At 35.8% G+C, this 256,569-nt stretch overlaps 33 protein-coding genes, 7 long non-coding RNA genes and 1 other non-coding gene across 60 annotated transcripts in view; 16 read left to right on the top strand and 25 right to left on the bottom strand.

The window, feature by feature from the left end:
• Nucleotides 1-9,754: 9,754 nt before the first annotated feature.
• Nucleotides 9,755-11,710, top strand: LOC125580141 (probable UMP-CMP kinase 2). Its single transcript, XM_048744183.1, has 9 exons — nt 9,755-10,065; nt 10,173-10,226; nt 10,299-10,338; nt 10,451-10,568; nt 10,712-10,868; nt 10,955-11,035; nt 11,120-11,227; nt 11,315-11,383; nt 11,498-11,710. The coding sequence occupies exons 1-9, from the start codon at nt 9,991-9,993 to the stop codon at nt 11,555-11,557; spliced, it is 762 nt and encodes a 253-aa protein (XP_048600140.1). The 5' UTR covers nt 9,755-9,990; the 3' UTR covers nt 11,558-11,710.
• A 46-nt stretch (nt 11,711-11,756) lies between these two features.
• Nucleotides 11,757-14,820, top strand: LOC125580140 (pentatricopeptide repeat-containing protein At4g25270, chloroplastic-like). The gene is made up of 2 exons (XM_048744182.1): nt 11,757-13,349; nt 14,056-14,820. The coding sequence occupies exon 1, from the start codon at nt 11,757-11,759 to the stop codon at nt 13,335-13,337; it is 1,581 nt and encodes a 526-aa protein (XP_048600139.1). The 3' UTR covers nt 13,338-13,349; nt 14,056-14,820.
• On the top strand, nt 13,705-14,820 carry LOC125580142 (pectinesterase inhibitor 7-like). The gene has a single exon (XM_048744184.1). The coding sequence runs from the start codon at nt 13,998-14,000 to the stop codon at nt 14,601-14,603; it is 606 nt and encodes a 201-aa protein (XP_048600141.1). The 5' UTR covers nt 13,705-13,997; the 3' UTR covers nt 14,604-14,820.
• A 2,182-nt stretch (nt 14,821-17,002) lies between these two features.
• LOC125580139 (pectinesterase inhibitor 4-like) lies at nt 17,003-18,568 on the bottom strand. Its single transcript, XM_048744181.1, has one exon. It carries the CDS (start codon nt 18,453-18,455, stop codon nt 17,868-17,870), a length of 588 nt encoding a protein of 195 aa, XP_048600138.1. The 5' UTR covers nt 18,456-18,568; the 3' UTR covers nt 17,003-17,867.
• Nucleotides 18,569-19,057: 489 nt separating this feature from the next.
• Nucleotides 19,058-19,588, bottom strand: LOC125579821. The gene has a single exon (XM_048743681.1). The coding sequence runs from the start codon at nt 19,586-19,588 to the stop codon at nt 19,058-19,060; it is 531 nt and encodes a 176-aa protein (XP_048599638.1).
• An 8,480-nt stretch (nt 19,589-28,068) lies between these two features.
• On the bottom strand, nt 28,069-29,082 carry LOC106375288 (pectinesterase inhibitor 4-like). Its single transcript, XM_013815158.3, has one exon. It carries the CDS (start codon nt 28,783-28,785, stop codon nt 28,186-28,188), a length of 600 nt encoding a protein of 199 aa, XP_013670612.2. The 5' UTR covers nt 28,786-29,082; the 3' UTR covers nt 28,069-28,185.
• Nucleotides 29,083-30,852: 1,770 nt separating this feature from the next.
• LOC125580138 (monocopper oxidase-like protein SKS1) lies at nt 30,853-33,706 on the bottom strand. Its single transcript, XM_048744180.1, has 8 exons — nt 33,400-33,706; nt 32,998-33,107; nt 32,659-32,929; nt 32,439-32,574; nt 31,615-32,350; nt 31,455-31,533; nt 31,180-31,379; nt 30,853-31,086 (listed from the first exon to the last, which is right to left on the bottom strand). Exons 1-8 carry the CDS (start codon nt 33,565-33,567, stop codon nt 30,987-30,989), a joined length of 1,800 nt encoding a protein of 599 aa, XP_048600137.1. The 5' UTR covers nt 33,568-33,706; the 3' UTR covers nt 30,853-30,986.
• A 4,020-nt stretch (nt 33,707-37,726) lies between these two features.
• LOC106374473 (E3 ubiquitin protein ligase RIN2-like) lies at nt 37,727-42,102 on the bottom strand. 5 transcript variants are annotated; one of them, XM_048744178.1, is made up of 12 exons: nt 41,923-42,102; nt 41,205-41,508; nt 40,938-41,015; nt 40,277-40,398; nt 39,966-40,062; nt 39,772-39,877; nt 39,534-39,691; nt 39,300-39,437; nt 39,155-39,222; nt 38,858-39,076; nt 38,395-38,767; nt 37,727-38,312 (listed from the first exon to the last, which is right to left on the bottom strand). In XM_048744178.1, the coding sequence occupies exons 2-12, from the start codon at nt 41,442-41,444 to the stop codon at nt 38,256-38,258; spliced, it is 1,656 nt and encodes a 551-aa protein (XP_048600135.1). In that variant the 5' UTR covers nt 41,445-41,508; nt 41,923-42,102; the 3' UTR covers nt 37,727-38,255. The 5 variants fall into 5 exon arrangements, with proteins under 5 accessions (XP_048600135.1, XP_048600136.1, XP_048600132.1 ...); XM_048744179.1 differs by having other exon boundaries at nt 39,540-39,691; XM_048744175.1 differs by having other exon boundaries at nt 38,395-39,076.
• Nucleotides 42,103-43,086: 984 nt separating this feature from the next.
• LOC106374470 (putative glycerol-3-phosphate transporter 2) lies at nt 43,087-50,750 on the bottom strand. Of its 2 annotated transcripts, XM_048744174.1 has the most exons (8): nt 48,182-50,750; nt 45,793-47,648; nt 45,642-45,694; nt 45,479-45,542; nt 44,848-45,014; nt 44,523-44,639; nt 44,308-44,391; nt 43,087-43,937 (listed from the first exon to the last, which is right to left on the bottom strand). In XM_048744174.1, the coding sequence occupies exons 1-2, from the start codon at nt 49,113-49,115 to the stop codon at nt 47,068-47,070; spliced, it is 1,515 nt and encodes a 504-aa protein (XP_048600131.1). In that variant the 5' UTR covers nt 49,116-50,750; the 3' UTR covers nt 43,087-43,937; nt 44,308-44,391; nt 44,523-44,639; nt 44,848-45,014; nt 45,479-45,542; nt 45,642-45,694; nt 45,793-47,067. The 2 variants fall into 2 exon arrangements, with proteins under 2 accessions (XP_048600131.1, XP_048600130.1); XM_048744173.1 differs by having other exon boundaries at nt 44,523-45,542.
• Nucleotides 46,639-46,923, top strand: BNAC01G17170D. The gene has a single exon (XM_013814487.3). The coding sequence runs from the start codon at nt 46,639-46,641 to the stop codon at nt 46,807-46,809; it is 171 nt and encodes a 56-aa protein (XP_013669941.1). The 3' UTR covers nt 46,810-46,923.
• Nucleotides 50,751-50,814: 64 nt separating the features above from the next.
• On the bottom strand, nt 50,815-52,259 carry LOC106376056 (GLABROUS1 enhancer-binding protein-like). Its single transcript, XM_013816096.3, has one exon. It carries the CDS (start codon nt 52,131-52,133, stop codon nt 51,045-51,047), a length of 1,089 nt encoding a protein of 362 aa, XP_013671550.2. The 5' UTR covers nt 52,134-52,259; the 3' UTR covers nt 50,815-51,044.
• Nucleotides 52,260-62,652: 10,393 nt separating this feature from the next.
• Nucleotides 62,653-63,605, bottom strand: LOC106346572 (23.6 kDa heat shock protein, mitochondrial). The gene is made up of 2 exons (XM_013785944.2): nt 63,291-63,605; nt 62,653-63,205 (listed from the first exon to the last, which is right to left on the bottom strand). Exons 1-2 carry the CDS (start codon nt 63,493-63,495, stop codon nt 62,769-62,771), a joined length of 642 nt encoding a protein of 213 aa, XP_013641398.1. The 5' UTR covers nt 63,496-63,605; the 3' UTR covers nt 62,653-62,768.
• An 8,367-nt stretch (nt 63,606-71,972) lies between these two features.
• Nucleotides 71,973-73,511, top strand: LOC106349802 (QWRF motif-containing protein 7-like). The gene is made up of 4 exons (XM_048743680.1): nt 71,973-72,416; nt 72,845-73,039; nt 73,143-73,235; nt 73,482-73,511. The coding sequence occupies exons 1-4, from the start codon at nt 71,973-71,975 to the stop codon at nt 73,509-73,511; spliced, it is 762 nt and encodes a 253-aa protein (XP_048599637.1).
• Nucleotides 73,512-74,838: 1,327 nt separating this feature from the next.
• Nucleotides 74,839-78,199, bottom strand: LOC125580136. 7 transcript variants are annotated; one of them, XR_007317882.1, is made up of 11 exons: nt 77,674-78,199; nt 77,526-77,591; nt 77,103-77,280; nt 76,890-77,013; nt 76,721-76,819; nt 76,466-76,540; nt 76,211-76,396; nt 76,084-76,121; nt 75,875-75,950; nt 75,596-75,799; nt 74,839-75,317 (listed from the first exon to the last, which is right to left on the bottom strand). It is a non-coding gene; the product is annotated as an uncharacterized LOC125580136 (long non-coding RNA). The 7 variants fall into 7 exon arrangements; XR_007317885.1 differs by having other exon boundaries at nt 75,713-75,799; XR_007317884.1 differs by having other exon boundaries at nt 74,839-75,799; nt 76,895-77,013.
• Nucleotides 78,200-79,315: 1,116 nt separating this feature from the next.
• On the top strand, nt 79,316-81,821 carry LOC106346571. Its single transcript, XM_022694634.2, has 9 exons — nt 79,316-79,571; nt 79,684-79,745; nt 79,852-79,915; nt 80,368-80,401; nt 80,527-80,759; nt 80,851-80,911; nt 80,992-81,086; nt 81,167-81,361; nt 81,477-81,821. Exons 1-9 carry the CDS (start codon nt 79,536-79,538, stop codon nt 81,636-81,638), a joined length of 942 nt encoding a protein of 313 aa, XP_022550355.1. The 5' UTR covers nt 79,316-79,535; the 3' UTR covers nt 81,639-81,821.
• Nucleotides 81,822-84,020: 2,199 nt separating this feature from the next.
• Nucleotides 84,021-85,828, top strand: LOC106346570 (GATA transcription factor 5). The gene is made up of 3 exons (XM_013785942.3): nt 84,021-84,279; nt 84,449-84,766; nt 84,847-85,828. The coding sequence occupies exons 2-3, from the start codon at nt 84,452-84,454 to the stop codon at nt 85,540-85,542; spliced, it is 1,011 nt and encodes a 336-aa protein (XP_013641396.2). The 5' UTR covers nt 84,021-84,279; nt 84,449-84,451; the 3' UTR covers nt 85,543-85,828.
• A 5,920-nt stretch (nt 85,829-91,748) lies between these two features.
• Nucleotides 91,749-94,234, bottom strand: LOC106346569. Its single transcript, XM_013785941.3, has 4 exons — nt 93,573-94,234; nt 92,875-93,118; nt 92,294-92,399; nt 91,749-92,203 (listed from the first exon to the last, which is right to left on the bottom strand). Exons 1-4 carry the CDS (start codon nt 93,986-93,988, stop codon nt 91,923-91,925), a joined length of 1,047 nt encoding a protein of 348 aa, XP_013641395.1. The 5' UTR covers nt 93,989-94,234; the 3' UTR covers nt 91,749-91,922.
• A 496-nt stretch (nt 94,235-94,730) lies between these two features.
• LOC125579820 lies at nt 94,731-95,108 on the bottom strand. Its single transcript, XM_048743679.1, has one exon. It carries the CDS (start codon nt 95,106-95,108, stop codon nt 94,731-94,733), a length of 378 nt encoding a protein of 125 aa, XP_048599636.1.
• Nucleotides 95,109-103,259: 8,151 nt separating this feature from the next.
• Nucleotides 103,260-103,853, bottom strand: LOC125579819. The gene has a single exon (XM_048743678.1). The coding sequence runs from the start codon at nt 103,851-103,853 to the stop codon at nt 103,260-103,262; it is 594 nt and encodes a 197-aa protein (XP_048599635.1).
• A 256-nt stretch (nt 103,854-104,109) lies between these two features.
• Nucleotides 104,110-104,682, bottom strand: LOC125579818 (uncharacterized mitochondrial protein AtMg00310-like). The gene has a single exon (XM_048743677.1). It carries the CDS (start codon nt 104,680-104,682, stop codon nt 104,110-104,112), a length of 573 nt encoding a protein of 190 aa, XP_048599634.1.
• Nucleotides 104,683-112,696: 8,014 nt separating this feature from the next.
• LOC106346568 lies at nt 112,697-117,387 on the bottom strand. 2 transcript variants are annotated; one of them, XM_013785939.3, is made up of 2 exons: nt 116,893-117,387; nt 112,697-116,579 (listed from the first exon to the last, which is right to left on the bottom strand). In XM_013785939.3, the coding sequence occupies exons 1-2, from the start codon at nt 116,896-116,898 to the stop codon at nt 115,824-115,826; spliced, it is 762 nt and encodes a 253-aa protein (XP_013641393.2). In that variant the 5' UTR covers nt 116,899-117,387; the 3' UTR covers nt 112,697-115,823. The 2 variants fall into 2 exon arrangements, with proteins under 2 accessions (XP_013641393.2, XP_013641394.2); XM_013785940.3 differs by having other exon boundaries at nt 112,697-116,583; nt 116,893-117,386.
• Nucleotides 117,388-121,655: 4,268 nt separating this feature from the next.
• On the top strand, nt 121,656-125,830 carry LOC106351280 (U-box domain-containing protein 35-like). The gene is made up of 9 exons (XM_022694211.2): nt 121,656-121,961; nt 122,249-122,486; nt 122,586-122,829; nt 122,922-123,100; nt 123,355-123,776; nt 123,847-123,948; nt 124,013-124,441; nt 124,744-125,502; nt 125,608-125,830. Exons 2-9 carry the CDS (start codon nt 122,282-122,284, stop codon nt 125,788-125,790), a joined length of 2,523 nt encoding a protein of 840 aa, XP_022549932.2. The 5' UTR covers nt 121,656-121,961; nt 122,249-122,281; the 3' UTR covers nt 125,791-125,830.
• Nucleotides 125,831-125,995: 165 nt separating this feature from the next.
• Nucleotides 125,996-127,954, top strand: LOC106346566 (acid phosphatase 1). The gene is made up of 3 exons (XM_013785937.3): nt 125,996-126,756; nt 126,980-127,189; nt 127,306-127,954. The coding sequence occupies exons 1-3, from the start codon at nt 126,350-126,352 to the stop codon at nt 127,481-127,483; spliced, it is 795 nt and encodes a 264-aa protein (XP_013641391.2). The 5' UTR covers nt 125,996-126,349; the 3' UTR covers nt 127,484-127,954.
• Nucleotides 127,822-129,040, bottom strand: LOC106346567 (oleosin Bn-III-like). The gene is made up of 2 exons (XM_013785938.3): nt 128,565-129,040; nt 127,822-128,258 (listed from the first exon to the last, which is right to left on the bottom strand). Exons 1-2 carry the CDS (start codon nt 128,957-128,959, stop codon nt 128,066-128,068), a joined length of 588 nt encoding a protein of 195 aa, XP_013641392.2. The 5' UTR covers nt 128,960-129,040; the 3' UTR covers nt 127,822-128,065.
• A 302-nt stretch (nt 129,041-129,342) lies between these two features.
• On the top strand, nt 129,343-130,724 carry LOC106346565 (peptide methionine sulfoxide reductase). The gene is given in 2 exon segments (NM_001315845.1): nt 129,343-129,870; nt 130,238-130,724. Coding segments are annotated over 2 exon segments (771 nt in total). The 5' UTR covers nt 129,343-129,351; the 3' UTR covers nt 130,490-130,724.
• Nucleotides 130,725-130,914: 190 nt separating this feature from the next.
• On the top strand, nt 130,915-134,901 carry LOC106346564 (metacaspase-2-like). The gene is made up of 6 exons (XM_013785935.3): nt 130,915-131,067; nt 131,137-131,750; nt 132,323-132,653; nt 133,996-134,116; nt 134,213-134,467; nt 134,590-134,901. The coding sequence occupies exons 1-6, from the start codon at nt 131,051-131,053 to the stop codon at nt 134,647-134,649; spliced, it is 1,398 nt and encodes a 465-aa protein (XP_013641389.3). The 5' UTR covers nt 130,915-131,050; the 3' UTR covers nt 134,650-134,901.
• A 510-nt stretch (nt 134,902-135,411) lies between these two features.
• LOC106346563 (superoxide dismutase [Fe] 1, chloroplastic) lies at nt 135,412-137,558 on the top strand. The gene is made up of 8 exons (XM_013785934.3): nt 135,412-135,595; nt 135,785-135,863; nt 136,259-136,447; nt 136,520-136,691; nt 136,797-136,864; nt 136,975-137,001; nt 137,105-137,128; nt 137,220-137,558. The coding sequence occupies exons 2-8, from the start codon at nt 135,804-135,806 to the stop codon at nt 137,316-137,318; spliced, it is 639 nt and encodes a 212-aa protein (XP_013641388.2). The 5' UTR covers nt 135,412-135,595; nt 135,785-135,803; the 3' UTR covers nt 137,319-137,558.
• Nucleotides 137,559-143,907: 6,349 nt separating this feature from the next.
• LOC106442524 (respiratory burst oxidase homolog protein C-like) lies at nt 143,908-146,008 on the top strand. Its single transcript, XM_013884202.3, has 5 exons — nt 143,908-144,611; nt 144,745-144,901; nt 145,013-145,061; nt 145,158-145,271; nt 145,358-146,008. Exons 1-5 carry the CDS (start codon nt 144,170-144,172, stop codon nt 145,535-145,537), a joined length of 942 nt encoding a protein of 313 aa, XP_013739656.3. The 5' UTR covers nt 143,908-144,169; the 3' UTR covers nt 145,538-146,008.
• Nucleotides 146,009-152,792: 6,784 nt separating this feature from the next.
• Nucleotides 152,793-154,788, top strand: LOC106346559 (chromophore lyase CRL, chloroplastic). Its single transcript, XM_013785930.3, has 9 exons — nt 152,793-153,173; nt 153,258-153,307; nt 153,508-153,568; nt 153,658-153,693; nt 153,782-153,832; nt 153,928-154,020; nt 154,104-154,208; nt 154,320-154,412; nt 154,492-154,788. Exons 1-9 carry the CDS (start codon nt 152,994-152,996, stop codon nt 154,636-154,638), a joined length of 816 nt encoding a protein of 271 aa, XP_013641384.2. The 5' UTR covers nt 152,793-152,993; the 3' UTR covers nt 154,639-154,788.
• Nucleotides 154,789-154,810: 22 nt separating this feature from the next.
• Nucleotides 154,811-156,165, bottom strand: LOC106346558 (magnesium protoporphyrin IX methyltransferase, chloroplastic). The gene is made up of 2 exons (XM_013785929.3): nt 155,489-156,165; nt 154,811-155,422 (listed from the first exon to the last, which is right to left on the bottom strand). Exons 1-2 carry the CDS (start codon nt 156,044-156,046, stop codon nt 155,039-155,041), a joined length of 942 nt encoding a protein of 313 aa, XP_013641383.2. The 5' UTR covers nt 156,047-156,165; the 3' UTR covers nt 154,811-155,038.
• Nucleotides 156,166-156,231: 66 nt separating this feature from the next.
• LOC106346557 (coiled-coil domain-containing protein SCD2) lies at nt 156,232-160,161 on the bottom strand. 2 transcript variants are annotated; one of them, XM_013785926.3, is made up of 16 exons: nt 159,220-160,161; nt 159,047-159,125; nt 158,926-158,967; nt 158,768-158,830; nt 158,624-158,673; nt 158,512-158,539; nt 158,312-158,386; nt 158,094-158,204; nt 157,943-158,003; nt 157,592-157,705; nt 157,409-157,527; nt 157,226-157,295; nt 157,108-157,149; nt 156,902-156,942; nt 156,695-156,821; nt 156,232-156,610 (listed from the first exon to the last, which is right to left on the bottom strand). In XM_013785926.3, the coding sequence occupies exons 1-16, from the start codon at nt 160,002-160,004 to the stop codon at nt 156,489-156,491; spliced, it is 1,929 nt and encodes a 642-aa protein (XP_013641380.2). In that variant the 5' UTR covers nt 160,005-160,161; the 3' UTR covers nt 156,232-156,488. The 2 variants fall into 2 exon arrangements, with proteins under 2 accessions (XP_013641380.2, XP_013641381.2); XM_013785927.3 differs by having other exon boundaries at nt 159,047-159,119.
• A 492-nt stretch (nt 160,162-160,653) lies between these two features.
• LOC106346561 (acyl carrier protein 4, chloroplastic-like) lies at nt 160,654-161,795 on the bottom strand. The gene is made up of 4 exons (XM_013785932.3): nt 161,513-161,795; nt 161,301-161,387; nt 161,087-161,209; nt 160,654-160,993 (listed from the first exon to the last, which is right to left on the bottom strand). The coding sequence occupies exons 1-4, from the start codon at nt 161,579-161,581 to the stop codon at nt 160,862-160,864; spliced, it is 411 nt and encodes a 136-aa protein (XP_013641386.2). The 5' UTR covers nt 161,582-161,795; the 3' UTR covers nt 160,654-160,861.
• A 553-nt stretch (nt 161,796-162,348) lies between these two features.
• LOC106351279 (CASP-like protein 1F1) lies at nt 162,349-164,034 on the bottom strand. Its single transcript, XM_013791099.3, has 3 exons — nt 163,314-164,034; nt 162,726-162,840; nt 162,349-162,632 (listed from the first exon to the last, which is right to left on the bottom strand). The coding sequence occupies exons 1-3, from the start codon at nt 163,490-163,492 to the stop codon at nt 162,417-162,419; spliced, it is 510 nt and encodes a 169-aa protein (XP_013646553.1). The 5' UTR covers nt 163,493-164,034; the 3' UTR covers nt 162,349-162,416.
• Nucleotides 164,035-172,631: 8,597 nt separating this feature from the next.
• LOC125581145 lies at nt 172,632-172,739 on the bottom strand. Its single transcript, XR_007318856.1, has one exon. It is a non-coding gene; the product is annotated as a small nucleolar RNA R71 (small nucleolar RNA).
• Nucleotides 172,740-193,725: 20,986 nt separating this feature from the next.
• On the bottom strand, nt 193,726-194,978 carry LOC111201896. Its single transcript, XR_002654836.2, has 2 exons — nt 194,177-194,978; nt 193,726-194,082 (listed from the first exon to the last, which is right to left on the bottom strand). It is a non-coding gene; the product is annotated as an uncharacterized LOC111201896 (long non-coding RNA).
• An 11,216-nt stretch (nt 194,979-206,194) lies between these two features.
• Nucleotides 206,195-206,727, bottom strand: LOC106374389. The gene is made up of 2 exons (XR_001274926.3): nt 206,593-206,727; nt 206,195-206,488 (listed from the first exon to the last, which is right to left on the bottom strand). It is a non-coding gene; the product is annotated as an uncharacterized LOC106374389 (long non-coding RNA).
• Nucleotides 206,728-233,975: 27,248 nt separating this feature from the next.
• Nucleotides 233,976-235,709, bottom strand: LOC111201892. The gene is made up of 2 exons (XR_002654833.2): nt 234,431-235,709; nt 233,976-234,336 (listed from the first exon to the last, which is right to left on the bottom strand). It is a non-coding gene; the product is annotated as an uncharacterized LOC111201892 (long non-coding RNA).
• A 4,582-nt stretch (nt 235,710-240,291) lies between these two features.
• Nucleotides 240,292-245,782, top strand: LOC106375815. Of its 5 annotated transcripts, XR_007317878.1 has the most exons (6): nt 240,296-243,176; nt 243,382-243,656; nt 243,744-243,769; nt 243,846-243,967; nt 244,616-244,778; nt 244,848-245,782. It is a non-coding gene; the product is annotated as an uncharacterized LOC106375815 (long non-coding RNA). The 5 variants fall into 5 exon arrangements; XR_007317876.1 differs by having other exon boundaries at nt 240,295-243,176; nt 243,744-243,967; XR_002654832.2 differs by having other exon boundaries at nt 243,382-243,769.
• Nucleotides 245,783-248,252: 2,470 nt separating this feature from the next.
• LOC111202224 lies at nt 248,253-249,477 on the bottom strand. 2 transcript variants are annotated; one of them, XR_002655099.2, is made up of 2 exons: nt 249,322-249,477; nt 248,253-249,046 (listed from the first exon to the last, which is right to left on the bottom strand). It is a non-coding gene; the product is annotated as an uncharacterized LOC111202224 (long non-coding RNA). The 2 variants fall into 2 exon arrangements; XR_002655100.2 differs by having other exon boundaries at nt 248,253-249,042; nt 249,322-249,467.
• Nucleotides 249,478-251,092: 1,615 nt separating this feature from the next.
• LOC125580135 lies at nt 251,093-253,209 on the top strand. Its single transcript, XR_007317874.1, has 3 exons — nt 251,093-251,880; nt 251,976-252,047; nt 252,233-253,209. It is a non-coding gene; the product is annotated as an uncharacterized LOC125580135 (long non-coding RNA).
• Nucleotides 253,210-255,355: 2,146 nt separating this feature from the next.
• Nucleotides 255,356-256,569, bottom strand: part of LOC106375814 — a 2,030-nt gene continuing 816 nt past the window's right edge. For both annotated transcript variants that reach the window (XM_013815814.3, XM_022694734.2), the window contains exons 3-4: nt 256,194-256,487; nt 255,356-256,104 (exon numbers count right to left, since the gene is read on the bottom strand). In XM_013815814.3, the coding sequence (XP_013671268.1) occupies nt 255,505-256,104; nt 256,194-256,487 (894 nt within the window). In that variant the 3' untranslated portion in view covers nt 255,356-255,504. The remainder of the gene's footprint in view (nt 256,105-256,193; nt 256,488-256,569) is intronic.

Here is a 256,569-nt window from a genome sequence, read left to right as displayed (position 1 = left end):
CAAACCGATCTAACGGTTGTGAAACTTCTTCTCAAGTGTTCCACAACCTTCTACACTTTTCTACACTTCTCTACACTTCTCTACACTTCTCCATACCTAAGATATTTTACAAAAGACTTAAAGCTTAAGAAAATACTTAGTGGAGTGGGCTTGATTCACCTTTGGCCCGACCCGACCTTTGGTTGTCTTCATGGACGTTTGGGTTAAAACGGGCCGTGACATCTAAGGATTATATGCTGTAATCCTTTCATATTTTTTTGACTAAGTAATCCATTTTTTGTGATCTTAGGAAAAGTAAATGTCTGCGACTCCAGAAATCTCATATCCGGCCTAGTCGAGAGGAGGTGAATCCTATCATGTACGAATGATGAAGACACAGTGAAGGCCTCAGCCCAGCAAAACTACCAGAGTAATAACAAAAGAAAATCAAGTATTCGGTCAGCAAAGCGCAGTTTCTGCGATGGTGTTGTCAAAAAGACATGGTTGATGCCTTCAAAATGTAATTGGTTCATATATGTCGTCACCGGTTCAAATGTAACAAAGATCAATACTGTTAAAACAGAAACACAGAGTTGGACCTAACTTGCTTTTAGGTAAAAACTATATATTATAATAAATTTGATTATAACATTAATAATAATGAGAGGTCTACTTGATGAAAAAAATGAAGCTAATGCCAAATGCCAAATATAATGAGAGGTCTACTTGATAACTGTTCAAATTACAAGACGTTTAGATAAGAGAAAATGAAAAGCAGTATAATTATTTAGACCATCTTGTTCGCCCTATTTTTAGGGTCTAATAGACTAAACCCATTTTTTACTCTATTATAGAATGAAAAATAGAATATTATTATAACATTTTTACTCTAAACTCTATTTTAGAGTAAAAAATAGAGTGCGCATACACATGACCTTGATCTCTTTCAATTGACAACACTAGCACACTTACGTAAGAAAACGATGAACATCTTGAAGTTGATATGATGTCATCAAAGAATATGTTTTGGTTTGTAGACAAAGAGTCCGAGATATGGTTACTTTTCAATGCTGTATTCCATTTAGTCCAACCTGAGTCCAATCAAGGATTATATGCTGTAATCCTTTCACTTTTTTTTGACTAAGTAATCCATTTTTTGTGATCTTAGGAAAAGTAAATGTCTGCGACTCCAGAAATCTCATATCCGGCCTTGTCGAGAGGAGGTGAATCCTATCATGTACGAATGATGAAGACACAGTGAAGGCCTCAGCCCAGCAAAACTACCAGAGTAATAACAAAAGAAAATCAAGTATTCGGTCAGCAAAGCGCAGTTTCTGCGATGGTGTTGTCAAAAAGACATGGTTGATGCCTTCAAAATGTAATTGGTTCATATATGTCGTCACCGGTTCAAATGTAACAAAGATCAATACTGTTAAAACAGAAACACAGAGTTGGACCTAACTTGCTTTTAGGTAAAAACTATATATTATAATAAATTTGATTATAACATTAATAATAATGAGAGGTCTACTTGATGAAAAAATGAAGCTAATGCCAAATGCCAAATATAATGAGAGGTCTACTTGATAACTGTTCAAATTACAAGACGTTTAGATAAGAGAAAATGAAAAGCAGTATAATTATTTAGACCATCTTGTTCGCCCTATTTTTAGGGTCTAATAGACTAAACCCATTTTTTACTCTATTATAGAATGAAAAATAGAATATTATTATAACATTTTTACTCTAAACTCTATTTTAGAGTAAAAAATAGAGTGCGCATACACATGACCTTGATCTCTTTCAATTGACAACACTAGCACACTTACGTAAGAAAACGATGAACATCTTGAAGTTGATATGATGTCATCAAAGAATATGTTTTGGTTTATAGAAAAAGAGTCCGAGATATGGTTACTTTTCAATGTTGTATTCCATTTAGTCCAACCTGAGTCCAATCAAGGATTATATGCTGTAATCCTTTCATTTTTTTTGACTAAGTAATCCATTTTTTGTGATCTTAGGAAAAGTAAATGTCTGCGACTCCAGAAATCTCATATCCGGCCTTGTCGAGAGGAGGTGAATCCTATCATGTACGAGTGATGAAGACACAGTGAAGGCCTCAGCCCAGCAAAACTACCAGAGTAATAACAAAAGAAAATCAAGTATTCGGTCAGCAAAGCGCAGTTTCTGCGATGGTGTTGTCAAAAAGACATGGTTGATGCCTTCAAAATGTAATTGGTTCATATATGTCGTCACCGGTTCAAATGTAACAAAGATCAATACTGTTAAAACAGAAACACAGAGTTGGACCTAACTTGCTTTTAGGTAAAAACTATATATTATAATAAATTTGATTATAACATTAATAATAATGAGAGGTCTACTTGATGAAAAAATGAAGCTAATGCCAAATGCCAAATATAATGAGAGGTCTACTTGATAACTGTTCAAATTACAAGACGTTTAGATAAGAGAAAATGAAAGGCAGTATAATTATTTAGACCATCTTGTTCGCCCTATTTTTAGGGTCTAATAGACTAAACCCATTTATTACTCTATTATAGAATGAAAAATAGAATATTATTATAACATTTTTACTCTAAACTCTATTTTAGAGTAAAAAATAGAGTGCGCATACACATGACCTTGATCTCTTTCAATTGACAACACTAGCACACTTACGTAAGAAAACGATGAACATCTTGAAGTTGATATGATGTCATCAAAGAATATGTTTTGGTTTGTAGACAAAGAGTCCGAGATATGGTTACTTTTCAATGCTGTATTCCATTTAGTCCAACCTGAGTCCAATCAAGGATTATATGCTGTAATCCTTTCATTTTTTTTTGACTAAGTAATCCATTTTTTGTGATCTTAGGAAAAGTAAATGTCTGCGACTCCAGAAATCTCATATCCGGCCTTGTCGAGAGGAGGTGAATCCTATCATGTACGAATGATGAAGACACAGTGAAGGCCTCAGCCCAGCAAAACTACCAGAGTAATAACAAAAGAAAATCAAGTATTCGGTCAGCAAAGCGCAGTTTCTGCGATGGTGTTGTCAAAAAGACATGGTTGATGCCTTCAAAATGTAATTGGTTCATATATGTCGTCACCGGTTCAAATGTAACAAAGATCAATACTGTTAAAACAGAAACACAGAGTTGGACCTAACTTGCTTTTAGGTAAAAACTATATATTATAATAAATTTGATTATAACATTAATAATAATGAGAGGTCTACTTGATGAAAAAAATGAAGCTAATGCCAAATGCCAAATATAATGAGAGGTCTACTTGATAACTGTTCAAATTACAAGACGTTTAGATAAGAGAAAATGAAAAGCAGTATAATTATTTAGACCATCTTGTTCGCCCTATTTTTAGGGTCTAATAGACTAAACCCATTTTTTACTCTATTATAGAATGAAAAATAGAATATTATTATAACATTTTTACTCTAAACTCTATTTTAGAGTAAAAAATAGAGTGCGCATACACATGACCTTGATCTCTTTCAATTGACAACACTAGCACACTTACGTAAGAAAACGATGAACATCTTGAAGTTGATATGATGTCATCAAAGAATATGTTTTGGTTTATAGACAAAGAGTCCGAGATATGGTTACTTTTCAATGTTGTATTCCATTTAGTCCAACCTGAGTCCAATCAAGGATTATATGCTGTAATCCTTTCATTTTTTTTGACTAAGTAATCCATTTTTTGTGATCTTAGGAAAAGTAAATGTCTGCGACTCCAGAAATCTCATATCCGGCCTTGTCGAGAGGAGGTGAATCCTATCATGTACGAGTGATGAAGACACAGTGAAGGCCTCAGCCCAGCAAAACTACCAGAGTAATAACAAAAGAAAATCAAGTATTCGGTCAGCAAAGCGCAGTTTCTGCGATGGTGTTGTCAAAAAGACATGGTTGATGCCTTCAAAATGTAATTGGTTCATATATGTCGTCACCGGTTCAAATGTAACAAAGATCAATACTGTTAAAACAGAAACACAGAGTTGGACCTAACTTGCTTTTAGGTAAAAACTATATATTATAATAAATTTGATTATAACATTAATAATAATGAGAGGTCTACTTGATGAAAAAATGAAGCTAATGCCAAATGCCAAATATAATGAGAGGTCTACTTGATAACTGTTCAAATTACAAGACGTTTAGATAAGAGAAAATGAAAGGCAGTATAATTATTTAGACCATCTTGTTCGCCCTATTTTTAGGGTCTAATAGACTAAACCCATTTATTACTCTATTATAGAATGAAAAATAGAATATTATTATAACATTTTTACTCTAAACTCTATTTTAGAGTAAAAAATAGAGTGCGCATACACATGACCTTGATCTCTTTCAATTGACAACACTAGCACACTTACGTAAGAAAACGATGAACATCTTGAAGTTGATATGATGTCATCAAAGAATATGTTTTGGTTTGTAGACAAAGAGTCCGAGATATGGTTACTTTTCAATGCTGTATTCCATTTAGTCCAACCTGAGTCCAATCAAGGATTATATGCTGTAATCCTTTCATTTTTTTTTGACTAAGTAATCCATTTTTTGTGATCTTAGGAAAAGTAAATGTCTGCGACTCCAGAAATCTCATATCCGGCCTTGTCGAGAGGAGGTGAATCCTATCATGTACGAATGATGAAGACACAGTGAAGGCCTCAGCCCAGCAAAACTACCAGAGTAATAACAAAAGAAAATCAAGTATTCGGTCAGCAAAGCGCAGTTTCTGCGATGGTGTTGTCAAAAAGACATGGTTGATGCCTTCAAAATGTAATTGGTTCATATATGTCGTCACCGGTTCAAATGTAACAAAGATCAATACTGTTAAAACAGAAACACAGAGTTGGACCTAACTTGCTTTTAGGTAAAAACTATATATTATAATAAATTTGATTATAACATTAATAATAATAACTAATTACCCTAAATTCTAGCCTAAGTACTTTATCAAGACTTAAATTAACAGATCCACAAAATATCTCTCTCTTAAAAACGTGGACCCTACATGATTTATCATTCTAGAAACGTTTCTATATCTAATAAAGCAATTGAATAGTGGACATGAAAAAGCAATCCCCTCTATGTTAATTGAGAAGCATTTGAAAAATTAGAACCTTAATTTTGTATTAATTAAAAAAAACTCCAAATTCTGGGTGGCACTCTAAATGCCTTCTAAATTTCATTTCAAAGAATTCTAGATCATCTAATATAAAGTATAGTTTAATCTAATGGTGTCACATTATTCCATAATTATATAACACTAGAGAACATTATATTAACCTAAAATATAGGAAGTGTGTATTCTTTCCTTAAATAAAAGCTACGGAATTAGCTAATATGATTTATATATATATGGCAATTAATGATTATGAATAATAAAGATTTGATAACAATTTTTGCATTCTTCTTCATTTTTGTTTAAATTTATATTATTAAATAAAATTAAATAATCACATTAACCATATAATAAAAAAAAACAGATTTTTTCTTATATGTTATATTTTGAATTTCTTAAAATGACTTTAAATTACAAAAATGAGGAAACCTTATATGTTATATATATTTTTTAAAACGACTTTAAAATACAAAAATGAGGACACCTTATATGTTATATTTTTCTTATATGTTAGAATTTTCTTATATGTTATATTTTGATTTTTTTTTAAAACGACTTTAAATTACAAAAATGTAAGTTTTCCTTAAGTATACGACTAAAAACATTAAAATGACATGTATCAATTCGATAGTTGATTTGAAAACTTTCAAAACCATATGGAAGATAAAAGTCAAAATAATTCAACTGTGAAAACAATACTGTTCATTTTTTTAAAGAATGTGTTCGATAGAAAAAATAAGGTTTTTATGTCATAATTTGTTTAATGTATAATCCGATCAACCCGTGATGTATTAATTATAGTTTTGTTTCATTATTTTTAATAAAAATTGATTCGATCCATCGGAAAGAAATTATATAATAACAACAAAAAATATTATATATATATAAATAAAATGATCAAATATATAAAAGAAACTATCGATAATATATACAAATAAACTCATCATGCGCAAAGCGCAGGTCTTATCCTAGTTGATTCATTATTTCAACTGATGGCATAGTTTCCGCGCAAGCACGAAGCCGAATACATTATTATGTGTGAGATTTTTTTTTTTAAACTTTTGTTTTTTACTTGTTGTATATAATCTATATTATAATAGATTGATTAGGTTGATATGAAAATAACTGGTGATTTCTTATGTGTTGATATTTCATATCTTATGTGTGGACGTCTAAAAGAGTTTCCGATTTATCTTCATGAATTCGACATCTATCAACATTTTTCCCATGAATATGTCGGACAGAGACCCACATATCCGCTGCGATTCAACATCTGATACGCTGACTAATCGCTATCCTCATTAACCATCCAGTAAATCCGCAAGTTGTGCAAGTATAAGAAAATAACTATCTACCACAGTTTAGAAACCCGAAACAATAGTGAAACCTTTTATTAGACATAGAGCAAGAGAATAGACATAACCCTATAAATATGGTCAAGGCGAGATCTTTTAACAAAAATAAAAAATGAATCTCCATGAGCTCCTCTCAGGTATATGCGAACTCTCTTAGTCCGTCCAAAAAACTGTGTTTCTTTTTCATTGGTTGTTCCTGTAGTTATCGGTTGTGTAAACGATTTTGTTCACCTCCTCCTTGAAACTACCAATGTGTTCTAATTCGGATTTGAAATCTGGGAAATTAGTGAATCCTTCCATGGCGTACATGTCTTAGTGGAAAACTTCGGAAAATAGAACAAACAACAAAGGAAAGTTATATTAATCAAGTTTTTAATAGGACTATGAAATTCTATCAATTTAAAGAGTTTCAATGATACGAGATACTGAATAGAGCAGTTTATAGTGTAATGGTTTATCATCGGAGGTGAGAGTTAAGCGACGAAGTGGGAGAACCCTAGGCCCTAGCTTAGAGACAGTGAAAAAGAATAGACGATTAGGAGGCTTCTTTGGGTCTGTCTGACGCATCAGCCTTACCTTTTAAGGCTTATGTAGAAACTGGTTGCGATAGGCCGCGAGTTAATTAAAATGACCTAACAACCATTAATTCATTACACAACCCTGTTCAAAAATTCACCGCCGAGGGCCGTAAAATCGCCAGAAAAACGTAATTCGCGCACCTACGGTGACGATTTAGATTGATTCGGTTCGAAAATCAGGATTCTTAAAAAAAATTAGTTTTTACTCGTTTCATCCTATAACCGAGTAGTATATATAAAGATTCATGATTTTTTCATGAAAATGACAAAAAACGAAGAAATTGATATATAACTCATGAAAATTTATGAGTCGTCGGAGTCAATATTGCAGAAAAACTAAAAGTCTAAAGAGGAAGATTGTAAAAGTCATAATTGCTTTTAATTAAATTTAATCATAAAAACACGTAAAACACTCATGGTTTCTATTCGGACCCGGGTTGTTAGTTTTTTTAAAGATGTGTAAATCACTGCACTAAGTGATATTTATTGTAAGCTTTAACGAATATATAATATATTAAAACAAAGCATAAAGATGAGTCCCACCAAAATAAATAAAATGCTGAAATGGACACTTTAAGGAGATAGCAAAAATTCAATCATTATAACATAGGTGAGTTATTCTTTTTTTTTGGGCAAATACATAGGTGAGTTATTCTATTAATCAAACATAACCGGTTGGCGAACAATATTATAGACCGCCACTTGGTCTATATGAATCAATTTACAAAACAATTCAGCTAGACATTTGAGAAAATAATTAATTCTGTTTCAGTTTCACTCGACCGAATTATTAACAAAAATAACAAGTTCTTATTACCAAGAATTATAATACAACGATGCACATAATTTAATATACATATAGACATAATTAAATTATTATATCAACTAATAAAATATAGGTTACTAATTTAATATAAAATTCATTTTAAAAATTATCAAATTAATTTAAGTAAATTTATATAATAATTAAACATATTCCTCAATCAATATATACAACAAAATAAACTAATACTGGCATATAAATAAATTTTTATTTTCTCTAATATCATTTCCGCCCTTTTTCGAATACTAAAAACATATTAAAGTCTAAAAAATCACAAATCTAATATTTTATTCAATTTTATGTAATATTTAAAAATATACTAAAAATTCATCAACTCTTTTTAGAAATATTATCAGATTTCTTTGAGTCTTTTATTGGATCAAACAGTGCCAGATTATGAGTTAATGACGGGTTTTTAATATTTTTACCAGATTTTATTAAATTTTTAATTAACGGGTTTTTCATTATATCTGAATCCGGTTATATAGAGGTAACCGGATTTACCGATTTAACCGCGGGTCTGGATCGAGTATGAAAACACTAAATAAAACTAAAGACACTATATAATTATTTTATAACAGAAATATGTAGATCAATTCAATAAATAATACCAACTAACATTTTTTTTACCCGGAATTAAAAATCAAAATCTAGTGAGTAGTTAAAAAAAATCTATTCAAAAGAATAGTTGTTTTCCATAAACTTACTATATTTATGATTTTTTTTTGTCAACGATTTTTTTTGTAGTTATCTTCATGACTTGGTAGGTTTTATAATTTAGAGAACCATAAATATTTAAGATAATTTGTAACAAAAAATAATCTTATAATATTGCATTGGATCTATGTTTATTAATTATTTAAAACTCAGGGACTAAGGTGAATGTTTAATTGGATTTTGTCCAAGAATTCATGAAAATGCTTACAACTTGCAAGGTTTTGGTAAGCATGGGTATCACTTATATAAAGTAAAGTGAAGTGTTAATAGGGCTGGACATTTTATCCGTTAAATTTGATTCAATTCGTTATTTGTTTCGATTCGATCCGAAAATTCTGGATATCCGTAAACTTTCGAAGCAAAGCAAATACTAAAAATCAATATCCGTTAAAATCGAAGCAAATCACAAATATTAAATTTTTGGGAAGCGGATATCCGATGCGATCCGATAATATATAAATACATGTATATCTTGATTATATTTAAAGTTTTTAATGTATAAAATTAAATAATTATTATTCTAACATATGATTTGATAAATTCTATTCACATTATTACTAATATAAAAGTATTACATAAAAGGAAGAGAACACATTTATGAAAATTATAATTTGTTTCTTAAGTTTTGTGTTATTATAATTGTTAACTAAGTTCAAAAATTTTACAAAATATGTAGCTTCAGTACTTCTTTTAATTTTTATCATATATATCATGCAAAAAAATATTTTACAAAACAAATTTGTATAAACTTTTAAAGGTTATTTGTATTAATCAAAACATATGAGATATCTGTAAGTATTCGTAAATATCTGCAAATATCTATTTATTTTCCGGATATATGTTTTTCCGAATATCCGTATTTTTCCGAAGCAGAGCAAATCGAAAAATTAGATATCCGTGACATACGAAGCAAATCACAGATACCTTCGAAAACCCGGATATCGGATCCGTGCCTAGGGCCAAGTGTTATAGCCCAATTTGCACTTTGGTTTATTTGGAAGTACCTGCTGTTTTGGGAGGCCGAAAACAACACACCGGTTCCCTTTTTCTTGTAAAATGGAAAACTAGAAAACTACACGTTAGCTTGAACTTGCGTGCCATGTTCAAGTTTCTGACCTATTCATATATTTTCCCCTTTTAAATGTTCGCAGGTCGCTTAAAAAAGCTGAAACAGAAACAAACCAAAAAATCCGACGAAAACGGTGTCGCGGGAACGTTGAACAATTATTATTATTATTTGGAAGCACTGCTCCTCATTATTATTATTTTATTCTCCTTGATCTGTTTCTCGACGTTATTAATTCTCCTCGCTGGAATCTGAACATCGAAAATCCAAAAATCGAAATCGCACACACCTGAAGGAGGAAGAAGAAGAAGACGACACAAGATGTGGAGACGCGTGGCATCACTTTCTCCGATGATTTCTTCATCATCTCCGTCTCGATCCCTTGCGCGTAACCAGGTGCGACGTTTTCCGCTTCGATTTTCAATCCCAAATCGCGTTATGAAACCGTTGTCTGTTATCTTTGGATTGTTGTGGATTTTAACTCAGTTCATTACGTATTCCAGGCAGCTTTTGGGCTCAACATTCGAGAATCATTTGCAACGGAGATTAGTAAACCGGTATGTACATATAAAGAGAAGCTGCTCGTTTTATTGTGTATATAAACTTGTTTCTACTTGTATATGTCACAGGAGGAAGGGGCGAAATCTCCATTCATTACGTTTGTACTAGGTTAGTTTTCGATTCTGCTGTTTATCAATGTGTTGGAGTTGGGTCTATTCGAGTTTCATGTGAAAAACATTGAAGATGAGTTAGTCTGATGGATTTTGTATATAAACCTCAGGAGGACCTGGAAGTGGGAAAGGAACGCAATGTGAAAAGATTGTTGAGACCTTTGGATTGACACATCTCAGTGCTGGAGATTTGCTCAGGAGAGAGATCGCTATGCACACTAAAAACGGGTATGAAGATTTACGTTCTTTTTCTTTTTCTTTTTCTTTTTTTTTTTTCTCTGTTTATTTACTACTACTAAGAAAGCCTCGAAAGTTTGTTGGTTGTATGATTGTGTCTCTCATTATGAGGAGGAAATAAATCTCAATTTCAGGGATATGATTCTGAACTTGATTAAAGATGGGAAAATTGTTCCTTCTGAAGTTACTGTGAAGCTATTACAGAAGGAGCTGGAGTCGAGTAACAGTTCCAAGTTTCTCATTGATGGGTTTCCACGAACTGAGGAGAATCGTGTTGCTTTTGAGCGCATTGTGAGTTGTGCAGTTATCATCTCCCTCTCTTCTTCCCTTTACTTATAAAGTACTATCGAAACTAAAGTTCCTTGAAATGATTGCAGGTAGGAGCCGACCCGGATGTAGTGCTGTTCTTTGATTGCCCTGAAGAAGAGATGGTGAAGCGAGTCTTGAATCGTAACCAGGTGCTTATTCTAAAAGTATATTTATATTGTCAAAGTTTTCAGTTAATAACAGTGCCGTGAAAACCGAATCCTTGATTGTTGCAGGGCCGAGTTGATGATAACATAACTACAATGAAGAAGCGTCTGAAAATCTTTGAGGCCTTAAATCGTCCTGTCATTGACTACTACAAAAACAAAGGAAAACTCTACACAGTGAGTTCATTGCAAAACGTTTATGAAGCTGTTGAAAATGTTTGATTCAAATGCCTTATAGCTGAGGTTGTTTAATCTTTGGTGCAGATTAACGCAGTAGGAACAGTAGATGACATATTCAAACAAGTTCTACCTATTTTCACTCCATTTGAAGAGGTATACACACTCACTATCTCTCTCCAATTCAATTCAAAATGTCTTTCTTGTTTAAATTATTCAGACATCAGGCATGCATCTCTGTATTAACTAAACTGTAATTTGTATGTGCAGCAATTGAAGCAGAGTCGCCACGTAAATCCAAAGTCTCCTTTGGTAGAAAATTCTTCTTAACAAAAGACAATCAGTCTGAAAATTTTTCATTACTTTTGAATTTTGATACGCTTTGCATTGTTTTGTTTGTGTTATCATCATATATCTCATAAAAGGAAAAAATAAACAAAAAAAAAAATGTAACTTTTAATATTTATTACTAATATTTTATCATATTAAGCTTTGCTTCCCTCCATTTATCATATTGAGAACAGAGAAGATGGTGAGTATCGTATACAGACCAAGCTTCTGTTATCCAACCATATCGTCTTCTTCGATGAAAAAGAAGCCCAGACACTACGAACAGTTGAAGCTAAAACAAATCCAAGACAACAACAACAACGGATTCACTTCCCTCTCCTTGTCCAAATCATCTCCCACTCCTGTCTTGGTCGGAAAACAACCCATTCAACGGACCAAACTCGAAGCCTTAGACTCCGTCATTACAGAACTCGAAACCTCCGCTCGAAAAGGCATCACAATCACCGAACCAGAGATCTTCGCTTCTCTTCTCGAGACATGCTACACCTTGAGAGCCATCCACCACGGCGCTAGAGTTCACCGCCTCATACCCGCATACCTCTTACGCGACAACCTGGGCGTTTCATCGAAGCTCGTCAGGCTATACGCCTCTTGCGGCTACGCGGAGGTTGCACACGAGGTGTTCGATGAAATGTCCAAGAGAAAATCATCAGCTTTTTCTTGGAACTCTCTCATCTCAGGCTACGCGGAATCAGGTCAGCACGAAGACGCCATGGCTATCTACTTCCAGATGGCTGAAGACGGCGTTAAACCGGACCGGTTCACTTTCCCACGAGTCTTGAAAGCTTGTGGAGGAATCGGGTCTATTCAGATCGGAGAAGCGATTCACCGTGATTTGGTTAAAGAAGGTTTTGGTTATGATGTCTATGTCCTCAATGCTCTTGTTGATATGTATGCTAAATGCGGAGACATTGTTAAAGCAAGGAATGTTTTCGACATGATTCCTCACAAAGACTATGTTTCTTGGAACTCGATGTTGACTAGCTACCTTCATCATGGGTTGTTACACGAGGCTGTGCATATTTTTCGTTTGATGGTTCGAGATGGGGTTGAGCCTGATAAGGTTGCTATATCTAGTGTTTTAGCTCGTGTTTTGTCTTTAAAACATGGACGTCAGCTACATGGATGGGTGATCAGGCGAGGAATGGAGTGTGAGTTATCCGTTGCGAATGCTTTGATTGTTCTCTACTCCAAAACGGGACAATTAAGTCAAGCCTGCTTCGTATTCGATCACATGCTCGAGAGAGATATTGTATCTTGGAATGCTATTATCTCTGCTCACTCTAAAGATTCTAATGGTTTGAAGTATTTTGAGGAGATGCAGCGTGCTAATGTTAGACCCGATGTTATCACGTTCGTCTCGGTTCTATCGCTCTGTGCTAATACAGGAATGGTCGAAGATGGAGAGAGAATATTCTCTTTGATGTCGAAAGAATACGGGATAAACCCGAAGATGGAACACTATGCGTGTATGGTGAATCTCTACGGAAGAGCAGGGATGATGCAGGAGGCTTACTCAATGATTGTTCGAGAGATGGGATTTGAGGCTGGTCCAACTGTTTGGGGAGCTTTGTTATACGCTTGTTACCTCCATGGGAATGCAGATATAGGAGAGGTTGCTGCTCAGCGTCTTTTCGAGCTAGAACCTGATAACGAACACAATTTCGAGCTGTTGATGAGGATTTATAGCAAGGCAAGGAGAATACAAGATGTTGAGAGAGTGAGGCAGATGATGGTAGATCGAGGATTGGAGACATAAGTTTACTCAAAGGTACATACGAGTTTATCGTTGATAGATCAGTCCTTGTGATGTCATAGTAATCTTTACACACACAAGTGACTTGTTTGTTCATAGGGAAAAGAGTCACGTGACATGTGTGAACGCGTCTCTGATTGGTTAGCTGTTAGAAGTGATTTCTTTATGTCTATAGATTCTCGTGGGATGTCTTTTGCAAGATTTGACTTCAAAACTAGCGTCTTCACTATATTATACCTTTTGTCTTCACTATAGTATACTTTTTTCCACTGCCATATTCCTCGTGACCAGTGTTTTCATATGGGTTAGTAACATGGGTTTAGTCATTGGTCACGTGCATTAGGACCTACCACTTGCATATTTGGAAAGGATCCAAATTAAGCTGTCTAAAAGAATCATATGATAATGTGAAGCAATAAGAACAATGTATATGAAGACATACAGTTCCAGCTTATCTTCTTTTATTGATACCCTCATTGCTTCACATTTATTAACGTTTCACCTAACTCCAGTTTCTGCACTAAAAATAAATAAATAGTGCTGTGTGTGTTAGGATTTAAGGGTCAAAGTATCTGCGTTCACATATTCGTTGAGCCTCTATATAAATCCCTGAACCCTTTTGCTACTACTCCCACTTTTAGTTGTTCATATTATAGAACCAAAATGACAAAAAGTATAGCTCCTTCTCTGATTCTCTTTGTTCTGTATGCGTCCACCGCAGCTATAGCCATGGCCAGAAACCTTGGAGAGGAATATAGCGATGATACAGAGTTCGTGAAAGCCTCCTGTGAGACAACAACGTACCCGGAACTATGCTTTCAGTCTCTGTCTTCATACGCAAGCGAGATCAAGAAGCGGCCTCGTCAGCTCGCTGAGACAGCGCTTGCTGTTAGCTTGGCCCGAGCAAAGTCAGCCAAAACCTATGTCTCGGACATGAGTGACTATAAAGGAATCACAGAGAGGCAGCACGAGGCCGTCTCGGACTGTATAGAAGAGATGGGAGATACTGTTGACAGGTTGAGAAGTTCGCTGAAGGAACTGAAGCATCTGGAGGAAGGCGAAAGCGGGGAAGACTTCTGGTTGTGTCTGGGCAATGTCCGGACATGGACAAGTGCGGCTCTGACGGATGAGACAACGTGTCTTGATGGGTTTGGAGGGAAAGCCATGGATGGAGAGCTGAAAAGCTTAATCAGAGAACACATTCTGCGTGTGGCACAAGATACGAGCAATGCATTGGCTTTGATCAATGTCTTTGCTTCCAAGCATTGAAGATATTGTGGTCTTGGGGGACGGAGTGTTTTAATCTTGGATTTGGTTTCTTTTGTGTTTTCAAGAAATGTTTGTATGGTTTGTCTCTGAGTCAATATCAGGTTTCGATTGCCACATTGTTATGTCATCTACGGGCTTACGTTGTTCGAAGCAATGATTTCTGTAAGCCATGTAGAGGATGTTGCAATCTTATCTTTTAAACCATTTTCGGGTCATCTTTGATGGCATTAATCTGAGTTAGCTACATAACTCATAGAAGTAGAGCAGAATCTCCGATAGGCCTGCATGGCTTTTGGGTTTGGCCCAACAATATCCTCGACCTCAACAATCCGTTAACCAAACTTTAAAAAACAGCTTGGAACAACTAGATATTTGAAATATTTTTTAGTTCATTTATAAAAGTTATGTGGACAAAGATTTAAAAAGTTTAATGGACATGTTTTGTCGAGATTTTGAGACGGACAGCTCCAAGTTGGTCAAAATGTCACAGTCCTCCATGAGTGATCTTTTTTGTTCTTTCTACGATCTATTGAACAAGAGAGGTCAAATCGGACCGCCTACGTCCAAATCGCCCCCGATCCGCCGCGGTTATCAGCTTCATTTGGACGTGGCGGGCTGCGGCCAATCCCGCTCCGCATGTGTGTTTGCGGTTTTTATGTGTCTTTATTAATTTCTTTCAATTTAAATGTTAAGATAACTTTTTGGCTCGTAAGTCTACATTAATGTTTGTTGATATCAGGAAAAATCTACGAAACCCTCCTAGTGAAAAAGCCCTAAGGTCAACGGCAATGTGCACAACTGGAACCGCTCATCATGGGATATGAAATACGAATCCTTCTGACATGTTGATCCATATATACTCAAGCCTCTGTAAAATATTATTTGGAAAAAAATAATATTATTTGCAAAAAAAGATGCCTCTTTCTGGCGTTTTTCATTCAGAAGAGTCATTGCCCAAAGTCCACCATTTATCTTTTTTTTTTTTTTTTGAAAGAATTTTAAATTTTATTCACTTCGAAAAACCTTTGTATAACCTAATGCTACTTTGCGTAGAAAGTAAAACCTATAGTATGTTTTTAGAGAAAGAAATGAAAATATTATCTACTTCCAAACCATATCTCCATAACTTTCTCATATTTGTTTCCAGCTTTCTTTCTTAAAGAAGAAATTCTGTTTCGGACCAATTTGTCCAAAAAGATGAGGAGTCGAGCAGCAGGTTGAGGAGCCTCTCCTACTCTGCGAGTGTTGCTCTCATACCAAATCGCATAAACTAACGCTTGGAAACAATAGCGAAATAGAAAGGTTGATAATCTGTCTTGTAAGCATATCACCAATCGTTGCAACAAAATAGGCTATTGAACAGAGTACCTGTGCCAGCCAACCCCTGATCGTGCCTCTCCAAACCCGCAGAAAATGAACACTCAAAAAACAAGTGATTTCTCGTTTCAGTGGCAGCATTGCCTCTCCAAGCCAGCCACCATTTATCATTCTGTTACTTGCATGCAGAGCCGTGCAAGCACTAACAGTTGCCCAAAGCAACAGAGAAATAAATTTATTTTAATGTTAAATGTGTGTACAATAAATATAATAAACGTTATTGTAGTTTAGTGTATAGAGTTATATTACAAATATTGTTTGTCATCTAAAATTCATAGAGAAAAAGTATTTATTTTGTTATTTACCCAGTTTTTTTAAGACAAAATAATTGTTTCCATATCTTGTTTGGTTTCTTAAAGAAACCATGTTCTCATTCTAATATCTGTTTTTACTTACCCGTAGAACTTTTAACCAGGCTATGTTTTATGGTTGTCTTATATAAAATCTAACTAAATGAAATAATCATAAGAAATGTTTTAGAATGATGCCCTAGGCCAATGCTTATTTTTTCCTCATGTAAGAACGGCTCTGCTTGCATGTAATTATTTTTTGATTGTCGTTACGAGTTACAGTTTGAGACTACCATGTGAACACGTCAAGTCGTCGATGAAGTACGAAAAGTCCTAAACATATTATAGAATTTATTAATATTCGGCTGAAAGTATAGAATGGTACTTCAACTTCGGATGCACATTGTGGTTAAGTAATTCGAAAACTGTACACACTTCTGGAAACTTGGAATTCATATGACTTATTAATTAGAATTTTTTACTTTCCCACGTTCAAAATTACACTATACACTTATCACTTGAGACACATTTTCTTTTGTCAAAAAGATTTTTATGACCCTAAACTAAAAAAAAATTATCTCCTCTTGTTATTTCATTTTATTATTTTTCTTATTGTACTTTATGTATTTATTTACTTTTATCTCAAGTTCTAAAATATATTAAACAAAAATAATTATCATAATAAACTATATATAAAATTCTCTATCGATCCATGTTCATATATATATTATATATATTAATGTGTAAACAAAATGTGGACGTAGACACCAAAGCGTGGATAACAGAATTATAAATTAGTTGTGGACATGAACATCTTAACAGAATTATAAACTAGTTGTGGATATGGACAATATTCATTATATTTCATTCATCATCTCGGGATCTAAATTCAACTCTAATCAAAATTACATCCATCCACATCATGACAAAGCGCAAATTCCTTAGATTAGAAATCTCTGACATGCAAGATCTATTACTCTCCGACAAAAGGTAAACGCTTCTTCGATTTTTCTCTCCTCTCATACTCACAATATCATCTCTTTCTCATCTTGATTGAAGTTTAACTGTAGATAATTTATCAATTGAGCTGAAGAAGCCAAGTGTTTGTATTGGAGATAATAGAGTCTGTGTCCACGTTTTATGGTATAATTTTAGTAACATGAGTCCATATCCACGTATTGTTGTATAGTTTTATGAAATCAAAACAGAAAGTTTGTCCATGTTATCTACTATAAACACATTAACATCACATATCCACACATTACTCATCACTCATCCACACATCACCCGTCCACAAATCACCCAACCACGTATCACTCGTCCACAAATCACTCATCCACAAGTGTCATTTCTATTAAGGGCAAAATTGTCCACAATCTGTTGTTGGTCTACAACAAAATGTGTCACATGTAAGAAGTGTATGTAGGTGTAATAGAAAGTAAAAAATATGTCTCTTACTGTAATCAACTCTTAATTATGACATAAATAAAAGAAAACGTAACAATTTAACAAGCTTACAAAAAAAGAAAAAAAAGAAAAAAAGAAAAGAAAACATACACATGCGCATGCCAAAGAAATGAGGTGAATATTTAATAATTCAGAAACGCAGGTATCTGGTCATAAGGGCCAAAGTATTGCTTGTAGTCATTGAAAGCTCAGATACAGCTTTCTCCACCATCTTTATCTCCACATTCTCTCTTGCTTCCTCGAACTTTTTAATACACGGGATCAAGTCTGTCGCCGCCGAGCTCGCCCACGTTTCCAACTTCCTTTCGATCTCCCCCTTTGAGATTCTTCCGGCGTTGATGATCTCGGCGAACACTTGCTTGAGCTCGTCGGCGGTATCCTTCATCTCCTTCAGGCAGTCCTTGAGGATGGTCGGAACCTCAGGGCTGGAGGCGACCTTTTTGAGAAGGCTAGAGACGATGGACGAGGCACTTTTGGCGGATTTGAGGTTGACGCTGAGCGCTGTTAAGCAAAGTTTGATGGGGTCGGATTTGATGGTTGAAGAGTAGGAGGACAATGAGTAGTAGCACATTGTAGGGTATGGTGTTGAGTTGCATGCGGTTTGAACGAACGTTTTGTCGTTTTGGTTTATGCCTGGTGGAGTTGCTGTTGTTATCGGGATGTTTGATGAGTTGATGAGAGCAATGAGAGCTAGAGAGAGTTTCAGAAGACGCAACATGTTTTTTAGTAAGGGTTTTTGTTTTTCTTAACGTGGGGTTTGAGAGAGAATAGAAATGCAAATTTTTTGGCGAATGTGAAACTATGCAGTATGTGTATATATATATTAGTCTAATGCACAACACATAACGGATTATTTTTCTTTTTTTTTTGAAACACACTTATATTAAATGATCAGACCAAAGTTGGTGAAGCTATTAAGGCCAGTTCAACAGATAAAATCTGCTTTGCTAGCACATCAGCCTCTACATTTTTCTTCCTAGAAATCCAATTGAAAGAAATACATTCAAAAGAAGAAGCAAGAGCTAGGATATCTATCAAGATCCCATAGAGACCAGTCAAGAACGTATCTTCTTTGAGCGCTTTCACTAGCACTGCGGAGTCTGATTCGCAACGTATTCTCGTGAATCCTAGTTCTCTACACTTCCATATTGCCTCTCTGAGAGCCAGGGCCTCAGCAGCTAACGGGGTCCTCACATGGTGAGCCGGTAATGAGAATGAGGATGTTCTGTTTTGTCCTTCCATCACCCATCCAAGTCCTGCAACGTTCAAAATTTCATTCCACGCAGCATCAGATTTTACGACAATACAGTTTGGGGAGGCTTAGGCTAACGTTGGGGGAACAGCCGGTAAAGGGCTGGAGATGGTTTGGCAGGTTCCCCATTCCCGGGCCAAATAGATGGCTTTTGAAAGCGTTTCAGCTGCGGAGGTGAGCTTGTCGTTGAAAACCAGATTGTTTCTTGCCGTCCAAATTCCCCAAAGGATCCAGGGCGCGAGTTGTCCTTCTACTCCCGTTGGCGGTAAGTTCTTCCTTGAGATGAGGTTGATCCATTGGTTCCTCAAAACTATAGATCCATTGTACTCAATACTTGGGAAAACAGGGGCCGAGGTCCAAACCTGTTTTGCGAAAGGACAGTGAAAGAACAAGTGATCTATAGTTTCCGGTAGGTTGCATCTCTTACACTTCCCATCAACATTTATCTGTCGCGCTCTAAGTGCTTCTCCTGCTGGGATTGCTCCATGAAGTGCCTTCCATACAAAGAGCTTTGTCTTTGGTGATGTTTTGAGCGTCCAAACAGCTTTCTTCCAGTCAAAGGACTGATCTGCTATCGAGGTATCCATAGGATCCGACATAACGGATTATTAATTGTAATTATTAAGGGAGGGATTGGATCTTCACTTTTATTCTGAATATAATAAAAAAATAATTTTAACCAATCATATAATAGTGGTTAATGTTCTATTCTCGTTCGGTTTCAAATCACTTTGATTATGAATTTGTGTAACCAAAAAAAACAACCATACAATAGCAAGTATAAATATTTTCATTTTTTTTTTGGAAAAAGGGTAGAGCTATTAGAGCAATATCATGAAATTATCTCAAATAATTTTTTTCATAATTGTTAAATTAGTATTTTTAAAATGATTTTATTAAATATTTAAATCATAATCTATGAATACAGTAAACCATTTAGTAGGCATGGGCATTCGGGGTCCTAATCGGTTTTCGGTTTTATCCATTCGGGTTTTGGTTTTTCGGGTTTATCAAAATCAACCTCATTTGGGTTATATAATAGTTCGGTTCGGGACCGGTTCGGGTTCTATCGGGTTCAGGTCGAGGTTAGTAAATCTTCAAAGAACCGGTATAATTCATTGTACTTTCGGGTTCAGGTCCCAATCGGTTCTTTGGTTTAAAAATACCTGATTTGTACCTATTTTGTAACTAAAACATAAATGAAATCGGTTCTTCGGATTTAAAATACATGATTTGTACATATTTTAATAGCCAAAACATAAGTAAAATCGATTCAAAAATAAGAAAAAACATCAAACGTGATCATTCAAAATCAAACGAAAGATAAACATAGTTAGTGATAGAAAGAAAACCAGATAAATGAAATCATAAAACAAAAACTAAGTTCTCATGAAATAAGAAACATTATTCAATAAAAACAAAACCAAAATCTAAAAACTTCAGGCTTCAACTGCCATATTCCACCATCGACTTTCATGTAACATATAATTATTTTAGAAGTTCAATAATATCTTAAAGTATTTTGGACACATATTAAGAATTAAGATCATATTCGGTAGAAGTTTTTTTTGTGATTTTAAATATTTCGGGTTCTATCGGATATCCATTTAGGTCCGGGTTCGGTTCGGATAATACCCATAACCCAAAATACCAAAAAAATAGGATCCATTCGGTATTTATGTCGGGTTCGGATCGGTTCGGATTCATTTTTATCGGATCAGGTTTGGTTCGGATCTTCGGGTTCGGTTTATTTTCCCAGCCCTACCATTTAGAGTACATGTTCGTCTCTCTAATATTTTTTAAAATTTCTAGAGAAATTGATTTTAATTTTTTTTCTTATGTTTTCTGTCTACTTTTTATTAAACTGCTTTTATAGAAACCATTAATGATGGTATTCTTGATTTTGGTTTTAATATGTTCCTTGTGCCTTCTACTGACGGTCGCTCTATAAAAAACCAGATAAATTTTATAATATTAGATATCCGAAACATATTTAAACCATGCGACATGTCATTCAGCAATTGTTGCATTTCTTCCGGATTAGTAGCCACTTATGTATGTTAGTATCGTCTCCAATCAAATCATTGTGCTGTAAAGTGTAAACAACCATTAGAAACTGTCGTAACTTGCAAAACATATATCATATATGGCTGTGTAACTGTGTTCATAAACCTTGGCGTCTCAAATATATAAGAAACTTTTTTCTTGGTGTCAAAATGTTATTAGAATTTGAAAACAAACTTCATTCCGGTGTTTAAGCAAGGTGGCACGTGATGTAGTATGATGCTCATGAAATATGAACATTGACCAGATCTCTTAATTCGGAGAAACATCACTTATTTTATTTGTTTGACTCATTGTTAATCATTTTTTCTTCTGTAACTATTAAGAAAGACAGATCAACGTATCATGTATGTACATTATAGGGCATTGATATTGAAATTGGTCTCCCTTGCATAACTTATGCATAGGTGTTTATTTGCTGGAAATTGCACGTAGTTATATATATTTATATGTTTATCATTTCAATATATAAACTAACAAAAACAACAACTTAAAAGCAACTTTTGATCAAGGCAGACTGAGCATATGAAGTGAGGATATAACCTAATTCAGAAGGCCTATCGAAGTGATGGGATTTTTTGAGGTTTTTCGCCAATTAAATTACTACTTACCAACTATTGTTTGATCATTTCGATATATCAGGTTTGCTCTTTGGGGACTGAGTGTTTTTCTCTTGGATTTGGATTCTTTTCTGTTGTTAAAAAATGTATGTTTGGTTGGGTTCTGAGTCATATCAATTTAGCTTGACACATTGGTATATCATCTACGAGCTTGCAAAGTTTGAAGCTGTTGATTTTACTTTTTATTAATGAAATTATATAGATTTGTACACCATGTAGAGTGTTTTGCAATCTTGTGTGTTTAAACCTTTCTCACGTAAACAAGTGGTAATCCAAACTCACATCAAGACTGTGTGGTACGTTTTCAGACTAGTCCATTCTATCGCACTAAATATTTTCTCTCGAGACCGACCGGATCAGCCGATAGGGTGATAGACTAAACGCAGCACCGTCTCACTCTATCCGTAACTGAATCGAACTGATGTATATAAAAACTGAGGATTACACTTGTATTGAACAATGAGTACGGTGGCTTAACCCACACGCAACTCCTCAAGTCAACAGACTCTTATCCAAATATAAGCTACCTTCTAACGAATACAATCACTCCTCTTTATACTCACTCAAGTCTAACTGACTCTAACTGAATCGTACAAACTATTTCCTCTAATCAACGTGCTTCATTTGTCCAGCTCATCCGTAACTCCCATTTCTCCTACTTGACCTTTCCTTCTCTTCCTCACATAGCACTGCTTTAGCTTATCAATACCCCCCCCCTTCGTCACGAAGCTTGCCCTCAAGCGCATATGAAGGAAACTGAAGTTGAAACTCTCCCACTGACACCCTTTATCATTGTAACGCGTCGTGACAATCTCCTCTGGATGTATCACTAGACCATCTTCATTAGATAACTGCGACGGTAATGGTAATACCTCATGATTTGACCCTATCACCTCCTTGAGTTGTGAGACATGAAACATAGGATGTATTTTGGAATCCGGTGGAAGACGTAAACGATAAGCCACCTTACCTATACGTTCCATCACCTCAAACGGTCCAAAATATTTAGCAGCCAATTTCTGACACACTCTTCTCGCCACTGACTGCTGCCTGTATGGTTTCAACTTCAAATATACTTGTTGTCCCACCTTAAACACAACCTCCCTGCGATGTTTATCGGAGTTATTCTTCATGAGTTGCTGCGCATGCTCCAAATGTTTCTTAATATCCCTCAACATAGCATCACGCTCTTGCAACAACACCTCCAGCTCCCCATTACTCGTAGAACCTTTTTCAAAACGAATCAACCCCGGTGGATCCCTACCATACGTTACACGAAAAGGAGTAGTCTTCAGTGAAGTATGGTAAGTAGTATTATACCAGAGTTCAGCTCATCCCAAAAACTTATGCCATGTTCGCGGGTGTGATGATGCAAAGCACCTTAAGTATGTTTCCAGGCAACGGTTTAAGACTTCCGTCTGGCCATCTGTCTGCGGGTGGAAAGAGGTACTGTACTTCAATTGAGTCCCTGATAAGCGAAAGAGTTCCTTCCAAAAATCACTTAGGAACACCTTATCACAGTCTGATATAATCGATTTAGGAATTCCATGAAGTCGTACAATCTCAGCCGCGAAACTCCTAGCAACATCACTCGCATGAAATGGATGTTTCAGACTGAGAAAGTGCGCATATTTGCTGAGCCGATCAACCACCACAAAGATGACATTACACCCTTGAGACGTTGGTAATCCCTCGACAAAATCCATTGAGATGTCCTCCCAAATTTGAACTGGTATAGGTAAAGGTTGTAGTAATCCCGCAGGAGCCAATGTCGAGTACTTATGAGTCTGACATATGGAACAAGCCGCGACATACTGTTGCACTCTGCGGAACATTCCCTCCCAATAAAACCACTGCTGAACGCGTTTAAAAGTCTTTAACACACCATAGTGTCCTCCAAGCAACCCATCGTGACACTCAGCCAATATTAATGGAATGAATTTCGATGTCTTTGGAATCACCAAGCTCTGTTTAAACCACAATTTCTGTTGGTGAATCAAGAATCCCGGTCTCTCCATTTCCCCTTGTTCGACCATCTTATACCATCGCTGAATCTTGTCATCTTCTTCTATTTCTTTATAAATGTCCTCCAGATGAATCACGGCTGGTAATGTGACCGCAAGTAACGTCATAGACGAAATCTGAGATTCTTTAGGAAACATTCTTGACAAGCCATCTGCAGCCTTATTGTCAATTCCTTTTTTATAGACAATATCAAACTCATAACCCAATAGCTTGATCAACCAATTCTGATACTCCATACTTATCTCGCGTTGTTCCAATAAGAATTTCAGACTTTTCTGATCCGTGTGAACTGTAAATCTTCTCCCAAGTAGATAGTGCTTCCACTTTCTTATCGCCAATACCACAGCCATAAGCTCCCGTTCGTATATTGGTTTCAACCGCTCTCGCTCTGACAAGCTATGACTGAAATATGCTATTGGCCTTCCTTCCTGCATCAATACTGCTCCTAACCCAAACCCTGAAGCGTCTGTCTCGACCACAAAACGTTTGGTGAAGTCTGGCAGAGCCAAAACTGGAGTTGTTGTCATCACTTTTTTGAGATTATCAAACGCATCCTGAGCCAGTGCCGACCACACAAACATATCCTTCTTCAACAGATCCGTCAGAGGTCTTGCTAAGACACCATAAGCCTTCACAAAACGCCTGTAGTATCCCGTCAATCCGAGGAACCCTCTTAAGTGTTTAATAGTTTTTGGAGTGGGCCACAATTTCATCGCTTCTGTCTTGCTATCCTATGTTGCTACTCCCGCTTCGGATATCACATGTCCAAGATACTCAACCTGTTTTTGGCCAAAACTACACTTCTTCTTGTTAGCATATAATCCATGCTTCTCCAGTATTGTCAATACCATCCTTAAATGTTCTAAGTGCTCTTCCTCAGATTTGCTATAGATCAGAATGTCGTCAAAGAAGACGAGTACGAACTTGCCCAGATACGGACGAAAAATCTCGTTCATGAGCGCTTGAAATGTCGCTGGAGCATTAGTTAATCCAAACGGCATTACCAAGAACTCGTAATGTCCATCATTGGTCCTGAACGCTGTTTTTTCTACATCCTGCGGTTCCATTCTGATCTGATGATAGCCTGCAGTCAAATCCAGTTTGGAAAAAACTACTGCTCCGTTCAATTCATCAAGGAGCTGATCAATGACAGGTATAGGGAATTTATCTGCCACTGTAGCCTGATTAACAGCCCTGTAGTCCACGCAGAACCTCCATGTATTGTCTTTCTTCTTGACTAATAACACGGGACTAGAGAAAGGACTCTTGTTTGGTTGAATTATACCCTTCTTCAACATATCTTCAACCAAAGCTGTCATCGCTTCTTTATGCGTCTGCGGGTACCGGTAGGGTCTTACGCTAATAGGTGAAGTTCCAGGTTTAAGAACAATAGTATGTTCATGTCCTCTTATAGGTGGTAAACCTGGTGGTAATGCAAATACGTTCTCAAATGTTGTGAGTAACTCCTCCATCCCTTTAGATACTGGTGTATTTGATTGTATCAAATTGAGTTGACTCCCCAACAGGTTTTCCAGTTCTAGAGATGCATGCTGTGGAGCCATTGTGAGGTGTAAGTCTGCGTCTCCCACCAATGTTTCTCGTTTCCCTTTGTATAAGAAACTCATCTCATGATGTTCCCAGTCTACTTCACACACTCCCAATGTTCTTAACCACTGAACTCCTAACACCACATCAATTTGACCCAATTCCAGTGATACACAGTCAATGCAAAACTCCAAACCTTGTAACTCAATGTCCAGTTGCTTGCAGATTCCCAGTCCATTAACTGTAGTTCCCGAGCCTAGCACGACTTGTAAGTCTGAAAACGATTTGTATGGTATCTTCAATTTCTCAAGTACATTCGGAGATATGAAGTTATGAGTTGCCCCTGAGTCAATCAATACCACCACTGTAGTATTCGCAATCTTCCCTCGCAATTTGTGAGTTGTTGGAGAGGTGTATCCCAGGAATGTGCAGAGGGAAATCTGCATCATTTGTGTTTGGTACGCCTCTTGTTCCTTAAGTTCTTCATCCCACATCTCCTCCAATACCTCTATATCCAACCCATCCATTACTGTTAAGATTTTTAACTCTGCCTTGCTGCACACGTGCCCTCTGAACCACTTCTCTCTACACTTAAAACACAGCTTCAGTCTTTTCAGTTCTGCTAACTCTTCCGGTGAAAGGTGATGACGCTGACTCCCTTCTGATGTAACAGACGTTTTGTCCGTTGCAATCTCTTTACCTTTGTCTTTTGTGTCCCTTTGTGTATCATTCGTTATCAGTAAAGGTTGATGATTGCGGTTGAACCGGTAAGTTGACTGCTTGTTATTCGAATCTTTTGACCCCTGGTGTCCACTCAACATTTGACAGAACAAACTCGATTCCATCTTCATTACCGCTGCAATGTGATTTCTCAATCCCTTTGGCTCCTTCATCTTGATAACCTCCTTCATCTCTTGCTTAAGTCCGGTGTAGAATTTGTTGATGAGGTTTGCTTCACTCAACCCTTTAACCAAGTTTATCAGCTCTTCAAACTCATTCACGTATGCTCTGACTGAACCCGTCTGATGCAGTGCACACAGTCTGTTCCCAGGTTCATCATCCATACTCTCTGAAAACCGATCTACCATTCTTTCTTTAAATTCCTCCCAGCTCCCAAATGGTTCCACTGTTACCTCCCAAGCATACCAATTCAACACATCCCCTGTCAAACTCAATGCCACAATCTCCATTTTCTCATCCTCATCATATTTTGCGGCACGAAAATACCTTTCTACTTGGCTAATCCAACAATAAGGTTTCGATCCGTCAAAATTCGGTAACTCAATCTTCTTTACCAAACTATCACGCGTCGCGAACGAACTTCTATGATTCCGATGACCTAACGGTTCCACTTCCGGTGATTCCAAGTTCTGAAAGTTCCGTACCTGATCAGATCTAACCGCCTTGTCCGCGATCGCCTTTTCTTTCTTCAACCGGTTGAATGTGTGAGCTGCGACTTGTTCCAACATCTCCGTCATCGATTCCATCTTCTCTTCAAATGAATCGAATCGTTTTCGTAACTCGCCGACGGAAACTTCCACCGCGTCGATTCTTCCTCCGTCACCGACGTCTTGACTCATCATCGTACGATCCGAGCAGCACGCACCAATTGATAGACTAAACGCAACACCGTCTCACTCTATCCGTAACTGAATCGAACTGATGTATATAGAAACTGAGGATTACACTTGTATTGAACAATGAGTACGGTGGCTTAACCCACGCGCAACTCCTCAAGTCAACAGACTCTTATCCAAATACAAGCTACCTTCTAACGAATACAATCACTCCTCTTTATACTCACTCAAGTCTAACTGACTCTAACTGAATCGTACAAACTATTTCCTCTAATCAACGTGCTTCATTTGTCCAGCTCATCCGTAACTCCCATTTCTCCTACTTGACCTTTCCTTCTCTTCCTCACATAGCACTGCTTTAGCTTATCATAGGGTTTATAAAAAAAAAACATTTCTCACTTCATCTGAGTTAGTGATAGTCTGATAGAACTCATAGAAGAAGAGCTGAATCTCCGATAGGCCTGAAAGACTTTTGGGTTTGGCCAACAATATCCTCAGCAATCCAAAACCAACCTTTTTTAAAACCAGCAATTATTGAAATTTGAAATATATTTTAACTATTTTAAAAAGTGTATGGACAAAAATTTATGAAAAAAGTTTTAAGGGACATGAAGATCTCCAAGTTGATCAAGATGTCACACACGGTTATTCTATTTAGGTTTTCTAGTTTTCTTTGTGTGTAATTTCTTGCATCTTAAATAGTGTAATTAACCTTTTTTGACCCCTAAGTTTAAATTCATGTTTGTTGATATTAGCCCCTTCTTATGAAATTGGAGCGCGTTCCTAGGTCAACGGCAAATGGCCCAACTGGAACCGTTACGAATTGATCTATATATTTCCCTAAATAATAAGTTGATAACATGGGATATGAAATACAAAGCCACGATATATTGTTCATTATTTGTTCTGCTACCTGTTATTATTTTATGATTGTCAGTCATAACGAATAACAATATCTACGGTTTGAGATTAATTGCCGAACACACGCACGAAAGAAAAAACAGGGTAAACTTTTCCTCGAAGAGAGAATGTGAAAAGCTTTGGTGACCATGCGCCGTGTTTATCTGGATTAGCAACAGATTCGAATTCGGGTTTTTTAAAGATCTACGGAACACCTTGTGACACCCGACCACGTGGTTAACACACGCATGAAGTACCAGTTCAAATGCACATTTTCATTTGCAAGTAATTATAAAACGTTAGACAGTGTCAAAACTTGGAATTTATATATATGATTACTAATTATGACATAAAGAAAACAAGACAAAACGTCTACCTTTAACAAACAAACAAACAAAAAGAAAGAAAAGAAAGAAAACGTACACATGCACATGCAAAGATAAGACGTGAATACAATGGTTAATTTCAGTAACCTAGGTAATTAGTCATCAGGGCCAAAGTATTGCTTGTAGTCCATGAAAGCTCAGAAACAGCTCTCTTCACCTTCTTCTTCGTGTCCGCATTCACTTCTCCTTCCTCTAACTCGTCTGTACACGTGCTCTCGTCTGTCAACGCCGAGCTCACCCACGTTTTCACGTTCCTTAGATGCTCCTCCTTTGAGATTCCTCCGCCGTTTAGATTCTTCATCTCGGCTGTCGCTTGCTTGAGCTCGTCGACAGTATCCTTCATCTCCTCAAGGCAGTCCTTGAGGATCGGAACCTCAGGGCTGGAGGCTGCTTTGGCCTTTTTGAGAAGGCTAGAGACGACGGACGAGGCTTTTTTGGCGGATTTAAGGTTGATGTTGAGAGATGTTATGCAGAGTTTGATTGGGTCGGATTTGATGGTTGATGAGTAGGAGGACAATGAGTTGTAGCACATTGTAGGGTATGTTGCTGAGTTGCATGCTGTTTTTACGTATGTTTTGTAGTTTTGGTATTTGGCTGGTGGGGTTGCTGTTGTTCCCGGGATGTTTGATGAGTTGATGAGAACAATGAGAGTTAAAGAGAGTATGACTAAACGCAACATGTTTGTTGATTAGGGGTTTGGTACTTTTAACGTTGGGTTCGAGAGAGAAGAGAAAAGCAACCTTTATGGCGAATTGTGAAGCTATGCAGAATGTGTATATATATTAATATGATACACAATATAATGAATTATTAACGATACATATATTAATATGATACACAATATAATGAATTATTAACTGTATCGCAATTATTAATTAAGGGAATGATTAGATCTAGAATTCTAGTAATTTAAATGTAACAAAATTTGTTTAAATGTAATAAAAATATTTTAGTCAACCATAAAATAGTATATAGGTATAAATCTTTTCATTTTTGAAAAAAAAATAGCGGCAGACCTATTAATTTAGATTTGAACTGTAAACACATTATAAAACTATATAATACTGTTTTTTAATAACAAGAAAATTATAGGTTCAAAAATATTCATTCATCTCTTTAGGGCGAGGTCCAAAATTAATCTTTTTTCTAGAAGAGCAGACTTCTCTCATCCTAACGAGAATCAAAGATGCGATCATTTAGATTCCCACTAAGCGATTCAAGAGTTTTACTTATTAGACCAACTGCGGTTAGTAGAACTATATAATACTTAGATATACGAAATACATGTAAACAATGTCACATCTCATTCTATTTGCTCCATTTTCCGAGTCTTTAACCATATCTTTCATTAATCTACCGGCTCTAATACTATTATTAGATCCCCCAAAAGTGAGGTTTAGCTCAAAGAGAAGAAAAAGCTAAAGTTGTTATTTAGTTGATCAGCTCAATTTGTTACAACGTAATCACCATATAAACTATTTATAACATGAATCTAACCTGATATTAACTATTAACTATACATAGCTGGTTGGTATATTAATCCAGTAGATTATGATGTAAAGTGTAAACGTAAACAATTTCAAGAAGCTATAGTAACTTCCAAGAGATGGCTGTGTCAAATAACATGACCGTCTACATAACATACCTGTTAATAATTTGCAAAACATGGGAGTCTCAAATTATTCCAAACAATCAAGAAGAATTTTTTTCTCGGTGTCCAAATAAAATTAGAAGATGAATACAAACTTCATTCCGGTGTTTAAGCAAGGGGCCACGTGATGTAGCATGATGTCCATGTAATAAGAACATGGACCAGATCTCTTAATTCGGAGAAACATCATTTATTTTGTTTGTTTAAAATAATATATTAATCATCTTTCTTATGTAATTATTAAGAAAGACAGATCAACGTATCATGGTATGTACATTATGGGGAATTGATCTCCCATGCATAGCTTATACATAGGTACGTTTATTTGCTGGAATTTCCAGCTTACCTTAAAACAAAAAACGCTGAGGCTTTCAATACTTTTAAAAAATCTTGTGTTTAGTTAAATAAAGTTATATTTGGGCTCTTGTCATTAGTTTTTTTTAACATACTTGATACTTTCATAGTTAAAGAGAGATTTTTTCTTTATCAATTTTCTTCATTCTAATTTATCATGTCAAAAGAAATTTGAATGGTTTAGTTACCGTTTAAATAACTATGCAAGGGTGGGCTTATGGCATCTCAAACTCTCATTGTCCCTAAGGGATTTGGATTCGAATCCACACAAACTCAGATTTACTCATTCATGTGTCAGGCGATAAGGGTATCTAACTCCTCTTGCGAGCAATCAAGTCTGGTTGGACCTGTGGTCATGCCCCAGGGGACGTAATCGGTTGGGTCTCGGCCACCGGATACCCCGGATTATCAAAAAAAAAAAAATGCAAGGGGAGTATATTTCAAACAAGATCATATGGAATACCACAAGACAGCCAAATGTCACAAATATATCTGTTAGTATCGACAAACGAGTGTACTTATCATATGATTCAAAATTCAAAGTACTGTAGAATACAAACAACAAGTGGGAGCTTTTACTAATTAAAGTTCTGGAAGCATTCTATTTTGCTGATTGAAAACATATCGAGAAACATGAAGGATGTGGATGGTTTAGAAGACGACAACAACAACATTTTCATTACAATTGAGAAGAATGGTAACAAAGACCAAGACATAACATAATCCATGGAAAGGCAAAGATCTACGGAATATGAGAATTAATTAAATATGAAAATCACTAAAATAACCCAATGTTTAACATCCATCTACTACGATCTACAGCCGAGCTAGTAACACAGACCGGATAACTTCACTCAAAGATGTAAAAAGGCTCATCAAAAGGTGAAAACCAAGGCCAACAATGCCATTAGCATGCTAAACATTAGCTTCAAGTGTCCATTTAATATAGATGTTGCAGCCGAATGGTGTTGATCCCTGCAACAATTCATGAAGAAGTGTGTTTAAGATTCTATATACCATACTGTAAAGCGAGAGAGTGAGAAGGATAGCAAAGTTTCAGATGCTTACTTCTGCATGTTCCTAAGAGCACCACAGTAAAGGACATTGCCAGGGGGATCCATCTCTGTCTGGCCATTCTCCTCAGGGTTTATGATCCTCATGTAAGTTTCTTCACCAAGATACCATCTGTCAAGATTCTCCACTCTGATGTTCCACACTCCGACGTTATCAAGTGAAATAAGTCCAGCCGTCCATCCCCCTGGGTAAACCTAAGTTACAAGAAAACTAAAGATTAGGTAAACTTGCTAATCAGAGTGATGTGAGTGATGTTGCGGTGTAAGAACCTCTATTGTGCTTCTTGAGATGGCATCATAATTGTTATACGAACCCTTCTTGTCTTCAGACCAAACACCAAAGTCCATCCTGGATAACATAACATGGTAACATAAACACCAAAGTAGAAACAAGAATATACGATACAAGGTCTCATGGTTTTTCTCTTACCCAACAACGAAAAACGTATAGCCATCAACATGGAAGCTCTGCATCTTAGTGTCATTGTTCTGGAAAACAACTTGTATAAACCCCTTGTACGTTGCGTTGATCATAGATATATCCAAACGAGGAGGTCTACTATCAATAGGTCTGTCGGGAAAGTCCAGCTTATAAGCTCCTTTCACTTTATAACGATCCGCAAGCCTCACAGGAGTGATTGGATGCACAAACGAAATCCCGTTGAGCGTAGCACGAAGCGACCCGTTGATCATTGTCGGAGGCAAGCTTCTCAAGATGTATGTGTTGGTGATGTTTATCTGACCGTAGTGAAATGATCCCTGAGGGTTCGGACGAGCTCCACTAGCTGATGTGTTTTGCCTAATGGCTCTTGGCTGGGTCATAGCCGACCAGGGAGCAGAGACATCGGTTTTTGGAACTGGCAAAGGACCAGAAGCAGGTCCATTGGAGTTAGAGTAATGGAGAATGGCGACGCCAGTGACTCTCTGCCACACGGTTTCGTTCACAAACCTAGCGCTGGCGACAATGTAGTAGTCACTCGTGGCGTTTTGGTCCATTGTTACCAGGAACGAATACGACTGTCCTACGTGAATATCGAAGTCGGTGAAGTTCGTCTGCGAGGTGTAGTGACCGTCTGTTTCCACCAGAAGCAAGTTGTGGTTCTGAATCCTGAAGTTGAGGCTTGTCGAGATCCCAACGTTGTGAACACGGATTCTGTATGTCTTCCCTGCAAAATATAACACACCGTTAAAACACAAAACCATTGAGGAGAAGAGTCATAAAGTGAAAGTGAAAGCTCACAAAGTAGTAAGTACCTGGATCAACATGAGCGGTCAAGTACTCAATACCATCAGGTACACTACTGTTGTACTTGTAAGGACCCTTCCCATTGATGAGGACTCCATCAGGCATCCCAAGTTCTTTCCCAGAGTCAAGTATCTTCCTCAATGCCTGAAAAAGCAAAGGTTATAGAGATTTAATAACGTAAATGTAGACAAAGAGAATAGACCAAAAAGTGATGATTTGATTACGTACTTTATGGTCCTGATTGTACCAATCACCAATCATGAAGATGATCTCTCCATCAGGCTGTGGGAAAGGGATGGGAATAATGTTCCTGTTATTAACCACAATGGGACCAAAACCACCAGACGCTCTCTGAAAGTTGAGGGAGGGAGAGTAGAAGAAGCTTCCGATTTGGTCCTTGACTTGAAACTGGTAAGTAAAGTTCCATCTGGGAGGGATAGGGCAGTTTGTGCCGAGAACACCGTCTTGCCACGAGTTACGACGCATTTGGATGCCAGACCTATTCCAAAAAGCATATTAGTAGTTGGTAAAACAAAAAGGGAAAGGAAAGAGGTCTTGGGACTTCACCAAGTCAAGAGAAGAGACTCATCCAAATTATTGAAGACTCTAACAACAACATTGTAGTTGGTCGTAGCATTAAGCAGAGGTCCTGGAAACTGCCCATTGACCGCTATCACCTGAAACTCAAATCAAAAACATGTTTAAACTTTAAACCATGAAGACGAAGCTAGGACCAAACCAAAGTTGCAAACTTTATATATCTTACAGGAACCATTAACTGAGAAAAACACCTAAAGTCACAATCTTTTGAGATTCTATGGTAATGGGGTTTGAGATGAACTAAAGGAACCTTCTTTAACAAAACCCATCACTCGCTAAAACCCAAAAGACACCGAGGATCTCTCGATTGACAGCGAGGACGTTATTAAGACAACGAATCCGAGATTTCCGGGGGAAGGAAACAAAAACCTGTTGAGGGACGCCGAGAGGGGAAGCTGTGATGTAAGAGACTTTGAAGTCGTAGGAGACGAAAGGATCCGCCGCGAAAGACACGCCGGAGAGAAGAAGGAAGCAGAGGAGGGAAGCGAGTGCGGAAGAAGGAGAAGAAGAGAAGAAGCGGAGAGAGACCGTCGCCATTGGTTTAGGGTATTTTTAGTTTTACGCTTTAGGAATCACAAAGCTACGGTTTTGACATTAATAAGATGGAGACGAAAGAGAGGAAACGGTAGAGAAGGCGAAGAAAGGTGTGAAAGTGTGTCAGTGTAGGATTTTTTGAATTTCCTTACATGAGTGTGGAAAAATACAAAGAGGTTCCTGTTTTTTTTTTTCAATTATTTTCGGCATTATTCTAGAAATAGTTATTTCAGACAACAAATAATTATATAATTAACTTTGTGTTAGGTGTTAAAAGTTAAAACTAAAAACATCAAATTAATTCAGTTCAAAAAAAAAACATCAAATTAATTAGTTAATAATAAAAAATGTTGATGTAGTGTGGAAAACTTCATAGTAACGTATAAAGTTGGGATCATTGAAATTGTAACTCGAAATCTAAAGATTGTAGATAAATTTTTTAATCATTTATTATCTTTATCACATATGAAGCTTTTTTCCAATAACAATGGATGTGTGGATTTGATTACCCAAATAGTGAAAAATTAGAGAATTAGCATAAATCACTAGGATATGATTATGATTGGGGACTAGACTTTTAAAGCTTCAAAAGGAATTAAAGTTTTAAGAGTTATTAATTGTATCAATCAGACTTTTAATTTCCTAATTTTTTTCAAAGTTTCTAAGTTTAATATATTGTTTTATCCATATTTCCTTATTTGTTTGAAGGGTTAGAAAAATTTAGAAATTTATTTTTTCAAAGTCATAGCGACAAAAGTGACAGGCAATATATATATATATATATATATATATATATATATATATATATTTTTTCTTATTTTTTACTAGTCAAAGACTTCATGATTTATTTCTTTGTTTGCTAATAATCCACCGTGTGATATGATCTAATATCACATATTCTAGTGGGTAATATTGTATTTTTACTGTTTTATGGAAAGTTAATATTGTTGATTGAGGGAAACTATTTTGCATTAAAGTCAATTCTGGAAGTTTAGTTGGTGATTTAGTTCAGCCTTCTTAATCAAGGGAACAAATCAAACTATATCAGAGAGTAAGCAGATATACACCAAACGTTCAGAAAAAGAAACATGAATATTGAGTAAACACATTCAATTTGAAAGTCAAGAGTGGAAGATCGTTTGAAACACAGAGATTGAGGAAACATGCGCAGAAGAATGTGGGAACAAATCACCACCTTTTCCGCTATTTTACTATTATTATGGCACCAATTTGCTCCCCCTTTGTTGGTCGGGACGATTAAACTTAAGTCTATAAAAACAGACTATTTAAATTCTTCAAATTGTTTGTGATGATTCTGATTGAGTCGTTATAAAATGCTGCGCTGATCCATAAACCATAATGTCTCTCTCTTTTTTAAAAGCAAAATCCTTCAAATATATTTTAGTTATGAGAAATTCAAAAAACGTATATCTCGAGCTAACTAGAGTCGTATTAGAATAGATAAAATTATTTCTCTTTTGCCAAAGTGCGGTTTACGCTCTGCATGGATACAAGAAGAAAGTTGCTTCTTCTAAAAGAAACAAATCTATTCACAATCTTTTTAGTTTGGCTAAATAGTACCTACATGCTACTTCTTTATTGGTCATGTGTAATCGAAATTGTAAGGATTTTTAACTTGAAAATTCCTCAACTAAGTTTGTTTTGAGTAAAAACCCTCAAACTAAGTATTTAATGAAAAAACCATCAAACTAACTTTATTTAATGAATTAAACCCTATCAGGTCATAATTATCATTACTACCGGTAAATCTTTAGTTTGAGGGTTTCTATATTAAGTAAACATAGTTGAAGGGTTTTACCATTAAAAATAAAAAAAAAAAAAAAATTCAAAATTTTATAATATTATCTAAAAATTAGTAACTTAAATTTTCAAAATTAGCACTTTTAATTTTTTTTTTTTTGTAAATATATGAGTTTGATGTGTTTTTAACATCAACATTATATATGTATAATTAAAAATGTAAAAACTCAGAAAATATAATAAAAATTATCTAAAGATTTATTATTACAGTTTTATTAGAAAAGTTATAATTTCTATTATATTTTCTTGTTTTTTACATTTTTAACCTTTTAGTAATTTTATTACATGTAAATCTTTATTACATTTTTACTAGATAAGATATAATTTTTATTATATTTTTTTGTCTTTTACATTTTTAACATTTTAGTAATTTTATTACATGTAAATCTTTAGATAATTTTTTATTATATTTTCTGGGTTTTTAAATTTTAAATTTATACATATATGATGTTGATGTTCAAAACATATCAAACTTATATATTTACAAAAAAAAAAATTAAAAGTGTTAATTTTGAAAATTTCAGTTACTAATTTTTTAGATAATATTATAAAATTTTTGATTTTTTTCAATTTTTAATGGTAAAACCCCTCAACTATGTTTACTTAATGTAGAAACCCATAAACTAAAGATTTACCGGTAGTAACGGTAATTATGACCTGTTAGGGTTTAATTCATTAAATAAAGTTAGTTTGGGGGTTTTTTCGTTAAATACTAAGTTTGAGGGTTTTTATCCAAAACAAACTTAGTTGAGGGGTTTTAACGTTAAAAATCCAAATTGTAAATGTCTAGTAGTTATAACTTCCAGGTATATATTTAATTAGGGGTTTCAAAACTTTTTCGTCACGGCAACGATTAGGTTATTACTTTTATCAGATGTTTCTTAGCAAATGGAGACTACTATTAGTCACACACAAAACTATTTGTGTAAACATAGAAAGAGCTGCTATACGTATAATATTTACATAACATCGTATATTCAAAGAGCTTTTGTTTAGATTTTTGAAAATAAAGCTAATTATGTATCATCAGTACTCGGACCGCTTTTTAAATCTTATATATTAAAAAATAAGTCACGACCTTGATTCATGTGTTTTTTTTAAAAATGAAATTAATGGACATATTCCTAGAAAATCATGTTACATTTAATCTCTAATCTTATCATTTAAATTTTGGGTCTATCAGAAACTTTTATTGGACTATCAATAATTAGATTTAAACAATAGATGATCCATTGGATTTATATATAGTATAAATTAAATAGATATAATTTAATGTTGTAATACTATACTTCCATATATTAATTATTTAAATATTTATCGATGTTAACTTTTAAAATTATAAAGATTTTTTTTAAATAACAAAAATCATATTATCTAACAATGATTAATCTTTACTACCTTAAATCAATGAAAACAAATTTTAAACTATATAGTTTATTTTAAAATTAAACAAAAACTAAATGTTTAATTATTTACTCGATAATATAAATCTATGAAGCGAAAAGTTTAATTTTTTAAAAACTTTCTAAATTTGTGAAATGTTACAATATTTTTGAATATGACAATAAAACAATATTTTACTAATCTTTATATATATAGTTACGATTTTAATAATGAAATAATAATCCAAAAATATATATATATATATAAGAAGATACAAATACATGTGAAAGTTTGAAACAATCTATTCAATTCAATGAAAAAAATATACCGTAAACTTATTATATTTTAAAAATTGATAGACACATATATATTATAATATATACCAATTTAGAATTGAAAACAAGATATTTATATAAAAATAAATGAAAACAAAAATCTGCGTGGTTGCACGGATCGAGATCTAGCAAGCATTATTATTTTAGTGTACTTTAATTTATGTTGAGCAAATGATGTTGGTAAAGAAAATCATAATTCCTCCAACCAAGGCACAGCATATATTATTAATTTAATTACATTTGTTTAGACTACTTTCCCTGAAAAAGTATTCGGGAATAGTTTAACGATAATTTGTTTAAAATTACATTTGGACTAATCCTTAAAGTAACCAGAGTTCACAGAACAACACATAGACTGACTCATGGTCTATTTCATGCTAGCGACAAGATCCAATATGGAAATGAAATGGAAGAACGTGAAGGCATTAACAAGTAAAAAGACGTGGCGAGAATCTCAGAGATGTAAAAAGCTTATAACCGTTGACACGGGTTACATAAGCATAAACTGATCTTTCAAAAGTCCTATTAAGTTACCTTTGCTTGCTCAAAGCCTGCGTTTTCTAACAACGCAGACTAAAGGAACATATGTTATAGCACAGCTAGCAGAAACTTCAGGAACCAAAAACCAAGAAACCGCAAAACATGCGGAAATAACTTATCGAAGCTACCCTATTGGGTACACGAAGACATTTTTAAATTTGTAGACAAAAAAAAAACGAGTTTACACATTTGATGATATACTACATAACAGGCTATACTGGATCAATAACAGTAGATTCTTTCATTTACTTCTTTTTAACTGTAAATTACACATTCTTACACAGGAGAGGTAGCAGCATAGACTGGTCACTATCCCTCAAGCTTGAAGCCGAGGTCAGACTGCCACAAGATATCTCCAGACCACCAGTGTATCAGCACCTTGTGTAAATATCCAAACTTTTATTTTTCTGCAACGAGAGCAATGAACAGAAAGCCTCTTATTCTCTATAGCAAAAGAGTGATGCACAACGCCTTCTATTTACAGCAGGTGAAGCTTGGAATGCTGGTGTGTAAACTTGAAGGACAAGGACAAGTCCCATATCATTAATCTAAACCTAAGGTTGAAATGGAAGTGCAGCAAGTGCTCAGTATTTTTTACACAAAATCTATCATTCACATCTGGAGAAGATTGTTCACAGTAACAGCAACAGAGTTTGTTCTCTGCAAGTCCTGCAAGAAATTGAAACGTAATATGTTCTAGTATTAACTCGCGAGAATCTTAGAACTGAACAATATGCAACTTAAAATTTACCTGGAAAATAATTTCATCAGGCACATGTGGCATGACTTCCCTCACTGTCTCGGCCATGGCTAGTATATTTGCCAAGCTTTCATTTGTCCCACTTGATACACTTCTTAGATGCAGGCCACCTCCTGTCCTTCCACCACCACCTGGAGGTACGGTTGCAGAAGAAGTGGATGCTTGAGAAGGGCTCATCGGCCAAAGACTCCATGCAGCATCGTCAAGTGCATTCTGAGCATAACTTTCCCCAACAGATGCAAGATGCCTCATCATCATATGAACCCTCCCCAGTCCAACGGACCTAGAAGCTCTAGAGGGACCAGCCATATCAACGCCCTGACCTGACCACGCCTGCAGCCAGCTTGGATCCAATCCCAAGTCCCTATTTTGTAAAAAGAAAAGGGTGATCATTAAGTAATAAAGCAAACTGTTACTTTGATTTAGTAAATCATTAAAGAAGAATGAACTGAACCTTGAAGGATCACTTTCAATGGGATTTGGTATATCGGCAGGAAACAATCCAGTAGCTAGTGGATGTCCAGGACTGTTCTGCCTTTCAAGCTGACGAGCTAACAGCTCATCACTTGAGACTTCTGTTGTGCGAGGGTTCGCCTCATTTTCAGTTCTACCAGCAAAAAGAGGCTTACGACATGTAGGACAAGAATAGACCTCATTCAGACCTTGATCCAACCTGCCAGCACCAAAGCATCGTCAGAAACACCAGTTTCAGTCATAATACTTGAGGCTGTAGGTATCTAGATAAGCGCACCAGGATCTCAGACAACCAAGATGGAAAAGGTGGTTGCAGTGAAGCTTTTTAGCCTTACCCATAGGTTCCTGACGTTCAAAAGGTATCCAAGAGTTTAAGACTATTGAAAAGGTGTATGAAAATAACTCTATAGGAGAAAACATACCCGGCATATAGCACATTCATCATCATATGCCCGAAACTCTTCAGAAGTTGCATCAGGCAGGGCTGCATGGAGTGATCCTAGAGCTGTTCTCAGTTTAATGTATCCTTTTATTCGTTTCAGAATTACTCTGAGCAATGCCTGCCAGGTAAAAGATACAACAACTGAATGTTGTGCCTTGTATGAAGTAACCAGGAGAGCTGAGCGACAATGAAAAGTTAGTTAAACAAAACTTACACGTACGTAGAGTAACAAAACTGCATCCACCACAGGAAAGGCCAAACCATGCAGCCACCAGATGTACAGAAAATGAGCTAGCGCCATTACCAAAGTAGCCATGTCCAGGACGAAACCAAGGTGTCGGTTGAGTAGGTCCTTCCATTCCAACAGTGAGCCTATCCAAAGTGAATATCCATGGAAATTCATTCCCAGGTTAAAAGAAAAGACATGATCACAACACCAGAAAAGAAAAGACCTGCTGTCATGGAATCGAGAAACTTAGATTTTCGGCAGTCCGAGTTCTTCACTGCCAAGTGGTTGATCCACATATCAAGTAGCTGAAACCCATGAATTAACAGCGCCTGCAAAAGATAATCACATCAGCTCTGTATTTTTTTTGACCAAAGACCAAGCAGGACGAAGAAGACAAGTGTTATTGCTTTTAAGTACCTGCAAGGTCTCAAAAGCTATACTGCATGGCTCAAAAAGTAACAACAGATACACAGAAGAACCAATTGTACTATATGTCATAAGGGCAAGCTTTATCCTGCAAGATATGACCTAAAAATAAAAATTAAACCATTTTACTCAAAATATCATTCAGACATGAATGATATGATTACTCAAGAGCGTTGGCCATGAAGTATATGTGGAGCCCAGAGAGAAACTAGAGTTGAAATATGAGTTTTGTAGTTTTAAATTCCTAACGAGATAGAAAATGAAGCAGTTAACTGGAGTATTTGACAAGGTTTAGGAAGTACCACAAGAAATCAACAGAGAGAACCAAGAAGAGCACAGAATACGCACGAAAGTAGGTCCGAGGAGTAGAAGAAGGAGATGCATTCAATCGTTCAAGCCGGTCTCTAGCCAAAGCTTGAAACATCTACATGACATTACAAGATTCACATTAGGACTGTGGTGTCTAGAAAAAATAAAAATCATTCTAAATATTCTTTGTTGTAATTTAAGAATCGCCGATTATTATTTCCTGCAAACTGTCAACATATATACATTTAAAGTTTAAAGTGCATAGGACAGTCAGCCAAACTGTCCACAGTACACCCTGAAATATTATTGGGGGAATCACCAGCGGCAGAAATATACCCTAGGAGAATTAATTAAAAAGGGGATTTAATTAATTCTGTTGACACTCAGGCTAGGAATTAAAATGTATATGCAAAATAACTCATAATTACAGGAGCACTAAAGAGAGATGTAAAATGCACAAGTATATATATATAGTAGAATCATCTGTCTAAGTAAAAGACCTCTCTTAAGCCTCCAAATCTATGTTCATTTTCGTTACTCTCCCACTATAAGTACATTTAATATTTTTTTTCCTCCAAATCTCATCTCATACAGACACACAACATGTATGTGGCAGTTTGGTTTTCAATCATCGAAGTAAGAACAGCTAGCTACCTTGTAAATGATGTAATTGGCAAGTCGCAGCACCAACGTTTTAGCTTCAACGCTAAATAAATCTCCAAAAAATAGAGTCTGCAAAAAGACGCTTAAAAGGCATTTATTACCACAGGTCAAAAAAGACATATCCAGAAACAATTTTTTAAAAAATCAGTAAGACTCTGCACATTACTATGGTAAATGAACAGCATGAAGTCGTATCTTTTTGAGTTTTCTTTCATGATACAAGACATTCAAATAGAAGAAAAAAAAAGTGACTCTTACCTTGAGAGAAAGTAGCAGCAGAATATAGACATTGAGCACAAAAATTGCGAGGAGGGCGATGGTAAAGTAAGAAGCGAGAAGCAGGTCAAGGGCATGGTCAGAGTCTGTTAAAGAAATGCTCTTCTTGGCAATCATCCCATTTGATATAAGTTTATCAAGAGACAACTCCGTCAAGACTTGAAGCCCAACAAAGCTCAGAGCTGTTGATGCCACGGAGACGGACAAGTAGTTTATCCCCATTATGAACAAATAACAGCTTCGCCCCCAGAATCTCAGTTTAATCGTATTAGCATGATTCCTCCATCTGCAGAAGCAACATGATCTCTCATCAGTAACACAAGCCAAGTGGCCTAACAATAAATAGCAGAATCAACTAGGTAGAGTTCAAAGAAAATATACAATTGACTATTTGCATCAGAAAGACAGAAACTTTTGCAGACAATTGAGCTCCACAGCAACAGAAATCAAATAAAATTCCATGTTTTAAAAAGAAAAATTGAGTATATCCCTTATGAGTCCACAAGTGAAATTCTATGCATAAGGAAGCTAAAACTGAGAGAAGTCATTGCAAAAAAAAAATAGACATGATTCCATATTTCACAGGTTGAAACCCATTAAGAAACATCAATCAAATATATCATAAATCGAAGAAACTGGAAGAATCGTGGAACTGAGGAAGATTCAATGCAGATAGCAAGGAAAGAGATTAGAGTTGTACAAATCGATCGAATCGCGTGGAACACCTGATGTCTACGAGAAGTTGTCGGTTGGAAATTCTGTTTAGGACAGGCCTCTCTGTCTTGAAGGAAAAAAGTAGAAAGAGCAAAGATCAATCTCTCCTCTTCTCCTTCTTTGAGAAAGAAAAGTTTTATTTTTTTAAAAAAAAGCTATACGGTCAGCAATGTGTGTTTAGTGAAAGGTTAAATATGGTTTGGGTGAAACCAAAATCTTTACTTTTAAACACATAACTACATTTTGACTCGACCTTTGTTTTTTTGTTTTATATTTGTGTTTTTAATCATATTTGGGTTTTTTGTATAATATTTCTCTTAAATGATTGATAAAATTTTTTAATAATTGTATTCATATAGTTGGACTACACTTATATCAATAGGTCATGTTGCTGTTTTAATAGAATATATATATTAGGACCCGATTAACCAAAAAGTCCAAAACATAAGTCATTAATGTTTTTACTAGAAATTAGACATATCAGATTGTGAAATAGAGATACGAAACTGCAGACCGAGCAATTCACCCTCTGTAGATTTTCATGGCATTTATCCAATAAGCCAGTGAGGTTAAAATTACTAAGAAACCACTTGTATCACTTCTACTGTCTATACACTCTACTCGAAACACATGCACACATCCCTACATAATCCTAACGACTTCGTTAGTACGAAATTCTTCAAAATGATGATGCAACATGATATCACCAATTAATTTAGCTGAATCATGTTGGCTTAAACACATGCTTGCATCACTACGTAATCCTGACGACTTCGGCCTGCTGAGGTAATGCGAAGTTAGCTGGATCATGTTGCCTGGTACAACATGATGTTCGATGATGAAGTCATACACTGTTATCTGATCTTTCGAGGTTAGGTTCTCCAAAAATCTCTTTAGAGGTAATAATACCCAATAAAACCAACTCAGTCGAAACATAGCAACTGAACTGTTGCAAAACAGAATTTAATAGTGCAAGCGTGCGACTCATTAAAAATTCTTACAAATTTGAGGTTCTTTTTCATTGGGTATGTTTATAAATACTGACACATTAGTTGCTACTTTGAGTTTTGCAGTTTTTGGTCCATTTTGAGATCTTTGAGTGGCAACATGAATATCAAATGGTTCTTCATCAATAGCTTTGAGAAGCTTCGAGACTTGCTTTCATCCTTGGAAAGAGTTAAAGTTTATCCATGTAAAGGCAAAGATTTATTACTGGCAAAAGTAAAGAGCATTTGAAATCTTGAGTGACCAATCTAACTTACAGTATGCATTGATAATCCCTTTTCCATTGAGAATATCCATAATAACATTCACAGTTCTTGTACACGCTCCTTTCACATCCTTAGAAGCAAGCACATGTGTAACACTTGGGTTCCAGTACCTTGATATGGATTATTCCATCAGGCAATGGGGGAAAGCAATGAAATGCGAAGATAAGTTTTTTTGAAGCAAAGTAGGTATGATATATCCACATAGGATGGGGTTTCTTGGTTGTCTTGTGGTAAGAAGAGATGTTTATTACTAAATACTAACCTTCTCATTCTGTGATAGTGCATATCCACAGAGAAAAAGATATTTTGTACTATCCAATGAACAAAACTCAGCAGGAATTCTGAAAAAAAGTAATGATACAGCCATACTGTAAATCTTATATCAAAATATGATGGGGAAAACAGCTTTGATACAATTTTGGTAAGGGCTCAGCTCTTGATGCGCAATGTCTATATGTCCAGATAAAGTAGAAGAAAATCTTCTTGTAAGGACCCAAAAATAATAGTTTCACATTAGAATTAGAACTGTGGTAAGTAATTTTTAATTATATATTTAGATGCGAATGAAAAGAATGTGGTAAAACATACATAATCCTACCGGCAAGACCTGATATAGCAGACAAAGGCATCCCCTTTCAGATTGCATTTACTGCACTTGATTATCAGTCCCTTTGCAAGTCTTGATTTTAGGTTCCTCAGTGTGTCAGCTTCAGAGTAAACTTGCGGGGCCCTGAAAAATTCATTCAGATGCTTTTAATACTTTTATTATTCGAAAGGGTAGTGTAACACTTTAGCCAAATTCTAGACGGGATTTTCAGAAACAAAGGTTGACAAATGTTAGAAGTTGTGTATACTATTTGATACTGGCGCTATGGACATGGATAACATTTGAGAGAAATATGTCAACTCCAACAACCAGATTCCTCTTGATCAATGCAGCATTTCTAACAAAATATTAATCCAACCAAGCAAGTAAACCTCACAACAACAAAATGCTCAGTTTTTATATATCCGATCCCCTTTGAAAATAACAGCTTAAACATGCACCAAGAGATGAGCGATTCTCAACCAACTGACGTACATTATAAGAAATCACTTACTATTTTTCTTTTTCCTTTGAAATTACTTGAGTAGTAAGTTATTTGATCACTTCTTTTGTAAGACTGGTGTGCGTAAGCCAACACCTAATATAAGATTTCAATTAAACACATAATCTGTGAGTTACTGTTAAGGTAAGAACGGATAAACTACAAAGAAATCTCGGAAATTAAATAAACAAAAAAAAAAAGACTAGAAAGAGTATTGTATCTTAAACCTGATTAATAAAAGAAGAATCGAGTGGTTCATGATAGGGGTTCTGTCTAAATGAGGCGAGTCATATATAGATGGTGGAGATGGGAGAATTGAAAGGGCCGTCGCCATTGGAGGGTTACTGATTGAAATAAAGAGAGTTTTGAGGAATTAAAGTGGAGAAAAAGTTATACTAACATGAAGGTCGACGTTAGCTTTTTTGTTAAGAGAAAAAAAAAAAGAAATCTGTGGAGAAGGGAAGGCAAAAAAATTTACTTGGGCTACATATTGGATTTCTACGGAGAACAAAGAGAAATTTAGGTCTAAAAGACACTAAATAGATAAATAACCTGGCCAGCCGACACATTTGGATCCCATGTAACTTAAACAGCCTCAGTATATTCAAAGAAATCAATATCTGAGGAGTTTCTTTCATCTGCATCACTCTAGTGTCCATACTCACGATAAAGTTGTACTATCTCAGTGCCTTTAGGTCCTTCGTCACCAACATATAGGCCTGCAATTCAAAAATCTAAATATAGAGCATATCCTAAAGTTAAGTTGTACAAATACATTCTAAACCCATATCAAAAGTAAGATGGACATGAAACCTGGAAAGAAATTGTAGATTTACCTAAACTATAGATACCATCGATTTCAAAACGGATTTGAGATATGGTACACTCAGTTGAAGTTTGAAACCATAATGTAAGTGGAACAGAGTAGAAATATATGTACCACAGAAATTAAGATACATGTGCTCATAAGGTAAAGTGGGTATGCATATTTAAAATTTCTTGAATTTAGAGACATTTTATGCCTTTTCTTTAGCATCATGTTTGTATATCCATACCTCAGATGATCAATTGAAAAACATCTCACCAGTTTTACAAAAATCAGGAATGCGGGAACTCGAAAGAAACCTGTCTAATGTCACTCTTTCAGACGTCGAATTAAAAGTTCAAAATATTTGACACTTACTTCTTCCGAGTTTGGGCAGCCGTTGCGTTCGCAGGCACTGTCGTCTTCAAAGCCATACCTGACGCTAAAAAAAAAAAACGATTTGTAAATTAGTTATGGTAAAAGCACAAATCAAGGATAATGAGTCGGTAAACACTTGTTTCTAAACATGTCTCTTGCTTACCAAAAGATCTCTTGCGTTCAACTCCGGTTCTGATTTGGTCATCGTTTAAGAACCTTGTTCACCATCGTACGAACAAACATGATACACGGGTTAGACAGAAATCCCAAAACCCCATACACTGATGAGAAGGACATGAGTAAAGGCATCTTACCAATGATACCCGGATTGCTCCTGAGTTGAATTGTGTTTTAAAACTGGAAAATTGTATTTCGTACAGAAGTTGGAGGTGACGAAATTGAACCAAACAATCGAATCGATCTATAGTTAGTGAGATTGCGGACTGAATCAATATATATTTATGAGAGATGGAGGAAGGTGTGGGAGATGAGAAGACCATCGTTTGTAGAAACGTTTAGTATGAGGAGAAGAAAATAAGTCAGGAAGCTTGATTGGTGACGTGGGTTTTGAGAGTATTTTATTGGTCTGAATACTGTTGCCGACGTAGTTACCGGAAATTTGGAAATGTGGAAATGATGTCTATGTAGGGGAATCGTCTGAGACGATTGAGGAAGATGAAAACGTAGGTGTATCTTTTTCATCAGGACACGACTGACGAAGAAGGCTTAACATAGGTTTTAAATGAGTCACAAACCAATTTGAAAAGCCCAAAAAGTTTGACCAATGTCGACAAACAGAATGTGAAGTGGCAAAATAAGAGCATGTGATTGGTAGATTTTTTTATGCTTACGTAGATAAGCTCAAGGGAGCTCATATCCCCCCCCCCTTTTACTTATTGTTACACACATTTACACTTTTTATTTGTGTTGGCGTCAAGGTTTATAACCAGCGCGAGCCAATGTAAGTTTAAACAATGCTTGGGCCAAGTACCCATCAGGCCCATTAGTTGATCTTGTAGTCGGTTCTTCGACTTTCCAGAATTCTCAACTTCTTTGCTCTTTTTAAATCTTCAATCAATCTCGCCGATTCAGTTTTTCTTCCGATCTAAGTTCACGCCGGAGACCGAGAAACCCTTCCCTCTCCAGAGAAAGAAGGAGATATGGGGATAATGAAGAGAAGCTTCTCTTTCCTAACGGGAACAGCGTGCGGGATCTACATCGCTCAGAACTACAAGGTTCCTAACATCAACAAGCTTGCCCACTGCGCCGTCTCAATGGTCAAGGAACTTGAAAAGAGATATCGCAAACCCGAACGTAGTGACGACGTTTGACATATCCCACACCCATATAATATTGCTTCAATTTTCAGCTGTTTTGATCATCGGTTTACTTGCATGTAAAGATCCTTCTTTTATTATTTGGTTTTAAAGTTATTCATTCTTAAATTCCTTCTTGGTTAAAGCGAACGTAACTTTTATTCTCATTCAAAGGTTAAAACTTTAGACATTGATCAAAGAAAATAAGAAACAAAAAAAAAACATAAATGAAATTATCAAAGAAACAGAGGAAAAATCAACAAAAAAAAAAACTTAGAGGAGAACATCAATGGGAGCTCTGGTCGCTGGCGACGATGACGTAGCTGCTTCACCTTCATCAGATGATCCATACAACATAGCTTTCACTTCCGTTATAATAAGCTTAGTGAGCAACAAACCAGATATCAAAGCAGCAGTCATCAGCATGTAAAACACCGCGTCCCAGCTAATCGCTGAGATGTAACCGGTTAAAACCGGTCCAATCGCAGCACCAACTGATCCTGTACCGTCTATGATAGCTGTGACCGTAGCCAAGGCTCTCGCATTGCCTTTGAGAGACTTGTGCGTGCCGAGATCGGCTGAGACAGCTGTTGTGATGAGAGCAAAAGGTCCGTTGACAAAGACTCCTGACGTGAACATGAGGATGATATTGATTGTCAATGAGATGTGTCCGTAGATTCTGTATAGGAAGAGGGCTGGGATGGCTAGGTAGATGAATCCTGCAGCTGTGATGGCTCTGCCGTCGAGCTGGTCAGAGATGTATCCGGCTAAGACTCCTCCCACCACGCCTCCAACGTCGAAGAGTGTTGACAAGTTTCCTGATGTCTCTTCGGACAGGTACTCTCCTCCAATCACTGCATCAAGTAAACAAGACCATACATATAACAAGGCACAAAATGTGTTGAGAGATTTAGCAACCGGCTCTTGCTAATAGTCCAAGGAGATTACTAGGTTTGGCAATTGGCACACAATAAAAAAATGTAGAACTGGGATTTTTAACCGAACCCGCCAAACCGAACCAAGCCAAAATTTTGGTTAGTTTGGTTAGTTCGGTTCGGTAATCGGTTAGTTCGTTTTTTCGAAACAAAAATTGTTAACCAAATTTTGAACCGATCTAACCGACTTAACCAAAATTTTGAACTAAACTAACCAGAATTACTCGAATTTAACCTACTTTCCCAGAATTTTTAACCAAAATATAATTGAAACCAAAAACTTTGGTTAGTTTCGGTAAAAAATTTAAAAACCAAACTATCTAAGACAAAACCGAACCAAACTTTTTAAAAGTTTAATCCGGCCAAATTTTAGTTGAACAGAACTATGTGACCCGATACCCGAACCCGGATGCCTAAAAGAATGTGTTGAGAGATGATGATGAAGAACGTACTGTTGTGGCTGACATAGAAAGGAAGCCAGTAGAGGAAAGTGTAAGAGACCAACTTGGTGAAGAAGAGGCAGAAGGCGAAAGGAGCAACACCAGGGATCTTCCACGCAGCCATGAACCCTATTGCTTTTCTATCGAATCCGGTACTCATTCTAGACCCCAAGAAGCTCTCTGTAATGGTGTCACCAAGCCTCATGGTGGAGTCAACTTCAGTGCCATCTCTCTCAGCACCAACGGTCGGAGGGTTCACCGGCAAGAAAAAGTATACAACAAGACCGAGGAACGTTATGAGCAAAGCTGGTCCAAGAAACGACCAGCCCCACCCAAACCTAAGCAGACCTGATGCGAGTAGAGAGCCTGTGATGTTACCTAGTGAAGTGTGAGCACTCCAAACACCCATAATCATCCCTCTTCTCTTCTTGTCAAACCAGTTCCCGAGCACGGCTACAACACAAGGCCAGCCAATGGACTGAAACCACCCAGCCAGAACCTGAACCGCCAAGAAGTAGTAGAAGCTGTGGAAGTTGGCCCAGAAGGCGACTCCAAAGAGAGCTGTGAAGAGGCCGGTGCCTATCATACCGATGGTTAGAAACGTCCTGAGATCCAAACGGTCTCCCAAGTGACCGGCTACAAACATCCCAACCGCGTAGACAGAGAGGAAGGCCAAGTCGATTTGTCCTAGCAAGGCCGTTCCATCGGGGCCATCAAAGGGAGACCAACCGCCTCTGACTGTTGACGCGGAAAGGGTGCCTTTGACAATGCTGTTAGGCTTACGAGCAGCGTGGAAGGCGATGTAAGCGACGAAGGTTAAGGTGAAGACTAGGGCTTGGTATTGCTTGAAGGAGAGTCTTCCTGAACGCTTGAAACGTTCCAGGAACTGGATACCGCATGGCTTGGTTTCTTCATACAGGAATTGGGATGAAGTCCAGGACGCCATCTCCTTAGTAACTCCTGAAAGCAGAACAAAACATGAGTTTATGGTCTCTTTGTGATCAAATCTATTACTTGTATGCCAAGAAACCTCAGTATATATAAAATCAAGCAGAGCAACATACAGAAAAATATTGGAGAATGTGGAGGGATTCTCTCTCACTCCCCGTTCTCCACCACTTCAATGGATGGAGAAGCTGTGAGGGGAAGAACCACTACTTAAAGAAGGTGAACTAGCTCATCTTGAATACCTTTGTTTTGCCCCTTTGCTGTGTATTTTTTTTTTCCATTTTTGACTAAGCCTTTTGCTTCACTGGACTCTAATTTTCTAGAATAAATTTCACCAAATGTACGCGAAGTAAACTATACTACACACGGAAGACGATATCATATAGTGATATCAACAACACAAATGCGGAATTATCTAATAATAGTTTATGTGAATTCGTAAGTCGGCATTCAGGTCTGTGGTTTTGTGCACGCACGTAAGAACATCAAATGGATCGTTTGTTCACCGAAAAATTCAACTCACTAATTGTTTAGTTTATCTACAGAAACTATAAACTAATAGTAGTAACATTCTTTGGAATAATGCTTCATTTTAGTGTCCATATTCATTTTTCTCTAGATCATAGGAAGATGACAGAAGTTGCCTGTCTACAAATTAAGCATATATTATAATGCTTCTTTCTCTTAGTTAATAAATCATTTAATTATACTAAATGACTATTTGCAAGAATGAACTGTAACAACGATATTCATTTTTGGTGACAATCTTGTGTAAGTTGTCTAAGATTCTGAGAGCAATTTTGAGCTAGGTATGAGGCTATACATTTTCAGTTCCTCTGATAGCATCATTACATATCTGATTGTTTGAATTTGTATTAGGGTATTACCTGTATATTTCAGGCATTTACTTATTTGCATTCACCAGTTGCAATTTGCAAACCAGAGTCTCCACTACTATTGGCATGGACTTGTTAGAGACTTGAACAATTATGTAAATCAATATTCTAATTGATGTGTTCACTTTAGAGATTGGCTGTCTGTTAAATATGAGTTATCGTTCTACACATTGAAATCTAAATACGTTTCTTGTAAATTTGTAAAATTCGACCTTAGACAGTTGGGTGTCTGAATGTTTCCACCAAAGTTGAGGAAGGCATCAGAAACTTCTTCAGCCCTTGTGAGGGATAAGGTGCAAAGGTATGTTATCTAGTTGCAAGTATCAATTTACAAACTGTGCCGTCCTCGGAAAGCAATAGCTTGACTGAGGGAAGGATAGCATATGAGGAAAAATTGCCGGCGAATGTCTTAAGATTGCAGCAAATAGAATAAGATTACCCACATAAGCTTACAAGTTACTACACATTGGCAAATCTGTTCATAACTGTAACAGTGTAACCTAAAAGGATTTGTGCCCTATTTAGCAAAGGGTGCTAAACATGTTAACTTCCCGCTGCTACGTAAATAAAGTCATGTCAATGGACAGAAAGTCTCAAGTCTTCCACAAAAGGAAATGGAAACGAAATCCAAGGATGATTTTCTTACACAGTGTAGCAGTCAAAAAAGCTGATTTCCAAAAAAAGCAAAGCAGAGACTTTCTATCTATTTACATAACTTTATATACCTAACTACCAGAAAAGAAGGTTAAGGTAGTGGCATGGCATCCTAATAACACAATGTGCATAGAGTTAAAACTAGAGTTAAGAGTCTAACACTTCGCATTGCTTAGAAAATGAACTATTAGCACAAAAGCATACAACAGGAGGAATAAATATTCATTCCACATAAGGGAATTTATACCCAAACCAAGCATCCAAACAACATAAGGGCATAAAAGAAAAATATTGACTAACACTTACGATAGCATTAGTTCCACAAGCTATGCATATACTAAAAAGAGTGAAAAAGAACAAACCATCAAAATAACTCATCATGAAGACGAGGCATAGTCTTTGAATATCATCTTTGCAGTAGTGTCCAAGAGTGCAGTTCTCTGCAAACAGAGCTCCACCTGCATATCCTTAAGCTTCTTCAGCTTCTCCTCCATCTCCCTCTTCTTCGGTCCGTCCTCAACCATATCCCAAACCGCACTCACCGTGGACTCATCCAAACCAAAAACACTCACATTCTCCGCCTTGAAGAACAAGGCCATCTCTCTACTAGACGAGAGATGAGCATCCACAACAACACTCCCCTTTCGTTTCTCCACTTCTTTCTTGGGCGTGTGCGAAGGCGAAGGAGGTGACTTTACAACATCATTAGACTTCTTCCTCGGTTTAGCAGGAAGAACACCATTAGCTCCCCAAATCTTCCTCGACAACTCGAAAGCCTTCTGGTCAAGATCCTTAGAACACGTGACCTTATCTTCAGTCCTTCCTTTCTTAAGCGCGTTCTTCACTATATTAACAAACTTCTTCTTACACCTTTGAAGCTTCGTAACGATCTGAGCCTTAGAGGCGTTGAAATCAATCAGCTTCTTGACGTAATCACAAAACGCGTCCATGTTCTCGTAAGGGTCTCCTCTAGTGGAAGTAAAATCAAGAAAGCCTTGAAGCATCGCGATTTCGTCAGTCTCGCTGAACAGTCTCTGAAACATCTTCTTCGCGTCTTCTCCGGAGATCTTCTTAACCTCTTCGTCCTTCTTCTTGGGATGCTCTGTTGCAGATGTCTTCACCTTCTTCTTCTTAGGCTCCTCATCGTCCGCTTGCTTTAGAGAACGTTTCGCTGTAGAGCTCGACGCGGCGACAGATCCGGAGGTCACGACAGCGTTGAGAGGTTTGGTCTTGGTCGGGGGCTCGGAATCTGAATCGGATTCGGATTCGTCTTCTTCGGAATCGGATTCGGGTTTCTTCTTTGTAGAAGCGGCGGGAGGTTTCTGAGTGAGCTTGGACTGGACATCGCCAGCTTCGTCATCGGAAGAAGATCCGGATGCTTCTACAGAGGAGCCAGACTCTTCTTCTTCTTCTTCTTCGCTGGAAGAGGCAGCAGGAGGGTTCTCGATCTTGTCCTTTGGTGCCATGACAAAGATCTGAGTTCTCTTCTCCTGTCGCCGTCGACTAGGTTGCTTTTTTAAGTTTTGTGATTTTAGGTTTGTTCTATGTTGTTGTAAAGGTACTATTCCTTCTTGATTGAGAATAATACTTCTATTTTACGCATAACTTACGAAACAAACAGTGAAAGTACAGAAGCTATGTTTGGTGGACGTTGTGGGCTTCACAAAGGCCCATTTAACCAAACATTGACTAACAGACGGGTCCGATGGTTCCTCCGCCTAAGGTTTTCCTTTTCCGTATAAAAGAGAGCATTAGATTTTCATCTTCTTTTTTCATATAGAAATAGATTTAGCTTGATATTCTCTCCTTTTTTTCTTCTTTTGTTATGGTAATATTTTCGACAAAAGAAAAACTACATCACCAACATATGATCTGCGTCATCAAGTACCAAGTTTTACCTTTTTGTCATCTTATTTTCCTTGAAATATATTGCGTAATTTAACCTTAGTAATAAGCTGACAAAAAAAAACCTTAGTATAATAGATTGTGGAGCAAGACACAACATTTTGAGGAGAAAGTTTGCATTCATTTTGGGAAGGATCTGTCAATGCATTTGTACAGCTAAGTCCATCTCCGATAGTCTTGATTTTAGAGAAATTAAGTATTTTTTTATTATTTTCACAAAAAAATCTTCAAAAAGAAAAATGATCAAAATAGATTTTATTAAAAGGAAATATACATATATATTAAAATTTTCAAAAAAAAAAAAATATTCTGGTATTTCTTTTCTTAAGACTATTTTGGTCATAAAAACTTTAAAAGTGTTATTTAAGAGAATTGTGATTTATTTTAAGGGAAAATATAAAAAAGAAAGGAGAAAACATTCTCTAACAACCATTATTTTGAGAGAAAAACAAAGATAAATATTTTTTTTTAAACACTAAATGTTAAACTTTTATTAATAGTTGACAAAAAAAAATTATTAATAAATTAACATATCCACTTTTTTTTGGGAAAATTGTCAAATATGACTCACAACTTGATTTCAAACACAAAGTTTAACCCAAACTTGAATCAAATGCAAAAGTAACCTAAAAGGCTATTTAAATTACAACCAACCCCTTGTGAACAAACAAAAAAACCGAAATTTTTTTACATTTCTAACCCCCGTAAGTCGTCTGCCCAGACGACTTTCCAGTAAGTCGTCCAGTCGTCTAGACTAGTTTTACTTAGAAATAATTTAAAAATTTTGTAAAAAATATTTTGATAAGTGAAAAATTGAAATCATGTAATTAACATATGTTTTAAGAGATATAAATTAAGATATAACAAAAGTTAATTGTTTTCAACATAGATGAGTGAAAGTAGTGAGTCATGATATTCTTTGGTTTAGGTTTTGCCAACATATGTTGTAGTATTGTATGTGTTCTTAGGGTTAGATTTTGGAATGCATAAATATTTTTTTGAAAACTTTAAAATTTACCTAAGTGTTTTTATTTCTGTGTATAGTAAACACTATTTAAGTATAACTACGGGTTTATAACGTGGTTATTTAGTTAATTTAGTCAATTTAGTTTAGGGGTTAAATTTAGGGTCTGGGACGACTTACTAGTAAGTCGTCTGATGTACAATATTCAACAGACGACTTACTAGTAAGTCGTCCAAACCTGACCAAACTTTTAATTTTACAATGTACTTTTAAACCTAACCGAATTATTTACCGGCCATATATAAGGTGTTTTTTTTTCACTGTTTATCGAAAATCAGAAAACCCTAAAGCCGTTTCTCTCAAAGGCGATTTCGAAGGCGATTTCCGTCGATTCTCTCTAATCCATCGTTCTCATCGTTCTCACCGCCGGTTATCTCTCCGCCGTTATCACCGTCGTTCTCACCACCCTTCTCACAGCTGCTTCCTCTATTTAAGATCCGAGAGGAAACCCTAGCGCGCATTCTCTCAGAGGCGTCTCGTTGAACTCCGCCGCCGGTAAGTTATATCTCTTACTGTCGAGTGATTGATTGAGGAAAAGGTGAACATAAAACTGGAAGTCTTGGAAGACTTATAATTAAGTCGTCTGGAACTTAATTATAAGTCTTTCAGCTGGAAAACTTGCCAGACGACTTAATTATAAGTCTTTGATTGTTTGAGATGGTTGTCTTTGATTGTTTTGCAGGAAAAAAAAATGGAGATGCCAGAACTCCCCCGTAGGATATATACATTAGGGGAAGAGCCCCCCGCAGTGCATAGCATTTCGTATCATACTTGTTGGACGTTGCATGCTGCTTTAAAGAAAGCTCTTCATGATGACGAATATGAAGAGCTGAAGGAGTCGAAGTTGGGAGTTTTCATCAAGTTCCAAGAGCTGGGATTTGATTGGGCTTCAAGGCTGGTTCACTACATGCTAGGTTTCCAGCTGGACATAAAGAAGAAGTATGAGCTGTGGAGTCTCGTTGGTCCAGAATCTGTGAGGTTTTCACTGTTAGAGTTTGAAAACCTCACTGGTTTAAACTGCGAGTACATCGAGGACCTTGAGAGACTTCACTCTGTTGTTACAAAGGAGTTGACTTCTTTTTGGGAGATGCTGGGAGTTCATGTCGAAGCTGGGCCATCTACTCAGGAGATAATAGCAGCACTTGAGAGATGCGAAGGGTGGTCGCGGGATGATCGCAAGCGGCTCGCGTACCTTGCCATCTTCACTGGACACATTGAAGGGAGAAAGTATTCAACCCCTACACGGGTTAGTCTGGCAAGGCTAGTGATGGAGCTAGAACGGTTTGAGAATTATCCATGGGGGAGAGTCGCATTTAAGGTGCTGATGGACTCTATGAAGGGCAGAGATATTTCGGGTTGTTACACTATTAATGGGTTTGCGCAAGCTCTCCAGGTCTGGGTGTACACAGCTCTTCCAGAATTGGGTGCTACTTTTGGTAATCCTCTCCCAAACAATCCGTCTCCACCGATACTGGCTTACAAGGGTCGCAAAGGACGCAGACAGTTTAAAGAGGCTATCCTCAGTCAGGTATTTACTTCAATCTGGACGACTTCGTAGAAAACTTATAATTAAGTCATCTGATAAGTCTTTCAATTAGACGACTTAGTAGAAGACTTATAATTAAGTCGTCTGAAAAGTCTTCGAGCTGGATGACTTAGTAGAAGCCTTATAATTAAGTCGTCTGGGAAGACTATCCAGACTACTTAATTATAAGTCTTCCACTAAGTCTTCCAGCTGGAAGACTTTTCAGACGACTTAATTATAAGTCGTCTACTAAGTCGTCCAGCTGGAAGACTTTCCAGACGACTTAATTATAAGTCGTCTGTGAAGTCTTTTCTTTCCATCTTTCTTAATCCGTCAAATATCTAAGTTCATATCTTCTATTTACTGCAGACTAGGGTGATCAACTTTGTTCAAAAGGACACTGGTGAAATGTTTCCAAAATGGGAGTTTGATGTTGAGGACACGCTCGCGGAGAACATAATTAAACTCATGTTTGTGAAGAAACCGTGGAAGTGGACCATGGATTGCTTGTCACCGGTACTTGGGTCAATACAAAGCCGGCGGTTGTGAGTCCAGCGAAGAAAAAGGTAGTGAAGGAAGACAGTCCAAGACCTCGGAAGAAAGCTCGTAAAGAGGCACCTGCTGAAGCTAGTGAAGAGGCAGCTGCAGAGACTAGTGAAGAGGCAGCTGCAGAGGCTAGTGAAGAAGTGACTACGACTGTTGGTGGGTTGACTAAAGAGGATATTAAAACCATGTTCAAGGACATAGCTGATGCCATGAGGGAAGAGTTTGGGACATGCCTTAAGGAGATCAAGTATCTGTCGGAAAGGGTGGAAGCTGTGGAGAAGAAGGTTGATATCACCACAAAACGGAAAGGGACATCATCTCAAAACACTACCTCTCCACCTAAACCGACGCTCGAACCCGGGGTTAGTAACGAATCCTCTCACAACAAGAGATTGACTAGACAAAGTCTGAAGAATAAGAATTGAAAAGTTGCATTTGCTTTGTTTCTTGTATGTCAGAACATGTGTGCTTTGTTTATAGTGTATGGATTTTATATATGTATTTTGTTTCATGTTTGAAGACACTGATTGGTTATTATTGTTTGAAATAGATCTTTGGTTATTATTGTATAAACCCATCTTGTATATTGCAGAGTGAAAGTGTTAATGGGACGAACGCAGGAAGGAAGAGCTTGGCGGAGGATAAAGGTCCAGATGTGCCCGCAGCTGTGGCCGCAGATGCTAGTTCCTCGGAAGATAAAGCTCGAGAACTGAGCCTTGTTCTATTGTACAAAAATCAATCCACTGTTTCAGATTTACAGAAGGAGGATGCTAGATATCTAGAAAAGAGGGATGCTGCTTTGGCGCTTTTCCGTGCAAAGAGTGATCGAACAAGGAAACTTGCTGCCTCACAGAAATCTCCTTATACGGCAAACAGCACGGTTAGAGTGATCATTTCAAACAGAAAGCTTTATCCAGGCTATAATCCTTTCGCACCAATTGACAAGACGAAGTTGAAGGAGCTCGCTGATTGGTTGAAATCTTGTCCGTAAGTTTTTGATTTTCCCATAATAGCTTGTTTTTCACATAATAGCTTGCTTTTCCCATAAAACCTGATTGCTTTTCAACATTTTGTGTTTGCAGTCATTATAGAACATCTCTCGATAAAAACCCACGTAAAAGTAGAACTTGCTGGTATCAAATCCTCCGAACCTCCCTAGAGTGGCTGGAGGACTGTGTAAGTCTTCTGCTATGACATAGATGACTTACTTGTAATTCGTCTGGTAAGTCTTCTACGTAGACGACTTATCAGACAACTTAATTTGTCTAAGTCGTCTGGTAAGTCGTCTACGTAGAAGACTTACCACTAAGTCGTCTGATATCTTCTGACTTGTACTCAATTTTATATGCAGCATATTGATGCTTGGATTAATGTGCTGAGGAAAAGGTACGACGCTAACCAACAACACTTCAGGAGCGTGAGAATGTGCTTCCTTGATCATCTCTTTGCTTAGCAATGGAGATTCAACTTCAAGGATTTTAAGGACTCGAAGCCCGATCACAACGGTTTAGGAAGAAGACTCCCTGGTGGGGCGTGGAATTATTATGCAGGCACTATACCATCATTTTGCCAATCGAACAAGGTTTGGGGGACGGATATTGATGATATCTATTCGCCAGTAAACTTCGCCGACAGTCATTGGATTGCTATGTGGATATCGATCCCTAAGAGGCACATAGTCGTCTTTGACAGCATTTGTTCCAGTATCTCACCAGATGAACTCGATGTGGTAATGGAGCCTTTTCTCTACATGGTCCCTTATCTGCTTGTTGAGTGCGCTTCCTCAGACGAAGTACGTGCCCAATACAGCCTGGAGCCATTCACATATGAGAGACTGACCAATATACCTCCGGCCCGAGCTGGTGATTGTGGCGTGTACACTCTAAAGTACATTGAATGTCATGCTCTTGAGATAGAGTTTAGTAAAAAAGACTTTGCTAAGCCCAACGGGAAGAGTATGAGGGATAAGATGGCGGTGGGTATATTTCAAGAGCTTCCTGATGTGCATGAGTTCGAAAACAAAGACATGGATGACATCATGGGTACGTATGACGGGTGATAAACAGGCCACTTTAGATTATTTTGTATGATAGATTAGGCTGATGTGTGTATTTGAACTTGATCCCTATTTTGTATTTGAACTTGATCCCTATTTAGTAACTATATTCTGCGCAGAAGACTTATAGTTAAGTCGTCTGGAATGTTGGACGACTTAACTATAAGTAGCCTGGAAAGTCTTCTGAGTAGTGACCTTTTGTAACTATATTTTCGATAATATAAAGGGCAAGACCATTTCAAATTTGTTTGGTAGTGCAATTTGACAAAGAAGTTGACACATATAAGTTCATAACACAAATTTTTAGTACATAGACTGAACACTGGACGACTAACTTGAAGGTCTTCTAAAAGAAAAAACCCTGGACGACTAACTGGACGACTAACTGGACGACCTTCAGGACGACTTAATTGAAGGTCTTCTGGAAGACTAATCACTGGACGACTAACTTGAAGGTCTTCTGGAAGAAAAAATCTTGGACGACTAACTGGACGACCTTATGGACGACTTAATGAAAAGTCTTCTGGAAGACTAATCACTGGACGACTTACATTGTGGTTTCGTATGGCCAGACTCCTTGCATTTTGAGCATCTATAAACCCTGTGTTGCTTCCGGGGTTTGTGTCCTCTCATCCTGGATAGCTCCAACCAAGATTGCCATCTTGATTTCTTCTGTCTTCCCGGACCACGTTTTACTTCCGGAGGAAAGCATGTGCGTTCCTCAACTTGTTGTCCAACACAAGGATATATATTCTCTGAGTATCCTGCAAACAGAAAATCGTTTGAGTACACTGGACATACAAGTGTGGAGATATGCAAACCAACAGATGTTCCAGCAGCTGTAGCATGAGAGCAAGGTATTTTCTCCACTGCATAGACACCACAATCACACTTTCCATGTTCCAAATCAACCACACAGTCCATTTTCCCACCATTCACAAAGAATCGCCATCCATCAATTGGTTGTACCGTCATCGTATCTGTTATCTCCGATCGAACAGCAAGCAAGTATTCAACACCTCGACTATGTTGAGTTGGGAGACTCAAAGCATCTTCTCTCCTTTTCCAAAACCACTTTCCTAGCTTCTCCCTTATGAACTCCAACAGGAACTGAACCGGAAATTATCTAGCTCGCTTCAGAGCGGAATTAATAGATTCAACGATGTTGCTTGTCTTTATGTTGTACCTGTCCCCCTGACAATAAACCCTTGACCATAGGCTGACGTCGACATTCTCCAAATACGTTGCAAGGTCCGGGTTTGCACTCCGTATCTCAGCCATGTACCGGTCAAAATCTAAAACCGTATGAGCATAAGCAGCACCTTTCACCAAGTACAAGAGATGTTTCCCTTTAAAAATTTTGACAATGTTATCTTGAAGGTGATAATAACATATTCCTCGGGTTGCCCAAGGAAACACCTTATCACACGCACTTTTAGTGGCCGCGTGCCGGTCAGATATCTGACACAATTCGGTCAATTGCAAAACTAACCCATTTATCCTAGACGACTTATCAGTAAGTCGTCTAGGGTATTCTCTAGATTTTTTTTTTTACAAACAAAGATGACGACTTAAAAGTAAGTCGTCCGTTTGACCAGAAGACTTACGGGTAAGTCTTCTACAGCCAGACTACTTACGGGTAAGTCTTCTACACAAACAGATCTGGAAAAAATTTCAATTTCATACCTTAAACTAGTGAGATGACTTCCTTAGCACACAAAGTCTTCTCCAACCACCCAGAATCTCAAACGAAAGTAACCCACCAAGAATAGTATGCTTGAATGGCTCTATAAACCTTAAAAAATTTTGAATCAAAAGCTTGAGTTTTTTGGATGAATATGGAGGCAAAGTGAAAGAGATGTTGTTTTTAGTTCATAACAAGTGAGAAAGAGAGAGTGTAAATCGATTTTAGGTGCATTAAGAGCTTCAAATTGGTTGTTTGTTCATGGTGGTTGGGGTATTGATGACAATTGCAATCTTGTAATTACTCGAAGATGATGAAGGTAAGAGAGTAAAAATGTCATTTTCGAAAAAAAAAATAAAAAAAATTTAATGGCATTTTCGTGAATATCATGAACTCGTGGGGTGAATAGAACAAAAGAAAAATCCAAAAAAACATGGATTAGTTTAGGTTTGAATTTGAATTTTAAGTAAATAATGAAAAAAGCCCTTTTTTTTTTTTGTCAAATCTATTCTATTAATTTAGCCCAAAGGCTTTGTAAATGAGTACATGATAAAAAGCCGAAATAACTCATAACGACACGTAAACAAAAGATACATTAATGAAAAACACGTGTTACTTCTTGAAAGAGGATTAAGCACATGTGGCTGGCTTTACGAAGACAAAGAAACCGCTTCTCGTTGCTTCTCGTTTTGCGTACTCCGGTGAACCCTACGCTCTCCGGTCATCTTCTCCGGTCACCATCACGTGCCTTCCTCCGATGAAAGCTCCAAATAGGCAACCAATATTATCACTCCACTCTTCATTTCGCCCAACCGTTACTTGTAACCAGAGTTTCCATCGACACCGGACGTTTAAATCAGGAAAGACTCTTATGATTTGAGAGATGATTCTTCGTCGGACCACCCACATGGATGTGAACTCTGCTGGACCACCCAAAAATCAGTCGAGCTAATTTCATCTTCACCATCCTCCTTCTATCTAGGATACTCAGCTCTCAAACCGAGCTAGCAGATCCACATATGGGATGAGCAAAGGTTGACACCCATTTAGAAAGTTGGTGCTTAACCGAAGATGAGGGATAAACCGATTCAAGTAAACGGGATATAGATGATTTTGGAAAGGAGAAGAATTGAACCCTCGCCAATCTATCAAGATCGGTCTTTATTTTTTTCAACCCGAATCGAAGATAGTTGAAGAAACTATGAAGAACAGCTTCAAGCCCGGATTGAAAACACACCAAAATTGTCATAGCGAAACTAAAATCCGCAACGGAAGGGACAAAATTGATCCATGGATCGAAGATTATTTTACAAACAAAAAGATAATATCAATTCACCCTTCTGAAAGATTGAGATGAGTTAAGAAGGATGTAAAGATGAGAGCATTCTCTCTAGAAGAGAGGAGAGAAGCTACCTATCGACTTTTCTATAGTTTTGTTTTTTATCTAAAAAGATTATATTTGTGTTTTGTGCTTTAATAGAATTATTAATATACTCATAAATAATTTTTTTGATAATCTAAGTATCCGAACACTTTAGAAGGACCAACTAGCGGCTAAGTACACATCTGCAGAAAGATCCTGGAATACCGTTTTTTTCACCTCCTTTTAATCGACGGTTAATAACAATTCATATATATATATATATATATATAATAAAATATAGTTAAAATAACTTAATTTTGGGTACAATTTGTAAATTTTTAAAATAAAATAAAAACATTATCAAAATTAATACTGAATGTTAATAACAAAATACATATAAAATATTCTTGCTAGAGGGAAAATGAGAAGAGCTGTTAGAGTAAAACACACGAAAATAATATTAACCAATTGGAGATATCCTAAAGAAATACTTAAACTTCTTGGACACAAGATGGAGTCCATCTGACGATACTAAGACAATTGAAATGAAGAAACATTATGATTCTTGTTTTGTGTTAGCTGAGAGCGCCATAACACATTATTTTTTTGTCTAATGATAGCAAGTGTTTTCAGACAACAGAAATTATGATGTTTGTGATGCTATTCATCTGAAGTGAACATGTGTCACAACTATAAAGCCTTGGCGTATTCACATGATGTGTATATAATGTGTTGAATTTCCCTCGAGTTCTATAATGTGTTGAAGTTTTAACACTCCCAAATTCTCTAACGCAAATTTACCACTAAACAATACTCCTTTTGGTTTAATCGTGTTTTGTCATTGTAGGATAAAATTTAAATTTTCATCGTTTTCAATATAAATTCAAGTATGTAACTAAATTTTTGTTTTGTTGAACACCATTCTGCCAATTGAGGTTTTGACTTCAGAAATAAACCCATACAGCTCTCCTTGAGATACATGCTCTCCGCCTCCTTTACCTTCAGAACAGTAGCAGCTCCGGTGACCGGCGCATGGCGGCTCCGTTAGCGTCGCCGCCGGTCAGATCTGTAGTGGATTTTCTCCTTCTTTGTTCTTCACTTTTTAATTTTCTGTTTGATGAAGATATGGTGGTTGAGGAGCTTGGGAGCTTGCGTCTTGGTGTGGTTTGTCGCATCTACCTTGGGTCTGTTGTATGCTGAGGCCATGTCTGAATGTCGTATATGCAGTCATGGCTTTGGCTGGGTTTAATTGCACATGTTTTGATCCAGATCTAGATCCAATCCTCCATGGTTTGCGGGTTCTTTTCAAGTTTTTCTTATCTAAATCTTTTCTTTTATTTCATGGAGTTTCCTGTGGTTGATTAGTTTTGGGATTTTGTCCTTATCTTTTTGGAAAAATCATGGCTCTACCAATGGTCTCTTGGTTTCTAAGCTTGTAATGTTGTTGAGTTATGGTGCTACTGTGAACGGTTTCCTGTCTTGCTGCCGGCATCTCTCAGTTGTCGGTGAAGTTTTGGCGCGGTTTCTCCAGTTCTTATGAGTGGAGAGTTCAGTGTAAGGCTTTTATTGAGGTGTAGTATAGTCGCATGAAATGCATCGCTGCTGCTGTATCCGGACGAGGAGGAGACCCTAGAGTGGTTCGATTTTGCCGGGTTATAAAGGCTGGGTTCGTTGGTGTGGAGAGGAGTGTTCTCAATGTGGTGTCGTTAGAAGTTGAAGTTATTGTTCAGTGGGCCGTGGGCGACAACGATAAATCGTTTAAACTGCCCCGGTGTGAATTTAAATTGCCTGTTCATGGGTTTTAGTTGCTGTGAATCAGCTTATGTATCAGACCTTTGTATTCTTTCTTTGAATTAATATTATCAGACGGAAAAAAAAAAAAAAAACATAAGAGCTTCCCTTTAGATTTAGAGTACATGACTCACATAGACAAGTACAACACTTCTTATTCAAGACATATCCTCAGAAACAACAACATAACTAAAAGTGATAGACGTTTCAGTTGATTTCGATCTGACGAACATCGTTTCTCTCTTCTTCCTTCATCTTCGGGACCACAACTTTCAAAACCCCGTTCTTCATTTCCGCCTTAATCTCATCGGTCTTGTATACCTTCTCCGGCAGTCCAATCCGACTTGTGAATCTCCTATTACCAGTCTCTCCACCTTCCTCGCCACCATCGTCCACATCTTTCCCTTCTCCTCTTATAACCAGAGTGTCGTTCTCCAAAGCCAGCTTCACATCCTCTCTGCTCAGCCCAGGCATGTCGATCCTCAAGTAGAGGGCATCGTCTTTCTCCTTGATATCCCAACCCCGCCGAGCTCCAGAAGCTCCCATGCCCCGACTAGCCGACAACAGAGGATTCTCCATGAACTGGTCCATCAGATTCAGCACCTGGCTAATACTCCTCGTCGGTGAAAAGGGATCGAACACGTCTACAAGAAAATCAAGAAAACCATGTCAACGTCATCGATCACAGACAGATATTAAGACAGTTTAGGAGTAACGGATTTGAGTTACCTGTGAAAATATCATCACCACGGCGAGAAACAGAGCGATCAGAGCGTCGGTCTATATCAACACCGCGTTCATTTTCACCTCCGTCATAGCTCCTGACCGCGTTGGTGTTGAGGAGGCGAGAGGCAGCTTGTGGACGAAGAAAGCTACGGGAACCAGGAGCGACAGTGGATGAGAGAAGTCTCCTAAGAGCGAGGGATGACGCCATGTGTAGAAGAAACAGGAAGCTTGTCTTAGAAAGTTTATCAGAGAGTGTAGTCTTCGTCTGAGTTAGTGTGCGGCGAAAATGGAGACGGTGAGCTTATATATAAGAGGAAAGCGGTGAAACTGGATATGTTCGGGTGCGAGACAATGTTCTAGAGACTAGACACTAGAGGATAGAACATGTTTCCGGATAGTTCTAGAGCTGCGTGGCTCCCAAGCTTGGGGCAACAAGTATGTGTTATCATGTCCATTAACGGCCCATCATATTTGGCCCGTGTTTATTATAGAGTATTTGCTGCAAACATAATTACATAACTAGATTTTGACCCGTAATCTCTTTATAAACTGAGACATCGAAAATTTCCTCTTATTAAAAGTAAGGTTAATATTTAATAAATGCAAATAAAAACTTATATTTTTATGTGTTTTACCAAATATATTTTATAATCATTTAGAGTGATGAATCCCTCTCTCTCTTTTCTTCTTTTTCATTGTTTTTATGCTGGATTTTCCCAATGCGCACAACTTTTTATATAGAGACGAAAGGGTATAATAGTTAAAAATTTTAATTTTGTAATGGTTGATCTGATTGCAGTGGTTGATCAAATGTTGCAATGGTTAACTATCTCACTGCAATGGAATATTTAAATATTTACAAATGTTTGTCTAAACAGTTACAATGATACTTTTAAATAATGAATGTTCATCTATAAAATTACTGGGATTTGGTTAAATTATTGAAATGATTTAATTAAAATTTTAATAAACACTATATGTTAATTTCAAACATATTTATTAAAAATGAACATAAATCAGATCTTGTATATATAATAGATTTTTTTGAAACTACACTTTAGAAACAATCGATTAAAAGTAAGATTAATACTTTTTAATAATTTTAAAATGTTTTAAAACATTAAATATCTTCAAATAACTGGACATTATAATATGTAATGAAAATATTTTATAAAAACTGAAATATATAGAACTGAAAAGATAAAATAATTATGATGTTTTTTTAATTACAAGAAGCTATTACAAAATATAATGTATAAGAAAAATATACAAGCTTTTATAACATTATAAAATAAACTATATTGAAAAATCACATCGTCCCAACTTTTCATGGCACTTTTGGCATCTTAAATTATGACATTTCACAAATAAGCTATCTAGTAAATATTTTTTTTAACATCATAATTTTATTGATATCAAATTAATATAACATATTACATAAAACATAAATTATATCAAACATGTTGTTAATAAGAACTTTTAACAAAGACAACAGATTTTTTTAAAAAAAATTCCAGAATTAGCATTTTATTTTTCATGCATACACATAAATAAAATTCTAGAAAATATTAGCCAAAAGACGCGATTATTTCAGTGGTGGCTTTTCACACTAATTTTTTTTTTTTTTTTTGAGAAAGTTTTGTTTCTAGCAAATTTTAACAACCGGACTTTATGAAAATGTAAACGTCATGAGTGCACGTGCATCATGAATTAACAAAATCCATCTTGCTTCTATGAATCTTTTCTATCGATGACTTTGCGTAACTAAAAACTTGTAGTAACCCTCGCAATAAAAAAAATCCATAAATTGTAAACACATATGCAATAATGAATGCTCACTTTTACAATTCTCAATTGGTTACTTTTCACCACACAAAAAGAAACTTATGTGCTTTTCTAAACTAACTCCAGAAACCCAACCTTTCATAAGTTAACACATGTCGATCTAATTTAAGAATATAAAGAACACGTTCATGCATGCATCTCTAACGTTAACAACTGCGTTCGTTTTGTAACTTAAACCACCAACGCAATTCATGCATCGTTTTGTAACTTAAACCAAAAAGACATGTGAATGAATTAGGAATACACATTAAAACGGATAACACCGATCTAGTCACCAATTTGTTTGTACTTGGTAAATTACAATCAATTAACAATCTGAAAATATACAATTTTTTTCTATAATGAAAAGATTCAATAAAAATGTTCAATGGTTCAGTTTGTGGAAAGATACAAACCCTAAGGAACACTTTTTGCTTAAGTGAAACTATGACATCATATTCAAGATCCTAAATGAAATTGTAGCCATTAGAATAGAGATTATGAACAAACTCTACCGCTAGATTCATTTTTTTCTACAAAAATGTTGACATCATCGTTTAGATGAAAACAAGTTTTGAATTGGGATCCAGTAAACACACAAAACTATGAAATTCTGGATGAGTTAAAATAACAGACAAAAAAATGAATTTTTGAGAATAACGTTATATTTCTGATCGTACGTAACTTCACAAAAACAATAAATTAAAAGAGCAATGGTGATGAGAGGGAGGAAGAGACAATATATAAATTTGTCAACCTATTATGAAAAGGTTCAATGGTAAATCTTTTGAAAAGATGCAACTTTTCTATTATGAAAAGGTTTAATGGTTGAATTTCTGAAAAGAGTTGAATTTCCGAAAAGATGCAACTCTTCGAAAAATGAACATGTCTTTTCCTTAAACAATTTTTTTTTAAAGTTTATATTATGAAAGAGTTCTCAAAAGATGCAATTCTTCAAAGAATGTGAACCTCTGTTTTGTTTAAATTAATTATTTTTTAAAAAAATTATGAAAAGGCTCAATGGTTAGACTTATAAAAACGTACAATTTTATAATTATGAAAAGATTTAATGAAAGGGTTCAATGATTCAGTTTGTGAAAATATACAACCCTTTTACGAATGAACACATCTTTTGTTTAAATAAAATGACATCATACTTGTGATTCTAGATTAGAACCCTTAGATTAAAGATTATGAGCAATTTCCACCGTTAGATTAAATTTTTATTTTCCTATAAAAAATGGTGATGTCAGCGAAAACAAAAAATGAGTTTGCTATTATATATAGATTTCATGGGATCCACGCTTGACGGTACTCATTACACCATGTTGCAGATCTCTTGTAAGCATTTTCTCTCTTAATTCGCATAATTCTGCCTTCTCTAGGAATTGAAACCAGACCTCCTGGTGTATAAGCATTAATGAATATGTGGTCAAACCACTGGACCAAGGGGATTTCCACAATAGGCCTTAACATCAATACGTATATATATTATTTTTTGTAACACTACCAAATACACTATCAAATATCATATGAGTAAAGCATATGACAAAATGGAATGGACGTTCATTGAGGCAGTTATGCGGAAGATGGGGTTCTCTGAGATTTGGATTACCTGGATTATGAGGTGTGTTACATCGGTGAAATACAAGGTACTTATGAATGGACAACCAAGAGGAAATATAGTTCCAGAGAGAGGTCTATGTCAAGAAGATCATTTGTCTCCTTTCATTTTTATTCTATGCACGAAAGCGCTTGTTAGCCTTCTTAATCATGTAGAGAACCAAGGAAAGATAACAGGGATGCGCGTTACACGCGCGTGTCCTTTTGTATCCCACCTTCTCTTTGCTGATGATAGCATTTTCTTCTGTAAGGCGGAGCCCCGTGAATGTGAAGAAATGATGAAAGTAGTCAGGAAATACGGACAAGCATCAGGACAATGCATTAATTTTGAAAAATCCTCCCTACTCTTTGGTAAGAGGATTAACGCAAATGTTAGACAACATATCAGAGATACTCTGGGAATCCAGAATGAAGGAAGAATGTGAACATATCTAGGAATTTTAGAAGATATTAGCGGATCCAAATGCAAACATTTTGCATTTCTGAAGGATAAATTAATGCATAGAGTGAATGGATGGACGGCTATCAAAAGGTGGAAAGGAGGTTCTGATTAAATCTATTTTGTTAGCTCTTCTGAGTTATGTTATGTCTAGTTTATTGCTCCCGTTGGAGATATGCGAAAACCTTGCTAGTGCCATTGGACAATTTTGGTGGAGTTTAAACTAGGGATGTTAATATGGGCTCAACCTAACAGGGTTAGCCCTAACCCTGCAAACCCATTTGTAACCTTAACCCTCATTTTTTAAATAGGGTTTAAACAGGGTTGGCCCTAATAGGACCAGGGTTTAAATTCTAACCCTTTTATTTTGATTCACACAACTATTATACAATATTTAATAATGTTTTTCACCAAAAAAAAACTTAGAGTCGAGTTTTCTCGCCAAAAACTAAACAAGAAAATTTTTCGTCGAAACCGCAAAATCGAGTTTTCAACTAAAACAACAAAATCGAGTTTTCTCTCCAAAAACGCAAAATCGAGTTTTTCGTCAAAACTTCAAAATCGAGTTTTCCCGCCAAAAAATCAAAATCGATTTTGCGGTTTCGACGGGAAAACTCGATTTTGCGGTTTGGGCGGGAAAACCCGATTTGTCGTTTCGGCGGAAAACTCGTTTTTGCTGTTTCGGCGGGAAAACGCGATTTTGTAGTTTTGGCGGGAAAACTCGATTTGCCGGTTTCGGCGGGAAAACTCGTTTTTGCGGTTTTGGCGGGAAAACTCGATTTTGCGGTTTTGGCGGGAAAACTCGATTTTGCGGTTTTGAGGGGAAAAACTAGATTTTGCGGTTTCGGCGGAAAAGTTGATTTTGCTATTTTGGCGGAAAAACTCGATTTGCCGGTTTTGACAGGAAAACTCGATTTGCCGGTTTTGACAGGAAAACTCGATTTGCCGGTTTTTGCGGGAAAACTCGATTTTGCGGTTTTGGCGGGAAAACTTGAGTTGCCGGTTTTTGCGGAAAAACCGATTTTGCGGTTTTGGCGGGAAAACTTGATTTTGTGGTTTTGGTGGAAAAACTCAAATTAGGTTTTGGCGGAAAAAAACACAATTTTTGTTTTTTGACGGAAAAACTTTATTCTTAATTGTGGAGCAAAAACTCGATTTTGCGATTTTGGGAGGAAAACTTTTGATTTTGATGCTCAACAAATTGGCGGAAAGAATCATATCATATCTTAATTTTTCTAGTTTTATCTTTAAAATTTAAGAACAAAAATAAATGAAATATTTTTTTCAATTAAATGAGTTAACCCTGGTACCAGCCATAACCCTTGATTATAATAGGGTTAAAATAGGGCTGCATTAAAATAGGGTTGGGTTTATAATAAACAAAAGAGGGTTGAGCCCTAACCCTGTAGTTAACATCCCTAGTTTAAACCCCCCAAAGAGATGAATTCACTGGGCAAAGTGGGAAAAGGTCTGCAGACCACGGGAAGAGGGCGGGATTGGTTTCCGTATGATCCATGAGTTTAACCTTGCTTTACTGGCAAAACAATTATGGAGGCTAGTGCAATACCCTGATTCACTGGTGGCTAGAGTATTGAAGGGACGATACTACAGAATGTGTTCGCCTTTACGAACAGTCTCTATAAACAGCTCATCATATGTGTGGGCTAGTATCTCAGCAGCACGAAAGCTACTATTATTGGGAATCAGACATAAGGTACATTCAGGACATGAGGTTAAGGTGTGGAAGGATCCTTGGATCCCGACAACACCAGCTAGACCAGCACGGCCCGTGGCGCTAGCGCTGCATCCAAACATAAGAGTCAGTGATCTCATTAACCAAGATATGAAGGAATGGTTGGGCTACTGGAGAACTATGTTGACCCTGCTGATATAACCTACATAAGGAGTCAGGCCATAAACACCACTCATCGTCGGGATACATTCTGCTGGAACTATACTAAAAATGGACAGTATACAGTCAAATCAGGATATTGGGTAGCTCGGAAGTTACTAGAGGCTGATGAAGAAAAGGAGGTTCTGGAACCTAGTATAACAAAGCTTCAAGCCTTTGCTTGGAAGATAAAAGCTCCACAAAAGATTTGTCATCTTATATGGCAACTGATAACTGGTTATGTTGCAGTGACGAGGAATCTGGTACGGCATAACATGAGATGTGACAACTAATGTCTACGATGTGGAGAGCCAGAAGAATCTGTAACTCATGCAATTTTTGAATATCCACCAGCTTTACAAGCTTGGTCTCTCTCAGCGACACCAACGAGTCAAGATGTCTTTCCTCTTCCGAGCATCTATGCCAATATGGATTATCTCTTCTGGAGAGAAAACAGCATTGCTGAACCAGAATTAGACAGAGGCCCATATCCCTGGATAATTTGGTACCTTTAGAATGCCAGAAATGATAAACTCTTTAGGGGAATAGACATGGATCCTTTGGAGCTAGTTCGCTGTACGGAAAGTGAGTGTCAAGCATGGTTTAACGCAAATGAGATAATACCAACAACTCCACAAGACCTTAATATTGAAGAACCTCAAGTCTTAAGCTTGAGGAATATCTGCATGATAGATGGGTCATGGACATCAACTGCACAGTTTAGTGGATATGGATGGGTCTGGCTAGATAGCTTGGGTAAGGTTCAACTTATGGGGACACGAAATCATATTCGAAGAGAATCTGCCTTACATTCAGAGATAGAAGCACTGAGATGGGCGATGGAGAGTATGCTCCATTATTCGACTTGTCAGAGCTTTAGAACGGACTGCAAGAATTTGATTGCAATAATCAACGAGCCTCATGCTTGGCCGAGCTTTGCGACATAATTGGAGAGGATAGAGACTTTGAAGATATGTTTCCCAGATTTCAAGATTACTCATTCCACGAGCGCAAAATCAAATTTCAGATTTCTTAGCTAAGACTGTGAGGTCTTTCCATAGAATACTTTATTTCATTGGTTGTTTTATTCCGGTCTGATTACCTAGGCCAGCTCAAGTTTGAGTACTAGAATAGCCTTTGGATGAAAAGGAAAAAAAAAACACTATCAAATATCAAATTATATAGATATAGGCTTACATGCAGAAGTGTTCATACCTGCCTCTACGTGCTCTCAACTCCTACGACCCCCAAGCGTTAATAAACACTAGATCTTGACCCGCACAACCGTGCAGATTTTTTTATTTATATACTAAAATGTTTTAGTTTATATAACAAAATTTACCAATAACTTAACGTAATTTAGTGTTATATATTATGTAATTCTATAATAGCTATGTTTACGTGGCTTATATATTATTACTATAAATTTTATATTTTTGTAACAAAAATTATTTTGGAAACTTTATTATGTAACAATATTACTTTATGTACTTTTTATTTTAAATTTATATGAAAGCAAATTAAATTGGATCTATATAGTAGAAAATATATTTTTTGAGATACTGTAAAGAATTTATTTTAAAGAAAAACTATAATACATTGTACTTCAAAATATGTTTGTAGTAAATATCATATTTGAGAAATAAATTAAGTTGGATAAAATATTTTCTTTTAATTTGAAATAGAAATGAATATTTCTAACAAAATCTTTGTAAATTTTATTTTTGAAAATTAATCAGTTTAGATTGTTATTATCAGTGAATATATAATTATAATACTTTATATAATTTTACATTTTCATATATAAATCAAAACTAAATAAATTTTAATTTCTAATTATAGTTTATGATAACTAAAATTAAAATTAATTACTTTTGGATATAAAATTTAAATTGATTCCGAAAATATTTTAAAAAGATTTTTTAGAACTTTCTTAAAAAATATTTATTGTCATTCAATTAAAAATATAAATATTATAATTAATTCATGTAAAATTTGATAAAATTTTAAAGAATGGTCCAAATGAAAAAACCACGCATGAAAAATTCATCACTACAGTATATATATATTTAAAATATTATATATTTATCAATGCATGTTTGATAACACACCATCTATATAAATATTGATACATGTATAATGTATAACATAATTAATAATAATAACACTTATTATGAAAATAAAATAGTGTTTGGATTTTAATATTTGATTTGATTTTATTATTTGCATGGTGAAATTCTAACATTATTTTATTTGCATAATAAATGTTATATAATTGTTATTATTATTAATTAGATCATATGCAGGTATTAACTCTAGAATAATTAAATGTTATTATTATTAAGTAGATTATAAATGGTTATATGCAACTATAATTATATATTGATGGAATAAATATATTTTCGAAATTATCCATTATTAATAATATTTTGGTGGAATAAAAAGATAATTAAATATCTTGTTAGGATATTGTTATCAAAATACAAAAAAAAATAATGTAAGCAACTTTCTAGGGATGGTCTATTTAAAATATCACACATGAAATAAGTCATCAAATAAGTATAGATATTTGATTTATATAAACCCTGACAAAACATTATATTATATCATAAGCTTATACTGTCCGATGTACATTGTCCGGCTTTAATATTGCATGATCGATCTCAACCGTAAGATATCAGAAACAAAAATCAAAGAGAATGGCAACCACCACCACCACTAATCGCAGAGTTCGGCCTCCGTCGCCGCATATTGACCGGAGCCGGAGTGTAACCTCCTACTCGCCTTCTTGTTCATCCTCTTCTTCCTCTTCTCCTTCCAATTCAAGCAAACGTGTGATGATAAGCACTTAAGCAGATCACAATCCACAACAAGATCTTCCAGACCCACCAACCCGAGATCCAGCGAGATGATCCCAGCAAGAAACAGCGCGTCAAGATCTCACGAGGTGAACAACGTTAGAAGCAAAGAGGCGTTTGCTCGGTTCTTGGAGCAACGTGAGCGTGGAAGCCCTCGTAGTTACACTTCATCTAAAGGTGCAAAACCAGGAGCTAGCTCACCATCTGCGTGGGCGTTGTCTCCAGGAAGAGTTTCAACGATGAAAACTTCTTCCTCCAGCTCAGCTCCGGCGACTTCAATGTGCCACACGCCGCCTGAGTCACCGGTAAGCAACGCCAAGATGAGAAGCGGTGGAGCCGTGGCAGGAGTTTTGAAGTACTTCAAGGCACAGAAGAAAATATCTCCGGTACAAGAGGAAAGGTATCACCGGTTTAGGATGTTACACAACAGATTAATTCAACTTAGGTTTATTAACGCAAGAGCAGAAGCCAGTATCCTTAAGGTCAACGTTGAGGTACAAACGTGTTATACATTTTGTAAAAAAGTGTAAAAAATGTAAATATGCATCGAATATATCAATATGTTTGTGTGATTTATTTCAGGACCAATTATTTTGGGTTTGGCTTAGGATATACAAAATGAGGAAGTACGTAGTGGAAAATTTAATCGAAGTTCAAAGGCTACGTCAAGAAATTAAACTAAAGCCATGTTCGTTTCGTAAACGCGGAGTCTAGCGGCAGCGAAAAAAATTGTGCTACGACGGAGACCAAAATAATATAATCAAAAGTTGAAGTAGACGCGACTGGATTGCCGGAGACCTGAAAAACGAGACGCTTGTGTCGCTGATAATTTCAGCGTCTCTTTTACTTGTCGATAGTTGACTCTGCGGCTGAAAAATAGGTCAGCGATATCTCACCGGCGTCTGTATTGCCGTGATAAAAGGTTGGATTTTTGGTCGCTGCCGCTAAAAACGGCGGTTATAAAACGAACATGACTTTAAGTCAAGTTCTGAGCCTCCAAAGGCCTTTACTCAACGAGTGGTCTAAATTGGATGCGAAGAACTGTGAAGCGTTGAGCAAGCTAACTCAAAAACTGCACGCTTTGTCTGTTCGTGTACCCCTCCTACATGGTGCAACGGTAAGATAATTTCACTTACTTGGGAAAAAGAATCGTTTAAGATGAAGTGTGGAAAATTTTACGTTTTGCTAAGAAAGACGAAATAATAGTGTGGATGGTACAGGTAGTAGATGTGGTGTCTATACATGAAGAAATGGTCGGAGCTATAGAAGTTATGGATGAGATCGAAGATATTGTCATCAAGTTTCTCCCACGAGTAATTCCACATTATTTATTAAGACTAGATTTTTTAACCGCGCTACGCGCGGATAAGATATTATATATATATTTGCATTTCAAATAATTTAATGTATAATATTTTTTTACATTATTTAAATAATATCTAAAAGAAGACTATAAAGCACAAATATAGTTTGCAATTTTTCTTTGTAATTTCTTGGATATCATTATATTGTTTGATTGTTGTACTTGATTTACATATTTTCATGAATATTTGTGACAGATGAATATCTCTAATTTTTATGATCAGTAAATAATTATATACTTGTAATAAAATAATTAAAATTGAAAATTACTTACTTTTTAATCAAACTTGTTTTTAATTTGACTTATTAATACGAAAAATATGATATTAATTGGACTTATTTTATTACCGTTTAAATATTTTATTGATATTATCTAAGAAGCTTTCAAGTGATATTTTAATATCATATTTTATTTTTTCTTAGTTTGTTTTGTTAATTTTTCTATTTCTTTCAAAGAGTTAATATATATATATTATATATATATATGTCAAGTGAATTTCCATTAAATAATTTTGTTTATGAAAATACAGTTTTTAAATAATAAAATTTAAAATAAAATTATAATATTAATTTGCTGTATTTATTGGTATTTTTAATTATTATATTATATATAAGGGTCGCTGTGGTGTTCATATACCCGTTCATTAATATTTGAATATTTGGGTTTTTCTATTTTTAATGATCTATAATCCGTTCATGTTTTTTTCTTATTAAGATTGGGTTAAATTCACATTCATATATTATTGGATATACCCAAACTGTGTATTAAATATTCAAAATATATAATATTGATATCTTGTTTTTCCATCAGCTTATATATATATTGGACTAACATATTTGTGCTCGAACTAACACAAATATCCAAAAATAAATTTATTTTCAAATTATCAAAACACTTAATATATCAACAAAAGACACATAATATCTGAAATTGAGGAAATAAATATATTCAAGGTTGGCACTTTAAATAATTTCGGATATGTTATGGATTAATTTTGGATATCGTGTATTATCTAATCGGGTTCAGTTATTTAATCTCTTTCAATTTAATATTTGTTGCAGTATTTTTTTAGATCTAACCAAATTTAAGTTCTAGTATTTTGAATCGCGGATTTGGAGCCGGATTTTATACCCAGTTCTAATATAGAAGACATGTTATTTTCTAACAATTTGATTGATTTAATAAAAATTTGCTTGGGTCGATAACTTAAAAAGTCTTCAAATGAATCGCGGGAAGCAAACTTATGTTGTTATATTATATATATTTACGTATATGTAATCTATATATAAAGCTAGTAAAAGTTATTGAATTGATATGTTTAATTATTGCATCTTTAAATAATATTCTTTTAATGATTTTAGAGAACTATATCCTTGAGTTGTTTTGTCAAAATTTTAAACTTTAAATAGGAACTAAAATAATATATTAAACTTACTCTTACTTAACTCGAACACGTATGTGAAAATATTTTGTGCTCAGTTCAGGACGACCAAATTTAGTTCATATCTTAACTTTGTCATCGAAACAAAAATCTATGCTTTTGCATATTTTTCAATGTTCTCATAGACTTTCAAAGAGTATATTAGCTTCGACTAATCAGTTAATTGTTAGTTTTTTTGCGAAAACAAAGTTTCCTAGACTTGAAAGTTGAACTCATATTATTGTAACCGTACATAAAAATTTGAATCTCCAATAGACACCAATAGATATTGATATCGACCTTCATAATTATTTTGATCTAAAGAGGCTCTACCCAATCTATAGCAGAAGATTATAAAAACTCGAGAAAATTTTGATTTTCCTCTTCAGTGATATAAAACCTTCACAAGAATTGTCAAAACCAAGAAGGAGATTAGGCCTCTGAGCTGCAGCCTCAATAGCAGCAAAGAGGATGAGGGAACTTGTTGATCTGTTTTTAGGTTATGCTGTCTCCCTCAACCTCTCTTGATTCATATCCTGGAGATGGTGGAAGCGGTGGAGGATGAGGCGGCACCAGTCAGTTCAAACTCAAATTCTCAGACTCATCCATTATCTGCTTTTTCATATTCCCACCAAGAACTTCAGCTTCACCAGATACAACCAAAAGATGGCACATAGATTCTACTGAAACTAACCCTCAAACTAAAGAGATACACCTAAGACTCTACTACAGAATTATCAACACGTCTACTCTTCCGATTTATCTTTTACGTTAAAACAACGATAAACTTAACCGTAGAAGAAAAAGGCAAGTAGCTGTAACTTCTAATTGTCATTTACTGATAATGCAAGGATAATGCAAAACATTACAGCTACTGGTTCATATCCCACCCGCTATGTATATGGCTATACGAAAAATCTCTCATCAGATCCACCACTGGCCTTGTTGTCCTCTGATTCCTTCTGTTACGCGTCAGGTTTCGTTGAGTGGAGATCAGGGAATAATACCTGAGATGAGATCCGCCCCATGGCTTATGATAACCTCTTTTGCATCATGTAAGTATCTCAGCCTCGAGTACCTAACTCCGTACTTCTCTACAATGTTTTTCTACATCTAATCAGAATCACTAACACAGCTCAATATTTGAATGTTGAAATCTTCCACGTAACCTTATGTTGTAGACAGGACCAAATATGAGGTATCACTTCGAAATGGCAGGTTCCATGTCACAACTTTGTCCTTTGGCTACATATATGAATAAGCAAAAATGAGTTGGACAGTTAGTTCTTTTCACATACAGACGCAAAAACATATTATCTGCCACAAAAAATTACAGCTCAAGAGTCAAAAGGGATGTGTTGTAGTGTAAGGATCCTACCTGAGAAGTACGATCCCCATCCTCTAAATCTTCAACCACTGCAACCAATAAAAGTTAGCATAAGGCCCAAAACAATTCTAGAACGCTCAACAAAGAGAAGTTGAGTGACTGCAATGAGTGTACTCACGATCTGATAACACAACGCATCAAACGCTATGTCCTCTTACACAGAGGTCTGCATTCATCCATATCAGCTTAAAGTGATCAGTTTCCGTGGGTTTATGCTTCCATAGAAACCTGGTTTCTTGTTGATCAGCGTGGAAGAAGTTGAATGCCCATCTCCTTATATCTTTATGGATAGTCCCTGCTGATTCTGTCAACAACAAAATATTATCTTTGAGTAAAAAAGATGTATACACAGATAAAGAGTTTATGTATTCACCTCATCTGCTGCACATAAACTTCGAGATCAACGTTTGTTTTGGGCTTTCAGACGAATAGAAATCGAAGATTTCATCTGAAGACAAATCCAACTCATCAAAAGGGTCCATTACTGTAAACTGATTCTCCTCCCTCATTTCTAATATATATAGTCATATTTTCTCATCCGCTTCTAGTATTTGAGCACTACTTGTTAAACGAAATCTAAAGCAGAGTAATTCTGCCAGCTTTATGGCTAGGAGACAATAAGGGTTACCTTTCTTATGAGAATAACATGGAAGAGGAAAATCTGCCGCATGGATGTTTGAGCATAAGCCGTTAACAAAAACGATATAACCTGTAAGAAAACAAAACACTACAAACTTCATAAGTTAAGTGAAGTTGCATAAGATTTTATGAGAGATAAGCAAGTGTGAAGAGCATACTGTACATATATTGTAGCAAAAGCTCATTTAGGGAACTCTAGATAAAGCCTTCGACTTGAATGAGCTAAAGATTTCTGTTTCAAGTATTTGAGAGAGAGAGAGAGGCAATACACACCATGATCCTCTGATTATACCAAACACACAAAGAGAAAGCTTATGGCTAAACAAACAAACAAAATAACAGTTTTAGATTTAGGTGCTAAACCAACTAACCATTTAGTTTCTACATGTGATGGTGTTGACTCGCAGCTTGAAGCAAAGGAAATATCTTGGAAATTCTCATAGCATAAGAAAAAGTGATGACCAAATGAAGTCGGGCCTGCTCGAACGTTGTTCTTGCGCTATACAGATCCTGAAAGTGAACATCAATTTGCCCATTTTCCGTTGGTCCCTGAAACACATAACAATAGAAAACGTAAGCGTAAGAGGAAGGAAAAAGAAACAATCGGTATGATTCTGATGAGTTTAGAGGTCAATAGTTTTGAAATTAGAGACCCAAAACTTTAAAGCTATAAGTATAACAAACTCTACAAAAGATCACAACTTTTGTAAAAGAAACAAAGCAAACAAACTGAACTGCTCAAATTCGGTTTTGGATTGTTTTATCATCAAAACAGAGATTGAGAATTACAAAACCTGAAAAAACAGATGACAAATCCTCTCCTGTAAAGCGTCATCTCCTCCTTTTAAATCTCCAACAACCTAATTAAACACCAGATCAAGAGCTTTCACCAGTTACAAAACCAAAGATCTGAAACAGAGGAAGTGAAATAATGAACTAAACTTTAACCGTAGGCTCCACCAGTGATGGAACTCGAAGTCCTCCATCTCTCTCACAATATGATAAAAATATCAAAAAAAAAAAAGAAATCACAGACAACTCCGAAGAACACTTTTCAAAGAAAAGTGTACAAAAGTTAAGTAATGTTTTTTATGTACCAGGAGCAAGGCGTTCAGTGACTCACCAAATATGAAGGAATAATTTATTTTTACAGTAAACTGTATACAGAGGTAAAGTGATGGAACCAAAACCGAACGCCGTTACTAACTACTCGTTTTCCCCGGAGGCCATGAAGAGATCTGGTGGTTTTAGTGAGAGGAATCTTTCGTAAATCAACCACCGTCTTATATAGTGAGTAAGGAGAGAAGGAGGAAAGCTGAAAAAAATTGAGTAAAATTGTTTTTGCAGAGGTAGATGAATCGGGAGAAGACCAAAGAGATATTGGAAAATCGGCGTAATGTTGAAAAGGTTCGAGAAAAGAGTGATTTGGTGATGTGTTTTTTTTTAATGACTTGTCAATTTTAAAAGTCTCTCATTGGTCTATTTTTTTTTCCAACGTGGATACCCTCAACGATGAGGATATGTTACTTTTAGTATTGTATAGATATTTTTCATAATTTTTATTGTTTATTTATATGAAGAAGGAATTGATTTAAGAATGTTTATGTAATTAAATATCAGCAGACTGAAATAATCCTATATGAGATGACAGAATTGCTGAGCATATTCAAACAAGAATTGTTATATTTTGAAGAGTTGGAGAAGAGCCTTTCAGGACCGGCTTAGATAGGGGACGAGCAGTGCGACCGTCTCTGGCCCAATTTGTTGTCCTCCTATTTGTTAATAGATAAAAACCTGATTTTTAAAAAAGGAGTCTAAATTTTTTGTATATGAAACTATTTTTTATTTCCATAGATTTGTTTTTAAAAATACTTTTGGTATTTTAAAAAAAAAACATATATCTATCAGATTTTTTAAAGAAAAATAATAATTTAAAAATCAAATATTTTTTTTTCTTTGAGGACCCATGACACCATTGAGCTGGCGATGAGGCTTTTTCCTTGTTCCTGTCTGTGCGGTAAATCATCCACTCCTTTGATTGATTACTAAATTAATTTTGAATTAGAATTTGAAAGATTAAAAGGCTAAAGGAGTGAAATTTTCGTTTTCAACAGGCAAAGGAGAGTAGCTTAAAGGTTCATTTTCTCCAGAAGATCGTAGAACAGAGAAAACATTTGCAGCAAATTGATAATAGTGGTTTTTCTGGTATCTCAATGTGTACGTAAATGTTAATTACATTATACAATGTACAAACTGGTACTCTATAGTCCATATTCTCTCCACCAATAATAAAGACCAAAAACTGGTATAAGAAATTATAAAAATTAAGCCCACGAACATTAGGTTTGGAAGATCTGAAGATGTTTGATCAAACATTCAAACCATGTAATTTCAGAATGGTAATTGACTATTTTTGACCTTTTCTCAGATCTAATCCCCAAAGCTAAAACACATATGTATAAAAGTTCTTAACAAGTAAAGTATACGGAAAATTATAGTTCAAGCGATAGTTAACACATGATACATATTTATCATTCATGCATATGATCTCTAAAAACAAATAAGTGGATAAATAGTTGGGAAGAATGAGACAACAAAAAAAAATGTTAAAGGTAAAAGCTGTACCTTAGCATGATCACACATAAGTATTTATAAATTTATCAACAGTCTGAACTTTAAAAGTGTTCCTAGGTAGCTTGGAAATTTCTCATTTCAGATTTTCGGAGGTCCCGAGTTCGAAACCTCCTTCTCACAAGATCCCTAATTTTTTTTTCTCGTTTCCGATTCCCTCGCCAGCCACTGCCATGGATTCAGGCTCTCAGGTTCCCGTAAAGTCCAAGGTAAACACTGATTCCATCTTCTCATTCCCTCCTGTAAATTTCAGCTCAAAATTTCGCCGTGAAAATTTGGGGTTTTCACTGAAATTTCTCTCCCTCTTCGCCTTCTCCTCAGCGGAGGTTTCAACCAAGAGCTCCGACGCCTTCTCTCCGGCCGATCCCTCCTATCTCCAAAACGTAATTCTTCTTTGCATCCTTACTTATATACACACATATGAATTATACATGTTTTTTAAAAAAAAAAATTATATATATTTTTCTCTGAACATACACACACAAACAGTGAAGCTGCTGAGGCCGAGGAAGAGAATAAAAAGGCAGCACGACAGATCGCTAAACGTATCGGCGTATGTATAGTTTATCTTCTCAATCTTTGCTGCTTTCCTTTTTTTATTTTCCCTGGAAACAAGATTAGTTAACAGTTAATCTAACCGTAGTACTTTCCTTAATTATTTAAAATAGTTCAACATCTTACACATTAGATTATTTTTATATTTATTAACATATGGCATCAAAACGGTGTGCTTTCTTCATCTTTAGCCAAAGAACACATCCTTGCTTTGGTTAAGTTTCTTGTTATTTGATTTATTAGCTAAAATGCAGCAAATAATGCTAGTAAATATATAAAATATGCACCAAATGGTTTAAGGTTGTTTTTTTAGAACTTTCTATTATGAAATGAGTTGGTCCATGACGCGTAACATGTGTTGATTATACTTGATTGTAACCCTATAACTGCTTAGTTGTTATCACCCAAATGCTCCAAGTTGAAACCTGCTTGCTTCTGTTGCTGTTGCAGATTGGCCAGAGGAGACCTAAAACTGAACCAAAAGGTAATAACTATTTTCGTTCTTCGTTGATGTATAATGTAGAATTCTGTATATGTGGTTATCCGAGAATCATTTGTGAGGAAGGTGGTGGTATCTATCGTTCTTGAAAACTTTTTGAAATCTTGCAGCATCTTCGGTTGAGGTTGCATTCCAACCAAACTTTTCGTCACTTGCAATAAAGTCGTTTGGGGTTCCTAAAGAAGATGATAAGCAAAGTTCTGATGTGAATCCCTCTTCTTCTGCTACAACTGTTTCTTCTGCTGCTATTCTTCCTGTTGTTTCTTCTCCTCCTGCTCGAAAAGATGTAGAAGAGATTCATACTTGTGTTACCAGAATCGAGCAGGACTACGTTGAACCTTGGGTAACTAGAATCTCCCAGATAAAAATCTTTATTTTCCCTCTCTTGTCTTAGTCTATGTGACATAAGGTTGGTTCTCATTTTCATGTGCCAGGATCAAAACTCTTACTATCCTACTGTTCTTCCTTTGAGAAAACCTAACTCTGGTGATCCAGGTACGCTCTGATGTGAATCTCAATGTTCAGCTTTGTTAATGTGTTTGCAATCTGCTTTTGACCACCTCTTTGTGTTGTAGAACTTCTTGACCAGGAGGAGTTCGGGAACGTGGCTAAACATGCTCATTATGATGAGAACAGCATCAACTCAGCAGAAGAACTCGGTCTAACATCGGTAATGAACTTGTAAACATGTTGGTATTGACGTAGATATGAACTCTTCACTGAGTTTTTGACTGATTGAGCTGCCTGCAGGGACAACACTGCAAAAAACAGATGCTTTTCTTTAAGATCCCGGACTGTCTCCCTGTAACGAAGCAACCGACCTCCAAGAGATCTGTATCAGAGAGAAGCAGCCCTTTTGAAGGTTTACCAGAGGGATTCATGGGCAAAATGCTAGTTTACAAGAGCGGTACTGTCAAGTTGAAACTTGGAGATGTCCTCTATGATGTGAGTTAATTCATTTTTACCTAATATATGTGAACACACACATGTCAAGTTAAATGAACTCTGCTTGTAGCTCTTCATCAGCTCTCTAAACTCTTAGTTCTAAACATAAATGCAGGTGTCGCCAGGTCCGAATACAGTATTTCATAATGATGTGGCAGCGATCAACGGCAAAGAGAGGAACTGCTGTCGCATTGGTTCTTCAGCGAAGTTTGCGACTGTTACTCCCGATGTTGAGTCTCTTTTGAACTCTGACCCAGACATGCAAATACACAAGTGAAAGGCTGTTCTACTCGCAGTGGGTCTTGTTCGTAAAATATGTGAAGAGAGTAGTAAAGTAGTATTGTCCACTTAGATTGTTTTAACTACAAACCAGTCGTGATCGTAGAACCTCTTCTTTATGTCTTCTTGTGTTGTAAAAGATCCAATGGTATTGGGGAGTGAAAGCAAACATTCTTGACAATTTGAAACGTTCAGAGTTCTTTATGATAGTAACGCAACTGAGTGCCAAAACTAGAGATGATCAAAACAGACCACGGTATGACTTGAAAGAAAGTTTTAGACAAGTAGTGTCCAAGATTTTTTTTTGAAACGATCAAGACTTGTTGCATGCTCCGGACATCATCTCGACCACATGTACACGATGGTGAGCAAAACATAAGACTAAAACATTCATCGCGTTATTCCTAGTGGTGAAATTTTTTGGTGCGCTAGCAAGAATCAAGAGTTACCACAAATCGGTGGCGAATCTAGAGAAAAAAAATTGTGGGGGCATAAATAAATAAAAAGGAAGAAACAGTTAGGAGGAGATTCGAACGGTGATAGAGGGGGCAAAGGGATGACTGGAACCACCAATGCTATGGAAAACTTGTCTCTGATGAAAATATATTTATTTTTACATTTTTTGTGGAGGCAGCTGCCTCCTCTCGGCATAACGTATGTTCGCCACTGCCACAAATTCTCATTAAACAGGAAAACAGGGGTTGAAATTCTAAACAAAGACAAATATGAAGTTGAACTACCAACGTCCTATGGTCAAAAACGTATTAGTATTTCTAACATGCAATACAGCTTGATTTACCCAAATTGGCAGTAATCGTTTTTCATTCAAATTTTTTTTTTTTTTTGGTTTGTGTGGCAGATTGTTGTTTTAAATATAAGAAAAGTTTGTAAGGTGAAAGGTACTAGAAGCCACGGGCTTGAGCAGTCAATATGTGACAAAATTGAATGATTTCCCGCTCCAACTACCCATTTTGTGGGCCGCTCCAAGTTTTCAAATTTGATATTTAAAAAAATAAATCTCCCGAGGGGATAATACAACCAAACTATTTACTTATGATGAAAAATTAACAAACCCGCAACCATATTATATAGTATCATTTTTTGGGTTCAAGTTGTTAAAATTATTTGAATGGTCCATACAAAACTGAAGACTGACTGAAACGTCTTAACTGGTTCGGAAAATTCAAAAGTGGCGAACAACTCTCGTGGGACGTCTAGGTCTTCTTTCTTCATTCTCTGTTCACATTCCCTATTACTTTTCTTCTTCTTCTTCTTCTTCATTTGGCATTTCAGACATTTTAAACTTTTTACAGTATAAACAGTTGCTTAGCAAACAACAAAAAAAAAAATGATAATAAGCATACTCTGCCGACATGCAAGTCGAAGATAATTTAATAGTTTAGTTTAAAATATTTTCTCGAACTCATTCACGTTTGTAAGACATATATACAGTTAAAAATGCAGAACAAATTGTGAGTCCCTAAATGTAAGAATATATTTTATGTATTCCAAGCAGAAGTTAGAACAAAAACTCCATGATTTGTTGTTATTCATTTTCTTCAAAATAATTATGGAAAAGTCAGTATGGAAACAATGTATATTAGCTATCAAGAAATTCTGATTGGTTCGACCACGTCAAATGTGTGAGACATAACTAAACAGAGCACGACACATCATCAAATTTATTTCTTTCTTTTACCCACAACATTAAATTTCCCAAGATTTTATTATTATTACTTTTCAAGATTATTATATATGTACTACTCTATGATCTATAATCCTTATTCCTTAAATTCGAAAATCAAATTCCTTCATTAGGTTGGAAAAAGGTATCACCAAAATTTTAGAACGCTTTAACCCTTTATCTAAACAACCAATTAAAATCTGATTAAAAACAATTTTAAACACTCATTTTCAACTGGGAAGATACTAACATAAAATATATATATATATTATAGAGATAAAATACTAATATAGATTTTTGTTCAAAAAAAAAAATAGTAACTACGAAGAGAATCTATACCAATTTAGTAAAGAGGAAAAAAGGTTGGAATCTGCACAGATACTTTTCCTTTTATTTGTCTTAATAGAATGTATATATTTTTTTTTTTGTTGTAACACGATAGAATGTATATTAGATGAAGAATAATAATTTTATACGTTGGTTTAGTCCGAAGGATAATGAGAGGAAAAAAAAAGAGGAATCATTTTCTCGTGGTAAGGACAAAAGCTGGCCCGCCATTTGTCTGCATCATTTCAGTTCTCTCACTTAACCTTTACTCCGAAGACATGCTTTTTCTTCATTATTGCTTTTTAAGGTTATTATGGTCATTTCCTCTCACTGTTAATTTAATAATGGACACATATAACTTTTTGTTTTATTTATTATTTATGTTAACAAATTAGTGCAAAATCAAAACCACTGAGCGGGAAGGAAAGTAATTCCCGAGATGAGCGCAAATAAGGAAAAAAAAAACTGTCATTTTATATTTAACCTAAAGAGGTTTAATAAAAACGAGTAAATGATATTTCTTTCCCTCTTTTATTATCCCTTCTTCATCTTCTTCTTCCTCTCTCCACACCGCTCATTCGTCTCTCTTCTTCTCAGACAACTCTCTCTCTCCCCCTCTGTCTATTAGGTATTTTTAATATCTATCTAATTTTAAGAGAAGTTGTTAGGGCTTTTCATCTCGTCACTGAATATCTATTTGATTTTTTTTTTTGCGTTTGCTTTGGGAATGAAAGTAACGTTTTTTTTGGGTGCGTTTTCGTTTTTTCATGTTTGCTGAAGTTTTTTTGTTCTTACAGGAAATGGAACGTATGGAAGCTGGGTTGAAGAGCAGTATCAGACAAGAGATGGCTTTGAAAACGACTCCTCCGGTTTACGAAGAGTTTCTCGCTGTAACAGCCGCTCAAAATGACCTTTCCTCCGAAGATTTCTCCGTAGACGACTTACTTGACTTGTCAAACGACGACGTTTTCGTCGAGGAAGAAGAGGCCGCTGAACCCAAGGCTCAACAAGAGGTTGTGCTCTGTGTCTCCTCCGAGCAACCAAACGACGTCGAAGAAGTACTTCCCCCGGGAAACGAGTTTGGTTCTCTCCCTTCAAACCAACTCCCCGTACCGGTAATTCTTTTTTATTTCCTTAAACCAAATTACAGAGATAATTAATCCTTAATATTTTCTTTTTATTTTTTTGTTATTAGATGGATGAATTAGCGGACCTTGAGTGGCTGTCCCATTTCGTTGACGATTCCTTCACGGAATATTCGGCTCCTAACCTCACCGGAACACCGGCTGAAAAACCGGCGTGGTTAACCGGTGACCGGAAACATCCTGTGACTCCGGCCTCTGAAGAGTCTTGTTTCAAGTCTCCTCTTCCAGCCAAAGCCCGTAGCAGACGGTACCGTAATGGACTCAAGGCCTGGTCGCTTGGCTCGTCGGGTCCTTCGTCCTCGAGTTCCACCTCCTCCTCTTCCTCCTCTTCGGGTCTTTCAAGCCAGTGGTTCTCCGGTGCTGAGTTGCTCGAGCCTGACTTCTCGTCCGAGAAACTTCCCGTTCCCAAGAAGTACAAGAAAAGGTCGGCAGAGTCTGTTTTCAGCGCTAAGTTGCAGCAGCAGCCGCAGCGACGGTGCAGTCACTGCGGCGTACAGAAAACTCCGCAGTGGAGAGCGGGACCGAAGGGGGCTAAGACGCTTTGCAATGCGTGCGGTGTTAGGTATAAGTCGGGTCGGTTACTACCGGAGTACAGACCCGCTTGTAGCCCGACCTTTTCGAGTGAGCTCCACTCCAACCACCACCGCAAAGTCATAGAGATGCGGCGTAAGAAAGAGCCGACCGATGACAACACAACCGGTTTAAACCAGCCTGTTAAGACCCCACAAGCTGTACCAAGTTTTTGAAGAAATAGAGCCTTGAAATTAGGACAGAGATGTAGGACCTGATTCAGTCTCAGTTTTAGGCCATTTTTAGTTTCTCATTAACTGTTATGTTGTATATTACTTTCATTTTTTTTAGCATTTTACTTTAATTATCTTAGTTTTATTTTTCATGCTAGGAGTATGAGTTTCATCAGTTCTTAGTAAACTGATTATGTCAAAATGTCATATTATTATTGTGCCTGTATGAGTTACTTTCAGTTCCAATTTCAATGTTTTTCTTTGGTAGCAAAAAGTTTGTTTACGTGAATTTTTAATAAGTTACATTTCAAATGTAATGAAAACGTGAAGTTAATGTATGGGTTCGAATTGGTCTACAACTTTAATTACTATGCCCATTAATGAATAGACCAAACCAAAACTGACACCATTATGCCTATCATGCTCATACTCATGCTCATGCCCATGCCAGTCTCATTCATTTTCTTTTCTTGAGCTAAAGCCTAAAATATTTTCTTTTTGTTACTTCTACTCTAATTCTTAACCATGTGTTTCTCTTTTGTTGCTTAGCGACTTTTTTAGTCTCTAGTTTTTTTTTTTTTTGTATCTCTATGTTTATGTTAGAAAACGTATAAGCTTATTAGCCTGTAAATATGGGGAAAAGAATCGTTAAAATGGTCATTTAATAATTGCTTATCGGTTAGCTGCGGTAAGTTCTTGATATTCATAGTTCTACTAAATTTTAGTCGTCGTTTTGTTAAAATTTTAAACTTGGAAAGTGAATGACGAAGAGCCCTTGTTTAACGCCCAAAATGGTTGACTGCAACTTAATCTTCTTGACTTGGTAACATCAATTACGTAAATGAGTTTTTAGTTTTCACGAACTGTAGTAGATTAATCAACCATTTCTCTTGATTAACAACATGTCGCGTGATGGTCAACGCGGTATCCTCAATTTTGTATAATTCTTGAAAGTCTAATAGTCAATTTAATAGTTTTTCTTAAATTTTAACACAAGTTCATGTTAATGTCTTACATAGACTTCACCGCTATCTTTATTACGTTCAAGAACCGATATCGTTCAATCGAAATTCGTTGAGAAACCACCGACAGTGAAATATTATAACTGTAGTGACATGTTAAAACTAAATTATTAACCAAGCTTTAATGAATGTATTAATAAGACATCTAAAGTGTAGAGGGAAACCTTCTTCCGTTAAAGATAAAGTCTGTTCCCAAAGTGGAAGTATTATGGATAGTGTGTTCAATTTTAAGTTTGAGGTGATTTAATTTTTAGTGATTTTTAAATATTTATATGATTAGAGATTTTAATACAATTTTTGTTAAACTACAATTGAATCTCATTTGAAATCATAAAATTTAAAATATTTTTTTTTCCTGACTAAGTTCCGTTTATATTAAAAGATCAGTCATAACATTGTTATACAAAAATGGAGGACACGTATGGAACACACTCCATGCATTATCAGATGTTAAAGATTTTTTGGCTAACAAATCTGCACATGAATTTGCAGACCTACTACGATACATAAACCTGATGTTATGGAAATGAGATTTCCAAGCCGATATAGTCTTTAGATAATTCTCCAATCGTAGGTTAATGCTTGCAGTTTGTAAACATCTTGTGACTTGTATATTATCTCATTCGAAGATTACTTTCTTGTATCCCAATGAGTAAGCTGCCTGAATAGCCCAAATTAATGCAGTACATTCGCCTTCTTCTACTGTACTTCGACCTTCAAATCTGCCTATTCCACAGTCAAGAACTATACCAAATTTATTTCGAATAATCCAGCCCATTCCTGATTCTTGACGACCATGATGATGAGAAACATCATAATTGCATTTAACCCAATCTGCCGGTGGCGGTTGCCAAGACTTAAGAGCCTGATCAGTAGTAGTAATGCTGGTACATCCTGTTGGTGTTGTAGGAATCTGATTAAATCGATGCCAATCTACTAGATCATCAGTTACCTTTGAGTGAAGGCCACCTGGGGACCATACTTTAAAATTGAAGATTAGTTCATTCCTACATTTCCATAGTCGCCATAAGGTCCATATCGGTCTTGAACGCAGCAGAGGATCAAGTTGTCTATTCTGGGTAATACAAAGAAGGTCCCTGAACTTATCTTCCATGGAAATGGATAGATCCAAAATCTTTGTACAAGGAAAACCAGAGAGACGCCAAACAGATTGAGCAAATGGGCAGTGAAAAAATAAATGTTCTGGTGTTTCATCAATATTACAACACCGAACACATGAGGGATCAACATTGATATGCCGCCGCCGAAGTGTAGATTTGATAGCCAAGGCGCCAGAAAAAAGACGCCACAGAAAAAGTTTTAGCTTTGGCTGTGTTTCAGTCTTCCATATTTGTTTCGCTATATCTGGGTGAGAAGCTAGCGGGGGAGAAACTTCTGGTAAATTTTCTGATGTTCCAATAGTAGAATAATATCCTGACTTGACTGAATAGTTACCATCCTTCGTGTGGCTCCATATTTTTGTGTCCTCCGGTTGAAGTCATGAAAGGAATTGTTGTTGAATCAAGTAATGGTCTTGTTGCTCAATCAGGTCAGAAATAATTTCATTGTCCCACTGATTTGTTTCTGGATTGATCAAGGTATTGACCGTCAAGGTGGGGTTTCTATATGGAAGTAGTACCGGAGCTCGGGGAGGATTCGTAGGTAGCCAGTTGTCAGAAAGTAATGTAGTCAGTCCATTCCCAATATTAGTTTGCATACCTTGGTTCAGTAATTCTCTTCCATACATTAGTGATTTCCATCCATACGAAGGCCGATATCCAAGCTTAGCATTCCAAATAGATGATCTAGGAAAATACCGGTGCTTAAAAATTCTATAAATAAGACTTTGTGGACGTCTTGAGATCTTCCAGAGTTGATTTGCCAAGAGAGCCTGGTTAAATAATCGTAGATCACGAAATCCTAACCCTCTATTAGATTTTGAAATTGCCAGCTTTTTCCAAGAAATGTAGGACATTTGGCGTTTTCCATTTTTGGTACCCCACCAAAAACCAGATAAGATACTATCAATTTCACCACAAAGGCTAGCTGGTAATTGGAAAACGTTCATAGAAAACACAGACATGGATTGAGCGACGGTTTTGATTAGAATCTCCTTCCCAGCTTGGTTTAGAAATCGTGTCTCCCAACCTGTGACCTTTTTGAGAACATTATCACGTATGTATTGTAACTCTTTACGTGTGTTACGGCTCAATCTTTCTGGTAGTCCTAAATACTTGCCACCTCCGCCAATGGTATTAATTTTCAAAATATTCGTAATAGCTTCGCGCGTATGAGGAAAAACCTTGTCTCCAAAGGTAATAGTAGATTTGTCTAGGTTGACTAGTTGACCGGAGGCATCTTCATACTCCTTGAAGACTTTATAGAGGTGTTGAGTACTCTGGATATCAGCTTTGATGAAAAATAGTGAATCATCAGCAAAAAGTAGATGAGACAAAGGTGGTCCTCCAATACTTAATCGTAACGGTGTGATCTCTCGGTTCTGGACCGATAAGGTAATCATCTGAGAGAGGACATATGCGCAGATAATAAATAGGTACGGGGACAAGGGATCACCTTGTCGAATTCCGCGAGTAGGGTATATTGTTCCATACGGACTACCATTAACCTTAACAGAGAAAGAGACCGTTGTTACGCAAGTCATAACCAATGTGATCCATTTTTCTGAGAAACCTTTCTTCCTAAGAACTTCCTCTAGGAAGCCCCATTCAATACGATCAGATGCTTTACTAATGTCCGTTTTAACAGCTATGTAGTTCTTTGCGCAACGATCCCGGCTCTTCAATGAGTGAAAGGCTTCGTTAGCGAGGAGTATGTTGTCGGAGATATGACGACCCGGTATATACGCTGCTTGATTCTCCGTTACTATGCTTGGAAGTATGGATTTGAGCTTCCTAACCAGAATTTTTGAAATAACCTTATAAATCACATTACACAATGCAATTTGTCGGAAATCTTTCATAGTTGAAGGAGGGTTCACTTTAGGTATAAGACACAAGTTAGTGTGGTTAAAACCGTCCGGAAACTCTCCTGAATCGAAAAAATGTTGCACTACTCGCACTATAGAAGAGCCTACAATCTCCCAATATTCTTGATAAAAACTAGCAGTGAAACCGTCTGGACTAGGAGCACGGGTACCTCCAATGGCGAAGAGACTTTCCTTGACTTCCTCAGCTGTGATATCCTTGATCAAATTGTCATTCATCTCAGGCGTAATGACTGAATGTATAGAATGTAATGTATTTCCCATTCGTAATGGTCCAGAGGTAGAGAACATATTAGTAAAGTAAGTAATGGCTTCTTGAGAGATTTCCAAATTACCCTCTAAGTCTTCTCCTTGTTGATTTTTAATTGTAGTTATGTTGTTTCGAGCTCGTCGATTCTTGGTGGTAGCATGATAAAAGCGTGTATTACGATCTCCTTTTGTATTCCATTGCAATCTGCTTTTCTGGCACCAAAACTCCTCCTCTTGCCTATAAGCGTCCACCAAATCTAGTTGTAAACTTTTTAGATGATCTGAAGATACATTAGGATCAAGATGGCCCACGTCTATTTCCTTTGTAAGCTCGCGGATACGCTTGGCTGCATTTGTTGAATTTAGTCTCTTCCAGTCAGAGATATACTGTCGACAACGTCGAATACGATTGGTGAAAGATGTATTGAGATCATCTCCATAGCCGAGCCAACTTTCTGCAATGATAGGTCTTAATTCCTCATTCTCAAGTAGTCTCTGATCAAAGGTGAAGCATTTGCGACCATGATCTGAATGTTTACGTATTTGTATCACAGCAGGTCTGTGATCAGATTCAATCATCTCCAAATAAGTGATCTTAGATTCTGAAAACAGAGCATGCCATTCATCATTAGCAAAACCACGATCCAACCAACATTGTATAAGGTTGTCTTTCTTTTTATTGCTCAAAGTCATGTTATTACCGATGAAAGGGAGATTTCTTACATGACAGTGCGATAACATGTTATTAAAATCTACAAAACTCCATGGTTGTTTCAGAACTCCACCAATTTAAAATATTTTTAACTAAGAAATTCGCCCCAAACACTACAAAAATCATTAGAATTTTACAATTTAAAATATTCTAGTAACCGTAAATTTTAGAATATTTTACAAAATGTCAAGTTCAATAACACAGAATTTTAAATAACTTTTAAATTTATATTTGAATAACAATAAATTTATTATTTTAATAGAAATTATCTCGAACTCAGTTAAATACACCACTATATATATGGTCCGGATGACATTCCTGAATAGCTCATGTAACTTTCTAGAATCATTACGCTATTTTTTTCCGGATAACCACTTGTTGGTCAATTTTTCTTTTGTATAACCACTTATCTTGTAATATCATTCATTCTAGTACTGATAACATGTGATATGCATTAACAATGAATATATAGATTAGGGTTGGCCAATAATGGTATTAAATATATGTAGTAATAATCAATTTGTTTGGCTTATATGTCTTTTTTTTCAGTATACCCACCGTTATTATTAATAGAGTATGGTCAAGTATAAAGTACGATAATAATACAAGGGTCAGCAAAACTGAAACATATCTACAAAATTCAAAAGAACAGTAACCGATCATGGTATCATCTCCCTATATAAATAGGACCATGTAGTGTAATAATTAAGACATTTTATGCATAATATTTCTATCTTTTTTCTTTTCTTTTGACAAGGGAATCAGTAGTGTTAAAAATGAATACTAGCACGTTCATTTTTGAATATTAGACAAAAAAAAAAAAAGGCTATTAGCCTGCTTTGAGTTTTGACTTTTGATAGATGGAGACAAATGGAGTGGAAACAATCGAGTGTACCGAGTTCGCCTAACTTGTTTGACTTATTATTAAGGTGATAATAGTCTCTAGTTCCACGTGTTAGGCTTCTTCCTGGCACTTATACGGGCTTAGCAAAAGCCCATTAATGATATAAACAACAATATCAAGAGGGAATTTGATGGCCCAACCAAGTTATATGGACCAAAGCAATACTCGCAATGATCTTTACTGAAATGGTCCTGATCAGTGATGTTTAAAATATTTGTTTCTCCAGGTTGAGCTGTATTTTCCTCGAATAATATGTCAGAGACCTTGCAAACTTCTTTGCGATCTCGTTCTTATGTTGTAGAAGTTCCAACGTATTGGTGATAGAAAAGCAAACTCTTATTCAGAGTTCTTTATGACAGAAAGCGCAACTGAGTACACCGTCTACAACGTCAACAATGGAATGCAAAACCAGACATTACCAAAACAAACCACAACATGACTTGAAAGAAAGTGTATTAAGACGAAATGTATTGTCGACAAATTTTGAAACGATCAAGACTTGTTGCAGGCACGGGACACCATAACGACCAGCATGACCACGATGGAGAGCAAGACCGAAGTCTTCAGCTTTTCCTCGAGCCAATTGTTGAACTTGGCATCTTTCCCCTTTTTGTTAACACCGTCATCATTGTGACTATTTAAGAGCTCTATGACGAGCCTTGTTATTTTCTTAAACACTTCGTTGGCCTTAACCATTGTGTTGTCAAACACCCATTTTATGAAATCCACTGCTGCGTTATTCTCCCCGGGAGTTTCATCCGAAATCTCCTCATCTGTTATTAGGAATACAGAAATACCGAACAAGGCCATTGAGAATTCTCTAAACTAAAGGCTTAAAACTAACCAATATGTTCTGCCTATACCTTGACTTATGCCATTGTTGTAGAGATCCTTAATCTCTCTCACAACCTCGTTGTTCATCACCGCATCCCACACTGCTTTGTCAGATGACAATGATATTACCATTCTCTGCACCACAATGTTAAAAGCCTTAATTCATGATTCAACAAAATGACCAGTTGAACATTAAACTTGTTGATTAGAGTGACTTAAATCTCAGTGCATCAATAAAATGACACATTGGTTGGACTGAACCGAGTTTCTTTAGTGGATACGGAAGTTTTTTTAAAAAGAAAAAGTATATAGAGTTTTGAGGTTATATAAATACGAGTTTAAGTTTAATGGATTGTAAATTATTCATTCACATAATCCATTAAATAACTCTGAAACGGGTATTTTGTCTTACTAGTGTTTTATTTCAAAGTGTTTTTGCTTCTTTTATTTGTAATTGATTCGCGTCTATTCACAACAATTTTTTTAACAAAACTTTCGATAATAGTCAAAGAAAAACTTTTCTTCTTGACATTTTTGGTAAGATTCAAGAATACTTAACAAAACAAGAGAGAAGTTGATTTTGGTGAATCAAGAAATGAATAAGAATCACCTGGACAGATGGTTCGGTACGCAGAAGGTCAAAAGCATTGTAAACCTGATCATAAGCATGAGGCTGTAAGACTCTTGAATGGCACAGCTGCACCGAAGGCTCCATCCAGTCCGAATCAGACCCAAATGAAGGAGCTTGATGAACCATTCCTGTCGCTACGGGGCTCTGGTTTCCCCCACCATTTTCAGGATAGCTCTCGTATTTGTCTCTAACCAGCTGAGAAAACGAACTTCCATCGAAAACCCTTCAAGAAAACAAAAAAATCAACAGTTACTCACGTTCTCATTAAACAAGAGAGCAAGTTCTAGAATTCATAAGAAACAAAACAACTATGTGGGGTTACAATTGACACGAGGCTCACTAATCCCATAAGCAAACAAAACGAAAGTTAGTTGATAGAACTTCCATCTTCTCTCTTAGTTCATTAAATCAAGACAATTCAATCACACTCACAAAAAAAGAGAGTTAACTTTCAGACAATTTATCAAAGCCAAGAAGACCCTTCTCGTGTCTCTCTCTATTACTTTTTTATCGTACTATAAATCTCGTGACCACAAAACTATCTACCAGTTAAAGCTCGTCCACATGTACGAGATTAATAGTCAATTCTAATCATTGATAGAAGTTTCAAACCTCAAAAATTCTCACCCAACCAATTACAAACACACACAAATAAAGAGAGAAACAAAGATGATTACTGCTGGAGAGCAGAGACAGCATCATGGACTTCATCAACAGAAGGAACAGAGCCAAAAACAGAGTCATCTTCCTCTGTTCCTTCCTCTGAAACCCACTCAAAGTCTTCATAAGCACCGGAGTTGATAAACGAAAAAGCTCCGCCGCTCCATCCGGTGGTCGCAGCCACCGGAAAATTCAACAGCGACCCTGACGCGGCAGAAAGCGTCAGGTTGTTCGACCCAGAAGAAGATCCGAGTTTATGATCACCATGTGCAACAGATGCGTTTCCAGCCGGAGTTGTCGACGAAGACGCCGGAGATGAAGCGAAGGGATCTTGAATTCCGCCGTTGGCTACGCCGGTTCTCGTCATCGCGCGTCCAGCGGCGCGTAGCATCCCTCCGCCGCCACCCATGGGTCCTCTTCCTCCACCAAACATGACGACAACAGAAAAAAGTTTTACTCCGACAGGTTTTCGTACGTTAAACTCGGTGATCAGTTTTGTCGTTTTGGTGGTCTAGTGAAGCGGATCTATGAATGTGTCTGTTTTTAAGTTTGCTATTTCGTAGGTTTCTTACAACAGTTTGACGATTTCGAGGAGACGGATAAGATTTAAATGTTTTAAATATATAAATGTTCTTTTAAAGGATTTTCTCAGAATATATTTACTTTCTTTGCTTTGCTTGGTCCTTCTTCTCCACGACACGCTTATCCATTCCTCTGTTTTCTATCGCATTAAATACAATATATATACTTCTATAGTTGTACCAGTATTTTTTTCATAATTGGATATTTGTTCCCGAATTTATATGGTTATATTTGAGTTCCCAAAAACGAATGCTAACACATAACATAACTAACATGAATACTGATTGTTTGATCTTTCTATTCATTAATTCGTATATTACACTCAATAGGACTCCAAAACCAATTTGAAATTCAGAAGACATTTCGTATGGAAAAGAAGTATCAAAACTAATTGAAAAATAACATGAACATATACTACAATTCAGTTTTCTTATTCTCTATTTTTTTTTTTTGAATGAATGTAAAATTTTATTCAATCAAACTGTACTACATCAAATGTTACTTCTTTATTTTTTGTACAAATAATAAAAAAATGGAGACTTGATTCAAACTACCAATCTCATCTAGACCCAAACCAGACCATCAAACTCTCTTCAAAATGTTTGTGTCCTGTTCCTTTGACTGAAAAGGAGCTTGAGCCTGACTGTCTTGTCGATAAACTGGACCAAATGAGCTGCATCATGTGGCTGTTCACCATACCTACGCAAGTTTCTTTCTCTCCATATCGCATGAAGAGTTGCTTGGAGAGTGTAGCGGATGAGGAATGTCATCGTTTGGTTAACCCAAGGTTTGGATATAATCTCAACTAAATCAGTCCAATCTGCAGTGTATCCCTCCTGCATCATTCCTCCTACTAGCTTCTTCCACACCTGTTCTGAGTAGCGACACTCGAAGAAGAGGTGGGAGCATGATTCCTGAGTGTCGTTACAGAGGACGCAGGTGGTGTTGAGTCCCGTTATCCACTGTTGCATTCGATCCAGAGTTTGAATTCTACCACGCAATGCAAGCCAAAGAAAGAAGGAGTATTTCGGAGTTGATTGGGGAAACCAAACTCCTTTGCTCCAAGTACAGGTATGGTGGTTGCCTCGGACCTGTTCCCAGGTTCTCTTTGAGGAGAAATTGGTTGCAAATTTGTCATCGGCTCCACAATGTGATATCATCTTCCTGGCAAGCACTGCTTCGAAGGACTCTTAATTCCTCTTCCACTTCATTTAGAATACTCAGCCTATGGCGTTTTCTTCTACTGCGTCTCCCCAACGCCTCAGCCACTGTCGTGTTCTCAGAAATCCCCAGATCAATAACTCCCCAATCTCCTATTCTTTCTTTATGGTTACCATACTTAGACCACTGATCAAACCAAAAAGAAGTTTGTTTCCCACTCCTTATCTCTTTCTTCAGAAAAGGCTTTGCAATGTCTCTGAGCTTGAGTAGTTTCCTCCACACCCAAGAGCCAGAGATTGTGCTTCCCTTAATCGACCAAAAGGACCCCTTGCGTATCAGGTAGCAGTGTATCCATTGTACCCATAGGGAGGGGCCAAATGAACAAACTCTCCAGATAAGTTTGAGGCAGTGAACCATGTTGATTTCCTTCAGTTGCCGGAGACCCAAACCGCCTTCACTCTTGGGTAGACAGACATCCTCCCATCTCACCTTAGCTTTGGTTGTCTCTAAGCTCGGTCCAGACCACAAGAAAGCAGAGCATAGCCTTTCTATTTCTTTCAAGCAGCTGCCAGGTAATCTGAAGGCTGCCATCCATAAGTTCGCAAGACTAGTTATGACTGATGTTATAAGCTGAAGTCGACCCGCATGAGATAGAAACCTCCCTGTCCAGTTACTCATTCGTTTCCTAACTTTCTCAACTAGAGGCATGTAGTCATTCACCGTCATGCGTTTGGTTAGAAGAGGAAGCCCGAGGTACCGAACTGGTAGATCACCGGAGGAGAATGGAAAACTAGAATGTCTGCTTCGACCGCTTCAGATATGCCTGCAACATAGAGAGTGAATTTCTCCAAGCTAATGTTGAGGCCTGAGATGGCTGAAAACTCAGCAAATACTTTCAGCACTCCTTCGACAGATCTTTTGGTGCCATCAGTGAACACTAGCAGATCGTCTGCAAAACACAGGTGAGATAGGAGAATGTTTTTGCACCTTGGGTGGTAGCCAATGTGCTTGTTCTCCACCGCCTTATCTAGCATCATTGAGAGAACGTTGATGCAGATGATGAATAGGTATGGAGAGAGTGCACAGCCTTGCCTCAGACCTCTCTTGCTTTGGAAGAATCCCGCTAGCTCGCCATTGACTTGCACCGAGAAGGAAGCCGTGCACACACAGAGCTCAATCCAGTGAACAAATTCCTCAGGCATGTTTAGTGCCCTTAGGGTGTTCAGCAGGAATGGCCAGTGTACCGAGTCAAAGGCTTTTGCAAGGTCGATCTTCATAGCGCATCGAGATGAGATGTCCTCTTTGTGATAGTCTTTGACTATCTCCGTCGCAAGAAGCAAGTTCTCCACTAGTAGCCTGTCTTTAACAAAGGCTGACTGGTTATAGGAGATGCATTGGGGGAGTGTGCTCTTCAGTCTGTTTGCTATAATCTTGGAAATGACCTTGTATAGGACATTGCAGCAGGAGATTGGTCTGTAGTCTCGAATCTCCTGTGCATTGTCCGTCTTCGGGATGAGTGCCAAGATCGTTGCACTGAGACCTTTGGGGAGGAAACCTTTTCTGAAAAAGGATTGAACCGCAACTGTAAAATCCTTAGCGATGATGGGCCAAGATGCCTTGAAGAACTCTGTGGTGAAGCCATCAGGTCCAGGTGATTTGTCGCTCAGCATTCGAAATACCACCTCCCTGATCTCGCTCTCTTTTACTGGCTTTATCAGCATTGCCCTTTGCTCATCATTGCAGCGGAAGGGTACAAGATCTTGGAGATCAGCAACTTACTTCTCCTCCATACCCGGAGGTTCCAAAGATAAGAACTCGTTGAAGAATCTCTCAGCCTCGTTTTTGATCTCCTCTTGGGAAGTGACAATGTTCCCCGAAGAACACTTGATTTCTCTGATAGAAAACTTTGTTGTTTCTATCTCCTACTTGCAGCCAGTGGAGTTTAGAGCATTGCTTGAGGACCTTCTCCTCAATATTTGAGACCCTCTGCCATCTCTCAGCTGCCGTTTGCTCTATTAAGATGTTTCCTTGAGTAGGGTCTAACATCACCTTCTCTTGTTTCTCGCATAGGTCCTGGTAAGCTTCTTTTACCCGCTTCGTAAAAGCTCCAAGCTTGTCTTTGCTCAATCTTCGGATCAAAGGTTTAAGGCCTTTGAGATACTTAGAGAATCCGAAGAGAGCTGTTGTAGACTGGAGCAGAGGTGTTGTATCTTTCCAATAGTCCGAGACTGTGTCCAAGAACTCCGTAGTTTCTGCAATGACATTTGAGAACTTAAAAGGTCTGCGCTTGCCCACTGCCTCAGCCCAGAGGTGAAATCTTCCCCGAAGGTGATCTGAGCATCCTCCCGCCTCAAAAATGCCATAAGCTTGGGTTCGTTGGTTGAGCCAAGTCTCATTTACCAGAATTCTATCCAGTTTTTTGCAAACCGTTCCTTCGCCCCTCCTGTTGCACCAAGTAAACTTCGGACCCTGATAACCCATGTCGAGTAGTTTGCAGTGTTGAATAACACTTTCAAAATCCCGCATCCCTGGAGTAGTCAGACCCGAATCTTGGTAGCTGGAGTGCTCATCCCCATCTAGTATCTCGTTGAAGTCTTCCATTATTACCCATTCCTTGTTTTTGAACATTGGTGAATTCTGATGAGACTTGATATCATCCCACAACTCTTTTCTCTTCTCTGCAGTGTTTTCCGCATAGACAAAGGAGCAGAGAATCTCCTCGTCTTCTCCTTCCATAAGAACTGAAACCGTAATTATCTGATCAGGTTTGAAGACCGGAGTCACTCTGACTTGCGAACTCCAAAGAACCCATATCCTCCCTTTTCTACTAAACTCGTAATTATTTACAAATGACCAGCCTGGAAAATTTGTTGAGACAATTTGAGCTGATTTGCTCTCCTTGACTCGAGTTTCCAACAGACCACCAAACTGCAATCCCTTATTCTGTATCCATTGACGGACGACTTTGTGCTTAGCTTCCTTGTTAAATCCTCTCACGTTCCAGAAGAACCCAGTCATTGAGATGATTTGCGAGACCGTTTTCCCTGAGTTCTAAGGTCAATGTCCTTGTTGGTGTGCTCAGAAAAGATCTTGTGGTTTGTCTTGGAGCTCCTCGGAAGAGAAGGCCGTAGACAACTCCCTCCACCAACACCAGTTCCTTGACGTTCCTCTTTCTCAGTATTGCTCTGATTCCCTTTGTTTTGCCCCACCGCCAAACTCTTGGTTTCTAGAAAGACCAACTGGTCCTCGATCACAACGGTTTCTCTAGGTGTATTCTCTTTATCTTCCTCCCTCAGAATGTTTTTCCCAGACTCCTTGCCTTCTTGAGTCTCTTCTGATGTGGTTCCCTCATCACCCTCCTCCACTACAGTTTCCCCCCTGTTGCTTTCGCCTATATTGATTACCAAGTCACCGTTATCATCTGCATCATTTAGCGCTGAGAACCTCGATGGAGTGGCTATTCTCTCTTGGCCATACTTTGGAGTTGTTGCTGTTGGGATTCTGCTTGTTTTCCCCGGGGACACTCGAGACCAGCCCTTTACAACTTCTCCCTCCTCAATTTCCTCTTCCTCCGCTGTAGCTTCCTCTGCTTCATCTCCTACTACAACCTCTTCCTCAGTCGCAACTTTCCCAGCAACATCATCTTCAACTGCGACCTCCTTATCTCTCTCTGTCAATATCAGTTTTTCCACTCCCCTCTTATGTGGTTCCTCCGTGCCACTTACGTCCTTTACTACCTCCTCTTCATTTGTGTTTGCCTGCTTCTTACTAATGTACCCAGTTTCTATTATCTCAGTGACAGTTCTTGGGAAGTCTTCCTTCTTGTTCATGAGGCATGTCTTCTCTGTGTGGCCCCATTTGCTGCAAGTGTGACAGCGATCAGGTAGCCATGGGTAGACAAATTCAACCAGTGATGACTTCCCATTTTTTGTGAAGTTGATTTTCCTCGGCAGTTCCTTTGATAGGTCAGCGTTAACAAAGATTTTTGCAATCTTGAAATTGGAACATGCCGTTGTCTCTGGATGGAGCTTCACTGGGTGTCCCGCTGCACTGGTGATAAAGCTTAGGCCCTCCCACGAGAACATGTTCATCGGAACATTCTTGAGATGCACCCAAAGCGGTATCGATTTGACTTCCGGTTTCTCTTCCAGCTCCTTCGGAGTCCATTTTACATCCACCAGAGGTATGTTTCCGATGTTCCACATCCCCCTCCTTAAGATTCATGCTCTCATAGCTGCGTCTCTTACTCGAAACTTCATTGTTGTGGAGTCGATCTCATAGACTTCCACTGCCTGCCCTCTACCTCCATCTCTCCATATTTTGTTCACAACAGCGTGAATCCTCGCGATATGAGGCGCCGTGTCCAGGAACTTTCCGATTAGAAAATCCTCACAAAGGGGATTCACGTTGAATACTACTTCATCAGGTATCTCCACGTTGAGCTGACCCTCCGAATCTGTGACATCGACGGTGTACTTCCTCAAAACCTTCTTCTCCGTCGTAACACCAACCCATGAGCGCGATTTTGGGGGAAGCCCCTTCTTGTCGCTTCTGACCGTTCTCCAAACCTGCTGACCCTTGTTGTGAACCCTCTTGAACCTTCCTCGTAGCCAGAGCTATCTCAGATGAGCCCGGCGGCCGCGCCGAATCCATCACAAAACCCTAGTCGCAGTCGTCTTCAAAATCTCCCTCTAAGCAAAACGGTGCGTTTTTATTCTCTTAGTATGTTACTTTTCACTTACTTCTCTTATTCTCTATTAAATCATGTGTCCGAAAGATATATCAGTATGTGTCATGATCGGATATGCATGTATACATGCATTTGATGAAGGTTCTGGTGTGGAGACAAAGAAGAGATAATATTCACATATATTTTTTTTTCCATCTATAGTATTATTATAAGGGTCTAGGTCCGAACTGGACCAAGACCGACAATATTTACAACCAAATCCCAAAAAGACTCAAAACAACATAAAAACATATTAAACAGAAGCCCATAAAAGGTAAGCCCAACACAAAAACCAACCTGACACGTCAAAAACACGTGTTTACGCCTCAACTGCGAGGCAAACACGTGTCACCATAACCCTACTCCTTCTCCACCGCCGAAACCAAGCGGCGTTTCACCGGAATCCCACCTGGTTCACATGCATCTTTCATGGTCGTTCTCCTTTCTTCGGAGAGCTTTCATCGATCAACATCGATATCTCATCCAGAGCCACGAAGCCGGCAGACACATGATTAAGAAATCCAGAACCTCCATCTTGTTTGCCTTCCACGCCTTATTTTCATTCTTGGAGAGCATCAATCGATCTATTTGAGATCTCATCCAAGAAAATCAATCCGACAAACCAAAAACCCGTAACAGATAACCCACCGTGAATAAAGATCGAAATCCAAAAGCCGGCGACGCAAGGCTTTGAAAGCCTCCACCCCCCGGAATCTAAGCGGCGACGATGAAACTGACGGAGTTTCCTCATCCCGGAGTCAGAATAAAGACATGCACAGCGAAAAAACGGAAAAAAAAACACAAACCAGACCGGCGGTGGCTGTGAAAGCCCACTTCGCCGGCCGGAGAACATTATTTGCAGTGGTGATAAAACTAGAGAGAAGGCATAGTGTTTTCTCTCTCCATTACCCTAATGAAAGCTATTTACATTAATGCCCAACACACAAGAGCCGAAAGATAGATAATATTCACATATATTATTTTCAAAGAGCATATAAACGATTACATGATATATTAATAGGAAAACACCATGGCATATAATACATTGAAAACAAAATGGTACCTTTAAAAAAAATTAATAATCATACAAGTTTGTACAACTTTTTGTAGGTGTAGGAATTCGGTTCTTTGATTGGGTCGGGTTCGGGCTGGTTACTTTCGGATCTGTGTCTTCTGGATCTTAGACATTTGGATCCAATAGATATTTGTAAATTTTCGATTCGAGTTATTTTTTCTCGGGTCTGGATCTGTTTGGATCTATAATTAAAATATCCAAGTACCCGTAAATATCAGGTCCGTATCGGATCCAGACCGGATTCGAGTATTTAAGATCTGAAAAGGATACAAAATATTCAGACTCCATCAAAATTAGTCAATATCTTTCATATATATATATATTTATAAAATTACTTAAATATACTATTAAAATAAAATATTTTGTACTCTAAATTTGACATTTAAAACTTTATATTACTTGAAAATACTACAAAATAACAACAAATATTGTTAACAAAAAGATATTTCACATAAATAAATAAAATAAGATATAAAAAATAGAACATAAAAATCATAATTTTGAATATTCATGTTTTTAAGTCGGGTATGAATCGATTTTTATCGGGTCGAGTCTATTCGGATCGGTTCTTTTCGGTTCCGGTTCTTTTGGGTAGAAGAGTTTTAGACCAATAGGTACTTGTAAATTTTTGTTTGGATTCGAAGTCGGATATTTTCATATTGGCTCCGGTTCGGGTTTTTGAGTCTGGGTAAAATGTTCTGGCATAATTTTTAGTATACCATCAAGTGTAATTTAATTCAGACGACCTAAACCTCAATGTCTAATTTATTTTGAAGAAACTTTAGTGAACCAACATGTGCCACTTAACTTAGTTTATATATAAAAATATTTATCTTTTAACTTCAGTGGTAGTAGCCTAGTAGGTTCGTATATATATATATATATATATGTAAAGGCCTGAGACGGATCGGATATCCGGACAATTTTAAGGTATCCGGATCCGGATCCTTATCCGGCTGATCCATAATTTTATTATCCTTATCCGGATCCGGGGTTCTCGGATATACGGGTGTCAGATATCCTTCTAAAAATTGTAATATCCGGCGGATATCCGGATCCGAATTTGGATCCTTAAAATAAATAAAATAATAATAATAATATATATAAAATATTAAAAATAATTTATAAATAAAAAAATATATAATGTTTTTAATTATTTCTATGTATAATATTACAAAATTTACATAACATTTACATATACTATTATAAAAATGAAAATATATTAAATAAAGTTAGTTTTTATATATAGATATTACTATTTTTGAAATAGTTATTAATAAAACTTACGGATCCGGATATCCGGACTAAAAAATCAAGATATCCGGATCCGGACCCGGCTTTGACGAATCCAACATTTTATTATCCGGATCCGGATTCGGCCCCTCCGGATATCCGGATTTTCGGATCGGATCCGGATCGAATCTCGGATCGAATCCGGATCTCGGATAAAAGTCCCAGGCCTATATGTAATACCGATTTTTAAATTGGAAAGCGAAGATTAACATCCAACTTGAAAAAAGCTAAGTCAAAACTATCTGCGTTCAAGTTCAAGTGCTTTTGTAAAGATATTCGCAAGCTACGGATGTGTAGAAATATGATGAGTTTAAATAGTAACGTTGATAATCTGATGTCGTATATGAATAACCTATATACTCCTTCTGTTTCATTATAAGTGTCGTTTTAGGTTTCGGCACACGGATTAAGAAAACAATTAATTTTGTACATTTCTTATAAAAAAACACTATTAACTATACACCTAACCATATTTCAACCAATAGAAAAATAAATTTTGCATAAAATTAATAAATTTTGCATTGAAAATCGAAAACGACACTTATTTTATATCGAAAAAAATTCTCTAAAACGACACTTAATATGAAACGAAGGGAATATAGACTAACATTTTTTTAACTCTTAGTAGCATTTCATTAGGAGAAAAGGAGAGCAAGGCTTGATCCAACAAAGTTTGGGAGCATCAACAGGAAAATAAAAAACTAAAGGACAGAGGGAACCAATAGGACCCGAAATAACACAAGAGCTTCATAAGGTCTTTCAGTCCAGGTGCAGGTAGTCCGCATCTTCACAGGCGCGATCGTAGAGCACAAGGAAGAAAACGACCAGACCAATCAAGAAGAATCTTTCTTCATCACAGTGACTTCATGTATCGTCTGTTGCCTCCTCTAGTGTCAACGCTCGAAGCCAAAATGGTCCACCACGAGCTATGTATGATTGATACCGGTGGTCTCTAGTGACACTAAGAGCTATTTCATGGGCACATCTATTACCTTCAAGGTGGACATAGGATATGTTCCATAGATTAAAGTTAGTCAACTTGAAGCAGATATATCCCAACAAGTCTTGATAACCAAGGAACTTTTCAGGCATAAGGATTGCTTCACCCGCAAGGTAGGATGATGATTCAAACACCACTCTATCACAGCGTAAGTCTGAGAGACAATCAATAGCCCAAGTAAAACTTAAGAGCTCTGCCTCAAGCTTAGTAGGGATTGAGGAGAAGGATCTGCGACTGTGCATCATAGGTTCCCCTGAGTTATTACGAAGGATCCAAGAGACGCCAGTGTTAACAGTCTCATTGATCCACGATGAATCAATGTTACGTTTCACAAAGCTTTGGCATGGTTTCTCCCATTTCACGATCGGAGCCCCATCAACATCGTCGCCATTCACTTGAGAAGAGTTCAAAATATTAACCTCCGCCCATGCATCGTAATCGTTCCGAGCCTTATCCATAATTGATGCTGCGCCAAGACGCGTATTAGCAAAGATGAGCTCATTCCTCCCTTTCCAGATATGCCATAAAATCCAAGGGAACAGAAGTCGAAGATGTTGTGGGATCGACTGCTTTGTGCTACACTGCAGGAGATACTGGAGGTTTAGTAGTACAGAGTTGGTAGAGAAACCCGCCGGAGGCACCAGAAAACCTGACAAACGCCAGACTTCTTGAGCAGTATGACAGTGGAAGAGGACATGGCATATGGGCTTCTATTCAGGCCCGGCCCTGCGGGGGACGAGGAACGTCGAGCAAAATCCAGTTATCATACCATACATGTGTGCTACGACCATCCCCAATACGCTTCATCAGACCTTGCACTAGTAATTCTCGACCATACATGATGCTACGCCAAGCATACGAGGGCCGAGTACCTATGCCACACTCTAAGAAAAACCCATTTGGAAAGTACCTGCCTTTCATAACTCGAGCTAGCAGGGAGTGAGGTTGAGACCATATTCTCCATGCTTGTTTGCACAGTAGAGCCTGATTGAACCATGCAATATCACGAAACCCCATTCCTCCAAGTTCCTTCGGTTTACATAGATTTTTCCAAGCCACCCAAGATATCTTCCTCTTCTCAGCACTTCCACCCCACCAGAATTCTATCATCACACTAGTTAACTTCTCACACAGATCCTTGGGGAGTTTAAAGCATGACATGGCAAAAACCGGTAGCGCAATCCCAACTGACTTAAGAATTATAACCGCCTTGCCTACAGAAGATTGTGTTGTAGCTCCTCCACCACGCAAGCGAGATTGGACTTTGTCATGGATGAAGTTCAGCATGCTAAATGAATAACCGATTTAATATCACAAAATCAGAGTCGAGAGTTTAACATAACTAACTTAACCAAATATATAAGAGATATAGTTTTATCTATATCCGTAATATAAAGAACACTTCAATCGGAATACATCGTGACGATCGTGTAAATGTGATCCAGAAATCTTGATATGATCGATGGAAGAAAGGTCAAAAGATGATTTAATAAAATACAAAGAGGATTGTTTCTTTGTGTCTTCAATTTAATGTTTTTTTGGCAAGAAATGGTAGTTTTAAATTGAAATTTTCTTTAAAATTCTCTAAATATTTAGAGAATTAATGTACGTAATATTTTTCATTGTTTGTAATTAATAACATAATTATCCAGTGTTAAAAAAATATTTGGAGAATTTATAAGTCGAAAATCTGTAAATAATTTCTACAGTTTTCAAAAAAGTAAACCCATTTTATATGTTTTAGAAGTGTGATTCGAGTTTTTAGTATATTGGCCTTTTTGAGGATTTTTTTAATTATATTTATCAGAATGAAATGACAGGATAATTTGTTGCTTTACTTATTTTTAATAAAATGGTTTTAAAAAGAGTTGCTTAATAAAGTGGGTAAATGTCTAAATGTTAACGAAACAAAGAAAAAGAGCGAAGCGTGTGGGCCTCATCCACTCAATTTCCGGGTTACCATGCTTACTTTCTAATTTATGGTGACGAATGTTTGCATGAGTGTCATTTTCCTTCGCACTAGCATATATTAATACCTTAGCAACTTCTTGTCATTATTCCCAGCAAAACTGCAGGTGCACTTATCCGGAAAATAAAGTTTGGATTGCTTGGTAGTATTCACTGAATCAATCATTTTTAACCCGTCACAGAAGGATGTAACAAGGCCATCTTGGTACGATGAATAAACAAGTTGATCGAATACAAAAATCATTGCAAAATCTCTTTTTCTCGAATTTTCTTTTGAAGAGAAGATTAAATGGCGAAGAGAAGATTAAATGGCCCATGTGTTGATTCCTTTTCCACATTTAGTAACTATTGTTAAGCTGTATTAATAAGGGGCGGAGGCAGTGTGTTAGGAGGAGGGTCCGTTGACCCCCATGAAATTAGGAAACTTGCTTTTTTTTTTTTTTTTCTGACAACAAGACATTCACAAATTCATATCGACTCTGTAAACCAAATCGGTAACTCCGCATCCATGTGAACGACGAAAGATAGTTGTTTCCTAGCACTGTGTGCTAAGCTATCCGCCTGTAGGTTCTCCGTCCGAGATACATGAACGATGTCTGAGTTGAGAAAGCTTCTTTGTAAAAGCTTAATGTCTTCCAAATAACTTTCAAATGCTTGCAATTCTTCTGGTTCTAAAACCATCTTCACCAATTGAGAACAATCCGTTGCAAAAGTAACTTGAAACTGTCTTGAATTCTTCATACATTCTATTGCCCAAATCAAAGCCTCCACCTCCGAATGAAGAGGTGAAAGACATACCCTTACATTCCTAGCCCCTAATAAACCATCAAAACCCGGTAAGGTGCTATACCAGCCTTGTCTTGAAAATAGTTCCTTATCTTTCCATGAACCATCTATGAAGCACCAGCTTCCTGAAGTCGCTAGTGTGGGTCTGGTCTGTACCTGATGCCCCCCTCATTTGATCAGTGAGTACCTGTGCCTCAGCCCAAAGTGTTGATTCCAATTCTGCTAATTTAAGTGTTTCCCTTGGATCAATATCCAGATTGCTAAACACTTTGTTATTTCGACCTTTCTATATATACCATAATATCCATGCAAATTGGTGGTCATCCATCTTTGGATTGACTCTCCAAAAAAGATGATCCATGTTAGCGAAAAAATAACTAATAGGAAAAATATTGGGATTCGATGGTATCTTAGATAGTGCCCACTAGCCCTGCGAATTTTGTCTGAACCGAACAGGCCGAACCGAGCCGAACCAAAAATCAAATTTGGTTAATTTTGGAATATGTTTTAAAAATTTCGGTTAACCAAAAACCGACGGTTCGGTTCGGTTTCGGAAAACCGAAGTCGCATGGCTAGTGCCCACACTTGACGTGCTGGAGGACATTCAAAAAACACATGGTTTATTGATTCCTCCGGATCTCCGCATCGAGCACAACATATATCCCCTTGTATTCCTCTCGCTTTTAGGTTTTTCATTACCGCTATACAACCTGAAAGAATTTCCATAAAATATGCTTTATCTTAGAAGGGCACCACACTTCCCAACAGAAAGATTTTAGTATATCCACTGTGGGTCCATAAAAATCTGGTGATTTTTTCTTATCAGGATAGACCCGTTCTACTTGATACCCTGATTTTACCGAATATTTCTCATTGTTAGTGAAATGCCATCCATTCCTATCTTCCATCTGATTTCTACTTAATGGGATACTTTCAATAATTTTAACGTCATGAGGATCCACCAAAGCCCTAATTGCCTGTAGGTTCCATGTTCGGGATTTCGAGTTAATGAGGGAATCCACTGTGAGGTCTGGGTAACTGTTTTGAAGGTTTTTGTTTGCTGGTCTCGGGCGAGTGGCTGGGATCCAAGGATGATTCCATACCGAAATAGATGAACCTGTTCCCACTCTTTTAATTAGTCCTTAACAAATCAAAGATCTAGCAGATATAATACTCCTCCAGCCATATGACGGGGAGTGAATAGATCGGTTCTAGGGGTGAACCATTCCTGTAGTACCGTCCTTTGAAGACTCTAGAAAAAAGAGCATTTGGCTTCTCAATCAGCCTCCACAGTTACTTTCCAAGCATCGCCGTGTTAAAATCAATAATATCCTTACAACCTAGTCCACCATTGTCTTTAGGCACACATAACTTATCCCATGATTTCCAATGCATGTCTTTTGTGCTTCATCCTGGGCTCCACCAAAACTGAGCTACTGCCACTACAAGAAAAAGCGTTTTAATAGCGGACGAATAACGCTATATAACGATACTATAGCGGTTTTTGAAACGATGTATCATCGCCCGTCATAATAGGTAAAGGACATTAGATAGCGGTGTTTTGCGCTGCTATCTTTTCTTCCGATACGATAGCGCTTTTCTATCTGCAATTAAATATTATTTAATAGCGTGTCATAAATGCTATTACTTATATTAAAATTCTTTATTTTAAAAATTATTTATGGAAATTTAATTGTTTAAAAATAAAAACATAATTAAAATTTAAACTGGTTTATATATTTAAAATTGTGTTTATTATTTAAACTGATTTATAATAAAACTGGTTTACAAAAAGAATATGGTATACACATTAGAAAATAAATCAAAACTAAACCAAAAACTTAAACCAAGATTTAACCTAAACCTATTTACTAACTAAACCTAATACAAAAATGACTAAGCCAATCTTCTTAACTCCGCCGTCTTCGACCTCTGGGTGCTTCCGCGTCTTTGGGCCTCCGCCTCCTCATGCCGCCGCCTCAAATCACCTTGCTCTGAACCACATCTACCTCCACCTCCGTCTCTGGTTCGTAACACCTCCGTCTCTGGTTCGTAACACCTCCGGTGCATCTCTGCTATGTCAACCTTCACCTCTGGCGCGCATCCCTTTCATCATTATTCTAGATCTGTGAGCAAAAATAATAGATTTTATTAGAAAATAAAAGATGAAAAGAAGATGAACACGTAAGAAAAGACAACCCAAAGAGGAGGAAGCGAGGTCATGGTGATGGTGGTGAGCTTGAACCCGTTGCGACAGACGACGAGTTTGAGAGATCGTGAGATGAGGATTGAATAGGTGATGAAAGAGGAGGATTGATAGGAGAAGATGATTGCAGGATATGAGATGATGGGAGAGGAGAATTTCAGATGAGTTATCATGAGCAAGAAGATTGAAGAGATAGTGAGAGAGGAGGAGACGAGAGATCGTGAGAAAGAAGATGAAAGAGATAAAGCAAAAAAAATAAAATATTAAACTGAATCACTTTTGTTCGTTAGATTGAGTTATATCAACGGTGGAGATCAAATATAGTAGCTATCCTCACCATCATGTTTTAACCAATGAAATTTTGTACTCTTTGTTTTATTAATTGACCAATGAGAAAGAAGGGAAATGATTAACAAAAGAGTGAGTTGTAACCATTGGATTAAAAGGAATCAGTAGTCATAGATTAACTAATCAAAATTGTTTTTATTTAATAGATGTTTTAAAAATTATAATTTTATTATGTAACTAGTTTTATTTATATAAAAACTAAATTATCATTTACAATTATAAAGTTACGAAAAGAACTATTGAATTTCAGATTTAACATATAAGATTTTAAAGCAAAGGTTTGTGTGATAGGGTTCAAAGGTTATATTTAAGGTTGAAAATATCATATATTTATAGTTATTTTTTTTAGTTTTTTGTTTTATTAAAACTTGGAAATATTAGATTTGGGATTTTTTATTTAAAGTTTAGTGTTTATATGATGTTTTAATAGGGATATAGGGTTTTGGGTTTGAAAAGATGTAAATGATTTAGGGTTTGAGGTTTAGATTTAAGATTTGAATTGAAAATAAGATTTGAAAATATTAAAATTTAGATTTAAATTTAAGATTTAAGATTAGAATAGGAAAATATTTGAGCTTTAGGTTTGTGTTTATAATTTAGGGTTTAAAATACGTTCTGAGTTTAGGGTTTTAAATAGCCAAACATGGCGTTTTAAATTATTTTTTGCTATTAAAACTAAGTGTTACGTTAAAACCATACACTATTATAGCGTTTTCAAATATGCCACTCTATCATAGCGTTTCGAAATGTACAAACGCTATCTAAGACTAAGGCGTATGTCAACCATAGCAGAAATGCAAAAAATGTTATCCTCTACTGCTATTGAAACCCATATTTTTTGTAGTGTGCACTCGTGAACTTCTTTACTGTAGCTTTCGGTAACCGATAAACATACATCACATGGTTTGGCAGGGCCGTGACCACCGATTTAATAATCACCTCTTTTCCTCCTTTTGTAAAGAATCTAAAAGTCCATCCATTAACCCTATTATTCAAGCGGTCTTGAACAAAACCAAACACTTGTACCTTAGATCCTCCAATGCTTTCGGACAACCCTAAATACGATCTCATTTCTCCTAGATTCTGAATACCCAATATATCTCCCAATTCTTGACGACTGGAATCTTCGATCTTATGTTCAAATTGAATTAAAGATTTTTGGAAATTAATTTGTTGCCCTGAAACAACCTCATATTCCTTCAAAATCCTGAGAATGGTTTGACACTTTTCTTTATTTGCCTTACAAAAGAAAAGACTATCATCTGCAAATAGCAAATGAGAGATTGTTGGACAAGCTCTTGCCCTTCATACCGGTTAATTGTTTCACTCTCTCCGCGTTCTTAATAATCACAATTAATGCCTTAGTACACATAATAAGTAAATAAGGAGGCAAAAGATCCCCTTGACGTAAGACCCGCTGGAGGGTTATAAAACCTCGTGGCTGATCATTGAGAAGTACCATATATTGAACCGAAGATATACATTCCAGCGTTAAATGATCCAACGAGGATCAAACCCCATTTTGTGAAGAAGAGCCTCAATAAAACTCCACTATATCCTATCATACGCCTTGCTCATATCCATTTTGATCGCCATAAACTTATTTTGACAGGACTTATTGGTTCTCAGTCCATGAAACATTTCCTGCGCTATAAGAATATTATCTGATACTAACCTTCCCTCCACAAAAACCGATTGTGTCTCTGATATTAGTCGTGGGAGGAAAATTTTCAGTCTTTGACACAAAAATTTCGAGATAATCTTGTAACCAACATTACATAGACTTATCGGCCTTAGTTCCGTCATCCTTGTAGGTCGCTCTATTTTCGGAATCATACAAATATTAGTAATATTTAACCGTGGATCCATATCTCGTGTAACTAGAAAATTATTCACCATCTCAACCACATCCTTCTTAATAACATGCCAAGAATGCTAAAAAAAAGAGAGCTGTCATTCTATCCGGACCTGGCGCTTTCTCCGGGTGCATCATGAATAAAGCTTGTCGGACCTCTTTCTCTGTTGCTATTCTCAATAATATTTGATTCATTTGGGGAGAAATAGATGGTACTATCTCTTTCAAAATACTATCAAATTCCGTTGGAGTGGTGGTCCTAAATAGACTTTCAAAATAATCAACCGCCACCTTCTCAACGCTGTTCTCTTCTGTCTATTTCATCATGGAGTCCCACTATTTTATTGCGGACCCTACGCTTGTTTGTTAGGGCATGGTAAAACTTAGTGTTAAGATCTCCAGATGAGTACCACATATTCCGGCTTTTCTGATGCTAATATTCCTCTTCATCCTTATAAGCTTCTTGTAACTTCCTGGAAACCTCAAAAATCTCCTCTTGTGATCTATTGTTATCTGTTTGAACTTCTTCCAATGCCTGTTGAAGATCTTTAATTTTGTCTTTCCCATATGGTTGTTTGTCTTTTCGCCATTAGGATATTTCATGATGACAATTATTAATTTTTGTAACAAAATCCTCAATTTGTCCTCCCTGTTTTTCTGTCCAGCCTGTCACAATTGATTCCATAACACCCTTGTAAGGCCCGATCCTGGCTCTAAGCCCAATCATGATCCACGGCCTTAACATCCCATATTTATATAGTTGATTCCGATTTTTCTTAAGTCTTTAGATGCTAAGTCCAATTTCGTTAAGTGAGGTTCAAGATCATGCAATCCTAACAAATGAACATAAGGGGCAAATCAATTGTATATATATAATAAATGAGATCCATACATCATTCATAGGTTCATACTACTAGATTACACACTTAATCTATCATAAGTTCACAGTTTGCACAATAGGCTATCAATACTTCACATCTATCTACAATGACCCATTCACCACACATCTTCCCATGGCTTGAATTTTCACGGCATCTTTCCTTTACCACGGTCCAAGTCCGATCCTGTAACCACACAAATCAGTTCATAAATACATAAGGCCGATACCCTAAACATCAAGACTAGAATGGCATGGTTCGGTTCCTTAAACTAGGATCTGTCCAAATATGACATACTCAAATAAATTCTCAAAAACTAATTAAAAAACATGATAATTCATGATAATTCCCAACTAAGAGATTCCCATAATCGGTTCTCAACAAATCCAACCCGAGATGTGAGACCCGACCATAGATCAGTGCCAAGGCCTAAGACTTTGTCCCTGGACCGACCAAGGCCTAGGTCCAGTGTTCCCTATCTCAATCAATCCAGTAACACCACAAATACATGATAGAACATATGATTCAGAAGAAGTAGAGAGAATGGATGTATCTGCATAGCTATCCGACCATAAGTCCATACGGTTCATCCGCAGGCCCGGGGCCGTCCCTTGCAGTCTACACCACTAACCTTGGGTGTTGTTTCCCCTGGAGGCAAGTCCTTCTCCTTCTCTTTCTCCTTTTCCTTCTGTCTGGTATCCATGTCGATCCCCTGGCCTTCCCACGATCAGATCTCGCCGGTAAGACCACACCAACACCCACGGTTCTCTTCTCTAACCGCCGGTCCCTTCTCTCTTTGTCTTTTTCTTTCTGATATGATTTTGGCAGAGTTTTGCCTAAGGATTTTCGTGCCATTTTCTGTGCCAGAGACTCTCTATTTATTGAGAAAGGCCACGCCAACTGCTCTGGGAGAACATGCACAAACCGGATGAGAGAAAGCACACAAACCGCTCTCCTTGTGCCTTTTCGCATGGTAACCGTCCCTCAACTGCTCCCTAGCGGTTTCCCATCGAAAACCAACTCCCCTTCATCCTTATCCTTACCATGACTCAGCCTTAGCCTCACACGGTCCCATCCTCCCACATGAGTCACCGGCTTGGCCTAGTAACCGCTCGGCCTCGTCCACACTGGTCCGGACCGGAACACTCCGCCAAGCTGAGTTGAGCTGGCCACTAGCTGTCCCCAGCTGGGTGAGCTAGTCCATCAGCTCCAGTGAGCTGGCCAGTACTGACTGAGCTAGCTCCACACTTCTTTTAGCTGGTTGAGCTTGATCCAGACCTCGCCTAGCTGCCGGATTACTCGCCTAGCTCTCTTAAGCTTCTCTTTACTTCATCTTGGTTAAGTCTCAGCTTACTGATGCCCTTAACCTTATCATTGAGCCATGATACGCTTGTCCTTAGGTCTGATTACCTGACTGGTGCGTCTCCTCGCACCATGGCTTGTCCCAACAATCCTATCTAGGATCGGGGATGCTACAACCCTCCTGTCCGATCCATCTCTTATCAAACCTGAACTGTCCCCTTTTTTTCCTTGATAAGTTATCCTCAAAAAAGCGACCACGGGACGATGATCAGAACCCACCAACCTCAAGTATTCTGTGTAGGAGCATGGGAAAAGCGTATGCCATTCCTCATTTGACCGTCACTGCTCCTTTTCCTTTGCCTCTCCTTCCTTGCCATGAAAATTTATTACCTCGAGCCGGAAATCCTAGTAGTCCACTATTCCTTATCATGTTGTTAAAAGGAATGAAGGAAGTTGCACATTTTAGGGATCCCCCATCCTTTTCATGATTTCCAGTGATCTCATTTAGATCTCCAATAATAAACCAAGGTTCAGATCGTGAAAATCCATACCGAGTTAGTCTTTCCCAGACATGTTCTCTTAACTTTTGTACCGGTTCTCCGTAGACAAGAGTAAGAAAAACTTGTTTTCCTTTGGCCACCGCCTCAATATCTATCATCCTTTTGCTAGAATATAAAATTTTAGCTTGGTACTCATTGTTATAAAAGAGAGTTAAACCACCGCTCCTCCCATTTGGTTCCACAGTAACCAGACTATCATAGCCAAAGTGTGATTGAAACCTTTGTACGAATTCGAAATCATGTTTCGTTTCAGATAAAAATAAAAATTCTGGTTTATGTTTGTATCATATCTCCTGAAGATAACTTATGGTCCAATGACTTCCGAATCCTCTACAATTCCAGCTTAATATTTTCATATATAACAATATTTGTATTGCTCCTTCGAACCATAAGGTACATGTTTAATGATACCCGATAATGTTTTAACCTAAAAGTCCCATAGCCACCAATCACAATTGCATTCAAATACTCACCAAACCTATGTAAAACAAACACATGCCGTCGTAATTCAGTATCCTGATGATAACCATTGTACCAAATTTTTCCAAGCAGCCGCCAGTCGCGAATCGAAACCAAAATGATCGTACTTTTATTTACCAAAGCCAAGTTTAAGATGTATTCTAGTAACAATAAACTCCAAAACCCCCCAAAGGAGACCAACAAAAAAACGTGTTGCCAATAAGATTACACTAGGCCAATCATAGTGTAATACCGTACAAAAATAACTTCTTATAAACTCCGAATTAATTATAACAAATAATCCATTCCAGCGAGTGTGATTATAATTTCTCCATATTTCCTCAAGCCTGTACTTCACCATAGATTTCATATAAGTGCCAATGTAAAACTCTTCTAAGTGTGACCATTTGCCTAATAAAGCACGTGATTCCAACATATTAACATACCACTCTTCAGCATGAGTGTTGACATCGAAGCCTACGACTACAGTACCAAAATTTTTCCTAATTATCCTTACACTCCACAAAATAATAATACAAAAGAAAAAAAGAATATGGACACTCTTATAGTCTGATAACACCTGAAAATCTGAAAAATCTAACCCATAGTTCATATCAGACATTACATTGAACACTTTTCTTGATGTAATGATCGCCATATGACTTCTATGTGATGAACCTCATGTACGTTCTCTAAACTCCATAATGATCTTCCCACGACCCCTCTTCGTATCCTAAAAAGCCTCAACCACAGATTCTCAAAGCTTTTCCCCTCCTGCCAATTAAGATAAAAGAGTCTACACACATTCCAATACTGAGCCAAGATTCCAGTTTTGTTTACATATATCTCTCCCCTCCATTGTTCACATACCATCGATACCATAATGATATAAAAGACATTCATATATATATATAACTCCCCCAGCATGTCCATACTTCATTTCCAAAATTAAAGATCCATCACCGAAGAAAACGATGGCCATTACCAAACCAGAGCATCGTGAAACCAAAAATCATTATTATTCCAAAGAATGAAAGTAAACCAAGGAGACAAAGCAATAACTACTTCCCTTCTACCCTTAGAACTAATGAAAACATCAATACTCATAAATCTTATTATAATAATTGAAACCCCCCCCCCCCCCCCCCCCAAAAAAAGCCAATTCCTTCTTGCTTAATCTTACTGTGGATAAGACTTGATCCACAGCCTTAAAATTTTAGGTTTGCTGGTTTCGGGTTTGAAGGACCCTTACTCTCCGGCGGTTTACTGCCTTCTCCATGGCGAGGTCCCACCTTGGCTGCAGCCTTTCTTCGTGGGGAGACATGCGCACTAGCCATCCTCATCTTGGTACTTCCTGCCGTATTGATGGAAGGCTTAAAAAGCCTCTTACGGCTTCCTTGCTTCAATGCCAGATCCCCTGCCCATGTTCCTTTCTCGATGTCAGCTTCTCCAGGCACCACCTCTTCTTCCCCTTGTGTACGAACTTGCTCCTCCTGAGCCCGGGAAGTGTGCTCAGCTTGCTCAACTTCCTCCTCCGAGAGAGTCTGAAACTCCTCTTCTGCCTCCATATCAACACCACACTCCGATAAAGTATCATTAATAGCGTCCATCTCCATTTCAAAATCATCTTCTTGATCGTCATGTTGTTCTACCAATCCTCAAACCAACTGTAGCCCCTTATCCTCATCAGTAGACTCCACAATTACCTCTGTGCCCCCTGCATGCGTCTTGGCCAGCTCCAATTGGAACTCTAGAGAAGGTAACAACGTATCATCCTCTCCAGTGTTCTTGATCTCTCCTTCTTCTCGCGCTTCCTCAGGTGGAATCTTCTGAACTTGATCTGCTCTAGGCTGTCCTGAGGAAGGTCTAATATATGCTTCTTGAGCACCAGTTCCCGCTTCTGGAACACCATTTCTCCCATCTTCTCTACATTCAGATTTGTACCGTGAGCCCTCGCTCTCTCCTTTGTAGTATCCAAGATGATTTGAGGGTCTCCTATGTCCTCTCTCAGCCACCTTAACCCATTTAGAATCTGGTGCTTCAAACATCTTGCCTTTACCCTTGCCTTAGTAAATCCTAGCTCGATCATCGTGCTTTACCCCATCAGACCATCCTCCATTTCCCTCTCTGATCTCCCACTTTCTCTCTGGACTCGTCTTTGAATTCTTCAACTCGAGTGGACATAGCTCCTCCTTGTGGCAGAGACTAGCGCATAACTTGCAGTAACCAAAGAGCTTTTCGTAGCACAATGATATCGCCACTTCTTCACCATCATAAAACTCCCCTCCTTTGAAATCCACAGTAGTTTCGAAACATAGCTCCTTGAAAGCATCAATCACCACCTGTATACGATTATGAATCAGATCCACTGCAACCGTTCTTCCCAGAGCATCTCCAATACTTTCAAACGTAGGCACCGTTCTAAACTCTAGCTGGACCCCAATGATTCTGATCCAGAACATTATCTCTGATGGGAATGATTTGGACTGCTTTGGTTGCCATCTCGCCAAGGAAAGCATCCAATAGTCGAAGTGGAAAGGCTGCTGCTTCAGCACCGCTTGAAGATCCTCCTCCGTCTTGAAGTCAAACTGGAACCTGCCAAATCCCAAATCAATTCCAATAACCTTTTCCTCCATTTTCCAAATCTTTGGAAGATTTGTGAACAGCGCCTTCATCTCCTGCTCCTCCGGATTCATACACCTTCCAATAAGGGTTTTGGAGTAGGTCTTGATTAACGAAGAATTGTCGAAATGCGCCACCGAGATCTTCAGTCTCTTACGGGTACCTTCACCATTCTTCATGTCCTCGCCGTGGCACAACAACTGACTATGTGTCATGATAACAACAAAGAGAATCGACCTTTGAGCTCTGATAAAAAAGAATGATGCCAATGTAATGAAAATGATACACCGTAGAGACAATCCTATCATTATGTTATATTGGCCCCAATTTTCCATATCTTTCCGCAAGAAATATTCCCCAATGAACCCATATTGATGTATATTGATACTTTTCAATCTCAAATTCCCAAAATACCATAAACTCCATCCCCGTTGAAACCAAATCTTTGATTGATTCGATCGATCTCCAGAAAAAACAATATGAAAATGAAAAAGGCTTAACCAGAGAAATAACCTTCATAAAACCGCGATTCCGTCTTGATGATGATCGGAATCAGACTCCATTCAAACCAGATCTTGAGTTTCCTTAATCTCCCCAAAATCTCCTTATTGATACCCAAATCAATCCCCAATTGATCCAAAATAAAACCCCATTTCCATCCATCTGGAGTGTAGCCTTGAACATCCGTACCAAACCAATCTTCTACGATAATACTCGGATCCCATCTTCGAGAAATCATTGAAACCCTAGATCGCCGAACTCATCGCCAGGCGGTGTTGTTATTTTTATAATTTAAAACTGAATTTTTTTATAGGAAACTTGTTTAATTATCATCAAATATGTTATATTGACTCCAACCCAAAACATTCTTGAACCCTATTAAACTTAGTCTAACTACAAATCAACAAAAAACTATAATATATTATTCTATAATTTTATAATATATAATTAAAAAGTAAACCTTTAAAATTAAATAAGCACAATTATTTCTTTAATTAGTTTATATTTTATTTCCTTCCTTTATATATATATATATATATATATAGAATATTAATTTGTGTTTATTGAAATCAAGTTCAATTCAGGAATTTAGATTAAACATTATACCCTTTTGATTTTATTCCTTTATAACTTTAGAATTTATTTTTAATCAAAGTATTAGTAATTTCTTATTTTAAAGAAAAAAAATAATCGGAAAAGCTTATACTACTACATTAAAAATTTCAGTTTTGCGATTCCATCAAAAATAGTACTTTAAATAAACTATATTATAAAACTAATAATATATATATATAATTAAAAATAGCTTAAAAGTTAAATTAATAATAAAATTATTTAATTCAATAATGTAAAGTACACAATGTTAATTAATGTTAACATTTATTTTTATTCATTTTTATTTCTTAACTAAATATAATATGGCACCCGTAAAAATCATTTATAGCCACGTCACCGGCTGTATTTTATAAACTTTGGTTGTTTAGGATACCCCGCTTTTTTTGTCAACTTTAGGATACCCCGCTAGATGGCCGAAACCACACGGACATTTCCGTTTTAACCAAATCGGTTAACAAAATAGACCAAAATAAACTGAAAAATGTTAAAAGTCAAGGCTTTTCATTAAGGTTGCTGATTACTATATTAATAATTACAAGACTAGTATAAATAAATTATATCCAACAATCTTATATAGTAAAACAAAAGTCACAACCTTCATTCATGTGTGATATTTTTAAAAATAGACGGAATTGACTTATTCATAAAAAGTCATGTTACATTTAATATCTAATCTTATAATTTAAATTTTGGGCATACCAAAATATTTTATTGGGCTATCAATAATTGGATTTAAACAATAGATGATTCATTGGATTTATTGATAGTATAAATTAAATAGATATAATTTAATATTGTAATACTATACCTCCAAATGTTAAATATTTAAATATTTATCGATGTTAACTTTTAAAATTATAAAGATTTTTTTTTAAAATAACAAAAATAATATTATCTAACAATGATTAATATTTACTACCTTAAACCAATGAAAACAAATTTTAAACTATATAGTTTATTTTAAAAATTAAACAAAAACTAAATATTTAATTATTTACTCGATAATCTAAATTTGTGAAATGTTACAATATGTTTGAATATGATAATAAAACAATATTTTACTAATTTTTATATATAGAGTTACAATTTTAATAATAAAATAATAATCTGAAAATATATATATAGAATAAGATATAAATACATGTGAAAATTTGAAACAATCTATTCAATGAAAAAAATATACCGTAAATTTATTATGTTTTAAAAATTGATAGACACATATATATTATAATATATACCAATTTAGAATTGAAAATAAAATATTTATATAAAAATAAATGAAAACAAAAATCCGTGCAGTAAACTTATTATGTTTTAAAAATTGATAGACACATTTATATTATAATATATACCAATTTAGAATTGAAAACAAAATATTTATATAAAAATAAATGAAAACAAAATCCGCGCGGTTGCGCGGATCGAAATCTAGTGTGTAACTTAAAGTTATATATTAATTGTTTGACCAAAAAAAATAAGTTATATATTAATTAAAAAATTAAACAATACTATGGAAAACAAATATCCAATAAATTGACTAGAATATTCGAACATCTGATTAATACCTAGGGAACTTTTGAATTCATTTCATCATTTGACTATATGCAAGTTATTGTGCCATGACTCATGAGAGCGCAGAGCCGCAGATCACCACCTCGAATATTTATTGTGTTCGTATTAAACAAAATAAAAACAAAAATTGAAGTACTTGTGAAAACCAATCTACCGACGATACATTAGACCATTATTGATGGGATTCTTAGGGATTTCTCAAAATTCTTAATAAATTAAAATAAAAAACGATAAAAACCGTCTTTCAAAGGAGATTTTTTTTGTCAAAAACCATGATGATTTTTCACCATTTATCATTCTTTTACTAGATTTTATCCTCTATTTTTTTTTTTGTGTGGAGAAGCTCAGAGTTGAGCATTTGCATTAGCAATTGTAGCGACGAAATGTCGAAATTAATTATTCTTTTTTTGTTAGGAAAGGTCGACAACTAAAACCACCTCTTGGATAATGGAGAGGGGTGTATATAAGTTCCCGTATTTGATAAATATATGTTTCCTAGGAAGAGGCTTATTTTGTAATCTCTTAGAACTTGCAAAGGGTTCAGATTGCTTGCAAACGTGCACTAAGTTACTAGGTTTTGCAACGCGTAGATATATACAACAAACATATATCTTTATTAAAATATTAGATGAGAGAAATCCTAATGATTCTTTAAGAAGTTAGCATACAAAATATTAATTCTTCAGCTTCATAAGAACGTGTTGGAATTTGTAGCCCCGTGATAGAATGAAAGATATATGAGGCTGAGATAATCATGGGATCATTTGGCTCTATAAATAACTTTGTAAATCTTTTTAGAATCACATAAAGACATTTCCTAGTTATTTTCTCACACTGATTGTATTTTTATATATAAACCAGCGGTTTGTCCTGGCTACGATCGGAATTTTTTATTTTAAGATTTTAATTATTTTTCTATTACAATAGCTAAAAAGAAACTAACAGATTCATATTCATAGCCATTAAAACCTAAAACCATTTTCAGTAGAGGCACTATTTGGTAAATTTTGCATAAACAACTTTCAAACTGAACATTTATAGTCATATTATTTTGTTACAACTGCAGAAAATTTCAGCAAATTTTGTACTACAATACTCACAACATGGAACACTATTAACATATTGTGTTAAAAAAATATAGCTTAAATAAACATGTGATATGCTCATAATTTTACTTGTTTACAAACATTTGAGATTTTGAGGCATGTCTTTTGAATTTATATAGAGGCGAAATAGGTCATTTGGTGTCTAAATTCATCAATTTAGCATTTTAAGTTATAGTTTTCAGTTTCTTTGATATTTGACTAAAGAAAAAAATAAATCAATCTTTTTTTGCGGTATCAAAATGGTCAAACTGAAATGGTCTTACTGAAATGGTCATTTGGTCATTGTATATCGTTTCCCGGTAGTACACCAAGACTCCTTGAAAAAAGAAATGTTGCATTTGCCCCTTCATATTCGTTGCATATATGGTCTTCAGCTGCCTTATCATTGCTTCTTCTCGGTTGGGTCCGTTGGGATTACTTTGTATTTACAGGTTTGGTTGGGCCCGACGGACTTCATCTTTTACTTTTACCTTTGTAATATTTGGGTTTGCTATGAAAAAAATCCAAAAAATAAAGATGTGAATTTTAGAAGTGGACGCGTGTCGCAAAAACTTCCAGCCAAAAAGTAGAAAAAAAAGATAAAAATTAACTTTATATATAGAAATTTAAGAACTTTTGAGCCGGAGTTTAAAGAGATTCATTAACATTAAGAGTTCAGAACTATAAACTAAAAACTCTAAACAACTTATAAACATTTTGCAAAACTACAGAGTAAAATAGTCTTAGAGCAACTTTATCGAGGATCTCATAAAAAGTTTTCAAAAATTTGATGTAATATAAATATTATATGAATATCTTAAAATTATAGAAAACCCAACCCAAAATTTTTTATAGAAAATCTTTTTGGTTGATTTTGAGATATTTATGTTTAATATTAATATTTATATACGTATACTTTAATTTGATTGAAAACCTTATTTTGAGATATCTTCAGTGGAGATGTTCTTATCAACCAAACTGGAATTTTTTGTTGTTGTCTTTCACTAGATTTACTTGTTTCCAAAGTCCAAATCAAGAAGATGGATTTTATAACTTCGATAAAGACATTTGTTCACAGCACATGCAATGATGCAAAGATTATAAAATCTTGTTGCAGTAAAACAAACGACCAGTTAAATAAAAGTTGACAATTGAACATATAGTTACATACTCCTATTTATTTATTTTGGTACCACTATGGCCGCACCACGGTGCCACAGTAAACACAGTTCCTTATTTTTCTACCTAAGTTATAAAAATATTAACACTCAAAATCGTAAATCTAAAATCTTATTAAATGATTGATAATATAGTTGACAAATAGACGTGACGAGGAAAGCATAGGTCATGCCTGCAACTAAGAGCAAACATAAGCTTTTTATAATAGCGTTGAGAAATGTAATAATTAATTAATACTATCATCGAATAAATAGGAGTTAGGAGATAAACATGATTAAAATAATAACAATAGAGAATACTTCATTCTTTCATTACACACTCCCTTCTGTCACTATGATAATTCTGTCGAGAACCAAAAGAGTATATACCAGGAGTGATCCTTTGAAGATATAATAACATGAGCAAGTTGTCTCATTTTCTTATTTTTTTTTGTAATAATTGTTTTGATATCTTCATAAGATTCTGTGATTATAAGAAGCCATTGATTGTATCTGAGATTAGCAGCACGAACGTGGGTCTTCTTCTTCTTCGGCTGCTCTTTCTGTCATTAAATGCTTTCTGAAATGGAAGCATAACGTTCCTCTTCTCTCCTGTTCTGTCTTGGGTTTGACTTAAGTCTCTTCCTACCAGGTAGATTCAAATTCTGGGTTACTTGCTTTACACTTTAGTTACTATTAAGGGTTCGAATCTATTACCCTGAAGATCGACTTGGTTAATAGCATTGTGCTAAGAAAAAATATTTTAGGCCTCCAAGTTTATAACGAAATTTTTTTAGTTGAAATCTTTAAAAAATTGTCTATAGCCCCTTAAATCTCAGGGCTGGCCATGTCTATTTGTTTCTTGTTTTGTCTCTACTTTTAGGAAGTTCTCTTTTAAAGACATTGTTTTGCTGTGTCTGAAATGGTTTGAGTGTGTAGGGTAAAAGCAAAACGAAGAAAAAAAGAAAGACTATGAGTAGATCACCGGACACTCTTGCCCTTCCTCCTCCTCCTCCAACTTTTCCTCCTCCATCTCATACCATCTTCGTGGCTCTTAGTGAGAGCAGGAAAAACAAAAATGTTGTTACATGGGCGCTTGAAAAATTTGCTCCTGAAGCCAATGTTGGCTTCAAGCTACTTCACATCCATCCAAGGATTACTTCTGTACCTACACCAAGTAACGCTCCAACTAAGACTCATGTTTCTGTTTATTTGTGAAACTTAAGACTATTGTAACTGACAAACTTCTGATGTTCCTTTGCTGCTTCTTCTCAAGTGGGAAATACAATCCCTATATCCGAGGTACGAGATGATGTAGTAGCTGCATATAGACAGGAAGTGCTGTGGCAGGCTGAAGATGTTCTTAAACCTTATAAGAAAATGTTCGAGCGGAGAAAGGTTGCAGTAGAAGTTCATGTGATCGAGTCAGATACTGTGGCAGCCGCTATAGCTGAAGTGGTTACTCGGAATTCAATAGAGAGACTTGTCATTGGAGGCTCATCCCGTAGCTTTTTTTCAAGGTACACTACACTTGCACACCAATGAGCTTGCTACCTTTGAACCTTTTATGGTTTTGGTTTCTTGACCAATGAATCTGCTCTGAAAATTGCAGGAGAGCTGATATGTGCTCGGCGATTTCAGCTTTGGTGCCGAACTTTTGTACAGTCTATGTTGTTTCAAAAGGAAAATTGTCATGCGTCCGACCATCAGACTCAGACGGCAATGCAACTATAAGAGATGATGGTAGTGAAAGAACTGATTCCTCCAGTGGTTCTTCTGGTCCCAACTCAGGTACATGACTCATCAATGTATTTTTCACGGTTCTAAAAATCGGTTTAGGCCCCGCCTAGTTGATAAAGGAAACGATTTTATAAAAAATGGATCTAAGCGTTCAAACAAATCGGTCTAGACGCCTCCCTAAACAGTAATCTTTCTGTAAAATGCTTAATCACCGTCTAGTGATTTCTTGAACATTGGTATTTTGTATGAATATGCTACCATAAATAGTGGGTAGGTCTAACTTTTATACCTCATTTCTCTTCTAGAATCAACAGATGGAGTTTCAAGCGCACTTGACTCTCAATCTCAATCTCGTGCTCTATCCCTTCCGGTCAGGAGATTTCAACATGTCCAGGCAATTGGCAGACAAGCATCAGTTCCAATGGACACGAGTTCCGTTGGCTCGGATGACACCAGGTGCATGTCTATGGATGCAGAGGAAGCTAAAGATGTTTCTAGTATCAATAGAAGCAGCACTGATACTACATCACGTTGGACTCCACGTCTTAGAGATTATGAGGAGAGAAAAGACGCTATGAGTTCTTCATCTAGCAACCGTGAATATGGGAATGCCGGTGGTAAGTTTAGTTGGACAGGCATGGTGATTGATACCACCCACTCTCGGGCTTCTCAACAAGCTTCCAACATGTCTGATAATCTAACTGAACATTCTTATACAGATAACCAGGTATGCTAAAATGTAGTTTTAAAATGCATTTTCTTGTAAATGGAATAATAATGCAAGGTTGTTTGTTTAGGTAAACCTAAGCTTTGAGGTTGAGAAGTTGAGAGCTGAGCTTAGACATGTTCAAGAAATGTATACTGCTGCTCAAACCGAAACCTTTGATGCTTCTCGAAAGGTAAATATAACTTGGCAATGAACCTATTAGTTTGTTTTCTCAATGCATCTTGACAACGTTTCAGCTTGGTGAGCTTAACCAACGTCGGTTAGAAGAAGCCATAAAGCTTGAAGAGCTAAAGCTAAAGGAGTATGAAGCTCGAGAATTAGCAGAAAAGGAGAAGCAGAACTTTGAAAAGGCGAAGAGAGATGCAGAGAGCATGAGAGAAAGAGCAGAGAGAGAGATTGCTCAGAGAAGAGAAGCTGAGAGGAAAGCTGCTCGTGATGCTAAAGAGAAAGAGAAGCTTGAAGACACTCTTGGCTCTCCGCGGCTGCAATATCAGCACTTCACTTGGGAAGAGATTGTAGCTGCCACTTCATCGTTCTCAGAAGAGTTGAAGATTGGAATGGGAGCTTATGGATCTGTTTACAAGTGTAATATGCATCATACAACCGCAGCTGTCAAAGTTCTGCACTCCGCTGAAAATGGTCTCTCCAAACAGTTCCAACAAGAGGTATGGAACTAGACTTGAACACTTAATTTTTTATTAATCTATGAGTATCCCGGGCCTATCGAAGATCTGGACTAATCATCCAAGAGAAGATGTAGCTCACGGATAGACCCTCTCCGGGAGTATTCTAATGAAGCCCAAAGAATGGCCTTATATCCGCGTGGCTATTTAGTGTTGTGGGATTATTTTGAATCCAGGTCGCTTAACTCACCGGAATTCGCCTATATATGTGGTTAACTACGCTTGAAATTTTGGTTCGGTTTCGGAACTTCTCTTTTTTTAAGAAGCTTCATTTTACTTTGCAGCTTGAAATCTTGAGTAAGATTCGGCACCCTCACTTGGTGCTCCTTCTAGGAGCATGCCCTGAGCAAGGAGCTTTAGTTTATGAGTACATGGAAAACGGTAGCTTGGATGACAGACTATTCCAAGTCAACAACAGTCCACCACTCCCGTGGTTTGAGCGGGTTAGGATCGCATGGGAAGTAGCTGCAGCTCTTGTCTTCCTCCACAAATCGAAACCTAAACCGATCATTCACCGTGATCTAAAACCGGCAAACATCTTACTTGATCACAACTTTGTCAGCAAAGTCGGAGACGTTGGACTCTCAACCATGGTTCAAGTCGACCCTTTATCAACTAAGTTCACTATATACAAACAAACAAGCCCTGTGGGAACGTTAAGTTATATGGATCCAGAGTATCAACGCACAGGAATGATATCATCTAAATCAGATGTGTATTCATTTGGAATGATAGTTCTTCAGCTCCTCACAGCCAAACCACCTATGGCATTGACACACTTAGTTGAGAGTTCAATGGATAGTAACGATGAGTTTCTCAAGATCTTGGATCAGAAAGCAGGTAACTGGCCAGTTGAAGAAACTAGAGAATTGACTTCATTGGCTCTGTGTTGCACAGAGCTGCGTGGGAAAGATAGGCCTGACTTAAGAGATCAGATTCTTCCGGCCCTCGAGAGTCTGAAGAAAGTAGCTGAGAAGGCAAGGAATTCAATTTCCAGTGTGCCTACTCAGCCTCCATTTCATTTCCTCTGCCCCTTACTTAAGGTAACTCTTATATAAACCTTGTTCTTTATGTCATTGACTACTTGCAAGTCAAGTAAGTGGTTAGATGAGAATACTAAAATGTGAGAGCTTGTTTATTCAATGCAGGACGTGATGAACGAGCCATGCGTTGCGGCTGATGGATACACATATGACCGTCTAGCGATAGAGGAGTGGTTTGAGGAGCACAACACATCGCCGATGACTGATTCACCGTTACTTAGCAAGAACCTTCTGCCCAACTATACTCTTTACACAGCCATCATGGAGTGGAGGTCTAGACTAAAGTAAAACCAAAACTGTGTAGCGTTTTTTGGGTGTATAAACGGCAAGACGTTCCACTGTGTATTCTTCTTGTTCCGTTCTTTCGAAGCGAACTTTTGTTTTGTGATTCTAAAGATAAACCGAACTTATAATTAATTGTCACAGGTTAAAAACCGAAACCACACGCCTTAATTTATTTTTGTTATCTATATTTATTTATGGCCATTACAGAGAACAAAGGATCTTGTCGTCTTCATTACCCAGGCCAGAACAAAGGATCTTGTCGTCTTCATTACCCAAAAAGAAACAGTAGCTTTCTGTCTCAGATTCCTCCTCCATTGACAAAAAAAAAAAAAAAACAGGACTTGAGGGAAAAGTTTGCTGTTTCTAGGGTTTCTTTATTCCATTCTATCTTCTTGATTGGGAAAATGAAACTCTTCTTCTCTCCATTTTTCTTCTGATTTCGCTTTATGTCCTGATTCTTTTCACCGTCGTATAACATTCAATCCGTGAACTTTATCAGATTTTTGAATATTCTCGTTACCCAATTGATCAAATTCACATCTTTTTTTTCCGGCATTACACGATGCGGATGCTTGTGAGTCTCCTTGTCTTGTCCTTGTTCCCTCTCGCGTTTTCAAACGAAAACGCCACCTCGTACATCCTTCCGCGACCGTTGATCTTCGAGACCCACAAGCTCAAGAGCGCAATCGACGACGATAACGTCAATGTGAATTGCACGAGCTGGAGATTCGCGGCGGAGACGAACAATCTCGCGCCGTGGAAGACGATTCCGGCGGAATGCGCCGGTTACGTGAAAGACTACCTGATGGGTAGAGGCTACGTCGTCGATTTGGAGAGAGTCTCGGAAGAGGCTAACGTGTACGCGAGCAGCTTTGGGTTTAGCGGTGACGATGGGAAGGATACTTGGATCTTCGATATTGACGAGACTCTCTTGTCGAATCTTCCGTATTATTTGGAACACGGTTGCGGGTAAATGTTTTGTCTGAAAGCTTCTTCCTTTACATTATTATCTCTTTAAAAAAATGTTTCTTTTTGGGATAATGTTTGACCTTTATTGTGTTATTGGATTTGAGATAAGTTTCGTGTGTTTGTTTGTCTGGAAACTTTACGACAGGATCTTTGGTGTAATCTTAAAAGTGTTTCGAATGTGAATGTGAATGTGAATGTGTGTCTGTTTTGGGATTTGTTGCAGGTTGGAAGTTTTTGATCATACAAAGTTTGATAAGTGGGTGGAGAAAGGAGCTGCGCCTGCTATAGCACCAAGCTTGAAGCTTTATGAGAAGGTTAAAGATTTGGGGTACAAAGTCATCCTGCTTACGGGGCGAAGAGAGAACCACAGGGTTATCACTATCGAGAATCTGATCAATGCCGGCTTCAATAACTGGGACGAGCTTATTCTGAGGTAGGCAGCTTTCTTGTGTCAATTTATTTTCCTCCAATACAATGTTGCTCTCGTCATTATTATTTAGTATTGGATTTGGATGCTTAACGCTTTTATTTGGTGATGTATGCAACCAGGTCGTTGGATGATGACCACAAAACGGCGACCATATTCAAGTCAGAGAAGAGGGATGAGATGGTGAAAGAAGGGTATAGGATCAGAGGCAATTCAGGTGATCAATGGAGTGATTTGTTGGGTTCTGCCATGTCTCAACGCTCTTTCAAACTCCCAAATCCCATGTATTACATCCCCTGAAGTGGGGGAAAACAAACTCTTATTCGATAAGGCAATTCAGGTGGCCTACTGTTTTTGAAGTTTGGGTTGCCATTGTAATTCCTTGCTATATATATGTGTATGAACCAATGACTGCATCAGTTATATCTATGTTAAGAGCTTAATGCCAACAAAAATATAGACACGATATGTTCAATCCAACGACCATATTAGAGATCTTCACATCTGATCTTGCATCCAGTGTTCACATTGCCAGCTGTTCAGTTCAGCTCGGCTGATCTATGAAAGTTCATTTACTCAACATAATATAACTAAAGATAAAACATGCTCTTTTTATCCGAAACAGAGAAAAAAGGAAATACCAAACATAACGTTTTACCATATAGACGATACCACTTAAAAAGGGAAAGAAGTACAACATATACATAAGGTTTACAAATAGAAACACACACAAATTTAACAAAAGCCAAAAAGAAAAAAGACTCGTGATATCATCTTCCCCCTTTTATTATAAACATTGATCAAATTCTAAACACCTTATTGCTCATAAACTGGACTCCCGACATCAGCCTTATTGGACTATGAAAATAGTTATGGCGTAATTTAGGTAGTGTGCTGGGTTCCACGGGTGCGGTCACGGTCGTGTTCCCCACCTGTGTGCTGTTGTCCATAGCCACCTGTGTGCTGTTGTCCATAGTACTGAGCTCTATCCTTCAAATCCTGAGCTTTGCTTCCCAGCTTCATCCTTGCACTGTCCAGTTTATCTGACCCTTGTGGGTGCTCTCCCGTTGCATACCTATTCATCACAATTCACACACACGTGCATGCATCATATACTACACGTACGTATCAAGCTAGGTAAGTCAAGTCTTGTGTTTAGCTAGCCAAAATGATGATGTAAAACGGCATTTTAATGTAATACCTAAAAATCCACTGGTCGGTTATGTATAATTTTATGGTTTGTACTTTTTTTCCCTCACAAGGCATGTCGCTATGTTCAACCATTATGTTTTATTTAATAAATTACTTGCTAAAACATTTTGTATCATGTATATTGAAATATATTGTACAAATTGAAATATATGTTAAAATGTCTACTTACTTATAGATCCAAGAGAAGACGGTTATAGCTGCAATGCCAAAGCCACCGGAGGAGAGAAAGCCGGTGATGAGCATTGCCACGGTGATAAGAGCGGGGACAAGGATTGGGCTGAAGATAACAAGCAGAGGAGTGGCAACAGTCAAAGCAATGACAGTACCGACAAGGGTGAGACTGGAGAGGACAAGGAGGGACCCACCGGCCGTGACTGCGGTAACAGCCTTAGCAATCTGTCTAGACTTGGAGTAGTCTCGACCATACATGTTGTACTGGTCTCGGTCTCGGCCCATCATAGAGTACTGGTCACGGTCTCGACCGATCATAGAATACTGGTCTCGGTCTCGGGGATACTGATCTCGACTTGTGATATCGTGATGGGTTCTAGCTGTATCCGTCATTTTGCTTCTTGTGAATTGAGAGAGATCGAAGAGAAAAGGATGTGTATATATTTTCCGAATAGCTATGACAATGAGTGTTGAATTGATTAGAGATATATGAAGAGAAGGAAAGAGAGTCAGGTGTCAATGGCGTCGTCATGCATTCTACGCCACGTGTTAATGGCTTCACCATGCAGCCATTGAGGTGTAAACGACAGGGGTTTACTTGAGGACACGTTTGTTTTGTTCCAATGGCGTTGGCATTTGAAACCGAACGTTAACACTCACACACGGCCCATTTATCTTGTCTTGTTTAAATGGGTTTAGGCCCAGTGGGCTTTTAATATAATAAATATCCGACTCTTAACGGTTTCTTATTTCTCCACGTCACTCTTTCTCCCGTCCCTTCGATAATGCTATCTATCGTCGCCTCTCCTCCGGTAATCTCCGCCGTGTCTCTCTCTAAACCTCTCCAGTCTCTCGCCAAAGCTGCACTCTCTCTATCCAAAAGAGCCAAACCCACTTCCCCTTTCCCCAAAACCGCTCGATCCATCTCCGTCTATAAATCTCCGATGAACAACCTATTCACCAGGCTCGGATTCGGGTCTCGTCCCCAACCCGACCCGGCTTCCTCCGCAATCGCACAAGGACCCGACGACGATGTTCCTTCGCCTGGTCAGCAATTCGCGCAATTCGGCGCCGGTTGCTTCTGGGGAGCGGAATTGGCTTACCAGAGGGTTCCAGGCGTGACGAAGACGGAGGTTGGGTATAGCCATGGATTCGTCGACAATCCTACTTACGAGGATGTCTGTTCGGAGACGACGGGGCATAACGAGATTGTTCGGGTTCAGTACGATCCGAAAGAGGTCAGCTTTGAGAGCTTGCTCGATGTTTTCTGGAAACGTCATGATCCGACAACGTTGAATCGCCAGGTGATTGCTTTATCCCGAAAGTTCTAGACTTTCGATAAGCCCACATGTTGATTTGGTTCTAGATTCATAAGACAATAAGCTCTGTTGTTTTGCTGTTTGGTTTTTATTATATTTTGATTTGGTATTGTTGGCATGTTTTTGCTCTGTGAAGACTTGTTATGTCAGAACATGTTCTTTGTCTTCTCGGTTTTGCTATAGAGTCTGCTCTTTATCCTGATAATGAGTTATTTTAAAAAAAAAATCCTGATAATGTTATTAATATACCGATATAAATTTTGAGAACGAGTCTGGTGTTGTTGTTGCGGTTCTTTACATACCATTCTGACTTTTTTGTGTGTGATTTTAACTTTTTTTTTTGATTGAGTAGGGGAATGATGTGGGGACGAGGTACAGATCAGGCATATACTTCTACACAGACGAGCAAGAGAAGTTAGCTCGTGAAGCAATGGAGAAACAGCAGAAGATCTTGAACAGGAAGATTGTGACTGAGATACTTCCTGCCACGAAATTCTACAGAGCGGAAAACTACCACCAGCAGTACCTGGCAAAAGGTGGTCGCATGGGTCTCAGTCAATCTGCTGAGAAAGGTTGCAACGATCCAATCCGATGCTATGGCTAAGTAACTAGTCAGGTTCTCGAGAAGATAAAAAGTGAGTTATCTCATGAGAATACAATAATATTCTGTAGATCACATGTTGTGTCTTGTCTTGTTCATGTGGTATTTATAAATTTATAGTGATGATGCATCATATGGAGTGTAATTTACGTCACTGCCACGACAGTCTCGTGAATTTCAGTCTGTAATATTCAGTTTTACCATAATAATTGTTTGTTATCTTATATTCAAAAATGTAATGGTCTCCAAGAATCTTGTTATATTTATATACATGGTTTAATAAAAATTTAGGTGGAACGAGTATATATGACTCGGAAAATTTTGAATAGTTTAGGAATGTTATTTTAAAGGAAATAAAGATTATTCAAGGTTGATGAGCGCATGTTTTGTGTTTTATAGTCAATGAAAACATATTAATTTCCCAACTTGCCAAATTAATTTGTGCTAGTAAGTATTGTTTGGATAAGTTGACTTGGGGTGCATGATTGTTTTGGCAAGCTCGACGACTCAATAAGCCTAAAGTCGTCTCTTCTTCCTCAGCCAATTTTGCATCATCTTCTTCTAATGCGTCCTTGTAACTTGTAAGACCACCACCATTGATCATTGACGATTAGCCACCTCTTCAGAAATATCTAATCTGCAACTTTTAGGAATATTTTACGGTGGAAACTAATGTTGTTGCTGGTGGACTGCTCTAGCTGCCGTACGCCGCTTCACCTCCCTCCCGGAGCCACCAGGATTCGCTGCTCTATTTGCCACGCCTTCACTCTCGTCGCTCCTGAGCCCCACCACCAATCTCACGCTCCGGCGAGCCCCCTTCCTTTCTCCAACTCATTTACTTTTCCACCACCATCTTCTTCCCTATACCCACCGGTGCCGTCTCCGTCCGTCTACCCGCCGCCAACCTTAAGTCACTCATTATCGGCACCATCTGCTTTTAGTCACGTGCCATCGGCACCGTCTCCGTTTAGTCACGCACTACCAGCACCATCTCCGTTCACTCATTTGCCGCCAGCACAGTCTCATTTCAGTCACGTGCCTTCGTCTTCTTTCAATCACGCGCATTTGGCACCGTCTCCGTTCAATCACGCGCCGCCGGGTCCTCCACCGCCGGTACATGGAGAGAAGCGAGCGGTGATCGTCGGGGTGTCTTATAAGGATACAGAGAACGAGTTGAAAGGGTGCATCAATGACGCTAAATGCATGAAGTTCATGTTGATGAAGCGTTTCAAGTTCCCTGAGTCTTGCATCCTTATGCTCACCGGTATTATTACTATATTTCCTCTACATCTTTCATGTTTTCTTTATATGACCACTTCTGGTGGCTAATCTCATTATCATCGAAGGCTAATTATAGTCATATTTTTTTATTTACTTCATTCTATTTGGTATAAAACACTTGGTTCTGAATCTATTGATTTAAAACTTCAAAATCTTTGGAAGCTAGTTCATGGTATAATTTGATTTGGTGCGTTCTGATTTAGTTTTCAAATCAAACTATAAATACTATTTACTTTCACTATATTGTTTTACTAATGAGCTTTTGGAGTAACTAAAATGATTTATATGGTTAGATAAGGTTTAACTAGCTATAGGTCATGAAGGGCATATGATTGTTCAAATCAGTTTATAGTTCAGAATATTCTGTTTGAAACATATGTAAAGAGGTGCACTAAGAAGAAACATTTGTAAAGACGTATATATCATATGTCATAAAGTCCGAGTCAAATTTTTGATATATCAAAAAAATACTTTTTTCTGTGGGAGTAAAATCAAAACCACACAGAAAACTCTAATTTGAGTAAAAATAATGTTGAAAGTGATAATGTGTTGTAGAAGAAGAAGCGGATCCATTAAGATGGCCAACGAGGAACAATATAACAATGGCAATGCATTGGCTGGTTTTAAGCTGCAAACCAGGAGATTCACTAGTCTTCCACTTCTCCGGTCATGGAAACAACCAAACGGACCTCAACGGAGACGAGGTGGATGGCTTCGATGAGACCCTTCTTCCTGTTGACCACGCAACCTCAGGTGTCATTGTAGACGACGAGATCAATGCTACAATCGTACGTCCTCTCCCTTATGGAGTCAAGCTTCATGCCATCATTGACGCTTGTCATAGTGGCACCGTCATGGACTTGCCCTACCTTTGTAGAATGGAGAGGTACGGTTACTCATAATCTTGTTAATTGAAGGCTCAAACACGAAAGTAAAAAAATGAACTACTACCTTTTTCTCATTTCGTGGTTGCGTTTCATATTTACAAAACAGAATGATAAAACGTTAGACGTAAAACAAACACTATCCCCTATATATTATTTGTGAAACATTACAACCTTTTTTTCGTAGCCACATGTCATCACTATGATAATTCTTAGAATTATTACCTTTTTTTTCGTAGCCACATGTCATCACTATGATGATTCTTAGAATTATTAGAGAAATAGATTGGTCCATCTAAATTCATTATTAATGTCATTTATTATTTCCTCAAATAAAGATTACGGAATTGCCTAATGTGGGTAAAGTATATATGACAATTAATGATTTTGAATAATAAAGATATGATAAAAAAAATGTATTTTCTATCAAATTTGTTTAATTTAAAACTATTAAAATAATTTAAAAAAAAACACAATAACCATATTATAAAAATTTAGATTTTTCTGTATATTTTATATTTTGAATTTTAAAAAATGACTATAAATTACTAAAACTGTTAAAAGTATCACATTCAAATTTTGCGATCCATGGTTTAAATTTTTTGTTATGACAAAATACAAATGATTACAAAATCATATAAATAAAATTCTAATTTAATTAATCATTAAGATTTAAAATATATATGTATATATATCATTCTAAATTAAACTATAAACCATATTGAATAAATAAATATTTTAGTTTCAAAATTTACTTTGAATAATTTTTTTTGATAAAAGTTTTGAACTAACATTGATAAATTTTTTTAAATTATCAATTACTAAAATTATTAATCCCACAATGAAAATTTTGTTATCAGTAATTTAAAGTTTTTGCTATTAAAAATAAACATGATAAAAAAACATATGAGTAGAAAGCATTATTTTTTTACAAAAATAGACATTAATATTAAAAATATACTATGTATGTTAATATCATTTAAATTTAATTACATATCCTATCAAATTTTTTTAAAAAATGTTTGGATTAATAAAATTGATTTATACGTTCGCACCAATTTAATTATATACGTAATAGTTACTGACTTTTAATTATTTAATATATATTTATTATTTCATAATATGTAAGAACATATAATACATAAAATAATTTTTATATATAATATTTATCTCTTATTATTTTGTCGCTCCAACTAGCAGACAAACACTATATATTATAGGTGAAAATACATAGTATGGCTTCTAAATGCAAACGTAAAAAAGTGGAGACCGTATAATTCTTATATAGGTTCTTAACTAATTTGTCTCGTGATCGATCGTTCCTTGATTTCATTAATTGAATAGACCCGGAAAGTACGAGTGGGAAGACCATCGGCCTCCATCAGGGATGTGGAAAGGTACGAGTGGCGGTGAAGTTTTCTCCTTCACTGGCTGCGACGATGACCAGACCTCAGTTGACACTCCGGTATATATATATTCCTGAATTTTGGCTCATATTTGGTCTCAAATCCCAAACAAAAAATATATAAATGTAACTACAATAAAAAGTTGTGCAATGCAGCAATTGTCAGGGAGTGCGTGGACGGGTGCAATGACGTATGCATTCATTCAAGCCATAGAACGTGGACACGGAACTACTTATGGGAGCTTACTGAGTGCGATGCGATCAACAGTTCATGAGATCTTCGACACAAACAAAGGTAGAGAGCTTGTTGAAGTGGACAGCGATTTTCTCAATACTCTTCTTGGTTTGCTCATCTTAGGCGCTGCTCCATCTGCGGGTGAGGAAGCAAACCAAGCCCCACAAAAGACTCAGGTGATCCATTCATTTTTATTCTTCTTCTAATTATTACTTTAACTTACTAAAGTAAAAGTAATAATTTTCGTCAAAGATTAAGTTGATTTAAATTGATGATAAGACATTCATATGTTGAATAGGAACCACAACTGAGCGCTAACGAGGCATTTGATGTGTACGAGAAGCCCTTCTCTTTGTGATATCACCTCAAGGACATACCCAAAACAAGAAGAGAGAAAGTAATTTCATTGAGCTTTGAGTGAGAGGATATGTTGCCCAGTGTCCATAATAAATATTTATGTCAGCTTTTTCATTTTTTTTAACGTATGCTATTACATACCATGATAACAATAACTTTTATACTCCTTCCGTTTCGATTTAATTGTCGTTGTAAGAAAAAAAATTCGTTTCAAAGTGTCGTTTTAAAGTTTCAATGCAAAATTTATTAATAAGATTCTCCATTTTATTTTTTTATTGGTTGAAATATGGTTAGGTGTATAGATAATTGTATTTTTGTTTTGAAAATATACAAAATCATATGTTTTCTTAATCTGTGTGCATAAAGTTATAACGACAATTAAAATGAAACGAGGGAGTACCATTTTCGAAATTTTAAATTGTTGTGAATAAAGAAATAGAAACAACACAACTCAAGACAAACTTTTGATCAAATGGTAAAAAAAAAACATCTTTAAAAATAATTTAAAATATTTTATTTTAAAAAAATCGTGATATATCTTCACTATTTTTTCTATCTAGAAGTTTTTTCACTATAGTTTTTTTTTTTGGCAAATACAAATGTCTTAACCAACTGAGCTGCAGAATCATTATAAAACACGTTTTATGTTTTATGTTTTGTATTTTTGTTTTCATAATTGAGTTAGTAAACCAAAAGTATACCAAGCTGAAAAAATAGTTTAAAAACTAATTTTTAATACAATTATGAGGACATAATGAGACTCTAGGAGCCTCCAAGTGAAGGAAAAAAAAACTGTACTGCAAAGAGATAATGATAGTACAAATGATACGTACTGCAAGTCTGCCACATGTACGATGCAAAGCCATATGAAAAGGCATCCTCAAACATAAAACCCAAACCACAGATACCACTGGCGTGTGCTCTCCTCACTTGCCTTGAAACCAGAGGTTCTGTCTGATTCCCTATCTCTGATCCACTTTGTTGCTTCCTGTTCAAGTTTTACTGATCTCTTACTCTTTGTTCCTAGAACCTTCATTTTAATTTAGTTTTGTATATATCGATCTATGTTTCTGTGATTTGTAGCGATATTGACTAATTTCTGGACATCTCGATGTTACGTTGTCTGAAATGTGCAGCTTCATTCCCAAAAGAGAAATGGCTGCTTCAGCTGCTGTAACCGCAAACTACGTCCTTAAGCCACCTCCATACCCTCTGGTATGATTTAGTTTTATCTGTTTCTTCAAATCAATTGGTATTGTCTTGTGCAAATGTCATTTTGTGTTGGTGGGATTATATGATTAGGTGATAACTTGTTATTCCCACACTAGCCATCAAATTACATTTTATCCTCGTCAAAGGCGTTACAAATGAACTCATCTAATTAAATGGACATAGTCAAACATATAAGTGTTTAACAAAATTGTTGTTTGGTATTAGTTCAAATAAGACCATGGATATTGTAAGACTTCGTGACCAATAAAATTGTTCCTTGGTCTGATCTTAGTGATTCTTCCTTAGTGGACCTATTGGAAAATGTACCTAGTAGTATTAATGTTTGAGTGAGAGTAAAATTGATGAAATGTTGTTTGGTATAATATTGGAAAACAAAGGATGCTTTGGAGCCGCATATGAGCAAACAAACTCTGGAGTTTCACTGGGGAAAACATCACAGAGCTTATGTGGACAACCTCAAGAAACAGGTTCTTGGATCCGAGCTTGAAGGCAAGCCCTTGGAGCATATCATCCAAAACACTTACAACAACGGCGACCTCCTCCCTCCTTTCAACAACGCTGCTCAGGTAATAAAGTTGATTTTGAGCTATTAAAAGGGTGTGTGATTGTTTAGCTTATCCAATTAATGATGTATATAGGCGTGGAACCACGAGTTCTTCTGGGAATCAATGAAACCCGGTGGTGGAGGAAAACCATCAGGAGAGCTTCTTGCTCTGCTTGAAAGAGATTTCACTTCTTATGAGAAGTTCTATGATGAGTTCAATGCTGCTGCCGCCACTCAGTTTGGAGCTGGCTGGGCCTGGCTTGCTTGTAAGTTGATGGATTCAGTTTTTTTTTCCCTTCGAGTGATTCAGATGAAAGAGCTTCACATAACTATTTTGATTTTGTTCCTAACTCGTCTTATATCTCTTTCAGACGCAGACAACAAACTCAAAGTAGTGAAAACTCCCAATGCTGTGAACCCCCTTGTGCTTGGCTCTTTCGTAAGTTTTTTTTAACCATGAACTTGAATACAGAGTTTCACTTGATTAAAAATCAACTGAACTAATGATTACAAGTCCTTCAAACTAATCTTGGTTGTTATTTCTTGCAGCCATTGCTTACCATTGATGTCTGGGAGGTAAAATAAACACTTTTATAACAGATACCATATAAAATATTTGCCTTTGGACCTATAAATTTTTGCTGATCTCTTCTTTTCTTCCTTTTGCAACAACAAACAGCATGCATACTATCTCGACTTCCAGGTAATAATATTTTCATCATAGCGGTCATTTTTTGTTTCTTTGCCAGTATCTTTCTTTTGTTGATTGTTGTAATATTTTTGTATATGAGCAGAACCGCAGACCGGATTACATAAAGACATTCATGAACAATCTTGTGTCTTGGGAGGCTGTTAGTTCCAGACTTGAGGCTGCCAAAGCTGCTTCTTCCTGAGTCATCATCAGATATATTCGGACCAAAATCTGACTTCAGTTGTGTATATTATGCATTACTGAAGTTTCTTAATAAAATATTGGTCGCGGTTATAAGGACACTGCTCTCTTGTTGTAATGTCTCATCGAGTCTTTCATCTGTTTCTTGTTTACTGAGATTTTAATCATCGTGTAATAAAGAACTACCATGTTCTCTTCTTTGTGTGGTTTGGTTTTTATCTATTTATCTTTTTGTGTGCAAGGCCTACCCATATACGGATTATGGCACGTTAGAAACACTACTATAGACTCTCGTGGAGAAAATGCTTAAAACATTATTACACCTACCTACCAACCATACACAAGCCACGAGTGTTTCGAGGGATGGCGTGGAGTAGAAAGGCCTATCACAGACCTTGCAATGTTATACTCCCTTCGTATAGCCATAATGGGCCGACCAATACCGCCTAACCAATATTTGAGGGTAGAAAAAATGGTTAGAGCATGATTAACGCTAGTTATTATTTTTTTATTTTTTATTTTTTATTTTTTGGCTGATTTAAAAAAAAAATTAAAAATTAAAAACGATCGTCGGCCGGTTTGTGGATCCGCGAACAATACAAGAACCCAAGCAAAATCGCCTCTTGCAGAAAAATAGGAAGAACTGGATTTTATCAAAATCGTGGAACCCATTTCCTAAGAACTCAGTTAAAAGGCAGGGTTAATGGTGTTCTTATACATTTTGAATTTTTAAAATTGTTTGAAAAGTCGAATTGATTCTCCAGCTAATCACAATATTTGTTTGATGAGCGTTATTCTGTTTCTTGTTTTTGTTAAGACTTTTTTCTGGTTCATAAACGTTGTATCCATTCAGTTATTTAATAGAATATCGTTTTACATAAAACAGTATAAAAAATAGAAATAAAAGACAAGTATTCGTGTTTGACCAAAACAAAAGACTGTGTTATAAAAGCAATGGATAAATCTATTTTTATTCATAACATATAAGTTCATTATATAAGAGATTACACCGTCATAGATAAATGAAAAGATTACAAATCATAATCTCTTGGTTATGAGCTATCCACAATCTGGTTCATAATACTCCCCCTTAGATGCCATAATCATTTAGAGCTTGTAATGTGTTTTAATGTTACCTCATTAAAACTTTATCAGGAAAACCCAATTGAGACAAAATCATGGTGAAGGAAAAAGAGTACAACACACATTACTCCTCCTGATTTGGACATTAATGAAAACCATTGGACCTCTCCAATTTTCTGCAATCCGTGGGTGATAAAGATCTTGGGCAGAATATGCTTCGTCCTCGAACATGATAGTTGGTTCTTCTTTACCATCGGCCATGCCACAATCTGATCGAACATATTGAGTCATCGACCTCAAATACACACACACGAAATCTTGGATGATGTTGCTGTGATATGCGTGTACACCATGTGTAAAACATAACATGTCTGAAAACAAATCAACAAAACCAAATAACCCCTCTTTGGGCTGGTTAGTATAAAATAATTCAAAATCAAAGGCTTCTTCATTGTCTTTCTTATGGACCAATCAGATCAGTGTCTAAAACAAGACTTCTGCATTGTCCATCTCAGGACTAAATGGACTTCTTTATCGTCCACCTTTGGACTGAATGGATCAGTGTCCAAAACAAGTGATCTCACGCCCATGTACTAGATAATGGGTGAGACTGGTCCATATTAAATCTCTTGAGTACCCTTTTCTGTATATACTATTTGATGCACAAGGATTTCATTGTTAATGTACTCAAGCTGTAATCCCAAACAAAACTTTGTTTTCCAAGATCTTTCATCTCAAACTCTTTCTTGAGATATTCAACTGTTTGGGAAATTGTATCCAGAGGTTCCTAGGATATTCAGATCATATACTTTGATGATTATCAATATTGTTCTCGAGAACTTGCTGTACTTTCAGCTCAATACCCTCTAGTACTTTCATTATCCAGTGGACCATATAAATATGCAGTCACTACATCAACTTGCTGCAAGTCTAATTTTCTCTCTTATATAGCCAGACTTATGAGAAATCTAAAAGTAGTTGCATCCACCACATGGGAGTATGTCTCCTCATAATCTATTACTGGTCTTTGTGAGAATCCTTGTGCAACATCAGCTTTATATCTCACGATTTCTATTCCTCACAAGACCCATTTATATCCACTGGTTTTAACATCATATGGCGTCTTAATCATATGGCCAAATACGTCTTTCTTCCTTAAACTATTTAACCCCACGTTTCCATTCAATCCAATCTGTTCTACGAGTGCGCACTCTTATATTGACGTGGGTTCATGATCCTCGCTTATATTCATAAATTCAAGTGCTACCTTGTATGCAAATAAATCATCTTATGTCGACATTCCTTATTGGTTCCATTATGTTCCAGACATGATATAATCGATTGAGATTCATTATTATCAGGACCTTTAATACTTTGCAGCTTGGCGTCCCAAGCTACATTGTTTGGTACCTGTACCTTAGAGCCGGCCGGCCTTATCTCCATGTCTGGGATGGTTTCCTTAGTAACCTCGGATTTGGATTTTGATTATCATTCTCTGCACCTTTCTTTTGTTTCCGAGGATTCTTATCTTTTGGAACCTATTGGTCTACCACGTTTCATACGTTGTCTAGACTCTGTAGCAACTTGACTGTGTCTCTTCTTGGATATCAAATTCGTTGGTGCTTTACAAGCTGGTTTATATATGACTTAGTCATTCTTTTTCGGGTCAGCAAATGTGTCTGCATTTGATTAGCTAGCTTTGTAAATGTATAATCTTTGAACGTCTATTTCACATTCTTTAGTCTGAGGATCTTGCAAAAACATTGATGGTTGATTCTATTCTATTTCTTTTACCATTCTTTTACCAGCTTTATTATTTTTTTCTCTTCCTGGTCTTAAAATAATTTGTGTACCTGGACTCAAATATAATCACCCATAGTTGGCTCAAAGTACTTTAATATTGTGGGAGAATCATATCCAACATATATCTCCATCCTCCTTTTGAGGTCTCATCTTAGTTCTCTGTGGTGGAGCAAATAGTACATAGACAGCACATCCAAATGTCTTATGATGGGGTATGTCTGGCTCTTGACCCGTTAATAATTGTGATAGGGGATATCTATGCTCACTAAATGGCCTGATGCATATTAACTTAGGTGCATGTAAGTTTCGTGTGTCCCAAGCTGTGAATGGGAGTTTTGACCTCATAAGTTATGGTATATCAATCAGCTATTTGCGTTTTAAAAGATTTCGGCCAAGCCGTTCTTGGTATCGACATATATCACAGAATGTCCACACGTACCCCCATGGAAATACCCTAATCATTTAAACGCTTGGGACATGTATTCACCAGTATTATCTAGACATATAGTCTTTATTATGAAAAAGGGGCTCGTAGCCGTTTTACTGGTGATGGCCTAATGAGTTTTCCTTGTGTACATGCTACACACATGAGATTCTTTAGGATAACTCTTCTTATCTTTTAATATGTGCCTTTTGAATATCAATTTTCGCATCATGTTTGGATCAGGATGGCCAATCAGGTCATGCCATAAAGTGTATATTTTCACAGGCTTTTAGCTTCTATCATACTGATCTATGCATAGTCTAGGTCAGTAGAGAATGCATGTATAGTCTTTAGGACTTATTATGGCCTTGGGCGATTTTATACATATATTTGAAGGAATTCTTTGTTTCCTTCGCCCATTGTTTCAATATGGAAACCATTCATTCTTATATCTTTAAAACTCAATAGGCTGCTCTTGCTCTTAGAGCTGGGTGAATATAAGGCATCACTGATTTCTAGATGCATACCCTTAGGCAATAATATATTAGCCTAGCCATAGTCTTCTTTCAGACTGGCGATACCTGCTTTAGTACTTATATTAGTGTTTTTCAGTGTACACATATAGAAAAATCATTCATTTATTTAATCTAAGCAGACAATGTAATAGAAATAAATTCAAGGAGATAAAAATCAGAGAAAACATACAAGCAAAGCAATCACACAAGTTTGATGTCAAAATCAGATTATCAACTTGATTCATTTAGGCAATCATAAGTCTCATATTCCATAAGATCATCTTGATCATGTTCGAAATTATTTTCACCATCTTTATAGACCAAGTGGGTTTCAGGATTCTTCCCTTTCAGACTCTCTTTGATAGAGGTCACAAAAATGTTTGGGAGTCCTTCATATCTTAGCCCAATGGTTCCCCATTCCACATCTATGGCACACTGATTTGGTCGAGCTTTGTGGTTTAAAGGATATACCACGGCCACTGCCTTGACCATGGCTCAAATTGGGTTGATACCCACGGCCTCTGCCATAGTGATTCCCACGGCCAAATGTGTTATAGTGGCCATGGCCACGTCCTTTCCACCCTCCACGGCCATGACCGTGTGGTCTATCATTCTGGACGTGGTTACCTCTTTTTTTTTCTTCTGCGGCCTTATTGGTATCTGGTAATGGGGTTAATCCAGGAGGTCTCAATTCATGTTTCTCATCAGTAATCCATTATTTTGCCCAGCTAGCAATAGACTCATCCACGGACTTATAGTCCTGGATTCTGGGATTTCTCCAATCAAATAGGGCATTTGGTAATAACACCATTCTTTGGTGATCATATCTCGATTTTTAACTCTGTCCAAAGGTCTAGAGGATTCTCTATAGTCAGATACTGATCTTTGAGACTCTTAATAAGATGATGGCTAATAATTAATATTGCCATGTATCAATCTTTCTCATTGGCATTATTGCCTTCTATGATACATTCACCAAGTCTTTTTGACTTTAGGATAATCTTTGTATCCAATGCCCACCGTAAATAATTATCTCCAGAGAGATTTAGGGCAGCAAAATCCAGGTTGATTTTCGACATCTCAAATCATATATCACTCAATATTTAGGTATAATTTTCATGCGGCCTTACTCTTAAAAACAATCAATTCGGATTTCAATCTTGTGAGGACAATGAGACTATCAATCTTAAAGACATTTAATCAATCAGTCAATTTCTAGCAAGTCTCAGCAATACTATTTCTATGTGCTCATAATATTATGGTTTATCAAGACTAGCAAAAACGGATTCAATTAATCATGCAATTAGGGTTTAACAATTAATGGATTTTAGAAAGACTAGTAAAAAGATTTATTAATCACTCAATCAATTTCAAGGCTGATTTTAGCAATACTAGAATATAGATTTCAAGCATGAATTTCAATGAATCAGTTTCAAGGTTGATTTTAGCAATACTAGAATATAGATTTCAAGCATGAATTTCAATGAATCAGTTTCAAGGCTGATTGGTATTTAGCATAAACCATGTGTAAATAATTTATCTAGTATCCAAATTTATCAAACCTCAAAAACATATAATCAGATCAATCAATTTAATCGAACTTAGCATACAATCTTAAACCTCAAGACATTAGATTTTATCATGAATCTATCAACCTAGCATATGGATTCTCAATTCCCAAAGACATCCAAATCAGATCAATATAACCTATCATACAGATTATTTAGGGTTTCTATTTAAAACATATCAAATTACAAAACTATCAATCCTAGCAGATGATATTAAACCTCAAGAATCATGCAATCAAATCATTCGTATTTTAAACAAGTAAACCTCAATCAATCTATCAACCTATCGGATTATATAAGCAAAGCAAACTAGCAACCTATCGGATTCAATCAATAGTTTTACAGGCTGGTCGGTTTAAACAATTTTAAATCAGATGAACAATTAACTAAACATGATGAGAAAATATATATATATATCAATTTAACGGTCAAACAATTCTAGCAACATAGCATCAGATTCAATCAGATTTAAAACCTCAATGATCAAAACCGAAAACAGTTTTGATTTCAAAATATTCGATTAGGGTTTTAATATGTGATTTGATAATTATAGTATAATTAATTCTGATACTTATATTATTTAGGGTTTGTAGATATAAGGTTAGGGTTTATCGGATTTTAACTTGTAAAAACCGATTTGGGGTTTTAATCATGTAGGAACATGATTTAGGGTTTGAGAGTATCGAACTTTTAGAGCTTTGATTTACTCAATTAGAATTTTTGATCTATTATCCTATGGTTTTGATTCATAAAGATTAGGGTTTTAGGGTTTCATTCTTTATCAATAAATCCATGTTCGATTATGGGTTCTTAAGTTTTGAATTACCTTTTAACCTTAGATGATTGTTGAATCGGACCACCAAAGGAGTTGAGCCGCGAGCTGGACACGAACGGGACGCGAGCTGTCTGATGCTGTCGCTAACGAGGAAGAGATCGCGTGCTGAAGCTGCTCTCAGGTCGCGAACGTCTGAGCTAGGATCAGGAACGCCTTGGGTTGAAGCTGATCGGGGACGCGAGCTGGAACAGATGCGGGAACAAGAGACGCGATCGGGGTTTAGGGTTCGTCGGATCCCGGCTAGGGTTAGGGTTTTAGGGTTTTTCGATTTTGGTATTAGCTTATGGATTTAGAGTTTCGTGCTGATAACGTGTTATAAAAGTAATGTAAAAGTCTATTTTATTCATAACATAGAGGTTCCTTATATATGAGATTACACCGTCATAAATAAATGGAAAGATTATAAATCATAATCTCTTGGTTATGAGCCATCCACAATTTGGATCATAAAAAAAAACTATATTTTCGTAAGATTAGTTCTGTTATCCCAACAAGTTAATCGTTGACTTGAAATGCAAGAAAAAAAACAAAACAATCATGTTTTTGTAGACATTCCAAGAAATCATCAATTCCCAGGTTAACTTCTTGTCCAAAAGGAACTAAAATTTTCAGGCAGAGCGTGATATGGAGAGACCAGTGAGCTTTGACGTGACCGACTATAACCCGGAGGGAGATGACTGGAGCAACGACTTAATACCCCACAGAGATTCGATGAGCGGATCATCGTCACCACCAATCCACCAAAATCCGGAGATTAAAAGCCCTGAGGACGCAACGGAGTACGTGACCATCACGCTAGACATTCAGGGAGACAACGTGGTCGTCGAGGAGAACACAGAGCCGATGGTACGGAGGCGGCACGGGTCGAGGAAGAAGTCTGTGGTGAATCGTCGTACACTCGATGAACCATCAAGATCGAAGTTTGATTCGTCAGAGGCCTTGAAAGCTCTTAAAATGTTCATCAGCATGACCGATGCTGGTTGGATCGCCGTCGAGAGGCGGTTTGATAAGATGACTGCCAAAACTGGTGGACTGCTGGATCCGTTAAATTTTGGTGAATGCCTAGGTAAATCAAACTGCATAACTATATAGAGTTTAGCCCTTTATTCAAAAAAAAAAAAAAACTATATAGAGTTTATATACATCTTATTAAAAAGCAAAATCATATAAGTCTACAAAAAAAAATATTAATATTGCAGGTATAAACTCGAAGGAATTTGCCTTGGGATTGTTTTACACATTGGCAAGACAGAGAGATATATCATGTGAGGGGGTTAGTAAAAGTGAACTATTGGAATTATGGTGTCAAATAAATGATCAATGCTTTGACTCCAGGCTTAGGATGTTCTTTGACATGTAAGGGTGTTTGTTTAACTAAGTCTTTCGTTTTATTTATCTCTACAAGATCTATGGGACTGATCAGAGATTGAGTTATAAAGTTGAATCAATAGAGTTTGTGAAATGCAGGGCAGATAAGGATGGTGATGGTAGACTATCAGAAGAAGAACTTAAACAGGTAAAAAGGAAGCTTGTAGACTAATTTTTCTCTTAAGTTTTTGGGAAATTTGGTAAACTGTGTTATGTTTTCTTTTTCTTTTTGTTCTTCACACAGTTTATAAGGCTTACTGCATCCGCAAACAATCAATCCACCACACAGAACATGGTTGATAAATATGCAGCAATGATCATGAAAGAGCTTGATCCAAATAATTTTGGATACATCATGGTCAGCTACAGTGAATAAGCTCAGTTTTACTTTACAGCTTCATATCTATAACTTTTGTAGTGACTTTTTAATTAAAAAAAAAACAGATGGAAAGTCTTGAGGTACTGCTGCTAGATGTGGAAACACACTCTGAAAATAAAATAACAAGTACTGATCAGGAAACAAAGAAGCCTACAACAAAGAGATGGTACAAAGTTATTCGAGACATCCCATCCTCCTCTTTGATTCCTTGCTTGAAGAAGACATCATCTACAAAGAAGACATGATTCGTCAAATTCTCAAGCGTACATCACATGAAAAGAAATGGATTACTACACGTCACAAGACACGTAAATAGTCCAAACCCAAAATCAATATGAATTCAAACCTCAAAACTGTTTTGTTTTTTTCAATTTTGTAAGATTATACTTTGATTACATTTGAAGTAAATCGTGAGAGTCGAGACTATGTACTTTTTGTTATAAAAGTAACTAGACCCAACGCGGGTGTGAATTTTCGGTTTATGGTTATTCATTTAACTAAATGATGTATTTGTATTATTTGATGTATTATATTTACCAAGTAAATAATTTTTTTGGCATCTTAAACCATCTATTTATGATGAATATTCGATATCATATACAAAATTGAACAAATAGACGTAATTAGAGAATTGTAGACGATATATAAAAACAATGGTTATTAATGTAAAATATGAAGAAATATTATATCATGACTTAGTATGACATAAAAGACTAAAAATTAGTTATACATGTTTAAAGAAAATAAAATGATTTTTAAACTTCTATGAAAAATTTAACATATAAAAAAGGGTGATGAATTAGTCATCAAATTGTAAATAATTTCATACTTTTGTTAATAATAAATTATTTACAGTCTTTGTTTTTCGTCAAGATAATTATTAAATGTCCATAACATTAATATGTTAAAAGACCATATTATGAAAGCCCATGTTGTAACCGTTTTTTTTCGGGAAGTGTAACAAAAAAAATTACCTTTAACTCTTCGTTTTGTTTAAGTTCTGTGTCGGTAAAAGATTAAAAAAAATCTCTTTATCTTTTTGAATGTTCAATTTGAAGCTTATTATGCGAAAATCATACGTAAATATATACAATTGGTTGGAATCTCTATATCTTTATATTCTTATAAATTTTAATTAGTGTAATTATTGTTACAGTTTCTATATTTAATAGATACATTAAAGATACGATTTTGAAGATATTATGTTTTGATTAATAGAAGATATTGGATTTTGAGTTTGTATTTATTGATTTGTTTTTTTTATAAAGCTTAGAAAATCAGTGGGATGATTGGTTGGTTGATACATCATATAAAGAAAACGAAAACTATATGTGGTTTGACTATTGTACATCGATCGATGCATGATGTAAGTTGATTATATAAAACTTGAGCATGATCATTTCAAACTAAAGTATAGGTAGGTTATATGCATTTGTTATATTGTAGTTAATATATTTTAAATATTACATAAGTCAAGTGATTCACATTTTCGTAAAAATAAAATTCAAGTTCATTATTGGGCCGTACTCGTCCGTAATAAGCTACGCTAAATATGATGTATTTTTAAATTCACATTATGTTTAAATTTCATTAAGGAAAACTCATTAATTGGAAAAAACAAACATTAAAATAGGTGTGTTCATTTAATGACATTAAATTTAAATTTGATTAAGAAAAACTCATTAATTTAACTCGAAAAGACAAACATTAAAATAGGTAGTTTAATTTAATTCTCAGTTGCATGAAAGTGTGAATAAATTAGAAAACTTATGGGTATTTTTAATGGGTACTTCTCTTTTAATAATATAGATGAAAAAGTCTATCTTTATTAATAACATAGATGTTCCTTATATAGGAGATTACACCGTCATAGAAAAATGAAAAGATTACAAATCATAATCTCTTGGTTATGAGCCATCCACAATCTGGTTCATAACACTCCCCATTGGATGTCACAACCATTTAGAGCTTGTAATGTGTTTTAATGTTGTCTCATTAACACTTTACCAGGAAAACCCAATTGGGACAAAACCATGGTGAAAGAAAAAAGTACAACACACATTACTCCCCCGGATTTGGACATTACTGAATGTCTCTTGGACCTCTCTAATTTTCTGCAATCCGTGGGTGATGAAGATCTTGGGCAGAATATGCTTCGTCCTCGAACATGATAGTTGGTTCTTCTTTACCATCGGCCATGCCACAATCTGATCGAACATATTGAGTCATCGACCTCAAATACACACACACGAAATCTTGGATGATGTTGCTGTGATATGCGTGTACCACCATGTGTAAAATATAACATGTCTGAAAACAAATCAACAAAACCTAATAACCCATCTTTGAGCTGGTTAGTATAAAATAAATCAAAATCAAAGGCTTCTTCATCGTCTTTCTTATGGATCAATCAGATCAGTGTCTAAAACAAGACTTCTGCATCGTCCATCTCAGAACTAAATGGACTTATTTATCGTCCACCTTTGGACTGAATGGATCAGTGTCCAAAACAAGTGATATCACGTCCATGTACTAGATAATGGGTGAGACTGGTTCATATTAAATCTCTTGAGTACCCTTTTCTGTATATACTATTTGATGCACAAGGATTTCATTGTTAATGTACTCAAGATGTAATCTCAAACAAAACTTTATTTTCCAAGATCTTTCATCTCAAACTCTTTCTTGAGATATTCAACTGTTTGGGAAGTTGTATCCAGAGGTTCCTAGGATATTCAGATCACATACTTTGATGATTATCAATATCGTTCTCGAGAACTTGCTGTACTTTCAGCTCAATACCCTCTAATACTTTCATTATCCAGTGGACCATATAAATATGCAGTCACTACATCAACTTGCTGCAAATCTAATTTTCTCTCTTATATAGCCAGACTTATGAGAAATCTAAAAGTAGTTGCATCTGCCACATGGGAGTAGGTCTCCTCATAATCTATTACTGGTCTTTGTGAGAATCCTTGTGCAACATCACCTTTATATCTCACGATTTCTATTCCTCACAAGACCCATTTATATCCACTGGTTTTAACATCATATGACGTCTTAATCATATGGCCAAATACGTCTTTCTTCCTTAAACAATTGAACCCCACGTTTCCATTCTATCCAATCTGTTCTACAAGTGTGCACTCTTATATTAACGTGGGTTTATGATCCTCGCTTATATTCATAAATTCAAGGGCTACCTTGTATGCAAATAAATCATCTTATGTCGACATTCCTTATTAGTTCCATTATATTCCAGACATGATATAATCGATTGAGATTCATTATTATCAGGGCCTTTAATACTTTGCAGCTTGGCGTCCCAAGCTACATTGTTTGGTACATGTACCTTAGAGCCGGCCGGCCTTATCTCCATGTCTGGGATGGTTTCCTTAGTAACCTCGGATTTGGATTTTGATTATCATTCTCCACACATTTCTTTTGTTTCCGAGGATTCTTATCTTTTGGAACCTATTTGGTCTACCACGTTTCATACGTTGTCTAGACTCTGTAGCAACTTGACTGTGTATCTTCTTGGACATCAAATTCGTTGGTGCTTTACAAGCTGGTTTATATATGACTTAGTCATTCTTTTTCGGGTCAGAAAATTTGTCTGGCATTTGATTAGCTAGCTTTGTAAATGTATAATCTTTGGATGTCTATTTCACATTCTTTAGTCCGAGGATCTTGCCAAGACATTGATGGTTGATGCCATTCTATTTCTTTTACCATTCTTTACCAGCTTTATTTTTTTTTCTCCTTCTGGTCTTAAAATAATCTGTGTACCTGGCCTCAAATATAATCACCCATAGTTGGCTCAAAATACTTTATTATTGTGGGAGAATCCTATCCAACATATATCTCCATCCTTCTTTTGAGGTCCCATCTTAGTTCTCTGTGGTGGAGCAATTAGTACATAGACATCACATCCAAATGTCTTATGATGGGGTATGTCTGGCTCTTGACCCGTTAATAATTGTGATAGGGGATATCAATACTCACTAAATGGCCTGATGCGTATTAACTTAGGTGCATGTAAATTTCGTGTGGCCCAAGCTGTGAATGGGAGTTTTGACCTCATAAGTTATGGTCTATCAATCAACTATTTGCGTTTTAAAAGATTTCGGCCAAGCCGTTCTTGGTATGGACATGTATCACAGAATTGTCCATACTTACCCCCATGGACATACCATAATCATTTAAATGCTTGGGACATGTATTCACCAGTATTATCTAGACATATAGTCTTTATTCATGAAAAAGGGGCTCGTAGCAGTTTTACTGGTGATGGCCTAATGAGTTTCCCTTGTGTACATGCTACAAACGTGAGATTCTTTGGGATAACTCTTCTTATCGTATAATGTGTGCCTTTTGAATATCAATTTTCGCATCATGTTTGGACCTGGATGGCCAATCCGGTCGTGCCATAAAGTGTATATTTTCGCAGGCTTTTAGCCTCTATCATACTGATCTATGCATAGTCTAGGTCAGTAGAGAATGCATGTATAGTCTTTAAGACTTATTATGGCCTTGGGCGATTTTATACATATATCTGAAGGAACTCTTTGTTTCCTTCGCCCATTGTTTCAATATGTAAACCATTCATTCTTATATCTTTAAAACTCAATAGGCTGCTCTTGCTCTTAGAGCTGGGTGAATATAAGGCATCACTGATTTCTAGACGCATACCCTTAAGAAATAATATATTAGCATAGCCATAGTCTTCTTTCAGACTGGCGATACCTGCTTTAGTACTTATATTGGCGTTTTTCAGTGTAGTCATATAGAAAAATCATTCATTCATTTAATCTAAGCAGATAGAAATAAATTCAAGGAGATAAAAATCAGAGAAATCATATAAGCAAAGCAATCACACAAGTTTGATGTCGAAATCAGATTATCAACTTGATTCTTTTAGGCAATCATAAGTCTCATATTCCATAAGATTATCTTGATCATGTTCGAAATTATTTTCACCATCTTTATAGACCAAGTGGGTTTCAGGATTCTTCCCTTTCAGACTCTCTTTGATAGAGGTCACAAAAATGTTTGGGAGTCTTTCATATCTTAGCCCAATGGTTCCCCATTCCACATCTATGGCACACTGATTTGGTCAAGCTTTGTGGTTTAAAAGATATACCACGGCCACTGCCTTGACCATGGCTCAAATTGGGTTGATACCCACGGCCTCTGCCATAGTGATTCCCACGGCCAAATGTGTTATAGTGGCCATGGCCACATCCTTTCCACCCTCCACGGCCATGACCGTATGGTCTATCATTCTGGACGTGGTTACCTCTTTTTTTTTTCTGCGGCCTTATTGGTATCAGGTAATGAGGTTAATCCAGGAGGTCTCAATTCACTGTTTCTCATTAGTAATCCATTATTTTTGCCCAGCTAGCAATAGACTCATCCACGGACTTATAGTCCTATATTCTGGGATTCCTCCAATCAAATAGGGCATTTGGTAATAACACTGTTCTTTGGTGATCATATCTCGATTTTTAACTCTGTCCAAAGGTCTAGAGAATTCTCTATAGTCAGATACTGATTTTTGAGACTCTTAATAAGATGATGGCTAATAATTAATATTGTCATGTATCAATCTTTCTCATTGGCATTATTGCCTTCTAAGATACATTCACCAAGTCTTTTTGACTTTAGGATATTCTTTGTATCCAATGTCCACCGTAAATAATTATCTCCAGAGAGATTTAGGGCAGCAAAATCCAGGTTGATTTTCGACATCTCAAATCATATATCACCCAATATTTATGTATAATTTTCATGCGGCCTTACTCTTAAAAACAATCAATTCGGATTTCAATCTTGTGAGGACAATGAGACTATCAATCTTAAAGGCATTTAATCAATCAGTCAATTTCTAGCAAGTCTCAGCAATACTATTTCTATGTGCTCATAGTATTATGGTTTATCAAGACTATCAAAAACAAATTCAATTAATCATGCAATTAGGGTTTAACAATCAATGGATTTTAGCAAGACTATTAAAAAGATTTATTAATCACTCAATCAGTTTCAAGGGTGATTTTAGCAATACTAGAATATAGATTTCAAGCATGAATTTCAATGAATCAGTTTCAAGGCTGATTAATATTTAGCATAAACCATGTGTAAATAATTTATCTAGTATCCGAATTTATCAAACCTCAAAAACATATAATCATATCAATCAATTTAATCGAACTTAACATACAATCTTAAACCACGAGACATTAGATTTTATCATGAATCTATCAACCTAGCATACGGATTCTCAATTATCAAAGACATCCAAATCAGATCAATATAACCTATCATACGAATTATTTAGGGTTTCTATTTAAAACATATCAGATTACAAAACTATCAATCCTAGCAGATGATATTCAACCTCAAGAATCATGCAATCAGATCATTCAGATTTTAAATAAGTAAACCTCAATCAATCTATCAACCCAACAGATTATATAAGCAAAGCAAGCTAGCAACCTATCAGATTCAATCAATGTTTTAACAGGCTGGTCGGTTTAAACAATTTTAAATCAGATGAACAATTAACCAAGTAGGATGAGAAAATAAATCTATCAATTTAACGGTCAAACAATTCTAGCAACATAGCATCATATTCAATCAAATTTAAAACCTCAATGATCAAAACCGAAAACAATTTTGATTTCAAAATATTCGATTTGGGTTTTAATATGTGATTTTATAATTATGGTATAATTAATTTTGATACTTATATTATTTAGGGTTTGTAGATATAGGGTTACAGTTTATCGGATTTTAACTTGTAAAAACCGATTTGGGGTTTTAACCATGTAGGAACATGATTTAGGGTTTGGGGTATCGAACTTTTAGAGCTTCGATTTACTCAATTAGAATTTTTGATCTATTACCCTATGGTTTTGATTCATAAAGATTAGGGTTTTAAAGTTTCATTCTTTATCAATAAATCCATGTTCGATTATGGGTTCTTAGGTTTTGAATTACCTTTTAACCTTAGATGATTGTTGAATCGGACCACCAAAGGAGTTGAGCCGCGAACTGGACACGAACGGGACGCGAGCTGCTGTTGCTAACGAGGAAGAGATCGCGTGCTGAAGCTGCTCTCGGGTCGCGAACGTCTGAGCTAGGATCAGGAACGCCTTGGGTTGAAGCTGATCGGGGACGCGAGCTGGAATATATGCGGGAACAAGAGACGCGATCGGGATTAGGGTTCGTCGGATCGCCGGCTAGGGTTAGGGTTTTAGGGTTTTTCGATTTGGGTATTAGCTTAGGGATTTAGAGTTTCGTGCTGATAACGTGTTATAAAAGTAATGTAAAAGTCTATTTTATTCATAACATAGAGGTTCCTTATATAGGAGATTACACCGTCATAAATAAATGAAAAGATTACAAATCATAATCTCTTAATTATGAGTCATCCACAATCTGGTTCATAACATTTTTTCCTATCTGGACTGATTAAAGTTGATGAGGGGGGGGTGCTAAAAATGATGACGTGGCAAGTACCCTCACCACTAGTTCCCAAACTCTCGAGTGTTCGAATCCGAAAAACGCCGATTGTCGTCACGTTCTCACGAGCTTTGATTTGGCTAAAGCTAAGGCCTTTCTTTCGATCTTGAGGAAACGTCAGATGCTAACGTTACAAGGATTGAACTGAGACGAAAGGAAGCTTCTTTTTTTTTTATGGGTACCGGGTCAGGTTCGGATCCGGAGTCGAGTTCGTCCGGGTGGAGCAGGGCTCCTGGTTTGGTAGTGAAGACGCTGGTTCTGATCGGCGGCGCTGTTCTCCTTAAGCGTCTAACGAAATCCACCACTCGCTGGGACCACTCTCACGTCGTCTCTCGCTCTCTCAGCGGCGAAAAGGTCCCATCTTCAATTTCATAATTTTACCAAAAAGATGAAAACTTTGTGCTGATTCAAGGTTTTGTTTTTACTGGGTTTTCAAAGTTTTCTAAGGAGCAAGCATCAAGGGATCCTGATAATTACTTCAACATAAGGTTTGTATTGTTATCTTGATCGATTATTGATGAATTGGTTTAAACTGTATGTGCTTTTTTGGTTTTAACTGTTAAGCTTGACGTTGCTATCTTTGTGAGTTTGTTTCACACATTGAAAAAAACCTTCATATGGTATATCTTGGTAAGTAATATAGTCTTCTAAAAATGTTGTTATAAGCTTTTGAGATGCTTTTGTGCAGAATGATGAGCTGCCCAGCAGCTGAGATGGTGGATGGTTCGCAGGTTTTGTATCTCGAACAGGTCAGTAGTTTCAGCTTCTTCTTCATTTTGTGCATTTAGGAAAGTGTATAACCTTGTTTGTATATGTTTATGTTAATCTTTGTGATCAGGCATTTTGGAGAACTCCTCAAAAACCCTTTCGGCAAGTATGCTTTCTGCATCTTATGACTGTTCTTCATGTCTGAATCCTTGTGAACCAGTTCTTTGATAATTATATCTCTGTTTGGATTGCAGAGATTGTATATGGTTAAGCCTTGTCCAAAGGAACTGAAATGTGATGTTGAGGTGAGAAGATGATTCATACATGTCCTAACCTTTTATGTCTTTATCAAGAGAGTGGTTCTAAACAGTGTTTTATCTTCTTCTTTTTAATTCACCAGGTGAGCTCATATGCAATCAGAGATGCTGAGGAGTACAAAAATTTCTGTGACCGCCCGAAGGACCAACGCCCACTTCCGGAAGAAGTTATTGGTGTAAGTTACCGCTATAACTGATGGTAGTCCTTGAATGTTGCTTTTGTTTTGGTGTCACAAAGTTTGTTTGCTTGGAGTTACAGGACATAGGAGAGCATTTGACAACCATACAACTTAGCTGTTGTGACCGCGGAAAGCGTTGCTTGTATGAAGGATCAGCTCCACCTGGTGGTTTCCCAAATTCATGGGTATGTTATTTTTTCTGAGACATCAAAACTCTACACTTCATGATTCAAATGTACACTTTATTTATGTTACCAACGTTTGTTTCTTCTTTCTATGCATCATGAAATGAAAAGAATGGTGCAAGCTATTGTACATCTGATCTTACAGTCCTGAAAAACAATGAGATACATCTCTGGGATCGCGGGTTTGATGATGATGGAAACCAGGTTCAATCCCATTTCCACCCTCATCTTTACGGTATGAAGAACTTTCATTTGATTTGGGGTTTCTTGCCTCATCTTTCAGGTGTGGGGACCAAAGGAAGGCCCGTACGAGTTCAAACCGGCGCCTTCATCGTCAAGCATCAACAGCGATGTGTTCTCTCCTTTGAATATGTTTCCTCAATCTGCACTTGATAAACCAATCAAAGGATCTTTCATTTTGCAAGAGTAGGTAAAGGAAGGCCGTTCCCGCCTTTGTTTTCTGTCTTTGTAATTCTCTATGTAGTGGCAACCAACACTCACTTATGTATCACCATCATATACAGTTTTTACTTGCTATGTTCATTCTTCACTAAGATAAAAGGTATATATGTTAGCCCAACTTTGGTTTAAGTCCATAAATATGATTTAGTAAATCTTCTGCAAGAGTTCTGATCATATAGTAAAGTTACATATTACATTTGACAACATTAAACAGTGAAGAGCTATAGAACTATGAACCGAGTCCTGAAGAAGTGCATGTTTGTAGACACCACCCTTAGTGAAATTTGCACATACGGCATAGTTCCTACTCACTGCTAAGGAATAACCAACAGACGAATAAGAATTTTTTTTTCTTTTCCAAAAATGCTCTACATTGGAGCTGCTTCGATAAGCCTAGAGAAGTAGAACTGGGTGGTAATGAGTCCTCTCTTGCTGATTCTCCACCCGACCTTACGCAAAGCATTTTCAACATCCGCCTCTGAGTGTAGATAGGCCCTTGTAGCCTTTGAAGGACCTGGGAAAAGCTCTCCAATCCTCTTCAAGATATCGTAATAGAACGTCTTTGGTGCAAAACTCAGAATCACTCTCTTCTCAGCTAACGAAGCGAGGTGTGCGATCATCCCGTCTGCTTTGCTCTGAGGGTAATGTATGAGCACGTCTAGGCATACAACAGTGTTATACTTCCCACTTAGACTCTCTAAATCATTCACTTCAAATCTCGGTAGATTCTCTGATCCTAACTGCTGCTTTGCCTATTGCATATTACAAGTTGAGTTAGGTAACAACAATCAGAGAGATTCAGATTAAAGAAACCTCACCTTCATCTCAGCTTCGGCGACCATAGCTGCAGAGATATCGCTAGCGGAGACGATCGCACCTTCCTTAGCAAGTGGAATCGAGAGCAATCCTGTTCCGCAGCCAGCGTCGCAGACCGTTACGCCGGCCAGCGAACCTTCTTCCGTCAGCATGAGCATCGTTTTCTCAACCGTTTTGGCGTGGCCGATTCGTATATCCTTCTGCACGCGGTTCACTTCGTCAGTCTCGCCGTAGATCTTCCTCCACCGCTCGAACCCCGTGCTGTTGAAATACTCCCTCACCACCTCCTTGTCGCCTCCTCCAACTTCCTCCGCCTGCAGTTTCCGCCTCCTCTCCGGATCCGTCAAGGAAACGATCGTCGCCAGAGCTGCGACTGATCCGCCTCCGAGTACGGCGATGGTCGTGCTGTCAACGCTGGATAGGTCGGTGACGGATGCAGCGACGACGGTGACGGCTCTGCTCCGTGAAGCGGCTACATTGAACCTAGCGGCGGTTGGGAATCTAGGGAGGAATTGAGAGGCTGAGGAAGATGATGACAACAAGGAAGGAGCAATCGTCATTCTCGAAGCAGTTTTGCCTATCTCTGTTTGGCGCCCTTGCAGTTGCAGTGAGCAAGTGTTATCGTTATCGTCTGGATAAGATAAGGAGGATGATCTACCTTTTGATTTCCGTGGGGCCCACCTTAATGCGGGTTGCGTCACTGGCCCGTTTTTATCGTTGGTTAATTTCCAAACCGAACCAAACCAAACCAAACCATATTTTTATTAGATTTTGGGTAAGGAATGATAATGAAGAGTGTTATACAAGTAACAACATGAAGCTCAAGATAGCCCCAACAAGAGGAACAAGTCTGAAAGCAAAGCATATACACTTTGGAACAGTGATCAGATGTTAATGATGACGATAATCTTTGTGTGTATATGTGTGTGTGTGTATGTGTATGTGTGTCATAATTTGCAGAGAGGACATTAGAGCCGGTCGTCACTCGTCACTCGTCACTCGTCACTCGTCACAGTAGTCAGAAACGGAAAGAGGAAAAGTGGAGTCGGTGAGTTGTGCGCGAGATGCTTCCCACAATTGTTGTTCTATTCCAAGTTTCCTTAGCTCCCTCATACCTCGTTCCACTGCCCCCGGAAAAATACAACAAAGAAAGAATCAGTGTGTTGTATACTAGATAAAAAGTATATGAACTAGCTAAGAAGCCTTACCATCAACTGCATCATGTGATGTTGGCTGTTCTGCGATACGGCTGATCCAGAACTTAAGACGGTCTTCCGCGATATCACTCTCCACGCTGTGAATTTTAGCTCTTTTCCAGTAGTACATCAGCCATGCCTACAACATTAAACATGTGTGTTTTGAGTCAATGAATATGATCCTGCTAAGTAAAAGCCTTTGCCGATTTAAACTGTTACCTCTTTAAAGAGAATATCCTGTTTCTCATCGTGACTCAACTCTGCATTAAAAATTCAGAGGAACTATTTTGTCAGTAAGCCCCTAAGATTCAAATACAATAATATAGCTGAAATACCACAAGGATATGTTTTGTTAAGAGGCTTATTTGCTTATATGATCACTCTGTGTAGATAGTCAGGCAGACAGTTTAAAGAACATGACTCACCAAATGCTTCAGCAAACTTAGGCTCCCCTTGCACCCTGGGATCTGGATATTAAAACCACATGAGTGTCTCTTGTATATCATTCACATATGTGCCAATCAATTTTTAGATATATTTTACCAGTGTCGGATTGTCGGACCACATGTTTTTGTCTGAACCCGGCAAATACAAGCATTATAGCATCCTCAACCTATGAGGCACATGATATCATATATATATATATATATGAGATGATTATCTTCTGAGAAATAACTTTTTCAGTTAACAACATCAAAATAAGATTATAATATGGGCATAGTTTACCTTCAAGGATGCTATCTCACGTAGACCCGTTTCAACGGCAAGCATACTCTCTATGTTCCCTTCTCCATTTGCATCACTGAATTTACTAACGACTTTGTTCCAAGTGCGATCGCTACCATCTGGCAGATATGTGATGTTATCAAGTTTTTTGTGAGAAAGTTGGTGGGGAATCAAGAACCAAACCTGTCTGCCAGGAATCTTCAGGCTTTTGGGCCGCGGAAATGACAACTTCAAAGGGAAGAGGAGCTAAAGCTGACCAATGTTCATGTCTTGATGGAGCTATATCCTTATAAATTCCTAAGAGTGAACCAATGAGGTACATAAGTAAATATCTTCAAATGAGGGCGGCAAGTAATATTATTGATCAACGCCATCTAGTTAAGTCTGCCGTAAGATAATTGATCAGCTAGTCCATGTCGGTATACAATGTATGACATATGCTCTTATCATATTTGAAATCATATCCGGCACTAGAATGATTTGAGCAGGTTACTTCTTCTAATAAATCATTCAAGGAGAGAGGAATTTTCTAACCGTGTTGAACAGCTAGTTCCCAGTAGCGAGCAAGCCAGCATCTCTTTAAAACAACTTCCTCCTACGATATGTCAATCATATAGGTAAATCAAACAAAGAATGTGGGGTTAAGAGGTCAATGACAATATTCTAGTTTAGTTTGTGAGCAAACCATTTCTTCATGAGTCAAAATCGTTCTATGTATCATTGTCCGAAGAGACTTTGTTTCAGCTTGAGCATCCTGGAGCTGTTCCACGGCCTTCTCCGTTTCCTCTTTCAAGCTCTGACCATAACACAACACATAAGAGATGGTCATTTCCTTGTCAAGTTGAAAGGTTTATATCATAAAGTCTAGAGTACACTTTATTGTCTAACACCAAAGCACTGCACCTGAAGTTCTGCACAAAAGGCATCAGTTTCCTTGTGTCTTCCATCTCTTTTCTGTTCAGCAGCCCTTAATGCTGCCTGCAATAGATTAAGTAAAATCCCTTTTAAACGCCAACACAAGGTGGCAGAAGAAAAGGATAGGACATGCATATTGCATAGAACAGACTAAACAACATCTATTCAAATATGACTGCACTACGGACCTCTCTTTGACGCAACGCTGCTTCTTTCCTGAAGGGATCAACGCAAACTTTGTGAAAAAAGCATCCTTTTTTTAGTAAATGAAGGTTTTAATAAAGACAGAGAAGACTAAACCTCTTCAAGAGTTTGACGTCAAAATTTGCACCTTCACCTAGAGAAGCAATCTGTTGCAAGCCATGCACCAAGCTTAACAGTAAACATCAACATCGGATATAAACGTACATATCTACGAAACTGGATTGGGTATATGATAAACACCTGTCTCTCTAGCTCCCTAGCCCTTGCTTCTGCTGCTTCGCGTTTTTCTCCAGCTCGTTGAAGCTGCATATGTATGTAACACATCAAGTACAAAAAGGCAGCAACACACAAACAAATGAACGAATATTAGAGGCAGATAGAAAGAGAGAGAGAGAGACCTTATACAGTATATTATCATTTTCTTCTTGAAGCATATCTAGCTGCAATGATAATGAAGTTGGTGATCAATCATTTTAACCAAATAAACACTTTTCATGGAGTTTTGAGAAGAGCACATACTTCATCACGTAAGGCCGAAGCTTCTCGATCATCTTCTTCCTGATTCGGTGCTAAAATGTCTGCAGAGCTAAACCTGAAACTAATCGTTCGTTCCCAGTAATGTCGTCAAAAAAAGGTATACAAGACAATCAAACGAAGCGGTAAGCTGTATAAACTCCAATCTTTTCTTTTACCTTTTCTTATACTTTAACTGAGCCTCCGATTGTTTTGCCGGCGGCACGTCAAACTGAACATTGACTTTCCTGTCTGCGTTCTGCTCAGAATCCTCCATTGGATTCCGACGCGAATACCCCGGAACTCTAACCCTGAGTGCAGGACTAGCGTTCTTTTGAGGAATCTCCTCCGCTTGATTCTTGACCACATTGGCTGTGATCTCGTCTCCGTCGAGTTCATCGTCAAACTTAGGCGGAGATAATGCGATCGGTTTCACCGCCGGAGCTTCTTTCTGAACACTAGCATTCTCTTCAGGAATCTTCACTTGATTCCGTGGCAAATCGGCTGCGACTTCGTCACCGTCGGATTCATCGTCAAATTTGGGCGGGAGTAGTACGGGTCTAACCGCCGACACTCTAACGTTCTTTTGAGGAATCTTCACCGGTTCATCACCGTCGGATTCGTCGTCGTCAAACTTAGGCGGGATTAAGACCGGTCTCTTCGCCGGAGCCGGTTTACCTCTGACGGTTCCCTTGCCGATTCGTTTATCGTCTCGTCTTCGATCCCGAGAGAGAGGCGGAAGATGCACCTGGTAGAGATCTTCGTCTTCGTCGTCGTAATCATAGTCGTAGTCTCGCTGCTCCATGACTTTAGCGAGTAGCTCGGCGGCGTTTTGCTTCCGGAGCGTGCTTCTGCCAGAGATTCCTCCTCCTCCGTCGTTGGTCATACGATGAGAAGGAGACATCGCAGGTGAAGAATTAGCCGAGCCGACATTATCCGACCCCTCCCACCGCCTCCGAGCCATCTTTTCAAGATCAGAGACGGAGTCAACAGGTTTGAGGGGAAGAAGAAGAAGAAGAAGAAGATGAATATCGGAGACTATGTAAACGCTAATAGGCGTGGACCGAATGGTGGCGGGAGGGGAAGTTGAGAGATCGTGGGACCCATTTTCTTATTCTTTTTTTCTTTTCTCTTTCCCTCTCAGCAAATCCAACTTGTTTAATATTCAAATACCCCTAATCAAATGAAAAAGTCCAGAATGAGGAATGATGGAGTAGGTTTAGTGGTAATGTTTTTTACATATCCAACATAAAACTTTACTTGAGTAAACAATTGTTTTACATACTGTTTAATATTATCTCATAGTTTCCAGTTTTTAAAGTGATCAAAGAGGTTTTGGATCCTTGAAACTCTTAAAACTCAAAACTGTGCAATTTAACTCGTTGTTGGAGAATAGATTCCTTCCAATCAAATTTGAATCTGTGACTCATAAAATCTCTATTACATGATTTAAGAGTTTTAATCACTAAACCAATTCGTCTTTTGGTCATAGTCCCTAGACTACCATAGTAGTTCGTTACCAGAAATCAACTCTTCTTTTTCAATCTCTGAGGAAAGTTAGCTACAACTAACAAAAGCCATGTCATATGAATAGAAAAGCTAAATTCATGTGGTAGCGACACATAACACATTTCTATATTCGTCATAAAAGACCAATCATTCCCAATGAATCAATCTCAACGTACCAATCAAAGTTTTCTCATAGTCAATATCCAATCTCAACTTCCAGAAGAAGAAAAACAAAATGACATACGGTCTAATTAAATGTTCTCAAACCAAGAAAGGTCTAAAGGAAAAGAAAGCCGGGAGAGTTTAAGAAGCTTAGGCCGCAGGTTTCTTCTGAACAAGATCCTCAATCAAATCAGCCGCCTCTTGAATCGTCGTAATGTTCTGAGCATCAGCTTCCTCCACGCTTATGTTAAACTTTTCCTCCAATGCCATCACTATCTCCACCTGCATCCATATTCACCCAACGTTACTAATGACTAACATATTTGTAACATCACATTTAAATACGAAACAGAGAGAGAGAGTATTATAACATACCGTGTCAAGAGAATCTGCGCCAAGAGCAGAGAATTTGGACTCAGCAGTGAGCGCAGTGTCAGCGGATAAAGCTAACTGTTCCTTCACAATGTCACTAACTTTCTGTACTGTCTCTGGTTTTGCCTGAATGTAACCATGCTCACATGTTACAAATCAACTTATTACATTTTATCATAAATATTCAACTTTAGCTTCAAACAATTGTCTTGCTTACTGCACAACTGATTTGAAGACGAAGGCTCTTCGAAGACTGGAAACGACCAAAGGAGATAGACTGAAAAGTCGAGGCTTTCCTTAACACCTGATGATTAAGCTAATTGCGTTATATTATGATTTTGAATATTATTACAAACAAAACTGAAGATGGGGTCAAGTATCTATTATTAAGTGAAATGACAAACGGTAGATGTGTATATGTAAAGTCACCTGAGAGATTCTGGTTGATTGTGTGGAGGGAGCTTTGAAGCTTAGAGAAGTGGCTGACAAGGAAGCCATTGAAAGAGATGAAGCTCAGTATACAGGTCTAAGATACGGAAAACAATGGCTTCTCCTATTGCAAACTCAAGTTGGATAAGGTGTAATCTCTTCAGAAGAGAATTGTTTTTCATGCAGTGGTGGACGTGGATACGGCGTCGTCTTAAGAGACGCAAAAGCACAATTCTCTTGTTTTGTGGCCTAGGTTTGTTCTTGCGGATTCATGCCTATCTTCGGCACATGTTGCTATGGGTCCCACATTTGTCAAGTGAGTTTTGTCACGTTTTGCAACTAAGACAGGCCCAAACCAAAATGCAAGTTACTTCAACGGGCCCTTATTGGTTCTTGTCCGCACCATGTTTAGATTTTCAAAGGAGAGATCGATCCATAGATGATAATGTTTTTCGGGAATATATCTTTCTTTTTTTCTTCTTATTCCGGTATCCGGATGTCCTCAAAATAAACCTGATTACAAATAAACCTGATTATCGACCGTCCATCGGAGCTGAGCTGGAGAGCTAGGAAAAATAATTCACTCCATTTTAATTGACCGTGGCCAAGACTCGAACCTAGGTGCCGGAACTCACAACCGTGAGATTTTTACCACTAAGCCACGAGCGCCTGGTTAATATATCTTTTGAATTCTCAAAATTTATGTAAAAAAACTTATATGGGGAGTGGAGTATCATAGTAAAGTAAAATAAAATAAAAACAAATAGTTATATAATACACGGACTCAACTCAATACAATTTCTTTCTGTAATCATTCATCTTAGAAAATCTAAGTATATAAGAAAGATTGAAGAATCTTAAGAATATTAGAAATTGAATAATATAAAATGTAAAGAAAATAGTTTCAGTGATGACGAGCAGCGGAGGCAGTTAGGACAGTAAGGATGAACAAGAGGAGAAAAGAGGCAAAGGAAAAAGCGAGTGAGAGAGTCCCACGATTGCAGTAACCATGTACATAACCGCAGATCGGAAGCCAACCGGCGTGTGTGTTACCGTACTTTCCAATGTATCCCTCCGATGTGGCCGCAGAGAAAGCCGACATCGCCGTCAACGTCGCAAGCTATACAATATTTCCAGACCCATTTCAAAACGTACGTTCAGATGTCTAATTTCCGTATCAAATATTCAGATTGAAAAATTGGATGGTAATTACCAAATCAAAAAAGAAGAGTACAAAAACAAGTCCACGTTTACGGACAGCTAAACAAGCCCATACGAGCGTGAACAATGTCAAGGCGGAGATAGCTATATCCGCGTACACCAAATACCTGCGAAACATATCAAAGTTTACGAACTTTCATTGCATGCATGTCGTCATCACTCCATCTTTTAATTGTTTTACTCGATATTTATTGTAATTAACAATCAGTTTTGTATTTGCTCATAGTGATGATTTTGGCTACACGGTTTAGGATTGTCCGTTTTGGCTACTATTAAACACGAGACAAATCACTGGTATAAAAGATAAACGTCATATGAATGAGACATAAAAAAAATTCAAGAATGAATTTATTTTGCATATATTTCTACGTCATAATAGAGGATATTTCCCCCTTTTTTAAGTTACAAAAAAATATTTCTCCCTTTTTGCAATTTTTTTCCTACCAAAATTTCTGAATTATTTCTCCATATGTACTTTTAAATGTGAAATAGTGAAATTTCATCGAGATGATGTTGCGTAATTTCGTCATCATTATCTCACTAGTTAGAGCACCTTGATGAAATGAGCAATAGAGAATACCTAAAGGCTGATGAGTCGCTGTATTTAGCCTCAAAAGCAATGCCATAAACAGAGGCAACTTCATGGTTAGTAATCATGAGCCCCATGGAGGCCAATGCGGTGCCAATGGCTAACACTCTCATCGACACTTGAACCGCAAGATTCATTGACGGCGTTCTTTTCCCTCCATTGTCTCCCATTATTATTATTCAGATTCAAGCTTTAACTTTCCTTATTGATTGTTACAAAGATCAAAACCAAAAGGACAAATAGGACAAATATATAGTTGGCGGTGTTGTTATTTGCTGTGGTGTAAGATCCCAAAATTCAACGAAGACAAGAGAAGGAGAAGAGTAAGTGGGTTGGAAAAGAAGAGATGGACAGAGGCAGATAATTTAAAGGAAAATAGCATGTGGGTGAGATTGCGAAACAAGATATTTGAGGAGGTCGGATGATCGAATCTCTGCCTAAACAGATGGGCACTTTCTATTTGAATACATTAAATTTGGTAACACATCTTTGTTTACAGACTTGTTTTTCAATAGTAGTTGGTGTTATGGAATAATTAACAACAATTAAGATCAGATTTGGTGAAGAAAAAAACTAAGATCACAAATTCTTTTTAGAAGCTAAAAATAAAATCCTTGGGCCATCCAAATAAGGACATAATTTATATTTGTGTTACCTATTTGTTGATACTAGGGATCGTTACCCGCGCCAAGGTGCAGAGTTTTTGCATTTTAATCTCTTTTTGCCTTTTGCTTACTAATCTAGCATTCAGTTTTTCAATGCATTTTATCTTTACCCTCTTGCCTTGTTTACATTTGTTTTCACGTTCTGTCGTTTGATTTGTCTTAGTTTTGGCTTGTGTAATAACTTAACCCTGCTCATTCTTCTTTCACTCTTTATTAATTGATATTTTTATCTCGCTTAGCTCTGTGTTGCCACTAATTTGCTTGAATCATTTTTCATCATCTGCTTCGTATTCTTTTCATATTCATTAACTATTGTCTCCAATCTCTTTAAATCCTAAAAATCCTACGTGTTCTTTTGTTTATTAAATCACATATTAAATATTGTTGAAACTGTTTATTTATTCTAATAAATCCTTACGTTTATAACTAAGATGATATGGATAAAAGACTGATTATAATTTAGTTGAAATTTAAGTCTAAAGTAGAAGTTATTAAACTTGCATTCCTTCTTTTTGTCATCCAAGATAGCTTTAGTCAAATCAATATAATTATATTGATTTAGAAAACCCATAAGCTATTTCAATCCCAAAAAACAAAAAAACAGGCGCATTTGTTATTGACGCTGCTATGGGTTTTCTTTACTATAAACATAATTGCTTGTCACAACTGTTAATAAACCCAAATGTGTTTACAAAAGCTACACATATAAGAGATTCATACTCATTTCTCTTTCTCTAGTCATCTCCTATGTTAGTAGCTATCATAATACAATCATCATACAAATGATATATCTCTTGGTTCCATATAGAACATGCAAAATAACTGTTTTCTGCAGACTCCATGATCACTAAGTATTATAAATATCAAACTCTGTCTATGGTCTATTTATATGTTGAGGAAAGACCTCGAAATGTAGCTTCCAAATAATGATTTCCAGGTCAACACTTTGCATGTTAACCTCCACAATGGGATCAGCGGATCTGCAGATACCGCTACATGTCGAGTCAAACGCAGCTACACATATGTTCCCTGCTTGTGCCTTTCATTCATAATCTGCAATTCTCTCAAGAACCAGAATCAATGTTAAATGAGGTAAAAGTTTTAGAGTCACAACAGACTTTGTATAGCCAAGCCCAATAAACCAAGCACCCAATGTAACATCCCCACTTGCCTATTTGTGCAGAAAATGACTTGATCATTATATAGTAGCACCGAGAAGTTAGATGGAGAATGAGGTATGAATGCAAAGTAGACAAAACAATTAAAATCTTACTGATTATGAGAAATATAAGAAATCAATTCTTTTGAAATGGCGTATAACTGTCCAATAGCTTGATAGAAATACTTGTTCATGTTCTCACCAAACTTCCAATTCCAAATGTATATATAAATCTATTAGAGTTATTGCCAGCGCTCTGTTGCGATATTTGTTAGCTAAAATAATCCATCCAACATAATAGGAAAAAGAAACCAACGAAATTGTAAAGCTAACCATCAGATGAGATGCTTTTGCTGTCCTGACACATTGCAAGCTTAGTGATTTCACTATCAAAAGCAACAAACTCAGCAGTCATATACATCCGAGACATTTATTTACAAACGGTTCCTAGCACAGGAAAATAATATTATTATGTTACGGATGATACGTTTGATGCATAAATACAGTTTAAAATTATTTTCAACTGAACATTTGTGCCTACTGAATTACCTTATAACACCCACTGCATTGTGATTTTGGCATGTTAAAGCTGAGAATCAACATTGGAGCTTGCGTTAGCATTTGGAACATGAAATATAGCACCATCAATTTCCAGTGTTAATTCCATTGACAATAGCTGTGCAAAAGAACTCTGCTATTAAGGTAATCGTGATTAGTAATTCTTTACATCTTAGTGCCGTGCAACTTCAAAACGATAGACACTTACAATTGACGGCTCTCAAAGATGGACCGCAAACCATCTAATGATATGCTTACCTCGTCGTATAAGTAATCCATGTCACTTTCCTCCCACGGGTAACGTTGCTGGTGCAGATCAATTCCCTCCACTTCTTCCTCGTCATTAGGATGCTCTGCAATATACCCTCTGTAAGGTTCAAATTTATGTCGCTAGAATTATCAGAGAAGGAAATATAAAGTACCCTCCAAATCTTCTGGATCATCGACATTTTCTTTATTCAATGATCTTCATTCAACCTAACAACCATCAAAATAAAAAGAATGTGAGACACATAATCTTCAAAATCCAAGTTTAATGAATGAAAAAAACTCAGGAAGACAGAAAATGTCAAACACTTCTTCTTCTTTTACTTCTTAGCTCCCGTAAATGAACTGTCAAAGCCATCATTATTTGCAGAAAAAAAGATTAAACAAAGCAACTGATGAAAAGAAACAAATATGTTTCACATCACATAAACTCTTCTTGAAACTCTTCTTGAACCATCAAACAACAGATAGTATGTCTCCCGTGTGACTCAGCTGAGTCCTCAATGGCATCCTGAACGACAAATGTCTTCTTCTTCTTGGTTAGATCAAAGGGTGCAAGCTAAGGATGACCAAAGAAAATTAAAACCACACAATCATGATTTATCAGGCAAAATAAAAGAACTAATTATGAATTTATTAAAGATGGGGAGATGTAGAGACTAAAGAAGATAAACTGATTCATGGAACTCAAAGAGCCAATCTGTGTTTCTTAGATGAGTCATGAACCGATGATTAAAAATTGAAAACCCTAAACTTTCATTGAAGAGAACGCTTACAGACCAAAGAGGTCTATTGGGCATTTTTTTAAACGAAGCTCATTTCAAAACGTGAGTTATAAAGTATTTATTAAATCATTAGATAAAAAAAATTAAGTGTGGGTCTCACAGAGAAAACTAAATAAGCAAAGGTTTTTGACCTTCATAAATATATATTAGTTTCGGCCATCAATGTACAAAGTTTCTTTTAATTTAGTAATATAAATGTTGGTATTTATAACTCAATACCCCGGGTTCAATCCACATGCTTGACATTTTTTCACACTTTTTAAAAGTGGAACCCACTTACTTGCTGACGTGACGGCTCAGGAATGAACCTCATTATATTATAGATTTCATAAAATGTAACATATTTTATTATTTATAACAAATTTGATTAGTAATAACTAATCTTTGTAAATTTATTTTAGATCAAATTGTGTAATATGTTTTTCTGGTAAAATATTTGATTTTTTATTATTCTTCAGCAATTTGATTTTTATCAGATGCTTTTGTTAAACACCTTAAATTTAACATGTGAGAAAAATAGTAATTAATACGTGAGGTTGATAGGAATTGTGTAATTACTCTTTATTTTTCTGATCTAAACATTTATTTATAGAGTTAAAGATAGTTAATCATCCTGAGAAAGAAAGTTTGATAGCAAGCACAGAGCTGATTTGTCAGAGAATCAGTTTAGGCACAGAAGAAGAACATATAAAATCAAAGGAACAGCCTATGACGCTGGTGGACTAGTCTTTCAACTCAGCAACATTTTCATTAGTCATGAGAAGGATGATGAAGTTTTTTCGAATCAAATAAGCAGCTAAAGGATCGAACACAAGAAAAACTGCACGCATCTAACCTTTTTTTTTGTTGAGAAAAACATGCATGCATATAACTTATACATGTTTTATAGTAAATATTTTGGCAATGTATAGTCTCTATTTTTACCCCAAAAAAAATGTATAGTCTCTATTCTGGAAGGGAAAACTTTGTAATCATTTACAACTCTTTCCATTCATTAAACGTAATTAACATGCTAGTTTTTTTTTTGGTTCACTCTCTACAGGTTCACAAATCAATATTATTTTCTTATTTCATATTTTATATCTTATAAGAAAAAGTTAATAAGCATTTGCTAATTATATTATGTTTTTAAAATAAAAAATTAAAAATAAATAAAAATAGTAGTAATTGAATTTTTTTTTTTAATATTTCTAACGCCGTTACCAAATCAATAAATTCTAAACTCTAAACCCCTGGGTAAACCCTAAACCCTTGGATAAACCATAAATCATAGGTATTAGGATTTATCGAATGATTTAGAGTTTATGATTAATGGTTTAATGTTCTTAAGATTTAGTGTTTAGTTTTTATGATTTAGCATTTAAGATTTATCCAAGGGTTTAGGGTTTACCCAAGGTTTAAGGTTTAGTATTTTGCTGACGGCTTTAAAAATCTTTTTAAATTTTTTTTTTTTTGCAACTACTACTATTTTTACTTTTTTTATTTTAAAAACATAATATAATTTGGCAAGTACTTATTATTTTGTTTTTTTAAGAATATAAAATATGAAATAACAAAATAGTATCTGTGGGTGAACCGAAGAAACATGCTTATAAAGACAACTTATACACAGTACTTGTCCGTAAAGAATAAAACGTGTACATATTATGGTCAGACGTTACTCTCTAGATGAAAGTGGATTTTGCTCATCCAGTTTTTATGTAAAAGAAACAAACTCAGCTTTCTGAAAACGAAGCTGATACCAAGGGGACTTGCCAGAAATTGACGAACGTATCAACATCATATGATGCATTCGAACCTAATTTGTTTTGGTCGAAATCTGACTCGCGCCTTATTAGTTTTCTTGTACGACATTGATAAAATTACTAGGAAAGACATTTTGCTAGGAGATAACGAGCAACATTTGGCGGATTCAAATGATGATTTGAACCGATATTCTTAGCTTAGTGGTAAGGGGGTTCCAACTGAAACTTCCGCACTAGGTTCGAGACATTGGCCACCCCTCCTCCTTTTAAATGGATTTAATCGTCCATACATATCCGGATACAAAGTTTCGTGGAATTAATTTTTGGGCCTAAAATTTTTTTTATGATCCCAACGATTATAAAAAATAATAAATGATGATTTGAGCATCAAGTTAATAACTCCACAAGGGTATTTATCAAAAATTCCTTTTTTGCTTAATTTATTTATTTCACAAATCATTATTCCTCCATATTTTATTTATTAAAACAAAATTTATCATATTTATGTACATACATACAAATGGTCATACTTATGTAGCGCTCACGTCAAAATTTTATAATGATACTTAATAGATTTTAGTTATTATTACGTTTTAAAACTAGAAACATTGACATATTTAAAAGATTACAAATTTAATTCACGTATTTAACTTTAGAACGATCAACATTTTAGTTTTTTTTTCTCTTTTAAATTGAAGCCAAAAATATTTATTAATTTATTACAGAATTTACAAATATATGTTTACAAGCCTAAATGAATGAATAGAACTAAATGCAATTAAAATAACATGACTTAATCTAATTAGAACCAAAAATAAATCATAATTTATGCCAAAAATCATAATTTAACTGAGAAGAATAGATATAAGCCACTTTGCCTAAAAATAACTTAAACAATTCAAATTAATGCTTGAAACTATATATTTAATCAAAATAACAATATAATATAATTTAACATAATATTTTAACTATTTTCAAACATATAAATTTTAAAATTAAAATTATTAATAAATAAAAGAAAAATCAATCAATCATAATAATTTGCTATTTTATAAGTATTATACCCGTATACACTAAAGAATCACCTAGTTCTTCTATGAGGTTGATTGTTTGTGGTTTCTAAAATGATTTTTGGTTTTTGATTTTCTAACAACTATTTTTTACCCATCAAGATTTTCGGAAAATAGATTCCCTAAAATTTATGAAAACCAGATTTTCAAATAAATATCTACTTCTTAACAAAAACAAAAAACCACATTTTCTGGTTTCCTTAAGCAATGTGCGTGACCCAAAAGAATTAACACTTAATTATGTGACTATAAATTTTTAGGGTTTCTACTGTATTTCCTAGTTATATATATTTATTTTATTCAATCATCCGAGTCTTTACATCACTTAAATAAAAATTAACACTTAATTATGATTTTATTCTTGTTTTTCTAAAACATTTTTAAATTTATTAAATACAATTGCAGAAAGTCAGAACCAAAAAGAAAACAATTTTAGATCTTCCAAAAAATATCAAAATATTTTAGCATACAACACTAGTTGTTCCTGTAGAACAGGATTTGCTATTTATTGTTTAAAATTAGAATAATAGAAGTAAGAAAACATTTGAAAAATATAACTAGAGAAGTTTTCTTCTGGAAAGTTCAAAGGTTGTGTTAGGGTTTACAAATCGCGTCACATTCCACTTTGCTGCCTCGGCACCCTTTTGGTTTTAAGGTGCAGCACCAGTTAGAATTTTTTGCTCGATAACAATGTGGTGGCTGAGCATCAACTTTTAAGTTAGCACCTTTTTAATTAAAAATGTTGGAGAAAATGATTATGTTTTTAATGGTATGATGATAAAGGATTGGATAAAAGGTTAAGTATATATAACATACCTTTGATATACTATGAATTTGACTCATTTTCATCCATGGTATATAAGTGTTTTACTATCTATATATTATATTAGGTATGTTTTCAGGTTCAGGAGTATCTTGAAGTAAAGTGATGATTATGCAGCATTTAGGAGCTTAAAAGAGATTTCATCCGAGCTGACCATCAGAGGTCTATACGAAGAAGAAACAATCGTTCGATGCACATTCAGTGCCGTCGATCGATACAGAAGAGAAGCCTCGACGATTGAAAATTATGATCGATCGATGTACATCCTGTACCATCAATCGATGTCGAGACGCAAGATGCGCGACTTGGTTCCAGCCAACTTTAAACCCAAGGCTTCACCAAATCACAAGATTACCCTTGACGAGTTTTTAACCTAATAGTTATATACTTGCCTAAGTGTTAGGAGGCAAAGAGTTTTTGAGCCACCATGGTATTCTTACTTTCAGCGAGAGAGAGAGAGAGAGAGAGTTTTAGGAGAGAAAATCATGGAGAGATTTGTGATTGGAACTCCATTGATTCATCTATTTTATTCTATGCAGTTTTTATCTATATTTTGTGTCATGAATTGCTTAGCTATGCATGAGTAGTTTACTTGTTAGATTCAGGGTTCAAATAGGTTAGAGGGATTAGCCCCAACTATAGATTTGCTGAGTTGTGATATTCATTGACTGATTGTTCTTAATGTTTGTTTTAGCCTTGCTAACTAGAACATGAACCTAGGAATTTGCATGTGTCAAGCATCCTTGATCATCCTGTCCAGATTCTAATCTGTCATGCTAGGACTTCTAGAGAGAGCTAATCGTTGATCTAGGAGACTAGTGAGCATTATCAACCCGCGCCTAGGGCTTAGCTAGAAGCTATCGATCGATATTGTCTTCTGACAATCGATCGATATTGCGAAAGGTGTAGCGATCGATATCCATACAGGATCATCGATCGACACTTTCTTGTGATCAAAAGATGACAGTTGAGATCCAAGATCTAGTTAGTTGACCAGTGAAACATTGCCATCGCTGATCACTGTGATTAAGGAGTTGAGCTCTAATATATCATGCATGCAACTGTTAGGCATCTATAAGATTATAATCTCTAACACATGAATAGAAACCCTGCATCTAATATCTTCCAATAAAGTTACACCCCCAATCATCTTGTTAGTCGAGCAATAGACTTGCTCAATTAGGATTGATATTTACTTTTAAACCATAAAACATCAAACACCTAGAATTAATAACCTGGCTAGATTTAATAGGTTCCCTAGCTCCTTGTGGATTCGATCCCTAAGTACTGCAACTGAACCTCTTATTTGAGAGAGTAATTCACTCCTTAGGGTAATTTGAGTGGTATCAAATTTGGCGCCGTTGCCGGAGAGCTTTGATCGCCATTAGATTTAGTGTTATTGATTCTTATTCTTTTCTCTACCCCCATTCTGACAAAAATTTTTTTTTTTGTCTTTTCAGATGCATGCCCAGCAGTACCAGAAGCAACAAGGACAAACACCTACTATTCTCAGAAGATCCTGCTCACTTGGAACACACGATCCGCAAAGACCAACGTTCCACATCGATCGACGCAGCAGGTTTCACGTCGACTGATTCTCACACCCAACCGTCGACCGACATCCGACCTTCATCGTCGACCGATCTACATCGTTCGACATCTATCGATTCTACACCGCGTACATCGATCGATCATCAGTCACAAAACATGGTTGCGATTCTTATTCTCAGACAGGACAAGAATGAAAACCTGTATGACCGGGATGGTCATCTGCGTAATGCAACAAGTTAGAAATTAGACGCTCAGGGGAATGTAATCCCTGATACTGATGCTACAGGAGCTGCTCAACCTGTAGAAGACGCTGCTCGACCAAGGGCACTGGCTGACTACAATCGTCCAGATCAGTACTACGCCAACAGATCAGCTATTCGACTTCCAGAGATTCAGAAGCAGAATTTTGAGCTGGAGCCTCAGTACTACACACTCGTGTCGCAGATACCCTACTCTGGGTTACCGCACGAGCATCCTATGGACCATCCGGAGAGGTTAGAGGATCTTATCACTGCTATTCGTATGGATGGAGTCCCCGAGGACTACCTATTGTGCAAGCTCTTCAAGTATTCTCTGACTGGAGAAGCGATGCACTGGCTTAACCAGCTACCCACAGAATCTCTAACATCCTGGGCCGACATCAAGAATGCTTTCTTGTGAAACTTCTTCGATGAGGCACGCGCTGAAGACTTGAGGAGCAAAATTGCTACATTCGCGCAGGAGACTGGAGAGTCTTTCAAAGATGCGTGGATCAGATTCAAGTTCTTCCAGCGAGACTGTCCACACCACAGATTCAACGAAGTGCAACTGCTGAGCACTTTCCACAGATTCAAGTTCTTCCAGCGAGACTGTCCACACCACGGATTCAACGAAGTGCAACTGTTGAGCACTTTCTTCAGAGGTATCGCCTTGAGGTATCAGATGGCTCTTGATACAACTAGTGAGGGAAACTTCAACACTAGGAATCCGGTGGAGGCTGTGAGACTGATAGAAAATGTAGCAAACAACAACAACACCAAGAACACTGACTTTGAGAGGAAGAAGTTTGTTGCATCCCTAGGGAAGGAGCAGATGGACGAAGTTAGAGCAAAGTTAGATGTGGTTCATGAGCTTCTTAGGAAGCATGTATGCTCAGCTAAAGGAGAAGAAGCTGTAGACATGGAAGGAGAAGAAGATGTGAACTACATTGGAGGTACTGGATTTCAGAGGTCTGGAAACCAGGGTGGAAACAAAAACTTCTTTGACAATGGTCAGAGGAGTAACCAGAGTTCACAGTTCCAGAAACCTTTCAGCAACAACAACAGAGGCTATGGCAACTCATTCTACCAGAATCCACCACCACAGACTCAGGAAAGCAAGATTGAAGCGATGCTTGACAGAGTTCTGGAAGGACATCAACAACTCACTGTGGATTTCAATGGGAAGATAGATTCCGCCTACAACAGTCTGAACACAAGAATTGAGACCTTAGGGACTCAGGTGAGGAAGCTTGAAATGCAAGTGGTTCAGACTGGAGACACTGTAAAGAGGCAAGAAGCCTTGGCTAGAGAGGCATCAGTTGAGAAAGCAAAACACCACGTAAATGCCATCGTATATGATGACTTTTGGCAAGTGGTGAAGCATGAGAAGCTTGGAGAAGGAGACTTCGAAGTTGAAAGCTCCATGAGTTTCGGCGGATCACATTGGTGTCGACCGATGTTAATGGATACACATCGCTTGACAGATTACTCTAAACATGGATCGACGTCATCTGCTGAATCGACTGCAGAGTGTAGTGCATTTCGAATCATGACTCATGAGGAATTCGCAGAAAAACATCCTCACCCACCCTCCCCTTTCTATGTCAAAATCGATCGACCGCATGAGCCAGCAGTCGACCGACAGAGAGAGACCGATATCGATCGACCCCCCTCACCTCCCATCGATCGACGGGCACCTCTCACCTACCTAGTGCGGTTACAATCTATTGAGAATGACCAAATCAACGCACTCAGACCACCACCTAAACCTTTAACAAACCCACCAGAACATACAACCAACCCTTCATACACTACACCAGAGCCTATGCAAGTTGATGAGGCAACTGAAGGAAGAAGGTTAAGGAAAAGGAAGGAGAAGATTCCTAAGAACCTTAAGAGGGAAGCTAATGAGAAGGAGATGGATGATTTCACTAAGAGAGTCCTCAGAATCCCAGTGGAGAAACCTTTTGATGAAGTTTATTTCACACACCGGTTGTGGATGTTCTTCAAAGAGACTAAGGAGACTGAGGAGGACATTAGGATAATGTTTCATCATGTCAAGGAAATGATGAAACTAAGGATCACATTGAAGAAGAAGAGTGATCCTGGGAAGTTTGCAATACCATGTGTGGTGAAGCATATTGAATTTCCCTATGCACTTTGTGACACAGGAGCATCAGTCAACATACTACCTAAGGTTATGGTAGACCAGCTGGGTCTGAAAATAGAGCCCTCATCATAATCTTTCACCTTCGTGGACCTTTCAGAAAGAAGCTCAAGAGGCATCATAAGAGACCTTGAGGTACAGATTGGTAATGCCCTTGTCCCAATAGATTTTCATGTCCTGGACATCAAGCTTAACTGGAACTCTTCACTTCTACTTGGAAGAGCTTTCCTGCTTACAGTAGGAGCTGTATATGACATGAACACCAACAGATTGTGTCTGACACTAATAGATCCAGACGTCCATTATGACCCAGTTCGAGTTGTGAGACAACATGTCAACCTCGTGGAGCTTGGAAATGATCTTGGCTACTTTGCAGCATGCCATTGTGGAGCTGAGTACAAAACAGAGTACTCAGAATCGATCGACACTCACACTGCGTCATCGATCGATTCCAATGAGTCACCGATGACCGATGAACACTATCCCACGTCGCTCAACGGGAAGCATCTGGTTGACCACTTCACGTTACCAGATCAGTGTTATCCAAAGTTTGCCTTTCAACAACCCAACAAAAGAGGACGTGATGACTATTCCATAGGCAGTTGGGCAGACAGTGGATTCCATAAAAGTTTTGCAGTAGAGACTGTAATTCCTTCATCCAATGAGGATCCTACTGAGGAGTATGATGAGGATTACTGGAAGGAAAGAGCTATAGAGATTGCTATGCAGGATGATAGATATTCAAGCCATTCCTTCAACAACATGTCTTCACCATCGATCGACAGAGTCTACTCAGCATCGATCGATACCCACCCTCAGCCAGCAAAACGATCTTATGCATCGATCGATACACACCTGGTACATCGATCGTTATTAAAGCCGCCGCCTTAAAATGGAGAAAGGGAATATTCCAATCCCAAAAAGATGAATGCTCTCACTAACCAATCAGAAGGAACATCACGAAAGAGCATTCGATCCAAAAGCCCTAATTCAGCAGACAAACGTCTACCATCGATCGGTACTCCAGTATCAACATCGATCGATTCTCATTTTAAACCCAAACTTTCTCTATTTACTAAGAAGAATATGAGTATTGATTACGATTTTCTAACTCCTGAGAATTTGGTATTTTCAGGGACCCAGATGGCCATGCAAGAGCTATAGATGGAAGGATTCTAGAAGTATCCAAAGAGGACATAGCAGACATTCTTCAGGTGGCCAATGAACCAGATAACTTGTTTATGCAGCAACACAGCATTCCAGACAACATTCCAGCTGTTCTCGACGAATATCCAAGGGCCGACACACCAGAAATTGGTTCACACCAATCATACCGACCAGTTGGCCAAGCATCGATCGACAAGGTTGCTCCTACATCGTTCGACAGGGTAACACCAATGTCGCTCGACAAGGCACCTTCACCATCGATCGACAGACGTTACGAATTTGAACACCGCGCTTATGACATCTACGGAGCCAGAAAGTTCAGATGGGAACAAAAAGACGAATATAGTGTCTACAGAGATGAGTCTGGATATGTAAGGAGCGTAGCTGGTGAGATGATCCATGTTACCAAGGACAACATTACAAAAATTCTGGCGAGAGCATCCCTATTTGAAGAGAGTCACTTATGTCTTCCAGAACATGCCACTTCTTTCACACCTACAAAACTGGCACCAGAGATCTACACCAAGGATGAGATTAATGAGATGGTGACTGGTATTTGTGGAGCTCAGGAAAAGCTAGGAAATGAACTCAAGACATTGGTAGATGACACTTATCAGCCTTTGGACAGAGGTTACAATGAGTTTTTCAGAAGTATGGCAGAGATGAGGACAGAGATTGAGAGTATGCAGCACAACCTTGAGAATGAAGCTACGACATCACCATCGATCGACGCCAACAAAGCAACATCGATCAACGTCAAGCCACAGACATCCCAGATTCTTGCAGAACCGGAAAGTTTGGCAAAGAAAAAGGATGAATGAGAGATCGCATAAATCAACACGGGGATTAACGATGTATACAACCCTCTCAAAAACAACGTGGACTGGTTAAGCACGAGAATTGATCTGCTACAACAAGATTTGGACACCATTTGCAAGAAGGATCCACAGCCAGCCACATCGATCGATATCTGCACCATCACATCGATCGACAGCAAGTTCGCAGCCATGGAAGATAGGTTACAAACCTACGAGTATATGCACGACCGTTTCACCTCACCTATCATGCGATACTTGGACACCTTGTCTACACAGATGATGAATGTCCAGAGGGACATTGGCAAGCTTAATGATCAACATGATATTCAGGAAGAAGGTTCAACATCGATCGATAGGTTCCGTAAGGCATCGCTCGACGGCAAGAAACCTACAGAACATCTTCCCTACACAACAGCAGAAGTTGATCAGATCACATCAAAGCTTTACACATCTCTAGACACCATGGAGGAACGACTTGAGAAGCGGTGTGATGACATCTACTTTCCATTCGACGTCAGACTCGGTGGACTGGATAGCCAAGCAGAGTGGTTACAGAAGGAAGTCAAAGCCATTCAGAGGCAACTCGCATCTCAACACCAAATATCAGAATTGATCACCAGAAAACGCTCCAAATCGATCGACAGTAAGGCACCAGCATCGACCGATAAACACTTGGTCACATCGATCGATACCACGTCTACACCAGACGACGAGCAGCTGATACAAAACAAAATGGATTCAATGCATTAGGAACTGAACGAGCTATCAGCATACACCTACGACAAGATAGGATGGCATCAGTTCAGCATTGAAAACATCCTAGAAAGGCTACAAAACATCTCAAATGCAATACAGAAGATGGATGAGAGATGGACCAGAAATGATGAGGCCACAAAAAGTTTCATTGCAGCTTGGTCCAAAATGTGCAGAGATGAGGTGGATGCTTGTTTCCCAACAAGTAACTGTCTTTCCACCAATTAGCCACATACCTCCACAGTCAAGCTAAATGACTATAACAAAGCGCTGAGTGGGAGGCAGCCCACTATTAGGTAATTTTAATTGGTTTTCTTAGTTACTAGTATTTACTTTCATTTTCATTCTTTCAGATTTATTGCAAGACCCAAGTAGGATGATTACCAACATATCGACTGTGGACAGACGTCGACATCGATCGACCTACAATCACATACGACAATCGATGCATACTGATGCACATCGATCGATTCCCACTCCGGTCAGGTTTATCTTCCTAACTTGTTACATTGAGTACTTATGATTAATTTCCACCATAACTCCGACTGTGTTACACTGGGACAGTGTAATTTAAGTCTGGAGGGAGGTTTACTGATATTATGTATTCTGATTCTTATAAAAGGATTTTAATAAAGTTATGCTTAACTATGTGAAAGGGACTATGATCTTATTATTGATTTATACTTGAATGTCTAACCACTCTTTAGCACCATTCTAGATTTACTGATTGCAGATAGTACTAAAGATGCTAAAGTGGATCAACATGTCAACTATACACACTTGCCTAGCTTGTTTGAAAGAACCAATGCTAACCTCCAACACTAACCTGACATTACTGTTTGTCTTGGGGCTTGGTATACATGAGATCGGATTCTTCAGACAAGTCTGGAAGGTAACGCCTTATGTAGATTCATTTATCACATTTCCTCTCTCTATTTTCGACTCTAGAGTAGTTAGTGATATTATCTAAAAAAAAAAAAATCTGACATTTATTACTTAATTAGGACTTAGGATCTAGTTAGGAGGAGTCTGAACAGGACTTGGTGGCTAAAACCATTAAGGCTTGATTCATAAAGAGTCCAATAAAAGAATTCAAACGGGACTTGGAGGCGGCAATCTTCAAGGCTCGCTTCACAAAGAATTCTTGGATATAGGTCAAACATAAGTGAACATGGCTTGGTGGCAACCAACATTAAGTCTTGATTCATGGAAGCCTGTCCAATCTTGATCACTGATCCTGCAATGGAAGCAGACTTTGACTCAAGAGAGAAATTAGGAGCTAACTTTTACCTGCAGTTCCAGATACTTGTCTGAAAATCCTTGCATCCTGTGATCGACACTCCCAAGGTAAAGCATGCACTTTTATATTTATGATAAGAAATGAGGTTAGTAGAGGGGAATGTCAGACAAGATTTGCTGAGTTGTAAACTAGTTGAATTTGGTTGCTAAGCTAGGATATTGCATAATGTGCTTTTGTTATTAGGACTTTTTAGATGTGGTTTGCGAAATTGTAGAGGTGATGATTTCTATGTTTTAAATCTGTGAGTCTCTGCTATTTTCAAACCTCTTTCAGAGAGACTGTCTGTTTGTTTTGCTTGAGGACAAACAAAAAGGTAAGTCTGGGAGAGTTGATATACCATAAATTTGACCCATTTTCATCTATGGTATATAAGTGTTTTACTATCTATATATTATATATTCTATCCTATTAGGTATGTTTTCAGCTTCAGCAGTATCTTAGAGTAAAGTGATGATTATGGAGCATTTAGGAGCTTAAAAGAGATTTCATCCGAGCTTACCATTAGAGGTCGATACGAAGAAGAAGCAATCGTTCGATGCACATCCAGTGCCGTCGATCGATACGGAAGAGAAGCCTCGATGATTGAAAATTATTATCGATCGATGTACATCCTGTACCATCGATCGATGTCGAGACGCGAGATGCGTGACTTGGTTCCAGCTGACTTTAGACCCAAGGCTTCACCAAATTACAAGATTACCTCTGACAAGTTTTTAACCTAATAGTTATATACTTGCCTAAGTATTAGGAGGCAAAGAGTTTTTGAGCCACCATGGTATTCTTACTTTCAGCGAGAGAGAAGAGAGAGTTTTAGGAGAGAAAATCATAGAGATATTTGTGATTAGAACTCCATTGATTCATCTATTCTATTCTATGCAGTTTTTATCTATATTTTGTGTCATGAATTGATTAGCTATGTCTGAGTAGTTTACTTGTTAGATTCAGGGTTCAAATAGGTTAGAGGGATTAGCCCCAACTATAGATTTGCTGAGTTGTGATATTCATTGATTGATTGTTCTTAATGCTTGTTTTAGCCTTGCTAACTAGAACATGAACCTAGGAATTTGCATGTGTCAAGCATCCTTGATCATCCTGTCCTGAATCTAATCTGTCATGCTAGGACTGCTAGAGAGGGCTAACCGCTGATCTAGGAGACTAGTGAGCATTATCAACCCGCGCCTAGGGCTTAGCTAGAAGCTATCGATCGATATTGTCTTATATTATCTTCTGACAATCGATCGATATTGCGGAAGGTGTATCGATCGATATCCATATAGGATCATCGATCGACACTTTCACTACAAGAAAACATAACCTTAACGAGGGCGGTTTTCCTCGTTATTTCGTCATAAAAGAGGCTTTACGACGAAATAGCGAGGAAGCGCGTTTGCTCGTTACTCGTCCGTCGTAACACATATTTCCTCGCTAATTCGTCGTAACTTAGCGAGGAATATATTTCGTCGTAAAGCCGAAGTAGGGCGATTCGTCGTAAAGACCACGTCAATATTCCACGCAAGGACGTCGCTACAATTCCTCGTAAATACCTCGAAATGAGTTCCTCGTAACCTACACGTAAATACCTTGAAAGAGTTTCCTCGCAAAATACACGTAACAACCACGAAACGATTTCCTCGTTAAATACTCGTAAATTTTTCCTCGTTATTTCCTCGCAAATGTTTCCTCGTAAAATAGTCGTTAATTGTTTCTCGTCATTTCCTCGTAAGGTTTCCACGTAAAGAGGTCGTACATTAGCTACGAATTTACTTCGTTTTTATTATTTTACAGAATTTAAAAATATAATTAAAAATAATTAAAATTATTTAATTTAATAATAAATTAAAATTTAAAATAAAAATAAATCAATATGAAAATATTTTATATATAAATAAGTTTTGAATTTATATAATACAACAACCAAAAAAAAAAACTAAGGGTCGTTCATCGCCTGGTAGAATTCATCACTCCTCCTCGTAACATCCGCCTCGTTATGTACGTCGGATGACTCGCCTTGAATGGGATGTTGTTGTCGCATGTTCCTCAACATGGACTCCCATTCCGGATTTGTGGCCGCAATAACGTCCAAGAAACCCTCGACTCCACCCATACGAGATTTTGTCGCGGTCAACTCGTTACGCAGCTGAGCGGACTCTCTACGCAGCTCAGTGACTTCATCATCCCGTCGCTGACCATAAGACGATGTCGCTCTCGGAACATCGTTGACGGAACCAATACCCAACGTCCGTCCCTTTTTTTAGGGACAACCTTAAAAACAAAAAATAAATATTGTAAGTAAAAATTTAAAGTTAAATTAAATGAATAATAAAAAATTATTTTTTTGAAAATTTACCTCCTCGTAAATCTTATCCACGTCAAGTGTGGATAAGGTGACGGGTAATCCGTCGGTAGACTGCTGGGTCAGCTGAGTCTGGCGGTCTTCAACCCGAGCAACTACGTCGTTGTAGATTTGCTCGGACTTGCCATCTACAAATACGCCCGCCTTGTTCTTGTGGGTCCTCTCGTAAAGTTCCATAAGAGACGGGAGATGTCCCGTCTCTTTGGCCTAAAAAACAGTTAAGAAAGTTAGAATAAATTAATATATATATTAAAAAAATTATTTAATAAAATATTTAATTACCATTTCCAAACGGACACCGGCGTGGGGTTTTTGGCCCGTAGTGTGAAGCATCGGCCCGTTCCCGTGCTCATCGACCGTGTTACGGGAGTTAGAGCAAGCCTGGGCGATTCTAATGGAATCAGGAAGGCGCCAATAACGGATGAGGCCATCCCACACATCCGTGGTGAGCTCAGCGGGTTTGCCACGCTCATACCCCTTCACGATCCAGTCACCCTTCCAGTTGGAGACCGTGTCCAACAAGCGAACTTTCGCCTTCGCGTTAAACTTCTTCCTCACCCTCTCAGTGATCCCCAAGGCCCAAGTATATTTTTGCTGTTGGAAAAATAAATTAACAATTAGTTTTTTAGAAAGTATATATATAAATCATGAAAAAATTAAAGTATATATAATTAATTAATAGAAACTTACAGCGTAAATTTTGAACCACGTCTTTCTGACGTAGTGAGGCGTCTTACTCCAGTTTGGATGTGGCATGGAGAAGTAACCCTTGATCGTGTCGGTTACGTCCGATGCAAGACATCCGTCAACCCCCCACCTGGAAAATACAAATTTAAAATATAAATTATTTTTTAATGTTATAAAAGAAATTTAAACGAATTAAAAAAAAATTAATGCAACATACCACAAAGTTCCGTCCGGTCGGTCTGGGTCGATGACTGGTAAACCTTCTCTGCCTGGCAGACTGAGAATGTCCTCTACAGTGTACTGCGAGTAAGGAGCACTCGGAGGCACCATCAAATCAGGATGAATATCGGCGGCCATCGGAGGTGCCATCGGAGGAGGCACAGGAGGAGGCATCGGAGGAGGCACATGAGGAGCCGATGGTGCAGTAGAAGAAGTAGACCCAGAGACTCTCTGAGTGTACTGAGTCTCGGGGACAGTCTCCTGGCCCGAAGAACTGGGAGCGGAAGAAGAGGCCGGGTCTAAACGACTACCCGGCTCACCGAAGATCTCTCTGTAATGGGCAGTAAGTCTTCCTTTTCGAACCTGGGAAAAAAATGAAAATTTTAAAATTAACATCAACAATATATTTCCCAACATTATCCACATAATCAACACTAAACAACATAAAATCCGCAAACCTATCTAAATTCCCTATACTAACCACCTAATCTATCCTAAACTAACCAAATTAGAGAGGAATCAGAGAGGCTTACCATTGCTACGAAATGGAGAGGAAGTAGAGAGGAAGTAGAGAGGAAAGAAAGAGTGAGCGCTCGGGTGTATATATAAGATTACATATCGTCGCAAATTCCTCGTAAGTTTACGACGAAATAGCGAGCAGTTACAAAGGCCCGTCTTTTTTTTTACGAGGAAATTGCGAGGAATCACAAAGGCCCGTGTTTTTTTATACGAGGTATTAACGACGATTTAGCTTACGTGGAATTAACGAGGCTTGCTTTCCTATAAATATACCCACAACTCTCATTCTCAAACCACACACAAACTCCCAAATCACACCCTATCTCAAATCACATTCCTCAGCAAAATCCTATTCAAATTATAAATATTTGAAAAAAATAGGAAAAGGAGAAGATATTAGAATTCATGTGGGCGAGACTTACGTATTATAATTGCTGGAAGTCTTGCCACATGTTATCTGGTATTTTCTCCTTTTCTTTTTTCTAGTTTTTACACTACGAGGTATTTACGACGATTTCTGCTTACGTGGAATTAACGGGTTTATGTATAAATCCGTTTACGTGGTCTTTACGACGATTTCTGCTTACGTGGAATTAACGAGTGTTTTGTTTAAATCATTTTACGTGGTAGTTACGACGATCTCATCCTACGAGGACTTTACGACGATTTGTGCTTACGTGAAATTAACGAGTGTTATGTTTAAATCCCTAGAATCCGAAACCCAAAACCCGAAACCCAAAACCCAAACCCGAAACCCGAAACCCCATACCCGAAACCCCAACCCCCAAACCCGAAACCCGAAACCCAAACCCCCATCTTTAATTTTCTACTTCATATATTCCAAACCCCATATTTAATTTTAAATTTCGTCGTTATTTTTAACGAGTGTTATGGTTAAATCCCTAGAACCCCAAACCCAAAACCCAAAACCCGAAATCTGAAACCCGAAACCCGAAATCCAAAACCCGAAACCCCAAACCCCGAACCCTTAAACCCGAAACCCCAAACCCGAAACCAAAAACCCGAAACCCGAAACCCGAAATCTAAAACCCGAAACACCAAAACCCAAAACCCCAAACCCCAACCCCGAAACCCGAAACCCGAAACCCCATATTCCTTATTTTCTACTTCATATATTCCAAACCCCATATTTATTTTTAGGTTTCGTCGTTATTTCCTCATTGTATTACGTTATATTTACGACGATTTCATCCTACGTGGTATTTACGACGATTTAGTCCTACGTGGAATTAACGAGTCCTTCGTCGTTATTTACTCGTTAGAATACGAGGACTTTACGACGATTTAAGCTTACGTGGAATTAACGAGTGTTATGTTTAAATCCCTAGAATCCAAAACCCGAAACCCGAAACCCCAAACCCCATATTCCTTATTTTCTACTTCATATATTCCAAACCCCATCTTTATTTCCATTCCAAACCACAATTCCCACATTTGCTTATTCATAAAACAAACTCCCACATTACCTTATTCATAAAACAAACCCCACATTATCTTATTCATAAAACAAACTCCCTCATCTTATTCATAAAACAAATACATCAATCGGATACATAGACATTCTCGTCATCACTAGATACATCATCATTTTCATTAAACTCGTCTTCAACAGCTTCGTCTGTGGCATCATCGGTAAGATCTTCGTACTCGTGATTATGCGGATCAATGAGAAGGATGTCATCAATTTCTTGTTCAGGTTCCTCAACTTCATTTATCTGTTCTTCTTGCAATGGTGGTTCTTCTCCACTGATGATTCGTCCTCGAGGTGTAACTTTGATTACTGCTAACCAATTTATACCTGAATCTCTCATCCGAGGGTATGGAAGGAAGCTAACTTGGTCTGCTTGTGAAGCTAAGATGAAAGGCTCGAATTTGTTGTACCTTCGTCCACCGTTGACATCAACTACACCGAATTTGTTAGACCGAACACCTCTGTTGACGACGGGGTCGAACCATTCACATTTGAAGAGGACGCATTTCAGCTTCAGTATCCCTGGAAATTCGACTTCAATAATCTCCGTCAAGATCCCGTAGAAATCTGTTTCCCCTTTCACACATATTCCATAGTTACTGGTCGCCCGCTGTCTACCATAGTCATATGTATGAAAAGTATAGCCTCGTGTGAAATACATCTGTGATGTGGTGACCTTTACAAGTGGAGATTGAATTACTTCGTGTAACCACTTAGGATAATCTGCATCGTCGTCGTCATAATCAACCTGCAAAAATAAAGAGAATGTTAATGAAATACAGATAATGTATGAAAAAAAAGTTTTAGTTAATACCTGATTCCGCAACCACTTAATGAAGTGTTGATCTTTCCTTTTGTCTACGTCACTTGTGGATATACCAGGAAATGTTTCTTCGACTTGAGAAACAAATAGGCTGTAAAATCACATTTTATAGGAATGAATCTCTCGCAATTATACAATTAATTATACTTATATGTGTTTCGAAGTGTCAATATATGTTACCTTTCAAAATAACGCATCAATGGATCTTCGCAATTGAGTAGAATATAGGTGTGTGCACTATGAGCGTCTTGTTCACTCGACCACCAAACCTCTTTAGACTTCCCACCGAGTCGCCCAATCTGGCTAAAGATGTCTGGAACACCAGCAACTGCATATGTTGGCGCAACACCACCATCATCATATCTTCTTGGAGCTCTTCTCCGTGTACGTACTTTTGACGCAAAGTAGTACGATGTGAAGTGAGAAACTTCTTCCGTCAAACTTCCAGCAATTATAGAACCTTCAACTTTGGCGAGGTTCTTTGCTTTTCCCTTCAAATATTTCATGGCTCGCTCATACTGATACATCCATCCGTAATGTACAGGTCCACGAAGCAATGCCTCATATGGGAGGTGGACAGCTAGATGCTCCATGACGTCAAAAAATCCGGGAGGAAATATCTTCTCCAAGTTGCACAATAAGATGGGAATGTTCTCCTGAAGCTGTTCCACAACTTCTTCTTTAAGAGTGCGTGTGCTCAGATCCCTGAAAAATGCTCCAATGCCTTTTATATTCAAAAAAAATTAAACACATTGTTAGTCATATATTATTTTGTAAATTATTGTGATATAATACACTACGTACCTGCAAGTGCTTCATGTACGTTTGTTGGAAGTAGCTCCGCAAATGCAAAGGGCAGTAGTCGTTGCATAAATACATGACAATCATGACTCTTCATCCCGGAGAACTTTTGACCCTTTTCAACACATCTAGAGAGATTCGAAACATACCCATCGGGGAACTTCACTTCTGATGCCACCCAGTTGAACAACACCGACTTTTTTTCTGAAGATAATCTGAATATCGGAACGGGAACTTGTCCATTGCTTTTAATATGTAACTCGCTTCTTGAGCAAATATCCGGCAAGTCCAACCTCGATTTTATGTTGTCTTTTGTCTTCCCTGGGACATTCAATATTGTATTCATGATGTTCTCAAAGAAATTCTTCTCTATATGCATCACATCGAGGTTGTGGCGCAGAAGAAGATCCTTCCAATATGGCAACTCCCAAAATATACTCTTCTTGTGCCAGTTGTGATGAACACCGTAAGAATCTGGCATATTACGAGGGACATGCCAATTACCACCCCAACGAACTGTTTCGTTAGCTCCGTAGTAGTCGATTTGCGCTTCAATTTGTTCTCCAGTTAGATATGGAGGAGGAGTGTCTCTCACAACCCTTTTGTGCCTAAACAAATTCTTGTTTCTTCGGTAAGGATGGCCAATGGGAAGAAATCGACGGTGACAATCAAACCAACTTGTCTTCCTACCATTCTTCAGTTGAAACGCATCTGTCGTTCCATTACAATATGGACAAGCTAATCTCCCATGTGTAGTCCATCCAGACAACATCCCATAGGCAGGAAAATCACTTATGGTCCACAAAAGCATCGCTCGCATCGTAAAATTCGTCTTCGTTGAACAGTCATACGTCCTCACCCCTGTTGACCACAAATCCTTCAACTCTTTTATCAGTGGTTGTAGGAAAACATCCAGGGACCTTTTTGGATGGTTCGGACCAGGTATTAATATGGTCAAGAATAGTAACTCCCGTTGCATGCACATCTCCGGTGGCAGGTTGTATGGAGTAAGAAAGACTGGCCACAATGAATATTGTCTCCCTGACATTCCGAACGGACTAAATCCATCTGTGCATAATCCGAGATACACATTCCGGATATTGCTAGCGAAATCTGGATGTACTTTGTTGAAATGTTTCCAGGCTCTTGCATCTGATGGATGAGTCATCTCACCATCCGTCTGAGTATGCTCGGCATGCCATCTCATCTTTCCAGCAGTCTGCTCTGATTGATACAATCTTTTCAATCTGTCTGTAATTGGTAGGTACCACATCCTTTGGTACGGTACCCTATTACGTCCCCGTCCTTGCGGCTTGAATCGTGGCTTCTTGCAGAATCGACATTCTTCTAGCTTCTCATCATCTCCCCAATAGATCATGCAGTTGTCGATGCAAACATCTATCATCTCCGAAGGCAACCCAAGACTATAAACCAGTTTCTGAATCTCATAATAAGAATCAGCAGACACATTGTCTTCCGGCAAATACTCTTTAAACAAGTCCGCCCATTCGTTCATGCAACTTTCAGGTAGATTGTGATCAGTTTTAATATTCATCATTCTAGCAGCTAACGACAATTTAGAGAGACCTTCTCTACAACCACTGTAAAGTGGTTGATTCGCCGCGTTTAACATTTCGTAAAACTTTTTTGCATCTATATTAGGTTCTTCATCTTCATCATGAGCTACGAATGCATCAGCTACCATATCATGAACCCTATCATAATCTACCATCTCCTCCTGATGGTAACTATGTTCATTATGCAAATGATGATCAACCGGTTCTTTTTCCTGAAAATTGCTATTACTACTACTAGCTTCATTCTGATCATAATTAAAACCTTCTCCATGTTGAAACCAGATATAGTAATTTGCCGTGAAACCTCTATTTATTAAATGCTTCCAAACATTTTCACGATTTGCCAGTTTCGAATTGTTGCATTTCCGACAAGGACAGAACATCTTACCACTTTCTTGGGCGAGCGGTGTTGAATCTGCTTGATGCATAAATGTCTCCAGACCCGCAAGGTATTCTTTCGTCACTCTCCCGTTAGCATCTCTATGCATATACATCCACTTCCGCAACTCGTAAATAGTCCCGGAGCCAGCCATTTTTTTTCTTTCACGTTTTTTGTTGTTGGTGTGTTTAAAATGATGTTCAAACATCCATATTTATAGGAAAATTCGAATCTGGTAGTTGTAATTTTGCTATAAATTTACGACGAAAATTAATTAGGTGGGCAAAAAAAAACGTGTAACACCTATAAAGTTGGTGGATTCAAAAATTTCCTCGCTAAATACACGTAAACTATTCCCTCATAAATACCACGCAAAGTTTACGTCGTATTTACGAGGAAATAGTTTTTCCTCGTAAAATTACATCCACTTTACGACGAAACAGTTTTGTCGTTACGTTACGAGGAAATAACGATGACTTTAGTTTTTCACGTAAATTCGTCGTAAACTCGACGCAAATTTACGAGGATTGTTTTTCCTCGTTAATTTTCGTCGTTAAGCATGTGTTTTCTTGTAGTGTTTCTTGTGATCAAAAGACGACAGTTGAGATCCAAGATCTAGTTAGTTAACCAGTGAAACATTGACATCGCTGATCACTGTGATTAAGGAGTTGAGCTCTAATATATCATGCATGCAACTGTTTGGCATCTATAAGATTATAATCTCTAATACCTGAATGGAAACCCTGCATCTAATATCTTCCAATAAAGTTACACCCCCAATCTTCTTGTTAGTCGAGCAATAGACTTGCTCAATTAGGATTGCTATTTACTTTTAAACCATAAAACAACAAACACGTAGAATTAATAACCTGACTAGATTTAATAGGTTCCCTAGCTCCTTGTGGATTCGATCCTTAAGTATTACAACTGAACCTTTTATTTGAGAGAGTAATTCACTCTTTAAGATAATTTGAGTGATATCAACCTTGATGAAAACTACCGAGGAAAACCAAGACGATGCAAAATAAAGCAAATCTTGATGTTGACATTGTATTTCTTCTTTGCAAATAAACGTTTTGTTAGTTTGTGTGATATACAAAACCCTTATATGTGAACATATATAAGTCTTTGAAATTTTTTTGTATGAAGATCCGGAAAAAGCTAAAAGTAAATTGACTGGTTGGTTTTATTTTCTTTCTATTCTAAAATATTTATTTTTAAAAGATCTTCCAAAATTTTATTTCTGTTTTTATACAACATATTACCACGTAAAATATCAATTAACCACAGCCATATATGTTTTTTTTAATAAAACACCACAGCCATACATGTATTGTTGAAACATTCGATATGTAACTTAAATCACTTCAGCGATGGATAAGCTACCAATTTTGTTATTTACTAATTTCTCATAAATAGAAAAAAAAAATAAAATTTTAATAGATTAATTTATGGCTATTTTGAGAATATGATATGAATCTATTGGAATGGAACATTTTAATAGGTTCTATTTCATATAATATTTCTAAAAAATTTGATGTAAATTTTATAGATTAATATATAAATAAAATATTATCTTCAACATATGACAAATATAAAATTCGTTAATATATATCGTATCAAGATAGCATAGACTATTACTGAATATAACATTAGATAAATTACATATTTGACTAAAAATAATGCCAAATTTATTGGATATCAAAATGGCACATTTTAAGTGACAGTCACTTAAGTGCCAATATGCAACATAAATGTAATACGAGTAAGAGTGTAACCATTATTGGAAGATTCATCTTAGAGTTAAGAAAAGTTTAAACTCATCATCGAATAATAACTAGGTGTTTTTTTTTCACCATGTGCATCAATATTTTAATATACATTTTGATTTAATTAAACATAAAAATTAGATAAAATAAATAATTTGGTTTACTTAAATTTAAATTTAAGAATAGATATGTATATATTTAAAATTATAATCTTAAATAGATTTTTTATCTATTTCCTTCGGTTAAAATATAATAAATCAACTTGTATAAAATTAATATAAAAATTTGATATAAAAATTGTATAATTATCCAAAAGTAAAACTAAAACAGTTTTTCTGAAATTTGTAGATATATAAAATTAATTAATGATATTATGATTAAAATTTTATAAATTTGAAAAAGTTTTAGTAATAAAAATTGTATAATTATAGAAATAGAAATATATAATTTTTGAAAATTTTACAATCACATTATTGGAGGACTCCTTTTAATTTTTTTTTAAATCTCAAATTTTCCTCATAAATAACTTTGTTGATATCTAAAAATCCAACATTACCAACTTACCCTGTGAAATATATAAACACCAAATCATGTATTTTCAGTTATTTACAAAAAATAAAACTTAAAAACTTAATTATGAATTGATTTATTTTCTTTCTAAAACATATATAAATTTATTAAATGCAATTGCAGAAAGTCAGAAACAAAAAGAAAAACAATTTGAGCTCTTCAAAGAAATATAGAAAAATAGCAGACAACACTAGTAAACATGATTTGCTATTATCTGTCTATCTATGTTATTCAAACAGAAGTCACGACTCTTTTAAATGTGTGATATTTTTTAATTAGAGCTACTTTAAATATTTGATTGAATGTATCATCGTAGTAACCTAATAAATATCACGAAATCTTAATCTATGATTTTGTTTGTTTATCTTGATGCATGTTACTTTGAAACGCTGTCAAAGCTTGTAACTTTTCTCAGATCTTTTGTCTATAGATTTTTACCGAAGTCTTGTGAAGGATCGATCGAAGATTAGATTTTTGTGTGGTTGGAACCCTATTCATGGCGTTCTTCTGTGGATCAAAGATGAAAAATATGAATTTACAACCTTCGACAAAATACATCCATGTCTCTCAAGGAGATGATGGAATTTGATTACAGCAAGGATTTTGTCGTTTGTCCTAAGCCCAAACGTATCAGTTTACTCGCCAACAACGTCGTTCTCCCTCTCAGATTATTTATAAGGTAATACAAAAAGCATCCTTCTTTTTTTTCTTCCCTTGTGATTAGAACCGAACATTAACCCTAACTTGGTTTTAATCTCAATTTGTAGTCAAACTGCTGATTTGTGTGATTTTTGGATATCATTCACATGTCTAATCATATCATTTTGAATAAATATCTTTCTCTGGTTTACTTGATGTATTGGTCTGCCTCAAAAGCTTTCCTTCAACTCAATACTCATTTTTTGTGCGTACCTTTCTGCAGGAGGATAATGGAACAATATCTCATCTGTATCATCATCGCAGTTATCAATCCTCATAGCCAGTCAGTCTCTATCTCAAGATCCACAGAGATATTAGGTTTACTAATCATCACTGTCTTACGAATCATCCCGGTGAGTACGTAAAAAACATCAGGAAGCGTAACATAACGAAATTAGACATTGTTTATAGACAGCCATTAGAAAAAGTTGTTTCATGATGGTGTTAAAACAGACCTTGAAAAAAACAAAGCCACGTTAGTCAGTGCATCAGATTTGCCGTTATCAATCCTCATTGTAGGTGTTGGAGACGCCGACTTTAAAGAGATGGATGTACAAGTCTATGTCTTCTAAAAAAAGGAAAAATATATTAATGATTCGTAGAACTGAGAGTATGATCTTTTGTGTAGACTGTATTTTTTTTTTGGAGGTATCTTATAGATACTACACCCAGATAGAGAACACCGTTTCGCGAGCGCAACAGGGTGATTAAATTCATGAGATACCATCAGTTGTATCTATAAAAAAATTGGCAACACAAAACGTTCTTCAGAAAGATGATGACGAAACCGTAGAAACTGTAGAACAAGATGATGATGATGATGATGATGATGAAACTGCTGCCATTGAAGATATGGAGAAGCCTTCTGTTATCAGTGACCAACCCAAGGAAACTAAAGATAGCAGGAGAAAATTGCAAAGTCAAAGGAGAACAAAAGAGGCAAAAAAGACGAGAAGTCTGAAAATGTCGAGGATCCATCTAAAGTAAGGAAGCAAAAGAAAACGAGAGCTAAATTGGAGATGAAAATTTCTGAAGCAAGCTAGGAAAGATTTTTCACAGCTCATATCAAAAACCATGAACTGAAAAAAAAATGCTTCGGACTGTCTTATATTTTTGTACTTGACAAAGTGTTGAATGAACATATAAAGGTAAGAGAAAAAAGAGTTATGAGAGAGAAGTCGAATGAGAAGCAATGATTCAATGCCTTTGAATCAGACACTATCATCTATGCTCATAAGGGCTGTTCGTTTGGTTGCCGCAGGTACCGGCGGCAGCGGCAGCGTCAACTCTTGTTCGTTTCGTTGACGCAGGAAACTGCGTCTGACGCCGCGTCCGAACGCCGCGTCCTGCGCCTGACGCCGATAAAATCTGCTGTCGCGATATAGTATGCGGCAGCGTCAGCGGCAGCGTCAGCGTCTGCGAAACGAACAACAACTGTCCTCATTGACGCTGCCGCTGCCGCTGACGCTGCCGCTGCCGCTGACGCTGCCGCTGCCGCTGACGCCGAAACCTGCGCCAACCAAACGAACATGACTATAGGGAAGTCAAAGGTGCAATACATTGGCTTGCTATTTTCATATATTGATTCACGAACTATGCATAACATTAAAATCTAAAAACAGAGTGGACTCCATCGACAGATCTTATATGTTCAATTTTTTGTTGTTGCAAAAGTGTCTTTTATGTGTGAACTTGAGTTGGGTTTTTGAGCCGCTCACTAAGTTTCCTATCTTTCTCACATACAAACTGTAACAAATTGTGTATATTGAAAGTTCATACTGTTTTATGTTCTTTTACATGAGTTCCTAACAAAGATGGATGACTCTTTCTTATGATAGAACTCAATCAACTCATATTTGAGATGGATGACTCTTCCTTCATGATCACTAAAACAAAAAAAAAACAGTAGAAACAAAAAAAACCATTGGCCATAATACTATAAAAGTTTTGTAAAAGGTTGGTAGTAGAAGGGAAAATCATAATATACCACACACGACAAAACATGTGATTGGTTGCATAAATGCCCATCAATTCTTTAATCATAATATCTTTTGATTTGTTTTTTTAAATAGAAAATATATACATATTTATATGCAAAATTCTAACAAATCCGTTGAAAAATAAATTTATTATATTCAATTAAATATGATATTTATATAAGTCCATAAATTAATATATTTTTTTTTCATAAATATAAAATATATATGTTATAATATGTTGGCAGAACGAGTTAACATTAGTAAAATGCATAATACAAATATAATAATTAACACATCTTAAACTAAATATACAAATAAATTAAATACAAATAAATTTCAAATATGTTGTTTCATGCATTATTTCTTTTAATAATCAAACAAAAATTCAGTAACATAAATATATAATAAAAAGCGACAAATACATGTGACAGTTTGAAATAATTGATTAAACTTCAACATATATATATAACCATATCAGCATTTAAATATATGTTTAACGCTAAAAACATGCATACATTACGTTACTATCGAAGCTGAAAGAGGATTTTTCTCATCCAATTTTATGTGAAAGAAACAAACTCAACCTTCTGAAAACAAAGTTGATACCAAGGGGACTTTCTGAAAACAAAATCATGTGATGCATTTCAACCTAATTTGTTTTGACCTGAAATCTGACTTGCGCCTTATTGGTTTTCTTGTGCGACAGCGATAAAAATATTAGGAAATAAATAACAAAAGGACCGTTGAACAAAATACAATCAATTGTATAGCATTTTTCTAGGAGAGGATGCACATTTGGCGGATTCAAATGAGGACTTGAACATCAAATAAATACTACAGAAAGGTATTTATCAAAATTCATTTTTACTTTATTTATTTATTTCACAAATCATTATTTGTCTTTGTTTTATTAATTTATTTATTTTCCAATACAATATTTCTCTTTTTTTTCTTTGTGTACAAATGATTGTATATATAATAATAAAATTGACTTACCCCTTTTCTACCGCATCCACGTACTATTGAGCATAAGACAATTAACGCCATGTGTCAGCTCAATAAACCCTCAAACAAAACAAATATAATATTATTTAAAAATCAGGTTTTTATGTGTCCTATTCAAGGTAATTGACAAACTCTTACAATAATACTTATTAGATTTTAGTTATTATTATGTTTTCAAACTACGACGATCGATGTGTTTAAATATCACAAATTTCATTCACTTATGTAACTTTAGACCAATCAACATTTGAGCTTTTTCTCTTTTGAATTTAGGGCAAACAAAATATATTAACTTATACATAAATATAAATATATGTTCTAATCTAAAAGAAGTAATCAAACTAAATTCAATTACAGTAGCATGATTTAATCTAAATAAATTCAAAATAAAAAATAATTTATATTGAGAAGAATATATAACCTGTTGTCAAAAAAAGATATCACCAAATATGCCAAAGAATAACTTAATCGATTCAAATTATTATATCTGAAATTATAAACTTATTAAATACAATTGCAGAAAGTCGGAATTAAAAATAAAAACAATTTCAGCTCTTCGAAGAAAACCCAACACTAGATGCTCCTCTAGAACATGACTTCCTATTTATTATTTTCAGTAATAATAATAATAGAGGTAAAAGAAAATTTAGAATATATAAGTATAGAAATTCTCTTCTGAAAAATTCAGAGGCGTTTGGGTTTACAAATCGCGTCACACTCCACTTTGCTGCCGCGGCACCTTCTCGGTGTTGTGTTGCAGCACCAATTAGAATTTGGTAATCTAGTGCATGTTAGTGCAGCTGCATCAACTTTGTTGACACCTGTATAAAAATTTCAAAATAAAACAGTTAAAATGATTATAGTTTTAATGATAATGATCATAAAGCATTGGAAAGTAAGTTATGTACGACATACATTCATGAAAAGTAGCAAAAAAAACCAAGACGATGCAAAAGAAAGCAAATTTAGATGTTGACATTGTGATTTTTCTTTAAAACTAAACGTTTTGTTAGTTTGTGTTGTAGAAATCTTGTTAGTGAACATATATATAAGTTTTTGAAACTTTTTGTATGATGATCCGAAAAAAGCTGATATTAAATTGACTGATTAATTTTATATTCTTTCAATCTTAAAATGTTTATATTAAAAAAATATTTCGTTTTATTTCTTAATACTAATATATCACCATTTAAAATATCATTAACCACAGCCATATATATAAGTAACGTTGAAACATTCAATTTGAAGCTAAAATTGATTGGCGACGCATTAGCTACCAATTTTATTATTTACTAGTTTCTTATAAATGAAAAAAATAATCTTTCAATTTTTAGTATACTAATCTATAGCTACTGTGAGAATGGGGATTGAACCAATAAGAATGAAATATTCTAGATAAATTAGGAGTCATGTACATAGATTCAACCATAATTAGGTAAATACCTCAAGAACTATTGATTTTTTCAAAATCCCACTAATATCTTATTATCCTACTCTCATAGCTCTCTCTCTTCTCTCTCTCCTCTCCTCTCTTTCTTCTGTAATTGTATTTCTTCATCACTGAATTATATTTTCTCTCATAACTTTGTTTACTAACGATTACACCATGAATTTTCTACTTACAAATTTTTTGATACCATCGCCACTTCAACGTCGAACTCCTCATATGCCTTCTTCGTTTTCAATCACTATCCGATTTGATTTCAAGATCAAGCTCATCACTCCTCATACCACGATCTCTAACGAGTCCGAGTGTAGGTATTAATCTGGCTCTTAGAATGACTCACAGTCTCCGGCGAGTTCGTAAACCATGACTCAGGGGTTTGGGCCAACAACACATTTCCATTGTGGTGTTTATGGTCGAGGATTCACCATTTGAGATACATATTTGGTTATCTGATATAAAACAAATTGTTGCTAGGCTAGTTGTTATAATACATTTGTGTTACCAAATACATGGGATCTTACTTGCTACAAAATATGTTACGAATACTTGAAAGAAATCAAAGAATCGACGAGCTTGTCCAAGCATAAACCAAACAAGAGGCAATCAGTTCGTGATGTTGTATTCGATTTGGATAACATTTATGTTAGCCGATATTTTATCATTTACCCGATATTTATTTTTGTTTTGCCGGATCCTTAATTTTATGTTATTATTTTGGATATTTGTTTTGTTAGATATTACAAACATGTTGCCGTAAATTCATAAATGGCTAGTAAGATATTAGAAAATAGTTAGTGTTAGTTGATAAATATTTTGCTAGCTGATACATTATATGTTACTTGATACATGTTTTGGTAGCATATCTTTAATATTATATCCTTGTATGGGATACATGTTTATTAGATGTTACAAACATGATGCCACTAATTGATAAATGATTGGTAAGAAGTAATAGTTTTCATTATTTGATACATGGTATAATAAGCTATTAAATGTGTTGATACGTTGTAGATGATACATTGTTTGATACATGGTCAATTTGTTAGTACATATTTTGTTATATGATACATGTTTTGTTAGATGATATATGGTTTGATACCCAAGAATGAGTATTCACTAATATGTATGTTATTGATTTTTATAGCACTATACACATAACTATAGCTTGCTAACTATATATAGTATGCTAACTTGATATATTTGTTGGTAATATATTGTCAATCATTTTTATAGTCATTAAAACGTCCATTATTGTATTGGCGTTGGCGATTAACAATTATTGTACCAGATAAATTATTCAATAACTATTTAACTTATATCTTCTTAACAATTAACAATTATTGTAACAATTAACAATTATTGTATCTTTTATGTGTGAACTTGAGTTGGGTTTTTGAGCCGCTCACTAAGTTTCCTATCTTTCTCACATACAAACTGTAACAAATTGTGTATATTGAAAGTTCATATTGCACTACAAGAAAACACATGCTTAACGACGAAAATTAACGAGGAAAAACAATCCTCGTACATTTGCGTCGAGCTTACGACGAATTTACGTGAAAAACTAAAGTCATCGTTATTTCCTCGTAACGTAACGACAAAACTGTTTCGTCGTAAAGTGGATGTAACTTTACGAGTATTTTACGAGGAAAAACTATTTCCTCGTAAATACGACGTAAACTTTGCGTGGTATTTACGAGGGAATAGTTTACGTGTATTTAGCGAGGAAATGTTTGAATCCACCAACTTTATAGGTGTTACACGTTTTTTTTGCCCACCTAATTAATTTTCGTCGTAAATTCATAGCAAAATTACAACTACCTGATTCGAATTTTCCTATAAATATGGATGTTTAAACATCATTTTAAACACACCAACAACAAAAAACGTGAAAGAAAAAAAAATGGCTGGCTCCGGGAATATTTACGAGTTGCGGAAGTGGATGTATATGCATAGAGATGCTAACGGGAGAGTGACGAAAGAATACCTTGCGGGTCTGGAGACATTTATGCATCAAGCAGATTCAACACCGCTCGCCCAAGAAAGTGGTAAGATGTTCTGTCCTTGTCGGAAATGCAACAATTCGAAACTGGCAAACCGTGAAAATGTTTGGAAGCATTTAATAAATAGAGGTTTCACGGCAAATTACTATATCTGGTTTCAACATGGAGAAGGTTTTAATTATGATCAGAATGAAGCTAGTAGTAGTAATAGCAATTTTCAGGAAAAAGAACCGGTTGATCATCATTTGCATAATGAACATAGTTACCAGCAAGAGGAGATGGTAGATTATGATAGGGTTCATGATATGGTAGCTGATGCATTCGTAGCTCATGATGGAGATGAAGAACCTAATATAGATGCAAAAAAGTTTTACGAAATGTTAAACGCGGCGAATCAACCACTTTACAGTGGTTGTAGAGAAGGTCTCTCTAAATTGTCGTTAGCTGCTAGAATGATGAATATTAAAACTGATCACAATCTACCTGAAAGTTGCATGAACGAATGGGCGGACTTGTTTAAAGAGTATTTGCCGGAAGACAATGTGTCTGCTGATTCTTATTATGAGATTCAGAAACTGGTTTATAGTCTTGGGTTGCCTTCTGAGATGATAGATGTTTGCATCGACAACTGCATGATCTATTGGGGAGATGATGAGAAGCTAGAAGAATGTCGATTCTGCAAGAAGCCACGATTCAAGCCGCAAGGACGGGGACGTAATAGGGTACCATACCAAAGGATGTGGTACCTACCAATTACAGACAGATTGAAAAGATTGTATCAATCAGAGCAGACTGCTGGAAAGATGAGATGGCATGCCGAGCATACTCAGACGGATGGTGAGATGACTCATCCATCAGATGCAAGAGCCTGGAAACATTTCAACAAAGTACATCCAGATTTCGCTAGCAATATCCGGAATGTGTATCTCGGATTATGCACAGATGGATTTAGTCCGTTCGGAATGTCAGGGAGACAATATTCATTGTGGCCAGTCTTTCTTACTCCATACAACCTGCCACCGGAGATGTGCATGCAACGGGAGTTACTATTCTTGACCATATTAATACCTGGTCCGAACCATCCAAAAAGGTCCCTGGATGTTTTCCTACAACCACTGATAAAAGAGTTGAAGGATTTGTGGTCAACAGGGGTGAGGACGTATGACTGTTCAACGAAGACGAATTTTACGATGCGAGCGATGCTTTTGTGGACCATAAGTGATTTCCCTGCCTATGGGATGTTGTCTGGATGGACTACACATGGGAGATTAGCTTGTCCATATTGTAATGGAACGACAGATGCGTTTCAACTGAAGAATGGTAGGAAGACAAGTTGGTTTGATTGTCACCGTCGATTTCTTCCCATTGGCCATCCTTACCGAAGAAACAAGAATTTGTTTAGGCACAAAAGGGTTGTGAGAGACACTCCTCCTCCATATCTAACTGGAGAACAAATTGAAGCGCAAATCGACTACTACGGAGCTAACGAAACAGTTCGTTGGGGTGGTAATTGGCATGTCCCTCGTAATATGCCAGATTCTTACGGTGTTCATCACAACTGGCACAAGAAGAGTATATTTTGGGAGTTGCCATATTGGAAGGATCTTCTTCTGCGCCACAACCTCGATGTGATGCATATAGAGAAGAATTTCTTTGAGAACATCATGAATACAATATTGAATGTCCCAGGGAAGACAAAAGACAACATAAAATCGAGGTTGGACTTGCCGGATATTTGCTCAAGAAGCGAGTTACATATTAAAAGCAATGGACAAGTTCCCGTTCCGATATTCAGATTATCTTCAGAAAAAAAGTCGGTGTTGTTCAACTGGGTGGCATCAGAAGTGAAGTTCCCCGATGGGTATGTTTCGAATCTCTCTAGATGTGTTGAAAAGGGTCAAAAGTTCTCCGGGATGAAGAGTCATGATTGTCATGTATTTATGCAACGACTACTGCCCTTTGCATTTGCGGAGCTACTTCCAACAAACGTACATGAAGCACTTGCAGGTACGTAGTGTATTATATCACAATAATTTACAAAATAATATATGACTAACAATGTGTTTAATTTTTTTTGAATATAAAAGGCATTGGAGCATTTTTCAGGGATCTGAGCACACGCACTCTTAAAGAAGAAGTTGTGGAACAGCTTCAGGAGAACATTCCCATCTTATTGTGCAACTTGGAGAAGATATTTCCTCCCGGATTTTTTGACGTCATGGAGCATCTAGCTGTCCACCTCCCATATGAGGCATTGCTTCGTGGACCTGTACATTACGGATGGATGTATCAGTATGAGCGAGCCATGAAATATTTGAAGGGAAAAGCAAAGAACCTCGCCAAAGTTGAAGGTTCTATAATTGCTGGAAGTTTGACGGAAGAAGTTTCTCACTTCACATCGTACTACTTTGCGTCAAAAGTACGTACACGGAGAAGAGCTCCAAGAAGATATGATGATGGTGGTGTTGCGCCAACATATGCAGTTGCTGGTGTTCCAGACATCTTTAGCCAGATTGGGCGACTCGGTGGGAAGTGTAAAGAGGTTTGGTGGTCGAGTGAAGAAGACGCTCATAGTGCACACACCTATATTCTACTCAATTGCGAAGATCCATTGATGCGTTATTTTGAAAGGTAACATATATTGACACTTCGAAACACATATAAGTATAATTAATTGTATAATTGCGAGAGATTCATTCCTATAAAATGTGATTTTACAGCCTATTTGTTTCTCAAGTCGAAGAAACATTTCCTGGTATATCCACAAGTGACGTAGACAAAAGGAAAGATCAACACTTCATTAAGTGGTTGCGGAATCAGGTACTAACTAAAACTTTTTTTCATACATTATCTGTATTTCATTAACATTCTCTTTATTTTTGCAGGTTGATTATGACGACGACGATGCAGATTATCCTAAGTGGTTACACGAAGTAATTCAATCTCCACTTGTAAAGGTCACCACATCACAGATGTATTTCACACGAGGCTATACTTTTCATACATATGACTATGGTAGACAGCGGGCGACCAGTAACTATGGAATATGTGTGAAAGGGGAAACAGATTTCTACGGGATCTTGACGGAGATTATTGAAGTCGAATTTCCAGGGATACTGAAGCTGAAATGCGTCCTCTTCAAATGTGAATGGTTCGACCCCGTCGTCAACAGAGGTGTTCGGTCTAACAAATTTGGTGTAGTTGATGTCAACGGTGGACGAAGGTACAACAAATTCGAGCCTTTCATCTTAGCTTCACAAGCAGACCAAGTTAGCTTCCTTCCATACCCTCGGATGAGAGATTCAGGTATAAATTGGTTAGCAGTGATCAAAGTTACACCTCGAGGACGAATCATCAGTGGAGAAGAACCACCATTGCAAGAAGAACAGATAAATGAAGTCGAGGAACCTGAACAAGAAATTGATGACATCCTTCTCATTGATCCGCATAATCACGAGTACGAAGATCTTACCGATGATGCCACAGACGAAGCTGTTGAAGACGAGTTTAATGAAAATGATGATGTTTCTAGTGATGACGAGAATGTCGATGTATCCGATTGATGTATTTGTTTTATGAATAAGATGAGGGAGTTTGTTTTATGAATAAGATAATGTGGGGTTTGTTTTATGAATAAGGTAATGCTGGGAGTTTGTTTTATGAATAAGCAAATGTGGGATATTGTGGTTTGGAATGGAAATAAAGATGGAGTTTGGAATATATGAAGTAGAAAATAAGGAATATGGGGTTTCGGGTTTTTGGTTTCGGGTTTTGGGTTTCGGGTTTCGGGTTTGGGGTTTCGGGTTGGGTTTGGGGTTTCGGGTTGGGTTTGGGTTTGGGGGTTTAGGGTATGGGGTTTGGGGGTTGGGATTTCGGGTTTCGGGTTTCGGGTTTCTGATTCTAGGGATTTAAACATAACACTCGTTAATTCCACGTAAGCACAAATCGTCGTAAAGTCCACGCAGGATGAAATCGTCGTAAAGTCCACGCAGGATGAAATCGTCGTAAAGTCCACGTAGGATGAAATCGTCGTAAAGTCCACGCAGGATAAAATCGTCGTAAAGTCCACGTAAGACAACGAGGAAATAACGACGAAACCTAAAATTAAATATGGGGTTTGGAATATATGAAGTAGAAAATTAAAGATGGGGGTTTGGAATATATGAAGTAGAAAATAAGGAATATGGGGTTGGGGTTTCGGGGTTGGGGTTTTGGGTTTCGGGTTTCGGGTTTCGGGGTTGGGGTTTCGGGTTTGGGTTTCGAGTTTCGGGTTTCGGGTTTGGGGTTTCGGGTTTTGGGTTTCGGGTTTCGGGGTTGGGGTTTCGGGTTTCGGGGTTGGGGTTTCGGGTTTCGGGTTTGGGGTTTGGAATATATGAAGTAGAAAATTAAAGATGGGGGTTTGGAATATATGAAGTAGAAAATAAGGAATATGGGGTTTGGGGTTTCGGGTTTGGGGTTTGGGGTTTCGGGTTTCTGGTTTCGGGGTTGGGGTTTCGGGTTTCGGGTTTGGGGTTTCGGGTTTAGGGTATGGGGTTTGGGGGTTGGGGTTTCGGGTTTTGGGTTTCTGATTCTAGGGATTTAAACATAACACTCGTTAATTCCACGTAAGCACAAATCGTCGTAAAGTCCACGCAGGATGAAATCGTCGTAAAGTCCACGCAGGATGAAATCGTCGTAAAGTCCACGTAGGATGAAAACGTCGTAAAGTCCACGCAGATGAAATCGTCGTAAAGTCCACGCAGGATGAAATCGTCGTAAAGTCCACGTAAGACAGCGAGGAAATAACGACGAAACCAAAAATTAAATATGGGGTTTGAAATATATGAAGTAGAAAATTAAAGATGGGGGTTTGGAATATATGAAGTAGAAAATAAGGAATATGGGGTTTCGGGTTTCGGGTTTCAGGTTTCGGGTTTCGGGTTTGGGGTTCTAGGGATATATGAAGTAGAAAATTAAAGATGGGGGTTTGGAATATATGAAGTAGAAAATTAAAGATGGGGATTTGGGTTTCCGGTTTCGGGTTTGGGGTTCGGGTTTGGGGTTTGGGGTTTGGAATATATGAAGTAGAAAATTAAAGATGGGGGTTTGGAATATATGAAGTAGAAAATAAGGAATATGGGGTTTGGTGTTTCAGGTTTCGGGTTTCGGGTTTGGGGTTTCGGGTTTCGGGTTTGGGGTTTCGGGTTTCGGGTTAGGGGTTTCGGGTTTCGGGTTTCGGGGTTGGAGTTTCGGGTTTGGGGTTTCGAGTTTCGGGTTTCGGGTTTCGGGTTTCGGGTTTTGGGTTTCGGGTTTCGGGGTTGGGGTTTCGGGTTTCGGGTTTGGGGTTTGGAATATATGAAGTAGAAAATTTTAAGATGGGGGTTTGGAATATATGAAGTAGAAAATAAAGAATATGGGGTTTGGTGTTTCAGGTTTCGGGTTTCGGGTTTGGGGTTTCGGGTTTCGGGTTTGGGGTTTGGAATATATGAAGTAGAAAATTAAAGATGGGGTTTGGAATATATGAAGTAGAAAATAAGGAATATGGGGTTTGGGGTTTCGGGTTTGGGGTTTCGGGTTTCGGGTTTGGGGTTTCGGGTTTCGGGGTTGGGGTTTCGGGTTTCGGGTTTGGGGTTTCGGGTTTGGGGTTTGGAATATATGAAGTAGAAAATAAAGAATATGGGGTTTGGTGTTTCAGGTTTCGGGTTTCGGGTTTGGGGTTTCGGGTTTCGGGTTTGGGGTTTGGAATATATGAAGTAGAAAATTAAAGATGGAGGTTTGGAATATATGAAGTAGAAAATAAGGAATATGGGGTTTGGGGTTTCGGGTTTGGGGTTTCGGGTTTCGGGTTTGGGTTTCGGGTTTCGGGGTTGGGGTTTCGGGTTTCGGGTTTGGGGTTTCGGGTTTGGGGTTTGGGGTTTCGGGTTTCGGGTTTGGGGTTATAGGGATTTAAACATAACCCTCGTTAATTCCACGTAGGATGAAATCGTCGTAAAGACCACGTAAAAAGATTTAAACATATATCACGTTAATTCCACGTAAGCAAAATCGTCGTAAAGTACACGAAAAGAAAAACACGGGCCTTTGTGATTCCTCGCCATTTCCTCGTAAAAAAAAACACGGGCCTTTGTAACTGCTCGCTATTTCGTCGTACATTTACGACGAATTTGCGACGATATGTAATCTTATATATACACCCGACCGCTCACTCTTTCTTTCCTCTCTACTTCCTCTCTACTTCCTCTCCATTTCGTAGCAATGGTAAGCCTCTCTGATTCCTCTCTAATTTGGTTAGTTTAGGATATATTAGGTGGTTAGTATAGGGAATTTAGATAGGTTTGCGGATTTTATGTTATTTAGTGTTGATTAGGTGGATAATGTTGGAAAATATATTGTTGATGTTAATTTTAAAAATTTCATTTTTTTTTCCAGGTTCGAAAAGGAAGACTTACTGCCCATTACAGAGAGATCTTCGGTGAGCCGGGTAGTCGTTTAGACCCGGCCTCTTCTTCCGCTCCCAGTTCTTCGGGCCAGGAGACTGTCCCCGAGACTCAGTACACTCAGAGAGTCTCTGGGTCTACTTCTTCTAGTGCACCATCGGCTCCTCATGTGCCTCCTCCGATGCCTCCTCCTGTGCCTCCTCCGATGGCACCTCCGATGGTCGCTGATATTCATCCTGATCTGATGGTGCCTCCGAGTGCTCCTTACTCGCAGTACACGGTAGAGGACATTCTCAGTCTGCCAGGCAGAGAAGGTTTACCAGTCATCGACCCAGACCGACCGGACGGAACGTTGTGGTATGTTGCATTAATTTTTTTAATTCGTTTAAATATCTTTTATAACATTAAAAAATAATTTATATTTTAAATTTGTATTTTCCAGGTGGGGGGTTGACGGATGTCTTGCATCGGACGTAACCGACACGATCAAGGGTTACTTCTCCATGGCACATCCAAACTGGAGTAAGACGCCTCACTACGTCAGAAAGACGTGGTTCAAAATTTACGCTGTAAGTTTCTATTAATTAATTATATATTTTTAATTTTTTCATGATTTATATATATACTTTCTAAAAAACTAATTGTTAATTTATTTTTTCCAACAGCAAAAATATAATTGGGCTTTGGGGATCACTGAGAGGGTGAGGAAGAAGTTTAACGCGAAAGCGAAAGTTCGCTTGTTGGACACGGTCTCCAACTGGAAGGGTGACTGGATCGTGAAGGGGTATGAGCGTGGCAAACCCGCTGAGCTCACCACGGACGTGTGGGATGGCCTCATCCGTTATTGGCGCCTTCCTGATTCGATTAGAATCGCCCAGGCTTGCTCTAACTCCCGTAACACGGTCGATGAGCACGGGAACGGGCCGATGCTTCACACTACGGGCCAAAAACCCCACGCCGGTGTCCGTTTGGAAATGGTAATTAAATATTTTATTAAATAATTTTTTTAATAATTATATTAATTTATTCTAACTTTCTTAACTGTTTTTTAGGCCAAAGAGACGGGACATCTCCCGTCTCTTATGGAACTTTACGAGAGGACCCACAAGAACAAGGCGGGCGTATTTGTAGATGGCAAGTCCGAGCAAATCTACAACGACGTAGTTGCTCGGGTTGAAGACCGCCAGACTCAGCTGACCCAGCAGTCTACCGACGGATTACCCGTCACCTTATCCACACTTGAAGTGGATAAGATTTACGAGGAGGTAAATTTTCAAAAAAATTAATTTTTAATTATTCATTTAATTTAACTTTAAATATTTACTTACAATATTTATTTTTTTGTTTTTAAGGTTGTCCCTAAAAAAAAGGGACGGACATTGGGTATTGGTTCCGTCAACGATGTTCCGAGAGCGACATCGTCTTATGGTCAGCGACGGGATGATGAAGTCACGGAGCTGCGTAGAGAGTCCGCTCAGCTGCGTAACGAGTTGACCGCGACAAAATCTCGTATGGGTGGAGTCGAGGGCTTCTTAGACGTTATTGCGGCCACAAATCCGGAATGGGAGTCCATGTTGAGGAACATGCGACAACAACATCCCATTCATGGCGAGTCATCCGGCGACGTACATAACGAGGCGGATGTTACGAGGAGGAGTGATGAATTCTACCGGGCGATGAACGACCCTTAGTTTTTTTTTGTTGTTGTATTATATAAATTCAAAACTTATTTATTTATAAAATATTTTCATATGAATTTATTTTTATTTTGAATTTTAATTTATTATTAAATTAAATAATTTTAATTATTTTTTATTATATTTTAAAATTCTGTAAAATAATAAAAACGAAGTAAATTCGTAGCTAATGTACGACCTCTTTACGTGGAAATCTTACGAGGAAATGACGAGAAACAGTTTACGAGTATTTTACGAGGAAGTATTTACGAGGAAATAACGAGGAAATGTTTACGACCATTTTACGAGGAAATCATTTCGTGGTTGTTACGTGTATTTTGCGAGGAAAATCTTTCAAGGTATTTACGTGTAGATTACGAGGAACTGTTTTCGAGTTATTTACGAGGAATTGTAGCGACGCCCTTACGAGGAATTGTAGCGACATCTTTACGACGAATCGTTCTACTTCGTCTTTACGACGAAATATATTCCTCGCTAAGTTACGACGAATTAGCGAGGAAATATGTGTTACGACGGACGTGTAACGAGCAAACGCGTTTCCTCGCTAATTCGTCGTAAAGCCTCTTTTACGACGAAATAACGAGGAAAATCGCCCTCGTTAAGATTATGTTTTCTTGTAGTGTTGTTTTATGTTCTTTTACATGAGTTCCTAACAAAGATGGATAACTCTTTCTTATGATAGAACTCAATCAACTCATATTTGAGATGGATGACTCTTTCTTCATGATCACTAAAACAAAAAAAAAACAGTAGAAACAAAAAAAAAAACATTGGCCATAATACTATAAAAGTTTTGTAAAAGGTTGGTAGTAGAAGGGAAAATCATAATATACCACACACGACAAAACATGTGATTGGTTGCATAAAGGTCCATCAGTTCTTTAATCATAATATCTTTCTGTGTATTTTTTCAAATAGAAAATATATACATATATATATATATGCAAAATTCTAACAAATCCGTTGAAAAATAAATTTATTATATTCAATTAAATATGATATTTATATAAGTTCATAAATTAATATATTTTGTTTTCATAAATATAAAATATATATGTTATAATATGTTGGTAGAATGAGTTAACATTAGTAAAATACATAATACAAGTATAATAATTAACACATCTTAAACTATATATATAAATAAATTAAATACAAATAAATTTCAAATATGTTGTTTCATGCCTTAATTCTTTTAATAATCAAAAGAAATTCAGTAACATAAATATATAATAAAAAATGACAAATACATGTGACAGTTTGAATCAATTGATTAAACTTCAGCATATAAATTGTAAAATTAATATATTTAATATAGCCATATCACCATTTAAATATATGTTTAACGCTAAAAATATATATCACTAATAATGTAAAAAAATATGTATATTAAAAATGAAAACAAACACCTGCGTGGTTGCGCATGTTAACACCTAGTTTTATTATTTAAAATTAGAATAATAGAAGTACGAAAGCATGTGAATATATAATTATAGAACTTTTCTTCTGGAAAATTCAAAGACGGCGTTTGGGATTACAATTGGCATCACATTCCTTTCTGGTGCCGCGGCAGCTGTCCATCGGTTTTGTGATGCAGCACCAATCAGACTTTGGTCCTCTGTAGCAATATGGTGCCCTAGCAGCATCAACTTTGAATTTAGCACCTGTATAATTTAAAAAAAAAATTAAAAAATGATGGAGAAAATGATTATGCTTTTAAAAGTATGATAATAAAGGATTGGAAGAAAAGTAAACTTATATAACATACTTTCATGAAAACTACCAAGAAAAACGAGGATGATACAAAAAAAGGCAAATCTAGAGGTTGACATTGTATTTCTTCTTTGAAAATTAACGTTTTGTTAGTTTGTGTGATAAAAAAACCCGATATGTCAACATATATATAAGTCTTTGAGATTTATTGTAGGGTTTTTTGCAAAAGTGACTCAAAACTTGGAGTCAAACAGAAAACTAACCTTTTCTTTTGACTCCTTTTTTTTTGAGATTTTAACCCCATACCTGCATTTTATCTACGAAAATGCCATTAACATTTTTTTTTTTTTTTTCGAAAATGGCTTCTTTACTGTCTCAACCTCATCTTCTTCAAGTATTTACAATATTGCCACTGCAATGAATAGTGGCAACAACCTTGTACGAACTGTTTGGAGCTTTTAATGCCCTTTAATGCACGTAAATCTCTTTACACTCTCTCTGTTTCAATTGTTATGAACTAAAAACAACATTTCTTTCACTTTCTCTCTATATTCATCCAAAAAACTCAAGCTTTTGATTCAAAATATGGGTATGGTTGACAGAGCCATATTTCTTTCGTTTTTACTTACGGTTGCTTTCGTTTGAGGTTCTGGGTGGTTGGAGAAGACCCTGTGTGCAAACGAAGTCATCTCACCTAGTTTAAGGTACGAATTTGAATTTTTTTTCAAGATCTGTTCGCGTAGAAGACTTACTAGTAAGTCATCTGTATGTAGAAGACTTACTGATGAGTCTTCTGGTCAAACGGACGACTTAAATTAAGTCGTCCAGCTTTGTTTGTTAAAAAAAACACTCCAGACGACTTATATATACGTCGTCTACGAGAAACGGGCTAGTTTTGCATTTGACCGAATCGTGTCAGATCTTTGACTATTTCTGGACGACTTATAATTCAGTCGTCTCTGGGAAAGTTAAAATTTTAATATTTTATGAAAACTTGACGACTTACGTGTAAGTCGTCCTAGGTTAGTTTTGTAATTGAAAAATAAAACTTCATAATTTAACTTTAACCAGACGACTTAATATAAAGTCGTCCCTCCAGAAGACTTAATTTAAAGTCGTCCGGGGAAAGCAAAGTCGTCCAGAATTTTTCCCAATTTTCTGGTCAAACCTTGCTTATCCCGGACGACCTTAAATTAAGTCGTTTAGCTGGACGACTTTCATCTAAGTCGTCTGGAGAAAGTTAAATTTCAAGTTTTATTTTTCAATTACAAAACTAACCTTAGGACGACTTACACGTAAGTCGTCAAGTTTTCATAAAATATTGAAATTTTAACTTTCCCAGAGACGACTGAATTATAAGTCGTCCAGAAATAGTCAAAGATCTGACACGATTCGGTCAAATGCAAAACTAGCCCGTTTCTCGTAGACGACTTATATATAAGTCGTCTGAAGTTTTTTTTTTAACAAACAAAGCCGGACGACTTAGAATTAAGTCGTCCCTTTTAATTTTCAATTGCAAAAGTGACCTCTTTAGACGACTTACCTTTAAGTCTTCTGGACGACTTAATGCTAAGTCGTCTGCGGCAATGTTTATTGAACTTCTTCATTTTCTCTATGTTTACTAATGTGTTTTATTTTGAATATTTGCAGATGATTTTTCAGTTACATGCAGTGTATGGAGAATGGTTGTTGAGAGATTTCCGTTGGGATTTTGTGGTTGATGATCTCAAAGGAGCAAGATTGTTTTTATTGAATGAAGATTCAACACATGCTGAACTTGTTGCAATGGCTCAAGAAGATTATAACCTGGACATGAGAACAGTGAGTGTGGAGATTAGCTACTCATTACCAGCAGAAATGATGATGGCTCCAGGCAGTCTTCCCATTCATGTTACAAGTGATAGACAAGTTCGAAACTTGCTGGAGATACTCAAAACCCATAGAGTATGTCTTTGTGTATCAAGCCGCAGCAAGGTCGAAACGGTTTCAGAGAAAAGGGATATTGATGAAGCTGGTGAATGGGAAAAAGATGTTGGTGATAATGATGAAGCTGGTGAATGGGAAGAAGATGTTGGTGGTGATGATGAAGATGTTGGTGATAATGAGTTTGTTGAAGATGAAAATCAAGATGGGGAGGAGGAAAATGGGGAGGAGGATGCTGATAATTCTATTGTTGGTGAAACGGATCAGAATGGTGGGGATTACAGTCTTTATGGAAAGGTTCCAGATGAGGACGAGGAAGATGATGATAATATTTGTTTTGAAGAAATCCAAAAGGCATATGCTAAGACAAATGCTATTGAAGGAGGAAAATCGAATGGTACCATCTATGTCAACCAGAGTTTTGTTAGCAAGGGTGCACTGCTTTCAGAGCTGCGGTTGGCAGCAGTGAGGGGTAAGTTTTCTTTCAGATTATACAAATCAACGAAAACTCTCGTTGTGGCAACATGTCCGGTTAGCTATTGTGGATGGAAGGTCAGAGCGAGTGTCAAACATGGGACAAACACGTTTTGGGTAACAAAGTATGTGGAAAAACATTTATGCTCAGCGGGAGACCGAATCGCTCAGCGGAGACACTGTACTCCGAAGTATGTAGGTAGTCTTTTCATTGATCGTGTTGGAATCATTGATGGGATAACTCCGCAGCATATCACTGATGCAATGAGGAACATGTTTGGCATGGCGCTTGATTACACCACTTCATACAGAGCACTGTTATATGCACAAAGATTGGTGAGAGGATCAGCAGAAGAAGGGTATTCGCGTCTGGCATCATATCTCGAGCAAATCTCCATTGCAAATCCTGATTCTATCACGGCGATAGAACTTGATTCTATGAAAAGATTTAAGTATCTATTTCTCTCTTTTGGAGCTTCTATCAAAGGTTTTAAGTATCAGAGAAGGGTCATTGTGGTGGATGGAACTCACCTAAGTGGAAAGTATGGAGGAACTATGTTAGTTGCAGCCGCACAAGATGGCAATTTTCAGATATTCCCATTGGCTTTTGGGATCGTGGATGAGGAAGATATACCTTCTTGGGAATGGTTTTTCACAAAATTGGCTAGTTGTATATCTCATGACAAGCCTCTGGTGATAGTCTCCGACCGGCACAAGGCCATTAAAAGTGCGTGTGATAAGGTGTTTCCTTGGGCAACCCGAGGAATATGTTATTATCACCTTCAAGATAACATTGTCAAAAAGTTTAAAGGGAAACATCTCATGTACTTGGTGAAAGGGGCTGCTTATGCTCACACGGTTTACGATTTTGACCGGTACATGGCTGAGATACGGAGTGCAAACCCGGAACTTGCAACGTATTTGGAGAAAGCCGACGTCAGGCTATGGTCAAGGGTTTATTGTAAGGGGAACAGGTTCAACATAAAAACAAGCAACATTGCTGAATCTATTAATTCCGCACTGAAGCGAGCAAGAGGATTTCCGATTACGTTCCTGCTGGAGTTCATAAGGCAGAAGTTAGGAAAATGGTATTGGAAAAGGAGACAAGATGCTTTGAGTCTCACAACTGAACATAGCCGGGCTGTTGAATACTTGCTTGCTGTTCGAGAAGAGATAGCGGGTATGATGACGGTCGAACCAATTGATGGATGGCATTTCTTTGTCAAAGGTGGCAAAATGGACTGTGTGGTTGATTTGGAACATGCAAAGTGTGATTGTGGTGTCTATGGAGTGGAGAAAATACCTTGCTCTCATGCTATAGCTGCTGGAATACATGCTGGTTTGCATATCTCCACACTTGTATGTCCACTGTACTCAAAGAATTATCTGTATGCAGGATACTCAGAGAATATATATCCTATCGTGTCACAACATATTGAGGAACGAGAATGCTTTCCTCCAGAACTAAAGCGTGGTCGGGGGAGACCGAAGAAATCAAGATGGCAATCTTGGTTGGAGCTATCTAGGATGAGAGGACACAAACCCAGGAAGAAACACAGGGCACGGAGATGCTCAAACTGCAAGGAAACTGGCCATACGAAACCACAATGTACACAACCAGTTGACTAGTTGTCCAGACGACCTAAATTTAAGTCGTCCCGTCTTGATTACCCGTCCAGACGACTAAATATTTAGTCGTCCAGTGTATTTTATTTTTAGACGACCTTCTACTAAGTCGTCCAGTGTATTTTATTTTTAGACGACCTTCTACTATCCCTTCAAGTGTATTTTATTTTTAGACGACCTTCTACTATCCCTTCAAGTCGTCCAAACCTTCTAGACGACTTATTTGTAAGTCGTCCAGTTGGAAAACCTTCCAGACGACTTATAATAAGTCGTCCAAACCTTCTAGACGACTTATTTGTAAGTCGTCCAGTTGGAAAACCTTCCAGACGACTTATAATAAGTCGTCCAAACCTTCTAGACGACTTATTTGTAAGTCGTCCAGTTGGAAAACCTTCCAGACGACTTATAATAAGTCGTCCAAACCTTCTAGACGACTTATTTGTAAGTCGTCCAGTTGGAAAACCTTCCAGACGACTTATTTGTAAGTCGTCCAGTTGGAAAACCTTCCAGACGACTTATTTCTTCCAGACAACTTATATCATGTTCAAATACAAAAATCATGTTAAAAAATCATGTTCAAATACAAAAATCATGTTAAAAAATCATGTTCAAAAATCATGTTCAAAAATCATACATGCCCACGAACTTATCACCATCCACATTTTCTTTCAGATGCTGATCAACAAGCTCCTTCCATATATCCACCGCCATATTATCCCTCATTTTCTTCGCGTTGCACCTAGCAAAGTCTTTAGGGTCAAAGGAGCCCCCGAGCGCATGACATTCAATGTACTTTACAGTGTACACGCCACAATCACCATTGTTGGCCGTGGGTACACCTTTCAGCGGTCTCTCATATGTGTATGGCTCCAACCCGTATTTGACCCGCATTTCGTCGGTGGCTGCGCACTCAACAAGCAGATAAGGGACCATCTGGAGAAAAGGCTCCATTATCGCATCCCATGCGTCTGGTACACTAGATGAAGGTATGCTGTCCCAGACGACTATGTGCCTCTTAGGGATCGATATCCAAATAGCAACCCAATGCTTGTCGTCCAAGTTCACTGGCGCATAGATATCATCAATGTCCTCCCCCCACTTCTTGTTTGATTGGCAAAATGAAGGTATTGATCCGTCATAAAAATACGACGCCCCACCAGGTAGAACTCTTCCTAAACCTTTGTGATCAGGTTCCGATGTTTTGAAGAGCTGATACTGCTCTCTCCAAGACTGAGAAAAGTTGTGATCCAGGAAGCACATTCGCTCGCTCCTGAAAGCTTGTGGGTTCTCCTGATACCTCTGCCTTAGCACATTAATCCAAGCATCTATATGCTGCATATTAAATATAACAAGTTAGAAGTTACCAGACGAAGACGACTTATATTTAAGTCGTCTACGTGGTCGTCCAAGTAGACGACTTTCCAGACGATTTATCTTTAAGTCGTCTGGAAAGTAGTCTACTTGGACGACTTTGTAGACGACTTAAATCGTGTGCAGAAGACTTACGCAGTCTTCCAGCCATCCTCTGGCTGTCCGGAGGAAGTGGTACCACCTTGTTGGTGATGTACGTGGTTTGTCCTCGATCTTAGTTAAATAATGACTGCAAACAAAAAAGCAATCAGTTTTGGACGACTAAATCAAGCTATTATGGGTAAAGCAATCACTTACGGATCAGTTTTCAACCAATCAGCGAGTTCCTTCAACTTTTCTTTGTTTACTGGCGGAAATGGATTATAGGCTGCCACTTTATCTTTTTTTTTCTCTGCCATATAAGGAGATCTCACAGTAGGAGCAGGTTTCTTCGCTCGTTTACTCTTTGCACGCTTGTCCAATACAACCAGGCTCGGTTGTGAAACTGGATCGCTTGGCTCGGTGGAAGCGAGGCTCGGTTGTTGATCTGTGGAAGCGAGGCTCGGTTGGTGATCGGTGGAAGTGACAGCAACAATCTCTTTGGAGGTGACACCATCTGCTTTATTTACCGAGTTCGCCTCGGTTGCTGTATCCTCCGGCAACCATCTCTGCAATAAAAGTTGCACACAAGTTAACCCTGGACGACTTAAATAAAAGTTGTCTGGACGACTAGTTAACCCTGGACGACTTAAATAAAAGTTGTCTGGACGACTAGTTGACCCTGGACGACTTAAATAAAAGTTGTCTGGACGACTAGTTGACCCTGGACGACTTAAAATTAAGTCTTCCGTGGTCAACTAGTCGTCCAGACAACTTACGTTTAAGTCGTCCAGGGTCAACTAGTCGTCCAGACAACTTTTACAGTCGTCTGGACAACTAGTTAACCCTGGATTTGATACTAACATCTTTGATTTGAGGAGGCTGTTTCTTTTGAGGAGGAGGCTGTTTCTTTTGAAGAGGAGGAGGCTGCTGCTGTTTCTTTTGAGGAGGAGGAGGCTGCTGTTTGGTTTGATGAGGAGGAGGCTGGTTACTAACCACGGTTTCATTGGCATGAGGGGTAGCCTGTTTGTTTCTACCCCCGGTTTCTTTGGCAAGAGGGGTAGGCTGTTTATCTTGAGGGGTAGCCTGATTGGTTAGAGGTGGAGGGGTAGCCTGATTGGTGACACCAACCTTCTTCTCCACAGCTTCCAATCTATCAGACAACTTCCTAAACTCCCTCATGCACTTATTAAACCCTTTTTTCATAGCCTCAGCTACGCCCTTGAACATAATTTCCAACTCCTCTCTGGTCACCCCTCTAGCCTCTTCTCTAGCCTCTTCTCTAGCCTCTTCAGGAGCCTCTTTACGAGCTTTCTTCCGAGGTCTTGGATTGTCTTCCTCCTCCTCCTCCTCCTCCAACACAACCATCTCTTTGGCCTTCTTCGATGGAGTCACAACCTTAGGTTTTGTATTGACCTTAGTACCAGTGACTTCCCAGCAATCCATGGTCCACTTCCACGGTCTCCGCTCATACATGACTTTAATGATGTTCTCCGCGGGCAGGTCCTCAACCTCAGAGTCCCATTTTGGCCACATTTCACTAATGTCCTTCTCAACAAAGTTGATCACGCGGGTCTGCAGTAAATAGAAGAATCGAGTTAGATATTTGAAAAAAAATACTAAATAGACGACTTAATTATAAGTCGTCTACTAAGTCGTCCAGCTGGAAGACCTTCCAGACGACTTATAATAAGTCGTCTAATAAGTCGTCCAGATGGAAGACTTTCCAGACGACTTAATTAAGTCGTCCGATAAGTCGTCCAGCTGGGAAGACTTTCCAGACGCCTTATTATAAGTCGTCTAATAAGTCGTCCAGATGGAAGACCTTCCAGACGACTTATAATAAGTCGTCTAATAAGTCGTCCAGATGGAAGACTTTCCAGACGACTTAATTAAGTCGTCCGATAAGTCGTCCAGCTGGGAAGACTTTCCAGACGCCTTATTATAAGTCGTCTAATAAGTCGTCCAGATGGAAGACTTTCCAGACGACTTAATTAAGTCGTCCGATAAGTCGTCCAGCTGGGAAGACTTTCCAGACGACTTATTATAAGTCGTCCGATAAGTCGTCAAGCTGGACGACCTTCCAGACGACTTATAATAAGTCGTCTGCGCAGTCTTTTGGATTGAAGTAAATACCTGACTCAAGATAGCAGCTTTCATTGATCTGCGGCCTCTGCTGCCCTCGTAAGCCAGTATCGGTGGAGACGGACTGTCTGCTCTGGGACCACCAATACTAGCACCCAATTCCGGCATAGCTGTGTACGTCCAGACTTGAAGAACTTGTATAAACCCATCCACGGTGTAACAGCCAGCAATTTCTTTGTTCCACAAAGAGTCCATCAGCACCTTAAACGCGACTCTCCCCCATGGATAATTCTCAAACCGTTCTAAATCCATCACTAGCCTTGCCAGAGTAGATCGTGTAGCGGTTGAAAACTTTCTCCCTTCAATGAATCCAGTGAAGATGGAGAGGTACGCGAGCCGCTTGCGATCTTCCCTGGACCAATCCCCGCATCTCTTCAGTGCTGCTATTATCTGATCAGTAGTTGGCCCAGCTTCCAGATGAACTCCCAGCATCCCCCAGAAAGAAACCATCTCTGGGGTAACGTCACATTTTGGTGTCTCAAGGTCCTCGATGTACTCGCAGTTTAGACCAGTGAGGTTTTCAAACTCTAACAGTGAAAACCTCAAAGGTTCTGGACCAACGAGAGACCACATCTCATACTTCTTCTTAATGTCCAGCTTGAAACTGAGCATGTAGTGAACCAGCCTTGAAGCCCAACCAAATCCCTGCTCCTTGAACTTGATGAAAACTCCCAAACTCGACTCCTTGAGCTCTTCAAATTCGTCATCAGTAAGAGCTTTCCTAAGAGCAGTATGCAACTTGCTGTTATCCGTATGATACGAAATGCTATTGTGGGCTTCTGGCTCTTCCCCTGATGTGTATAACCTACGGGGGAGTTCTGGAATATCCATCCTTTTTGTCTGCAAAATAATCAAAGACAACAATATAAGTCCAGACGACTTAGTAGACGACTTATAATTAAGTCGTCTGGAAAGTCTTCCAAATGGACGACTTATATTTAAGTCATCTACTAAGTCGTCCAGTTGGAAGACAAAGCCGGACGACTTAAATTACTTACAAGTCTTCCAGTCGCAGAAGGAGTTGGAGTACTCGTCATTGCGGTTATAGATCTGAAAAAATAAACGTGAAACGGTGAGAATGAGTAAATTGATAGAGACAACGTTTTATGTTCATCTTTTCCTCGAGATTGATGACTTAGCGGCGTTAGGGTTTACAGAGAAACGGCGCTAAGGTTTACAGAGAAGAAGCGGCGGCGCTAGGGTTTAGAAGAAGCGGCGGCGCTAGTGTTTAGAGGAAGCGGCGGTGAGAACGTTGGTGACCACGGTGGCGAGGGCGACGGTTTGTTCGGAAATAGTGGAAGCGGCGGCGCTAGGGTTTAGAGGAATCGGCGGCGCTAGGGTTTAGAGGAATCGGCGGCGCTAGGGTTAGAAGAAGCTGCGGCGACAACGGTGAGAATGAAGTGAGATAGATAGCCGACGTTGAGAACGATGGTTTGTTCGGAAATCGTGGGAATTCGAAATCGCCTTTGAGAGAGAACTGTTAGGGTTTTGAGAGAGAACTGTTAGGGTTTCTGAATTTCGCGAAAAATGAAACAAAAAAAAAATCACCTTATATATTGGGTAAATAATCCGGTTAGCTTTAAAAGTACATTGGTAAACTTTAAGGTTTGGTCCGGTTTAGACGACTTATTCTGGCTGATAATGTACAACAGACGACTTAATATTTAGTCGTCTGTTTTCAGACGACAAAATATTAAGTCGTCCTAGACCCTAAAATGAACCCCTAAACTAAAATGACTAGATTAACTAACTAACCACGTTATAAAATCAAATTATACTTAAATAGTGTTTACTATACACAGAAATGAACACGCATAAGTAATTTTAAAAATTTTCAAAAACGGTTTTAATGCTTTCCAAAATCTAACCCTAAGAACACATACAATACTACAACATATGTTGATGAAACATAAACTAAAGAATATCATGACTCACTACTTTCACTCATCTATGCTGAAAACAATTGAAATTTGTTATATCTTAATTTATACCTCCTAAGACATATGTTAATTACATAATTCCCATTTTTCACTTATCAAAATATTTTTTACAAAATTTTTAAATAATGTTTAAGACTAACTGTCCAGACGACTTTCAGTTAAGTCGTCTGGACGACTTATTTTCAAGTCGTCTAAACAGACGACTTGCGAGGGGTAGAAACGTAAAAAAAATTCCGTTTTTTTGTTTGGTCACAAGGGGATAGTTGTAATTTCAATAGCCTTTTAGGTTACTTTTGCCTTTGACCCAAGTTGGGGTATTGTTTTGGTTTGACTCCAAGTTTTGAGTCACACTTGGCAATTCTCCCTTTATTGTATGATGATCCGTAAAAAGCTCAAAATATATTGACGGGTTAGTTTTATTTTTTCTATTCTAAAATATTTATTTTAAAAAGATATTTTGAATTTTTTTTTTTTTTTACAATACATCATCACCTAAAAACATCAATTAACCACAGCCATTTATGTAATGTTGAAACATTCAATATGTAGCTAAAATCAATTTAACCATGGGTAAGCTACCAATTTCGTTATTTACTGATTTCTTATAGGTAAAAATATCTATAATATTTTAGTAGATTAATTTATAGCTATTATGAGAATAGGGCTTGAGTCAACTGGAATGAAACATTTTAATAGGTTCTATTTTATATAACATTTTCAATATTTTCAGATGTAAATTTTATAGATTAATATATAAATAAAATATGTTCTTGAACATCTGACAAATATAAAATTCGCTAATATATATAACATGAAAACATAGATTTTTCTTATATATTAATCAAGATAGTGTAGACTTGATACAATATTAGACAAATTACATATTTAACTAAAAATAATGCCAATTTTTTTATTGGATATCGAAATGGAACATTTTACGTGACAGTCACTTATCCCCTCCTTTTCATTTTAGTAATCGTTGTAAAGTAAAAAGTTTGTTTCAAAAATAAGTGTCGCTTTAAAACTTTAATGCAAAATTTATTAATTTTATATGTTGTATGTTTTTTCAAAATTCTCCGGTCTATTCTTCTACCGGTTAAAATGTGGTTAGACGTATAGGTAATGTTGTTTTTATTTAGAAAATATGTAATACAAGAACTAAAATGAAACGGAAAAAGTAACAAGAATAAAGGAAAATTGTCACAAATACCACATTCATAGTACCACTTTTCATGTTTACACTAACCATTTTTACCACCACTTTTAATGAAGGGTAAAAGACACGTATATCCTCATGGTTGACTAATCTAAATTTAAAGTTTATAATTGAGGGGTTGGATAGTGTTTTTTGAATGTGAAATTTAGGATTCTAATAAATATATAAATAAATACTTAAAAGATATAAAAAATTTTAAAAATAATTTCAAACATAATTTTCGATTTTCAAAACAAAATTTTGAAAAAACCAAATCGAAAAAATACAAAAAAAAGTTTATAAAAATGTTCGAATTTGAAAAAGTATAATTCGGAAACATTAATTTTTTTTTTACTTTTTGTTTATTTTTATTTATTTTTTATTTAAATAATGATTTATTATATATTTAGAGAACAAGTGTATAAGAGTCCTTTTCCACTTAATGAAGAAAATATTTTTGAAAATGTCATTTTAGTGTGGTAAAGATGAAAACTGGTATCATGAAAGTGGTAAACATGAAATTCTTCCAAGAATAAAATTGTCAATCCCCTAGACATTATTTGAGAAGTGATTTGCTATATGTCCCTCTCTACAGTCACTTTCACAAAAAAATGTGATATTGCTAATAAAATTGATGACAAGACTTATGGATAAATATGATATAGACAATTACATTTAATATTTTTATATTTTTGGTAAACTTTTTAAAATATGGTTATAACTCATACATTACATTTAATATTAATTTTTTGATAAACTTTCTAGAATATGGTAACTCATATATCATCATTAAAATAGATATATTCTTTTAAAAAAAATAAAATTGTAAAATCATTCGTTTCTTTTATATATCTATAACTTTTATAAATACTGTTTAGTTTTAATTTTTGATAATTATACAATTTTTATATCAAATATTTGTTAATATTTTACATGGTAATTTAATATATTTAACCAAAAGAAATAGATAAAAAATCTATCTAACATTATAATTCTACAAATATATATATATATATTCTTAAATATAAATAAAAATAAAAAAAATTATTTTTATCTTAACTTTATGTTTAATTAAATCAAAATTATATTAAAATATTGGTAAGAAAATAATAAAATCTACAATATTAATAAAAAATTATATATAATTTAAATATATTAACAAATATTAGTAAAAAGTAATAAAATGTACAATTATTAATGCACATGGTATAGGAAAACATATAGTATAGAACATAATTGCAATGTGAGTAAGATTTTAACCGTTATTGGAAGATTCATCTTAGAGTTAAGGAAAGCTTAAACTTATCATCTAATATTAATTTATAGAAAATCATTTTTTCTTTAATTTCTTTTAAAATGTGTATAAATATAAGAAGGATAAAACTAGCTGCTTCTGTAGACACAGTAGAAAAGAAACAACTATACATATATCGAGCTCTTTGAAGAAGAAACCAAAATATTTTAGCAGACAACACTAGCAGCTCCTGTAGACACATGGCTTGCTACTTCAAGGTTCAAGCAACATGAGATTCCATTTCATCACCACTTTATCACCGCACCTTCCATCCACTTTATCTGGTCCTGTCAATTTCAGTTTCTTCTGAGCCACCGACTTAAGCTTATACCTCTCTGCTCTTGACCCAATCACTTGTCCCATAACAGATTCAGAAAAATTTTCAGTGTCCTCTCTCCAAACATTTAGACGCACGTTCAGGAATCAGGGCCTTCCCCAGCATCCCGATGACTAGTAATTTGGACGGTGAAGGTCGTGGCTGCCAGAGGTTCTTGGCGAATGCTGTTTTTAATGCTGTTTTTGATATCGCTGCTAGAGCTTATAAAAAACATGCATACATTACGTTACTATCGAAGCTGAAAGAGGATTTTGCTCATCCAATTTTATGTGAAAGAAACAAACTCAACCTTCTGAAAACAAAGTTGATACCAAGGGGACTTTCTGAAAACAAAATCATGTGATGCATTCCAACCTAATTTGTTTTGATCTGAAATCTGACTTGCGCCTTATTGGTTTCCTTGTGCGACAGCGATAAAAATATTAGGAAATAAATAACAAAAGGACCGTTGAACAAAATGCAATCAATTGTATAGCATTTTTCTAGGAGAGGAGGCACATTTGGCGGATTCAAATGATGACTTGAACATCAAATAAATACTACAGAAAGGTATTTATCAAAATTCATTTTTGTTATAAGATAAACATTGAAAAGTCAATGATCATCCACTTCTTTACTTACTCAAGTCACCGTCTTTATTATTTTATGTATTGTTGCTCACTATAAATACGATCACTCTTCTCTCTCTTTTGTACGATCAGATAGTGAGAGAAGAAGAAGAGTTTATAATAAAAAGAATCATTTGCTCTGATCTCTCGTTACTCTATATATATATATATATATATATATATATATATATATAGTTATCTATTTACTCCTATTTTATTTACAACACGTTATCAGCACGAAGCTCTGGCCAACTGAGGTTTATCAATCCGAAAGTTCTTAAACCAGCCAAAGTAATGTTTAAATTTATGTGTTTCAATATATTTAATTTATTCAAATTTTATTATTGTTCCGGAGTGAGAGGTTAGGCCTTCTCCATTTATTTTTCGGGATGATAGGCGTTGTGTTCCCCGACTGATCGTTATGGTAGGTTATGCCTTCACGATCAGAGAAAGACGTGGTAGGCTTTGCCTCCGTGATTGAAAAAAAAGGTTACGTGGAAGGCTGTGCCTCCGTAAATAAAAAGAAAAGGTCAAAATGGTAGACCATGTCTCCTCAGACCTTGAAATAAGCAAAAGTCAAAATGGTAGACCATGTCTCCTCGAACTTTGAAAAATAATGAACAATATGGCAGTCTATGACTCCTCGGATCATGTGGTAGGCTAAGCCTCCAATTTTATTTATGCTTTAAATTTCAGAAATTTAATTTATGGATTTATTTTATGCATTTAATTTCTACATTTAAATTTCTGTCTTTACTATATTTATAATATTATTCTATGAATAATGTTATCATGTCAAATTTTACAAAGCTCAAAATAAATGCCCTTGATATTACGAGAAATAATTATAAGACTTGGGCAGTGGGTGCAAAGATGCACCTGAAAGAAAATGAGCTTTTAGAAATCATCGATATAAACTATATATCGGATGAGAAAAAGATAAAGCCATGATATTTACACAAATTCAATGATGGTTTATAAGATGAGGTGTAAGAAAAGGATGGCAAAAGTATAAATGAGTGGTAAACCTGAAGTTTACTGATATATAGTCATCTCCAATAATGTTATCAACATTAAATGAGAAGTTTGTCACATATAGCATGTCAAAAGAAAATAAAGAAAATCGTCATGGGTGTTGAATCATCAAACAAGTTCATAATATGTGATTTCTTTAATCAGACCCCAAATTAAGATCTCAATCTAACGGATTTGAAACATAATTCATCCCAAAAGGGAAAAATGAATATGTTATTGGTTCTGGAGTGAGATTCAGTACGAGATTTTAGACATGGAGTGTCATCATCTCGAGGGGGAGAATTAAAGAATCCTAGTAAGTGGAACATTGAAAAAATTATGTTCGCACTCGAAAAAAAACTTGATAAAGTAAATTCAAATAAGATGATCCCCATGATCGGGTGTAAACATGCAGTTGTGCATGTAATAAAAACATATACAATCCAGAGGGATAAAGTATATGGATAATCAGAAATATGCTCGCAAGTTTGCTAGAAGCATATGATAAGCTGATGGAATGAGATATGTGAAATGGGTTACAATGAAAAGTAGAATAATTCATTTACAAAATGCCTGCCAGACATTTTGATAAAATAATGAAATCTCATATTCCAGCTGAAAAGGCTCCAATAATAAAATGTGTCCTAAAAAGACGATAAATGAGTCTATGGCACGCTAGAGACATGATAGACCACTTTGGTTCCAAAGAGTCCTCGAAAACGAGCAAAAATATGAATAGAGGATGAATCTCATGATGAGACCGCTGATATGGTTAATATTACAGTCAGGTACCTGGGTAAATCATCGATGATGATAAAGAGATCTTGATTAACCATATCAGTACGGATAAAAAGATGGAACCAAAGAGAAATTAGATTGTCGACAATAAAATGAAAAAGCGCTATATAAATAAGGATTATGAATCTACCTTTATGTATGAGGGTAGAGTGAATTGATTGACCATCAATTCGATATAAAGCTCGTTAGAAAAACAAGAGATTTTTGGACCAAAAGTCCAAGGTATAGTTCTCCAGAGAATGAAATGAAAGATGACCTTGAGATATGAAAAACGACTTGTTCCGAGGTCACTGGAGAAAATTTAAAATAGATGCAATATATTGAAATGTCTGGCAGGACAAAAATGACTTGAGTTGCATCTTGATATTTAGTAGTCCCTGGAGAGTTAAAGATGCTCTCGGGAATGTATCGAACTCTGGAAGAGTTAGAACAAGCCGTATATAAGGTATCTTGAACCGGTAACTGGTGATATTTTTACGGCACGATTTGCCGATTGCCATTTTAATGAGGATGAATTTCTAGCGCTAGGAGGAGGAATTTGAGAAATTCCAAAAGAGATTACATGGTGTACATAGTCGTTGTTACACCTTGATCCCCCTACGGATCAAAGAGAGCTGCTGGAAGTTCAGAAAATTGTGCATTTGCAAACTAGTTACCAGATGTGTTCACAGATAAGACATGATATACCCGCTGAAATGTTCCATCAAGAGTTGATGTTCCTAAAGAACAAAGTGATGGTAACAAAATAAATGAACCTAGGGTTCAGTTAAAGAGGGGGACACTAGCGGATTCTAAAGATAAAAATCCCCGAAAAAAAATTGTTGAGTAAAGCAGAAAGGTTCGGAAAGAACCTGATATTGAAAAATGTCTGAAAGAGGGCATAAATGAAAAGGTTCAAGAAGAACCAAATAATGATATGGATCAAGATGACGAGAAGGGAACAGAAAAGTATGAGATTTCCATCAACTACGCCCTTGAGGAAAAGTAATAGATAAAAGATGTTGATGGAATGTTCTCCTTTTCTGTGTCCAAAGATATCGATCATGAAAATGATGATCCCGATCCAAGGTCCATTTTGGAATGTTAAAAGACATGATTGGGAGAAGTGGCAGAAGGCCATTCGAATTGAATTATTCTTCCTAAATAAAAGGAATGTCTTTGGACCTATAGTCATAACACCTGAGAATATAAATCTTGTTGGGTATAAGTGGGTAGTCGTGAGAAAAGTAACACGATATAAAGCCTGATTAATTGCCCAAGGTTTTTCTCAGAGACCGGGAATTGATTTTGAGGAAACGTATTCCCCGATAATGGATGCAATTACATTTAGATTTTTGATGAGCCTAACGGCGTCTAAAAATCTTGAAATGCATATCATGGATGTTGTGACTGCATATTTATATGGATCGTTGGATAATGATATATATGAAACTCCCTGGGGGATTGAAAATGCCAGGGGCATTGAAAGAAAAATCCAGGGAGATTTGTTCGGTCAAGTTACAGCGATCACTTTATGGATTAAAGCAATCCGGACGCATGTGGTACAATCGCTTAAATGAATATTTTTTGAGTAAAGGATATGTGAATAATGCGATATGTCCATGCGTTTTTATAAAGAAATCATCATCTGGTTTTGTGATCATTGTTGTATATGTAGATGACCTGAACATAATTGGAACTCAAAAGGAGGTTGATGATGCTCGAACTCATATGAAAGAGGAGTTCGAAATAAAAGATCTCGGCAAGACAAAGTTTTGTCTTGGGCTCCAGATAGAGCATCTCCGAGACGGAATATTTGTGCATCAATCAAACTATACAAAAAGGTTATTGAAACCCTTTTATATGGACAAAACAACTCCTTTGAGTACTCCAATTGTAAATAGATCTATCAATGTTAAAAGAGATGTTATTTTAAAAGATCCTGGTAAGATCTTATATAAATAAGTACTTTGGAGATGCTAATGGTAATAAAGCATATGTGAGCTTATATGTCTTGCAAGTTGTATTTGATAAAATATAGTTTTAGACACTAATGTCTTTGCGAGATATAGCTCATTTCCAATTTATGAAAATTAGAACGGCGTCGAGAACATAGCCGTTCTCTCCAAGGTACAATTTGATTTAGGATTGATTTTTCCTAGAAACCCCGAGTTTGGTATGGTTTTGCAGATACATGATATTTATAAAGTCGAACACAAACCGACTATGTTTTTACAATTGGTGGAACCGCGATCTCTTGGCGGTCCCAGAAATAAACTATGGTTGCGACATCTTCGAATCAAGCAGAAACTATTGCGCTTCACAAAGCATGTCGAGAATGTGTGTGACTTCGGTTAATGAGTCACCACATAAAAGAATCAAGCGGAACAGTCAATGAGAAAGAGCCGACGAAAGTATTTGAAGACAATTCGGCTTGTGTCGCTCAACTCAAAGAAGACTACATCAAAAGCGACAGAACAAAGCATATCTCTCCAAGATTTTTCTCGTACATAAGGGAGCTCGAGAAAAATAAAGAGGTGGACATCGAGTATGTACAGTCATGCGACAATCCGGCTGACTTGTTCACACAAGCTCTTCCGATTACAACATTCTGAAAACACGTTTATGGTATCGGAATGCGGCATTTGTGTGACCTGTGACGAGAAAGCTAGGTCCTATTTACTCAGGGGGAGATTACGGCAGTGTACTCTTTTTCCTTTGTCATTGTTTTTTTCCCAATGAATTTTTCCATGACTAAGTTTTTAACTAGGCACTACGCAATACAAGATGGATGATCAAGGAGGATTGTTATAAGATAAACATTGAAAAGTCAATGATCATCCACTTCTTTACCGACTCAAGTCACCGTCTTTATTATTTTATGTATTGTTGCTCACTATAAATACGATCACTCCTCTCTCTCTTTTGTACGATCAGATAGTGAGACAAGTAGAAGAGTTTATAATAAAAAGAATCATTTGCTATGATCTCTCGTTACTCTCCAGCATATATATATATATATAGTAACTATAAGCAAAGCTATAGTTATCTATTTACTCCCATTTTATTTACAACAATTTTTACTTTATTTATTTATTTCACAAATCATTATTTGTATTTGTTTTATTAATTTATTTATTTTCCAGTACAATATTTCTCTTTTTTTTTCTTTGTGTACAAATGATTATATATATATAATAATAAAATTGTCTTTCCCCTTTTCTACCGCATCCACGTCACTATTGAGCATAAGGCAATTAACGCCACGTGTCAGCTTAATAAACCCTCAAACAAAACAAATATAATATTATTTAAAAATCAGATTTTTATGTGTCCTATTCAAGGTAATTGACAAACTCTTACAATAATACTTATTATATTTTAGTTATTATTATGTTTTCAAACTACAACGATCGATGTGTTTAAAGATCACAAATTTCATTCACTTATGTAACTTTAGACCAATCAACATTTGAGCTTTTTCTCTTTTAAATTTTGGGCAAACAAAATATATTAACTTATACATAATTATAAATACATGTTCTAATCTAAAATAATTAATCAAACTAAATGCAATTACAGTAGCATGATTTAATCTAAATAAATTCAAAATAAAAAATAATTTATATTGAGAAGAATATATAACCTGTTGTCAAAAAAAAGATATCACCAAATATACCAAAGAATAACTTAATCGATTCAAATTATTATATCTGCAATTATAAACTTATTAAATACAATTGCAGAAAGTTAGAATTAAAAATAAAAACAATTTCAGCTCTTCGAAGAAAACCCAACACTAAATGCTCCTCTAGAACATGACTTCCTTTTTTATTATTTCCAGTAATAATAATAATAGAGGTAGGAGAAAATTTAGAATATATAATTATAGAAATTCTCTTCTGGAATTCAGAGGCGTTTGGGTTTACAAATCGCGTCACACTCCACTTTGCTGCCTCGGCACCTTCTTGGTGTTGTGTTGCAGCACCAATTAGAATTTGGTAATCTAGTGCATGTTAGTGCAGCTGCATCAACTTTGTTGACACCTGTATAAAATTTTCAAAATAAAACAGTTAAAATGAATATAGTTTTAATGATAATGATCATAAAGCATTGGAAAGTAAGTTATGTACGACATACATTCATGAAAAGTAGCAAAAAAAACCAAGACGATACAAAAGAAAGCAAATTTAGATGTTGACATTGTGATTTTTCTTTAAAACTAAACTTTTTGTTAGTTTGTGTTGTAGATATCTTGTTAGTGAACATATATATAAGTTTTTGAAACTTTTTGTATGATGATCCGAAAAAAGCTGATATTAAATTGACTGATTAATTTTATATTCTTTCAATCTTAAAATGTTTATATTAAAAAATATTTCGTTTTATATTTTAATACTAATATATCACCATTTAAAATATCATTAACCACAGCCATATATATAAGTAACGTTCAAACATTCAATTTGAAGCTAAAATTGATTGGCGACGCATTAGCTACCAATTTTATTATTTACTAGTTTCTTATAAATGAAAAAAATAATCTTTCAATTTTTAGTATACTAATCTATAGCTACTGTGAGAATGGGGATTGAACCAATAAGAATGAAATATTCTAGATAAATTAGGAGTCATGTACATAGATTCAACCATAATTAGGTAAATACCTCAAGATCTATTGATTTTTTCAAAATCCCACTAATATCTTATTATCCTACTCTCATAGCTCTCTCTCTTCTCCTCTCTCCTCTTCTGTAATTGTATTTCTTCATCACTGAATTATATTTTCTCTCATAACTTTGTTTACTAACGATTACACCATGAATTTTCTACTTACAAATTTTTTGATACCATCGCCACTTCAACGTCGAACTCCTCATATGCCTTCTTCGTTTTCAATCACTATCCGATTTGATTTCAAGATCAAGCTCATCACTCCTCATACCACGATCTCTAACGAGTCCGAGTGTAGGTATTAATCTGGCTCGTTAGAATGACTCACTGTCTCCGACGAGTTCGTAAACCATGACTCAGGGGTTTGGGCCAACAACACATTTCCATTGTGGTGTTTATGGTCGAGGATTCACCGTTTGAGATACATATTTGGTTAGCTGATATAAAACAAGTTGTTGCTAGGCTAGTTGTTATAATACATTCGTGTTACCAAATACATGGGATCTTACTTGCTACAAAATATGTTACGAATACTTGAAAGAAATCAAAGAATAGACGAGCTTGTCCAAGCATAAACCAAACAAGAGGCAATCAGTTCGTGATGTTGTATTCGATTTGGATAACATTTATGTTCGCCGACATTTTATCATTTACCCGATATTTATTTTTGTTTTGCCGGATCCTTAATTTTATGTTATTATTTTGGATATTTGTTTTGTTAGATATTACAAACATGTTGCCGCAAATTCATAAATGGCTAGTAAGATATTACAAAATAGTTAGTGTTAGTTGATATATATTTTGTTAGCTGATACATTATATGTTACTTAATACATGTTTTGGTAGCATATCTTTAATATTATATCCTTGTATGGGATACATGTTTATTAGATGTTACAAACATGATGTCACTAATTGATAAATGATTGGTAAGAAGTAATAGTTTTCATTATTTGATACATGGTATAATAAACTATTAAATGTGTTGATACGTTGTAGATGATACATTATTTGATACATGGTCAATTTTTTAGTACATATTTTGTTATATGATACATGTTTTGTTAGATGATATATGGTTTGATACCCAAGAATGAGTATTCACTAATATGTATGTTATTGATTTTTACAGCACTATACACATAACTATAGCTTGCTAACTATATATAGTATGTTAACTTGATACATTTGTTGGTAATATATTGTCAATCATTTTTATAGTCATTAAAACGTCCATTATTGTATTGGCGTTGGCAATTAACAATTATTGTACCAGATAAATTATTCAATAACTATTTAACTTATATCTTCTTAACAATTAACAATTATTGTAACAATTAACAATTATTGTATCTTTTATGTGTGAACTTGAGTTGGGTTTTTGAGCCGCTCACTAAGTTTCCTATCTTTCTCACATACAAACTGTAACAAAATGTGTATACTAAAAGTTCATATTGTTTTATGTTCTTTTACATGAGTTCCTAACAAAGATGGATAACTCTTTCTTATGATAGAACTCAATCAACTCATATTTGAGATGGATGACTCTTCCTTCATGATCACTAAAACAAAAAAAAACAGTAGAAACAAAAAAAACCATTGGCCATAATACTATAAAAGTTTTGTAAAAGGTTGGTAGTAGAATGGAAAATTATAATATACCACACACGACAAAATATGTGATTGGTTGCATAAAGGTCCATCAGTTCTTTAATCATAATATCTTTTGGTATATTTTTTTTAAATAGAAAATATATACATATATATATATATGCGAAATTCTAACAAATCCGTTACAAATAAATTTATTATATTCAATTAAATATGATATTTATATAAGTTCATAAATTAATATATTTGTTTTCATAAATATAAAATATATATGTTATAATATGTTGGTAGAATGAGTTAACATTAGTAAAATACATAATACAAGTATAATAATTAACACATCTTAAACTATATATATATAAATAAATTAAATACAAATAAATTTCAAATATGTTGTTTCATGCATTAATTCTTTTAATAATCAAACAAAAATTCAGTAACATAAATATATAATAAAAAATGACAAATACATGTGACTGTTTGAATCAATTGATTAAACTTCAGCATATAAATTGTAAAATTAATATATTTAATATAGCTATATCAGCATTTAAATATATGTTTAACGCTAAAAATATATATCACTAATAATGTAAAAAAAAATATGTATATTAAAAATGAAAACAAACACCTGTGCGGTTGCGCATGTTAACATCTAGTTTTATTATTTAAAATTAGAATAATAGAAGTACGAAAGCATGTGAATATATAATTATAGAACTTTTCTTCTGGAAAATTCAAAGACGGCGTTTGGGATTACAATTCGCATCACATTCCTTTCTGGTGCCGCGGCAGCTGTCCATCGGTTTTGTGATGCAGCACCAATCAGACTTTGGTCCTCTGTAGCAGTATGGTGCCCTAGCAGCATCAACTTTGAATTTAGCACCTGTATAATTTAAAAAAAATAAAAAATGATGGAGAAAATGATTATCCTTTTAAAGGTATGATAATAAAGGATTGGACGAAAAGTAAACTTATATAACATACTTTCATGAAAACTACCAAGAAAAACGAGGATGATACAAAAAAAAGGCAAATCTAGAGGTTGACATTGTATTTCTTCTTTGAAAATTAACGTTTTGTTAGTTTGTGTGATAAAAAAACCCGATATGTCAACATATATATAAGTCTTTGAGATTTATTGTATGATGATCCGTAAAAAGCTCAAAATATATTGACGGGTTAGTTTTATTTTTTCTATTCTATAATATTTATTTAAAAAAGATATTTTGAAATTTATTTTTCTTTTTATACAATACATCATCACCTAAAAACATCAATTAACCACAGCCAGTTATGTAATGTTGAAACATTCAATATATAGCTAAAATCAATTTAACCATGGGTAAGCTACCAATTTCGTTATTTACTGATTTCTTATAGGTAAAAAAATCTATAAAATTTTAGTAGATTAATTATAGCTATTATGAGAATAGGGCTGAGTAAACTGGAATGGATTTTTTTTTTATAATCACATTTCACTATTTTCAGATGTAAATTTTATATAATATATAATTAAAATATGTTCTTGCTCTGACATAAAATTGGGCTATATATATACAAAAAAAAAAGATTTTGGTATATATTAATCAAGATAGGTATTATTTGATTATATATTATAAAAAAATTACATTTAACTAGCAATGCCAAAATTTTTAAGGATATCGAAATGGAACATTTTATGCGACACTCCATTTTCATTTATAACATTGTAAGTAAGTTTTATATATTTATTTAAAAAAGATAAAAACAAACAAAAAAAATATTTTCAGAAAATGTTTTTATTTTTTTTTTTGAAAAAAATCAACAAATTTTTTTGAAAAAAAAAAAAACACATCATCGTTTACCTTGAAAAAGCGACTTGAAAAAAAAAAAGGGCGGAAAAAAAAAATAAAATAAACAAAAAAAAAAAAGGGTTGTTGTGTTTGATTTGTGTGGTGTTGTGTATTTTTTCAGCGGGATCACACAAGAAATTTTATATGGATTGGTGTAGAAACATATTACCAATAAAAGAACGCTAAAAACAACAAAAAACCGAAGAGCGTAAAACAATAATACACAAAAAAACAAAAAAACAGAAAAAAAAACAAAAAAAAAAAACAAAAAAACAAACCAAGCAACCAAAAAAAATTTTTTTTTGTTTTTATGTTGGGGTTTTATTTGGTGTTGTCTTTTTTTTTTGTTTTTTGGGTATTTTGTGTTTTTGTTTTTTTGTTTTTTGGTTGTTATTTTTGGTTCTTTGTTTGTTTATTTCTGTTTGTTTTTGTGTGTTTTTTTTTTGTATTTTTTTGGTTAGTTTTTGGTTTTTTTGGAATTTAGTTTTCTTGTTTAGTTTTGGTTTTTTGGGTTTAACATGTTTTGTTATTTGGTGTGTTTGGTTTCAGTTTGGTTTTGTTGTGGTTTGTTTTTGTTTTGTTTTGTGTTTGTTGTGTTTAGTAATAATGTGTTTTTTTATTTAGTATTTTTTTGGATGTTTTTTTGTTTGTTGTTTTTTTTTGTTAGTTTTGTTTTTTGTTGTGTGTTTTTTTCCCCACAATATAAAATAAAAAAAAACCAAACAAAAAAACAAATAACAAGTAAGAAAATTTTTTTAGTTTAAAAAAAAAAAAAACAACAAAAAAAAAAATGTGTTTGTGGTGTTTGGTTTGTTTTTTTTTAATGTTTTTTTGGTTTGGTTTGTTGTTTTTTTTTTTATCACCCAAAAAATGTAAAAAAAAAAAACCACAAAACCCCCCAACACAAAAAAAATATTAATATTTTTTTCAATGTAGGTTTTTTATTTTAATTCTGATATTTTTCTTTGGTTCTTTTTTCTGTTGTTTTTTTGTTAAAAATTGTGTTGGGATGGGTTGGTAAAAATAAAACAAAAAAAAAAAAAAAAAAGACAAAAAAAAAAAAAAAAAACCAAATAAAAAAAAAAAAAAAAAACAAAAGATAAAAAAAAAAAAAAAACAATAGTTTTTTTATGTTTTTTGCAAAACGTAACGGATATTTTTATTAAAAAAAAAAATAAAAAAAAGGGGGACATAATGAAAACTCAATTTTTTTTTTTGTTTTTTTTTTTTTTTTTTGTTGTTAAAAAAAAAAACAAAAAAAAAAAAAAAATACACCAAAAAAAACAAACAAAACAAAAATTTTTTTTAACATAAAAAAAACAGTTTTTTTAAAAAAAAGAACATAAAAAAATGGTTTTTTTTATAGTTTAATTTTTGCTTTTTAGGGCTTTTTTCTGTTTTTGTTTTTTTTTTATAACTTTTTTTAAACAAAAAAAAAAAAATTTCAAACATCAAAAAATATAAATAAAATATGTTCTTGAACATCTGACAAATATAAAATTGGCTAATATATATAACATGAAAACAAAGATTTTTCTTATATATTAATCAAGATAGTGTAGACTATTACTTGATACAATATTAGAAAAATTACATATTTAACTAAAAATAATGCCAAATTTTTTATTGGATATCGAAATGGAACATTTTACATGACAGTCACTTATCCCCTCCATTTCATTTTAATTATCATTGTAAAGTAAAAATTTTGTTTCAAAAATAAGTGTCGCTTTAAAACTTTAATGCAAAATTATTAATTTTATATGTTGTATGTTTTTTTAAATTCTCCGGTATATTCTTCTACCGGTTAAAATGTGGTTAGACGTATAGGTAATGTTGTTTTTATTTAGAAAATATGCAATACAAGAACTAAAATGAAACGGAAAAAGTAACAAGAATAAAGGAAAATTGTCACAAATATCACATTCATAATAAATACTTAAAAGATATAAAAATAATTTAAAAATAATTTCAAACATAATTTTCGATTTTCAAAACAAAATTTTGAAAAAAAAATCTAAAAAAGACAAAAAAACGTTTAAAAAAATCGTATTTGAAAAAATATAATTCGAAAACATTATTTTATTTTTTTTACTTTTTGTTTATTTTTATTTATTTTTTATTTAAATAATGATTTATTATATATTTAGAGAACAAGTGTATAAGAGTCCTTTTCCACTGAATGAAGGAAATATTTTTGAAAATGTCATTTTAGTGTGGTAAAGATGAAAAGTGGTATCATGAAAGTGGTAAACATGAAATTCCTCCAAGAATAAAATTGTCAATCCCCTAGATATTATTTGAGAAATAATTTGCTATATGTCCCTCTCTACAGTTACTTTCACAAAAACATGTGATATTGCTAATAAAATTGATGACATGACTTATGGATAAATATGATATGAACAATTACATTTAATGTTTTTATATTTTTGGTCAACTTTTTAAAATATGGTTATAACTCATACATTATATTTAATATTGATTTATATTTTTGATAAACTTTCTAGAATATGGTAACTCATATATCATCATTAAAATAGATATATTCTTTAAAAAAAAAACTGTAAAATCATTCGTTTCTTTTATATATCTATAAATTTTATAAATACTGTTTAGTTTTAATTTTTGATAAGTATACAATTTTTATATCAAATATTTTTTAATATTTTACATGGTAATTTAATATATTTAACCAAAAGAAATAGATAAAAAATCTATCTAACATTATAATTCTACAAATATATATATATATATATTGTTAAATATAAATTAAAAGAAAAAATTTATTTTTATCTTAACTTTATGTTTAATTAAATCAAAGTTATATTAAAATATTGGTAAGAAAATAATAAAATCTACAATATTAATAAAATATTATATATAATTTAAATATATTAATAAATATTAGTAAAAAGTAATAAAATGTATAATTATTACTGCACATGGTATAGGAAAACGTATAGTATAGAACATAATTGCAATGTGAGTAAGATTTTAACCGTTATTGGAAGATTCGTCTTAAAGTTAAGGAAAGCTTAAACTTATCATCTAATATTAATTTATAGAAAATCATTTTTTCTTTAATTTCTTTTAAAATGTGTATAAATATAAGAAGGATAAAACTAGCTGCTTCTGTAGACACAGTAGAAAAGAAACAACTATACATATATCGAGCTCTTTGAAGAAGAAACCAAAATATTTTAGCAGACAACACTAGCAGCTCCTGAAGACACATGGCTTGCTACTTCAAGGTTCAAGCAACATGAGATTCCATTTCATCACCACTTTATCACCGCACCTTCCATCCACTTTATCTGGTCCTGTCAATGTCAGTTTCTTCTGAGCCACCGACTTAAGCCTATACCTCTCTGCTCTTGACCCAATAACTTGTCCCAAAACAGATGCAGAAAACTTTTCAGTGTGCTCTCTCCAAACACTTAGACGCACGTTCAGGAATCAGAGCCTTCCCCAGCATCCCGATGACTAGTAATTTGGACGGTAAAGGTCGTGGCTGCCAGAGGTTCTTGGCGAATGCTGTTTTTGATATCGCTGCTAGAGCTTATAAAAAACATGCATACATTACGTTACTATCGAAGCTGAAAGAGGATTTTGCTCATCCAATTTTATGTGAAAGAAACAAACTCAACCTTCTGAAAACAAAGTTGATACCAAGGGAACTTTCTGAAAACAAAATGATGTGATGCATTCCAACCTAATTTGTTTTGATCTGAAATCTGACTTGCGCCTTATTGGTTTTCTTGTGCAACAGCGATTAAAATATTAGGAAATAAATAACAAAAGGACCGTTGAACAAAATGCAATCAATGGTATAGCATTTTTCTAGGAGAGGAGGCACATTTGGCGGATTCAAATGATGACTTGAACATCAAATAAATACTACAGAAAGGTATTTATCAAAATTCATTTTTACTTTATTTATTTATTTCACAAATCATTATTTGTCTTTGTTTTATTAATTTATTTATTTTCCAATACAATATTTCTCTTTTTTTCTTTGTGTACAAATGATTATATATATATATATAATAATAAAATTGACTTACCATTTTTCTACCGCATCCACGTCACTATTGAGCATAAGGCAATTAACACCACGTCAACTCAATAAACCCTCAAACAAAACAAATATAATATTATTTAAAAATCAGGTTTTTATGTGTCCTATTCAAGGTAATTGACAAACTCTTACAATAATACTTATTAGATTTTAGTTATTATTATGTTTTCAAACTACAACGATCGATGTGTTTAAATATCACAAATTTCATTCACTTATGTAACTGTAGACCAATCAACATTTGAGTTTTTTCTCTTTTAAATTTAGGGCAAACAAAATATATTAACTTATACATAATTATAAATACATGTTCTAATCTAAAAGAATTAATCAAACTAAATGCAATTACAGTAGCATGATTTAATCTAAATAAATTCAAAATAAAAAATAATTTATATTGAGAAGAATATATAACCTGTTGTCAAAAAAAAGATATCACAAAATATGCCAAAGAATAACATAATCGATTCAAATTATTATATCTGCAATTATAAACTTATTAAATACAATTGCAGAAAGTCAGAATTAACAATAAAAACAATTTCAGCTCTTCGAAGAAAACCCAACACTAGATGCTCCTCTAGAACATGACTTCCTATTTATTATTTTCAGTAATAATAATAATAGAGGTAAAAGAAAATTTGGAATATATAATTATAGAAATTATCTTCTGGAAAATTCAGAGGCGTTTGGGTTTACAAATCGCATCACACTCCACTTTGCTGCCTCGGCACCTTCTCGGTGTTGTGTTGCAGCACCAATTAGAATTTGGTAATCTAGTGCATGTTAATGCAGCTGCATCAACTTTGTTGACACCTGTATAAAATTTTCAAAATAAATCAATTAAAATGATTATAGTTTTAATGATAATGATCAGAAAGCATTTGAAAGTAAGTTATGTACGACATACATTCATGAAAAGTAGCAAAAAAAACCAAGACGATACAAAAGAAAGCAAATTTAGATGTTGACATTGTGATTTTTCTTTAAAGCTAAACGTTTTGTTAGTTTGTGTTGTAGAAATCTTGTTAGTGAACATATATATAAGTTTTTGAAACTTTTTGTATGATGATCCGAAAAAAGCTGATATTAAATTGACTGATTAATTTTATATTCTTTCAGTCTTAAAATGTTTATATTAAAAAATATTTCGTTTTATTTTTAATACTAATATATCACCATTTAAAATATCATTAACCACAGCCATATATATAAGTAACGTTGAAACATTCAATTTGAAGCTAAAAAATTGAATGCTAAAATTGATTGGCGACGCATTAGCTACCAATTTTATTATTTACTAGTTTCTTATAAATGAAAAAAATAATCTTTCAATTTTTAGTATACTAATCTATAGTTACTGTGAGAATGGGGATTGAACCAATAAGAATGCAATATTCTAGATAAATTAGGAGTCATGTACATAGATTCAAACATAATTAGGTAAATACCTCAAGAACTATTGATTTTTTCAAAATCCCACTAATATCTTATTATCCTACTCTCATAGTTCTCTCTCTTCTCTCTCTCCGCTCCTCTCTTTCTTCTGTAATTGTATTTCTTCATCACTGAATTATATTTTCTCTCATAACTTTGTTTACTAACGATAACACCATGAATTTTCTACTTACAAATTTTTTGATACCATCGCCACTTCAACGTCGAACTCCTCATATGCCTTCTTCGTTTTCAATCACTATCCGATTTTATTTCAAGATCAAGCTCACCACTCCCCATACCACGATCTCTAACGAGTCCGAGTGTAGGTATTAATCTGGCTCGTTAGAATGACTCACAGTCTCCGGCGAGTTCGTAAACCATGACTCAGGGGTTTGGGCCAACAACACATTTCCATTGTGGTGTTTATGGTCGAGGATTCACCGTTTGAGATACATATTTGGTTAGCTGATATAAAACAAGTTGTTGCTAGGCTAGTTGTTATAATACATTCGTGTTACCAAATGCATGGGATCTTACTTGCTACAAAATATGTTATGAATACTTGAAAGAAATCAAAGAATCGACGAGCTTGTCCAAGCATAAACCAAACAAGAGGCAATCAGTTCGTGATGTTGTATTCGATTTGGATAACATTTATGTTAGCCGACATTTTATCAGTTACCCGATATTTATTTTTGCTTTGCCGGATCCTTATTTTTATGTTATTATTTTGGATATTTGTTTTGTTAGATATTACAAACATGTGCCGCAAATTCATAAATGGCTAGTAAGATATTACAAAATAGTTAGTGTTAGTTGATATATATTTTGTTAGCTGATACATTATATGTTACTTAATACATGTTTTGGTAGCATATCTTTAATATTATATCCTTGTATGGGATATATGTTTATTAGATGTTACAAACATGATGCCACTAATTGATAAATGATTGGTAAGAAGTAATAGTTTTCATTATTTGATACATGGTATAATAAGCTATTAAATGTGTTGATATGTTGTAGATGATACATTGTTTGATACATGGTCAATTTGTTAGTACATATTTTGTTATATGATACATGTTTTGTTAGATGATATATGGTTTGATACCTAAGAATGAGTATTCACTAATATGTATGTTTTTGATTTTTATAGCAGTATACACATAACTATTGCTTGCTAACTATATATAGTATGTTAACTTGATACATTTGTTGGTAATATATTGTCAATCATTTTTATAGTCATTAAAACGTCCATTATTGTATCGGTGTTGGCCATTAACAATTATTGTACCAGATAAATTATTCAATAACTATTTAACCTATATTTTCTTAACAATTAACAATTATTGTATCAGAATTACATAATTGTTGTGACGGTTGGAAAAACGATATGAGTCGGATGTCAGTGGAGGAATGGTGGTGTTTAAATTGAAAGAAAGGTACATTTAATTTTGGATAAATGTATGACACCCCTCATAAATATTTATGTTTTGTAGAGATATAAACGCAAACATATAACATGATCACTAACCGATACAATTGAGTTATCTTTTCTGTATATTAATAAATCATTTTCTTAGATGTGATGTGGCTAGTACGAGACTAGGGAGGAACCAATTTCCAAAATTTAGAGACTATTTCGGGATTGTTTTCTTTGAGATCTTGATTTCCCTGCCACATATGGCGCATCCAACATCGACAAAGTTGTTGTAATGGTGGCAAAGATAAGATGAACATGAGGTCGGCATAGGACCACATGATGGTTAAGAGCAGTGGGCTTCTATAGATAATCTGATTTTCCATCAAATTGATTTAAATTAGAGAAAAACAATCCTGGGTAAATAACATCTTTGTTGTATGTTGGAGAAGAAAAACAAAAGTTAATAGTACAGAAAAAAAACATGAACAATTATGTCAACACAAGACACAAAAGTTACAGTATTTTACTTTATGTCATATATGTATAACTATATGTTTTGATGCATCATATCATATGCAGAAATAAACGTTTTAAAAATTTAAAATTAGAGTTAAATTAGTTTTCTGTTAATTTTAAAATTTATTATTTGATTACATAATTTAATTTTAAATTTTAATTTGATTATAAGTAAAAATTTAGATAAAATAAAATAACAAAAAAAATAAAAAAAAATTATTTAATAATATATATGTGTATATTTAAATTAAAGTCTTGTAAAGATTTTATATCTATTTTTTGTTGTTAAAAATGTTAAATCAAATTTGATAAAATTAAGAGAAAATTTTGTTACGTATATAATTATCAACATAAAGCAAATAATATTTCTAAAATTTGTAGAATTTGTGTATATATATAATATGAAACATAGATTTTCTTGAATAATAATAAAATATTATATTATATAAATTAAATATTTAACTAAAACAAAAACAAAAATTTTATTGGATATCAAAATGATGCATTGTATGTGATTGTCACTTGATAAAAACTAGGTGTTTTGTCCACACATGCGGTCATAGTGTTTTATGAAAACCTATTATTTTATCTCTTATTAATTTAAAATCCAGTATGATAATGTATTGTTTATGTCTGAAAAAGTTTAAATCAAACATAAAATTATTTTATATATGAGAAAAAATTTCATTAAGATATTTATTCTTATTGTTATGTTGAAATTTTAAAACACTCACATACTAAATATATTTTAGAAAATCTCTTAAATACAAATGTTTTTGTTTGATTAACATTTAGTTATAAATTGTTTATATCATAATATTTTAACTTGTATAAAAGAAAGTTTTATTTTCAGATAACAACACATTATATATAAGAGTTATATTTGTGAATATATATATATATATTATATAAGAATTATCTTGTTCTTTTATAAACATTATATTGAAAGTTTTATTAAATTAATTTATAATGAATTATCTAATATGCTTATAAAACTAATATTATTATTATAAAATTTGTTTCAAATTATATAATAAATTATATATAAAAACTCATTAAGGATACCATAAACTTTAACCGATTAACTTTTGATGTGGTAGCTCGAATGCGAAAAATTACTTCGCAAAAAATAGTATAGATAAATAATGACAATATGCAACATGATTGCAATGTCATTAAAATTACACCATTATTGGAAGATTCATCTTTAAAGTTATGAGAAGCTTAAACTTATCATGTATTTTCAGTTATTTTAGATTAAAATTTTATAAATTAATAACGGTAAATATAATTTGTTTTATTAATTTACTATTAACTTATAAAAGTTCTTTTTCATTTCTTTTAAAATTAATTAAATTGTGTATAAAATATGAAAAATAACATTTATTCTTGTTTTCCTTAAACATTTATAAACTTCTCAAACACAATGGCGGAAACAAGAAGAGAAACATTTATACATACATCGAGCTCTTCAAAGAAGAAACCAAAATGCTTTAGCAGACAACACCAGTAGCTCCTGAAGACAAGCAACATGGGATTCCATTTCATCACCACTTTATCACCCTTTTACTTTTATGTCATATCATGTATCCCTTATATATTATTTGAGAAGCATTACAACTTCTTTTTGTAGCCGCATGTTATCACTATGATTCTTAAAATCATTAGAGAAATATGTTGGTTCATCTAATTATATAATAATTTTTTTATTAAACTAACAATAAATTCATCATTAATGTACTTTATTATTTCTTTAAATAAAATTTACGGAATTGCATAATGTGGCTAAAGTATATATGGCAATTAATGATTTTGAATAATAAAGATTTGATAAAAAAAATAGTGTATCTTCTATCATATTTGTTTAATTTTAAACTATTAAATAAATTAAACAACCACAATAACCATATAATAAAAATTTAGATTTTTATTTATATGTTATATTTTGAATTTTTACAAACGGCTATAAATTACTAAAACTGTTAAGAGTCTCACATTCAAATTTTATGATTCATGGTTTAAAACTTTTGCTATGAAAAAATACAAATGATTACAAAAAATTATATAAGTAAAAAGTCTAATTTAATTAATTATTAAGATTAATATATATATCGTTTTAAATTAAACTATAAACCATATAAAATACAATATTTTAGTTTCAAAATTTACTTTGAACAATTTTTTTGATAAAAGTTTTGAACGATCATTGAAAACTTTTTTTTTAATTATAAATTACTAAAACTATTAATCCCACAATGACAATTTTGTTATCAGTAATTTAGATTTTTTTCTATAAAATATATAAATGATCGAAAAAACTATATGAGTAGAAATCATCATTTAATAGACATAATATTAAAAATATACTAAAATATATTATCTATGTTAGTATCATTTAAATTTAATTACATATCCTATCAAATATAAAAAAAAATATTTTTTGGATTAATAAAATTAATTTATATGTTCGCACAAATTTAATTATATATTTAATAGTTACTGAACTTTAATTATTTAATATATATTAATTATTTCATAATATGTAAAAATATTTAATACATAAAATAATTTATATATATAATGTTGATTCCGCGCAAGGCGCAGATCTTAACCTAGTAATTTCTTAATTTCAACGCCAACTACGTATGTTGACCAAATTATCTCTATATTTTAATAGGTTGTGTTTTATATAACAGTTCTATTTTTTCCTAAAGTACTATTTTATTGATTGGTGTAGAAATAAAATATGTTTATTTAATATATGATATAGAATCTGTATATATAATAAGAGACATAGATTTTGTTACATAATAATTAAAATATATTATTATATAAATTACATCTCCTTATTATTAAAAGAAAAGTATTTTAAGAAAGCAACCTTGATTTTATGTATTATTAACAAGTTTGCCATTATACTTATGTGACAACACCACAAGCCTTCTCACATCACATTTTAAACAATCCTTTATTTACTAGAAAAATTACAACATATGCTATCAACCCTCTATTCATTTTATCATTTATCATTTATTGTATCATTTTTAAAAATTATTTGTTTAAATGTGTTCCCGGATCAGAATCCTAATTGGTAATACATATAAAAACCAACTAATAATATAGCGTGTAAGAAATTTTTCATTCCTTAAAGTTCAGTTACATATATTGTCATTTGTGTACGTTTCGTTTGCAATTGGTATGTACAAAGTTAGAAAAAACAATATAAGTTTCATTTTTTGCATCTTTCTCACTGTTTTCTATAATAACAAATTATATATATATATATATAAATTATATATATATATATATATATATTTCACACCGAGTGGCTCGGATCATTATCTACTATTTTATTAAAACTAACACCAATTTTTTTATTGGATGTCAAAATGACGCATTGTACGTTACAGTCACTTTATAAACACTTATTCTTACCTCTCTCAAACATTTTGAGAAGTTTCAAATACAATGGCCAGAACAAGGAAAGAAACAACTATACATATATCGAGCTCTTCGAAGAAGAAACCAAAATATTTTAGCAGACAACACTAGCTGTTCATGTAGACAAATGACTTGCTACTTCAAGCAACATGGGATTCCATTTCATCACCACTTTATCACAGCACCTTCCATCTATTTATCTTGTCCTGTCGACCTCAGATTCTTCTGAGCTACAGATCTTAAGTTTTGATCTCAAGAGTTTTATCTATCACGTTTCAGGCGTTCTTGATGAGTTTTGATCTCATGTTCTTTAACTAATGTACATAGAAACATGTTGAGCAAGAACAGCATTAAAAGCTTTACCTTAGAGGAAGAATCTTTCTTTTTGGATGAGTCTGACTTTTTCTCTTGATTCTTAAACATGTCGGAAAAGGCATCAAATCCAAAAGGCCCTCCATGTCCAAAGGATGAGAGACTAGTAGTCGCCGCCTTAGCAGCAAGTGGATAGAATGCAGGAGAGGAAAACTTAGGTTTTTCCGCTCCAGCACAGGGGCTGTCCGAGAGCGAGACAACATCATCATGACCATGGAAAAGCCTAAATGCAGGGTCAAACAGTTTCCGTGTATGGTCTAAGGACGCATGTTCTTCCAGTTTACGTCTACGATATACAGAAAGTGATGCGGCCATTAGTCGAGACACTCGTGGCTTTCCTGTTTTCTTTCTCAAACCTTTTTTTCATTGATCACGTTCTTGGCTTCTCACTTGCATATGTTTTCTTAAAAGAAAAAATGAATTCCATATCCTATGATATGACTAATTAAATGTGTTTTAGATGTAATATGATAAAATAATAATAATAATAATATGTTTTATAGTATCAAGAAAAGTTATAATTTGACTTCATTGCAATTAAAACAAATAATGCAGTGTTTTACTTATATTTATATCAACTTTTATATATTACTTGCTAATTTATAATTTTAATATGACTATATACTTGCATAAGATTTTTTTTTAAAAAATATTTAATATCTTATCAAATTATTTTCTTTTTGAATCAGTCTACCTCGAGCTGGTAAAATTGATTATTTTTGTAGTTATTAATCAATTAAATATTAATATATAGAGTTTCTACTGTAATTCCAAGTTATATCTTTTTATTTTATTCAATCAGCCGAGTCTTTACATCATTCAAAAAAAATTGTACTTAATTATGATTTTATTCTTGTTTATCTAAAACATATATATATATATATATTAAATACAATTGCCGAAAGTAAGTCAGAGAAAAAAACAATTTCAGCATTCAAAGAAATATAAAAATGTTTTAGCAGACTACACTAGTTGTTTCTGTAGAACAGGATATCGATTTGCTATTTATTATTTAATTAGAATAATAATAATACGGAAATATTTGAAATATATAATTATAGACTTTTCTTCTGGAAATTTTAAAGATGGCGTTTGGGTTTACAAATGGCGTCACATTCTACTTTGATGCTTCGGCACTGTTTTGGTTTTGAGTTACAACACCATTTAGAATCATGTTCTCTGTAGCAATATGGTCCCCGAGCATCAACTTTTAAGTTAGCACCTGTATAATTAAAATTAAAAATTAAAAATGATAAAGAAAATGATTATGTTTTTAAAGGTATGATGATAAAATATTGGATAAAAAGTTAACTATATATAATACTAGGTCCGGTCCGCGCATATTTAGATTTTGATATTTTAATATATGTATTTATAGTTATATGAATATTATACGACATATGATGCATTTTTAGTGTTAATAGGTTGTCGATTCAAAATTTTTAATTAGCTAATTGCAGATTTGCTGAATTTATAACTCTGGAAGGCTTTGTTGCTTTAACTTTTCTTCAACAACACTTAGGCACTGAGATATTTGATTCGGTAAAACCAGAGCCGTGCGAAGTTCTTTTGATGCCATAAGCCAAAAAAAATCTTTAGTCAAGCCAAATATGTTCATAGTTTTTAACTAAATGTTTCCACTTAAATAACAAATATATTTTCATGTAACAAAACTAAATAATTACCAAACTTTATTAGTTTATATCTAACTTAAAAAAAATATTTATAGTTTTTAAATAAAATTGTAACATTCAAATTTAGTCTTTAATATAAATAATGAATTTAGAATAGATAGTAATATACTGAGAAAAGCTAATTCTAATAATTTTATTAGGGAATTTGGTTGATGACAAATATGTTTTCTCTAAATTAATATTAAGATTGAAAAAAATTGAGGTGAAATATAATTAATTAATTTTAGAATTAGAGTTGTGATGATAGCAAAAGATTTCTAATAATCTATATTATATTAAAAGGGATATATAAGCTCCATACAGCATGTCTACGTAGGACAATTAAATCATCCAATTATAGAGTTCCGTTTTGACAGGTCATCTACTCAACACAAAAACGGACCTCTACATAGTCTGTTAGGTATTTTGTGTTAGCCCATCAGACCAATTCTCCTGTTCACGAGTGTCGATATGTTTTGTCTCTTCCACTTCTCCATTTTTTTTTAGCGTTGCCGATTCTTTCACCTCTCTTTTTTTTTTCTCTTATCTAATAAAACCTTTCACCAATGAATCCAGAACAACCATCTATCTCTTCCCTCATCATAACCTTCTTCTTAATCTTCTACTTTTTCTCCCACATTCGATTGTTCCTGCAGAAACAACCTTAAACAGTAACAATCGTCCAAACACAACACTCATATCCGAGCAAATCAAACTTTGGTGGCCTTTTCTCATCAAACCGACCGAGTAAATATAACTTATTTTTCAGCATCCAAGTAGCTAAGGTAAAATTTAGTTTCAGAAGCCATTCAAGTTAAGTTTTGCTCATATGCTATGCTTTTAAAACCAATCTTCTTATGACGAAAAAAGTATTTGGATCTTTCTTCTTTTATACTGGGTTTTCTGTGTTTCTTTTCTTGGGGTGATCTGTGTGAATTTACTTTTCTTTTAGCTGAAAATAGAAAATGATTTTTTTTTTGGGTTCCTCAGAGATTCGAAAATTTTCAGATGGGTGAAGACCGGAGAGGAAACAATTTCTCGCCAAACAACTGAGGTGTATCTGATGAGTCTGGTTACCTGGTGTTCCCGATCACGACGCGATTGATAACCGGAGGAGGAGGACGGTTGGAGATTAATAGCAGAAACGGAATCGAAGATGAGGATGAAGAAGATGAGGAGGAAGAAGATCGAGGGGAGGTGTTCCCGATCACAATGCGATCGATAACCGGACGTAACCAGATTCTCGATTGGATATAGGGCCTCTTGTGAGTTATTTTATCTTTTCTCCGAAACAGTAGACGATCAAGCTTCCATGCGTTCATGATATGATATTAACTCAAGCTTTAATTCAGGTCTTCATGGCTGCATCAAAACACGAGTAACTCTTTAGTCCTCATCTCTCATCTTTAAATTTTTATTTCGTTTGATATACTGTGAGAATTTTCTTGCTGCAGATCTAAGAAGGCTCTGTAAAATGATTTTGTGAGCCCAGTTTCAATCCCTATTACCGCTTAAGAATCAGTGGATTGGAAGCGGCAGTGCTTAAAGTCTTGGTAGATCGACGATTCGTTTCCAGGTTTGCTTTCATCCTACTCTGACTATTTCATGAAATCTGATGCAAGTTCTTCAAAAAGAAGCTAACGTCAATTCTTCGACCAATTTGTTTTTGAGGCCTTTTTTGGTCAACCTTTTGTTAAACCTTCTTCTCTGACCATTTTTATGAAAATATGATGTTATAACAGCAAGTCTTAGGAAGGAATTGACTTAAAGAGGGTTAAAAACTTCAAACATTGCAAAGCAGAACAAACCACTTTGGCCTCGAAATTACTTTCTTCCCAACTTAATATCCATTACAACACAACCACATGAAAAGTAAAGCGTCAATTATAGAAAAAGTTAGCCTTATTTTTACTTTAATTGCTTATAGATTCAGATTAGAACCGAATTGTAGGAAATGTCGGTGATCGATTGCATATAGATGCTATATTGGTGATTGACTAATGGGTTAACGGGGTGTTAATGGTGGCAAGAATTTTCCTATAATATTGTAGGAAATGTTTTTCCCAGATTAATTGTTTTACGGACTGGTCAGTCAACAAGATTTGGTTTCCTCAAGTTTCTGGTGTTGTTCCTGACATTCTGATGTCATAACTTCTTGATATTATGATTGTTTTGCCTGATGTTGCCACTTACAATATGATCTCTCGCTCTCTCTTTGCGATAGTGTGAAACCAGAAGCAAGCCATGGAGGTTCTTGATATCAGCGTCAGATAGACTGGTATACATGTGTGATTATTTAGACGATATTGATCGAAGCCAGGTACTTGCAAACATAGCGGTGTTGGCAAGGGGATGAAGCTTCTAGATTAAATGAGTGCATTGTTAAGGTATCAAGATTCTTTTCAAGTTAACCTTTTCCTACAATTTTTAGGTTTACTAATGTTATTTTTTTGTAGGCTCTTCTTACAGTGAGGAAGTCATCTTCAGAAGACACCACTCCTTTCTTGCAACTCTGTCATTTCAATAAATTTATCGCTTAAAAGATAGTATTGTAGGTTAGACCATTCTGAGAATTTCAAGAGCTTCACTTGGAAGAACGTCCTCAACTCCTCCAAGAGGTTGCTGTCGGGGAGCAATGTTGTAGACATCGAGAAGGTGTTTAGAAATGATACCTTTTTTAAAAGTAGGAGTCACGTGCAAAACAGAAGGTGATAGTTCAAGCTTTGATCACTCTGAAACTTTCCAATTGACTTTTAGGCGCTATTCCTCACTCTCCTTACCACAAAGAGGAAGGCCTATGGGTACGTCTTGCGGAGTCAAACGACGTATGGTTCTTTCAGAAGGTTAGTTTCATGGATGAAGCTAAAGCTATACACACTTCTTCAAGTGTTGTTAGTTAGGCAATGAAAAGTTTAGGAGCAAGCATCGAGGCAAAGAACAATGAAGTTAGAGAAGGTTAAAAGCCGCTCAAGATTGGTGACGGTGAAACACTAAAGACCTGCAGCAGATACTAATAATTTGACTTGCTTATGAGTTCTGCCTAAGAACTAGTGATTTGGAGGGTCAAGTTGCAGAAGAAGGTATGGAGGAGGAAGAAGAAAATGAGAATGAAGAGAATTAGGAAAGCAAATATAGTGAGGAAGAGGAAGATAATAAGAAAGGGTCAAAGGAAGTAAACGAGATGGGGTCGAGTTCCAACGAGTCGGTATCAAATTAAGATTGAAAAACAAAAAGGCATTATACTTGCACAGTGTAGATTTTACCTCCAAAATTTATACAGTAATACTCAATGACTTTAGCCTGTTACTTTTTCTTCTACTGATTTCGTAGACGTTTTGGATATTTTTAGTTTTGACATTTGTTACTCTTCAATTTATGTCTTGATCTGATTCTTCTAAGCTTTACTGTAAAATAAGTTGATGCATCTGGTTTCGGTTAATTCCTTGGTTTTGATATGTTTAGAAGTTTTATTGGGTACAGAGGCTTTTATGGGAACTTGTGGTTAATTCGCTGTCTATCAAACACACTAGAGAAATCATTAAATTTGCGACAGTGGACATAGCCTTACTTAAGTAACTATACAATAGAGAAAAAATATTTTATTTCAGATTATAGGTATTTTAGTTAAAGATATCAATAATAAAAATGGTTATTTGTTATAAGGTATTATTAATATATAACTTAAACCGATTATTAAAAAATTTACATAATTAATTGGTCACACAAAATTCAATAAATATAAAATTGTATTGAAAAAACTACTTAAAATATAAAAGAGAAGAGTACAACAAAAATCAAACAGATCCACATATGTGCGATTGTGAATATGGAATAAGAAAAACACGTACTTTTGCATATTATTGAACATCAAAATTGAAAGACATGTTGGTTACAAGCAAAAAAAAAATTTTTAATCACAAACAGAAATCCAAAAATATTTAAAAATTAAATAACCCACATTATTTAACCATTTAATCTAATACTCTCTCTATTTCAAAAAAATATATGTTTTATGACTTTTATACATACTAAAAAAAATATATGAAATTTTGATTACCAGTACATTATTTTTTTGTGTGTAACTATTTTCATAACTTTTAATCAAGAATTTTAACAAACACTATTATGTTTTTCGACATTTAAAATTTACCATTAAATAATAAATTGAAAATCTGAATATATTTTTTTTGTGAAACAATTTTTTTAAAACGTGAATTTTTCTGAAACGGAAGAATATAATATATGTCAAATAAATATCATAATCATTTTACTATTAAGTTAATTAAAAAAATTGTAGAAAGTAAGTAATTTTCATTTTTGTAAATAATGTTATAACATAATCAAATATTAATCATAAAAATAAAATCATCAATAATAGTCTATGTTCAAGTGATTACAGTTCAAGAAAGTGTTTTTAGTTTTTACTAATAGGTCAAACTAAATAACAATTTTGTAATATGCCCTATGAGAAAATAAAGATATGTCCTAAGCCAATGTTTCAAATTTGTGTAGGTAGTCACGGCTCTGGTAACAACAAAGAAATATTAAGTGCAAGAAACGGGCCAGACCTGGCCAAGATTCCGGTCAGGCTCTCTGCTTCAATATCTTCAAGTAGGACCTCTACTGGTTTCTCAAGCGTTTCCCATCCATCATTCCAATCATCATCATCATCATCATCATCTCCCCACTCATTTGCCTCATTACACGGCAATAGTTCGGCTTTCTTAGCTTCAAACAGTTCTCCCCATCATTCTAAAATCGCCAGAAGTGCTTCAGCTTGTGAAGCTGTAGTAGTAACAGCAGCAGAGAGTTTATAAGAACAGGAAACAGATGTTTCAACAGTCATAGAGAGAGAGTAGTGATATAACTTTTTAATGAAACATATTTAATTACCTTATCTTCAGTGAGTTTGTTTAGTTTCTTATGTGAGCTTGGAAGAATTTATTTATTAAAAGGCTTGGAAGAATGTTTTATTCAAGGAAAACAAATAAGTTGTAATTCCAATCTTATTATGAATAGCTAAACAGCAATCCTGAGTTGACGAAGCATCATCAAACAAATATTTTATCTCTATTATTAAAAGAGAAGTACCCATTAAAAAATATCCCTAAGTTTTATAATTTATTTACACTTTCATGCCACTGAGAATTAAATTAAACTACCTATTTTAATGCTTGTTTTTTTTCAGTTAAATTAATGAGTTTTCCTTAATCAAATTTAAAATTAATGTCATTAAATAAACCTACATATTTTAATGCTTGTCTTTTCCAGTTAAATTAATGAGTTTTTCTTTATCAAATTTAAACTTAATGTCATTAAATGAACCTAAAAATAGATCATATTTAACGTAGTTTATTACGTACGAGTACAGCCCAATAATGAACTTGAATTTTATTTTTACGAAAACGTGAATCACTTAACTTATGTAATATTTAAAATATATTAACTACAATATAACAAATGCATATGACCTACTTATACTTTAGTTTGAAATGATCATGTTCAAGTTTTATATAGTCAATTTACATCATGCATCGATCGATGTACAATATTCAAACCACCTATAGTTATGGACATTTAATAATTAATTATCTTGACGAAAAACAAAGACTATAAATAATTTATTATTAATAAAATTATGAAATTATTTACAATTTGATGACAAATTCATCGCCCTTTTTTATATGTTAAATTTTTCATAGAAGTTTAAAAATCATTTTATTTTTTTTAAACATGTATAACTAATTTATAATCTTTTATGTCATACTAACCATTGTTTTTATATATCGTCTACAATTCTCTAATTACGTCTATTTGTTCAAATTTTTATATGATATCGAATATTCATCGTAAATAGATGATTTAATATGCCAAAAAAATTATTTACTTGGTGAATATAATACATAAAATATTAGAAATACATTATTTAGTTAAATAAATAACCAAAAAAACGAAAATTCAAATCCGCGCCAGGGTCTAGTTAGTACTTGAGCAGAAATTAGAAAGAAATGCTACTCTTGTCAGGTTTTGATTTTGAGGGTGAACTCTAGATTCCTCCGTTTCCTAGCAAGGCTAGAAGAAAAGCCTTGTAGTCCCTTGATGTCTTTTTTCGCTATGGCTTGATCGAGACTCTCATTGTTCCTCTTGTGATAAGGCTCAGTGGTCTTCTTCAGGTCCTTGTCTGCTCGTGAGACAATCACACGGGTCAGAGCATCTTCATCAGTCCCTACTGTATTGATTGCATTGCGCAAAACCTTTGTACAGAAGAGATTTAAAAAATACAGTATATATGAATAACAGTTAGTCATAGTAGGAAAAGTTAGAGACCATGTGTCCTGGGAATCATCAAACGTTTCATTACGGATGTCGTCATGAAAAGCAATACGCCAAAAATTGGTTCATGATCATCATACATAACTCACTGAGTTCTCTCTTTCTTCTTTATGTTGCTCAGTCAACGGCATGTTGTGATTACAGGTTTGAGCTGTAAGCACAGTAAAGGGAAGACCTTCAAGCGGTTTAGAATTAGGGTTGTGATGATGAACTCTCGTGGAACCTTGTAGATCGTAATTCGTAACTTCCGTACGACAAAGCTCCACCACAGACCACACCTTCTTGAGGAAAGTTCTCATCCCTTTCTCCCTCAAATCACTTCCTATGTGAGAATAAAACATCAAATATATAAATAGATCAAGAACCAAATCCAAAAAGGATAGACTTTCATCACCAAAATGCGAAAACTCAAGTGATTGTACAAAAGTATCAGCAGTGCTTCTTCTTGGGCATTAAATATTGAACTTTAGTGGAGAAATCAAGTAGAGAGCACAAAGTTTGATTTTCAGAGCCGGGTCGAATAGCAATCAACAGTACGGCAGAATAGTTTAATCTAACTATGAACATTAGATTAAGAACAGAATAACATTTTCATACAGTAAGAGCATATACACCCCAACAGCTCGAAGCGCCATTGTTGATGTCAGAGAACGAAGAAGAACATCGCTGGTGTCTGAGATCTAAGAAGAACATGAACCCTAGATTTGGGTGTGACTTTGGGGAAGACGATACTTATATCTCTCTATGGGACCAGATTTGATGATTAAAACACTAAAGCCCACAAAATTGTTTCGCGAAGCCCAAAACCAAACACAATGTATACATTAATGAAACGCTTCGGTTTCTTCTTCTGCACACCTGTCGCAACACCAGGGTTCGGTAGAATCTGACACGGCGCAAAGAAGAGAGAGGTAAGTCTAATTTATAATAATAGATAGATAAATAGATACATTGATGAACACTGCCAAAAAAAAACAGGACGATACAAAATAAAGCAAATCTAGATGCTGACATTGTATTCTTTCTTTGCAAACGTTTTATTAGTTAAATCCTATAGGTGAACATATATATAAATATTTGAAACTTTTTTGTATAATGATCCGTAAGCTAAAAATAAATTGACCGGTTAATTTTATTTTCTTTCTATTCTAAAATATGTATTTTAAAAGGATATTTCGAAATTTCAATTTTGTTTTTATGCAATATTTCATCACCTAAAAATATCAATTAACCACCGCCATATATGTAATTTGAAACATTCAATATGTAGCTAAAATCAACTTAGCCATGGATAAGATACCAATTTTGTTATTTACTGATGTCTCATGGATTAAAAAAAAAAGTAATCTATAAAATTTTAATAGATTAATTTATAGCTATTATGAGAATATGGCTTGAGTCAATTGGAATGAAACATTTTAATAGTTTTTATTTTATATAACATTTCTAATATTTTTAGGTGTAAATTTTATAGATTATTATATGAATAAAATATGTTCTTCAACATATGACAAATATAAAATTCGTTAATACATATCTAATAGAGAAATTCCTTTACAATATCATTTTTAGTTTATTTTCACAAAAATAGATCTCCAAAGAGAGGAAAACGACCAAAAGAGGTTTTATTGAAGGGTAAATATGTGGTTATACCCTTAGAGTTAACTAATCAAAGTCTTAGGGTTTAAAGTTAAGGGGTTGAGTTTTGAGGATGAATTCAAATTTTTAAAAATAAAAATTAAAAATTAAAAGTTTCAAAATAAAAAAAAAAGCTATTTTGATCATTTTATTTTTTTAAATGCTATTTTTATGACAAAAACTTTTAAAAAATGTTATTTAAGAGAATTGTCTTATATAATATGAAAAAATATATTTTCTTATATAGTTATCATGATAGAATAGACTATTACTAAATACAATATTAGATAAATTACATATTTAACCAAAATAATGCCAATTTTTTCCTCGACATCAAAATGGCACATTTTACTTGACAATCATTTACTCCCTCAATTTAATTTAATTTTCGCTGTAAAGTAAAACTTTATTTAAAAATAAATATCGTTTTAGAATTTTAATGTAAAAATTATTAATATTATATGTTAATATGATTTTTATATTCTCCAATCTTATTTTTCTATTGGTTGAAATGTGGTTATGTGTACAGCTAATGATGTTTTCATTTAGAAAATATTAAAACTAATATTTTTAATGTGTGTGCATAAATCTATACCGCGGTTAAAATGAAATAGAAGTGTAATAAAAATAATAGTGCCAATATCTATTACAATAAAATAGACTTGTCTTTCTCCTTAGAGAATCACATCATCAGAGAGCATGAGGCAAATCAGGATACATGTCCCCTTAAAAGTCAATGAAACCCTTTTTTTTCCTTCTTTTCCTCTGCGTTCTTTTATTTGGGCTTCATGTTCTTTTATCTCCAGGCCCAGAATTCTTTTTTGGTTTCATATTTATTTGATTTGGGATTCTTATCGTCGTCGTTGTCCGATGAAGCCGCCTCCAACATACAACCTGAAATGCCTTACGTTTCCATTAATTTGGTCCTTTAATCCTAGCATTAACAAGCTTCGTCCCACTACGCAACATTAATTCGAGCTCGGACTCTTCGTATGTGGTTCAAAGCTCTCCTATAAATTGCCATCTCTGGAGTGATGAAGACCGATGTATCTACGAAAACTACAAGTATCATCTCTGCTTATTATCACCTCCGACAATGGCGAATTCATTCACCCTACTTGCTGATCTGAAAGCAGGTCGATGTTCAACCACAACAGCCGTTTTTTTTTTTTTGCTCTTGTAAGCCTCTCTACAGTCACGCTGAATCCTTAACTGCTTATGTCTGACCTCCGCATGAATTGAATTTACTTTGCTGAAAGGAACATGAGTTGAGTTTCTTAGATATGATGGAAAGCTGGCTCAGAAGGCGAGAGAAAAGGTCTTAAAGGGTTTCAATCAAATCAAACAGAAAATAATAAGTTGATGAATCGTTTCTAACAAAACTTCAAACGCTTTTTAAATTGGATTATTGGAACATAGAGCTTAAAAGTTTGTATGCTTCTACAGGTTCTGCTTATATCTAAGAACGCTGGAGGAGTTGGTCTGAATCTGACCGCAGCTTCAAACGTCTTCTGAATGGTACTATGTCCCTGAAAGCTTGCGATTCAATTCTTATCGATTATGAAGAAATGGTGATGGTGATGATATCTTCTTTGTTTTCTTGAAACACTTAGAATCCATGGTGGACTCCGGCTATGGAAGAGGAAGCAATCATGAGAATCCATCGCATACAGCATAAAAGAATTGTATGCGCAGAAGATTTTTGTTATGCTATTTAGATCATTTTTCAAACATTCACGTGTAGAGTACAATTCATTTATAACACGTCAAACACTTACTAAACAAATAGATTAGCCCCAAACAATATTGTTGTTCTTTTTATTTGTTGGTAATTGTTTCTTACTTAGCTGAGACATGTTTTATGTTCCAGCTAGAGGGCTTGGTGAAAGAAACGCTGAAATGGTGCAGAGAAATCACATGGAACAGCCTACTGCAGTTTGTGTGCTTAAAGCAGGACTGCACTCAGTGATGAGAATGACAGACTTTAAGAATGTCTTTTCCACATACTTATTAGTTGCAGTGACAGAGACAGACTCATTATAAAAGGATTTGTAATTTTTTTACTGCAGGGGCTAGGACGCGATGAAGGAGACACTCCTATTCTATGGAACCGAAGAAGCAATTGAAGAATGTCTTACTGCATGGGCTTGGAGGCAATGCCACACTCTTATTCTATGTTAACGTATCTTGCTACTTTTCCATGTGGAGCAGTCCCTTTCACTGCAGAAGAAGAGCGACCACCAGATCTTACATGTGATGGTGCTGCCAAAAAATCTGAGTATGTTCATGTGTAAGTATCTGCTGCTGGAACTGAGCTTTAAGGAATTGTAAGACGTCAGTAATAAGGCTGCAGGTTTTTCCACTGGGATGATGTGGCAGTAACATAATCAGGCTGAGAATAAGTCATTTATCCATCGTTGTTGCTGCAGTAGGAGGCCAAGTAATAGAAACAAAGTTGCGGTCTCTGGATGGATTGTCAAAAAAAAAACAGCATCAGACCATTCATTGATGGGGTCTTCAGTAATTCTTTTCTGGGTCCACGACATGAGCTGAACAGCTTCCATCTCATGTTTGTTCTGGTGAACAACGGGAGCTGTAGATACGAACTGGTAGCCTTTGGAAGAGGAATTCAAATTTGCAGGGGCAGAATCACTTGAAAAAGAGGTAAACGACATGGAAAAGTTTTGTGCATGCATATGAGCAGGCATGATCTTGCCATATAGCCCTCCTTTATAAGTGTGCTACCCCTTGAATCTCGATTATCTCTTTTAATTTTGGCCTTAGGCTTTTGAGATTGTTGAGAGTGTATCTGAATATTAGCTTGGCTTGAGACGCTTTTCACACTAACTTGCAGTTAAAGTTGCATAAGTGGATGGGGAACAACTTGATGATGCCTTTGCTCTCTTAAACAATATTCATGCAAATCCTAGAAAATTTTGGTTAATTTACTAATAATTCTTTTTAAAACTCGATTAAATTTTAATTAATTTTAAATAATTATTAGATTTATATGATTACCAAAAAAGACAAAGTATTTGTAGAAATATTGTTATAATTAATCAAAACTAGGAAACTTATTAAGAGAAAAAACCGTGTAGAATTGGAACTTTTTTTGAACTTTGCGTAGATTGAAACCTAAGCTATACACTTTGTAAGCCATGTGTAGTTTATGAACCCACCCCAATGAGATCTCTGCATTCCACTGAGTTCCATCTTCTATGATTTTTTGGTAAACAAAAGATCTTTTAACAAAAACATTTCAAATTTACTGGAATCTGTACCGTATAAAATAGGAACAATATAAGCTCATAAAAGACTGAGCTAAAATACATTAATCAGTGATCATCACCATGTAATCCAAAATTGTTGCTTCTCTTCATGTCTTCATCATATTGGCTGGTCTCCAACTGTTTCTGAACAAACAAGATACAAGTAATTTTCGGCAACAATTTTGAACGCTTCATAAGTGCAGCACGACAACTTGATGTGCATATCCTGGCTCTCCTAATGAAATTCGGGTATTTTTTCAAGTGGTTGGTAGTGTGCATAATATATTCTTACATAATATATTCTTACATAATATATTCTTACATATATATATATATTTTTTTTTTTTAATTACCATATGTACATATATGAAATTTGTTAATAAAATAGTATTTTGAAAATATTATGGATGACACAGATCATATTTTAAAAGAATATGTATATATATATAAAGAAAGGACCAATAAATTTGGAAAAAAATGTTTAAGACCCCAAATAATCCATGATTTATATTCAAAGATACTTCATTCTACTTATTATCATGGTAAAAGTAGAACAAACACTGAATATGCTAAACATTATATATACTTGAAAATTTTCTTAATGGTATGATAAACATTTCTAATAAGAATAGCAAACTATAAATAGTGAAAGCTAAAATTATTTTCAAATGAGAATAAATTAAACACTTTTTCAAATGCTCATTTATGTTACTCACTAACTTTCTAACCCACCCGTACTACAAGTTAAACAAAATGGAAACAAACAAAATCGAACACATTACAATATTATTACATCCATACCAAGATTACACCGATTACATTACTGCATTTTAACTACTGTGTAAAAGACAATGGCCAGACACATACGATGAGGAATTGTTTTCAAATAAAAAAACAATAGAAAAATGGATGATAATATTAAAAATAATAAAATTTCATAAAACACTTATAATAGCAAATAAAAACAAAAAAAAACATCAAAATATATGAAAAATTAACTAAACAAATATAATCTTTCAACATATATTTATCTTCATATTAACATTGTATTAACAAGAATATTAGCAAGAACTCACTTATTGGACTCATGATCCTTTTAAAGACAAAGTATTTAATCAATACTGCCTTAGTGAAACCCTCAACAAAGTGCCACATTTTTGACATAGACAAAGTATGCAAAGATTGTTAATACTTTAAAAGGATGAAACAATTTATTATCTTCCTTCAAACAAGATAATCACAAAAACTAACACAAACATTAACATTTTTCCTTCTCGAACATCAACCTTACTTTATATTTAAATTTAAATTGAATTTACTTTGTTAGAACTATCAGCTTTTTATTCTACTTTTATTAAATCGATCAGTCACAACCACTTATGCTATTCCACATTGACCTAAGCAACTTCAAAACAAAGTAATACACTACGGTCGCTAACCACTATCAAATGGATCAGAAAAATATCATTCACTTTCAACATATATTCATCTTCATATTTTTGAACATATTTTCTTTACTAAGACCATAAAATAAATTGTAAATTCATTTAAGAATAAAACATAATAAAACATATGAACCCACTAGTATGACATAATTTCAATGTGAGCAAGATTGTAACCCTTATTGGAAGATTCGTCTTACAGTTAAGAAAAGCTTAAACTTATCATCTAATATTAATTTATAGAAAATCATTTTTTTCATTTCTTTTAGAATGTGTATAAAATAAGAAAAAATAACACTTTATTTATTTTATTTATTTTTACACTTATTCTTACCTTAAACATTTTGAAAATTTTCAAATACAATGGACAAAACAACAAAAGAAACAACTACACATATATCGAGCTATGCGAAGAAGAAACCAAAAATCTTTTAGCAGACAACACTAGCTGCTCCCGTAGAAACAGGACTTGCTACTTCAAGCAACATGGGATTCCATTTCATCACCACTTTATCGCCGCACCTTCCATCCACATGATCTGGTCCTGTCAACGACAGTTTCTTATGAGCCACCGACTTAAGCCTATACCTCTCTGCTCTTGACCCAATCACTTGTCCCATAACAGACGCTGCTATGGTAAAAACCATCGCCATCTTAGGCATCAACACTGACTTCCTCAGTATTCCAATGAAAGGAACCGCTGCGTGTAGAGCTACAAACCAAGATGCAGAGAACTTTTCAGTGTGCTCTCTCCAAACCCCTAGAGGCACGTTCAGAGCCATCCCCAGCATCCCGATGACTAGTACTTTGGATGATAAAGGCTGTGGCCGGAGGTTCTTAGCGAAAGCTGTTTTTGATATGGCTGCTCGAGCTGCAACTATTGCTTTAGGACACTTGTACTGCATTCCGGGAGGGGGTTGCAGGATCTTTGCCACGAGGGGTGCCACACCACTTACAGCTCGGTACGATTTAGCAATAGGGCAGTTTCCTGTTTGAAGCCAGTCGTCGCTCATAGACTCGTGGTTTCCTCCCTGAAAGAGCAAAACAACAAGTAAGCAATGCTCTAAGAGTTTATCTCATAAGCCAAGACATTACATGTTGAGCAAGAACAAAGCTTTACCTTAGAGGAAGAAGAATCTTTATTTTTGGAAGAGTCTGACTTTCTCTTTTGGTTCTTAAACATGTCGGAAAACGCATCAAATCCAAAAGGCCCTCCATGTCCGAAGGAGGAGAGACTAATAGTCGCCGCCTTAGCAGCAAGTGGATGGAACGCAGGAGAGGAAAGCGCAGGCTTCTCCGCTCCGGCACGAGGGCTGTCAGAGAGCGGGACAACACCATCTTGACCATGGAAAAGCCTAAACGCAGTGTCGAAATTGGGTCCATCCTCAAAAATTGGACCTTGCCCTGCTCGCACCTGAAAAGGAGTTTGTTATTAGTCAGTAAAAAGCATCTGATGGATGGATACAAATACAAGATGAGAAAAAAACAATTTAAGT

Source organism: Brassica napus, chromosome C1, assembly GCF_020379485.1.
Source record: "Brassica napus cultivar Da-Ae chromosome C1, Da-Ae, whole genome shotgun sequence".
Classification (NCBI taxonomy): Eukaryota; Viridiplantae; Streptophyta; class Magnoliopsida; order Brassicales; family Brassicaceae; genus Brassica; species Brassica napus.
This window is presented reverse-complemented; position numbering and strand designations above follow the sequence as displayed.

What these genes read in the sequence shown, in the direction of transcription:
- LOC106346569 (XM_013785941.3), bottom strand. Translation starts at nt 93,988, where the DNA reads ATGTTTGGTGGAGGAAGAGGACCCATGGGTGGCGGCGGAGGGATGCTA. An exon ending in GCTGTCTCTGCTCTCCAGCA is followed by an intron (nt 93,119 to 93,572) that starts GTAATCATCTTT and finishes GTTTTCTTGAAG; the next exon opens with GGTTTTCGATGGAAGTTCGT. An exon ending in CAACAATGGCATAAGTCAAG is followed by an intron (nt 92,204 to 92,293) that starts GTATAGGCAGAA and finishes TCCTAATAACAG; the next exon opens with ATGAGGAGATTTCGGATGAA.
- LOC106346563 (XM_013785934.3), top strand. Translation starts at nt 135,804, where the DNA reads ATGGCTGCTTCAGCTGCTGTAACCGCAAACTACGTCCTTAAGCCACCT. An exon ending in AGCCACCTCCATACCCTCTG is followed by an intron (nt 135,864 to 136,258) that starts GTATGATTTAGT and finishes TGGAAAACAAAG; the next exon opens with GATGCTTTGGAGCCGCATAT. An exon ending in TGGCTGGGCCTGGCTTGCTT is followed by an intron (nt 136,692 to 136,796) that starts GTAAGTTGATGG and finishes TATCTCTTTCAG; the next exon opens with ACGCAGACAACAAACTCAAA.
- LOC125579821 (XM_048743681.1), bottom strand. Translation starts at nt 19,588, where the DNA reads ATGTCGGATCCTATGGATACCTCGATAGCAGATCAGTCCTTTGACTGG.
- LOC106346570 (XM_013785942.3), top strand. Translation starts at nt 84,452, where the DNA reads ATGGAACGTATGGAAGCTGGGTTGAAGAGCAGTATCAGACAAGAGATG. An exon ending in CAAACCAACTCCCCGTACCG is followed by an intron (nt 84,767 to 84,846) that starts GTAATTCTTTTT and finishes TTTTGTTATTAG; the next exon opens with ATGGATGAATTAGCGGACCT.
- LOC106375288 (XM_013815158.3), bottom strand. Translation starts at nt 28,785, where the DNA reads ATGTTGCGTTTAGTCATACTCTCTTTAACTCTCATTGTTCTCATCAAC.
- LOC125580140 (XM_048744182.1), top strand. Translation starts at nt 11,757, where the DNA reads ATGGTGAGTATCGTATACAGACCAAGCTTCTGTTATCCAACCATATCG.
- LOC106346571 (XM_022694634.2), top strand. Translation starts at nt 79,536, where the DNA reads ATGGATTCAGGCTCTCAGGTTCCCGTAAAGTCCAAG. An exon ending in ATCCCTCCTATCTCCAAAAC is followed by an intron (nt 79,746 to 79,851) that starts GTAATTCTTCTT and finishes ACACACAAACAG; the next exon opens with TGAAGCTGCTGAGGCCGAGG. An exon ending in ACCTAACTCTGGTGATCCAG is followed by an intron (nt 80,912 to 80,991) that starts GTACGCTCTGAT and finishes TTTGTGTTGTAG; the next exon opens with AACTTCTTGACCAGGAGGAG.
- LOC106442524 (XM_013884202.3), top strand. Translation starts at nt 144,170, where the DNA reads ATGGAGAGACCAGTGAGCTTTGACGTGACCGACTATAACCCGGAGGGA. An exon ending in CTTAGGATGTTCTTTGACAT is followed by an intron (nt 144,902 to 145,012) that starts GTAAGGGTGTTT and finishes TGTGAAATGCAG; the next exon opens with GGCAGATAAGGATGGTGATG. An exon ending in CAGAAGAAGAACTTAAACAG is followed by an intron (nt 145,062 to 145,157) that starts GTAAAAAGGAAG and finishes TTCTTCACACAG; the next exon opens with TTTATAAGGCTTACTGCATC.
- LOC106346567 (XM_013785938.3), bottom strand. Translation starts at nt 128,959, where the DNA reads ATGACGGATACAGCTAGAACCCATCACGATATCACAAGTCGAGATCAG. An exon ending in GTCTTCTCTTGGATCTATAA is followed by an intron (nt 128,259 to 128,564) that starts GTAAGTAGACAT and finishes TGTGATGAATAG; the next exon opens with GTATGCAACGGGAGAGCACC.
- LOC106374473 (XM_048744175.1), bottom strand. Translation starts at nt 41,444, where the DNA reads ATGGGGATAAACTACTTGTCCGTCTCCGTGGCATCAACAGCTCTGAGC. An exon ending in CTCTCTGTTGATTTCTTGTG is followed by an intron (nt 40,063 to 40,276) that starts GTACTTCCTAAA and finishes CATATCTTGCAG; the next exon opens with GATAAAGCTTGCCCTTATGA. An exon ending in CTGATGAAATTATTTTCCAG is followed by an intron (nt 38,313 to 38,394) that starts GTAAATTTTAAG and finishes AATTTCTTGCAG; the next exon opens with GACTTGCAGAGAACAAACTC.
- LOC106349802 (XM_048743680.1), top strand. Translation starts at nt 71,973, where the DNA reads ATGATCCCAGCAAGAAACAGCGCGTCAAGATCTCACGAGGTGAACAAC. An exon ending in TCCTTAAGGTCAACGTTGAG is followed by an intron (nt 72,417 to 72,844) that starts GTACAAACGTGT and finishes CCGTGATAAAAG; the next exon opens with GTTGGATTTTTGGTCGCTGC. An exon ending in CCCTCCTACATGGTGCAACG is followed by an intron (nt 73,040 to 73,142) that starts GTAAGATAATTT and finishes TGGATGGTACAG; the next exon opens with GTAGTAGATGTGGTGTCTAT.
- LOC125580141 (XM_048744183.1), top strand. Translation starts at nt 9,991, where the DNA reads ATGTGGAGACGCGTGGCATCACTTTCTCCGATGATTTCTTCATCATCT. An exon ending in GCTATGCACACTAAAAACGG is followed by an intron (nt 10,569 to 10,711) that starts GTATGAAGATTT and finishes TCTCAATTTCAG; the next exon opens with GGATATGATTCTGAACTTGA. An exon ending in TTTTCACTCCATTTGAAGAG is followed by an intron (nt 11,384 to 11,497) that starts GTATACACACTC and finishes TTGTATGTGCAG; the next exon opens with CAATTGAAGCAGAGTCGCCA.
- LOC106346572 (XM_013785944.2), bottom strand. Translation starts at nt 63,495, where the DNA reads ATGGCGTCATCCCTCGCTCTTAGGAGACTTCTCTCATCCACTGTCGCT. An exon ending in TGGTGATGATATTTTCACAG is followed by an intron (nt 63,206 to 63,290) that starts GTAACTCAAATC and finishes ATTTTCTTGTAG; the next exon opens with ACGTGTTCGATCCCTTTTCA.
- LOC106346558 (XM_013785929.3), bottom strand. Translation starts at nt 156,046, where the DNA reads ATGACGATTGCTCCTTCCTTGTTGTCATCATCTTCCTCAGCCTCTCAA. An exon ending in TCGCCGAAGCTGAGATGAAG is followed by an intron (nt 155,423 to 155,488) that starts GTGAGGTTTCTT and finishes AATATGCAATAG; the next exon opens with GCAAAGCAGCAGTTAGGATC.
- LOC106346557 (XM_013785926.3), bottom strand. Translation starts at nt 160,004, where the DNA reads ATGGCTCGGAGGCGGTGGGAGGGGTCGGATAATGTCGGCTCGGCTAAT. An exon ending in GTGAGATAGCATCCTTGAAG is followed by an intron (nt 157,296 to 157,408) that starts GTAAACTATGCC and finishes TGTGCCTCATAG; the next exon opens with GTTGAGGATGCTATAATGCT. An exon ending in GGTCCGACAATCCGACACTG is followed by an intron (nt 157,150 to 157,225) that starts GTAAAATATATC and finishes TTTAATATCCAG; the next exon opens with ATCCCAGGGTGCAAGGGGAG.
- LOC125580138 (XM_048744180.1), bottom strand. Translation starts at nt 33,567, where the DNA reads ATGGCGACGGTCTCTCTCCGCTTCTTCTCTTCTTCTCCTTCTTCCGCA. An exon ending in GAGTCTCTTCTCTTGACTTG is followed by an intron (nt 32,930 to 32,997) that starts GTGAAGTCCCAA and finishes TTTTTGGAATAG; the next exon opens with GTCTGGCATCCAAATGCGTC. An exon ending in TCTCAAGAAGCACAATAGAG is followed by an intron (nt 31,380 to 31,454) that starts GTTCTTACACCG and finishes CTTGTAACTTAG; the next exon opens with GTTTACCCAGGGGGATGGAC.
- LOC106376056 (XM_013816096.3), bottom strand. Translation starts at nt 52,133, where the DNA reads ATGGCACCAAAGGACAAGATCGAGAACCCTCCTGCTGCCTCTTCCAGC.
- LOC125579818 (XM_048743677.1), bottom strand. Translation starts at nt 104,682, where the DNA reads ATGCTGAACTTCATCCATGACAAAGTCCAATCTCGCTTGCGTGGTGGA.
- LOC106346564 (XM_013785935.3), top strand. An exon ending in TTGCATCCTTATGCTCACCG is followed by an intron (nt 131,751 to 132,322) that starts GTATTATTACTA and finishes AATGTGTTGTAG; the next exon opens with AAGAAGAAGCGGATCCATTA. An exon ending in AAGCCCCACAAAAGACTCAG is followed by an intron (nt 134,468 to 134,589) that starts GTGATCCATTCA and finishes TATGTTGAATAG; the next exon opens with GAACCACAACTGAGCGCTAA.
- LOC106351279 (XM_013791099.3), bottom strand. Translation starts at nt 163,492, where the DNA reads ATGGGAGACAATGGAGGGAAAAGAACGCCGTCAATGAATCTTGCGGTT. An exon ending in AGCGACTCATCAGCCTTTAG is followed by an intron (nt 162,841 to 163,313) that starts GTATTCTCTATT and finishes TATGTTTCGCAG; the next exon opens with GTATTTGGTGTACGCGGATA. An exon ending in TACTCTTCTTTTTTGATTTG is followed by an intron (nt 162,633 to 162,725) that starts GTAATTACCATC and finishes AATATTGTATAG; the next exon opens with CTTGCGACGTTGACGGCGAT.
- LOC106346559 (XM_013785930.3), top strand. Translation starts at nt 152,994, where the DNA reads ATGGGTACCGGGTCAGGTTCGGATCCGGAGTCGAGTTCGTCCGGGTGG. An exon ending in CTCAAAAACCCTTTCGGCAA is followed by an intron (nt 153,694 to 153,781) that starts GTATGCTTTCTG and finishes TTTGGATTGCAG; the next exon opens with AGATTGTATATGGTTAAGCC. An exon ending in TTCCGGAAGAAGTTATTGGT is followed by an intron (nt 154,021 to 154,103) that starts GTAAGTTACCGC and finishes TTGGAGTTACAG; the next exon opens with GACATAGGAGAGCATTTGAC.
- LOC106346561 (XM_013785932.3), bottom strand. Translation starts at nt 161,581, where the DNA reads ATGGCTTCCTTGTCAGCCACTTCTCTAAGCTTCAAAGCTCCCTCCACA. An exon ending in GTCTTCAAATCAGTTGTGCA is followed by an intron (nt 161,210 to 161,300) that starts GTAAGCAAGACA and finishes GGTTACATTCAG; the next exon opens with GCAAAACCAGAGACAGTACA. An exon ending in GCGCAGATTCTCTTGACACG is followed by an intron (nt 160,994 to 161,086) that starts GTATGTTATAAT and finishes ATATGGATGCAG; the next exon opens with GTGGAGATAGTGATGGCATT.
- LOC125580139 (XM_048744181.1), bottom strand. Translation starts at nt 18,455, where the DNA reads ATGTTGCGTCTTCTGAAACTCTCTCTAGCTCTCATTGCTCTCATCAAC.
- LOC106351280 (XM_022694211.2), top strand. Translation starts at nt 122,282, where the DNA reads ATGAGTAGATCACCGGACACTCTTGCCCTTCCTCCTCCTCCTCCAACT. An exon ending in TTCTTCTGGTCCCAACTCAG is followed by an intron (nt 123,101 to 123,354) that starts GTACATGACTCA and finishes TTTCTCTTCTAG; the next exon opens with AATCAACAGATGGAGTTTCA. An exon ending in CCAAACAGTTCCAACAAGAG is followed by an intron (nt 124,442 to 124,743) that starts GTATGGAACTAG and finishes TTTACTTTGCAG; the next exon opens with CTTGAAATCTTGAGTAAGAT.
- BNAC01G17170D (XM_013814487.3), top strand. Translation starts at nt 46,639, where the DNA reads ATGGGGATAATGAAGAGAAGCTTCTCTTTCCTAACGGGAACAGCGTGC.
- LOC125579820 (XM_048743679.1), bottom strand. Translation starts at nt 95,108, where the DNA reads ATGCAACAGTGGATAACGGGACTCAACACCACCTGCGTCCTCTGTAAC.
- LOC106346566 (XM_013785937.3), top strand. Translation starts at nt 126,350, where the DNA reads ATGCGGATGCTTGTGAGTCTCCTTGTCTTGTCCTTGTTCCCTCTCGCG. An exon ending in TATTTGGAACACGGTTGCGG is followed by an intron (nt 126,757 to 126,979) that starts GTAAATGTTTTG and finishes GATTTGTTGCAG; the next exon opens with GTTGGAAGTTTTTGATCATA. An exon ending in TGGGACGAGCTTATTCTGAG is followed by an intron (nt 127,190 to 127,305) that starts GTAGGCAGCTTT and finishes GTATGCAACCAG; the next exon opens with GTCGTTGGATGATGACCACA.
- LOC125579819 (XM_048743678.1), bottom strand. Translation starts at nt 103,853, where the DNA reads ATGGATAAGGCTCGGAACGATTACGATGCATGGGCGGAGGTTAATATT.
- LOC106374470 (XM_048744173.1), bottom strand. Translation starts at nt 49,115, where the DNA reads ATGGCGTCCTGGACTTCATCCCAATTCCTGTATGAAGAAACCAAGCCA. An exon ending in TTTCTATGTCAGCCACAACA is followed by an intron (nt 47,649 to 48,181) that starts GTACGTTCTTCA and finishes TACTTGATGCAG; the next exon opens with TGATTGGAGGAGAGTACCTG.
- LOC125580142 (XM_048744184.1), top strand. Translation starts at nt 13,998, where the DNA reads ATGACAAAAAGTATAGCTCCTTCTCTGATTCTCTTTGTTCTGTATGCG.